Source organism: Eublepharis macularius, chromosome 3, assembly GCF_028583425.1.
Source record: "Eublepharis macularius isolate TG4126 chromosome 3, MPM_Emac_v1.0, whole genome shotgun sequence".
Lineage (NCBI taxonomy): Eukaryota > Metazoa > Chordata > Lepidosauria > Squamata > Eublepharidae > Eublepharis > Eublepharis macularius.
Genome location: NC_072792.1, coordinates 4610325 through 4828752, shown reverse-complemented (window position 1 = coordinate 4828752; position 218428 = coordinate 4610325). Strand labels below are relative to the sequence as shown.

Genomic DNA, 218428 nt, shown 5'->3' with positions numbered 1-218428 from the left:
TAGAAATAGAAAATAATGAGTTAAAACTTAGGTTAAATGAGGAACTACCATTTAAATATGGCTGGCTACAATACCGACAGATCAAAGATTTATTTGAGTCAAATCAAAGGAGGACAGGTTTTAGAACTAAAAACTCAAGAGCTAGAAGAACTTTTGCTGGGGGATAATAACAAAGCAATTTCCAAAATGTATACATTGTTATTAAAATGGTACACAGAAGATGAGACAGTGAAAGTTCAAACGGTAAAGTGGGCAATAAATTGTAATAATGAAATTATGATGGAAGCTTGGGAGCAATTGTGGAAAAATACATTAAAAATTTCAACTTGTACAGTATTAAAGAAAATGGCTATAAAATGATATATAGATGGTATTTAACACCGAAGAAAGCCATTGCGAACAAACAGCTATCTAACAGGTGTTGGAAATGTAAGGAGCATGAAGGTTCTCTATTTCATATGTGGTGGACTTGTGGCAAGGCTAGAGACTTTTGGTCTAAAATATGTGCTGAAATGTCTTCAATACTCCAATATAATGTTGTTAAGAATCCAGAAATGTTATTATTATCCTTGCATTTAGAGGACGTTAATAGAAAAGATAGAGTACTATTGTATTATATGATAACAGCGGCAAGAACGTTATATGCACAATATTGGAAGAGAGAAGAAATACCAGAAATTGAAGAATGGACACAAAAATTGTTGTACATGGCGGAAATGGACAAATTAACGAAAACTGAGGGATCAAGATCCAAAGGGATACTTTGAGGACTGGGGGAAATGGAGAAAATATTTAGAGAAAAAATGGGATGTTAAAGGACAATTATGGTCTTTTGAAAGTTATTAAATAAGATAAGATATAGTTTAGATTTTTACCAGTAATAAAAAAAGTTTACAACTAGGATTTAGAAATAAGACTAGAAAACGGGGGGTTGGAGTGCTGTTGGAAGTCAACACAGAAAAGGGGGAGGGGAGGTGGTGGGAAGCGTATAATCATGGGAAACGAAGGAAAACGTAACTGATAAAATCTTAATTGTATGTTAACCCATCCAATAAAAATTATATTTAAAAAAAAAAACCAAACTCCCCCTCCCACAAAAAACTAGCCACCCCTGCAGTAACTGCCCAGCCACTCTCCACTGGTTTCTGTTGTGCGAATATCCAGACTCCCACAGCAGGAACCCATGGAATATGACATCCATGGCCCACAGGCATAATCCCCCTTTCAGTCTACCCCCCAACAGCCCCACAGACTCAAAGACATGCACCCCCAAGTTCCCCACCACCTCCAGAGCAGGCTGGCCAGCCACTCCCCATTGTTCCCTATGATGGGAACTTTTAAACTGTCCCAATTATGCACAGGCCAGGAGTGCCACCGTGGAGGGCACACTCCTGAGTGCAAGCTCGTCCCTGGGAAAGCACACCTGAACCACAAACACGCACCCCCAAGTTCCCCACCACCTCCAGAGCAGGCTGTCCAGCCACTCCCCATTGTTCCCTATGATGGGAACTAACCTTCACACCAGAGAATAACACACACATTGAATAAAGTTCAAAAAAATATTTTTTAATTTTCAGTTACAGCTTTAAAGGCACACTAGTCTGACACATCACAACAGTCTCCCACACAATAGTACCTCAGCTTACTTCAAACCAGAGAATCACAAAAACACAATTACTTGCAAAAACACTTTATTTCTTGGCTTTAAGTTACACAGCATGAAGGCACAACACAAGACATCACAACAGTCTCCCACACAATAGTACCTCTGCTTACTTCAAACCAGAGAATCTGTCAGCTCTAAGGTCCTTATACTATGGTAGGCAAACCTCTGGACCCCCCACATCAAGCCCACTGAAGTTCTGGGTTGAAAGGCTTTATTCCAGAAAATAAGCATTGTCCATAGAAAAGATCCTAAGTTGACCAAGAGGTTAGAAGGAATAAACGAAAGGCAAAAGCCCTGTGGTAAAAAGGACCTTCCCCCCTCCCATCTTAGTAGCATATCAGTGGCGGGAAAAATCCAGACAGAAATCTCAGGGGAAAATACATGAAGACAGTAAATCAAAACAAGTCTCGTATGCACACCTGTGGCCAGGGCCACAGTGCTGACTGAGACAGTCTCAGAAGAGATAACAGGTTTCCCAAGCCTCTGAAAGCCCGTGAAAGGAAGTTAGGTTGAAACAACTGCAATATAACATCAAGGCACCGCAAAGTCATTTGGCAATCAATGCACAGCTATGGTATAGCAACTCAGTGGCATGAATGGGGCCCATTCATGACAGAATCACAAACACACCCAGAGTTTCTTTCAAAAACACTTTATTTCTTGGCAACGGCATGAAGGCAAGCATCCATTCCTCCCAAACCAAAATGACAGGGGGGGACACTCTTGCAACGTAGTCCAGCAAAACCATTGTCATTTCCTGCAGCTGGGCTTTCAGTTCAGCTGGTGGGGAAACACCATAGAGCAGAACAGTACCTAGCCACAAGCACAACACAATGGCATTTGCGGAGCACGGTTGTTGCAGAGGTTCCCCACCCCCACCCCCTGCCAACTTCAGGCTGAACTGTGAGGCAGTGATGTAGCCTGCATCATCAGCTGGCCCCCACCCACACCATCCCTACCTGCCCCACTCCTCCCCCACCACTTCAACATGAACAGTTGAACAGCATGCAACAACATCAAAAAAATTAAACAACGTTAAACAGCAGCATAGCTAGTGTGCTGTAAGTCTCCCTAACCTAACCAGTCCCTATCTAACCTGTCTCTCCCTCCAGTGACAATCAACATTTCTGGGGCATGCTATTAATTATCACAATAAATTTGTGCCCATGGGGTCTGTGACAGTTTTGGGTCATTTTTTAAATTCCTGGTGGGGGGGGGCAAATTGCAGGGTGCATTCCCTTTGCCACTGAGTCCCACCCTCCTGCTGGATTTTTTTATCTACTTCTACAAGTTTAATGTAGGGAAGAGCACAATTCCCCAGGTCCCAGACTCTTAGAGGATGCAGGCCACAAGGAGGGCTCACCTCAGTCACTCAGGAACCTGTGGGGGGAGAACACCAGAGGAGCCTGCCTCCTTCTGGCTAGCTGGCAGCTGTGATGCCACTTGAACTCTCCCCCCAAAGAAGCACCACCTGGTGTTGCCTCTTCAGGTGGTTCCTCATTCCAGACGTGGAGAGAGAGTTCACATCCCTGCCACGACTGATATGTTGCCTACAGTGCTGGCACTGGGCAAACCAGGGGTCCTCTGTTCTCTGGTTCCAGATATCGGAGGTAATGGGGCCCCCACGCCACACAGGGGAGGCGCAGCAGACACCTCCTGTGAGGTGCTTGGGGCAGACACACCGTGTCTCACTCTTGGCTGGGCAGTTGGAGATGGATGAGAATGAAGGGACTGAGATGTGGGCTCTTCCACCACAGTCTCTTCCTCTTCCTCCAGCACCCTCTCCTCCTGCACAGCCGTGAGAGGCCTGCTGCTGGCCTCAGAGAAAACGGGAGGACTGCCCAGCAGTGAGTTCCTCCTGTAGTTCCTCCAACATCCACCGGGTCCCTGGGGTGAGGGGGAATGCAGGAGAAGTCATGTGTCCCATTTCCATCCCAGGAGACACCTCGTGCTGCCCTTCCTCCAGCAGCTAGGTCTCAACCACTAGAGGAGGGGGAGCCTCAGCAGCAGGCTCCTGCCCAGTGCCAGCCCCTGCCTCAGACATCTGGGTTGGGGGTGGCCCTCCAGCAGCTGCCTCAGGAAAGAGGGCCTTGCGAACCCTCTTCCTGTCACCAGAAGCCAGGCTGGTGAACGGCAGCAGCACAGGGGAAGGCCTCCTCTGCTCAGATGGGGGGACAGCCGCAGCCCTCCCCCTCCCCTCCCCTCCTCTAGACTTACCTCTGGCCTTTCCCCCAGGGCCCCTCTCAGCTTTCCTATCAGCCATTCCTTAAACCTCAGCTAACTACCTGATTTATAAAAAACCCCACATTTACAACTTAGAGCAGAACTACAAGTGACAAAAGGCACAGGTTGGACACTTGTCAGCTTCCCTCAAGTTTTGATGGGAAATGTAGGCAGCTTGGTGGAATGTTGGACAAGTGACAGTTGAAAAGTCCGTTGGACAGCAGTCGGGGAGCCAAGCTGCGAGACCAGGACGCTTACATTTCCCACCAAAACTTGAAGGAAGCAGACAAGTGTCCAATCTGTGCCTTTTGTCACTTGTGGTTCTGCTCTTAGTTTCAAATATCTAACCTATCTACCTATTTCTAAGTCTTTTTTTCTTGTGGCCCTATTACTATTGGAGATGGTCTGTTAAATATCTTTCTAAATGACCCTATTTATTTTTGGGAACCTAAACCTACCAAACAGCTAAATTCCTCTTCAGGAATCAAGCTGGCCCAATATAAAGGAAGGCCTATCACACAACTACTATACCCTGCCAAAATTTGATCAGAACCTAAGTCTAACTAGATCCTTTCCTACTGAAGCCTACTTAATGGGGAAAACTAGTCTTCGTTCCCTAACAATTTATTTTAGAGGGCAATATTAGTCAATGACAGCAGCCTACCACTAGCCTACCTAACTCCACTATTTAAATCTAAAGTAATTTATCTGAGGAAACCAAAGTTAACTTACCAAACACTGCTATAACTGCTAACACACACCAATAGAACCACAAGGGTCTCCGGAGATAGAAATATATTTAGTATCATAAATTTAATCCTTTCCAAATGCAAAGTGCTGAGTGCTGAATACGTGCAATATTAATCTAGTAAATAAGCCATTACAAAAATCAATTTACAGAAAAAGTCACAAATAAGCCACTGGATAGTCAAGTACAAAAATACAGTCAGTCCATGTGAAAAATCATGGTATAAGTAATACATTCGCAGAAACTCCAATCTCTCTGGTGAAAAGAACACACCATTTGGTTGAGAAACTGCAATTCTGCTTGTTCAATTGTCCTGGTCATGAGACTTTGAAAAAGTCTGTTTCACGAACATACTGCTGGCACACGCCTGTCAGGCTCCACCCCAATAATTGGATGAATATATCATCAGTACTATGAACTTTATTGACTTTAATACAACAAAATAAGAAATTTCTGAAGGCACACCCGACAATTGAAGTCAACTTCAGACAACTGAAAGACAAAGAAAAATTTGTATTACTATTTATGAAAATGAATAATTGAAAATTAAATTTTCCTGTACCAATGGTGTATATTTACATAGCATTGATATAGTGACGTCCTCTTTATGTTATTTAGTATATGGTTGTTCATAATGAGTGATTGATTCAGACAATATTTATACAGTAATTGAGTACTTTCTGCACATAGACGCTTTATAATATAAAAAATAAATAGGAATTTAGTAACATTGGTTATATACTCTGTGTGCCCTCCGAGAGGCTGTGCCCTTGTTTCTGCTTGACTTTGGTCGGAGGGGTTCTCTCTTTTCTTCAGGTTTTCTTCCAGGCAGGCAGTGCTTAATTCAAAAGCCAGAGAGCAGGCCAGGCTCAGCAAGCACAACGCAATCTGTCTAGTCTCCAGAAATCTCCAACAAAATGGATTCTTCTCTGAGCCATCCCTGCTTTTTAAGTCCTTGCAGAATTTGAAAAAGTCCTGTCAAAAAATCCCAATTGGTCAGACAACTTCGGGTCTTGCAGCAATTGGTTATTCATTCCTTCTCCCTCCTGCCTCAGTCCCTCCTCCTCTGGGTGGAAAAAGCCCAGGAAAGAAAAAAAAGCACTTGGAAGCAGCCGGCTGGAGCTGCGTTTGCTGGACAATCTCGATATTCAGAATTATCCAGCATTCAGCTATTCAGGATCCTGAATATATTTGGGATTCTATAGATAATTCAATAGATAATTTCAAACTGGTTTAACAATACCAAATCACATACTCCTACTTGTGGGTTTAATTGGATTAGGTGGTGATGGGTATAAAAAATACATTAACAGAAACTGAGTCAGACAAGCAAACAAGGATACTCCCCTTTTGAGAACATGAAAGCTAGCAATTTAGTAATCAGACTAGTAAAAAAGCCCATTGTGGGGAAAAATACAACAAGCTCAAGAAAGAGAAGGGTGGGCGGGCAGGCATTGCCTCCTCCTCCATGACTGATCCCGGCCAGGTGAAGGGGGGCAGGCATTGCTTCCTGCTCCACTCCTGATTCCAGCCTGCTGGGTGAAGGGGGTAGGGTATTGCCTCCTGCTCCACTCTTGATCCTGGATGGGTGAAGGGAGGCCAGGCATTGCCTTCTGCTCTGTGCCTGATCCTGGATGGGTGAAGAGGGGTTGGACATTGCATCCTGCTCTCTGCCTGATCTCAGCTGTGTGAAGTGGGGGGGGGCATTGCCACCAGCTCCGCTTCTCATCCTGGCTAGGTGAAGGAGGACGGGCATTGCCACCTGTCTGCACCTGATCCCGGCTGGGTGAAGGGGAGCAGGCATTGCCACATACTCTGCACCTGACTCTAGCAGGTTGAAGAGGGAGCAGGCTCCACTCCTGATCCCGACTGGGTGAAGGGGGAAGTGAGCATTGCCTTCTGCTCCACGCCTGATCCTTGCAGGGTGAAGGCAGGGGGATGGGCATTTCCACCTTCTCCGTTCCTGATCCTAGCTGGATGAAGGTGTGGGTCAGGCATTGCCACCTGCTCCAATTCTCATCCTGGCCAGGTGAAGGAGGGAGGGCATTACCACCTGTCCGCACCTGATCTCAGCCAGTTGAAGGGGGGCAGGCATTGCCTCCTGCTATGCACCTGATTCCGTCCAGGTGAAAGGGGGCAGGCATTGCCGCCTACTCTGCACCTGATTCCAGTGGGTTGAAGGGGGAGCAGGCTCCACTCCTGATCCTGACTGGGTGAAGGGGGGAGCGAGCATTGCCTTCTGCTCCACGCCTGATCCTTGCAGGGTGAAGGCAGGGGGATGGGCATTTCCACCTTCTCCGTTCCTGATCCTAGCTGGATGAAGGCGTGGGTCAGGCATTGCCACCTGCTCCAATTCTCATCCTGGCCAGGTGAAGGAGGGAGGGCATTACCACCTGTCCGCACCTGATCCCAGCCAGTTGAAGGGGGGCAGGCATTGCCTCCTGCTATGCACCTGATTCCGTCCAGGTGAAGGGGGGCAGGCATTGCCGCCTACTCTGCACCTGATTCCAGTGGGTTGAAGGGGGAGCAGGCTCCACTCCTGATCCTGACTGGGTGAAGGGGGGAGCGAGCATTGCCTTCTGCTCCACGCCTGATCCTTGCAGGGTGAAGGCAGGGGGATGGGCATTTCCACTTTCTCCGTTCCTGATCCTAGCTGGATGAAGGTGTGGGTCAGGCATTGCCACCTGCTCCAAATTTCATCCTGGCCAGGTGAAGGAGGGAGGGCATTACCACCTGTCCGCACCTGATCCCAGCCAGTTGAAGGGGGGCAGGCATTGCCTCCTGCTATGCACCTGATTCCATCCAGGTGAAGGGGGGCAGGCTTTGCCGCCTACTCTGCACCTGATTCCAGTGGGTTGAAGGGGGAGCAGGCTCCACTCCTGATCCTGACTGGGTGAAGGGGGGAGCGAGCATTGCCTTCTGCTCCACGCCTGATCCTTGCAGGGTGAAGGCAGGGGGATGGGCATTTCCACCAGCTCCGCTCCTGATCCTAGCTGGATGAAGGCATGGGTCAGGCATTGCCACCTGCTCCAGTTCTCATCCTCAATATACAATATACAATAGAGAGAGTAACGGTATAGACCACAATATCACCCAAATAACCGTTACCGACTAACTAATCAATTATGAAAGAATATTCAACACGTTATGTGCAAAATTATAAAATTTACTCACACAACATTAATATCAGAAAGTCATTCTAGCCACTTCTGTTTGAACGACTATAACAGTATGTATATTTCCAATCCAATAAGCAACCTCAAAGGGGCGGTATAGCCTTCAAAATGAGCCCCTATTGTTTGCAGAAACATCCAAGCTTATCAAAGAGCTACAAGAGCCTCTGTGCAATTTCATACAGTTTCATACAGAATTCAATATGTACAAAGCACATATATGTTGCCCAAGTCAACTTTTAACACAAAATCAACTGCTAAATTCAAAAAGACATTTTTTTCAGAATTGTAACTGAACGGGTCAGCCAGCAAGAGGTCCCGTTTCCGGTATCCCCTTCTTCAGAGCAGTTACAACTGTAGGAAATGTATAAAAAGGTACAAAGCCTTTTATACAGTAGGATGTCTCCCTTGCACTCATTGGAAGATAAAGATCCCCTAAAAGGAACAGAATAAAAACTTGACAGCACATTGTAGCAGTTAAAAGTGTTAGTCTAGGATCTGGGAGATCCTACACTGCCACCCCCAGATTGCTATGGATCCTACTGGGTTAACTTGGGTCAGTCATTCTCAGCCTAATCTACGGTAAAATGGAGGCAGGGTGAACAGTGTATACTGCTCTGAGTTAAGAGGAAGGACAGGATAAAAATTCCATATTTGGCACTACCATACAGTGGTCCTTGTATAAACAAATCTTGGAGATTAATGTTCAGCTATGTACTAGATAGCATCAATAGACAAAAACTTGGTAATATTACCTAATGGTTTAATGGCAAAATCACGATTTGAAGATAATCTTTCTCCAGTTCAATAATTATTTTCTTTGGCAGTTAAATTTGTTATTTCCTCAAACAGAAATAAATTCAAGAGCTTCTCCTCCCTTGCCAACTGCCAACTCAGCCACTCTTCCCTGATTGGGCTAGCTTTCAAGGTCATTTGCATATGGGGCCAACATTCTAAGCAGTTCTAAGGGAGTCATTGAATGTGTCCTGAGGTAAAATACACCTTCCAATCTACCCCTAAAAGTTCACTAGGGTAGCCAATCTCCCTGTGGTGTAGGGTTGCCAGCCTCCAGGTGGTGGCTGGAGGTCTTCCAGAATTACAACTGATCTCCAGGTGACAGAGATCAGTTCCCCTGGAGAAAATGGCTGCTTTGGAGACAGTTGAAGAAAAACAGTACAGGTCTCCTGAAAAGGGATTTTATATAAAAGGCCGTATGGCAGGTGACCATCCCTGCAGGCCTGGGCACAGTAGTGACGACCCTAGCAGATGTAACAGCCACAATATACCCTGATATCGTCACTATCACGAAGAAGTCCATGGACGGGCTGTGCAAGCGTGCCACTCTGACCCCCAAGAAAGACAAGGCTGCCATCATTAATGAAACACAACTCCCCTGAAGGGGCAAAAATGGAGTACAGATCTGTGGTCTCAGTGGTGCAAATGGATGATCCAGTCCACAACCCTGTGGAGTTCCTCAACATGTTCAACCCTCCTGGTTTCCAAGCCCACAATCTTCTCAAAGTGGGGGCGCCAAAGTGGGGGGAAACCACCAGTGAGGTCTACAAAGAGGTCCTTCAGTAAAAAAAAAAAAATGGTTGTACGTATTCTTCACTGTATTTCTTGCACTACAATCCTTTCCTTTTAAAAATCTCTTCAATAAATGTTACATTTCGAAATTCACTTCATCCGTTTTCAGCATCAACATGCTTCGCTTTATTCAAACACCTTTGTGAAGCTCGAGTACTATGCTATTATACTACAAAACCAATTCAACCCACCCCCCTCACAACCCAAAAAATGTTACATACCCATAAGTATTATAATTGGATTGAAAGTAGTTAAATACCGTAGCGAAGCACGGGCATCAAGCTAGTCTATATATATAAAGAAAAGTGTCCTGAGTGACTCATCAACACACAGCCCAAACCCCTGGACCTAGAAGCGTGAAATTTGGGGGGGGGGGTGTTCCTTTTGTGGTGTAGAGGCTCACTAAGAAGGGATTTTAAGAAATTTGCCCCCTAAGGGGGTAAAAAGGGGTAAAATGCGTTTTCCCATAGGGATACAGCTTCCCTGTGTGGCTGGTAGGGTCCTCCACCCCTCCCCCGCCAACTGCCACTCTTCCCTGAGGTCATTTGCATATGCAGCCTTGATTGGTCATCTCTCCAACATTCTAAAGAGTATACAGTTGCTATTGTGAATCATTGAATGTTTCCTGAGGTAAAAACACACCTCTCAGTCTAGGGTTGCCAATCTCCCTGTGGGGACTGGCTTTCCTGTGTGGCTGGCAGGCTGATGGGTCAGCTGTGGAACTCTGTGTCTTAGGTAAAAATTAGGCAATGGAAATTGCAGACAGTTGAAAAAAGACAGTACAAGACTCCTGAAAAGGGATTTTATATAAAAGTCAATATGGCAACTGAGTTTTTAAATGTTCATGGGGAGATGGTGCACGACCTTTCTAGGGGCTATTTCGATGCGAGCCTCTCACATGAACCTGCCAAAGTGCCCACCACACCACCCCTCCCTTAGTCCAACTCCACCCCACACCTCTTGCAGCCATCATCACTTACTGTCCCCAAGAAGCCTCCTGGAAGACATTATGCAAGATATACCAATGCTAAAAGGAGGAAACAACTTAGAGATGTGGCAAAGAAATATGCACATTGTACTCCTGCGGTGCACTGAGCAGCAGTGGCCAAGTACCAGCAAGTCTCACGTCCAAGGGAAAGGTGACCATCCCTGCAGGCCTTGGCACAGCAGTGATGACCTTAGCAGACCTAACAGCCACGATATACGCTGATATCGCCACTATCAGGGAGTAGCCCATGGACAGGCTGTGCAAGCATGCCATTCTGATCCCCAAGAATGACAAGTCCGTCATCATTAATGAAACATAATTTAACTCCCTCGAAGGGGCAGAAATGGAGTACAGATCTGTGGGCTCAGTGGTGCAAATGGATGATGCCCTGTGGAGTTCCTCAACACGTTCAACCCTCCTGGCTTCCCAGCCCACAAGCTTCTCCTCAAAGTGGGGGCTCCAGTGATGCTGCTCCGGAACCTCAACCTCTGCAATGGCACCAGACTACGAGTGAAAGCCCTCCACAGGAACATCATCGAGGCCACATTGTTCACCAGCAGTGCTCGGGGGGGGGGGGGGGAGGCAGTGTTCATACCATGCATACCACTCATACTATCAGAGAACTCCATCGAATTCAAGAGCCTGCAGTTCCCACTCAAGGCCTGCTATGCTATGACGATCAGTGAGTCCCATGGTCAGATACTGAAGGTGGCAGGAATTGACTTGAGGGAGGGCTGCTTCTCACACGGGCAGCTCTACGTGGCCCTCTCCAGAGTGAGCTCACCCAGCAGCCTGGTCATCCTGAGGGGAAAACCACCAATGAGGGCTACAAAGAGGTCCTTCAGTAGAAAAAAAAAGGTTGTATATTAGGGTTGCCAGGCCCCCTCAATCTCCCAGCAGGAGATTGGGGCCTGGCTCTTACCTGGGGGAAGGGTGTGCGCATGCTTTGCGCATGTGCGCTCCTGCGTGATGTCACTTCTGTGAAGTGATGTCATCATGCAGCCCCTGGATTGCACCGCTGGGGGCTGCTGCGGACTGCAGGGCCCAAAATGGGTCTGATCCACGCCCTTTTTGGCGTGGATTGAGCCTGTTTTGACACGGATCCGGTCTGTTGTGGGCCCCTGCGGAGTGCAGGAATGCTCCCGCGCTCCACAGGGGCCCCGATCCAGGCCAAAACAGGCCTGATCCTGGCGGCTGCTGTGTGCGGGGACGTGCATTACCACAGGGGGGCGCGCATGGAAGGTGTGCCCCCCCCACTGGCCAGGTAAGTAGGGGCGGGGGTGGGAGGGTCTGGCAGCCCTATTGTACGTATTTTTCACTTTATTTCACTTTATTTATTCCACTACAATCTTTTCCTTTTAAAAATCTCTTCAATAAATGTTACATTTCGAAATTCAGTTCATCAGTTTTAGGCATCAACATGCTTCACTTTATTCAAACACTTTTGTGAAGCTTGGGTACTATGCTATTATACTACAAAACCAACTCAACCCCCCCTCTAACCAAAAAATGTTACATACCCACAAATATTATAACTGGATTTAAAGTAGTTAAATATTGTAGTGAAGCACGGGCATCAAGCTAGTCCTATTATATAAAAGGCTACCTGTATTCCAGACAACCCACTTCCTACCCCGGTGAACCTCCAGAGGGTGCTGCCATTGAGGGAAGCCCAGAAGGGGCAGCCCATCCCTCCAGAGAGCGCACCACGGCAGGAAGGCCAGGCCAGGATCAGGCGCAGAGCAGGAGACAATGTCTGCCCCCCCCCTCACTCAGCTGGGATCAGGCACTTGGCAGGAAGCAAAGCCAAACCCCTCTTCACCCATACAGGATCAGGAGTGGAGCAGGCGGAAATGCCACCCCCACCCCCACTTCAACCAGCTGGGATCAGAAGCGGAGCAGGGGGCAATACCCAACCCCTTCATGCAGCCATGATGAGACATGGAGCAGGCAGCCATGCCCGCCCCCCTTCACCAGGTTGGGATCAGGTGCAGAACAGGTGGCAATGCCCGCCCCTCCCTCTTCACCCTGTCCGGATAAGGTGCTGAGCAGGTGGCAATGTCTCCCCTCCCCTTCACTCAGCCTGGACCAGGAGCGGAGCAGGTGGCAAGGCCCGCTCCCCCTTCATCCCGTGGGATCATTCACAAAACAGCGTCTTTCCAGTTCTTTCAACAAAGAACTTACACAGGTGTTGTGTGTTGTGCTGAAAATGCTAAGATGTAGATGTCAGCCCATACTCCCTTTGTAGTTCAATTCCTGTTTGGTCTCCTCAATAAAGGGAAACCGGTTCTGAGGACTGGGGGGTGGGGGCACTGAAAACAACGTACGAAATATTTCTCTTTTGGAATAAGAGAAGCACTTTTTAAGATTTCATGTACTCAAGAGCGCGTAGCATGAAGATGTTTCCGCCAGACCATCTGCAGCCATAGCGCCGATTCTTAGTTTATCGTTGCTAAAAATGCAAGGTATGTCCAAGCCTGTATTTATTCTTTAACTGGGACCGCGCTGGTCCGCCCTGGTGTTAATAGACTAGCGAAGCGTTCCCGTTTTGTTGCAGAGCTCAACTTGATTCCCAAACGCCGGCCTCGCCGGGCCAACCGCGGGCGAGTTGGGCGCCTTTCCTCGCCCGCCCCGTCCGCTCAGGCACTGCCAGACCCCGGCGGCGCCTTGCCAGCGGGCCTGGCGCGGCTCGTCACGGCCCGGCGCGGCGACCGCGCTCGGCTGCCAAAGACGCCGGCTCGATGGGCGGGCTCTCTCATCCCTCCCCCGCCTTCGGTCTTCGCGGCGGCGGGCAGGCGGGCAAGCGGCGCTGTCTTTGCGTGTGGCTCCCGGAGGGCGCCCGGCGGGGCCATGAAGCCCCTCGAGGGCCGCAGCTCCGCCGACGGCACAGGTGAGGGCGAGGGCGGCAGCGGGAGGCGGCGCGGCGCGGCGCTGGCGGCGCCCTGCCCTCTCGCCGGCAGTGCTTCGGGCGCGCGTCCCCTGCCCCGAGGCGGCGGCGGCGGCGGCGGGGAGGGGGCGGCTTGGGGCGCAGCCCGGAAAGGGCGTCCGAAGCCCAGCGCGCTCCAGCCCAAGGCCCTGCAAACCGGCGCCCTTGGGCGGGCGGGCGGACCTGTGCCTCGGCTGGCGCGGCGCGGCGCGGCGGGAGGGCTTCTCCCTGCCCGGCTCTGGGGCCGGGGGCGCGCTCCCTTTCCCGGCAAACGAGGGGAGAAGGTGCGCCCGCCTCAGGCCCGCCGGTGGGGCTTCTCCGGGGAGGCGGCGCCAGCGCCAAGGGAGCAGCCCGTGCCGCGCCACGCCAGCGCCCCGACGGCTGCGGATGCGCGCCGAAGCGCCGCCGCCCTCCTCCGCGCCTGCGGCACCGGGGCGCTTTCCACGGCCAGGGGCCAGCGGGGCGGGGGGACGGCGAGCGGCGCCTCCCGCCTTTCCTTCGCCTTTCCCTGACGCTGCTTTTCCAGGCGGCGGCGGCGAGCTGGCGGAGGCGCTCGGGGAGTTCGACGCGGTGCTGGAGGACTTCTCGTCGCCGGCGCGGGAGCGGCCCCTGCGGGACGAAGAGCACCTCCGGCAGATGAAGCGGCGGAGCAGCGCCGGCGCCAGCGAGGGCAGCGGGGCCAGCGACTCGGAGAGTGAGCAGCGCGCCCCGCGGCGGCTTGTCCCCCCCCCGTCCCCTCCCCAGGACAGGTCTGCGAGGAAAGGCCGGAGGTGGGCCGAGACGGGCCTGGGTGGCGGGGCCGCTGGCCGCCCGCAACGTGGCCCTGCCCTGAGGCGAGAGAGGCCGGGAGCCATTCGCGACGGCGCCCTTTCCATGGCCTTGAAGGCCAAATTCTGATCAGCCTGGCCGAGTCGCGGGGTGTTTGGGCAACGGGCCGCCTGTGCAAATAGATGGCGCCTAAGAGCAGGTCGGCCTGGAGCCAGCCCGGTGCAGCCCCGTGCAGCCTCGTCCTCGGTGGGCAGCCGCGTCGGTCGCCAGTAGATTTGAGTCCGGCGGCCCCTTAGAGAGCAGCCAGGTGGTCCGGCTTTCGAGAGTCAGAGCAGAGCTCCCACTTCGCTTCAGCCGGACACCTGGAGGTCGCGGCCTCTGTGTTTAACGCCAGCCCGGGGCAGAGTTGTTTCCGTTCCCACGCCAGCTGTCTGATAGTGCATTGAATCGCTTTCGCGCTGCTTAGGCTTTCCACTGTGCGTGCATGCCATTCAGGTGGATGTGTCGATTGCAACTTTGTGAGAGAAACAATTTGCTATTTGAGCATTCGAGTTGCTTGTGTGTTGACAGTGGTAATGTTTGAAGTGCTCAGAGCAGGATGGTTAGTCGAACATTGCCTTGAATGTCAGTTGTGCTTCCCAGCCAGCAAACACACTTTGGAACGTGTCCTGGCTCCATCTGCAATGATTTTGACTGTTTGTTGTCTGCTTAATTTTGTAGATGCAGGGCTGTTAAATCGGAACAATTAACCCTCACCACTGCCCAGTGACACGGGTCTCTGCTTTGGAATGTGGCAAATGGGTCTCAGGGTGTGTGTTTTAAGTGTGCTCAGCCTTAGATGCACACAGATCATTAGAGTCTCTCCAGTGTGGTGTGATGTCTGTGCATTTTCAGATCAGTGTGGTCATACACTTCCCTTGTTTCTTTCTTCTGACCTGAACAGTCAGTGGGGGGACAGCTTAAGATGCCTGGATGCCCATCAGTACACGAGTTTCTGCTCAGGCTGCCTTCAGTGTTTCCTTTTCCATTGCAAGATTTCTCAGAGAGGTGAGCTATCTTCTGTCCACCTTCCAAGTCCAGCATTTCCACCATTGCAGTTCTGTGGGACATTGATGACATTTTCTAGATTGGACTAGTCTGCCCTCTGTGGCATACGGAGCCTCTGTGCCACCTTTGATACGTCCTTCCTACAGAGCTTATACCTAGTGTTTATTTAAAATATTTATATGCCATCCTTACTCCAACAAACAACTGTATTTTCCCCTCTCCCAGCAGGTTTCAGAAATACCTACAGTATCTCATGTAACACACCAGGCACTATAGGTATCTTAGCTCTGAGATTTCTAGGATATACTTATACTTGATTTCCTCCTTCACTTGTGCACTTTTCCTGATATTTCCACTTGGTCGCCTTAAATGACTGGCATTTCATGGCTTTCTCACCATTTCCACCTGTTCCTCATATGGGACATGCGCTATTTCTGAGAATTTCTGAACTTTAACCTCCTGTCTCCTATTTGTCCTTCAGGGCTTCGTAGCTCTGCTTCCCAACATCAACGGTGCCAACTTTCACAGTAATCCTTGGCTCTTCCCCCACAATACCAGCTAAGTACCCCCTGCCTTCACCCCAGCGATGCAAGTCACCTTGCAGTCAAACTTCGTCACGATCCATTTTCTTGCGTTCCTAAGGATTGAGTCTCCTGTTACCAAGATTCGCCTCCCCCAGACCTCAGAGGGTCATTCTGTGTACGAAAGGACTCCGTTCGCTGTCTCAAAAATAGGTCTTTTTTGAGGGATTCTCTTTCTCTTTCTCATCATGATGCCTTCTGATACCAAACCCCACATTTTCCCTGACAGTAGAAGAGCCATCACCGTGGGAGTGGGACACCTCTAGCAGGTTGCTGAAAGTTTCTTGATGTGTCTCCCTGCCTGTCTCTGCTTTCCCAGGACAGTAATCTTGCTCTCAAGGGCACAGGCTTTGTTCCCCACGCACACACCGCCCAGCCAAAAGCTCATTGCATTGAGTGCACATTCACAGTTTTGCCCAGCAGGCAGATGGTCATAGACGCTGTGTTCTCCATAATAGTGGCGATATCAGGGTATATCGTGGCTGTTAGGTCTGGTAGGGTGGTCACTGCTGTGCCAAGGCCTGCAGGGATGGTCACCTTTCCCTTGGACTCGGGACTTGCTGGTACTTGGCCACTGCTGCTCAGTGCACCGCAGGAGTACAATGTGCATAATTCTTTGCCGCATCTATAAGTTGCTTCCTCCTTTTAGCATCGGTATATCTTGCACATCTGCCAGGAGGCTTCTTGGGAGCAGTAAGAGATGATGGCTCCAAGAGGTGTGAGGTGGAGTGGAACTGAGGGAGGGGAGGGGTGGTGTGGTGGTAGGGTTGCCAGGTCCAAGTTGGGAAATTCCTGAAGATTTGGGGGGTGGAAACTGCAGAGGGTATAGTTTGAGAAAGGGGTCTCAGTGGGGTATGATGCCATAGAGTTCATACTTCTGAGCAGCCATTTTCTCCAGGAGAACTGGTCTTGGTTGCCTGGAGATGAGTTGTAATTCTGGGAGATCTCAAGCTACCACCTGGAGGCTGGCAACCGTATGTGGTGGGCACTTTGGCAGGTTCATGTGAGAGACTTACATCAAAATGAAAATGGCCCCTAGAAAGGTTGTGCACCATTTCCTCATGAACATTTAAAAACTCAGTTGCCATACTGATTTTTATATAAAGTCTCTAATCAGGAGTCCTGTACCATCTTTCTTCAACTGTCTGCAGTTTCCTTGACCTTATTTTTACCTCAGAACACAGAGTTCCACAGCTGACCAGTCAGAGAGGGGGAGTGCAAGCAGGCAGGCCCCACAGTAGGGTTGCCAGGTCCAGGTTGGGAAATTCCTGGAGATTTTGGGGTTGGAGCCTGGATAGAGTGGGGTTTGGGGAGGGGAAAATGGTATAATACCATAGATTCCACTCTCCAAAGCAGCCATTTTCTCCAGGGATACTGATCTCTGTCACGTGGAGATCTCCAGCCACCCCCAGGAGGCTGGCAACCCTACACCACAGGGATATTGGCAACCCTAGTTAACTTTTAGGGGAAGAATGGGAGGTGCATTTTACCTCAGGAAACATTCAATGACTCCCTTAGAACTGTTTAGAATATTGGGCTGAGCCCCAATCAGGCCGCATATACAAATTACCTTGAAAAGCCGACCCAATCAGGGAGGAGTGGCTGAGCTGGCAGTTGAGAGTTGGGAGGAAGCAGACTGCAGCCTGCCAGCCACACAGGGAAGCTGTATCCCTATGGGAAAACACATTTTACCCCTTTTAACCCCCTTAGGGGGCGAATTTCTTAAAATCCCTTCTTAGTGAGCCTCTACATCACAAAAGGAACAATCTCCCCAAATTTCACATTTCTAGGTCCAGGGGTTTGGGCTGGGCGTTGATGAGTCAGTCAGGATATAGATTATGCTGGAGCTAAGTCTAGGCCCTGGCTTCCTTGTGTTATTGCTGAACTTGCACCCTTGTGCAACTTGCTCTCCTCTGACCCATTTCCAATGCTTTGTCGCTGTGCTGCTTTATCACGAGTGCTCTCTTGCTCAGTGGTTCTAGTGTGGAGGAGCTTCAGCATCCTCTGGCCTTTCTCTGCTGTTTGGCTGCTAGTGGTTTTGCCCAGGGGGATGCTTGCTTGATTTTTGCATCTCGCGTCAGTTAATATTGATCCAAGTTTTTTTTTAAATAGGAATATAACTGTTTAGATGTATCTGGTAGCAAATGTCTGGTAGCAACTTGGCCGAAGTTGGGGATGGCAGAGCTGATATCTGAACTCTTGTTCAAGTTCTGCACTTAGTGTAGGGACTGACTGGGCAAAATTTCAGATCCAGTTTTAACTAGAAAAATTGGCTGCCTTGAGCAGGCTCCTTGTTTACATGACTTGTTTGTGAGCTTCTCAAAGCTATTTTTACCTGTCTGAGACGCAGACATCTCCACCCACCAGAAACTAAAAGAAGAGCTTTATTTTTCATGTTGCTGTCTGTTTTTCATGCTAGCAATATTCATCACGGTGTGTCTTGTGTCCTTAAAAATACAAAGGGTGGAGATCTTGTCCTAAGGCTAGTGAAGTCAGTGGATCTCAGAAAGCTGTTCTTGAAACAGAAACTTTGCTTTTTATCTTTAATTATAGCCTGGATGTAACATTATTCTGGGCTCCTTATTAATATAAATGTTATGTATTTGTTGCTTTGATCAGATTGAAGACATTCTGTCAAAATTCAGGGAGATACCACTTTCATACTATTTATATCTACCTGTAGGCACCTCCACAAGCATAGATAGAAAGAGCATACACACTCTTCATGTAGCAACCAGTGTTTTTCCTTTCTCTGTGGCTGGGTAGGAAAGCATTGTCTATCTTCATTATACTACTTGGAAAGGGGGAATGCATTAAAACCCTGTCTCCTTTAAAAGATCCTATCATTGTGTATATGGAACCACTTCTGGAGCAGCTAAATATTTTACTGGATATGCAGGAAAGGGGCTGATCTTCAATTGCAGTTGCCTGAAAGCGTAACACCAAGCTGCCTATGTGCAGCGGATTTGCACATAATCTTACATCTAATAAGGGCCCCTGAGAATTCAGTCTTCTACCTTAAGTATATTTACAATTATAGGTAAAGGTGCAAGCACCGAGTCATTACTGACCCATGGGGGGACATCGCATTACGAAGTTTTCTTGGCAGACTTTTGTTACGGGGTGGTTTGCCATTGCCTTCCTCAGTCATCTACACTTTACCCCCAGGAAACTGGGTACTCATTTTACCGACCTCAGAAGGATGGAAGGCTGAGTCAATCTTGAGCAGGTTACCTGAACCTGGCTTCCGCTGGGATCGAACTCAGGTCGTGAGCAGAGCTTGGACTACTGTACTGCCGCTTAGCACTCTGCGCCACGGGGTTCATATTTACAATTACTTATACATTTGAAATCAAGCAGGTAGTGCCTATAAAAAGGTTCTAGTTGCTCGCCCTGCCTCCATCCTTGCACAACAACCTCTTGGGAAGACTTTTTTGAAAAAAAAATTGTATTTAATTTAATTAACTGAACAACAATAATAATATAACATTGTAACAACATAGAACAAATTAACAAGCATATATACATAATGCCTCTCATAAATATTAGAGCTTTAACATATTATAAGTGTTAATAAAGAATTATGTAACCTTTAAAACTAGAAAAACTTAACATTAGTTTAGGATAACTGGAGAAATGATAGATGTTTAGGAGGGTGTATATCATTAACAATTAAAAATTCAAAAAATGGAAACCATTTAGCTGCAAAATTAGTTTCTTTCGAACAGAGCTGTGATTGATGTATAATTTCTGAGACCTTATCTTGGATATAAAAATCCCATAGCTTAATTAGCCAACTTTCAATAGAGGGGATTTTAGGAGATTTCTAGCTGGATGCCAATAATGATTTAGCTGCCATTAAAAGATCACAGATTAACTCCTTCCTTATATTTGGGATATTTACAGTTTCCCATTGGTTCAAAAAAATTAGTTTTGGATCAAAGGGGATAGAGTATCCAGTAATTTCTTGAATATTCGTTAGGATTTCCTTCCAAAATTTCTCAATATATGGGCAAGCCCACCAACAGTGCGCGAAAGAACCCACTTCACCACAGCCCGTCCAGCAGAGTGGAGAAGGCTTTGGAGAAATCAAGGAAAGTTTTTTGGGGGTTAAATAACAGCGGTGGAGAATTTTATAAGATTGGACTTTGGAAGAAATAATGTTAGATTGTAATAAATTGGAAGTCCAGATTGCTTTCCATTGAGCTGCAGATATTTCTGAATTACAGTCTAATTGCCAATTCTGTTGATATTTTAACGGTTTGAGTTCAAATGTATTTAAAAGCACATTGTACAGTTTAGATATTAGTCCTTTTTGACTCATGTTTTCTTGTTTTAAGATAGCTTCAAAGTCCGTCAAAGGTGTGTTAATTATTTGTGATATCTTAATGTGGTTCATCATATGGGCTAATTGAAAGTAAGTAAACCATTGTAATCTATGCTGCGGTTTATGCTCGATTTCTGCTTAGTATGCCTTTGAAGATATATCAGTTAGCCGGGTTATGTCTTTTTGTTGCCAAATTTTTGTAAAGATTATAGATGGACCTGGCAAAAACCAATTTTGGCCCAAGAAAGATGAATACCTTGATATGTTAGGTAGAATCTTTTTCTTGTGATGGTTCCAGTTTGTCAGCATATCAGTAAAAAATGGGTTATTTAAATTTCCTGTCAAATTGTTTTCTTTACCATTCCAAATTAAGCTTTGAATGACTGATAAGCCTTTGTTGGGGTGTATAGAATTAGTCCAATCCGAAGAATTTGTGAATTTCAAAATTTGTATGATGTTCAATAGTCTAATTGAGATTTGATAGATGTTTAGATCTGGATAATTGAATCCCCCATTTGAGTGCTTTCTCTTGGGAAGACTTTTCATCACTTATTCATGTCTTCCCCCTTGCATTAATTGCAAAAATAGTCACATTGAAAAATAATAAAACATGTTTGCCATAATAAAGCATACAGATCCAGCCCTTGCACACAAAATATTCTTATCGGGAGATATTGCACTAATTTTCATAGATCCCCTTGCCTCTCTGAAAACATGTCTGGAGAACAGGATAGATATGTGACATGGTTTTGGGTTCCCAAGGATAGCAAACAATTGTGGGGTGGGTTTCTCTCTCTCTCTCTCTCTCTCTCTCTCTCTCTCTCACTCTCTCACTCACACACACACACACACACACACACACCAATGTGGGGGAAACGGGATGCACCTGCAGCCTCTTCTGTGTTCTGATCTAGCTCTGGAGAAAACTCTCAAAACAGATGATTTTCTTGCCTGACAGTAGACTGTCATAGAATTATCAGAGGAAGGTCTGGGGAAACACACAGATGCCATAACTTGCTAGTATTTCATAACAACTCGCTATATTTGCTACTGGGTAAAAGCTATTCCTGTTCAGACTTTGGCCTCCCCTCTTTAAATCCATTTTCTATTTTTCTAGTCCCCAACTTTAGTGGTAAATTCATTAACTTGGTTTCCTTGTTAACTTAAGTGTAAAATGTCAGTGTGGGAGAAGCTGGGCCTTGAGAGGGCCTGCTCCAAAGACACATCTGCTGCAACTGCAGTAAAAAAAAAAAAATCTTGCTGGTGGCATTTCATCAGCAAACAGCTTTCATTGGGATCAACAGCAAGAAGGAAGAAGGTATTTATAGGAGACCTTCTGCAACTTCTCGCCTTCTTCTTCCAGACATACGTTCTTGCAACCCTAGACTCAGCTGGAGATTGCGTTGAGAACGAAGCATTGCAGAATAGCTTTCCCCAGAGCACTCTCCCGCGGATTCCTGGTATCGAGAACCTGTGCGCAAAACATCCCTCCTTTGCCTCTCCAGTTCCATGCCCTGAGTGCTCTCTGCCAATTCAATGCAAGGGGACAAAATTGTTCAGTGCCAGGAGCCTGTTACACAAAAGGTGCCCTTCTGCCCTTACCCAGATTCTTCAGAGCAAAAGGAGGAGACAGACAAGTGCTTCTTTTCAGTGATTGTATTGAATATTGCAATATGGGTACCCAGCTTTCAAAGGAGCCATAGGAGTACCAAATAACATAAAGCTTACAAGCAGTTTTAAAGACATTTTTCTAATACAAAAGGAGCTACCCGCTGAACAATTTGCAATTGGTCATTACATACAACTGAGAAAAGAGAAACGTTTTCGGCGTTGGTTATGTTCTGAAGCAACTTTCAGCAAAGATGGAATAATGAAAGAGCGAAAGGGGGGGGGGGTTGCAAGCACTATTAATTCATTCTAAGAATATGTATATGAAATTATGAACAATTATAAACCCTTATAATAAAAGGAATATTAAAAATCTTAACTCTACAAGCCCAACAGTACCAGCGTAAGGACCTTCCTCCAGTTCTAGAGATCCCAGATCTACATCTCGAGAGGCAGTAGAGATCCTGTTGCCTGCAGTGCATTTGTGAATCGGGCTTTGAATCCACTCAAATCAGTGGGATTAGACGGGGGGGGGGCGCGTAACTCTGCACGGGGTTGCACTGAACTTCTCATGAGGAAGCCACTCCTTTCAGTGCAAGAGGGATGATTTGAACTAGTTCCTTCAGGGAGTACCTGCCTGCGGGCCGCTCTCTTTAATTATGGTTTTAAGTACGCGTGGGGACTTTTACTACTGCAACAATTAAAGATGCCTTTTCAGCTTGAAGCATCTTCAAAGCCCATTTGAACTGCAGCCATGTCCTTGCTTACACTCCGTGGCTGACGTTTCCTAAGCAAAGCTGGTGAGTCTCAGAAGCTTCTCACGGAAAACGTTGGAGCAGGATCTGCGGGACCCAGGCTCAAAGCCCTACTATATGCCACAAAAGTTTGCTGGGTCACCTTGCGCCAAAACAAAACCGAAGTCCACCTTCAAGTTTGACAGCAATTGTTCCAGCGTAAACTCACTTCCTCAGATGCAGCGGCACATCTGACTTTGGGTTAGTTACTCCTGCTGAGGTTAACCTAACTCAAATGGTTGTGATACTAAAATGAAAGAGGGGAAGACAGTCTTGTAAGCCTTTTTAGTCCCTATTGAGGTAGAAAAGTGGAGTATAAGTAAATAAAATAATAAAGATGGTTTTCCAGTGAAATAACAACACATTTCAAAACGCTGTTTTCAGTGATTCGGAACAGAACTGTTAGCTCAAATCGAGGTCCACCTCACAAGGATCCTGGATAGCACCGGATAGTCCAGCAGAAATTGACCAATGGATCCTGATCTACTTGTTTCCTACCCCTGCAACACACAACACCATTTGGTGTTGCTGTTTGAAAAACTCATCAAAATAGCCCAGCCTGGAAGCTCGCTCCAGTCTCGAAGCTTGCGCCACCCAAAACGTTCTTAGGATAGAGCTTGCTTCTTGCGTCACTGGGACCATGTTGCTAACTGTAACTTTATGCCAGCAATGCAAACAGGCCAACTGCTGTGATGTGGAGGATGCTGAGCAAACGACCCTGTTTAGGAATAACTTGAATCTTTTTTTTAAAATGGGTCAGGGTTGTAAAAGGGAACGCCTGAGAGGTTCTCTTTGTTCTCCTGCTTGCTTGTCTAGAAATTCACTGCTGCTTGTTCAAGGAGAGCTTTTGAGGCCTGGCTGTGAGGCCTCGGCTAGAAATAGCGCAAGCTAACCGTGAGTTATTTTGCTTGCCAAGGTAAACAGCTATCCTTCTGGACTCCAAACCCTTCATTAAGTAAGTTTTGCCTCAGCCTTAACAGAATCAATTCAGGAAGATCTTGACAAGAATTTCCTTAGAGAGCTTTTTGACAAATAATAGTACAGTGAGCGCAAGGAGTTGCTGTTACCCAAATCAGCCCCTGAGCCAGGCCTGTCATATGAGAACAGCCCTGGTTACACATGTGCAGACATGCTCAAGTACTGAGGTCCAATTGGATCCATTCCAGTCAAATGCATACATGGTGACTCCCAGCAGTGAACCAATGCCTGCAATGCTTTAGGCTGATCCAGATGCTTTAGGCCGATCCTGCACTGGGCAGGGGGTTGGACTAGATGGTCTGTATGGCCCCTTCCAATTCTATGATTCAATGACTCTGAAATATAAAGATGACAAAGTACTCATCTTGCAAGGTACTTTATTGCCCTAACCAAGTACAGCTCCAGAGATTAAGGTTTGAAAAGAGAATAAAACAGAACACAATGAAACCCTACTCCACGTGTCTTGGAGAAAACGTTTCCAGTATCCTGGTGTTCTGTAGCAAGAGAAGGACCATGGGAGAACTATCTACAAAGTGGTAGGGCTTGCATTGCCCTTATGCACCTGAATTTACCTGAGCGCTTATGGGAAAATAGCTATTGGCATAGAACTTTTGATCCAGGTTGTGGCAAACTCGACAACTGTGCATTAGACGGTCCATTGGTGCAAATGCTGGGGTTAAAGCAGCGAAGCCAACCTATGAGTGAGGGGCATCTGAATACCTTTGATGGTGCAGGAAGGGCCTCTGATTTGACAAGGTATCGTCCTTGACAAAGAGATGTGCAAACAGTCCTCCTTGGGTTGAAGACTGTATTACTCTGAGAAGTCCCAACTGGAGGAGTGCACAAGCTGTAGCCATGGTATGCAGGGTCAAGAAGGTAGTGGGGGGGGGGAGGCAGAATAGGAAGCAAAAGGTGGTTTTTCTGCTTGTTCCTCATATTATGTGGTGGTGGTGGGACACAGCATATCGTTCGTTTAGCACCGCTTTCAAGTGCAGAGCATTTATATGATGTGAAATACATGCTAGATAGCTCTGTGGTCTGAGCAATTAAAATTCAGAGGAGGATTTAATGGAAAAATATATAAATCCAAAGCAGATACTGGCATTTTACATGTTATGGGATATAAACAAAGTTCTGAGGGGCAGTTTTGGGCAGGTGAGGGTGCGTGTTGTGTTGTGTTGTGTTGGGCTAGGATCTGGGAAACTCGCATGGAAGCTCACAGGGTGACTTTGGGCCAGTCACACACTCTCGGCTTAACCAAACCACGGGTGGTTATGGAGAAGAAATGGAGGAGAGGGGAACAGTGGAAGCTGCTTTGCGTCCCTACTGGAAGGGAAGTGGAGTACAAATGAAGAAAATAAGACAGTCTCGTTAAGTTCCCTAGGAGGAGGAAACTCAAAAGACTCCTGCCGACATGCTTGGCCAACGTGCCCCCTTCTCAAGTCTCCCCACCTCCATCAGGATAAAAATAATAAGTGTGTTCATTTTTCCTCTGTGTTGCTTTGAACAGATGTCAAGCACATGTGCAAGAAACTTTCTAATATGAATATTTTCACCTAATAAATAGTATTATTTGAGCAGTGCTGCTGCTACAGACAACAGGCAAGAATGTGAAACAGTCGATAAAAATATAGTGGAGCTGCTGGCAACACTACAGTTGTTGAGTATTGCCGTTTGGAAGTCGCCCAGTCCATGAGTTCTTGCTGTATGCTAAATGGCATGAGGTCAGGAATGTCTCTTGAGCACATCTGAGCTACCCTAATACGCAGGGCAGCAGGCTTTCCATGGCTTGGTCCGGCACAGGGAGGTAATAAAATTTAGAAGGCAAAATAGATTGTCCCAATACAGGGGGGGGAAGCTGCTATTACTGAATGTAAAAAAAACTACCTGTTGGTAGCTGTTTTCACACTGCTTACCGGCCACGGAACATCGCACCAAGCTCCCGGAACGGCAGCGTCTTCCTGGCGCAATTTCACACGAGAACTGTTCTCACGCGAAATCGTGCCAGGAAGACGCTGTCGTTCCAGGAGCTTGGCGTGATGTTCCGTGGCCGGTAAACAGTGTGAAAATGGCCGGTGTTCTAAAAAACTGGCACAGCAGAGCGAAGGGTTGAGTCTCAGCCCGCTGCTGTTGTTATAGGTACTGGTCGAGCATCTTGTTTTAAAGGTTGCTTACTAATATTCCATGATGATCATTCATCATTGACAGGGAAGGGGCCTCCTGAGTATTGGACTTTCTCTGCAGCTCTTAGAATGTAATATCCATCAGAACTTGAAACGCATGATGGAAGTGGGCAGAGAAGCTGCAAAACTGTTTGAATTGGGAGAGGAGCCAAGAGGATTTGGAGCTGTGAGTGGGCTGGTGATGGAGCAGTGGAATGGCAAAGGTTCTGTGCCTGAGGATCAGCTGTCTTCGGTAGCAGTGCTTCTTTGCATCCGCTACATTCTGCTGGCATGGCTTGTTTTATTTACAGATGTACAAAGAGAGTTTCCAGTGCTTTTTCATCCAAAGAAAACAACTTTAGCAGCATTACATCCAGATTATTTTCTCATCAACTTGGAAGGCAGAAAGTGTGTAACAGGATGGTATTGAAGCAGCCAAACATTTGCCCCAAGGCTGTAAGGCGAATGGAAGAAGCAAATAGTGGCTATGCCCTTCTTACCTTGAACTACCGTTCTCAATGACTCTTGCAATTTCCTTCATGGGGCTCAGAGTTTCTTTCTCACCCCCTTTATGCGTAAGCCTCAGCAACTAAAATACTGAGGAAAATGCTATAAGGATTATTTCATTGTCAAACGAAGCTTAAGAATTTTTGGAGATGAAGAGTCATGCTAATGTTCAGTACATCTGCAGAAGTTTTGGCCTCTTATCCCTTGGCTAGAAACTTTGTCTCCATAGCTTGGATCTTTAGCTGAACTATTGAGCCAGTTTGGTGCAGTGGTTAAGAGCAGCAGGACTCTAATCTGGAGAACCCGGTTTGATTCCCCACTCCTCCGCTTGAAGCCAGCTGGGTGACCTTGGGTCAGTCACAGCTCTCTCAGAGCTCTCTCAGCCCCACCCACCTCACAGGGTGATTGTCATGAGGATGATGATAACACGCTTTGTAAACCACTCTGAGTGGGCAGTAAGTTGTCCTGAAGGGTGGTATATAAATCAAATGTTGTTATTATTAATGAAACTGAGTTCGGAAGAGTGAATTGGCTATGACTTCCAGAGCAATGCTATAGATTGGGTTACACACAGCAAGCAGGATGCTCCATTTCCGTGGCAATGACAGCATTTACTAGGGCTCACAGATAACCGTAACCTTGTAGCTAACTGCCCTGTTGCAGATTACATAAAACATTGTCACCCAAACGGGTGCACCTGGCCATATGCCCCTTTCCTTTCCTTAGAAGGCACCTGCAAGCACATCATGGAAGGGGTCCTTTGAGACCTTTTGCACGCAGACCACAGCCGAGAGGCAGAAAGCAGCTGGCAGAGAACTGGACAGATGGAGAGGGAGAGCAGAGTGTGGAGCCGAAGCCCTTTGAAGCAAGCCAGTGAGCTCTGTGTGGTTCACATTGGACAGCTGATACTTTGTCCCTGTCCATTACAGTCCATTCAGGCTGAAGAGACTAGTTCTCTAACTTTGCTATTCAGACATTTACAAAGTGGGGCCTGTGGAAGGCAGAGGATCTGGCAGACCCTTCTCGTTCAAAACACCTTCTCCGGGGCCAAATAAACTCTCAGAGCTTTTCCCCTTCACCTGACTTAGCTTCTCTCGACATTCAGTGTCTCCTGAAGCACATTCAGTCTTCATCAGGCCATGGGGGGGGGCGGGGTTTCCTGATGATTGATTTTAAAATCTTAGCATTCCTAGTGAATCTCTTGAGTATACAGGAGGCCTAGGTTGTCTCTGTATGGCCCATTGTTGCTACTTTTGTAATCATAATGAAGGCCAGACAGGTTTTACTATTAGATGCAGTCTAAGGCTGATTCCGCACACGTTGGATAATGCACTTCCAATCCTCTTTATAGATCATTTGGAACAGATTTTTTCGTGTGCGGAACAAAAAATCCACCTCAAACGATTGAGAAAGTGCATTGAAAGTGCATTATCCAACGTGTGTGGAATCAGCCTAAGTCTAAGAACCTGTCTAGCTGAAGATCTAAATTTCCAGTGTGTTTGTTACTCTCTAGCTGCTGGCAATTTAGGTATTTCCCCCAAAGTTTCTTATTGTTTTAGCACTGGAAAGATACAGCAGTATTGTGCTGCTGGAGAAATGCTGTTGTGTTGCTCATCAGTAAAACGTCCATGCTAATATTAGGTGTTTAGAGAGTCCTGTGTTTTTGCGTATTGTCTGCCCATTGATTTACGTCTCTGTGTTAATCAACTTTAATTGATTTGGTTCAGCCACTTGATCAAATGTTGTAGCCTAGTCAGAATGGTAAATACCTTTTTATACTGCTAGGACAGGTTTGCTGGTTCTGAAACGGGGGTCTGTCTAGATGATACGTTTCCGCCTGGGCATGCGCTGGCTTTAATGTGCTCCCTGCAGCCTCGCATCAGCTGAGAGGAACTGCTTCTTTTAAAAAAAGAGCACTCCAACGAGATCAGAAAGGTGCCGCAGGGGGAGGAAAGGCTCCTGCCCGCTCTCTAATGCTGTTTTCTTGCATGAAAACTGCATGTGAGGGGAGTTAATTGACTGATTTTTGCAGCTCAACATGGAGAATCTGTATACAGGAAAATGGCTTGGGGGAAGGCAGGTGCTATTCTGAGCTTGTTTGAGCTCTCTCTTTTTTAAAAGAAGCAGTTCCCTTCAGCTGACGTTAAAACCAGTGCATGCTGTGCAGAAATGTATCATCTAGAGACACCTGGAATCCTGACGAGACAAAGGTTAGTAGAAAGGCAGCCCTGGAACTTGAGATCTTTTGTGTCTTGGATGGGGTTATATTTCCCTTGAAAAGCCAGGTTCGCAGCTTGGCAGTAGTGCTCAACACAACAGTCACCTTAGAAAGGTGGTTCAGAGCGCTTTTGCCCAGCTTTGGTTGGTGTGCCAGCTGCAGATGTTCCTTGCTCAGTCAGATTCAGTCACAGTGATCCATGCTTTAGTTACATCTAGATTTGACGACGGGAATGTCCTCTACTTTGGGCTACCCTTGAAGAGCATTTGGAAGCTGCAGCTAGTGCTGAAAGCTGTGGCTGGAGTGCTGGTTGGGTCAGCTATCAAGAACATGTGACCCTGATACTACAGCAATTACACTGGCTACTGACCTATTCCCAAGCCTAATTCAAGGTGTTGGTTTTGGCCTTTGAAGCCCTACATGGCTTGGGACTGGGGTATCTGAGGGGCCATCTTCTCCCATATGTTCCTGCCTAGGAATTCAGATCACAGGGAGAGGCCCTCCTGACTGTCCCATCAGCTTAAAGCTCACCTGGCGGTACACAAGAGAGGGCCTTTATGGTGGCAGTCCCGGGGCTGCAGAACAGCAGCCCCAGGGAGGTGCGTCTGACCCCCTCGCTGCCAACCTTCAGGAGCCAGAGGAGTTAGCCGTGTTAGTCTGTAGTTGCAAAATAGTAAAGAGTCCAGTAGTACCTTTAAGACTAACCAACTTTACTGTAGCATAAGCTTTTGAGAACCACAGCTCTCTTCATCTGGCGATGCATCTGATGAAGAGAGCTGTGGTTCTCAAAAGCTTATGCTACAGTAAAGTTGGCCAGTCTTAAAGGTGCTATTGGAGTCTTAACTAATCTTCAGGAGGCAGCTGAAGACATTTATTTAGGACTGCTTTTTAATTAACTTTGTTTTCATGTTTATTGCCAGTGTTTTTAAACTTTGTTTTCTTCATTTTCTGTTATTTATTTATGTTGTATACTATATAATATTAGCCCCGGATAGACAGGGGGCTAATAAATGTTTTGAATGAATGAATGAATGCTTGGCGTATTTTCATGCAGGTGCAGATTCCCTCTGGAGAAACAGCTTCAGCCTTAGTGATGAAAAGCTAAATTCTCCCACCCAGCCTGCTCCAACTGCAGCCACTTCTGCAATAACTACTCACAAAGGTAACACCTTTTATTTCAGGAGGCTTGGTTTCTTTATTCTGAGTTGCACAGTTGCCTTCCTAAGCAAATGTTTTGACACTGACTCTTATCCCAAGCAAGTGTCTCCGTTGTCCAGTTTGCACATTTGGAACATTCTCCTTGCAGGGTGTCTCAGGAGGTGCAGCCCATCTTCCACTGGCTGATGAATTCTTTACAATGAAGAACAAGAGACTGATATCAGAGTGTAGATATTTAAATATAAAATGCCTTTTCTTTGTGCCAGCTCAGTAATCATTTATTGTAATGTTGTATGGGCCGGGTGCCTGGGTCTAAGGGTTTTACCAGGCTTCAATTTGTACAGGGTCACAGACCCAGAATTCGTTACGAGTCCTGTTGCAGGCTAAGGGAGTGACGTTGCAGTCTTGAAAGAGGAAACATCCATTGTCCATACATCAGTGGACAGCAGATTGAACCCTCTTAGCCACCCACAAACGCACCGACTGTCACTGACTCCTACAGTTGGATTTGTTTCAAGCTATTTGTCCAGTATATAAAGAAACATCTGCATAACAACCTAAATAATTTTGTCCTTGCAGTGTAAAGAAAACTTTGAAGCAAGAAGAAAAAAAACTGAATTGGTGCTGGATCCTAATTTTCCCTGTTTTCGTTGTATTAAAAACTAGTTAATGTCTCATAGATGTGTGTTTCTGTGATGCTGAAGGCACACTGGTGTGTTGCAAAAAAGACAAAAATAATAGAGCACCCTTCCAAATTAGCCCTTGGTGTGCCAAAAATATAAATATTTACATATAGTTAATTTTATTGCTCTTCTATGGAGTTGGATTTAGACTCTTTGATAGGTGATGGATGATATTTTAAAGAGGGAGAATGTTAGGCTGTGGGTTGTGTGGTGCCCTAGTGTGCCCCATGTCCCCAATATGAGGCACGTAGGTTTGAGGCTGGCACTTGGTTGACAGACGGCACCACCTGCTGACCCTCAAGCCTCGGCTGCTGCCATACTAAGAAATCCGGTGAGCATAATTGGGAGAGAGTCGCACCTTCTTCACCTGTACAGGTTTGGGTGATGGAAATCAGACCCTCCTCTTGTCCAGGATTAAATCGTAGATGAACCATGAACTGACCTGGCATTCATCAGCAGCACTTTTAGACCTTCTGCTGTACCGACATGGATGTCAGGTTTCTGTTATCAGAAAGAATGAGCAGAAGGTAGGACTTGCTTGTCTACTGCCACTCCCCCTTGCCTGGTTTATCCTCTTTCCACCCCCATATATCTCTCTGGGTACCACACAACCCTCTGCCACAGGGAAGCCAAGGGTCTTTGATCCTGGCAAGGGTTCTTGGTTGCAGTTCAGGTGTTCTTTTCCTCAGGTCACACCGATCCCACAAAGGAGGTGCAAATTAAGCGGCCTGTCTGCCAGAGACAGAGAAAGGTGAAGGAGGCCTTTCCTACCAACCATCTCTTACAAACGCAAGTCACATAAATCTCTCGTATGCACGTGCACGTTCTTGGATGCAATCAGTATGGTGTGTGTTTTGTTTTTCCAGCAAAGCTTGGAGACACAAAAGAGCTAGAAGACTTTATTGCTGACCTTGACAGGACCTTGGCAAGTAAGTAAAAATAATGGACAGCCTAACTTAAAGCACAGGTGGCAGAGGAAGTGTTACTGCATTATGAGCAAGGAAGTGTTACTGCACCAGGGTTTTTTTCTGGGAAAAGAGATGGTGGAACTCAGTGGTGGAACTCAGGACTGCACAATAACGTCACTTTGGGTCAGCTGGAAGGGCGGGGGGGTGGAGTTTTCTAAAGTTCAAATCACCCTTGGTGAAAATGGTCACATGGCCAGTGGTCCCGCCCCCTGATCTCCAGACAGAGGGGAGTTTAGATTTCCCTCCGCTCCAGTAACTTGGGCGGGGCCACCAGCCATGTGACCATTTTCAAGAGGTGCTGGAACTCGGTTCCACTGTGATCCCGCTGGAAAAAAGGCCCTGATTATGACCATGAGTTGGATCCCGTTGTGCTCATTGCTGTGCTTTCCCCAGGCGCAAGGAGCCCCCCCTCCGCCCTAAGGCAGGAGTCTCTTCCGCCATGTGCCAGGGGAAGGCTCCTTGCGCTAGAGGAAAGCACCAGTTAGTAGAACAGAGCAGCGGAATCCAGTGCCACATAATTCTGGTATTGGCATGTGTGTACACGTGGTCTCTTTTTGTACCCATGTAAATATGTGAATTTAAACCATAAGGGCTGTTTGATAACTCTTCACAGGTGTTATTAGTGTGTGAATGATTGACATTTTAGGCTTAGGTTATCTTGCATGGTTTTAATTCCTTATACATTTTGGGATTATTCTCTGACATTCCCATTAAAAATCAGAGTAACTTGGGAGTAAAAGAAAAAATAACTTGATTGGCAATCTGTTATACTTACAGGTATGTGAAGAAGCTGTTTTGGCAGAAATATGCAGTTGAGCCCCAGCTGTTGTCCACCTGGATCTACTGTTTGATGTAGCAGCGTCAGAGGTGGATCTCTCATGCGTGTGTTGCTAGGCGTCTCCTGCTGCCATTGAAAACACAACTATTGTATCTTTTTTCTGCAGATTTGAATAACAAATGCGCTGGTGTACTTTTTCATAAAATATAGCTCAAGGTTAATTTAAACAGGCTTTTATGAAAATATTTATAATTTTATACTGCTAACTTTAATACATGTCTGTTTTGTTTTCACAATGTATTTTTGTATACAATTAAACTCTGAACTGGAATTAAAAAAAAAAGCTTAAAGGGGCACAGCTGTTATTTTTCAATAGCATCCCACCCTTTTCTCTGAGATGCTCACAGTAGTTAACTTGGGTTGTCTCCATTCTGGCTCTGGCTGAGCCCAGTTTTGCATTAGATTCCTTCAGGCTGGCTCATGATCTTTTACCAGTAATCTTGGAATTTATGCAAAACATGCAGAGATGCCCTCTTCCATCAATTCACTCAAGTGTTTGGCTTGCATAATTCTGCTTCTCCTCCCACTTGCACTGATAAAAGACTGGCCCAGCAGTAGCAACAGAGCTTTCATTGCGCATCAAAACGAATACAACGTTTACTGAAACTGTCGTGTCCAATAGATGGCCACATATTGTAGTCTGGCTGTGCCCAAAGTTTGCCTTTGGCTTCACAAGAATTAGCTCGGGGTTTGGTTTCTGTAAAGTAATGTTCTTCCCCTGATTTCTTGCAAGTTTTATATAGTGATTCACAATACAAACACTTTTTTGGCTAGCCAATGTTGTGTTTTACCTACCATCTTCCCTGAAATTTCCCTCTGTTTAAAAATACATTCTTTCCGTTAGAGTAGGTGGAAGTGGCATTAAAATAATTGCACTGTTAACTTCATAACAGTTGCCTTTGCAGAGAGGAAAAAGATGCTTTGAAAATCAAAACCTGTTCAGTATGTGCCCATATACACATTTTAACTCATTGTGTGTTTGTGAAGAGCCAGCAAGTCCCAGCTGACTTACGGTGACCCCCGTAGGGTTTTCAAGGTGAGAGATGAACGGAGGGTGGTTGCCGTTGCCTGTATCTACATAGCAGCCCTGGACTTCCTTGGTGATCTCCCATCCAAGAACTAACCAGGGCCGACCCTACTTAGCTTCCGAGATCTGATGAGATCGGGCTGGCCTTGGTCATTTAGGTCAGGGCTTTTAACTCGCTACTCCATGGGAAACAGCAGCATCAGTTTGCAAAACACACCATCCTCCGTGGACTTTGTGTCAGACATGTTCCGTTTCTCACAGGTGGCACATCCTCTCCCGGGGCTTGTCTTTCCTCCCCCTACCCTTTACTTCTGAGGATGGTGCATAAGGAGCTACTACGTCAACCTACCCTGGGGTGGTGAGGAGAGAGTTTAACGTCTCCTCTTTGTTCCACATAATTTCTCTAACCCAAGCAAACCTACTCCCTACCCCATCCCTGCTTTCACGGCAGGGGGAGAAGGCAGCAGCCCACGTCTGCTTAGGAAGAACTCAGGTCGGGTCTGGGGTCTCCCCTTTAAGTCTGCTTAACAGTCAGGTGTGAATGGGAGGGTCTCCTCAATTCCTGCACATAGAGGGCCCGATTCAGATCATAAGTGTGGCGTGTGCAGAGAAAGGACCTCAGCCTAATGCCATTTTCCTGCCCTAATACAATGTTGAGGGAGGCACTATATGTTCTGCTGAGAACTTTTTGTTTTATTTCATTTATTTTTTCGATTTATAAACCGCCCATCCTCAGGGGCTTCTAATTCATGCCTGGCTGTTGCCCAGGGTGGAGGCCGTGGACTGACCGGTACCCCCCGACACGGGCTCTTTCCGTTCAACTGAGTGTGTGAGTTGGGGCTGTGCCACTAGGACTGCACAAGGGCGTATTTCCAACCCAATAAATATCTGAGAGTGTGAATGGCACCCCCTACTTAGAATAATGTTTGGTTTAGATACCACCCTTCAGGACAACTTAATGCCCACACAGAGCAGTGTACGAAGTGTATTATTATTATCCTCACAACAATCACCCTGTGAGGTGGGTGGGGCTGAGAGAGCTCCGAGAGAGCTGTGACAGACCCAAGGTCACCCAGCTGGCTTCAAGCGGAAGAGTGGAAAATCAAACCCGGTTCTCCAGGTGAGAGTCCTGCTGCTCATAACCACTACACCAAACAGGCTTGTCCCAATTCCAACATTTTCACTCCCAATAATAGCAAAATTGGGAATCATGTTGGGGAGGCAACTGGTGCAGCTGGGGAAGGTTGTGGAGCATCAGGCCCTTTAACGAAGCGGGCCTTGCCTGCAGTTATATAGGACAGGCTGGCATACAGTGGCAGATGTGCCAGTGAAGCCTTGCTGGGTTCTTCAGGCCCTGGGAACTGTGCCTCTCTTGTCCCCTCCCTTGGTGGGTCTTGGGCCCTTGCATGGAGCAGCAGAGCACACGCAAGTGGAGATTGCGCCATCTGGAGCCACACCTCAAACGAAACCAGCAGACTCACGACACTGCCACGCTGCTGACGCGAAAGAGGCCTTGTGTGCATGGCCGTGAGTTCCTTCAGGAAAGAGAGATGGGCCAGAACTGTAAGGAGGCAGTAAATGAAGCGCCTGCTTTCTCCAGGCCAATTTTTTCCTGCTTCCCACTTTGAAATCTCTTCTCATATTTCTATAGCATATCAGTCTGACAACCAGCTACACAAAGGGAAGCTTCTTTGCAAAGGATTTGTGGAGTTGGAGCTCACATTCATCCAAATGAAAAGCCCCCCCCTTTCAGTTCCCCAGTTTAATTAAAGCTGCTTTTCATTCCACAGAGAGGGGGGGGGACTATTTGCTGGTGGCTCTTATTCAGTCTGCTGCTCTTCAGTCACTCAAGATCCGATTCACTTCTTAAACTTTGATGGCCAAGATTCTTTTTTGTCTGCTGGTCAAAGGAGTCACTTACCCCCAACTCCTGCTCTGGTCGTGCAAGAGGGAAATGTATGTTGGAACGCGTATCTAAAGGTCCCTCCTGTGCAAAGTTTAGAAAGCCCTGCATTCTTCCTTGAACACACATTTAGCTGGGGGTGGGGTCCCTGCCTGTAGCTTCCAGTCCAGTAAGTGAAACAGGCATGCAAATGCACAGGTCTCCTTACCTAGATAGTTTGTATGAAGGCAAGAAAAAGTGGCTGTGACTGTGACAAATCTGGGTGTTCAAAAATGGACTGGAATAGGAAAGGGGTTTGTGTGTGTTTTTGTAGCAAAATGGGAGAGAAGAAATGGCCTCAGCTGGGAGACGAGAACCTCTCACCCAGGCCCCCCCCTTTACTGCCCCCCCCTTTTAGGCTATCGGTATAGAGCCACAGTTCAGCGTGGGTCTGCTTCAGTTTGGCCCTTCACGACTGCCAGATCCTTTCTCTCCTCTCTGCATGCTCAGTGTTTCCTGTACTACCACAGCAGTCTGCATAGTATAGCTGGGGAAGAATTCCACCTGGACTTTTGCCCCTGCTGCCCTTAGGAGTATTGGCTGCATTCTTGAGTGACCATTTAAAGCCGGACAGCCAGCGTCGGCCCTTTTGATCTTGTCATCCTACCACCCAATTGTTCTCAACTGGAAGTTGGTCGGCTACCTTGCAAGGTCACTTGGGACCTGGTCTCTGCGAGAGGACCCCCCCCCCCACCTGCAGTTCTGGACCCTGCAAGGGTCTCCAACCCTCCTGTGACCAATACTTAAATCACAATGAATCAATTAGCAAGAAGTCGATATATATATATTTATGTTTTTTTCTATGAACTGTAGTGCAAAAGTGAATCAAATCAAAGTGCTTACGTGCAATAAACAGCCATATTCCTTAAAACTGTTCTCTCATCCGTATCCTATGTGCTGGTTTGCCGTTGCCTGTCTGCGTAGCAATGGGAGGTCTCCCATCCAATTGCTAACCAAGGCTGATTCTGCTTAGTGTCACGTCTGTACCCCTACATCCATGCCATTGTTCTCTGTGTTGAACCATTGCTAATGCTGGACCTTGATTTCATTTTGCAAATGCTCTAACCAACACTTTCGTTTCTCTAACAGCCTGAGAATGCAGCTGTGTTATCTCTGTCTTTGAAGCTCACAGAAGTGACCTTGTACTGTCTGAAATGTTACAGTTTACTTTCATGCACTCCCAGACCCTTTCCCGCACAAACCTGTGGTCTAGTTGGGAGGGGGGAAATGAGTGGGTATTTAGAGTTGTACTTTCCTCAAGTCTCTATCCCCATCAAGGAAGCATGTACTGCTTAGATGCTTTTTTGCCTCTGAGTAATTCTATGGACATATATATGGAAAAGATTGGATTTCTGAATAAAACCCTTTAACCAAGAGCTTGGACTTCTTGTTGCAATGCTGCAGGGACCTGTCTACCATATCCTGTCATCCATAGCCTGACATTTAGCTTCTGAAATCTTGCCTGGGCTAACCAGGCCAGGGCAATGTATGTGGTAGAGAAGAGGTAAAGGGGACGAGAAAGAAGACGGTGTCTCCTGCCCCAGGCTGAAGAACTGGGCCTGTCTTTCCCATGGTGTCCTCCTCAGGGAATCAGCTGTAAGCGCAAGTGCACAACAGGACATGTCGCACCAGCATTTTCTTACAACAGATCGAATGTCACAGCAGCAGGTTGAGGGAAAAGCATATTTCTACGTCTACTCCTCGGGAAATATGCACACAATGCCCCTCTTTTTAGGATACACTCTAAATTTGGACACATTCGTCTTCCCTTGTGTTTTGCCCACAACATTTGCCAGCCACAGCGTTCTGGTCTCTCCCAGTTTAGCAACGTTGGCAAGCACTGAAATGCTGCCTTAAACAGCCATCTGCCGCAGCCCGACTCACACGGAAACAATAAGAAGCTGTTTCCCCAGTTCAGATGCTGGAAAGAATAAATAAGGGTCTCTTTGTAGCTGGAGAACAACGGTGTATACAGAGCTTCAGTTCTGTCCCTAACAGAACACAGTGGAAAAAGAAGTGTCTTCCAATGTTAATTCCCCACAAATGTTCTTTCCAAAATGTCCCCTTGTGCTGCCCCAGTGTGAATGCACGTATTACAAATGTATATTTTTGGCTTGATGAAGCTGGACTTGGGGAGGGGAGTTTTAAGCTTTTTGTAAAGCTTCAGTAGGAAACAGTTTATCAACCTCTATTCCTGTGTAGGTGGAAAAGGGCAGAAATGCAAGTTCTGAAGAGGTACAGTCCCTGGAGGACTACCTTGTATGTTGCGCTCAATTCCAAGCTTCTAAGGAAAAACCTGTATGTTCAGAAAGATTGTGGTACCACTGTGTTTCAAAATGTAGGTAGATAGTAGCATAATGGAATTCTACTCCACACCAAAAACTTATTGCACATCAAATGCAGTTCACAGGAAAATGTGTGGTAGGGTATGAGCTTTCGTGAGTCACAGCTCAGTTCTACTTATACAGATACAGGCGAGCTGTGACTCACAAAAGCTCATACCCTACCGCAACTTCTGTCAGTCTTATAGGCGCTACCGGACTCTTGCTCTTAAGCTCGTACCCTATCACAAATGTTGTTAGTTTTATAGGTGCTGCTGGACCAACTTCCACTCGAGAACAATTGGGTGGTAGGGATGGCAAGATCAAAAGGGCTGACACTGGCTGTCCGGCTTTAATCTTGAATCAAAGTACAGAATTAAAATGCTGCTATTGCCATCTTCTCATAACTGCTGGTGTCTCCTAATATCTCTATTTTTTCTTCCTGAATTGCAATTAATACACATTACTGGAGATCCAGTTAGCCCTGTTAGTCTGTAGTTGCGAAATAGTAAAGAGTCCAGTAGCACCTTTAAGACTAACCAACTTTATTGTAGCATAAGCTTTTGAGAACCACAGCTCTCTTTGTCAGACGCCACATCTGACGAAGAGAGCTGTGGTTCTCGGAAGCTTATGCTACAATAAAGTTGGTTGGTCTTAAAGGTGCTATTGGATTCTTTACTACATTACTGGAGTGAATATCTTGCTCTCCCATCTCCCTAGTGTCAAATTAAAAGGAAACCAGCTTTCCCTGTTTGACACGACAGACCCTTGGGCAGAAAATCCATCAGAGCTGGCCTGTCTGGTTTCTGTTTTATGGAACCCATAGACATGGGAAAGTAATGTTGTCAATTTATCACATAGTCTGATTTCAAAATGGCATCCCTAATTTAAAATAGTGACAAAAAATTTCCCTTCCTTAATTCTGTAGAAATTATTTCCTGTGGAAATAATTACAATAATTCTACGGAAATAATTGCAGTAGATCTTTGAACAAAACTAAATGAAAGTTGATGTCTGTGAGAATATTTTAATGACGCAGAAGTAGAAGACTTATACAGGCAAAGTTTAATTGTGAAAATAATTTTATTTTTTTCCCCGTCAAAAAGAGACTTCCACAATTATTTGACTTTTTGCTGATGTGATGATTAGGATGATGAAAGAGTTCCCTTCCAAACCCAGACCTGAACATTCTTTCTGAGTACACACTGCTAAAAATTGTTGGATGTTGCTAGGTAGCAGCTTGGACTGAGTTGGGTGTTCACGTTGACCCATCAATTGTTCAACGTGCGTTGGTAATCATTCAACGTTGAGAAGTTCTTGATGGAATTAAAAATGTTGACTGGTGCTCCCCTCAGCTTGAAATGCAGCCATAGCATCAGCTATTTGAGTAGTTTTGCTGTGAATTGTGTTGAATAAGTAACATCACAACATTTCTGTAATGTTTTTAACAGCTGTGGTTTGACATGTTGTTCCAAGGAGCTCTACACAGGCCGTGCCAGGATAACATGCCAACAATTCAGAGCTGAAAAATTTCTTCATGTCTGTTGTGCTAGATTGATTAGCCTGTAAAAAAGATTTGCTGGGATGTTATGTGAGTATTTGAAGTAAAAAATCTTTCTATATATGGCTACCATGCTCTTACGTGTTTCACATTTGTTAGGCTATTAGGAATTTGTTTTTCGAGAACTGCATCCAAAGTGAGTACTTATCCTCAACAAGTTGTTGGATATGCAGCAAATCTGAACAAACCTTGGCAGATGCTACAAACGATGAAGCACTGTTGTCAAACAGTCTTTCTTCCATGAGTGGATCTTCATGGGATTGGATGAATTCTATGATCTATTGGACATCCATGTCTTTCATCTTTATCCATTCTAGATTTGAACCACTCCTTGTTCATGCTGTTGTAGTGCTGGTAACATCAGAAAGCTGTTCTCTGGGCATATAACATCTAATATCTGCTATTATGCCAGCAATACCTCCACCAATTTCATTTATGCCAGTGATAGGTAGGTAGGTAAAGGTGCAAGCACCAAGTCATTACTGACCCATGGGGGGAACGTCGCATCACAACGTTTTCTTGGCAGACTTTTTGTTATGGGGTGGTTTGCCATTGCCTTCCTCAGTCATCTACACTTTACCCCCAGGAAACTGGGTACTCATTTTACTGACCTCGGAGGGATGGAAGGCTGAGTCAACCTTGAGCCGGCTATTTGAATCCGGCTTCCGCCAGGATCGAACTCAGGTCGTGAGCAGAGCTTGGACTGCAGTACTGTAGCTTACCACTCTGCGCCATGGGGCTCTTCATGCCAGTGATAGCTCGACCAATTTTTGATTAATGATATGAATACTCCGTAGCCACCCGACAAAGTTTCAAAGGAATGTCTAATATAAAAATTGGCAGCATAGAATTCAGTCATTACCTTTGAACCTTCAGAGGCGTACGAGTTTTTGCAAACTGAAGATTCCATCTTACTTTAATTCAATTTTTTAAAACATTCAATTTATGAACAGCTTGGCTGTGTCAAGTTCTGTGTTCTAAATGGTCTTAAGGGCAGCGAATCATTCAGGCAGCCCATTAAATGTTGAATTTCTTCAACATAAAAGGTCTTTGCACTTCCTCAACATTTCTGCTGAAAACAACTTCTCTGAATTTTTTAGAGACTGGATCATGTGGTCAAATGTCTTTTGCATTCTCCTGTGGACTGGGAGGGGGTCAGTCTTGACTGATGGGAAGTAGCTCCTCCTCTGTTTCAGGGTCGGTCGAATCAGACGATCCCTTAGGGGAGGGCTCTTCCCTGGCGCGCCAGTTTTTTACCGGCCCTGCTCTGGCAGGGAGTCGAATCGTGTTGCTCTTATGAGCAACGATCCCAAATTGAAATAAGAAAGAAAGAAAGAAAGAAAGAAAGAAAGAAAGAAAGAAAGAAAGAAAGAAAGAAAGAAAGAAAGAAAGAAAGAAAGAAAGAAGCGGCAATTGAGGCCAGGAAAGGAGGAAGAGGTCTCAGGGGAAAAGGAAGGGCTTGTCCCTCCACCCCAGTCCCTCCCCCCCCCCACCGCCGTCTCTCCCTTCGGTGCAACGACGAACGCTGACAACCCTTGGGACGAGAGAGAAGCAACGGGGGCGGAGCGGCCAGCGCGGAGACGCAGTGGTGGCAAGTGTGCTCTGGGCACAGAGAGGACGCCGTTTCTTCCCCTCATCACGGCAAGCCGCCGCGGCAGGGAAAAGCACACAAAAGCAGCAGACAGAGAAAGAGGAACGCGGCCGCGCAGGAAGTGAGAGAGAGAGCTCCCAAAGCACGCCTGCAGGAGCAGCGGCAGGGAAATTGTTAAGTCTAACAGAACCCCGGTAAGCGGCCCCTTGGGGCCCTGGGTGAGGAGGGGGGCTTACTCGCGTGTAAAGGCAGGCAGGGGAGGTTTTTTTAGCCATTCGGAAGGACGTAATCCTTAGTCCTGATTAGACCCCTGTATTGTTTCTGTTCCCCCCCCTCTTTATCTCTCTCTTTCCCTTTCACTCTTCCCCCTCCACCCCTCCTTTTCCCCTTTTAGGCGGGAAAACACTTGGCAAGAATGGCAGCCAAAGAGGGAATGGAGGGGCATACATCTACACAAATGGTTGAGGATCTAGACCTTTCCAGTTCTCCTGCCTCTAATCAGTCCCATCAGGACCTCTGTGAAAGGGGACAGGGAGGTAGCCAGCTAGATCTTGCAGGACCAGAGGCAAAGGACAACCTTTTGGCTTGGATCAGAACAGAACTTGATAAGGGCCTAAAGGAAATCAAGAACACCCTTAAGAGCCAAGTAACAGGAAAACAGGGAGAACCTAAACCTGGACCTAGTAAGAAATCTAGAGCTCATCGTTCTGCTACCCCCCCCAGAGCCAAACGACGCAAGCATAGAGCTGATTACTTTGATGAAGACTCTAGTCTATCTGAACAACCACAGTCTGATTCAGAGAGCTCAGAACAACATTCTGGAAGTGAGGAATGGGAACTCTCTGATGAACAAGAGGAAGCTACAGGTGTTATTCAACCCAGACTTTTCCCAAAGGAAATTTATACAAAATTGCTTCCCAAGGTTCTGAGAACATTGAAAATTACTCAGACAAATACAGGAAAGGAGGATCCTGACCCGGCATTTCCCCAGGGGTTAGAGAAAGCTCTCCCTAAGGTGGGGAATTCTCAATCTGGAGTTCCACTACCTGCTAATTTTCATAGCATTTTAAAAGCAGAGTGGGAAAACCCAGCTAAACCCAAAGTGTACCAGTCTGTGTTTAATAAATTTTATTCCTTAGCTCCAGAAGCTACTAAGAAGATCAAACTGCCTGTAGTAGACGATCCAGTTACTAGCCTGGCAACTACATCAGTGCTCCCAATGGACTCCGAGGGAATGCCCAAAGATCCATCGGATAAAAAGATAGAACAATCACTGAGGAGGAATTTTGAGGCGTCAGCAGCCTCCCTCAGGGCCTCGGCTACTGGTTCTCTATTTGCTAGGGCAGCTTTCACCTGGGCATCGAACTTGACAACAGCGGGCAGAGATGTACCGAAGGAACTGAAGAGCGAGATTAAGAAAATAGCCCTTGCGGTGGCTTTTGCTGCTGAAGCGACGCTAGATGCCTTCCAAATGTCCTCTAGGGCAATGGGCTTTAATGTAGCGGCAAGAAGAAATACCTGGCTTAGGAATTGGGATGTGGACCCCCCAGCACGGAGCAAGGTGGCTGCGATCCCATTCACCGGAGCCAAACTGTTTGGAGAAGCTCTAGACAGATATCTGGTGGAGAATGCAGAAAAGAAAAGGGTTCTCCCATCTAAGAAAAGGGATTTTAAAACTAAGGATCGACATTCCTTTCGTGACCCTAAACGTTCCTTCAGACAGAGCACATCGAGATCTTACAAGAGTAAATGGCAAAGCAGACCCAGGAATGACAACAGATCCTTTGCCTTTCGTAAAACCAGTCAACAGCCCAAGGGACAGAAGAAGACTCATCAAGCATGACTATGGCCGATCCCCAGTCATATTAATCGGGGGTCGGCTACAGGAATTCTCGAACCAGTGGCAAGCATCAATTACGGACAGGTGGGCCTTGGAGACGGTATCCAAGGGCTACTTACTGGAATTTCAGAACAAACCCCCAAACCGTGTTCTCCACATAAAAAAAGAACTCCATAAACTCAAAACACGTACAGATCACCGAGGCGATTCAACACCTTTTGACTATAAGGGCCATAGAGCCAGTACCGACACCTTATTGGAACAAAGGCGTGTACTCAGTATTCTTCATTGTACCGAAGAAAAATGGGGGCATCAGAGCAATTTTGGATCTGCGCTGGCTAAATCAGTTCATCACTTCACGAAAGTTCAAGATGGAGACACTGAGGTCTATCACGGGAGCGATACAGAAAGGGGACTTTCTGGCCTCCATAGATCTCTCAGAGGCCTAGCTACATATCCCAATCAGGGAAACACACAGGAGGTTCCTCCGCTTCGCATACAATGGGGAACACTTTCAGTACAAGGCACTGCCCTTCAGACTCAAGTCTTCACCCAGAGTTTTCACGAAGGTGCTAGACACCCTGATGGCTTCTCTCAGATTGCAGGGAATTGCTCTTTTTCCGTACCTCGACGACATCCTGATAAAAGCCCCCACCTCAGGGGAGGGGATGATGGCAATCCAAACGACCATTCACTGCCTGGAAAGCCACGGCTTCGTGATCAACAGGGAGAAAAGCAGCTTGGTACCGACACAGAGAATAAATCACTTAGGAGTGACGATAGATACGATCAGGGACAGGACTTTTGTTTCAGAAGAGAGACAATTGAAGATCAGATCGCTGATAAGAGCAATTCAGAAAGACACAAAAGTGGAAGTCATGCTGCTAGCCAAGGCACTTGGGATGATGGTATCCTGCCAGGACAACCTGACGTGGTCCAGGTTTCACACCCGCCCTTTACAGAGTCTGTTGCGACCCTTTCAACGGATCATAGCAAACAAGGGACACAGACGTGTAAGGATCCCAGATTCCCTGAAGGAGGAACTGAACTGGTGGCTGACGCTGGACAGATTCAAAGAGGGGGCCCCCTTGAGGGAACCAATAAGGATAGTAATGACTACAGACGCAAGTCAAAAAGGATGGGGAGCACACGTAAAGGGAATCATGGCCCAAGGTGTATGGCTACCACAGGAAAAGGAAAACAGCATAAACTGGCTGGAACTAAGAGCCATCAAGAAAGGCTTAGTAGAACTCAAAGAGGTACTGTCCGGTCATCACGTATTAATACAAACAGACAACACGACTGCAAAGGCATACGTGAACAGACAGGGCGGAAACAGATACCAAAAGCTGAACCAGGAGGCAAGGGAGATCATGCAGTGGGCGGAACAGAACGTCAGATCAGTCAAGGCGATACATGTAGCCGGAGTACGGAATACAATTGCGGACTGGCTGAGCAGAAACAGAGTGGACCAGGCAGAGTGGAAGCTGAACCGCAATGTCTTTCTACAGGTGTGTCAGAGATTTGGGGAACCAGAAGTAGACTTGTTCGCCACGGCAAGGAACACGCAACTGCCGAAGTTCTTCACCAGGTGGAAGGAACAGGAAGCGATCGGCATGGATGCACTAAACGAAACTTGGCCACGTGCGCTACTCTATGCATTTCCTCCAATAAAGATCCTGGACAGAGTACTGCAAAGGATATTACAGCAACGAGCAGAGGTAATATTAATCGCTCCATTCTGGCCGAGGAGGGCCTGGTTTCAGGAACTGAGACGGCTCTCCAGAGAGGATCCATGGACTCTACCGCAACAGGTGAACCTCCTGTCCCAAGGAGAGATACTGCACCCAGATCCGGTGTCCCTGAAACTGACAGCCTGGAGATTGAGCGGGAACAACTTTCAAGGCTAGGGTACACGAGCAGAGTGATAGCTACTATGTTAGCGTCAAGGAAGGACTCTACTAATAAGAGCTATAGTAAAACTTGGCAAACTTTCCACAACTGGTGTAGGGAAAGAGACACTGACCCTTTACTCGCTTCGGTGAAAGAAATCCTTCTATTTCTCCAGGAGGGACTGGATAAGGGTCTTAGCACAAGTACCTTAAAGAGACAAACAGCAGCCATATCTGCGATCAGGGGTTCTAATGAGGGACTGTCGCTTACCAGACATCCACACATCAGGAGATTTCTGAGGGGAACCATGCTAATCAATCCTCCCCAGGTCCATAGGTTTCCCACGTGGAACCTGAATGTAGTACTAAGGGCACTTATGGGTGAACCTTTCGAACCTATGGCGACTTGTCCACTTAAGGAACTAACACTCAAGACCCTGTTCTTAGTGGGGGTTACCTCAGCTAGAAGGGTTTCAGAGATAGGGGCGTTGTCAATCAATTCAGAGCTTTGTGTTTTCCATAACGATAGAGTTATGACCTGACCTGACTCAGACCTGACCTGACCTGACTCAGACCTGACCCCACCTTCATCCCGAAGGTCAATTCGATTTTCCATAGGGGGGAGGATATTGTTCTACCATCTTTCTGTAGTAACCCCAAGCATGATAAGGAAAGAGAATGGCATAAGCTAGATGTAAAACGGGCTCTAAGCTTCTACATAGATAGGACTAGGCCCATTCGCAAGGTGGAAACTTTGTTCATCTCCTTTCGGAAGCGTTCATTGGGGAACAGGGTGACAACTGCCACCTTGAGTAGGTGGGTTAGAGACTGTATTGTGTTGGCATACAAGGCTAGGCAGCTGACACCTCCAGAAGGTATTACAGCTCATTCTCTGAGAGGGGCTGCTACATCGGCGGCATATAGGGCGTTCCCATCCCTAGACATTATTTGTAGGGCAGCCACATGGAAGTCCATGCATACTTTCACTAAACACTACAGGGTTGACAAAATGGCATCTGCTGAGGCGGCGTTCGGAAGGAGGGTGCTGCAGCATGCTCTGTGAACTAATTGGACCCGCCCTATGGGGTACTGCTAGACGTATATCCCATCAGTCAAGACTGACCCCCTCCCAGTCCACAGGAGAATGGAAGATTTAAATACACTTACCGTGAAGCTTCCTTTCTCTGTGGCCTGGGAGGGGGTCAGTCTACCCACCCGAGTTAGTGGTTATGAGTTATTGTTAACGGTTAAATGTTGTGTTAGTGTTTGAGTTATGTTTGCAGACAGCTGAAGAGTCTTGAGAAATGATTTGAGAGCAGCAGAGTTATTGGGCTTGGAAAACAACTGGCGCGCCAGGGAAGAGCCCTCCCCTAAGGGATCGTCTGATTCGACCGACCCTGAAACAGAGGAGGAGCTACTTCCCATCAGTCAAGACTGACCCCCTCCCAGGCCACAGAGAAAGGAAGCTTCACGGTAAGTGTATTTAAATCTTCCATTCTGAACATCAAGTAAAGAAAGATGTCCATTAGAGGTGGGCACGAACCGGAAAAATAGCAGTTTGTTGCGGTTCGTGGTTCGTTGCGTTTCACGAACCATGAACTGGCATGAAATTGCCCAGCTCATGAACCGGTTCGTTTGGTTTATGAATATGTCACTTCCTGGGCAGCAGAAGGTCTGCAGAAAGCCCCTCTCCTGTTGTCTAGGAAACTGATTGATTGGCACCAGGCTGTCTACCGAAAAACGACCCAAACGAACTGCATTAAAATCATAGTGGTTTGTTGTGGTTTGTCAAAAATGCGCTCCAATGAACCGCCAGTTTGCAAACCAAAAAAGGCCCGGTTTGTGACAAACTTTGGTATGTATTTCAGTTTGTGCCCATCCAGGGCTTTTTTTCTGGGAAAAGAGGTGATGAAACTCAGTGATGGAACTCAGGACTGCACAATGACGTCACTTTGAGTCAGCTGGAACAAAGGGGGAATTTTTTAAAGTTTAAATCGCCCTTGGCAAAAATGGTCACATGACTGGTGGCCCCACCCTCTGACCTCTGGACAGAGGGGAGTTTAGATTGCCTTCTGCACCACTGGCACAGGGGGCAAGCTAAACTCCCCTATGTCTAGAGATCAGGGGGCAGGACCACCAGACACGTGACCATTTTCAAGATGTGCCGGAACTCCATTCCACCGCATTCCAGCTGAAAAAAAGCCCTGTGCCCATCTCTAATGTCCATCTCAGTTGTATCATGGCTTCAAATAATAATTTGTGTGCTTTTTATGTCTCTGTTGTGCTGAATGACACCAATAGTGCTGGTCAAATCATTTAGTAGAATATTATTTCAATAAATTAAATGTCAATATATTGTCGAAGGCTTTCATGGCCGGAGAATGGTGGTTGTTGTAGATTTTCCGGGCTGTTTAGCTGTGGTCTTGGCATTGTAGTTCCTGACATTTTGCCAGCAGCTGTGGCTGGCATCTTCAGAGGTGTCTTTTAGTGCTACACCTCTGAAGATGCCAGCCACAGCTGCTGGCGAAACATCAGGAACTACAATGCCAAGACCACGGCTATACAGCCCGGAAAATTCACAACAACCATCAAATTAAATGTCATTCTAAATTAAATGAGTTTTTGATGAAAAGATGAATTTCCCCAAACATATTCAACTTTGGCTTTACTTATATAACAGCTATCTTACAGACCTCAAATTCTGTTCCTTTTTTATTTCTAGGCCCTATGTCCACTATTGCCTGAGATCTTGGGAAGCAGGGTGCTTTAATCACCATTTTCAATTAAGGCCACCATCTTGAAATCAGACCAGATGGTAAATGGGCAACATAATTTCCCTAAGTTTATGGGACACATAAAATATGAATAAGAAAAGAACAGCCATGCTATTGTCAGGTCTTGCCAGGTACTTCCCAAAACACTTCACTGCATCACGGGAGTGAATGAGTTAAAGTTGGTTTTATTAAAGAAGAATACCAGTATCAAGATGCTATGACAGGAGGATTGGCTGAAGTGACTCAAGGTAGCAAAGCAAGGTTAATTATAGGTCAAAGTCCCTACCCCCCCCAGTGGGAAAGAAAGTCCGTTAGCATTTTGGCACGCTGAGCCTGGGAAGAGGGGAGGAGGGAAAGGATGAGCTCTGATCAGTCTCTTAGGAGTTTGGTGCAGTCTCTGCTGAAACTTCAAGGCCACATTCTCAGGCCTGCCAGGAAATTGTAACCAAAACACCTGCAAGATAAGCAGCTAGCAACCATTCAGCAAAACAGGTTTCCCTCTGCATATTCTCAGAGGTACACTACACACTGCAGCAAGAAATCCATAACACATGACAGATATGCTGGAGGCATATCTGACAGGTATATCATCAAAATATCAAATTCTCAATGTGACCCCGTTCTGTGGTTACTTAAATCCCGAGACTGAGGCCATGGACAGACAAGACAGATCTTTCTAAAAACTCAGGGTAAGTCCCAGTTTTGCAGAAAAATCTGAAATCTAAAAAACAGAAAAGACTATGGGAAGGTTAACCACCCCAGCACTGAAAGGAGCACCTGGAGCTTTAAGAAAAGGATGCCCTCAGTAGCAACCACAGTGGTATTCAATCCTTGGTTTCTGCCAGGGAAAAGCAGAGGGTGGGGTGGAGCCATTTCCAGGGCTGTTTTGGCCTTTGAGAGAGGCCTTATTGGACCCAGGCTTGACTGCAAACACTGGGTGACTTGATCCCACACAACTTGCATGACTCCCCCATGCCCAGCTGCTTGCTACAGTTCAACAGCAGCCACCCACAAAAGCCAGTATGGTGTAATGGTTAGTGTTTCAGTCTAGGACCTGGGAGACCCACGTTCAAATCCCCACTCTGCTGAGGAAGCTTTTCAGTTGACCTTGGGCCAGTCACACACTTTCAGCCCAAGGTGGTTATGAGGATAAACTGCAGGAGAGGAGAATGATGAAAGATAGATTGCTGGGTGGGTTGGAAGGAGATGGGAACATGGTATGAATGGCATGGTAGAAATGGGAGGAATCGCAATGAAGAAGTGAAAATCAGCATAGTTATTTGAGGTGAGAAGGGGGAGGGCGTGTAGAACAAACTGCCCTGACTTAATGTTTTCCTGAACAGATTTTCCAGCCGCACTTGGCTTTCATAAAGACATGGAAACATTCCAACAACAATTTGAAACCAGAACTTGTAATATCTGACAACCATGGTAGATTTGTGGGGGTGGAGGTGACATTAAATAGGAACAAAACTTTGGTGGAGGTTCTACAAATATCTTTGGGAAAAATTGGTGGACCTGTCCTATGAAAACTGCTGTTTGATGGGGGATTGGAATGGTGTAGTTTCTCCACAAATAGATAGATGTTCTGAGAAAAACATAAAAGATACTCAAGGCAAATTACCAAAGTTTGTTTTGATATGATTGATAATATGGGTTTGGTGGATGTTTGGAGACATAAAAATGGGGACTCAAGAGAATATTCATTTTACTCAGAGAGACATAAATCTTTGTCACGTATATATTATGGGCTGCGTATCAAAAAATCTGGTGACCAAAACTGGTAAAGTGGAGATATTGCCAAAGTATTTTTCTGACCATAATCCTGTAACTGTAAGTTATGGGACCAAATTCAATACATTTCGGTGGCAATTAAACGAATCTTTACTACAGAAAGAGGCAATTGTAGAGGATGGTTGTCAGGGTCCCTGACACCCCCCAAGGGCGGTGGCGGGTCTGACTCTGCCCTAGCAGTGGCCGCTGGTCCGGCCTGGCCCCTGTGCCCAGTGACCCTGTGAGGGCTCCCCCTTTGGGTCTCAGAAAGGGTGGGCTGGATAGGGAGTTGCCGCACTCCCAGCTCCTGGCAGCACCTGAGAGGCTGTCCCTCAGCAGCAGGGGTAGACCTCCTCACTCTCTCCTCCCTGGCCCAAGCCTGGAGCCCTCCTTATGTACCCTCCAGTCTGATGCCATCCCTGCCCCATCTCATAGAATCATAGAATCATAGAGTTGGAAGGGGCCATACAGACCATCTAGTCCAACCCCCTGCCCAGTGCAGGATCAGCCTAAAGCATCTCCCATGAACCCGCCCCCCACGGTGAGTGTCACGGCTACAGGCCTTCAGTGCCTCGACCCAGCTTAGGGGAAGAGCCAGCAAAGGTCTATCAGCCGGGCTAAACAAAATTAGCAAATTGGCAAGAGAAGGAAAGTCCCTCAAATGCCCTCAATTCTGCCACCAGTCCCTCAGGGTTCCCAAAAGCTTTAGGAGGAGAGGGACACCCTCCAAGCCTATTAGGGAGCTAAAAGGAGCAAAGTCTACCTAGCAAGGTTGTGCTTGCAGGTAGAGTGCACAGCAAAATGTTATTAGGTAGGTGGTTCACGAGAACTAGCAAAAATGGGTTCGGCAAAGTACCTTGAGTTTTGAGACCCCAAAGTCACACACCCAAACACAAAATATAATATAATTATTTATTAAGGTGCAAGGTCACATACAATGGTACAAGACAGACTGTGAGGAATAAAACAAAAATACCTATAGCTTTATTTGCTCTAACTTATACATACCAATATCATAGTAGAAGTAGATTGTCAAAGTTGTCAAGAAGGCAAAAGGCAAAATCTCTGGTCACAGAGGCAAAATCAGTCAGGCTTCATAGCACAGCAAAATGGATGGGTTCAGGAACGTCCATCCCCAGACAGAGCCAGTTTGAGAAACTGACCGAGTTACAATAGTGGTTACTGCAACCCAGACAGAATCTGAGGTCCATTATTGGTAATGGGTTTTTTATGCCAATCTTGCCACCCGAGAAGGGAGGGCCGGTCCACCAATCGGCTAGCAAGAGTGTGATCTCATAGTCAAAAGTGACTGTGTGCAAAAAAGGAGTTAGGTGTATGGCTGCAGTCCAAGACACCCCCTCCCATCTTGCAGGTGCAATTAGTTTCATGAAGCAAGAATGTTAATTGGTTTACTGTCTGGCCATGGAGGTTCTCTCGCTCTGAGTGTCTTATCTAATCTGCAAGGTCAGAGTGTTCGAGAAGCGAGAGGCATCTCCGTTCTCAAGAGAAACGGCTAGAAGCAGAAAAGGGGGAGTTTGTGGGCTAGAAAATGTCTTAGAATAGCAAGGCCTCTTGACCAAAGTTTTAAGCAGCCATTCTACCTCAGAAAGGCTAAAAACAAAAGAAAGTTAAGCATTTTTCTCTACATCTTCCCCCTTCAGGAGATGAAATTACTGGGTTTACTCAAATTTCATCTAAAAAACTAAAAGAAAAATGCTAGTAGTATAAAATGTGCAATATTAAAAGACCCGTATTTCCAAAAGGCATAAATAAAACACAAAAGGATGGGTAAAAACACATAAAAACAGTAAAATGAGGTAACTTGAGAAATTAGCAGCCACTGTGAATGCAAGAGAAAGAAAAAATTTAAAGGCAGTGTTTTACATTTGGAAGCAAAGCAAAATATACTGTAATTCAGGTAATAAGAGCAGTTACAGAAAGCAATCAAGGTTAAACAATTTAACCAGCAACATCACAGTAAATTCTGGACAATCTGTCAGCCACAATGTTTTCAGAGCCCTTGATATGTTGCACAGTGAAATCAAAATCTTGCAAAGCAAGGCTCCATCTTAACAGTTTCTGGTTAGAGTTTTTAACTCTGTCTAACCAGCAAAGTGGGGAGTGATCTGTTTGAAGTGTAAACTTTTGTCCCCACAAATAGGATCTTAGTTTAGTCAGAGCCCAGACAATTCCAAAACACTCTTTTTCAATAGTAGACAAGTTACATTCTCTGGGCAGCAATTTCTTACTCAAAAAGACAACAGGATGTAAAGTTCCATCAGGCCCCTTTTGACACAGGACGGCTCCAACTCCAGTTTGGCTTGCATCTGTTTGTACAAAAAAGGGTTGAGCAGGATCAGGAGCAATCATTACAGGGGACTGCATCAAACAAGCCTTCAAAGACTCAAAGGCAGACTGACACTGAGCAGTCCAAACCACTTTAAGAGGCTGACGTTTTTTGCACAGATCAGTGAGTGGTGTAGCAAGGGTAGAGAAATGGTTAATAAATCTCCTATAATAGCCAATGAGGCCCAAAAAGGACTGAACTTCTCGCTTAGTTTTAGGTACAGGCCAGTCCAAAATACTTTGCACTTTAGCCTCTAAAGGCTTAATAGTACCACCACCAACTCTATGGCCTAGATAAGAAACTTCTGCTAAAGCGAACTGACATTTGGAGACCTTAATAGTAAGCCCAACATCTCTTACACGAGTCAAAACTTGAGACAAATGGTACATATGATCAGACCAGGTATCAGAAAAAATTGCCACATCATCTAAATAGGCACAAGAGTACTCAGAGAGGCCTTGAAGCATGGTATTGATTAACCTCTGAAAGGTCATGGACGCGTTCTTCAGGCCGAAAGGCATAGTAATAAATTGATAAAGTCCCAGATGAGTGACAAATGCAGATTTGACAGAAGCATCTTCATCCAAACAGACTTGCCAGTAGCCTTTGTTCATGTCCAGAACAGAAATGTACTTAGCTCTGCCAAGCCTCTCAATAAGTTCATCAATGCGAGGCAGAGGAAACTGATCAGAAACTGTAACAGCATTCAACTTCCTGTAATCCACACAGAAACGAATCCCTCCATCCTTCTTAGGGACGAGCACAACAGGAGCAGCCCAAGCTGATTGAGAGGGCTTGATAACATTCAGATCCAACATTTCCTGGATTTCCAAAGCAATATCTTTAGCATGCTGGCCACTAACACGATAAGGATGGCTAGCAACAGGCAAAGCATCTTGCGTATTGATGGTATGTGTTAGCAAAGAGGTTCTTCCTGGACGGCTAGTGAAGACATCAGCAAACTTTTCCAGAACAGCATAAAGTTGAGCAGTTTGCTCAGATGACAAAGCAGAATCAAAAATAATGCTGTCAATGCCCCCAGGGTCTTTACTCTCAGCGAGCAAATCAAGGGGTTGATCAGGCACATCTTCAGTACACTTCAGAGCAAACATGCCAGGCAATCTCTCATGGTATTTTTCCAAAGAGTTCACATGATATAGCTTAGGCTGAGGGTGAGCCTCAGGAAAGGCAACCAAATAATGCACAGCACTCTCCTTTTTGACAATTTCAGCAGGACCAGTCCACATCACAGCCATTTTATGTGGTTTAACAAGGCTGAGGACTAGGACCTTATCCTTAGGGAAATATTCTCGAGGCACAGCTTTTCTATCATAAGCCCGCTTCTGTAACGTCTGGGCTTTGGTCAAATGAAGTTTTGCAGATTCCCAAATAGCAGCCAAAGTCTCTTTCAGCTGGTGGAAATAAGTCACAACAGACATAGGCTTCAATTCAGACACGCCTTCCCATTGCTGGCGAAGCATAGTCAAAGGAGTATTCAGAGAGCGGCCAAAAACAATCTGATTAGGAGAAAAGCCCAAGCTCTCTTGCAAAGTGTCATTATAAGCCCCAATCATAAAAGGCAAAGATTTTTCCCAGTCAGGGCCAAAGTCCAATACATATTTTCTCAGCATCTGGCCCACTGTACGATTAACACGTTCAGTCAAGCCATTTTCCCAATGAGCATAAGGGATGGTGACTTGATGTTCAATCTTAGCAAGCTCAAAAACTTTTTTCATTAAGCCACTCACCAAAGAAGGTCCCATATCTGATCGGATGGTCTTAGGCAGACCCCATCTGGAAGCCACAACAAGCAGGGCACGCGCTACAGCAGGAGCAGTGATGTTGGCCAGGGGGGTCACATCCAGATAATGCGAGGAAAAATCAATAACAGTCAGGAGAAACTTCTTTCCACTCCTGGACGGTTTAGCAAGAGGTCCAATAATGTCAATCCCCCATTTGGCAAAAACTTCCTCCACTATAGGTGCCGGTTGCAAAGGGGCACGAGGGTGGTCTGCAGAAAATCCTTCACGTTGACAGACATCACAAGTCTTGACAAAAGCAGTAACAGCTTGGCACACTTCAGGCCAATAAAATGAGCGGCTAACTTTCTCCAAAGTCCGTTTAACTCCAAAATGGCCAGAAAGCAAATTTTCATGAGCTAGCTGCAAAACTTTCTCCCGGAACGGCTGAGGTACGACAAGTTGTTTGATGGGAGTATCAAGTTTCTTAGCAACATATTCTCTGTAAAGCAATCCATTTTCCACAAGGAATTTCACTCTGGGTTGGCCAAAGCATCTAGGAGATTTTTCCACAGCTTCCCAACACGATTTCAAAGAGACATCAGCCTTTTGGGCTTGAATAAACAGTTGCTCATCAGCAAAGACTTGAGAATTTACAACAGCAGAGTCAGAAGGTTCAGGGCACGCTGGCCGGTCAGCCGAAGGAGGAGCAGTTGCTACAGCAACAGGCTGGGCTGACACACTAACTTCACAAAGTTCAGGCTTTTGCTGTTGTTTAAGTTCAGCAGGCATGCAGCAAAAGGATTTATAAGCTAAGTCATTTCCAATCAAAAATGCAGGAGTAGCTGTATCATGAACTAGCACAGTCAGTGATCCATTATAGAACTTATATTCAACATGCACATTCGCCAACTCCTTCTGAATAGGCTGGCTAGAATAAGGAGTAACTGTTAAGGTTTTACCTTGCAAGAACTGGTCAGGTTGCACAAGTTGACGTTGAACAGATGAGACGTCGCTCCCAGAATCTCTTAAGCCAGAAACTTGAACAAAGTTAATCCTCAGTTCATGACTAAATTCCATTTGAGCCCAATTTATTTGCTGTGGGTCAATGAAAGACATAGCAACAGGTTGGCTGGCACTGGGCGCAGCAGCAGAAACAGAAGCTGTAACAGGAGCCGAAGGAGGCTGTGTAGGCTGGGCTGGCTGAACAGCAGTCGCAGCTTGCTGGACAGGCACCGTAGCATCGTCTTCCCAATTTTCAGGCTGAGAGGCAGCAGGAGCTGCTTGCACAGTTCGAACACGAGTAGTAGAAGCAGGTGTACTAGTCTTCTTTTGTCCTTTGGCTTTCAGGACAGGACAGTCCACAACATTATGTCCTTTTTCCTTGCAATAGAAGCACAGACCCGATCGTGGTTCCAAACGTGGTCTCACAGCCACAGTGGGGGAGGTGATCTTCTTCTCTGAAGAGGCGCTGCCAGTCTCAGAAGCTTTAGCTGGCTTTGAAACTTCAGCAGCTGGACGAATAGTCCCTCCACTTCCCACTGCAGGTTTTCCACCAAATCTCTGCCTATGCAGTTTCATCTTCTGGGCCAATTCAGCTGCTTGCTCTAGAGTTTGAGGGTCCCAATCCTGAACCAAGGCAGTAAGGTCTTCAGGCAACACTCTGTAGAATTGCTCTTTCAGCATAAGCTCTTTTAATTGCAGGAACGAGTGGACACCTTCTGCAGCAAGCCAGCGGTCCAAATTCTGGGAGAGTTTGGCAGCAGTTAGATAGTAGTTCTCCTGGCTACGCTCCACTCTCCTAAAGGCCCGCCGGTAGTTCTCTGAAGACAAAGCAAATCTTTGCAAAGCCAAAGTCTTAAACTGGGGGTAGCTTCCAGCAGCTTGAGCAGGCAAATTCCCCAGCAAGTCAGCAAGGACTCCAGTAACTTGAGATCTTAGAATCAGCATATAGTAACGATTAGGGACACCCAAGTCCTTACAAGTCTGTTCGTAGAGCGAAAAAAATCCAAGAGGATCTTGGCCGTCTTTAAAAGTTGGAAACAGGCGCCGGTCAAAAGCCCACGGCGAAAGCGGTGGAGGTCGAGCAGGTCGGACGGGGGAGATGTCTCTGTCAGCCGGTCTCCTCGGCCTCGTAAACTCTTCCTCCTCCTCGTCGTCTGCTGACCAAAAATGCACATCTGGCATACGTCTTCTAGAAGGTCTGGGCAAGGAAACATCTTGGCGGGTCCTGTCTCGGGGACTCGCAGCTCTCTCTTCCACATCCTCCTCAGACCATAAATTCACATTGGGCCGTCGCCTACGCCGCCGCCAAAATTCATTCTCCAGCTCAGTCTCTGAATCACTACGGCTCTCATCCTCCAAAATTGCTTGTCCTTTAGTTCCAGCAAAATGCCGGGAACGGCTTTTTGAGGGCACAGCATCCTCAAGATAGTCCACAGGAGTAGTAAATTGAATCTTAGCACGTGGAGGCGGAACAGGTCGGTCGTCTGTTCTCTGGTCATCTTGCCAAGGCTGCAAATCTGCAGGAGTAGATTGCTCAGTAGCCCGTGTCTTGGGGCGCACAGGGGGAGTAGTCTGCAAGTCTTCCTCCCGATCATCTGGCTCTCCAACAGAAGCAATGGTGTATAACGACTCATCAACAGGTCCACGGAAGGGGTTAGTATTTTTCCCTCCAGCAGCCATCATAAAAGCCTAACTGCTTCTGACAAAACAAAAAACTCTCACAGAAAATCTCAAAGTGACCGTTGCACAAACAAAATAGGCAGTTACTTCAAAGTCTCAAAAGAGTCCAACTCTGACCCCAGGCCAGTAATTAGACTAAATCCCACCGCTGCCACCATGTCACGGCTACAGGCCTTCAGTGCCTCGACCCAGCTTAGGGGAAGAGCCAGCAAAGGTCTATCAGCCGGGCTAAACAAAATTAGCAAATTGGCAAGAGAAGGAAAGTCCCTCAAATGCCCTCAATTCTGCCACCAGTCCCTCAGGGTTCCCAAAAGCTTTAGGAGGAGAGGGACACCCTCCAAGCCTATTAGGGAGCTAAAAGGAGCAAAGTCTACCTAGCAAGGTTGTGCTTGCAGGTAGAGTGCACAGCAAAATGTTATTAGGTAGGTGGTTTACGAGAACTAGCAAAAATGGGTTCGGCAAAGTACCTTGAGTTTTGAGACCCCAAAGTCACACACCCAAACACAAAATATAATATAATTATTTATTAAGGTGCAAGGTCACATACAATGGTACAAGACAGACTGTGAGGAATAAAACAAAAATACCTATAGCTTTATTTGCTCTAACTTATACATACCAATATCATAGTAGAAGTAGATTGTCAAAGTTGTCAAGAAGGCAAAAGGCAAAATCTCTGGTCACAGAGGCAAAATCAGTCAGGCTTCATAGCACAGCAAAATGGATGGGTTCAGGAACGTCCATCCCCAGACAGAGCCAGTTTGAGAAACTGACCGAGTTACAATAGTGGTTACTGCAACCCAGACAGAATCTGAGGTCCATTATTGGTAATGGGTTTTTTATGCCAATCTTGCCACCCGAGAAGGGAGGGCCGGTCCACCAATCGGCTAGCAAGAGTGTGATCTCATAGTCAAAAGTGACTGTGTGCAAAAAAGGAGTTAGGTGTATGGCTGCAGTCCAAGACACCCCCTCCCATCTTGCAGGTGCAATTAGTTTCATGAAGCAAGAATGTTAATTGGTTTACTGTCTGGCCATGGAGGTTCTCTCGCTCTGAGTGTCTTATCTAATCTGCAAGGTCAGAGTGTTCGAGAAGCGAGAGGCATCTCCGTTCTCAAGAGAAACGGCTAGAAGCAGAAAAGGGGGAGTTTGTGGGCTAGAAAATGTCTTAGAATAGCAAGGCCTCTTGACCAAAGTTTTAAGCAGCCATTCTACCTCAGAAAGGCTAAAAACAAAAGAAAGTTAAGCATTTTTCTCTACAGTGAGTCCCACCACCTTGGCCAGGTGAGGCCACACCTCTGTGCCCCACCCTGCTCGCTATCGCTCATGGGGTCCTATTCCTGTTTGTCCCTGGCCCAGCCTATTGCAGTCCTCCTGAGGGCAGCTGGCCAGGGGCTGCAGTGAATCTCTTGCCTGGAAGGGCCAAATCCCTCCTGCCTTGGCTGAGGGATGGGCATCGCGGCCCATGAGGCCAGGCCATAGGCTGCTGTTCTGCCGGGGCCATGTCTGCCTTCTTGTGCTTGTGCCAGCATCCAGCGAGGGGGCCTGACCGGCTTCTGCCCTGCACTGGTACTCCCAGCTGCAGGTGAGCCCTGCCCAGGCATTCAAAATCATGAGAAAGGGGCAGGGTTGTACCCATTGGCCCTGCCACTGAACATGCATGTCCACAGGTGAACATCTGCAACAAGCACCAGCTACTTTTTGAAGTGTCCCTGGTCCAATGGAGGGTCTGGCGCATGGCCATTGACCAGATTCTGCTACATTCAGCTGGACAGGGAAGCAGGCGTGAAGCTGCTTTTCTCTTTGTGAGTACCATGTCTGAAACTGGGACCTCCTCGATGGAGCTGAGGTATCTTGTATCTGAACGTTTCCTCCTGTACAACTGCATGTAGAAAGGTATCCGTCACAGAGAAGGCTAAGCTTGGACCCTTCTCTCAGTCATGCTACTATCCTATGCGCTCGGAGTTTTTCCACAAAGGAAAGAATCTTGTGTTGGTACAATCCTGCAGAGGCTGTACTGAACGTCCTCTGGTGCATTGACCGGCCCCTAGATAAATGGGTGGGTGCCCTTCCAGGAAAGCTTGAATACAGTTTCAGTTCAAGAAAGAAGGATTTCATGTGTTTTTTGTGAATGAAAATTCAGCGCTAGTTTTTGAACATAAACCTACATTTTCTCTGCCAGAGATTTTTTTAAAATATGCAGTTTTTCAACATACAGCAGTCCAAAAGAATCCCAAACCGCTGCAGGCAAAATGTTATTGTGGAATCCCAACATTCCTGAACAAATGGTGTATGACTCACCCAGGAGGGACAGATACTTCCCCCCTCCCTATTTTGTTGGAGTCACAAAGGACACCCCCCCAGCACCCATGGAGTGAAGAAGTGTGGCTTAACAAGCATATTCTTAGTCCGTGGAATTTTGTTTCCCAAGATTTATGTAAAAGGAAAAGGATATCTTGTAGGGAGGATGCTTTACTAAGACATTTGAACATGGCATCCTTAGCGACAGTGCCCCCCCCACACACACACACTCCTTTGGCTCTAGGGCAGGCAGGGGGATCCAAGCCTTTCACCTGAAGGCCACACTGAGGTACAGAAATCATTTAGTTGGCGGCTGCCTCATTTTACAAGGACCGTTGTCTCAACGTGGATGAAATTAAAGTACAGCAACAGTAAAACCCTTCTCCCAAATCTATGGTTGCCCAAGCAATTTAAATTACATAAATTACATTTAAATTACATTTTAAAAACCCACGAAGCAACAATAAAGGGCAGTGCTAGACTGAGGTGTGCTGACTGTGCTATAACTCAGAGCTGCTTACCATTTTACGAAGTACACAGTTCATGTGAACTGTGACGTTGTAACTGGTGGTACAGAATCTGTCCAGGATAAACGTGGTGACCCTTTCCCCCCTCGCTGTGCTCTGTTTGTCGGCTGCCGGGCTGGCCTGTCGCTCTGCACACAGCTCCTTGCTCTGTTCTGCTCAGCTGAGCTCTGAGCCTCCTGTGGCCTTTGGCCTGTGGGGGGAACCAGCTGGTCCAGCCCTAAGAGGCGGGTTTGAAGAAGCTGAGCTGGCAGCTCTGCCCCTGCCCATCCTGCTAGACGGAAAGGTTTGTGGTGGGCCTTAGCTTGGACACCCCAGATCGAGGGCAAGTTCCTATTCTCAGGGCTGTTTCAAGCTGCTTTGTCACCCCAAAGTAGGTATACCTCGCCCTTCTGGGGTCTACACTGCTGGCTGCAATGTCCAAGCCGAGTCCCTGCAGCAGCACACGTCAGGCTCTTGACAGGGACCTTGCCAGAGGTGATGCAGGCCTGGGAGGTGTTTCCAGTCACTTCCATGACAGTGATGGGACTTTGGGTGCCACCAAAGTCCCTGTGTGCACTAGCTCTGTCCTGATGATGCCATCAGCTCGTTTGGGAAACTCCTGGAGAATTGTGGGCAGTATCTGGGGAGAGAGGAGTTTGGGGAAGGAAACAGCAGAACATCCTGTGTTCAGAATATCATGTCCTGTGATGTCACATCCTGTGTTGGCACGTCCAGATCAAAGGTGCTTGCCTTCCTGTGACGTCATTCTTCCCACCAACATTCAGATTTAAAATTTAAATTCTCTTTTCTTCATTTCACCACTTCTATATGCATGTGCTCCGTATTTCATAGTAACCCTTTGATCCTAAATATTTGTGCTGATATAATTGGCTGCTATCCACTTATGTCCCTGTCATGTCTGAGCCCCATCCATGCCAATTTTGATTCTGTTCTGCTGAATACAATATATCTAGCTATAGCTCAATGTCACTTTGCTAGTGTCATAACTATTCTTTCTCAGGCTTTCACAGGTGTTTATCTGTTGGACTGTAACAGCTTCCAGTGTTTATGACTTTGTGCTAATTCCCAGACAGTGCTGTGTCTTGCCTCCTAGTAACTCATCGTGATATCACAAATATGTGAAATGTTCTCTCACAAAGAGAGCGCCAAAGTATTGTTTACAGTTGGGAGGGGGGAGAAAGGAGTAAACCAGAAGGGCAAAAGAGAAGTCTCTCTCACATGATGCCATTCCTGTCAACTTCTGCTCTTGCTGCTTAGGTGTCTACCTTGCTTCTAAGTAGTCCTATGGACCTGTGTATGGAAATGATCTGATTTCTGAATAAACTCCATTTGACCAAGAACCTGTGTCTTGCTGCAATGGTCCAGGGATCTATCTGCTGTATCCTGGTAGCCTGACATTTTGACAGGAATGATGGCCAAGCCGCAAAAATGCAGAGCAGCCCGAAACCTGATCTCTCAGAGTGGGGGAAGAGAGTAAAAGCGGAAACTGCAAAGGGGGAAAATGTGCCCAAAACCGAACTGAAACAGGAGGGGGATGGTCACTGGTACAAGGGATACTAGCAGGTGTGTGAGAGCTTCCAAAGATGCCGGGTCCACTTTTGGGGGAGAAAAGATGAAGGCTGAGCATGTCCTTACTGACCCCTCTCACTTTGCTTGCAATCAAGGTCCCATTTCCAGGGAAATGCTAAGAAACGCTACCAGTTATGTCTCTCCCATGACTGGCCAGACAGAAGCAGGGAGATGGAGCCCTGGGCTTGGAAGGAATGGGGAGGGGGAGAAGAGGCAGGAAGGATGCTGGGAGAAAGAAGCAACCCCTTGGCTCCTGCCCCTTTCCCCTCCTTGAATGCTTGCCCAGCCATCCCCTGGAGCTGGCCTTTGCCTTTCCCAGCAGGACATCTTCTCTGCTCTTTGCTGGGGTCCTCTGGCCCTCTCGACTAGTGGGGGATTCTGGTGAGACTACAGTTTGGTGTAGTGGTTGTGGCACTCTAATCCGGAGAGCCGGCTTTGATTCCCCACTCCTCCACTCCAAGCCGGCTGGTTGACCTTGGCTCAGTCACAGCTTCTCGGAGCTGTCTCAGCCCCACCCACCTCACAGGGTGATTATTGTTGTGGGGATAATAATGACATCCTTGTAAACCGCTCTGAGTGGGCGTTAAATTGTCCAGAAGGGTGGTGTGTAAATTGAATGTTATTAATGTTATTATTTATTATGGAACGTCCAGGGGAATGGATCGGTCTACTCTGTAATCCTGGCATGATAAAGGAGGAAAATGGTGGTCGGTGATGATGGTTATGAGGACTGACAGAGGAGGAGCCATTGCACCCTGTAGAGCTGCAGCTGCGCTGGAGGCGTTTCTCTGTCCGTGTCATGTAACAGGGAGTGTCACTGTTGGACTGTGGCAGGATCTGTTCCCAGGTTGACCTTGGGTAAGACTCACCCACCTCAGCAGATTGCTGAGAGAGCAAAATGGGATGTCCTCATGCACTGTGCCCTGAACTCCTGGGAGGAACAGAGGGAGAGAGAAAATGGCCAAATCATCCCCATTTGTAAAAGGCACGGACCCCCCCCCCTCTGCAGAGAGCTCATCTGGGCTGGTACCATGGCAGGGGGTGGGGGGGCGAGCAGGTTTAACTCTTCCTATCCATTGATGGTTTTGCCATTTACCCCCATGCTGCTGTTAGTTCTGGAAATTGGGGGGAGGGGGGCAAGGAGAAGATCTCCCTCCCTTCCGAGGGGGTTGCCATTTTTTACACTGGAGAGGTCATGCAGGGATGAAAATATTAAATCTACCACCACCCCAAGCCACAGTCCCAGTCCAAAGGAGGGCCCTGAACAATTGCTGTCAAAAAAGGCTGGAAAGATTCAGGGTCCATTGGAAAGTCCAAAGGTCCTTTTGAAATGCACCATATAGAGACAGGAATAATATATGGATTGCCCGGCCCTGCACCCAGAGGGAGAGGGAGAGGGAGAGGCATTTCCATTTGAAAAGGCCTGTCTTGGTTTACCGTGTAGTGGCTGGACGTTCGGCTTTGCAAGGCGCATCCATACCAAGCAAGGCTGTCAGGTGAGTCCGACTTGCATATTACATCACATAATCATGGATTATATTCATGAATTCAAACCAGGTCATGTGCATTTTGAAACATGAGGAATATTTTGGCCCCAAAATTATTCTGATTCATTCTCAGAAAATAAGTGATGATAAATATCCTTTATGGTCCTTTCTTCAATGGGCAGATATTTTATGTAAAGCATGACATACAAGAAAACCCTGAACAGAAAAATTAAATTCAGAAGCTTTGACTGTAGACATTTTAAAGCCTATTCCCTGAGGATATGGGGATATATATGTTCATTCAAATGCAATATTTATTTCTATATAAAACATCATTACATGATTGTCCTATCATAAGACCATCTTCCTGATCCTTCAGAGCTGCTTCCCGTACTCAACTGTCCAGTTATTTCTAGGAGCTTGACAGCATGGTAGAAGTGAAAATCTGCTGCAGAATCTGCGGTATTTCTTTAGTGTCCATGGCAATAAAAGCCCGTCCTGCCGGCAGCGTCCTCTGCAATCTAAAGACCAGGAAAAGAAAACGGAGAACATGACGACTGCAAATCACACCCCTGATAACAAGCTGGGGAGACGTTCAAACCTCTCAAGACAGGGCAGCTTTCCTTTCGAAGGCGAACAGAAGGGCTCAGGAATCCTTCCTTGGGCCCAACCAGGGGGAAGGTCTTGCTTAACACAAGCCCTTTCTTTTGAGAGTTCTTTTGTCACACTATTATCATTTTTCCTGGCAGGCACTGATGTGTAAAATGCTCTATGCCTTTCCTACATGGGCCCAATCTGAACTGAGCATTTTACATTTTATAGATGCACAAAGACGGGAGGGACAGTCACTGTAAAGGCAGTTTGGCAGCCCCATGACCAACGACGCTCTACGGACTGCCATGTTTGCCTCAAGAGGATGGGATGGGATGGATATTTGCTTAAAATGTAGGGCTGCTGCTACACACAGCAATGTGATCAAATGTATTTTGTTCTGCTCTGCTTTGTACTATGGGGGTCACCAGGGCTCATTTTGAGGGGGAACACACAGGAACACAGTTCTGGCAGTTCGCCAAAGAGGTCACATGTCAGGTGGCCCCACCCACCTGACTCTCGGCCATTTTGGGTCCGTTTCAGCCTGGATTGGGGCTGAAACGGCCTGGATTGGGCCTCTGATGAGTGGTGGATCAATCTCCCGCTCATCAGTGGCCTGATCCTGACCATTTTGGGCCCCTTTTCAGCCCCTTTTTGCCATTTTGGGTCCAATTTCGACAATGAAAGGCCAGAATTAGGTCCAAAACAGCCAGAATAGGTGATGTCAGGGGGTGTGGCATATGCAAATCAGTTATACTAATGACACACTTCCTGTGATGGCAAGAGGTGTGGCATATGCTAATGAGTTATGCTAATGAGTTCCTCCAGCTCTTTTTCTACAAAATGACCCCTGGGGGCCACAATGATTCCAAGTAGATCATTCGTGTTGGTCTGTATGACTTGGGCTGAAGTTGCATTTCTGTGTCACTAGAGAAGTCTTTGGAGACATCAACATAAACAATGCATTGTAAAGTCATTCTTTTTCTTTCAAACACATCACACATGTTGGCTTGGCTCACTGGCTGCCACTGACACTTCCCCTCCCCTAAGGCCTCTGTGAGTGCCCAACAACTTAGAGGAGGGTCTCTCCCACTGCACTGAGCTTTGCAACACACAGAGGCAGTGTGAATCTGCCAGCAACCTTCCTCTGCACAGGAGGTCTGTGGGGAGGGGAGAACCACACAGGCTGCCCTGAGCTCCTTGAAGGAAGGGTGCGATACCTGTGTAAAACCACAGAGCTGGAAGTGCCCCAAGGATCATTGAGTCCAACCCCCTGCACAATGCAGGAAATTCACAGCTATTCCACACTCCCTGCTCAATGCCTTACGGAAGGCAAAAGACCTCCAGGATCCCCGGCCAATCTGGCCTGGAGGAAAATTCCTTCCTGACCCCAAAGTGGTGATCGGCATTACCCTGGGAACGGAAGAAGGGGCCACAGAGCCCCAGGCCAGCCCATCCTTTCATGCCCCCCTTTCCCAATCTACATACATTCATACTGAGCCATGGAATCATCATAGCTGCCAGGTGCCCCTCGAGCCTCTGCTTAAAAACCTCCAAAGAAGGGACAGCCCACCACCTCCCGAGGAAGCCTGTTCCATGGAGGGGCCGCTCTAACTGTCAGGAAGTTCTTTGCAATGTTCAGCCAAAAACTCTTTGGATTTAATTTTAACCAGTTGGTTCCGGTCCGACCCTTCAATATTGAAGACAGCTATCACAGGCAGCCACACAGAGCTTCCAAATAAGGAGACACTCCCCCCAGTGTACACAGAACTTAGGTGAACGGACCTCTTGTGGGCTGGTTATGCTTTTACCAGAGGAACGTGCTTTGGTGAGCAAAATTCTGCAGAGCATATTAGAGGACCAATACATCATGCAAAACACAAAGCGAGATGGAAAATCTTACGCAAAAAGTGTGAGTGGACGCACATGCACACACACACACACCCTTTCCCCTGCATGGCGAGCTTCTTTACTGACCTGCCTGCTTGGTTCCCCAAGGACCCAATAAATATAGTGAAGGCATTCACTTGAGGGTTGATGGTCAAGGCCTGGGCAAGCCTTGCTGGAGGAATTCCATACCGCTCCAGGTTGGCGTCGCTTAAGACGATGACAAAGTATTCGTCGGCCTCCTCCTTGGCTATCTCCCGGATCGCATGCTCCGTGCCTTCTAGGGTATGGTCTCCGCTCATACAGAACTGGGCATGGGCGTGCATGATCTTGGAGGGAGAGGAACACATACAAGGAGGTCAGCCAATGCAAGAGGTGCTGAACTGACACCATGGCCCACTTGTTGCCGTTTCAAGCATTCGTACTCCACATGCTCAGCCCACTGTTTCCCCCAACAGCTAACAAGTCAGTCTCATCAATAACAATACACTGAAATGTACAAGGGAGAAAATGTTTTCCAACACTGGACTGAAAAGTCCTACTACATTAAGAAATAAGAGCATGGCTGTTCTTATGAATTGTAACTACAGATAATGATAATTCAGAGAACATATTCTGAGAGCAAGTGTGAAAATGAATTACTCAGTGATTCCGCACACATTGGATAATGCACTTCCAATCCTCTTTATAGATCATTTGGAACTGATTTTTTGTGTATGCGGAACAAAAAATCCACCTCAAATGATTGATAAAGTGCATTGAAAGTGCATTATCCAATGTGTGCGGAATCGGCCACTATGGACAATGGGCTTTTACCAAAACATTAAAGCATCAGTGCTGAACTATTGTTCTAACCTCAGTTTTAAAAATAAACTGTGATATGGCCCATGAACTGCAACCTGGAGAAAGTCCCATGCGTCTGCTGCAGGACTTGTGGCTCTACAGAGACCACTGGATCTACCCTGGCTTGAACCATACTAAAAAGTAAATGCCTCCCTGGCTTTGCTGTGCTCGTTCAATACCTGTATTGGGACAGGAAACAGAATATTTCAGGAGGACCACGCGGAAGGAAAGAAACAATATATTGGCTCATATTCGGAAGTGCCAAAAGTTATTTTTTATAAATCAGACTGCATTTTCACACACATTTACACTCCTTTTCTAGTTTATTCCCTGTCCTGAATATAAGCCACCACTGAAAAGTATTTTCAAGCATCAAGGCATCAAACCATGGTCATTTACCTTCAAAACTTCTAATCTTTCCTTATTGTTCTTTGGGACTTTTTCGCTATTGACCAAAGCAATGTTGAAACCATCTCCAGAATGGCCAGTGATGTCATACTGCAAGGGAAAGATTTGTGCAAAGCTCTTTAATCAACCATAATGAGGAAGAGTACAAGATAATGGCAGGGGCACAAATCCTGGGCCACTGTTTTCCCGCTGCCCATTTCTGAGCCCAAAACTCCCCTTCCAAAAAGGCTTAACTACAAAATAGTAGAGTCCAGTAGCACCTTTAAGACTAACCCACTTTCTTGTAGCATGAGCTCATGCTGGACTCTTTAATATTTTGCAACTACAGATTAACATGGCTAAATCCTCTAAAGCTTAACCACGTACATCTTAGCAGCCTGATCTTGGCATAGCTCAGAAACTAAGCAGGGTTGGCCATGGCTGGTATTTGGACGGGAGACCACCAATGAAGACTGGAGTTGCTCTGCAGAGGGAGGCAGCGGCAAACCACCTCGGTTCATTTCTCACCTTGAAAACTGCATGAGGGGTCACCATTGGCACATTTTACCTTTATGTAGATCTTAAATCATAACTGGCTTTTTAAAAAAAGACATTTACATTTAAAAATACTGGACAGCTCGTCTGACGTTGTCTTTTTTTAATGGCTGCCCAGGGTAGGGCCCTCTTTTGCTAAGGAGCGAGGGGGTAGGGCCCTCTTTTGCTAAGGAGCGAGGGGGTAGGGCCCTCTTTTGCTAAGGAGCGAGGGGGTAGGGCCCTCTTTTGCTAAGGAGCGAGGGGGTAGGGCCCTCTTTTGCTAAGGAGCGAGGGGGGTAGGGCCCTCTTTTGCTAAGGAGCGAGGGGGTAGGGCCCTCTTTTGCTAAGGAGCGAGGGGGTAGGGCCCTCTTTTGCTAAGGAGCGAGGGGGTAGGGCCCTCTTTTGCTAAGGAGCGAGGGGGTAGGGCCCTCTTTTGCTAAGGAGCGAGGGGGTAGGGCCCTCTTTTGCTAAGGAGCGAGGGGGTAGGGCCCTCTTTTGCTAAGGAGCGAGGGGGTAGGGCCCTCTTTTGCTAAGGAGCGAGGGGGTAGGGCCCTCTTTTGCTAAGGAGCGAGGGGGGTAGGGCCCTCTTTTGCTAAGGAGCGAGGGGGTAGGGCCCTCTTTTGCTAAGGAGCGAGGGGGTAGGGCCCTCTTTTGCTAAGGAGCGAGGGGGTAGGGCCCTCTTTTGCTAAGGAGCGAGGGGGTAGGGCCCTCTTTTGCTAAGGAGGGAGGGGGTAGGGCCCTCTTTTGCTAAGGAGCGAGGGGGTAGGGCCCTCTTTTGCTAAGGAGGGAGGGGGTAGGGCCCTCTTTTGCTAAGGAGGGAGGGGGTAGGGCCCTCTTTTGCTAAGGAGCGAGGGGGTAGGGCCCTCTTTTGCTAAGGAGCGAGGGGGTAGGGCCCTCTTTTGCTAAGGAGCGAGGGGGTAGGGCCCTCTTTTGCTAAGGAGCGAGGGGGTAGGGCCCTCTTTTGCTAAGGAGCGAGGGGGTAGGGCCCTCTTTTGCTAAGGAGGGAGGGGGTAGGGCCCTCTTTTGCTAAGGAGCGAGGGGGTAGGGCCCTCTTTTGCTAAGGAGGGAGGGGGTAGGGCCCTCTTTTGCTAAGGAGCGAGGGGGTAGGGCCCTCTTTTGCTAAGGAGCGAGGGGGTAGGGCCCTCTTTTGCTAAGGAGCGAGGGGGTAGGGCCCTCTTTTGCTAAGGAGCGAGGGGGTAGGGCCCTCTTTTGCTAAGGAGCGAGGGGGTAGGGCCCTCTTTTGCTAAGGAGCGAGGGGGTAGGGCCCTCTTTTGCTAAGGAGGGGTATCCCATCTCTGACTGCCTTTCTTCCCGTTTCTCAAAATACCATTAATATAGGAGTGAAGTGTACCCCTGAAACCAATTATGTCTCATGGGACATGGGAAAATAGGAGAGAGAATTATTTCTCATACAGATTTTGGACTGTTCATCAGGCTGGAATCGATAGAAGCAGAATCAATGTCTCCAGCTGTTTCTCAGAGAAGTCGCGCCTTACCTTCAACAAATTAGAATTTAAATTATGGAGGATTCCCAAGGAAGAGTCCAACACCAAGGAGCAGAGAGACTCATTCGTTGCCACTCGTGAAATCTTCCAAACATCCCCACTCCTATGAATGCGGCACGTGTGCCGTTTTTCACCCACTATTTTTATTTTGTGCACTACAAAATGTCAGCATGACAACTAAAAGGAAGGCTGTGTTGTTAGCGTGGTTTCTAGGCATCAGTTGCAACTAGATATGTGATCCAGCCCATGAAAATGTATATCATGAGGAGAATTAACATTTGCCAAGCAAGGAGAGAGAATTCTCTAATTTTTCTTACAAAATCAGCAAGGATGTAGATGAAGATGCGTGAAGTAGTTTAGAAGATGGCAAGCAGAGAGAGACCGAGGTACATGACTGGAGTATGGCAAAGTTATCAGACCAGGCGGGAGAAAGTGTAGAGGCATGACAGAGATGGCAAAAAGATTCGGCAACGTGGTCTGAGCAATTATCAATGCAATCCTAAACAGAGTTATTCCAGTCTAAGCCCACTGATTTCAGTATGAATTTAGAAACTTAGAATTTCAGTATGAATTCAGCATGAATTTAGGATTTCAGTATGAAATTAGGAAGATCGCGAGAAGGAGGGCAGGAAGGGATGAGCCGGTGCTTGGCTCTCTTGGCCCTTTCTTATACGCCTAGGGTAATGCTGATCGCAACTTTGGGGTCAGTAAGGAATTTTTCTCCAGGCCAGATTGGCCAGGGATCCTGGAGGTTTTTTTTGTCTTCCTCTGGGCTCAGAGCAGGGGTCCCTGGGGGGGGGGAGAGAGCTGTGAATTTCCTGCATTGTGCAGGGGGTGGACTAGATGACCTTACTTCCAGGTCTAATGTTACTTAACTCTCTCCTAACATTCAGAATCTTTTACACTACTATAATTTCTTGAGAACTTGTATGGGTTAAAAGCTGTGAAGCACAAATGTATTTAACAAATAAAGGCCTAAACAAGGTAAAATGCAGTCTACTCATCTATAGCAATTCTAACTGTTGGCAGAAAATTAGTTTCAGAATGTTGGAGAATCTGTTTCTCTGTGTGCTTGCAAAGAACCTGGTTATACTCTGCTAAAGCATCCTTCCACTTTCTCCCATGCAACATGTACTCAGAGTCGTGAAATTCTGGCCAGATGTACAAATCACCTTAAACTTGTTCTCGTAATTCTCGAATGCTTCCATCACCATGCAGGCAGCTTCCATGGAACGTTCCAGCCGCCCGTCGACTCCATTGAAGTGATACATGCTGCCAGAGACATCCATGACCAGGCGGAGGCGTTTGGGCTTCTGTTGAGGGCTCCCAAGCTTCAAGAAAAAGATGGGCAAGTCAGGCTCACAAATGGGAAAGAGACACTTTAAGCAAAAGGAGGCACGGAGTCACACCCTCTGACCAGGACCGCAAGCCTTGGCACCTGGGCACTGTGGGTGTGCATCTGAGCAGTTAATCTTGTATGGTTGGGAAGGGGGTGATGGTTTAATATGCTTTCTAAGCAGGATAGTTAATATTGTTTTGTGACTCGTGATTGCTGTTTTAACTCGTGCTGTCAGTCACTCTGAGTGGGGTTATATAAACATTAAAGACTCTTCCCTTTGCACCATTTGACTTTTTTTCTTCGTTAGCCACTCTGAGCCATAAAAATGTTTAAAATTAAACAAATAAATAAAGCACTCAGCAAAAGACAGATTTCGTTAGATAGATTTAAAACCAATTTCTAGACCAAATCAGCACCTGCTGATAGAACTGCAGGATTTGAGTCCAGGGGCACCTTAGAGACCAACCAGATTTTCCGGGTAGGAGCTCAGGAGCCAAATCTTCTTGGCCTCCAAGGTGCTGCTGGACTCAAATCCTGCAGTTCTACAGCAGCCCAAAACAGCCGCCTCCCCTGAAACCACCCGCTGATGCTAACACTGTGCAGGCAAGGCACGGGCATTGCCCTCTTGATCTGAAATGCCCCCCCTCCAATTTTTCTCTTTTTGGGGAGGTCAAAGCTGAGAAGTTCTATGAAACTGAAAAGCAGCCACACTAGCTTGTGCCTTTTAGCTGGTCCTGTAGATAAAACAAAGAAAAAAGAGACCACCCCCCCTAGCAATCTAGGGGTCCCAATCCTTGCTGAGCACTCCAGAGCACAGTGGGGGAGTAGCAGGCTGCCACCATTCCCCCCAACTAAGTCCTGGCGCAAAGGCAGGGGGAAACAAGCCCCTGGCTTTACCGGACTTTATGCAAGAGTCAGCACACAGGTTTTAAAGACTGCCAGGGATCAAAGAAAGATTGTAGAGTCATAAATAATATTTTATTATAAATGTGCATAAGAGGTTGTATTTTGGAAAGTGTATAAAAGGATAGCTAAAACAATAAATATTTAACCAGACCTAACACTATACATAACAATCTAAGTCATGATGGTAACTTGCAGAGGTAAAACAGCATTCTTAGTCAGCAACAAGTTTCTGAGTCCAATGCAAAAAAGCAAAGTCGTAATCCCACAGGGCCTCAGAGAGAACCCACAGAACAAAGGCAGGGGCTAAAGGTCATCAACTAGGAGCTTAGGCCAAACGCCATGACTAAAAGCAGCTGCTAAGAGCAAAACCCATAACAGACTTTTCCAATTTATGCCCAACTGCCTAGAAACTTGGGTGGATCCCACCAGCCCATCAGTGTCTTGCAAAGACCTGTGAGGTTGGCGTTCTGCATTTACACCCAATCCCAGTCTGATGAACATGTTCCGTCTCCCACGAGCACCAAAGCTGGACCAGACAGGTCTAATTAGCTTGGATATTTTGGTTTTGCCTCCCTAATCTTGGAGACTCCAGTAACAGCACTAGCAGCACCGGGGCGAGTGCAAGGGGGAATCATTCTCCCTGGCAACGCTTACCCATAAAGCACCAGGCCCTTGCCAAGCAAGGCCAACTCTTTTGACCAAGCCGGGGGGGGGGGGGGCGTTTCTTTACAGGCCCTAATCAAGATATTCTAACACCTTTCCTGCTAAAGTATCAGATCACACTCCAGTACCCGCTTCACCAGATCTTCAGGGAAGAAACATTTCTGTTTCTCAGTCTAGACATAATATCCAAGCAATATTCCCCATATGACTAATAGGAGCTACACTTCTGCGGGTTGGTTTAATGAAATGGATCAAAGAGCTGGAATGTATTCCAAAAGCAATAAGGAAAATTCTTTAACGCACATTATGGGAATAAGGCAGCACAGCAGTGCAAAGATTCTCTACTAAGACCAAAGGCTTTAAGGGGGTTTGAAACAGGATTCCAGGTACCCTTACACTCTGACCAGAAAGTCAGCCGTTTAAAAATGAAGCATCTGTTTTAACACTTTCTGGCATGTTTGCTGGATTAAGAAAGGTATTTTATGACACGTTCCTGATTATGAATACTAAGTTACTACTCATGGACAGTTTGGCAAATAGATGAAAGTATTTAAAATGTTTGTTTTATGGTACTAGCTCCCTATGTTTTGCTCTGTTCCCAATGCAGCAGACATGCTTTGCACAACCAGACACACTTTCCAGTTCTTTACCTTTGTTAGGGATGACATATTTCCCTCTAGAATCATAGGGTTGGAAGGGAACTCCAGGTTCATCTAGTCCAACCCTCTGCACAATGTAGGAAATTCACAAATACCTCCCCCCACACACACCCCCTAGTGACCCTTGCTCCATGCCCAGAAGATGGTGTAAGGATCTGCCAAGCAACTCTCAAAAGTCTTCACTGTAGTAAAAGAACTTTATTGAAAAGCTGCTTGCATTATGATCTTACTCCATCTTTGCCAGGAATGACATTCACATGCAAGCATCAAACATATATGGGTTTCTAGAGCGTGGGCAAATTCTAAGATCCTCCCCCTGCGCCTCCAGTCTAACAGTCAGCTCAGAGGGAAAACATCCGAGCAGGAAAACAGCAGAACTGATGTGTGGGATTTTCAAGGTTGTGGCATCTGGGCAGGCACCTCTTCCCAGCCTAAGGAGAGAGGCCCTGGTGCAGTTCAGAGGCTCATAGAGATAACAGCAGGAACAAACGCCTCCCTTGCATATTTTCACAAAGCTGGTTCGAAAGACAAGATGAGTAACATTTGCATAACATGAAGCATTAGACCACAATTAAGACAGCAGGGTGTTGCTGGGTATGACAGGTGATGCTGAGCACCTGACACCTGGGGAAAATACCTCCCCTCCCCACAGCCCCAGGAGCCCCTGCTCCATGCTTAGAAGATTGCAAAACACCATCACTTTGCATGACCTGGACACTATATTTCTATTGATACAACCCAAAATCTAGAGAGCACAACTAGAGAATGGCACTCCATTAAGCTTCTCTCAAGTAAAATGAGTTGCTGTTAACAAAACTCTGCAGGGACAGAAGATAGGTTTTGCCATTGTGAGGCTTACATATCATTCTTGCGTAGTCTGAGTCCAGAAAACATAAAACCAGAGGACTCGTTCTACAAATACCTGGCTGAGGACAGCTTTTCCTTCAAGGGCCTGTTTGGAGACGCCACTCTTTCAGAGCTAGAATGCCCATCATACGGGTCATGTCTGTGCATGAGTAATGGTTCCAAAAATGACCACAACATACAGAGATGACTTTCTGGAGTATGACACAGAGACACAGCTGCAGAGCCCCCCCAGAAGTGGGAGTGAAGGCGTGGAAATTCTGCACCATGTTCTCCAGTGTGGTGCACGACATGTTTCAGCCAAGGCACAGGAAGAGTCATGCACTGGAGGAGCTCCAACAGTCTCTGCATGATCCAAGTATCAAGTACATTGGCTTACAAAGCATGAATAATATGGAATGAGAGAGAGCAGTGCAGAGGCCAAGATTGCACCCAACTGGGAAAATGCCAAGCAAACTGTGAGGACAGGGAAAGAGCTGGTGTGAAGATACCATACAGTCAACTCACTTGCGGGTCAAGTTCTCCACGTCGCTTGTAGATGGCTTTTTCACCCGTCAAACTATCAATTATTTTGGTATCATCTAGTTCTCCAACTGCCTGGTGTCTTAACCACTGTCTTTCCTTCCCCTTGGCCTGCAAAAGAAAAAGCACATCCTTCACTAAGAATTATGCCCTGCTTTCAGCTATTTAAGGAAAAGAGTTCTTAAAGTTCTTTATGCAAAATCTGTAACGAGCTTGGCCTAACTACATAAAGCAAATGTCTTCTGTATGAAGAAGGAGATAGCATAGCAAATTATATGAATAATTCTTTTTCAGCATTCAGATCTTTGCAAATATGCAGTTTTAAATATAAACCATGAAATGCTTGCTTTTTATTAAAAGCAGAACACTAGTTGTCCAGGTTCCCTTTGAGAAGCCATGCTATTTCAAAATAGTAAAGAGTCCAGTAGCACCTTTAAGACTAACCAACTTTATTGTAGCACAAGCTTTCGAGAACCACAGCTCTCTTCATCAGATGAATCTTCTGACGATGTATCTGATGAAGAGAGCTGTAGTTCTTGAAAGCTTATGCTACAATAAAGTTGGTTAGTCTTAAAGGTGCTACTGGACTCTTTACTATTTTGCAACTACAGACTAACATGGCTAACTCCTCTTGATCTATGACCATGTTATTTCAGCAATACTTTCAAATATAGACAAGGAAGTAAATACTTGTCTAGGGGCATCAAGGACGTTGTCTAGAAGATATGCTCTAAACATCTGTCATGCCTTTGCATTCGGCCTTAGATAAAACACAGAGGCCAAGCGCTTTCCGGTTTCCTATACAAGGAGGGAAAAGGGAGCTGTTAAACCTACTGTCTTCCAGACAGTTAACAAGGCAGTTGGTATCAGATAAGCTTTTCCTTTTCATGAGGGATATATCAGCCTCCCACACAAAGCAGAAGAGATCTTACTATGTCTGTAAGGAGAATTCTTGCTCTCCATGTTTCCAAAATGTGTAATGATAGCATAGCAACCTTCTTCAGAAGAGCCGTCTATTTCTATGTTGTAGTCTACCGTATCTTTTCCTTTGAATGACTGTTCAAGTCATGAGTACAAATGGACCAGGGTTGGTGGGGAGGAGCTGGCTGGGTGTAGTTCATCTAACCAGCAGGTGCAAGGGGAAGTTTTGCTTGTTTTTGGAGGAGTGAAAGACACCTGAAAGGGCCGTCATGTTCATTCCTGTCGCTCATATTCTGTTCTCCAACTGCAACGACTGAAGCTTGCCGAGGGCATCTTTTTATGATTACTCCTAGCATCACTCGTTCCACTCTTCTTTCTAGGAACTCAGGACATCACATGTTCCCTCCCACCAGCTTCGTCCTCACAACTCCCCTGTGAAATAGGTTAGGAAGAGAGCAAGCCAATCCCAGGCAAATGCACGGGGTTGGTTCCCAGACCTGATGCTCAGTTCACACCATCGCAGCATAGATGGCTCATGAGAAAAGCCCGGATCTCTGGGCTCAGCTGTCCTTTGGGAGATGGGTGATTTGTCACTCTTCACAAGGCAAAAGATGGCAACAAGAGTTTATTTTTATTTTACAAAATTTGTATCCCACCTTACAGCCTCCATAAGGGCAACCAGAGCCCCTGAGCGTGTGCTTATTATCCCTCTTCCACCTTCTGAATGGTTAGCCCAGACACAGACTAAAATAATATTATGTTTCCCCGATATATCAGGTGAACATGCTGTTTAATTCTCATGTTAAAGCTACTCTTCCCTTTTGTGTCATGTTACAGGCAGCAGAGAATGTCTGGGTCGTTGGTCAGACGGTCCTGCTATACTTTTCCCTGGAAGACAACATAATCTCTGGAAATGGAGCACACTGCACTTTTTCCTTGAACTAAAAACAAACTCTTGTTAGTACCCTGCGGGAAAATGATGTACTTCCTCTACTGATAAAGGGTGCTTACTGGCCTCACAGCAAACATGGATTAGGTCTCTTCAGGGACTCTGACACTCTTGACTGGGCACAATGCTCGTCCCTAGCAAAGTAAGGCCTTCCCACCACAGTTTAGGCCCTTGAATATGCTCGCCCTCTTATCAGTCCTGTGTAGGCTATTATGCTTTGAGTCTTTCCTTCATCCAAGAAATTGGAATTTTAAGCAGGAACACTTAAAATACACTATGTCAATAGGTAACAATACCTATGCCATTACCACAATACCGCTATGCTAACAGGTATATAACAATACTAAAGCACCTGTTATACACAACTATTTAATCAGATTTTTATCATCAATACAAGTAGAACATTTGGACTATTAAAAATGGAAGATTCCCTTACATGTCAAATGATGATGATAATGATAATTTGTTTTTGTGTACTTAAAAACAGCTGAAAGCTCTGATTTCTACTCTATCAACATTTTGGGAAGACTGCTATGATTCAGAATGTGCAGCCGGCCTGTCTAGCCTCTACACAGTTTCAGCAACTGGGATTTTGAGAAAAGGAACTCAGTTCATACTGTGTGAACTTAAATTTCTTCTCAAATCTGTGCACTCATTTGGGGTTTATTCCTCTCAGCAAAACCGGAACAGACTGGTGCCCTGTTGAAGTTTTAGCATGACATCATTGATCAACTGCTTCAGTGAGGTCACAGTTGAGATTAGACATGGGCACGAATCGAAATACAAAGCAAATTTCATCATGAAACGGGTCATTTCGTGTGTCACGAAACGTTTTGTGGGGCCACGGTTATCATGAAATTCACTTCTTTTGGGCGTGTTTCAGCTTTGTGAATGATTCATAATTGCAGAGAGGCTGGCGCTGATCCATTGATTCCCTAGACAACAATGGGTCCAGACCTTTTGTTGCCATTGGATACCCCAATCATAGCCCACTTACCCTTGATTGGCAGCTCTCCTAGCCATCTGGAGAGCTTCCATTCTGCCCTGTACAGCCAGGAGCTGGGGGTCAATCCCCTAAGCAACCAAGGAGGTGGGGCCTTCTGTAGCATGGGCACACCAATCTCACTCCTCCAAATCTTATTAGGCAGGTCTGTCAGCCAACCACAGACCACCTGTTCTGCTCTGTCAGCGTTTTTTATAAAAGGCACCTCTCTCTGCCTCGTGTTTCAGTCCCAGCAGACAGAGGGACAGGGAGGAGGACCTGTTGCTGGGATTGGAATGGGAGAGTGTATGGAAGGATTTGGGATTGTGCTTTTGGCTGCTGCTGCTTTAAAGAAACTGAAAGAATACTCTTATTTCCAGCTCTTGGCCTTGCTGTGGGAAGGTCTTTGGGTGAGGGTGCCTTTTTTCCTCCACCCCACCCCATCCCTCACTCCGTCTTCCCGGCCCAGCTCCACCATGGCTGGTCCTTCATCCTCCTCTGATCCAGCAACTCCTAATCTCCATTTCAGTCATGCACTCTGGCAGCACTTCCCTTTCCACTGACCTTCCTGATCAACGTATTGCAAACTGGGAGGGTGGGTGGAGGAGAGCCTGCTGAAGTCTCCCTGCGAGTTTGGCATCTCGGGATATGAAGGGGACCGTTGAAATGCCCTGGGTTCTGACGAATCACGAAACTAACAAATCATTTCAGCAAATATGGCAATTTCTTGAAGTTTTGTAATTCACGATTCGTTCATCGTGACGAAACACAAAACTCTCGTTTCGGGCTTTTCCTGTTTCGTGCCCATGTCTAGTTGAGATACATCTTGTGAAGTAGGAACTGAAATTCAAATCCAAGTTGAAATCAAAGCCAACCATGCCAAGAAGGGTGGAGGAGGCAGAGGACAAAGATGTTTAGGAAGGGGGGGAGGCAAAGGGGAAAGGTGGAGTTTCTGTTTCTGATTCTATTTTCCAACCCCTCAAATGGTAAAAATTCAGATCCGTTTGCTAAAGCAGCTGAGGGTTGAGCAGTTTGCTGCTCTCTCTTGAATAGTGGAATAGTACCAATTTTGCTTGAGAAAACTACCATGTTCCATAAACACACCAACTAATACAGTTTTATATATTTATTAAATTATAAATTATATTTATACATTTTATGTCACCAAGCAGTAAAAGAAAGTTAAATTTTTACCAAAAAAAGTATTACTTTATATTTACAATGCCTCCCTTCCTTACCATGCCCTATCCAATTATTTGCTGTGGCTTCCAAGTTTCTGGAAACTACATTCTGGCGGCACCTACCCACCTTCCAGTTTCATTTGAATGATTTCTGTCATTCGTTCTGGAACGGCAGGATGTGCAGGCGGTGTTCCATCCATGTGTTTCTTACTGGCTGCAGAAGGGGGGCCCAGCAAATACGCAAAACAAATCCTGTCTTAAATGCCCAATTTCATCAGGATTTCTTTTTTATTATAATTTAATCAAAGCGCACGTGAGCATCAATAATTTATGAAGGGAAAAGGGATATGAACAAAATGCTGCAAAGACTGTCCATGTGCTAAGCCTAGAAATCAAAAATAGAAGAATGGAAATTTTCTAACAAATTGATGCAGTTCCAGAAACAAGATTAACAAAATCTAGGAACAACGTTGAATGGGGAAACTTCATAAAGCCCCCCTTTATATTTCATCTGATTTCTCTATAGCTGATTGTATTCTGGTGAAGATTTCTTTACCAGCAGCCAAATATTTGAGCAGAATCCACTGGAAAGTGGAGCATTTGAGGAGGCTGTATTACACCACAGCCAGCTGGCCATTCAACACATGCAAAGCATGACTTGGTATTGCAATCATCTGGGAATGCATATGAATCTAAGATCTAGTCCTTAATAAAACACAAGGTGGCACTAGAACATGCAAGTGCAGTGCCCAGAACAGCTCACCCCTGGTGGGGGAGAGACTGCCGCAGTAATGGGGTCTCAACAAGAGCTCCTCCTCGCAGTGGTGGATGTGAACGCTGACTAGGTAAGGGAGAATGAAAAGTTTTATCTTTTTCCAAAGCCAAGCATTACCTGTAGACTATCCAGGATGACCCGGAGCAAGTGCACTTGCCGTCGAACGGCTCCAGAGAACCTCTCATATGTAGATGCATCATATTCACTCATCCGGATCTCCTTTAGCCTGGAAGAGAATGAAAAAGAGGCATTGATCTCAGCTCAAAAGATTCCATCCATGTGCTTGGTGGTACCAGACAGACAAACTACATAGTGCAGAATCCTTGACAGTTTAAACAGGCTGTTGATGAGAGTGGTCATTCTCACAGGATTTCCGTTTCAGCAACCCTCTTCCTATTCTTTTGGAGATTAGCTTTTATGCCTTTTGTGGCTGAATGAAGCCATCCTGCAATGTCGTACCTTAAAGGACAAAAGGTGAACATGGAATTTCATTCCCCCAAATGTGTCCATTCCAAGAAGTAAAATACAGAACAGATGACTATTAACCTCTGCTTGAAAGCCTTTTCACCCATCTCTCTGGCCGCTCTTTTCACCTCTTCAGGCACAGCATCTTTCTCGGCCTGTGATACTTGGTACACCTTGTGACCAGCATCCAGCCGGTATGGTCCCCCTTTGCCCCCCAGGCCAGCAGTGTCTCTCCCACCTGGAAGAAAATCAGGAAAAAAACAGAGTTTTCATTTGAGTTTAAGAATATAGGGTCTGTACACGTGGACTATCTGGTATCAAAGATACCTGGAAGCCAACTAAGGTGTATGATAACTGCCAGTTGAGCCACTTCTCTTTTCTCTGCTTCTGAAGTACAGCCAGGCATCTTACCCCTAGGCTAATCTTCTGGAGGAATTTGCTCTAGTAACAACATCCCCAAAGTGGTTTGCTATTCGTGGTACACTATGGTTACATTTTTTATTTGGAGAAAAGGATGCATGAATGGCCCTGGTTTTGGTGGGAGGGGCTAAAATGTGTCTCGATCTATTGATTCTAACTAGACCGCACAGGCATTCCTTGCAACAAGCTCTCTTGAAGCCGCGTCTCTTTTTTGGACAAGATGTAATCAACAGATCTGTAAGTATAATCAGTAAAGAGACTTTCGCTTCCCTTGAAAGCCCCTTGCTGAGGTCACTGCAAGTCAGTTTCGACTTGATGGCACATCCATCCACCCACAAGGAAACATCTAATTCAGTAAAGACACTTGAGCACCTTTGCATCAAAAATCACATTGGGTATGACATGTAGTGGATAGAAGAGCTGTCTTACAGACTCATCCACAAACTCATTTACTAAGATTTCAATGGGCTTAGACTGGAGTAACTCTGCTTAGGGTTGCATTGTAAATGCACTTAAAATCTTAGTTCAGCTTGCATCCAAACATGGACAGTTGGAGGCTATGTAGAAATCTGGCAGCTGACGGAGACATGGCCTTTTAGCCACTTGGAAGTGCCATTTTGATTAATAAGAAAACAACAACTTTTAATGCAGCTAGGAAGACAATATGCTCAGAAGCAGTCTTATTTATTTTGAAGAATTAAGTTATTTACAAATGTTAAATGTAGAGGGGGGAAATGGCGCTGTTAAAAGATCACATGATCACAAGCAACAAATCCAGCGTCCTGTTGTCATGGCAGCCCCGAGAGAATGAGCAGCCCAAACTGGGGAGGATAGTTCCAGGTGGCTGGAGGAGGGAGGAGGACGCCTTGAGCTCAACACGGAGGACAACACGGGACATATTCAACAGAACGCGGCATCCCCGTGAACTCTGTCTCTCGTGGCAATTCTAAGGTGGCCTCTGAGATACCATTTATGGACAGAGGCATATCGCGATCCTTTACCTGTCCCACCAGCCCAGGTGTTTCCACCAACATGAGGAGTATTGTCTGGATCTATCTTCCCATGCTTTGGAGAACTAACATCCAAGCCACTGTCTCGTTGGATGGTTATCTGTTGAGGCAAAAAAAAAAAAGAGTCCTATCTGTAAGTTTTCATCAGGGAAAAAAATATGACTGCATTTGTATTCCTTGGCCCAAAGGACAGATAACAACATTACATAGCAACATTCCAGAGAAGGACAAAGATTGGTGCTGTAGCTCGGGCAGCAACAAATACACACAAGTTAAAAAGTCTATTATGTGTTGACTCAGGATGAGGCAGAGACTACCCTGGTCACTCTAGAGCAGGGGTGGGCAAATTGCGGCCCACGGGCCACAAGCGGCCCCGCTACAGAGTTTTTTGTGGCCTGCCAAGACAGTCAGAAAAATCCGCCTTGAACCGAGATTTCCTTCTAAAATTAAATGTGCTTGCAGCTATAGATGATATGAAATTAGCACAATAAATAAATTGAATAAAACTACCACTATTTTATTTAATTTATATTTATTGATTTTTATGATACAATTTATACCTTTTCTGAAATGCAAAGTTAACTAATGAATGCAATCATTTTAAAAGGTGCGGCCCTCTGCTAACCTCTGCTCCCACAAAGTGGCCCCCGAGCCAAAACAATTGCCCACCCCTGCTCTAGAGGACGACCTACAGTGGAAGACAGATGGGAGGTGAAGGGCATCTCTCTGGACCTCTCAGTGGCTTTTGATACTATTAAGACTAACCAACTAATGTGTAGCATAAGCTTTCGAGAACCACAGCTCTCTTCACCAGATGCAGATGCATCTGAAGAAGAGAGCTGTGGTTCTCGAAAGCTTACACTACAGTAAAGTTGGTTAGTCTTAAAGGTGCTACTGGACTCTTTACTATTTTGCAACTACAGACTAACACAGCTAACTCTTCTGGATCTTTTGATACCATGGGATCTTTCTGGGCTGACAAGCCGGACTGGGGCTGGGCTGCCCTGTTACACGGCAGGTCTGTTCCTCCCTCTTTCCTATGCAGTTTAACATCTACATGAAACGGCTACAGAAATTATCTGGACATTTTGGCTTCACTGTCATCAATATGCAGGTGACACCAAGATCCCTCTCTCATTTCCATCTGATCCGAGGGAGGTGGTGGGAATACTGAACTGTTGAATGGGATCAAAGACGGATAGGATGGGGCTGAGCAAACTGAAACTTAAAATTAACAAGATGACAGAACTCACGGTCGGAATTGTGACTTAACCACCAGAGTAAGGAGGGGTGGTCCTTGAGTGTGTTCCTCAAAATAATGATCATCTCAGGTGGGGGGCCAGGTTGGTCTGTAGTCAGAAAACAAGATTCAGGTCCAGCAACGCCTTAAAGACCAACTAGTTTTCCAGGGCATGACCTCTGAAGGGTCAGAGCGACCTCTGTCAGACATCTGGAAATCTAGTTAGTCTTTAAGATGCTCCTAGATTTGACCCTTGCTCAAAGTAATGAAATAGATTCTATGAAATTATCTGAACTGCTCCCTTGGGTTAAAGTTAACATTTTCTCAGATTATCTTTATGATAACACTGCGATTAATGATACTTCTTTCTCTTTTAATCTTTGATAAAAAAAAATCCTGTCCAGAATGCAGAGATGTTCAAGAAGACCCCATATTTGCTGTTCAAGAAAGAGTGGTAATATACATACAAACGAACTGTTTTCAGAAATATAGGGGGAGATAATTTGTAATATGTATCTGTATGTATGTAAAACAGCTGGGAGCAAGCACATCTTCAAGGATCTTTACTGTACGGTTGCAATTTTAGGTTCTGATCCTGCAGAATATGCAAGTCAATAGCAAAACGTCCCACTCAGAGTGGTTTACAAGGTTTATCATTATTTTCCCCACAAGAGGTGGGTGGGGTGGGTGGGTGGGGCTGAGAGAGCTCCTAGAAGCTGTGACTAGCCCAAGGTCACCCAGCTGGCTTCAAGTGGAGGAGTGGGGAATCAATTCCAGTTCTCCATATTAGAGTCCCGCGCTCTTAACCACTACACAAAACTGGCTAATTAACCATGAGGTAACACTGATAGTTGACGTTATTTGTTTGTTTGTTTGTTTGTTTATAGTCCGCCTTTCTCACTGAGACTCAAGGTGGATTACACAGTATGAGATTAGTACAATCCGTATCAAGTACATTTCCACAGAGTATCAAGTACATTTCCATAAACAATAAGAACATAAGAACATAAGAACATAAGCAAAGCCATGTTGGATCAGGCCAGTGGCCCATCCAGTCCAACATTCTGTCACACACAGTGGCTAGAAATCCAGTGCCATCTAAAGGACTGTCAGTGAGGCCAGGACACCAGATGCCCTCCCACTGCCTTCCTTCCAGCACCAAGACAACAGAGCACCACCTCCCCACAAAGAGAATACCATCTATCTCCTGTGGCTAATAGCCACTGATGGACCTCTGCTCCATATATTTGTCCAGTCCCCTCTTGAAGCTGGCAATGCTTGTAGCTGCCACCACCTCCTGTGGCAACGAATTCCATGTGTTTGTCACCCTTTGTGTAAAGTAGTATTTTCTTCTATCTGTTCTAACCCAACTGCTCAATAATTTCATAGAGTGCCCACGAGTTCTTGTATTGTGAGAAAGGGAGAAAAACACATCTTTCTCTACCTTCTCTAACCCGTGCATTATCTTGTAAACCTCTATCATGTCTCCCCTCAGTCGTCTTTTCTCCAGGCTAAAGAGCCCCAAGCGCCTCAATCTTTCCTCATAGGGAAAGTGTTCCAACCCTTTAATCATTTTAGTTGCCCTTCTCTGTACTTTTTCCAGTGCTATGATATCTTTTTTAAGGTGTGGCGACCAGAACTGTACACAGTACTCCAAATGAGGCCTCACCATCGATTTATACAGAGGCATTATGATACCAGCTGATTTGTTTTCAATCCCTTTCCCAATAACCCCTAGCATAGCATTAGCTTTTTTTATGGCAGTCACACACTGTGCTGACGTTTTTAGTGAGTTATCTATCATGACTCCAAGATCTCTCTCTTGGTCAGTCTCCGCCAGTTCAGACCCCATCAACTTGTATTTATATTTTGGATTTTTGGTTCCAATGTGCATTACTTTGCACTTGGCTACATTGAACCTCATTTGCCACATGGCAATGCCATAGGGTAAATAGATACAAGTTTAAAAAGACATAGCATTAGCAAGAATCCAATACAAAGTAGAAGAAAATATTGAAACAGAACATAATCACTTCTAGGACTGACATTAGACAACATAAAGCAAACATAAAGCACAGGTAGTACATAGGAGTACATATTTAAAGCAACGATAATATGTTTGAGCCAGTTTGGTGTAGTGGTTAAGAGCGCGGGACTCTAATCTGGAGAGCCGGGTTTTATTCCCCACTCCTCCACTTGAGGCCAGCTGGGTGACCTTGGGCGAGTCACAGTTCTCTGGAGCTCTCAGCCCCACCCACCTCATAGGGTGTTTGTTGTGGGGTAATAATAACATACTTTGTAAACCGCTCTGAGTGGGCATTAAGTTGTCCTGAAGGGCGGTATATAAATTGAATGTTATTATTATTATTATGTAAGGCAACATAGCGGTGAAGTCTACAGTTCCTAACTCATTAGCGAAGCATCTGAGTCCCCATCCCTACAATACAGCCCTCCTATTTGAGTAAAAAGCGTTTTTGAATAATTCAGTTTTGCATCATTAGCAGAAAGCCAGGAGAATGGGCAAGTCGTGCCACAGGGTAGGAGCCACCACAGAGAAAGCTCGTGTACGGGCTGCTGTTGATTTCACCCATGTGCAGCCTGGCACCTGCAAGAGACCCCGTTCAGATGAGCGAAGCTGCCGTGGAGGGGCATAGGGAGGGAGGCAGTCCCATAGGTATGTTGGGTCAAGGCCATGAAGAGCTTTGTATGTAATAATCAATACCTTGAACTGAGCACAGTAACTGATGGGTAGCCAATGGACTGTAGGATGGGAGTGATGCTCCTGCTCCTTCTTGCTCCTGCTAACAGTCGAGCTGCAGCATTTTGCACTAACCGGAGCCTCCTAGTTAACTTAGATGGGAGACCAATGTATAGTGCATTACACTAGTCAAGCCTTGATGTTACCATAGCATGGATCCAGGTGGCCAGGTCGGCCATGACAAAGTAAGAAGCCATCTTCCAGGCTAGAGTGAGGTTGTAGGAAGCATTTTTTGCATCTGCCTTAACTTGTTTTTCTAGTAGTAGCGCTGGATCCAGGTTAACTCCTAGCCTCTTAACTGAGTCTGCAAGGGTCAGATGAACTCCATCGAAAGTGGGGAGTACAATGTCTTTCAGGATCTCTGCCTTCCTAACAAGCATCGCTTCAGTCTTGTCTGGGTTCAATTTCAATTTGTTGTTTTTCAGCCATTTTTCCATGGCTGTCAGGCAGCAATCTAAGGTTTCTATTGCATCCTGTGGGGACCTGGATAGCGAGATACAGAGTTGGGTGTCGTCTGCATATTGGTGACATCCCACTCCATGGCTGCGAATGAGTTCTCCTAAAGGCTTTACGTAGAGGTTGAATAACATGGGAGATAAGATTGCGTCCTGCAGAACCCCGCAAGATAGTTCCTATTCTGGAGAGTTACCCATCGCGCTATCAACTGAGCAGTGGCTTTACGTCCTTTTTTGGGCCCAGCATAACACGCAAATAAATGGTTATCCTTCCTAAACGCTGCTGAACATCTAAGGAGTGTAATGTCCTTTCCGAGTCAGAGGAAGGATTAGGGAAGAATACTGGGAGTACAGTATCTTGTGCCAAATGCATTTGACTCACTACCTTCGCTACCTAAACTTAAGGTCCAGTCTCAAGACTACCTTCCCTTTATGGATTTTCAAAAAGGGCGGGTTAAAGCATAATGGTGCTAATTCACTTACCTGCCTACCAGAAGTGATGGCTACTAGAAATGCGACCTTCAGTGACAACAGTAACAGGCTATAACTAGCCAGGGGTTCGAAAGGGGCCCGCATTAACTCAGCTAGTACTAATTGGAGTGACTATTGAGGCAGTCTCTCTTTAACAGGTGGAAATCATGTACAGATAGAAACCACAACTGTAACCAGCACGTGTGCAACCTGGCCAAGGGGGTGACAGATGTGGTACCCGCTATCAAACCTAGCAAGGTTTGGATATTCATGGCAGATTGGAACTGGCGGTGGCAAAACTGGTTCACCATCTTGCGGATTCTGTCAGCCCGTTCCTGAGAGAGAAAACCCGTTCTCAATGCTATCCAATACAGCACCTATAAACTGAACCCTCCTGGAAGGAGAAAGAGATGGTTTCTTAAAAGTAACAAATAGACCCAGTTTGTTACAGGTGCCTGAGTCGGGTAACAAGAAAATTCAGTTTTATAACCAAATTTAACAGTTTGTTAACACCCAACTATCAGAGGCGATTTATTCCCAAGCCAAAGAAAACAATGCCAGTCTGTTTCCAAACATAACAGACTGGTCCAGTTCTAGTCAAAATTGATTCTGCCCTTGCACTTCCTTATTAGGTGCCGGTTGTTGGCCCTGTCGCTTCCTTTGATATTGCCCCTGCTGAGGCTGGTGCTGTCTGTGAGTATATTGAGGATACGGATGGTAGCAATAGGGCTTCCCTCTATAAAGTTGTTGCTGACGGTATGGGTACCATTGAGTCGTTGGTTGTTTGGGAATCGCACCGTATGAACAGGCCATCTGACAACCCTTTTGCTTTTGGGAAAGGTAGTCGTCGGTCTTGGCCGGAAATATTGTTGTTCCCTTGAAAAGAAGATCTTCAATTTTACTCCTCGTTTCCAGGAGCAAGATCATAGTTCGGAGTCATGCATGCCTCCTTAGTACCACAGAGGCTGCTAGAGCCCTGGCATAAGTGTCAATGGAATTACGCCCCGCATTAATTTGCTGTTTAGACAGCTTCAAGGCCTTTTCCTGTATAACCTTGGCAAAGATTTTTTGGTCTTCCGGGAGCTTTTTGATGAATGATGCCAGATGGTTCCATAGGAAAATTTGGTAGGCTCCCATTATAGCAATGTAGTTCGCAATCTTCACGTTCAGGGCTGCTAAAGCACACAACTTTTTCCCTAAGGCGTCAAGTTTCCAGCTTTCCTTGTCAGCAGGTGTCGTATGCGTGCCCTATCTCAGACATGCCTGCATCTCCTCCATTACCAGGCACAAGGGAAGAGGGTGGCTGAACAAGAAGGCACAAACATCCTCCCTGGTCTTGTAGAGACCTTCCAACTTCCTGGGCGTTGGGTGGGCCAAGGTCAGTTTTTCACAAATGGTGTTAACTAGCTCCGCCAAGCCTTCAAAATTGGGAAATGCGACATTAGATGGATTTCCTGAATAAAGATGCTGTAGGATCTTGTCCTTAGGCTTAGGATCCACAGCTGATACTTCTATTTCCAAGGACTGGGCCATCCGTAGCATCTGCTCCATATATAGCCAGTAGTCCTCATTAGGAGAAACCGGCTCCCATGACCGCTTTATCCGGTGAAGGGTCCAACACTGGGCTAGAGCTGTGGTCTCTGCCCTCTGAGAGCCTATAGGACATGGCTGATTCAGGGACCTCATAAGGTGATTTTGATCCTCTATGCTCCTCAAAGGCTTCGAACCTTGAGGCTACTGAATGTGCGCGATAAGGTTTGCCGAGATCCAACCTATAGCCAGTCGGCATGGAACGAGACCATGTCGATTTACGGTGCCAAGAAAAGTGCTGACGATCCTCAGCATCAGAATGCCAGGAGTACTCTGGGTCAAGTTCCTCCCGCAATTCACCATCCTCTGCCAAGGAGTGGTAAGATGGAGACCTCGATAAGGACGGGGTCCGAGGTCTAACCTCAGGAGCAGCCTCCAGATGCTTTGTCTTACATTTAGCCTTTTGCTGGGGGCTGCGCAAATCCAGTGGCTCCGAGGGATGATCCACACTCCTCGGATCCAGGGTTTTTGGATCCACGGCCCTTGGTTCCGAGGTCCTCGGAGTCAGACTCTTGGCTTCACCCATTCTTGGATCCAACAGCTTCAGATCCAAATGTTTCGGATCCAAAGGCTTCGACGCCAATCTCTTGGACTCTCAATCCTTTGACTCCACATGGCTCGGATCTGAGTGTTTCTTCTTTTTTAACCCGGCAGATGCTGTTGGATTGGATCTGGCTGGTAGGAAACACTCTAGTGAAGTTATCATCAATGTGGTGCCCTTGGGTGTCACGGCACCTTTCAAAATGTTTCTTGGGGCTGCTAGCTCTTTCCCCAAAGCAAAGATCCAACCATCAAAGCAAACAGCCTACCCTATCATCTCCCCACCTCACTGGAGTAGAAGCTGTTTCAGAATAACCCTTGATGCATCTCTTTTGTCTCTGCAGAGAGCCCCCATTCAGAAATAGCTGCCTCCATCATATGAAGATGCTTCAGTTGGAACTTCTAACATTTTGTGGAATCTTGCAACATTTTGAGACTGGCAACATTTTGAGACTCACATGGCAGCCATTTTGAGACTGGTCCCACCCCATGGTAGCCATTTTGTTATGGTTTGTACTACATGCTGTCAAAATTTCAAATGTGCCCACAATTTCAACAGGGTTGGGAACCCATGCTCTAGTGTAACAGAGGGCACTGTGTCAGACTTGAACAAGGGAAACCTGGGTGCAAATTGCCACACTGCCATGGAAGCTCACTTGTTGACCTTGGATCTGTCTCTCTCACCTAACTTCTCTCTTAGGGACACTGTAAAGATAAAATTAGGGGCAGAAAGCCATAAAGAGCCTGAAATCCTTGGGGAAAAGGTGAGAAGTGATATTTTAAAAAGAGATATGGATTTTTTTCCAGCCAGCACTCTGTTGTAGCTTCATTAGGTCAGATGTTTGCACACAGTCCTACTTGAAACATGCCAAATACTAAGGCGATACCTCACTGACCCCTAGATTCTTCAATAAAATATGAGTCAGTGATGGACCAAAAATTCCAGCCCAAACATCTGGCGGCTGTGATAACATAAGGTAGTAGTAGTCGTAGTCGTAATAAAAAAATTTGACTTATGGAAACTTACAATGAAACTATGTTTTCACCAGAGTAAGGAAACCTGAGCTGTCTTAAACTTTCTGCCCCCTTCTACTTTTCTGTCATCACGTCTGCTGCTCAAAAGGAATTACCAGAAGCACGTAAAAATCTGCAACTTTATCTCTATTCATTCAGCATGCTGTTATTCAGCCTGTCATAAAAGGTTAGTGGCTCACTGTCACCCTCCTGTGGCTCCCAGAGAAATCAGAGCAACTTTTCTACCATTCCAGATTCTGTATAGATTGCTGCTTTAATGCTTTCTCTGATCAGACAGGATCTCTGACCAAAAAAAGCACTAAGTAATAAGTAACAAAATACAGTGCTTAACAGAAGGATTGATGCAATAATCAACCTAGTTTCCGAACAACAATAAATACAAAGAATCTGAAAAGTGAATTGTTATGAAACACCAATAAAAACTGCCCAGAGTAATGATTTGGAGGGTGCATTTCAATGAACAAACGTGTGCTTTGAATCAGGGGGATGGGGCACAAAGCTTCTTTGGGCACTGATATGGGGAAATGGCAGCGAAGGGTCCGTTTATTGATTTACTTCATTTATTTGTGGTCTTTCTCCTCAAAGCAGCTTCCATTGTTCTCGTCTCCGCCATTTTCTATTCACAACAACCCTGTAAGGTAGGTTAGGCTGAGAGTGTGTCTCCAGGGTCTCCCAACAAGCTTTCTTGGCAGAGTGGGGATTTAGACCTAGGCCTCCCAGATCCTAATCCAACACTCAAGCCACTACACCTCACTGGCTCCCTTTACTATGTTTAAGAAGCTTCTTCTGTTTCTTTGCACTAAATTTCCTCCTTCTGAAGAGACTTTCCTTCTTCTTAAAGGAAGGCGTAAGTGCAATTCTGTGTCCCTCTCTTTGAACTGGAATTGGCATTTCCTTTATTCTATCTCCTCTGAAGCCCTCATGGTGAGATATAAAAACAGCTCTCCACAGCCAGAGCAGAGATAAAAACGCACCGCATCTCTCTTCCCAACCTGAAGGGAAGGAAGAGAAACAAGCACTCTCTCTGCCTTTTGCAATGCAAAGATTAAAAGCTGTCCCTACCCAGCTTGGAAGGGAGGGAAGAGAAATTAGCTCCTTCTTTCCTCCATTCTGCAATGCAGAGATTAAAAGCATTGTTTCTGTTCCCACCCAACTTGGAGGGGACAGAAGAGAAAGCAGATTTTTCTCCTCTCCCTTTTGCAACTTCATTGTGTAGCTATTTTGCTTGGGGTGGTGGGAATCAGCACTCAATCCACCCCCCAGCTGTGAGTAAACTTTTGAGCAACAGGCAGGTTCAAACCTGTTGGTCCCTGAATGCACAATTCTGCAATTCAAACCTCTGGATAAATGCAAGCAAGTATTTGGTACGGTCATCTAATTTGAAGTAAATTATTCTTTGATGTGATAAGTATCACTGACATAAGTCATAGAACAAGTTTTGGGGGTTTTCTGGAAGTGCCAGGTTGCAATACAAAATACTACTTAACATAGGAAATGAGCCCTGTGTACTCAAGTTTCTACAATGTTGCATTTAGGTTCATTTTTGTTTTTCATGAAGGGGTTTGCCATCCTTCTCCACTGGAAGGAGATCTTATAAACCATTAACGTCTCCCATATTTTAATGTACTGTTCTTGGATTGTGTGTCTGTGTGTGTGTGTGTGGGGGGGGGTCTCTTGCATTTCAACTATTTTGCTATTAGTAGTTTTTCTGTAGTGAGCAATATATAAACCAGTTTTCCTCTTAGAAGGACTTTTTGCATTTTGATTCAGTTTTAGCAGGTTCAATTTTTCCTGTTTAAAATAAGGATCCCACCATTTTAATTGTCCATTTGCTGACATTTTTGTCCCAGGCCTTTACTTCCTGCATTACGCCTAGTATTGTTTTGTCCCTTTGTTGTTTTTCACCAGAAGCACGGCTTGGGCATTTGCATCCCAGACTACTGGCAGCGAGACTTGGCTTCTCATATTGCGAACAAATTGATTTCAGACTCAATGTTCTCAGCTGTGTAACAATATGCAATCGTTTCATTTCCAATCTAGTCCTTTTCCATCTGTTTCTTTGGGAGGAATCCAACAGGATACGCAGCAATGTTCTGCTCAGGCCTTGGCTTGTTTTATTTGACTTAGCCGGGAATATGGGTGGCTAAGAAGAGGTTCATGCAAGAATAAACTGGGATCTTTCTGCCCCACGAAGCTGCATCCAGACATCAGTCACATCATGAGATCTAAATAAGCTTCTGAGAGGGAAATACAAATTGTTAATTAAACCTACAAATTGTTAATTTAAACCAGCCTGTGTCTCCTTTTTTTTTTTTAACTATTTATTTTTCATTTTACAATTTACAATATTCATAAATACATATAACAATAATACAAGAAACAAACCTTGGAACGGTCAATAACAATAACAAAGCCAATGTAATAGACTACAAAAACAGTGCAAGGGGGAACAGTGAGGAGATATTCTCATAATATAGCTAAGAAGCTAAAAGTATTGATGTCAGCATTAGGCAGTTGATTAGTATTGTATAAGTAATTCAAAAAGGGCAACCATTGCGTAAAGAATGATGACTGATACTGTGGTTTATCAATAGAATGAAGGTGGTCTGCTATTTTTTCCATAATAAAAATATCCCATACTTTCTGAACCCACTGTTGTAGCTTCGGAAGCTTGTCTGATTTCCAGTGTGCTGCTAGAAGCATTTTTGCAGCAGCAAGTAACATAAATATTAAATTTTTGCGCACCTTTGGTACGGCAGGGTCTTCCCAAAGACCCAGCAAAATAGATTCTGGAGTCATGAGCAGTTCATGATCTGAAATCTCCTTAATTTTCCTTGAAATTAAGTCCCAGAATGATTGGATCTTGGGGCAAGACCACCACAAATGGATATAGTCACCAATTTGACCGCACTTTTTCCAACAGAGCGGTGTTAAATTGGGATTGATTTGGTGTAGTAATTGAGGAGTCATGTACCATCTCGACAACAATTTAAAAGAAGACATTTTGATATTGATTGCGTTCGAATTTAGGGGCTTGCCAGACCATATTGTGGACCATTGCTCCTCTGTTAAGGGGGTACTGCAGTCCGTATTCCATTTCAATTGGTACCTTAATGAGGATTGATCATTCTGTGAGTTTAAATTAGAATAGATGCTAGCTATGAGGCCTTTACGATGAGGTTCTATTTTTTCTTAATAAACGTTCAAAATCTGTAAACTCCCGTTTCCAGGAGTCGACAAATAATTGGCTGCCTATAAGGTGAGATAATTGTAAGTATTGATACCAAGGGACCACAACCTCTGTATCCCCTTCTATTTGCTCCTTAGTTAGGATGGCCCCATGTTTGGTGATGTCAATGATCCTAGATTTCTTAATTACCTTCCATTGCTGAAATGAAATTAAATCCTGACCTGGTGGAAACCACGATTGGTCCAGGAAGGATGATAGTGGTGACGGTGTAGGAGCTAGATAGTTTCTTACCCTGTCCCATACAGATATAGTAGATTTCAAAAATGGATTGGCAAGAGTTTGGGTAGGCCTGTGTTTAGGGTCTGTCCAAATTATATCCTTTATATCATGGGGAAGAAGATGTGCAGTTTCAGCATATGTCCAGTCTGAACTATCTGAGGAATGCAAAAGAAGCACTATGTTTGCTAGCTGTGCTGCCATATAATAACATTTTAGGTCTGGAATAGCCAAGCCACCCTTTTTGGTTGAACGTTTCATGGTTGAAAAATTAAGTCTAGGACGTTTATTAGCCCAAATAAATTTATTTATAAGAGTTTGCCACTTTTGGATATCTTGATCAGTGAGATTAATAGGCAGCATACGAAAATTAAATAAGAAAAGTGGTAAAATCATGGTTTTGACCAGTTGTATTCTTTCAGCCCAGGATAAAGTCAACTTGCTCCATTCTTTAAATTCACCTATAACTTTGAGTTCTTGGGTTTTAAAATTAGATTCCTTTAAATTTGCTAGGTTGACAGGGATCGTGATTCCTAAATAGACCCAGTTCTTGCTGATCCATTGGTATTCATAATTGGAGGCTATCTGAGCTTGTGTGTCTGGGGATAAATTAATAGGATAAATTTCAGATTTAGATTTATTAATTTTAAGACCTGATAGTTGACCAAAGGTATGTAACTTGTCTTCCAAGGGAGGTAATGAAGCAGAAGGGTGAGAGATATACAGAACCATATCATCAGCAAAGAGAGAAATTTTATATTCATGACTTTTTATTCTAATGCCTTTGATCTCAGCTGATTGTCTTATGGATTCCGCCAGAGGTTCTATAGCAAGGGCGAACAGTAGTGGTGACAAGGGGCAGCCCTGCCTGGTCCCTCTTGTAAGTTTAATATCCTTTGAATTTATACCATTTATTTTTAACCGGGCCGTAGGGTTGGCATAAAGTAAGCTGATTGATCGTATAAAAGTTTGGCCAAAACCCATTTTTGACAGGAGTCTCAGAAGGTAATTAGTTTCCAAGCTGTCAAACGCTTTTTCTGCATCAAGTGACAACAAGAGAGCCTCCATTTGATAGGTAATGCAATGATTGATCATATTAAGAGATTTACGCACATTGTCTGCCATGTTTCTGTGTGGAATGAAGCCGGTTTGGTCAGGGTGAACGTAATGATTAATGATTTTGTTTAATCTGTTGGCCAATATAGCTGTAAAGATTTTAGCATCCTGATTCAGCAAAGAAATCGGACGATAGGATGATGGGAGGGTGACATCTTTACCTTTTTTGGGGATCACAATGACTGAGGCTTCATTCCATGACTGAGGGAAGATGCCCTGGGTAAGAATTGCATTGCAAGTCAGCCTGAGTGGTTCTGCTAAGCTATGTGTGAAGCTTTTATAAAATTCGGCAGGAAAACCGTCCCTGCCGGGAGTTTTGTTAAGTTTAAGCTTCTTGATAATCTCTGTGATTTCTTGGAGAGAAATGGGCGACTCCAAGAATTCCCTATGCGCTGGCGTAAGACTTTTTAGGGAGGTGCAGGATGCTAAGAAGTTGTCAATATCAGATATAAATGGGTTTGTGGTTCTATAGAGCTTAGAGTAGAAGTTGTAAAATACTTCCAACATTTCCCTGTTATTGGAAGTATAATCCTTATTGCCTTTTTTAATCAGATTAATTTGGTGGGCTGAGATCTTTTTTTTCACTTTCCAAGCAAGCAAGCGAAGTGTTCCAGGACCTCTGTGCCAAAATTTCTGTTTTAAGAAAAGTAAGTTCTTCTTGATTTTAGAGGACTCTAGAGATTCCAACTTCTTTCTTTCGAGCAGAAGTTGTTTGTAAACTTTTTTATTATTAAATTTTTTATGCTTAATTTCTAGTGCTTGGATTTTGCTTAAAATGTCCAATCTGAATTTCTCTCTTTCTTTCTTGTAGAAGGAGGCTACTGAGATGATTTTCCCTCTGACCACTGCCTTCATAGCATCCCAAATTGTTGCCTGGGAGACCTCCCCTGCAACGTTCTCTTTAAAATAATTTTCAAGTACTTTCTCTATTTCTTTATGTATAGATGGGTTTAATAAAAGAGATTTATTTAATAGCCAATGAGTTTCTTGTTTTATTTTATCATCTAAATTCAAGCGACTTTCCACCCAGGCATGATCTGACCAGATTTTACTCCCAATATTAGAAGAAATTAAATTTTGATAAAGTTTACTGGAGGCCAGAATAAAATCGATTCTGGTATGAACTTGATGCCGGGCTGAAAAATAAGTGAAATCTTTCTCTACTCCATGGTGAGCTCGCCAGACATCCTTAAAAGCAAATTTATCGAACAACATTTGTAGTTTCAGTTGACGTGGTATTTTCTTGCAACGTCTCCCATCCCTCTGGGACCGATCCAGATTTAAATCAGCTATACAATTAAAGTCCCCCCCAATCAGAATCTCACCTTCAGCAAACATACATAGGTTGGCAAAGGTTTCATGCAAAAAATCAAGTTGCTTATCATTAGGCGCATAAATCGAAGCTAGGGTTACCCTTGTCCCCTCCAGGTTCCCTTTGATAAATATGAACCTTCCTCTAGGGTCCACTTCAGAGTCTACCCATTGAAATTTGATATTTTTCGAAAATACAATTGCAACCCCCCTTGCGTTTGAGGAGCCAGGAGCTTGGAACTGCAAATTAAATCTATTAGATTTCAGTATCTGAGGCATTTCCTTTTTATAATGGGTCTCCTGTAAAAATAATATATCTGCATTCTGCTGTGCTAAAGCTGTGGAAACACGTTTGAGCTTAATGGGGTTATTTAAGCCTCTGCAGTTGAAAGTAACAATTTTAATTTTCCCTGTCATGACCTAACATTGTGAAGAGGCTAAGCTGATGCAGAGTACAAGTAATAAACTCAGACAAAAGAAATACAGCTCTAGAATGAAGAACTGCTTCTTCCTTTACCTTGCACGGCTTACCATAGGAAGCTAAGAATGACCAGACCTTCCAGGGGAAAACATTAACAGTACCAACTAACCCAAAACACCCCCCAACCAGTAACAACTTAGACATAACTAACCTAAACTATAGCTCCTTGAAACCAAAGAGCTAACCCCTCCAGAAGCACAGAAAGAAATTTCCTGTACTACTAATAGGGAGGAAAGAAATCTTTACCTCCCTATATCTGGAGGTCCCTAAGAAATTTGGGAACTAGAATGAAAAACAGGTAACTCCCACTCCCCCCCCCCGACCACAGATTGGCAAGAAAAAGATGAAATAGCTGGAGATGAAAGGGTGAAGGGCAGCGAGAGAAAGAAAGAAAAAAGATAAGGGTAGCGACAGAAGAGAACAGTCAGTTCTCAGACAAAAAAGAAACAAGCCAAAATTTTCCCCCTCTTTTCCTTCCCCCCCTCCCCCACCCCCCTTATTCCTTGCAAGCTCTTCGCATCAAAAGCCGAGTCAAACAGGAGACATTGGTGAACAATCTCTAGCTCAAGAAGATGATTTCGTGGGGATTGTGATCCATCTCTCTTGAGTGGGAAGGTTTTGAGCCGAGATGTTTTCTGCTGGGTTGACGATCAAGTCTTGGGTTGGCAAGTTCAAATCGGTGAGAAGTTTCAGGCCAGAGACTATATCCACTGCATGAAGAACTCTGCCTTGATGTGCAACCTGTAGCTTAGTCGATGACACCCACTTGTATCTGATATTTGCTTTAGTTAGCGTTGAGGTGACAGGCTTAAGCTCTTTCCTATGCAGCAGCGTTTCATTTGACAGGTCCTGGAAGACTTGTATTTTTTTCCCTTGAAAAGAAAACGTGCCTCTTTTCCTTGCTTCTTGAATGATTTTTTCTTTGGTACGGGAATCCAAAAAGCGGACAACAATGTCTCTGTTAGCATTTGCTCTCAGATTTCGAGGGGAACCCAGCCTGTAAGCAGACAATATGGTTGGTGCCACCCCCTTCTCCAACTGCAGCTCATGAGCAAGCCAGCCAGATTTAACTGATAAGCAGTTAAATCTGCTGTGCCTTCATCTGACTCTGTAAATCCGCGGAATTTCAAATTATTGTATTTTATTTTATTCTCTAGATCCATGATTTTATTTTTCAGCCAGTATTCATTTGCTTGCATTATGCGCGCGTCTTTTTGCAAAGACAGGCTGAGGTCTAACGCTGAGTCAGCTGTTTTAGTAACTTGCTGAAGAGTTTCATTAATGAGGGTTAGCTGCTCATTCATAGGCTTAAGCAACTTTTCCATCCGATTAGCAAATTTCTCCTCAAGTTGATCTAGTTTAAGATTAATGTGAGCTTCCAGTACCTGGATTTCTTTGTAATCTGCCTTCTGACTGGCAGGGGCAGCAGCCATCTTGGTTGCAGCATGCAGCTCCATCTCAGCCCCGTTCTTTGATTCAGATGGTGAGAAAAAGGTTTTAACCGTTTGTACGGTCAATTCTGAAGTCTTATTTTTATTACCTCCTGTGTTGCCCATGATTTGTTATGAAGAGCTTGGGTTAAAAGCTGATTAAATCAGTCGGGAGGGAGTTTGAGTCAGGAGCCTGAACTTCATGCGTCTGGCATGCACGCTCACGACGCCCCGCCCCCCTCGCCTGTGTCTCCTTTGAGGGATCTATATTTGTCATTTACACTGCAGATAGTTGGTACCTCTGACCCTTCTCGTCTTTCAGAAGCCAACGGCTGCTCTGAACCTCTTAAGAAACTATTTTGATTTCAAACTATGAGATGTGTCTTTAAGGTACATCTCCTGCAGTAAGGAAACACCTTTCCCCCCCTTTTATGTTTGTGACTCAAACTTGTGATATCAAAAAGAATTTCACAACCACTTGAAGGAGGACCAAATAGTAAAATTGCTAAGATACACAGCAGAATTTTTTTTTAAATACTGCTATATTTTGACTCATTTCCACAATCCAAAGGTGTTGAATTAACAAGAAACTTTTTTTTTCTAATAAATTTTTATTCAAACACAACAATATAAATACATATGATATATACCAATGAGGATAGCAACACATGTTATAAGGGCTGTTTCCACACTGCTTACCTTCCCTTGGAACGACCCGGAACATGACGCAAAAAACGCAGAAGATCACATTTTCTCGCACGAGATTTGTGCGAGAAAACGCGATCTTCCACATTTTTTGTACGATGTTTCGGGTCGTTCTGAGGGAAGGTAAGCAGTGTGAAAATAGCCAAGGTATTTTACACAACATTATCAACTAAGATAACTATATACATTTCTACTAATAAGTTAAATTCGGTACAGAACTCATGTCATTTATTAACCAATTGTTTAGTTACACAGATATGACATTGCGCCAATATTTATTGACGTCTACGAATTAAAAATGTTTTGATATAGGCGATTTGGAGGTTGCAGATCTTTTTTGTTAATGAATTCGAAAAAGGGCCACCATTTGTTATAATCGTGTTGTATCTGTAAATATAGTATTCTGTTGTAAGTTGTTTGTTATTTTTTTCAATAATAAATTGATCCTATAACTTTGTATACCATTACAATTTAACAATTTAATTAAAAGAGAGTTTTGACGAACCTAGCAAAGTTACAATCAGACGTTACACTTTTGCAAGAAACACACTTACACTGCAAGAATCAGAATGAATTAAAGGCTCCATGGCTGCAGTACCAATTTCATGCCAAAGGTACATCAAAGGCTAGAGGGACAGCAGTTCTTATAGCCAAAAAAGTCAAGCTTAACCTCAAAGCGACTCTCATTGATCCAAGAGGGAGATAAATATTTGTTAAAGGGGAAATAGTTGACAATATATACACAATAGCCTCTTTATATGCGCCTAATCTAAACCAACTAGGATTTATATAACAGGTTTTCCAAACATTTTCCAAATTCCAAGAAGGAGCAGTGATAGCAGGTGGGGACTTTAACTACATTTTAAACCACAATTTGGACAGAACATATTTTAGTAAGGTTAAGCCCAAAAGGAAAAATCAGAATACTGAGTTAGCAAACTTATTGAATCAATTCAATATACTTAATAGACGTTTGGAGACTGAAAAACAAAACAGAAAAGAACTTCACATATTACTCTCCTCGTCACCAAATTTGCACCAGGGTTGATTATATTTTGATTTTCCCCCAACTAGTTAGGAACGTGCTGGAATCCGAAATAGGAAGTATTTTATACTTAGACCATGCAAGGGTAAATTGTACAATCTTGTTAGGCCCAGAAACAGAAAAAGATATACAGTGGACTCTAGATAAATCTAGAATATAATGAAAATAATCTATAATGAAAATAATGCAAACATCATACAGACCTACCTCAACACAACATTTGAGTGAGAATTAAACTGATGATGTCTCCCCACAAAATATTTGGGATGCTATGAAAGCAGTCCTAACGGGACAACTAACATCACTGTCATCAGACGTAAATAAATCCAAAAAACTGCTTAAATTAGAAATAGCAAATAGAATTCATATCCTAGAAAGACTGCACAAAGAAAGGGGAGGGGGAAAATATACCAACAACTTACACACGAACGCAAGTTATTAGAAACACTGGAAACAAACCAAATACAAAAAAATCTCATATTTTTAAAACAAAAGTACTGGTTAGCCACTCCAAGAACTCTTTGTACCATCTCTTGGAAGATCAAAGACAAATTAGCAACTAGAACAGTCAACTCCATCCAAGCTCAAAATGATCAAATCAAAACAAAATCAAAAGAAATAGCACGAGTCTTTAAGGACTTCTACATGCAACTATATACATCAACTTCTCCAGCTATGGAGAACATCCACGCATTTCTGCAAAATCATAAAATAAAAGAGCTTGCTGAAGAGCATAAACAAATAATGGAAGACCTAATAATAGAACAAGAGATTAAAGATGCAATAAGAAACCTGAAATCTAACAGAGCAGCGGGCCCGGATGGACTCCCCATGGAATTTTACAAAAGATACTCTGATACATTAGCAAAGCCCTTAGCAAACACATGCAATAGCATTATAGCAACAGGCATCTTGCCAAGAACATGGTCGGCTGCCACTATTATAGTGATACCGAAACAAGGCAAATACATATCAAAACCGGGTTCATTTAGATCAATATCTCTTTTAAATTCAGATTATAAAATTTTCACGTCAATCCTGGCCAAGCGTCTTAACCTGTTTATCGAAAACTATATTTACCAAGACCAAGTTGGTTTCATCCCTAAAAGGGATCTAACAGATTATATAAAACTCTAAATGTTATTTCACACTCCAAAGGTAAGCAATTGGAAATGGAAAGCCTTATACTTTCTCTAGACATAGAGAAAGCTTTTGATTCTATAGAAATTTCATATCTGCAGGCTCTGTTACAAAAAATGAACTTTGGGGACAAATTCTTAAGAAAGGGTGGGCACTGCTGCATGCTTATTCCAGTAGGTTGAAGAGGGCAGGCATTGCCACCTGCTCTGATCCTTATCCCAGCTAGGTGAAGGGAAGAAGGGCATTGCCTCCTGCCCTGCGCCTGATCCCACCCAGGTGAAGGCACAAGGTGGACATTTCCACCTGCCTCACTCCTGATCCCAAATGGGTGATGACGGGGGGTGGGCACTGCCACCTGCTCTGCCACTAATACCAGCTGGGTTACGGCAGGGGAGGGCATTGCCACCAACTCCACTCCTAATACCAGCTCGGTTAAGGTGGGGGTGGGCATTGCCACCTACTCCACTCCTAACAGCAGCTGGGTTAAGGCTCCACTCCTGATCCCAGTCAGGTGAAGGAGGGTGGGCATTGCCATCTGATCTGCTCCTAATTCCAGCTGGATGAAGGGGGATGGGTATTGTCGCCTGCTCTGCTCCTGATCCCAGCTGGGTTAAAGTGGGGACTGGGCATTACCACCTACTCCGCTCCTAATACCTGCTGCGTTAAGGCAATGGGTGGGCAAAGCCACCTGCTGTGCTTCTGATCCCAGCTGGGTGAAGGGGGGTGGGCATTGCCAAGTGCTCCGCTCCTAATATCAGCTAGGTAAAGGTCAGGGGTGGCATTGCCACCTTCTCCGCTCCTAATACCACCTGGGGTAAGGCGGCGGGCAGTGCCACCTGCTCCACTCCTAATACCAGTTGCGTTAAGATGGGGAGTGGGCATTGCCATCTGCTCTGCTCCTAATACCAGCTGAGTTAAGGCAAGGGTTATGCATTGCCACCTGCTCCACTCCTACTATCAGCTGGGTTAAGTTGGGTGGTGGGCATTGCCACCTGCCTCACTTCTAATACCAGCTGGGTGAAAGCAGGAGGCGGGCATTGCCACCTGCTCCCATCCTGCTCCTGGCCTGGGGTTTGGCACGTTTTCTGGAGGAACATGGTGCCTTGCCTAAGCTTCCCTCTATGGCAACGCCCTCTGGTGGTGCACCAGGGTATAAAGTGAGTTGTCTGACATATGCTTACTCAATTATATAGTAAGATTCTTATTAAAATAAACAAAACAGATAACCTAGCAATATATCAAAAATGGCAACTAGATTGTGACATTCAAATATCAGCGAATGACTGGGAAAAAAATTGGGCATCGAGGCTAATCAGTTCACAAGTCATAAGCACTAATTTGCAAACATATAAGATAATCCATCAATGGTATCTCACACCACAAATGCTGTCAAGACTAACATCGAATAAATCGCCTCTTTGTTGGAAAAATTGTGGCAAAGTGGGCTCTTTTGCTCACTGTTGGTGGCAATGTAAATATATTAAGGACTTCTAGGTTAAAATTTTGCAAAAGATCAAAATTGTAACAAGTTATGATATCCCTCTAAAACCGGAACTTATCTTTTTGGATATGTGGCAAGGTCTTCAAATACCACAAATAAGACAAGACTTGATTACTTCCCTTTTGGTTGCTGCTAAAACAGCTATAGCAGCAGGCTGCACACATCCCCACATCCACCTGCCGTAACCGCGTGGTTTAATAAAATACGGGAACACATGGCCATGGAAAAAATCACGGATAGGCTACAACAGGCTTCACAATACCCCAAACCATCAAATTTTGTGGAAAAATGGTATCCATTTATGGACTATCTTACTGTCACTGGCTCACAATCAGTCCCATCAATCTACCACAAGTTCTTACATTTGGAACCTTGACCTTGGGATTTGAAGGGTTTGCAATGTATTAGGACAAGCAGCAATTTCAAAGACTAGTACGCTTTAAACGCAAGATAGTAAATAATCATAAAGGTTGATAATGAACTTCATTTAGCAAATGCTGGTATTTTGTCTTAGAATTAATAACTACTGTACTACATTTATGTGTATAAGTATTTATCTCTCTTTTGTACAGGGTTGAATTTTTAATAAAAGTTTGTTTGTGTGATTGTGTTGCAATCTTATTGCCATTTAGTTTGATAGTTATATATTTCAGTTTTATTGAGGTGTATGGTAATATTATAGATTTTAGAGATGAATCCTTTTTTAAACTTACTGTTAGAGTCTAAGATTTCTTCAAATTTTGTCTTGGGTTTGATTAGAATGTCTGTTAATTTGATCTGAAATGCCGTATGTGACAGCAGAAGGTAGGTGAACCAAGGAAGAGTGTTATTCAGTTTTTCTTCTAGTTCATTTTTAGCTAAGAGGCCTTTGTGTGATGTTATGGCTAATAATCTTATATTTTCTAGTAGCTTCCAGTGATTGCAGCTGGCTTTTATATTGCCAGGAGGAAACCATTCCTGTGATAGGACAGGGGTTTATTGTGAGACGCTGGGAGTTAGTTTTGATCTATAAGTATCCCAAATTTTAAGTACATTTATCAAAAATATATTATTATTGATTTGGGATGGGCGATGATTGCTTTTAGACCAAAATATCTCTTATAGGGAGATTTTTGTAGGGACACAGGAGTATAAAGAGGTTCCAATATGTGAGACCAGGCTGATTGTTCTTTATTACTTAATATTTGTGCTATTTTAGAAAGATTAATGGAGTGTGAATATAGTGTGATGTCTGGATATTTGAAACCACCACTGCAGGTATTTTGTCTAAGTATGTGGAATGAGAGGCTTGGTTTTTTGTAATTCCAAAGGAAATTATTAATTATAACTTGGCAATGCTTTGTTATGTTACAGGGTAATGAGACAGGTATAGTGCGGAATAAGAATATTAATTTTGGGAGAATAAAAGCTTTGCTCGCAGTTAGGCTTTTCCCACCGTGCGGGCAGGCTCCGTGCAGGAAAGAATTCCCGAAGCTTTTCTGCAGCCTTAGAAGTCAGCTTTTTTTGTTGTCCTGCTTACCCATTATTAGGTGATGTGAAGGGAGTGTTGTGATGCTAATTGTCAGGGATTTAGTTCAAGGGAGGGACGGAGCTTGCTCAGCGCCCGTCTGTCTCCATCGGCTCTGACGGCACACCCCCTGCTTAACAAGAAACTGCTCTAGGAGAACGGCCCCTTGGATACTCACCGTGAAGGGTCCTTCTCCTCTGAGGTAAGGAGGACATCCTGGGTGTTTCCCACCGTCCAATCGGGGAGGCAGGAAAGTTGATCTTTCTTCCTCTTCCTGTGGATGTATGTGGGAACACCCCCTTAGCTCTCAGTTCCGGAGGTCTCCCCACAGCAGTCCATACAGCAAATAACTCTACCAACTTTGACACTGAAACGATAGGAACTTGTAAGTAAAGAACAGCGTCAGCTGTTACTAACTATGAACCCTGTCATAACTTTAAACTACTAGACAAGGTAAAGAAAACAGACAAACTGTAGCCGTTAATTAATTAGTTCAGAGGTAGAAGAGAATGAATAGGATCATGTTAGTAAACACTCAGACAGAGGACGAAGAGCTCGGGAGGGCAGGATGTCCTCCTTACCTCAGAGGAGAAGGACCCTTCACGGTGAGTATCCAAGGGGCCGTTCTCCCTCTGAGTCGGAGGACATCCTGGGTGCTCCCAAAGCAGTCCCTTCAAGATTCGGGTGGGAGATGATCTTCGTCCTCTACGATGTGTTGCAGGACTCTTCTACCAAATGCTGCGTCCGCCGACGAGTACGTATGTAATCGGTAATGTTTGACGAATGTTGACACTGAGGACCACGTAGCCGCTTTGCAGACCTCTTCTACGGAAGCATTCCTCCTGAAGGCCGCGTTCGTAGCTGCGCTCCTAGTGGAATGTGCCGTGATGCCGGCTGGAACTTCCAACCCGAGTGTCTTGTACGCCTCGCTAATGCAGGTCTTGATACTATAGGCAATAGAAGAAGAAGACATCCTTTGTCCTAACTTAGGAGTGGAAATGTTGACGAATAGTGACTGTGTTTGGCGGAATACTTCTGTCCTGACAATATATGCCTTGAGCGCCCTGCGCACATCAAGGGTGTGCCAGTCTCGTTCCCTAGGATGCTTAGGGTCCGGACAGAACGATGGAAGGATGATCTCCTGTGCTCGATGAAAGGTCGAATAGGCTTTGGGGAGGAAGGAAGGATCCATCCGGAGAACCACCTTCTCTTTGTGGAAAATGCATAGATCTGACCTGATGGACAGCGCACTCAGCTCAGAGATCCGACGTGCTGATGTAATTGCCACTAAGAATATTGTCTTTAATTTTAGCCATCTGAGAGAAATGTCACGCAAGGGCTCAAAAGGAGGTTTAGTGAGAGCCTTGAGCACAACATGTAGCCTCCAGGTCGGGAAGCGATGTACTACAGAGGGATGCAGTAGAGCAGCTCCCCGAAGAAACCTTTTAATATGAGGATGCGTAGACAATGAAGACGTTCCTATTTTAGGGATTATTGAGCTGATAGCCGCTATTTGCTTCTTCAAGGTGGGAGGTTTTAGGCCTCTGTCCAACCCCTCTTGTAAGAAACCCAGGATGTCTCCAATCATTGGGGACAGTGGGTCAATTTTCTTACGTTTGCTCCAGCGAACAAAAGCTTTCCACGTTGAATTGTAGATCCTATTCGTGGATCTTTTCCTGGAAGCTAGCATGGTGTCCACGATCTCTATCGGATAACCTACTTGGAGTAGCGATCTCCGCTCAATCTCCAGCCGGTCAAAGACCACCACTCCGGGTGAGGATGCCAGATCGGTCCCTGAAGCAGTAGATCCGGGCGTAATGGCAGGCGGAATGGAGGATGGGTCGACAGCGATAGCAGAGTCGAAAACCAAGGTCTCCTGGGCCAGTACGGAGCTACGAGAATCAGCGTTGCTGCCTGGTCCTGTATTCGTCTCAGTAGTCTGGGCAGCACTGGAAGTGGAGGGAAGGCATATAGGAGTCCTCTGGGCCACAGCGATGTCATGGCGTCTGTGCCCTCTGCCGCTGGGTGGAAGTATCTGGTGAAGAACCTCTGTACTTGGTGATTCCGTGGAGAGGCGAACAGATCCACCATTGGAGTTCCGAAGTGTTCTGCGAGGAGGTTGAAGGTCTCCCTGTTGAGAGACCATTCCCCTGGGTGAAGAGACTCCCGGCTCAGCCAGTCTGCTTCCACATTGAGTATTCCCTTGATGTGTTCTGCTTGTAGCGAGAGAAGGTTGTCCTCCGCCCAGCCGATGATCTTGTGTGCCTCCTTCTGAAGACGTGATGACCTGGACCCTCCTTGCCTGTTGATATAGGCTTTCGCCGCTACGTTGTCCGTGCGGATGAGAACGTGTTGTGAGGCTAGTTGATCCTGGAACTGAATGAGGGCTAGGTAGATTGCTCTCAATTCCAGCACATTGATCGGTAACTTCTGTTCGGTCGCAGACCATCGACCCTGTCCGAGTCGCCCGTCCATCGATGCTCCCCAGCCCGATAGGCTCGCATCCGTGAACACCTGGAGGGGCTGTGGTGTAAGGAAGCCCTTGCCTTGACGGAGGTTGGAGTCGATGGTCCACCAACGAAGGCTGTTCTTGACTGATGGAGGAACTTGTATTCTGATTGATCTCTTTTGAGCAATGTGGCTTTGATAAGGTTGTAGAAGAGCTTGGAGAGAACGAGTGTGAAAACGTCCCCAGAAAATAGCTTCTGAATTGGCTACGAGGAGACCCAGCAATTTTGTCAGTTCCATGATGCAGGACACGCGTTGTTTGATGATGATGGCTGTCCTCTGTTTGGTTTTCTTGATCTTTTCCTCTGGAAGGAAGAAGGAACATACTCGCGTGTTGATCAACAGACCCAGGTGTTCCAGGATTTGCGATGGATGTAATGAGCATTTGGTTCTGTTGATGAGGAAGCCATGCTGCTCCAACACCCGTATTACTAGGTCTGTGTCCTTGATCGACGCCTCCTGAGAGCTCGATCGTATCAAAATGTCGTCGAGGTACGGGTGCAGGTGTAGACCCATCTCCCGCAGTTTGACAACCGGGACGACCAGCAGCTTCGTGAATACCCTTGGTGCAGTAGCAAGGCCGAAAGGCATGGCGCGAAACTGAAAGTGCTTGCCGTTGACACAGAATCGTAGAAAACGTCGATGAGGAGGGGCCACTGGCACGTGGAGATAGGCTTCTGTCAGGTCCACTGATGTCAGGTATTCTCCCTGGCACAGCGCCTCCGCGATGGATCGTAGAGTCTCCATCCTGAAGTGTCTCAGTTTTATGAAGCGGTTGACAAACTTCAGATCCAGGATGGATCTCCAGTCCCCGTTCCTCTTGGGCACTGTGAAGAAAATGGAGTACACTCCTGTGCCCCACTCGTGCTGAGGAACCGGTTCCACGGCTCTGATGTCCAACAGATGACGCACGGCATTGATTGTAATCGCACTCCTGGTTCGGTCTTTCTTGAGTGGAGATATTAGGAACCGCTCCGGTGGAAGAGAGGAGAATTCTATTAAGTAGCCAAACGATACTACTTCCATGGCCCAGGCGTCCGCCTGGGAATCCGCCCAATTCTGACGAAACAAAAGTAGTCTCCCTCCTACCGGGGCTTCCTTCGAGTCAGGGCTTCTGACCCTTGTCCTCCGCGTCAGGCCTGAAGCCACGGGCTCCCATGGACTTGTGAGGTCTGGACGAGAAGTTACCTCTCCGTGACTGTGATCTTGAGAAAGACCAATTTCTCTTGTTCTCGTGTCGCTGTCTGGGTAAGGTGTGGTTTGTCCTGAATGGCTGGAATCGAAATGTGCGTCTTTCGTTCCCTTTAAGTGATCGAGGTAGCGCCTTCTTTTTGTCCTTCGTCTCCACTAGTATCTTGTCTAGTTGTTCACCAAACAGCTTCTTTCCTTGGAAGGGATAAGATGACAGTATGACTTTAGATTGAATGTCTGCTTGCCAGGCTCTAAGCCACAACATACGTCTGGTGACCGTGGTAGACGACATGGCCCTGGCACAGAAGGACATCGCGTCTAGTGTGGCGTCGGCCGTGAAGGTACTTGCTTTCAGCATCCTATTTGCCCCTTCCAAGAGACGTTTGTTGTTGTCGGGCAATAACTCTATAAGACGTCTGGCCCAGACCACCGAGGCACGGGAGACTGTCGATGCAATGGCTGAAGCTTTAATTGCCATAGCGAGGGCTTCATGTGTTCTCTTCAGAGCTATGTCTCCCTTTTTATCCAGGCTATCCTTAATAGCCCCTTGGCCGTCCTCAGACAGGAGCCCATGGGATTGCAGGGCTATCACTGGCGCGTCCACGGCAGGAACCTGCAAGAGCTCAGTGGCAAATTTGGGAAGAGAATATAACTTTTTAACATTATTAGAGAAATGCTTGCAAGAGGCTGGAGTGGCCCACTCAGCCATCAATTGTTTTTCGTAGTATTCAGGAAAGGGAAAAACCTTAGATTTCTCTTCTGATCTAGGGAAAAACTCCTTTGTCCCCTTAGGTCTGGACTTAGGGTCCCCAGGGGGTGACTCTTCCTCCCCCCTTGATGTTTCCTGAAGCTCAAGCGCGGAAAGGGTTTTAGCCAAAAGATATTGATAATCGTCAGCCTGGAACAGTCTGTTAGAATGCTCATGGCTAGAGGAGTCTTCCTCCTGATCTTCCTCGGAAAGGAAGTCCCCACCATCTGAGTCGTCACTGGGGGAGGGAGCCTCTGCATACCAGTCCTTGCCAACCCCCCTGGGATTAACATTGGATTTTCTTGCTGCCTTGGTGGGCCAAGGCGTGGCAGAACTCTCTTGGGCTTCCCGATGTCCCTTGGAGCAGGAAGGTTGAGAGGGTTGAGATTGTTCAGACTTACGAAAGGCCATGATCTCCTCTCTCATGGTCTGACGAAGAAAACCCATCACTTCGGGGGGCATAGTAAGGGAAGCGGCATTTACTTGGCTCTCCTGCGGATTCAATTCACGATTTAGGCCCATTTCTCCCGCCGGGAGGTTGGGAAGCGCGTCATTCGGCTTTGGCGGGAAAACGCTAGCCGCGCAGTTGTTTGCCGCCAAAATGCAGCCTCCTCCGTTGCTGCTGTCGAAGGCCTCTCTGTTTCGGTCTCTAGAGCTCCGAGGCTCCCTCTGCTGGAGACGGGGCCGTTTCTGAGAGGGCTGATCGTCTTCTGCAGGAGTCTTCTCGCCGGGGAGCCGCTCTACCTCGCAAGGTGAGCCGGCGCCGGCTGAGCATACCCCCGCCATCGGTAAGACAGCTCCTGGGGGGTAGCTCGCCCTCTCTAGAAAGCTCTCTTCTGAATCCGATGAGGCCATCTCGGATTTCAGACTTCCCTCTTCTCCTTGTCGATTCAGATGAGGAGGAACAGGAGAAGAGAGAAATGGGAAAAGAAACTTGAGGTAAAAGAGAGAGAAAGAAGAGGAAGAAATAGAGAGGGATAATAAGAGTAGGTAGGAAAAACCAGACAGGCAGTGAAGAGCTAGCCTAAGGCGAACTGCTCTCCCCTGAGGCAGGAAAGGAACTGGGAGCTAAGGGGGTGTTCCCACATACATCCACAGGAAGAGGAAGAAAGATCAACTTTCCTGCCTCCCCGATTGGACGGTGGGAAACACCCAGGATGTCCTCCGACTCAGAGGGAGAAGATCCTCTCTACCACTCCAAAACTTTGCTCTCAGATCTGTTCCAATCGATATGCCATTCTGACATCTCCGAGTTATTTTTTTTATTTTACTTCATTTATACTTTTATTTTTAATAAAAGTTTGTTTGTGTGATTGTGTTGCAATCTTATTGCCATTTAGTTTGATAGTTATATATTTCAGTTTTATTGAGGTGTATGGTAATATTATAGATTTTAGAGATGAATCCTTTTTTAAACTTATTGTTAGAGTCTAAGATTTCTTCAAATTTTGTCTTGGGTTTGTCTTGGGTTTGTCTTGGCCTTCTCCTCAGTGGGGACTCAAGGTGGCTCACATAATTCTCCTCTTCTCACAACAACCCTTTGAGGTAGGTTAGACTGAGTGTGTGTGTGTGAATGGCCCAAGGTCACCCAGAAAGCTATTCTGACACTCCAACCACTACACAAAACTGGCTTTCATAAAGACGACGAGGAGGAGGAAGAGGACAGGAGAGATGCTTGAAAAGAAGCACCACAGTATTTACCTATAAGCTACTATATGTACTTTTAGTCCCAGAGAAGACTGCTTTCAATCAAGGCAACGGTCCAACCATCAACTAGAGCTGGGGGAGGGTGGGCTCTGTATTGTTGACCTTTGTGATGTACAAGTTTTTCACATCCCACCTATCCAAATGACCCATATTTTAATAGTATAATGCTAAAAGAGAAAGAGTGGCTGGGGGCAGGGAGTTAGGATTGATTCGCACTCCTGTTTTCGACTTCTTGTATGGAGGGACTCATTCCTCCTCCTCAGTAAAGCGCTTGTGCTCCAGAATACAACTTATGCACTCCCTGAAGGGGGGGGGGCAGACGCTCCAATCCTTACATCAGATGTTGTAGAAGATGCACAAAACACAGTGCGTCAGCTACACACACGTCTTCTCCAACCAGGCAGTGAAATGCATAAGAAGACTATGTGCTCACTTGAGGGTGTCCAGCCACCTTGGCTTGGTGCCTGAGTAGCCCCAGAGAGGGTGCTGAGAACTGAGTCCACCTTTTTCCTCTTCTCCTGTGTTTCCTTCTCTAGCCCTGAGCTATTCCAGGCAGCTAGAATACATGAAGCAGGTTGGGAGACGCCATGAACGTTGTCGGTGGAAAACAGAACGTGCCATTTTGCCCATTTGCAGATCGATTGGGTTGTGGTGATGTCAACTAAGAGCGCATTCATCTTTGCCCCCACAGGTCCACAGAATCTCACCGAGTGCAGGTTTTTAAGATGCTCCAAGGTCTGTCACCTTCTAGACCTGCCCCCCTGGAGAGGAGAATATGGTGTCCCACTGGCATGAATCTGCTGATTTAATTGCTGATAAAGTTGCTCTCATCCGGTCTGACTTCGATGTCAGTTGATGTGGATATGTTGCCAGAGAGACAGAAGTCCCTGCCCGGCATGGTGGTTTGGATAATTTCAGCTTGGAGCTGAGAAGGCCACCCCATGTGAAAATCATATAAAATCCAGACAGGCTGCATGGCGAGTTCCAATGGCCAGGATAATCATCTCTTCCTCAGCAGAGGTAATTTCCCAAAAGCTCTGAAAACTGAAGCTATGAAGATGCCATCTTTGGTGAAGAATGATTCAACTAACTTGGGATCATCTCTGGTTTTCTTCTTTTTGGACAAGATACTAGTGTGTGTTGTGACAGAGCGAATTTGATGGAAACAGTGCTCTTAAAATTTATGTCTGGTTTTGTATCAGTTGTAAATAAATGGCATAAACACCAAAACCAAAACATTTCCCAACGTCCTTCATGATCTGAGATTCACATACCTCTCCCGATATACATACCATATACTCACGGAGGTCTGCCCAGCCCCTCCATCAAACACACGTGCAGTGTCACAGCTAGGGCAGTGTGTCTTTTCTGTAACAACTTCTAGAAGACTGGAAGAGATCTGGGCAGCTATGGCAACCTTTCATAAGGCATGTAACTTGTTTTTTAAATAACTTTGCTGGCCATTGGAGTTAGTGATGCTATTTTAACTGTTGTTTTATACTGCTAGTATTTGGTGGTTTTCATATTTGTTGATCATATTACGAGTCATTCTGCATGCAGGAGAGCGTGGGATAAGCATTTTTAATAAATGAAGATGCACCCTCTTTAAGCAAGTTTTCTAGCCGCAGCCATTACCAATCCAAGAATACCAGGCTACCTTCCAGAGAATCTCCAGGTTCTGCAGAACAGTCTGAAAAACCATGTTTGTAAAGGGAAGGCTGGTTTGTGCAGCACAGGTGAACATTTGGCCAATAGATGGCACTGATGCTTCTCTGATGATAACAGAGACAGACGGCATTAGAAAAGCAATAACCACCATAAATGGGCTACTGGAAGATTTTTTTCTCATGACCTATGAAAAGCATTTGATGAACTCCGTTGCAAAAGCCATGTGAGCAGTTGCACAAGATCCTGTAAACATAAAACATTTGCAGAAAGGCAGTGTGGACCAGAAAACACAACCCAGTGAAAGCAAGCAACTATGCTCTTTGCATCCTGGTTACTATGACCACTCCATTTGTTATAGGCAGACTGCTAAAGATAATCAAGGAACAATTATATATGCACTTCCCACACAGCACTCATCAGAAGATGAAGACTAAAGTCTGAGGTATGTGTGTCATTTCTTTTAAGGACTACATGCAAATATTGTGACTCTATCTGTGGATTCATTATGAATTCTCTTCACTGCAATTAAAGTTGACATCAAGAGAATAATTTTCTTTGTATGGTTAGCACTCTTTTACTCTTTCAGGCCAGGCCAGACTGTGGTCCTACAAAGCTGTACTAGAATCCAGGCCAGAAGTGTGTCCCCCAACCAAGTTCCCTGGGGTCTGGAGCGTTTTGAAGCCAGCTACATAGACTTGGACTGGAGTCCATTGTGCAATAGGCAAAAGCTCTGCTCCATTGACCGGGAAAGACCAGAAGGTGAAATTCCTCAGGCTTATACCACACCTGACCAAACCAAAGTCTTCCTATAAGCTGTCGTTTGCAGGGGCTGATGCTCCATTCTGTACTTGAAGAAGGTTCTGAGTATATACTATCTTATCTTACAGGGTTGTTCTAGGAAAGAAATGGGATCACCCCATTTAGGAATAAAGGTGGAGTATGAAAAATGTGATGGACAGAATTTATATGCTACATCCCAGCCGCAAGCCATGCATTTTCAAGCACAACCCCAGGAATCCCTGATACAACGTTCTCTGACCTGCACAGGTCTGCCATCCTCTTGTCCAATCATGTTTCTCCATTCCTGAAGGGATTTCTGAAGGCTTTCAAAGCTAGTTTCCCAGAGCCTGACATTGCCTCCCATATCCACAGTAACCACACCGGCATCGCCAAGCTTTGCCAAGAGGACGTCCGTGTCAGAAATCATGGACAGCCAGGAAGTATAGGGAGTCAGGGATGTTGATCTGAAAACCAAGAGAGAATCTGTAATGGTGCTAGGCTGAACAAGGCTAATCCCTACTGAGCAACCAGACCTCACTTCTCTCTCTCCTAGGGACTGTTCCTTAAATTTTAAAATATAGTGGAAACAACACTGGTTTAGCTATGATGGGACTGCCTGACCCTTCTACAGCCACACTTCTAGTTCATTTAGATAAGTTTTAATGCCAAAGGTGAATCACGGCACCTCAAAAATACTGTGACCCCATGTCACAAAAGTGTGTGTAGCTGGGTGACTGGGGCCAAGACGGACATCACGTTTGTGCTTCAGGCGTGTGGATCATCAATCCAGGCCTCCAATCACCAGCTGCAGCCTCTTCTGTCTCAGAGACACACAGAGCCTCCACAGCACAGCTCCGGTCACGGCGCACAGCATCCAGCCTTCTAGCATTTTATTAAACCAAGTCTTTACAGGCACTTGGTTCAAACTAAAACTGTGATATTAAAAGGTGTGATTTACATGAATGAGTTTGCCTGCAGACTAGATCCTCAGCCTCGCTAATTAAAGCAACAGGAATAAGGAATACAGCCTGCCAAAGTCTTCAGTTAGGAGCAGCTGTGCTGAGAAATGTGTGGCAGATGTATTTGCTATGCGAACACCCCCGATTCAAAGGCTGCAATGTACTTGCGGCCTTTGAATTGTTTGGATCAGTCTGTCTTGCTTCGGCTGCCCACTGCCCAGCTTCTGAACCATGCCAGGCAGTTGTGCCAAGGTAGATGAGTTCTGCATTCCTCTGCCTTCTGCCTAGTTCTGCTCCTGTGCAGAAGGACGCAAACCACAAGTAAGGCTGTCTCCGTAGTATACAGAAAACCCACAGGAGAAACCTCCACCAGAGACTGCAAAAATAGCTCAATATATAATTCATGAATTTTATATATAAACAAAGTGCAAGCGCTGAACGTGCAAATTACAACATATATGCAAATCTAAAGTGACACTTAGACCTTTAGCTAGCCCATGTCCACAGGTGGAAACGTCTGCTCCTCTCCACCCCCAGCCCAGCCCTGGAAAGGACTTCCAATTAAATCCAGTGCAGTGTGGATTGCACGTCACCTTCTGTCCACATTAGGAGTCTGGAGGAAGGCTGTATTTCTCTTTGGTAAAGAATGACTAAAGAAGCCCTAAGAGGGATGCAGAAAAGTTGCAAAATATTGAACCAAGAATGTGTAACATGCCATGGCATCTGCAATCTAGAAGATGAAAGTTACCTGGGAATAGGTATGTATTTAAGCTTCTTTATCATAAGATCTGTTATTTCCAAATAACCAGCAGTCTGTGGAGGCGTGACATCTGCAGAAACATTGAGCAATATTTTACAGTTAACGGGGAATTAGTTTAAGAAATCATGTATTTGTTTATCCCAGTAACAATCTTCATGCATTCTGTCAAGTTCTTGCGTGAAATTGCGCCAGGAAGACACTGTTGTTCTGGGAGCTCGGCGTGATGTTCCATGACCGGGAAGCAGTGTGGAAACGGCCCTGGTTTGAATTCCACCACTACCAAGAGCTCAGTAGGTGGCCGTGGGTCAGCCACTCCTCTCAGCCCCAGTTCCCCAGCTGTACTGTGGGGATAACAACACTAACTTGTTCACCGCTCTGAGTGAGGCACTAATCTGTCTAGAAGAGTGGCAAAGAGGGCAACATACAAGTGGCAGACTCATGGCACAGATGAACCACACAGAAGTTATGAGAAATGTGTGAAGAGCAGGGGCAGAACGATCACTGGCCGTTTTCACACTGTTTACCGACCACGCCATCCTTACCAGCCGCACTGCTTACCGGCCACGGAATGTCGCGCCATCCTTACCAGTCGCACTGCTTACCGACCATGGAACGTCGCACCATGCTTACCAGCTGCACTGCTTACCGGCCACGGAACGTCGCGCCATGCTTACCAGCCGCACTGCTTACCGACCATGGAACGTCGCGCCATGCTTACCAGCTGCACTGCTTACCGACCACGGAATGTCACACCATGCTTACCAGCCGCACTGCTTACCGACCATGGAACGTTGCACCATGCTTACCAGCCGCACTGCTTACCGGCCACGGAATGTCTCGCCATGCTTACCAGCTGCATTGCTTACCGACCATGGAACGTTGCACCATGCTTACCAGCTGCACTGCTTACCGACCACGGAACATCGCACCATGCTTACCAGCCGCACTGCTTACCGGCCACGGAACATCGCGCCATGCTTACCAGCTGCACTGCTTACTGGCCATGGAATGTCGCACCATGCTTACCAGCTGCACTGCTTATCAACCACAGAACGTCGCGCCATGCTTACCAGCCGCACTGCTTACCGGCCACGGAACGTCGCGCCATGCTTACCAGCTGCACTGCTTACTGGCCATGGAATGTCGCGCCATGCTTACCAGCTGCACTGCTTATCAACCACAGAACGTTGCGCCATGCTTACCAGCTGCACTGCTTACCGGCCATGGAACGTCACGCCATGCTTACCAGCCACACTTCTTACCGGCCACGGAACGTCGTGCCATGCTTACCAGCCGCACTGCTTGCCGGCCACGAAACATCGCATGGCCGGTAAGCAGTGTGAAAACGGCCATTGCCCCTCTTAACTTGAGCCAGTAACTAAACACCTGCACAGCCCTTGTATGGAAGAGCTGTAGGCAAACAGTAACTGCTGCCTAATTTTACTAGCCAGAAGCAGGGCCTGTGGCCAAGCACTGGAAACAGTCAGCTGCAGTTTCAAAGGTATCTTCTCATACGTAGGAGCTGAAAACTTGCTTATAACAACAAACAAAATGGGAATTCCTTGGAGGCTTAATTCTGCAGCCAATACTACATTCTGAGCATTTTATGCACTCTCACAGAATTATATCAAATATATGCTACAATATATTTTACATAGTTAAAAAAACTACCTCACCTTTCTACCAAATTGTCTTCAGACAGCTTAAAAAAAGCCAGATATCTTAACATCATAAAAAACTAAACTGATTAATAATTAGAACATTCCCCCCAATAAAATAGCAGCATTTTATGAGATACCAGCCAGAGAGAGGTAGTGGTTACAGTGCTGGGCTAGGATCTGGGAGAACCAGGTTCAAATCCCCACTCTGCCTTGGAAGCCTGATGGGTGACCTTTGGCCATTCACACATTTTCAGCCTAACCTACCTCACACGGTTGGTGTGGGGATAATGTGGAAGAGAAGAGAATGATGAAAGCCACTTTGGGTTCCCATTGGGGAAAAGGCAGGGTATAAATGAAGTAAGTAAGTAAGTAAATAAATAAATATTATTAAAGCATCAGAGCGAAAATAAAATAATAAAGGAAGGAAAAAGAGGACCCCCCCTCCCCCGGCCGCCAAAAAAAGTACAACTAAAAAAAATTCAGCATTTGTGTGTTCTTTTGTCTGGCAAAGACTTTTACTGTTTTTCAAGAAATGTCTACACTCAGCTAGGAATCTTAGAGACCAATTCTATACCAGTTTACTCAGAAGCAATCCCACTTTGTTCCAGCTAATAAGCATAAGATTTTGGACTTAGTCACACACCTCAATAATCCTCCCACTAACTGATGCAAGACAAATTTGAGGTTGTTGTGTTACCTTTGGCATAAAGTTCTTTAAGAGGCACATCTCCAGGAGCCAAAACTCTGACCACCTGATTGGCAGCCGCAAGAGTCACACAGTTGGTTCGCTTCGCTGCTCTGCCCTTGGTGGGTCTTCCATAGTAAAGTGGATCAGAAGGCAAAGGCTGCCTCTTGTCCAGCATGGAGCTTCTCTTCCAGCTGTAGACCTCATTGGAGGACTGTGGAAAAGGAGGAGAGAAAGAGGACAGAGCAGAACACAGGATGAGCTGAGAGCGGATCTCAGTGCCCAGAGAAATCTACAGGCTCCAAAGACAACAGCTATTCTGTAACTTGTCCTGAAAGAACGCATGACGACACTGTGGCTGGTGACCCTGCATGACCTCTACTGAAGCAGGAGAGAGAGGGGAATGAGCGCATCCAATACTGGACTGCTGCCCCCAGAATTAGTGAACAAATGTAGTGGGAGGTTGGAAAGGAAGCCGTGGAGTTTCTGCACGTGCACTAGAATGCCCGGCTTGTAGAAGGAGTACAGCCACTGGCCTCTCCACAGGCACTCTGTGTCATGCAGGTGGCACCTTCTGGTTCCTTCAGCTGGGAAACAGTAAAGAGTCCAGTAGGACCTTCACTGCAGACCTCTGGGCAGCCTGCCAAGCAAGGGGGTGTTAATTGCTGTAATCAAGTTCCTGTAACCAAGGAAATGGTTCCCTCGCAGAGGTTTTCAGAGAGTCCCGTTCCTATTTCTGTGGGACAGAGGACTCCAAATGCATCACTGCCACGTGCCACGACTGGCCACGTCCATGACTGTTCAGTCACAGTGCAATCCTAAGCAGAGTTACACCCTTCTGAAGTTACTGAGTGTTGTTCTGTTTAGGATTCTTTAACTAAGAGCTAATGAGCAGGGGGGCCTGAGATAGATCAACCACTGGTTAGCTGAGGGGATCTGAGCTGACCAGACAAAGAGAAGGTCAGAAACAGCCCCACAGCAGAACAGAGGCCAGTATTCACACCATGATTTCAGTTTAAAATCTCTTTCCTTTTGTTGATAAGCAATAATGGTGGGTGCAGATATCTTACTATATAATTGAGTAAGCATATTTCAGACAACTCACTTTATACCCTGGTGCACCACCAGAGGGCGCTGCCGTGGAGGGAAGCTTAGGCAAGGCACCATGTCCCTCCAGAAAACGTGCCATGGTGGGAAGCCCAGGCCAGGAACAGGTGGCAATGCCCGCCTCCCGCTTTCACCCAGCTGGTATTAGGAATGAGGCAGGTGGCAATGCCCACCCCCACCTTAACCCAGCTGGTATTAGGAGTGGAGCAGGTGGCAGTGCCCATCCCCCACCTTAACCCAGCTGGTATTAGGAGTGGAGCAGGTGGCAATGCCCATCCCCCACCTTAACCCAGCTGGTATTAGGAGTGGAGCAGGTGGCAACGCCCATCCCCTACCTTAACTCAGCTGGTATTAGGAGCAGCACAATAAATAGCACAATCAATAACATAGTCCTTCAATCAATAACATGAAAATAGTCCAACTGGTGAGAACTCAAACACTTTCCAATTCCCATTTCGTACTAATACTTCCTCACGGGCATAACTTTTATAGACTAAAATAAAATTAACATAATATGCAATGACTGAGTATTTACTTCCATAAATAGTAATAGCACAAACGAAACGGGAATTGGAACTCTGCTAGCAAAAACCCGTAGGCTCTCTGTTTGAAGAAACATTCAGCTCCCGTTCTTCTCCACCTGACTGATGGTCATCTTTAGGAAAATAACATCTATCCAAGAAAAGGAAGGATTATTAGTATTTGAGTTCTCACCAGTTGGACTATTTTCATGTTATTGATTGAAGGACTATGTTATTGATTGTGCTATTTATTGTCTTTCCTGGATATACTGATATTTAGAGTGACTTACTATTGTTGTATAATATTGCTTGGAAATCGCACATAATTAGCACTTTGCACTTTGATAAAAAAGTTTTCTAAAAACAGTATCGTGTGGATATTATAGTTCTCCTCCAGAGTTTTTTTGTAGTTGCAGCTTTGTCTTTTGGAGGTGCCCCAGTTGGTTCGGGTATTAGGAGTGGAGCAGGTGGCAATGCCCATCCCCCACCTTAACCCAGCTGGTATTAGGAGCGGCCAATAAAGACAAACGTCCCCGTATGGGTATTAGGAGTGGAGCAGGTGGCAATGCCCATCTCCCAACTTAATCGAGCTGGTATTCGGAGTGGAGCTGGTGGCAATGCCCTCCCCTGCCTTAACCCAGCTGGTATTAGTGGCGGAGAAGGTGGCAATGCCCACCCTCCGCCATCACCCATTTGGGATCAGGAGTGGGGCAGGTGACAATGCCCACCTTGCTCCTTCACCTGGCTGGGATCAGGCACAGAGCAGGAGGCAATGCCCTTCTTCCCTTCACCCAGCTGAGATAAGGAGCAGAGCAGGTGGCAACGCCCGCCCTCTTCAACCTACCAGAATAAGCCACTGAGAAGGTGGCAATGCCCACCTTTTCTTCACCCTGCCAGAGTCAGGAGCCAAGCATGCAGCAATGCCTGCCCCACCTTCAACCTGCTGGAATCAGGAGCAGAGCAGGTGACAATGCCTGCACCCCCTTCACCCAGCTGGGATCAGGAGCAGAGCAGGTAGTAAAACCCGCAGCCCACCTTCACCTGTCAGGATCAGGTGTGGAGCAGGAGGCAATACCTGTTCCTCCCTTCACCCAGCATAGAGCTGTTGGCAATGCCCCCCCTCACTCAGGTGGGATCAGGCTCGGAGCAGGCGGCAATGCCTTGCCCCCCTTCACCCAGCCATAGTCAGGCGCAGTCAGACAAGAAAAAATTCCCGTGTACTATAATGCCTCCACAATCAACAATAAAGCGTGTAATATTGTTTCCAGAATTATTTATTCACCAATATATAAGGGGTATATTAAACAACTTGTATTTCAAATTATCTCTCTTAGCACATTCAAGAACTGTACCACATATTGCACTCCCCCTCAACCTCAATCATATAGGCATTTCAGACGTCCTGTAATTATTCTATTAAAGTGTCACGTGCTCCAAGTGCTATAATTATTACAATTAAAGTGCATTTACTGGTCAGGCATCCTATGACACTACTTTTCCTATACAGGGTTTAAATTGCCTTGTTCACAATTATAATATACAGTCACAATATAGGTGCAGTCCAAGAATGATTCCAGACACTGTGGGTGTCACAGCTCATGGGTAGACCTATGTCCTTCCAATATACGTTGTAAACTCTGTGACTGAGTTCTCTAACGGACGGTCCAGATCCTTGTAAGGTCCGTTTCCAAAGTTCTTTTTCAAAGAGCACAGTAGCTGGAAAAACATACATAGTCATAAAGAATCCCTGAGTATCTAATGTTTACACTAATACATTCATGGTACAATATACTCACTCAGAGATTCTTGCAATTAACCTTCCATATCCCCTTCTAGTATTCCAATTACTTCCATCTGCATCTTGTTAGCTAGTAACCGTTTTATCCTCTGAATGTAATCCACGTCCCCATCATATAGTTATTCTCTCTTAAAGAGATATTAGTCCCATAAGTAGTTATAAGAAACACGTATAGTCATTGGCTATATTCAAGCCATTAGGTATGAGAGTATTGAGTTTATATATCCAAAAGGTTTCTTTTTGGTGTAGTTCCCTAGTGGCAGTCATATATTCCCTCTTTCGAGTCTTGAACAGCACTGTAAATAACATCTCCATGTCACTATGTTTTCTCTCCAAATAATGTTGGACCATGGGTGCCTCTAATACGTTATTCTTTATTCTGGACTGATGTTCACCAAGCCTTATTCTAATGGAGCGTGTGGTACTTCCTACATATAATAGACCACATGGGCATTTCAAAACATACACTACCCCCTCAGTGCCGCAGTTAACAAATTCATTTGTAGTCCTTAATCCTGACTGTTTCAAATCTTCTGTAGTCATTATTAGGGAGCATTGTTTACATCTCCCACATTTGTATACACCCCTCGGCAGTCCTATGTTCCTGGTGCCAATATCATAATTTAAATCCGAATGTACAATCTGATCTTTGATGTTCCGGGTCCTCCTGAAGGCTACCAGTGGGGGAGTCTCACAGCCTGGGATATCATTGACAAGCGGCCAGTATTTCAAGATTGCCCTGCGGATGGCATTTGCTTTCTCACTATAGTCGAGAACACCCACGATACGGTCTCTGGTCGTTCGTACCTTCGGTCTAAGTAATTCTTCTCTGGTCGTTTCGTCAGCACGTCGTCTTGCTTGTAATAACACCCTATCTGGGTAACCCCGTTGCTTCAAATGTTCTTGCAATATATTACTCTGGAGAACATAATCAGCAATACTAGTAGAATTTCTTTTAAGTCGCAGGAATTGTCCAAAGGGTAAGTTGGCCCTTAGATGTCCGGGATGAAAGGATCTATAATGGAGTAATGAATTTTTGTCTGTTTGTTTCCTAAAAGGTCTTACCGCCAGGGTCCCATCCTCCCCCTTATACACTGTCACATCCAGATAATTCACAGACTCCCTACTTGTGCTCCAAGTGAACTTTATATTGGGATGTATACTGTTCATCCATTCCCCCAATTCTTGGATGTTGACATTTTCATTTGTCACTAGGAAGAGATCGTCAATAAAACGAACAAATATAATGATGTCCTTCCAAAATGGATTAGTTACAGGATTACAAAAATAGTCCCTTTCCAGCCGTCCCATAAATAGATTCGCTATACATGGTGCTGCAGAGCATCCCATCGCGACCCCTCGAAGCTGAATGAAAAATTGGTCTTCTACTCTAAAGTAGTTGTTTTCTAGTATTATTTCCAAAAGTGATGTCAAAAAGAAAGTGGGTGGGCGCAAACACTCTCTTTGATCTAAAGTTTCCATTACCACTAGGCGTGCCTCTTCATGCGGAATATTAGTATACAGTGAGGCAACGTCCAGTGTTGCTAATATCGCCCCTGTTGGTAATTTGAAACCTTCAAACTTCTTGACAAAGTCCCCCGTGTCCAGTAAAAAAGTCGGTAGTTTTCTTACAAAATCCTGGAGAAAAAAATCCAAGTATTTAGACAACGGTTCCAGGATAGAGTTGCTTCCCGATATAATTGGGCGACCCGGAGGGGGAAAACCTTCTTTATGGATTTTAGGCAATATATACATTACTGGTGTCCTGGGAGACAAATTAATTAAGCCTTTATGTTCCCGATCTGTAATATGTCCCAATGCTAAAGCTTCATCCACGGTTACCTTAATTAAAAAACCGATCTTCTTCACAGGATCATTGGGGATTGGTTTATAGTCCAATTCATTATTCAATTGTCTCCTCACTTCCATCATATAATCTTTTTTATCCATCACCACTATTGCACCTCCCTTATCAGCCTCTTTTATTATGATGGAACGATCAGATCGCAAATCCTTTAAAGCCATCCTCTCCCCCTTCGGTAGGTTGTTGTATCCAATACCTTCCCGGGTTTCTATATTGTCAATTTCCTTCAATAACATCTTCTCAAAAGTCTGGACACAGTGGTTATTGACAACGGGATTATATGAGGAGCGTGTGAAGATGCCTGTTTCCTTTCTCTTAAATGCTGTACCTCCAAAAACAATTTTCAATTTAATTTGTCTTATTAGTTTAAAGACGTCTATCCTAGTTTGGAAATCATTATACCTGGGAGTTGGCACAAACCCGAGGCCTTTATTTAAGGCCACTTTTTCTAAGTCCGAAAGAGTTCTGCTTGAGAGATTAACCACTAGGTCAGTTTCCCTTGTTGGTGTCAGGTCAGTTTCCCTTGTTGGTGTCAGGTCCGTCTCCCTCTGTTGTGCCGGCCCCCTCGTAAAAAACGGCCCCTGCCTTCATAATTATGTGTCTTATTACCCGGCCGTACTGACATAGATCTAGTAGACATGCCTTCTTCTAACGAGGTGTCGGTATCCTCTCCCTCTGTAGTCTCTAAATCCGAGAACTGAGTTAAGGGGTTTGACCAGGAGACCTTTTTTCTCTTAATATTTTCTTCATTCCACCAACTGTATACCCGCCCCGTGGTATAATCCCTATTATCCCTCTGGTACTTCCTTACTTTGACTTCTTTCATTTTGTTTTCAAAGTCTTTAACTAGTTTCTCAAGCTCCTTTATCTTACTTTTAAATTGGTCTTCCTCAAAGCTGTTTTTGAGTTTAGTCTCCAAAACTTCAATCTCCTTGCCAAGATTCTTCACCTCCACCTGTGCTGTCTCGACCACTAATAACATAAGATCCATGGAACATTTATTCAATACGGCAGCCCATCTACTTTTAAATTCTTCCTGGTCTCTAAAGAGGCCAGGAGGTTTATGTATACGGAGACCTCTAGGTATTCTATTAATCTTGCAATATTCAATCAGGGAGCCCGCATGAAGTTGATAACGAAGCTGTTTTTTCTTCAGGAACTGCAAATTATTCCAATCATTCTCTCTCATGCAGGGTCACCAGCTAGTCAGGCGCAGAACAGGAGGCAATGCCCCCCCCCATTTACCTGGCATGTATCATGTATGGAGCAGGTAGCAAAGCCCACCACCCCTTCACATGGCCAAGATCAGGTAGATCAGGTGTGGAGCAGAAGACAATGCCCATCCCCCTCCTTCATCATCTGGAATCAGTGATGGAGGAGGAGCGAATGCCCACCTGCCCGCCCTCCCCTTTCTAGAGCCTGTTGTATTTTTCCCCCCACAATGGCCTTTGTTGCTAGTGTCTATATAAAACCAGCACCTACCGTGAGATCTGGAAAGCCAACAACGAGAGTGGCGTAATTTAGTTCATCAGAGATTATCCTGTTGGGTGCGCTGATCTTCTGCCCAATTGCCACACTCAGGTTCTCAAAAGACAGCTGGTCGCTGGAAACAGCCTGTGGCTCAATCAGTTCCGAAGCTAGGCAAGCATAAAGTGGATGAACCCAAATGAAGTGGATGAACCAATAAAGCATAAAGCGGATGAACCAATTTATTTAAACCAGAGGTGCCAGGGAGATAACTAGGTAGGCATCCTGATAAGGATTTTTCTATTTCAGCAGCAGCCAGGTCATATTGTGCAAAACACAGGAGCAGTTCCCGTGAAACCTGACAAGGCTCTTGTATGCTACTGATTTTATGAAGGATGACTTCTGGAGACCGGCCAGTGGTACAAAGAATATTATGCCTCCAAGCATCATTTTTGCATTCAATTTTATGCGATCATACAGTAAGTGTGTCTGGGTAACTTGCCTGTAACTGACATACCAAAGTGTTTCTGCATTGCTTGTTCCAAGATCTTATACATATCTCACCAAAACAATGGCAAACGCCACTGCCCTTTTACCAACACTTACGGTGAAAGCACAGTGACCAGGATTTTCAGTTATCGCTCATGAAATGATTTTATTACAGTATTTACATAATGACAGTATCTATATCCCACCTTTTCTCGTGGCTCAAGGCTGCTTGCAAATAACAATTAAAATATATAAATTAAATGTAAAACACACAAAATAAAACTGTAATTAGTTTTTTCTCTTTCTCCAATTATTTAGGCTACAATCCTAAATTTCCGGAAGAAAGCTTCATGGAATAAAACTCAATTTACTTCCAAGCAGAACTTTTTAGGATTACTCTCTAAATTAGATTTAAAACATGTTTGGGCATCGAATGGTCTGGGTATCTAAAGAAGGTATGGAGTAATATTTGGGAAACAGGCTCCAGCAGGGCTTTTGGGGGGGGAAAGAGGTGGTGGAACCAAGTGGGTTGCCAGCACAGGGGGCAACCCTTGGCGGGAGGTGATGCCCCTGGTACCACATGTGTGCGCGCAAAGTGCACGCATGCTCCCAGGGCCGATGACATCACTTTGGATCAGCTGGAACAAGGGGGGGAGTTTTTAAAAGTTTAAATCGCCCTCAGCAAAAATGGTCACATGGCTGGTGGCCACGCCCCCTGATCTCCAGACAGAGGGGAGTTGAGATTGCCCTCCGCGCCGCTCAGCGCGGAGGGCAATCTCAACTCCCCTCTGTCTGGAGATCAGGGGGCGGGGCCACCAGCCATGTGACCATTTTCAAGAGGTTCCGGAACTCCGTTCCACTATGTTCTAGCTGAAAAAAAGCCCGGGGCACCAGTGTCTACTACAATGAAAGAAAATTTGTATAGAAGATTTGTGGTACCATAAATGGCCAAACTAGCTACGTCAGGGTTTCCATGCTAGTCTATTTACACCTGTCTCTCTTCCATGAGGAGAAGGGAATGAGGCTGCTGGTTTTCTCCTTAGCAAATTTTTATCCTGTTGTTCTTCCAAGGGTCTCCTGGTCCTTACACCCTTAGAAAGAGCCGCTCTCTTCCATTTTATGCTCACAGCAGTCCCTGTAAGGTAGGTTAGGTTGAGAGTGTGTGACTGGCCCATGGTCATCTAGCAAGTTCCAAGGGGCAGAGTAGAAATTCGAACCTGGGTCTCTCCAACCCTAGTCCAACATCCTAACCTGTATACCACATTAGCTCATTTTAACGTTCTTGGACATTGAAAGGAACGTGGAAGTGAAGGGAGCTGAGCCTTCCCCGGCATAATCTCACCCGGCTCTGTAATGTTTCTTCAATTGGACTCACTTCTGCTATCGACATTAAGCCGGGAGGAAAGGACCTCAGGTAGTGGACCATGAGAAAGCAAAGTGGGGCGGGGGGCAGGGTTTGGCTCCCCATCACCCACATGCACCTTTTCATGTTAAAATAAGTTGCCCCTTTGCTCTGCAGGAACAATGCAGGCACATGAGCCTCCCACAAAGCTACCCCCATTTGGTCCAATGGGAAACGTATAGAGTGCTAGAAGGATTGGAGGGTAGGAGAGAAAAGATTATATACATGGCAGCTCTACAAATATGTGTAGTCCACTTGAAAATTAGTTCTCTTACTAAGGCTATGGCCAGCTACCTTTTACCATTTGAATACTTCTACTTTGGCATCTGGAAGAGGATCCAGGGAGATGATACCATGTCTTTTGAGTAGTCCCTATGTTGTTTAATATGTTAGTCTTAGAATTGCTTATGCTCTGCATTTCTTCAACTCTGTATTGGATTTCTGCTGGATTTTAAATCTTTGCAAATTTGCTGGATTTTAAATCTTTGTAAATTTGCATGTATGTACCCTATTACATGTTTATTGAAATGTCTTTGAAATTGACTGTATGGATTCATACTGTGTAATCTGCCTTTAGAAAGGCAAATTATAAATAATGGAAATAAAATTAAAGTAAATAAAAATAATTGCTAGGAAGCTGAAAAAATAATTTGGCTTTATCAGTCACTCTATGATTACTGTCACTTCTCCAAGCGGGAACCGTGGTGGAGCAGGGATGGGAACCCACGCCAGACCTGGATCTTCCAACCCACAATGCACTGCTGTCAGAAGCTTTTTCAAGTATTCTCTTCTCACAGCCATACCAGCAGGAATTCTGCAAAGTATATCTGAGCATGTGGAAACCTGGACTGATAAAGGCCGAGGCAAATTTAAATTCAGCACCTGTTGTGACTCCAAATCCAGTCTCCACTGGCTCCTCACTCACAGCACGTAACTGGCAAACTTGATTCTCTTCGGATTCCATGCATGCAGGCTTTGTCAAAAGATATTTTCTGCAAATCATGAGAAAATGATTCACTGATGGTGTTAAATGGCTAATACGACACACACACCCATAACTATCTACAGACATTTAATAAATACCACAGTCTGCATCAACACCTCAAACTATAAGAATGTAAAAGGAGCTGTGCTGGATCAGAACAGGGTCCATCTTGTCTGGCATCCCGTCTCACGCAGCGGCCAACCAGTTGCTACAGAGGGCCAGCGAAAAGGGATTAGATACATTTCATGGACCTCTCCTCCATGAATTTACCAAATCCCCTTGCGGCCTTCACTACATCCTCTGGCAGCAGAGGACCAGGCCAATCCTCATATCACAGGGATCCCTGACATACTCGACATAACCTGCCAAGATCAGGCCAGCCACTGGAGCACTGGCTACTGGGAGCTTAAAATGTTCTGCCACCTCCAGAGCCAGAGAATAGAGGCGGGAAATAATCTGGTGACTTTGGCCGAGCTGGTGCCTCCCATTCCATCCTGACCAATTTAGCAAAACCGACAGGAAACGGAGGCTGCGAGAGGAGGCCTCTGCCTGTGGGAAGCCCCCAGCTGAACCACAAGGCCTATCCAGGTCAAAGAGGCACGTGACTGCCCCAAGGCCTGAGTCTGGATCCAGCAAAGAGGCCCTGCTCTCGATGAGTCACACAAGAGAGGACCTTTTTTTTTTTAATTAGAACTTTCCTGATAGAAGGTATAATCAAGTCCTTCCAGATGCCCCAAAAAATGATTTCTGGCTTTAAAGGTATTCTGTAGGATGTTATGTGCTCAATTTGATCTAATATTTTGTTCCAGAATTCTGTAATATACCGACATTTACACCAGCGGCGAGGACAGTCACTCACTTCCCCACATTGTTTCCAACATAAAGGGCTAATCCTAGAATATACTTTGGATATCTCTTGTGGGATGAGATACCAAAGGTTGATAACTTTATATGATTGAAGGTCAGCATTAATGATTTGTGAGTTGAGCAAACCTGAGGACCATATCTGTTCCCAATCGGTGACTGGGATGGTGGTTTCACAGTATTTTTGCCATTTTTTGTGTAAGGCATTGTTTACTGTGTCATTGGTACGCACCAATAAAGTATAAATCTTAGAAACTAAGCCTTTGCGTGTGAGTTCTTTCGTGTCAATAATTTGTTCAAAATCTGTTTTTGGTTTGGCTAATATTTCTTTTAATTTGATATCTTTTGCAAAATAACTTAGTTGAAAGTATAGGAACCAAGGTATTCTTTGTCCTATTTTCTCCTCTAATTTATGTTTCTCTAACAGTCCTGTTTTAGATGCAATATCTATCAAATGAATATTACTGTAGTCTATATTATTTCTTAATTTGGATATCCTTTGACTAAGTGCCAAGTCTTCTTGCGAAGCAATAGTAGAAAAATGAGAAATTTTTGGAATTAGCTTGTTCCTATATTTATCCCATATTTTTAGGATTGCTATTAGAAATGCGTTATATTTCAATTCTTTGGGTCTATGCTTGGCATTTTTCCAAATTATATCTTGTAGTGTAGTTGTGTGTTGCTGAAGTGTTATTGTTCTGATCCAATCAGTCTTTCCTTTATCCTGAATTATATGTATTATATTGATTATTCTTGTAGCTGCATTGTAAAACAGGAGGGGACCTCTGCTGCTGAGAGCCAGAGTAGTCCCTGGGTGCGGAGAGTGGGCCAGCACCGCTGGAACCCCGCCTCCCCTCTCTGCTTCCCTCTGCAGACTGGGAGGCCGAACAGCACCCACTCCTGCAGCTGGGACTGTGCTTGCCCTTGGCGCCACAGCCCAGAGCTTCGGCTAGGATGGCACTGGCACAGGAGCTGATCTCCTTCCGCCTTTCGCCCTTGATCCAGGACAGGAGGGTTGTCTGCAGGTTTGCACTTGGCAGGTCTGTGGGTCTGTCGTGGCTACAGGGAGGGCAGTCCTGCTCTCTGGGAAGGGAGGGGGAGCCACTGAACTGAAAAGAAAGCCCCCCCTCCTCTTGCCGCGTGTCTAAGTCTGAGAGCCAAACTACAAGTGACGTCTTACACAGGTTGGACACTAGTCGGCTTCCCTCAAGTTTTGATGGGAAATGTAGGCACATCCTGGTCTTGCAGCTGTAATGGAGAGCCAAGCTGTAAAACCAGGGCACCTACATTTCCCATCAAAACTTGAGGGAAGCCGACTAGTGTCCAACCTGTGTAAGACGTCACTTGTAGTTTGGCTCTGAGAGCCTCCCACAGGCTATCTTTCCACTCTTTCCCTGCCTTGTCTCTGAAGAAAAATGGTGTTTGTGTGGGTGGGAGGGGGAGTCCTCTCTCCCGGTCCAACCAGTTTAAGGCAGCGCTCAGCTTATTGTTGTGAGCATCTCTGGCAAGAGGAGATACTCTCAGCAGCAGGTGGGAAGAGCACGGTGAGGCCTCAAAACCTTGAGTGGCAGGAGCACTCCTCTATCCTGGGGGACGTGGGCCTCAGCTGCAGCTGCTGCCGAGCCTCTGCTGCCCTGCAGGGAGCAACTGGGGAAGCTCCTGGCTGGAGCAGAGAGTGCCTGCAGCGGCAGCGTTCCTCCCCTCCCTGGGAGAGAACCCTGGGAGAACCAAGATGGCGGGGGGAGGATGCCAGAGAAACGCCCCAACTCCGCTCCTGCAACGGTAGCTGAGAAGCTCCTCAAGAGAGGCAGAAAGGGGAGGAGAAAAAACAAGGAAGTCTGTGGAGAAAGGGAGAGGCTGCACTCTTTACCAAGAGCAGAGAAACGATCACCAGACAGGGCCAAAGCTGGGAGATTGAAGAGAAGCCCCTCCCTCCAGGATGTGGCCAAAGATCGAAAAGCACGCCTGCTCCCAGGGGAGGGGCCTCTACCCATGAGTTGCGACTGTTCCACCCGGGACCACTAGAGAATGAAGTCAATTTAAGTCTGCCACTGAATTCCACATGGCTCTAGAAGTGCTTATCTTTCACTGAATTCGGCCCCAAACATTTGGCAGATGAGGGGTGAACAAGGTTTTCCAAAATTACGGCCAAACCTTTCCCTGTATATTTGGGCCAGGAAGAATAAATACGCTTGTTTGCACAGAACCTGTGGAAGAATCTGCAAATATTCAGGATGTGTACTGAAGACCACTCAACATAGGATTCATTGCTTGTTAACACAATTTAACTTTCTGTTTGTACACAAAGGAGTGTGATTAAAAATGATTAAGTGGTGGACTTTCCCTTGCGCTTTCAGCACAGTGTGTATGCGCGATTCTAATCTGGCCTGACCAAGAGCCAATCTGCGAGCTTCCAACTCAACAGCTGTATCATTCTTAGAAGGTGCCATGCAAATCAGGGCCATCCCTCGGGAGCGTTTCTTCTCCAACTAGGGAACAACACTGGCATGCAGGAGTGCAGATGCTCACAGGACAATGGCTCTGCCTCATGCGGTGAAGTTTCTACTAAACGAGAGGAAAATGTATGTGTGGAAAGCCTGTGTGCGCACGCGCATGCACGCGCATGCATGTGTGTGCATAAAATAACGTAAATCTTGCCAAGAGAGATGCTGACCTCCAAGGTGAGTATCTTGTATAGATCAGCACTGTGAAAGATATGAGGTTGTGATTGTAATTTTAAGTTAATAAATACAAAACCAAGTGGTTTAGCTTTGTCTGTACACCCCTTGTTTCTCTTAGGCACACATCCAGCTATTGGCAGACTTTGCACAGGGGAATTTCCTGCTTTCTCCTCCTGCCCTCCAAATAAACAAGTGAAGAATCTTCCAAGAAGCCAAGCATTGCTTATGATTTGTAAACATGTCAGTAAGCTGAACTACACGTGTGGAAGCCTTTACATTAGTGTGGAGGAAATCACATCGGGAGGGATACATGTACAATGACTGTGACCTTGTCCCTTGATAAGAGTTATGTCAGAACATCTCATCAAAGCCAAATAAACGTATGCTTATATGTCGACCACAGAGCTGCATGGTGTTTATCCTACTGATTTGTCTTGCTTTCCACCAGGAGCCAGTGGTCTTCAGCCACCAAAAAGACCGACTTGAGTTTGATGGGCAGTGAGATGGTGTGAGCGTGCCCCTCCAGGACATCAAGAACAACAAGGCGGCTCCTGGAACAGAGTGGGGAAAAAAAGCCAAGAGTTGGACGGAGGGCGGCACAAAGAGAAGGGCCTCATTTCTACCACACAGGGAGGGCATAAGAAAAGATATTCACTTCTCACCCTTCTTCTCTGTAGAACACGAGCCAGTTTTTGTGTGAAAACTCTTTGCACATTTTATGACTCCTCTAAGCAAAAACAAATTGCAAAGTTAACAATCTCAACATACTATAAAATGTTGACAGTTTTGCTCTTTATTAGAAAGATCAGTAAGCAAAAACTGGACCACTATATAAAAAGATGCTTAGAGTCAAGACACCAGAACTCCCAGTACTCCTATCTGGGAGAAAACACATTCTCCGAAGGACCACCCAAAGCCCTGTTCATCCAACGGCTGTTCTCCTCGAGTGGAATAACCCATTGTGGAATAACCACAGAGCTCCAACACGAGAAAATGGCAGCAGCACCAGAAAAACGGCCACCTGTGGTTGGTTCTGTACTCAGCTTAACCACCACAGAATACAATTTCCCAGAAAGGTGTGCTCTACTTACACGTAAATCACAAATGGCTGCCTGTAGCTAATTATCTTCACCATAACCTGGATTCCTATCTAAGCAATGAGTGGAACAAGAATGACTTCATACCACGTCAGATCGTTAGTTGATCGGCACAGTCAACTTTGGCACAGTCAACTTCTCCAGTTTTTTGTTGCATGGTTATTTGAAAGCCTTTTAAGTTGAGATGCCAAAGACTGACGCCCTTTACCTGACTTTCTCTCTGAGCTATTGCCCCTCTAAAGGCAACACCTGAAGAGCTCATTACCAAGTGCTCAGGAAGGCACTGAGGCAGCAGGGGTCAACCTGTCTTTTTGAGACTTGCATTGCTGCTAAGCATGTCTGGCATGTGTGGAGCTTGGTCTAGCGTGACTACAACAGTGTAGGAGGTTTTAAGTTTGAAGAAGGTAAACAAGATGCAAGAGGGCTGTATAACACGGAGAACATCAGAAGAGCCTGCTGGATCAGACCAGTGGTCCATCCACTCCTGCATCCTTCCTCACACAGTGGCCAACCAGTTGCTGCGGAGGGCCAGCAGGGCATGGAGGATGAGGCCCTCCCTGAAGCTGCCTCCTGGCACTGGGATTCGGAAGATCAACTGCCTCTGAACGTGGAGTTTCCCTTCAGTCATCATGGCTCGTAGCCACGGATGGATCTTATCCTCCACGAATCTGCCTAACTCCCTTGAAAGGCTTCTATGCTTGTGGTGATCACTGTCTCCAGTGGCAGGGAATTCCACCATTTAAATACTTCTGCAAACAGAAATACTATTCTTTTTTTGGTAGTATCTTTTTAAAAAGCCGATACAACTTTCCCTTGAGGCATGAAGTGTGGACATGCATAAGGAAACAGGTTCCTATGAACACAGCAACAAACAATGCACGGCTATCTGGAAAGGCTAGACTGGAAACCACTAGACTAGTATGCTCGCAGGCTGTATTTTTTTAAAGGTAGCCTAGCCAATGTTTTGATATTCCTCACCACCTCCTCCTTGCTGCCCCACCAGGATATCCTTTTAGGAGACTTGTGCATGTCTGGAGACAGTAGAAGTTGGCGTATGGTCTGAGTGTTGGTGTCCAACAACAGAATGGCATTGCTCTGCAAACAGAAAGGAAAATTTTACATCTCCTTGCGGCACATACAAAGTGACTCCTGAAAGACAACAACAGAATACACTGTAGAGCTCAAGGTGGATTTCCCTTTCCTGTGTCTTTTACAAGAAGATTCTCAAATAACATCTTTCTGCAGATTTCTTAGATGCTCCAACTCCTGGTGTGGAAAAGAAGGGTGCCCCTGGCTTCTGGCGTCAAATCATCCCCCCCAATTGCTAACCATTGTTAACTAGCAAAGAAAACCACCTACAAGCTTCCAGGTGACATTCTTGAGAGGACAGCAAAGGAACCATCAGGCACCTGCTGCAGATCACTTTGTTAGTTACTAGGTTAAACTTATCCAACTGGTGCTTTAATTCTAGCACATGAAACTTAAGAAAGGATGAACAGGCCTAATCCAAAAGAGTCCCAAGAATACAACAGAAGCAAGCCTGTTTCAGCCCCCGACTTGCCCTATATTTTGAGACACAAAAATCTTGTTTTTAAAAGGACTGTTTTGGGCTCAAACCATGGCAACCTGCTATCAAGCATTACCATGGAACTTGTTATAGAGTTTAGAAAGTATTTTCAGGTTATCACCACACCAGAGACCCTCTTTATACAAAAGTACTTCCAAGAAGAAAACGATGGAACTCTAGATTTCAAGAAAAATAAATGCCTTTTTCAGTTCTTGGTGAATCTGTATATGCATTAGTGTTACTGAAACAGAGTGTTAAAGATTTCCCAGCGCACAAAGACAGTTCAGTTCTTTCAGCTAGTGTTAAGTGTACAGAGTCAGTTGGCCAAATGCCAAGGCAGTTTTCTCTGCCCTCTTGGATATTAATGGTTCCCATCTGGACCAAGTGACCAGTGGTGTATTAGTTAGTACACAAAAATAGAATTTTGCATCACCGGTGAATACTTCCAGTTACAGCTTTGGCAGTTCTTCAAGTGGGCTGGGAAGAGATGCTGAGCTAGTCTGCAGCTTTTGTGATGTTTATTTTTTACTGGGAGAAAAGAGACCTTTGGGTGACCTCACGTCCCCTGTGCCTTGAATTCCAAACACTCAGCAGATGTAACAGCCATTATGTTGAGGTGGTGTTCTTTTATTTTTAGCTACTGCAAAGCTTCCCTTTCCTTGCCATGGTTTGTGACTTAGCAAGGGCTTTCCTTCCTTTGGAAAAGCTTCGTTCAAACTAGCATTTACCTCAGTGCAAGGAAAGGGAAGCCAATATGCTTCAGTGGTAGTGGTTTTAAAACTGCAAAGAAGGAAGAGAAGCAGCATATTTAAACACAACCTCATCCCTCACTGCTTGCCTACAATAAAATTTCTGACCAAAGCCACCTCTTTCTCTTTCTCATGGCCCATCTGCAAAGAAAATAAAGCACACATATACTTTTGAACGGTGTCTGAGCGTAGCTGAATTTGTGTTAGAAGCTTAGAAGCGTTAATGAATTTCCTTTCCACTTCATTTTCTGCAAGAAGCTCTGAAGCCTGTACCAAAAGCTTGTGTGGTGCAGTGGTTAGGGGGCCAGTCTAGGATCTGGGAGTCCCAGCTTTGAATCCCCCCCCCCTCTCTGCCATGGAAGCTCACTGGGTGACCTTGGGCCAGTCACACTCTCTCAGCATGGCCTACCACTTAGGGGTGTTGTGAGGATAAAATGAAGGAGAGGAGAATGATGTAAGTCGCTTTCCCTACCCTTTGGGGAGAAAGGCAAAGTATAAACGAAATACAGAAATAAGTAAGTAAGGGTGGAAATGTTTTACAAAGGCAACATAAATGCGTATCACGTACTTTTAAGTTCTTAGCAAGCCCATGACTTTTCTGTCGAAAGTCTATTAAATTAACAAGTACAAAAGGAAATAAAGATTTAAAAACATTGCTATTTAATTAACTGATGATAGGGATCGTTGTTTAGATCAGGGATGTCATACTCATTTGTTACAAGGGCTGGATCTGACGTAAATGTCACTGTGTTGGGCCAGGTCAGGTATACCGTAAAGTGTAAGGCCAGGGACTGGAAAAATAAACTTTATAAAGGACGCAGGCAAACCCAGTCAATGATCTTATTTTTTACTCACAATACGAACACACTTGAAACATTAACACTCGTACAGAAAAGCCAGAGTCAGAAAAGGCAGGGAAGTGGTGTGCTCTCCATACAGAGATCTCTGCTCCCCCCCCCCCACTTTTCCTGCAACTGCCTTCCAAAACACCAGCGTCCTGCCCCTTCTCTCCCTTCTGGGAATCCCCCTTTTCTTTGGCACAACCCTGAGTCCCCATCCCCAATTCAAACAAAGTCGGTAACAATGAAACCAGTCTCCTTCCTCCCTCTCTCACCTCCCCTGTGCCCTCTTTTAGTCCTTGGGGCAAGGACTTCTAGGATGTTCTATAAATACGGTTGCCAACTTCAGGTTGAGAAATTCCTGGACGTCAGGGGGCGGAGCCTGGAGACAGCGAGGTTGGGGGAGGGAAGGTACCCCAGCGGGGCACAATGCCATAGACTCCTCCAAAGCAGCCACTCCCCCCCCCCGGGGGAACTGATCCCTGCGGCCGGGAGAGCAATTGTAATCCCCGCCGAGAGGCGGGCACCCTGCTGCATGCCCAGAACAGAACTAAGGGCATTTCTCCCCAAGCAGGCAGCTCCCCGGGATACAAGCTGCGCTGCGCTCGCCAGCTCCAAAAACGATTGTCTTGCGGACAATCCAGGGGGGCGCCTGCGCCACTGCCCAGGGACACTCCAGAGCGGCCAGCCGGGTTAGGGAGGCGGGAGCCGCGGCCAGCAAGCCCCGAACTGCCTCCCCCCCCCCTCTGGCGAGCCTTCCCGCCCTGGCCTGCAGCTTCCCGGCTCTCCGAGGGCCGCGCGCCCCAGAGCTGCTGCTGGGGAGGGGGCGCGCCGGGGAAGGCCAGGGCAGCCACAGGCGGCCGCTCGCTCGCCCGGCCCTCGGGCCCACCGAGCGGGTACGCGCCGCCCCTTCCCTCCGGGCCCCGTTGTCTTCCTCCCGGGGAGGGGGGGCTCCGAGGCGGCTGCGGCAGGCGAGCCTCTCAGGGGCCGGGAAGAGAAAAACGGGAGGGCGGGGCAGGGCAGGCAGGGCAGGGCAGGGCGCGCCTCCCCTCCCGGCGGCACGGAGTGAAGCAAGAGGGGCGGGCGAGGGAAGCGCCCGGTTGGCTTGGGGAGGCGGGGGCGCGCCTGAGCTGCGCCAGGGCTGCAGAGGGGCCGTCAAGCGCGCGCGCCCGGCGCCCACCCCGCGGCAGCCTCCTGCGGCCTCGAGCCCCGGAGGGGCGGGCGGGCGTTTGACGTAGGGTTGCCAGTCTCCAGGTGTTGGCTGGAGATCTCCCGGAATTACCGCTGATCTCCAGGCCACAGAGATCAGCTCCCCAGGAGAAACCGGCTTCTGTGAAGGGTGGACTCCTTGGCGTTATACTATTCAGAAGCCCCTCCCCTCCCCAAACCCCACCCTCTCCAGGCTCCACCCCTCAAATCTCCAGGAATTTCCCAACCTGGACCTGGCAACCCTAGCTTGACGCCCTTGATTTCGACGGTCCTTTTCGCCTGCCCAGCGACTGGCCTGCGTCGGGCACTGCAGAGGAGCGCTTCGGCCTTGCCCAGCCGTTTCCTCCTCGGCTGCCTTCCTCTAATTGATTAGATACTCCATATTCCGGTAAACAAAAGTTTGCTTTTACATCCAAACTGGAAAACGATCGTTTGCATTTTACTGGCAAACCGGGATCCTGGGGATTAAGCCAGAGTTTGGAACCCAGGTGTGTAGGAGAAGTCAAAGTTTCCCTGTTTGGATAAAATGGCAAACTGCGGTTTGAGCAAAATCTAATTAGATGTATCTAATTAGCTGTCCATATAGTTGAGAGCAGGGAGGAGCTTGTTTACGTGCAGGCAAGCCACGACCCCTGAGCCAGACCGCTCTCTTCCCATCTCTGCTACGTCGAAGTCTTGAATTCGGAATAAAAGCATGCAGTTGGGCATGGAGGAGGCATGCTTTGTTGCAGGGCAACACTTTAATGGAACATCACGATACAGTGATCTTCACAGAAAGGATTTTTTTCTGACAATTCAACACAGCAATATAAAGCATATCTATTTCTAGGATGATGTGATAAGGAAATTTCTAAATGAAGATGGCACTAAAAGAAAAATTGTGACATATGTATCTGTACATTGTTTTAAGAAAGACAACGAATGGCCTGGGAACACCAGATGCAACAATGTGATTGAAAAGCTGATATCTAAGCATACTACATACCCTGGCCTAGATTGCCCAGGTGAGCCTGATCTCATCAGATTTCAAAAGCTAAGCAGGATTGGCCTTGGTTAGTAATTGGATGGGAGATCTCCACAGAAGACAAAGGGTTGCAGAACCAGACAATGGCAAACCACGTTAGTCTCTTGCAATGAAAACCCCGTAGGTTGCCATAAGTCAACTCTAAATGGAGAGCCCTCTCCACCACCATGTGTACAATTGTTTTTTTAAAAAAAAATAGTTTTAGCAGTCTGTCTTATGTTGCATTTCTCTATTAGATGAGGGAAAATTGCAAAAATGGAATTTACTTTTCCCTACTCCTGTCTATGATAGAACAAGCCTGAAATTCAAACAAATAAGGGCTGAGGATAGAGGAATTTCATCCTATGCTAACCAACAGCCAGCCATTATCAGGGCCAAAGAGCAGCTACAGGACAGTTGCTGAGGTCCCATCTAGAAGGATGGATGATGCCACCATCTCCTCCTCCTTTCCCACAATAATATTTAGTAATGCAAAGCATGGACGGTGATCTCAGATCACTTTGTATTTTCCCCACCTCCCAGGCAGCATCTAATGAAGCAGAATAAGAGCAGGAAGTTTGCACAATTACAGATAAGGAAAGAAGCAGAGCGACTCCATTTCCTGGTGAGAATACACTGCACAGAAATAGGAAACATATTTTCTACCTGCTCTTCATGCAGAACGACTTGTCCTCGGAGCGGATTTCCCAGAGGTGCCACAGTCACAAGAGGTTGCCATATGCTACCAACTGTTCTTGGGAAGATATCATACAAATCCACATAGTATCCATTTGTATCAGATATACCCATAAAGTATAACGATACTGGATTGCAAGTTGCCACAAAAAGAGAGTTTTCAGTTTCATTCTCTTTAAAGAAAGGAGTGAACAATAAGCATATTAGATTCAAATTCAAGATTTCTCTGTGATTAAAAAGTTGTTTTAACATTGCAACAAGAACATACTATAATATTTAAATACATATTTAAATATATTTAAATATTTAATACATCTGGTGCTTTGGAAATCAAGATGGAGAAGCCCACACATTTTGCCATATCATAACAACATCATAACAAAAGTTCATTTGTATATATAACACCCATCTTCTGTCAGCTGCACTAGTTACCAGTTGAATACCGGGTCCAGTTCAAGGTTCTGGTGTTGACCTATAAAGCCCTAGGCGGACTGGGCCTCTCCCCATATGTTCCCCGGAGGTCGCTTTGATCAGCTAATAAGCAGTTGCTGATTGATGGTCCCTGGCCCCAGGGAGGTCTGTTTGGCCTCTACCACTCTACCAGAGCCAGGGCCTCTCTGTCTGAGGAAAGTAGGGCCCGGCAGGATTTGTTATCTTTCCGCCAGGCCTGCAGGATGGAGGTGCTCCACCAGGCATTTGGTGGGGGCTAGGCTGTCCTCTCGCCGGCCATACCACTGAAGACCGTCCACCACCCATGCAGGAGCTCATAAGTGTGACTCAGGGCTTGATGCAAGAGCCAAGCCCTGCACCTAAAATGCTGTATTTTAATATTTATATCCACCAACTGAGAAATTTTTATTGTATATGGAATAGTGTTTTAATGCTTATTGATAATATTTTTATTGTTTTTAAACTGTATGTTATTAACTGTATGTTGTCACACCGCCTAAGATGAGCTGGCCAACAGCTAGAATTCAGCCTCCTCAATATCTCAGGACCAAACCACGTTACAGTGTGAGTAGATCCTGACTGGGCCCGTGGCACCAGGGGGGCAAGCAATCTCATTTCCCCTTTATGCCTTTTCAAGTGCCGAAACACCTCCCCATAGCATTTTTAATTGGTTTAATTCTTCTGTAAAACGCTGTTGGTGGTCACAGGTCAAAGTCATGGCCGCTCTAATGCATAGTACGGCCCTCAACCTTTCATTCAGAGCAAAAACCAGCAGACCACTCCTGTGGTCTGTTGAAAGTGTGTGGGCTGTGCTTGGTACAATCTCAGTCGTTTGTACATAATCTAGTATTGGTGCAGTTTCATATTATCATCAGGTTAGCAAAAGCAAGATTCCACTCTACCTTGTGTCACAGCAATATCGCACACTAAATTAACTTCACTCAAAGGCAGAGACCAAAACGCACGTTCTTCTGTAAAGCTCAGGGACCTGGCTTCGTGCCTCTCCATGGGAAATGCCTGCACATTTAAGTACATTGGACCCTAAGAGAAAGTGACAAGAAAGACCCTGAAGCTCAAGTTCCTCATCACGCTTTACAGATAGCATCATTAAGGAGAGACCTATATATAGACTTCACTGTTGCAAATTCTGTGTGGGGCTGGTATGAGGAAAGTCAAATATTATTGAGTCATAAGCAAAGGTACTCTTCCTTTATGTGGTGGTTTCTGGGGGCCGATGCAATGCTTGGTGTTCTGAACATCTGGAGTACCAAGATGTTGATCCTGCACTGGGCAGGGGGTTGGACTAGACGGTCTGTATGGCCCCTTCCAACTCTATGATTCTATGATTCTATGTCTTTAAGTACAGAGACTTGCTGGTATACAAGGAAAGCTGAGAGTATCAGTTTGAATGTTGCTGGGGAGCTGATTTGGATCCCAGGGGTACTGCTGTCCCTTTTGGGCACAGCCTCTGTGTCCTTATTTCTGTGTCCATCTAATGCCTGCTCACGGGGTCTGTTTGTAAAAAATTAGATTGTTACAAAGCAGTTTAAGCATTTTATCCATTAAAATGCACTACAATATTACATTGCTAGAAAAGTACATATTTGCAGTCCAAATTGTATTGTTTAAACACTTCACAGACCTTTACATCTATGCGATGTGTTTCAGTTGGGCACAAAAGTTTCTGGCCTGAACTGCCCAACTGGTTCACTTTCCAGTAGCCCATAAATTTTGGATCCGGCAGTGGAAACCTGTCCAGAAAAATCATTATTACTAACCTGCTTATTCTGATATAGGCCGTCACCTATCAATATAATTATCTGAGTTGAAAAGGCTTCCCCCCGCCCCCCTATAGTACAAGCAGTCTTAAAATTAGAATGATACAAACCAAGAAGAAATTCCACTTCTAGTGCATACTGAAATTTTAAAAAGCTCGAAATCCCAAATAATCTATGCAATAAAAATGATGTCCTGACAAATGCAGTAACCCAAACATGATTTTATATGGAGAAAAACAATAAAGAAGGCACTAATGGTCTAAACAGCATTCTCAGCATATCACATGTAAACCAGCGGAAATTTCAAAGAGCAAGAGAGTTTATAAACATTTCTTCCTATGTAGATATACAAAATGCTTGTACCAGCGTTTAAAGTGACAGCGCCTTCTCAATGTAACAATAATGTAATACAGGTAGAAGTTTACAATATAAATACAATCATATAGTATAATCCAGAGGAACAATCACAAATTCATTCTGAAGTGATCCACAATCCAAAGTACGTAGCAAGCTATTTAGTAGAATTTCAAAATAGATTTCTCCGTAGTCTCGTCCAATGGTAACTGCAACGGGCCAGCTAGCAAGATGAGTCCGCCCTTTTGTCCCTATAATAACCCCTTGAAGTAGGCCAAGCACGAAAGACTGACCCAGGGACACCGAGTAAGTGAGCAGGCATTTGAACCTGGCCTCCTAGTCCAATCATTACACAACTGCGGATACAACACCAATGATACTTTCCCGGGAGCACTGAATAATGTGAGACTTACTTCTGAGTAGATTTGTTTAGAACTGCTCTCTGTGGCTTGTGAAATAGAGCTTGCAGATGAGGGCCTTGCTACCGATCTTGTAGCTCAGAGACTTGGGGAACATGAGAACAGGAGAGTAGGTGCAAAATGCACATCTAAACTACTTGTCCCATTCAGTCATTTGGTAACCCTGCAGCTGGATGTAGAGCTGATCCCCCACAACTGTGAGAATTTTGTGCTGGCCTTAATGCTTAGAGCCCCCCCCCCCGGGGGAAGTCTCCTTTGCTTAAACATTTATCTTCCACCTAATGGCATAAACGGGATTAGAAACGAGTTGTGTTGGGAGAAATTAGCTGCCCTACTAGAAAGGTTAGTGATACAACATCCAAATGCCCATCTTATCCTGGGAGGTGACTTTAATGCTAGGATTGGGTCTTCGGTCAGCAAACAGGAGGAGGGCGGGTGCTCTAACGAGAATCCTCTGCTCGGTGGATGTATTCTCCAGGACCCGGTTATTAGCAGGGCTGGCAGGAGACTCCTGGAGTTACTCTCGATGTTCAATCTGTTTGTGCTGAATGGCACGAGCCGGGATATCTCAAAGGGGTCTTTTATATTTATCTCTACCCTACGAGCAAGCACGATAGAATCCACAACAACCAAGCACGATAGATTTTGTGGCAGTGTTGTGGGATCTTTTGGAACAAATTCACTCTTTTGAGGTGAATGTCTCACTACATAGTGATCATAATATGTTGCAAGTGGTTTTAGGCTGCTCGGAAGAAACAATCGGGATACCTGGAAAATCTAAAGGGGATGCCCCAGTGCATAGGAGGCCCAAATGGTCGTTTAACACCCAGAAATTAATTTCCGAGGCTCTACTTAATGATGGAGGCATCCAGGAATTTCCTGATCTAAACAACTGAGGATCCAGATGTGATCCTTTATTATGAGGAAACTGTGAAACGGTTAAAATCCCTATTCCTTATTGGGAGTCCTGTCAAGTCATCTCCTGCCCACCCCCGTACTGAGTGGTTTGACAGAGAATGTGCACAATTTAAACGATATCTGATGAGATGTACTAGGACAGCTAGAAGGGCTAGGGACCCAGAATCTCTTAGGACTCTAGGCAGGAGTCAGTATAAGGATCTCCTGAAAAGAAAAGAAGCAGGTATTTGCTGTGCGTCTATGGATGGAACTTCAAGAGGCGGTGGACAGTAGAAATGAAGGTAGATTTTGGCATCTGATCTCCATTGGCCTTGGATGTCGAGCTTCGGGGAGGGACTCTGGCATCCAGGCTGAGTCCTAGCTTGTGCACTTTTCAAACGTCTTTAGTGGCGTGAGTGAGAATAGTCAGGTTAACTCCTCACCACCCATTTTGACACCCTGGCTGGCAGTTACGGAGTTGAGGTGAGGTCTCTGATTGAATCCTTGCCCAGCGGCAAATCTCTGGGTGAAGATCTGATTCCAGCTGAGTGCTTTAAAACATGTATTGATTGATGGACTCCTCTGTTGATAAAACTTTTCACCCAAATTGATAGATCGGGTAGACTTCCTAGGGGATTGACCACAAGCATCATCGTGCCAATCTATAAGAAGGGCGACTGGAATGATCTGGGCAATTATAGGCCAATTAGTATGCTCCCTATTGCCTCTAAATTGTACAGTAGACATCTAAAAAACACATTAGAGGATTATATCATTGAGAATAACTTAATTCACCCTCTCCAAATTGGATCTAAGAAAGGGCATTCCACCATCGAACACTGCCAAACTTTATGTACACTGGCTTTCGAGGCTACTAGAGGTCCTACAAAGGCCCTTTATGTGGCCTTTATCGATCTGGCCTCGGAGTTTGACTCCTTAGATAGAGGCAGACTATGGCAGAAGCTCCTGAATATGAACATTAATCCCTGGCTAGTCTATTTGATAAGACAGTTACATTGTGATACCACTGTAAAGGTCAAAGTTGCGGGGCGGGGGGGGGAGGGCTTACTTACAGAGGATATCCAAATACAGGAAGGGGTGAAGCAGGGTTGTGTGTTAGCCCCCACCTTGTTTAATCTGTACCTAAATGACTTAGTTGCTGGCTTGGAAGGTAGGGAATTTATGCCCCCAGCCATTGGACAGCAGAAGGTGCCTGCAGATGACATGGTTTTGCTATCCTTAACTAAGATCGGCCTGAGGAGGCTCTTGAATAAATTGGGCGAGTACTGTAATATGGAAGGCTTGCGAATAAATTATGCCAAGTCTAAAGTTTTGGTCTTTAGGAAATGTCCAAGGAAATCTATCTGGAGCATTCTTGGCATCCTGATTGAACAATGCAGCACGTATAAATATCTGGGTATAAACTTTTCTGAAACCCTCTCCTGGCGCCCCCACGTTACATTATTAAAGGCTACTACTGTGAAGAACTTGGGGGCACTACTGAAGTTCTTCTTCTCTAAAGGAGGAGGAATGGTTGACCCAATTCTTAAATTGTTTTGGAGCAAGGTAATCGCAGCAATGTTATATGGCTCAGAGATCTGGGGATGGGAAGATCAGATACTATCTTCATTAGAAACAGTACAGAATTACTCTATGAAATGGATCCTTGCTCTGCCCAAGGGTTCCCCCATGGCTTTAATGAGGGCAGAATTGGGAATTGTTTCCCTGAAAGCCAGGGTTAATGTAAGAATTCTGTCTTATTGGAGGAAAAGTATAAATCAACCACAGGATTCCCTGGGTGCCCAAAGTTTCTGTTTGCTCTTGAAATCCTCCAAGAGACTAGGTGATTACTTGACTTCCATCCAGTTGAATATTCAATTCCTGATGACCTACTGAGTAATAAAAATCAAGTACGAGAATTGAAGGAATGGGTGTTTAATAAGGATGGACTTTTGGATCAGGATGCGGTTGCATGCTGTCTTACGGCACCCCTATTTAAGTCCTTCAAAAGAGACCACTGTAGGTCCCCCTATCTGGAGAAATTAGTCACCCTGGAATCAAGAACTGCTTTCACTTCTTTAAGATTTCAATCTATGTCCTCAATGATCTGTACGGGCCATTTCCTTAGTATCCCTTCCCCCCTTAGATTTTGCCACTGTGGCATGGGGGAAGTGGATGATGTGGTACATTACATTCTAAGGTGCACATGGCATGAATCTCCCAGACAAAGGTTCATTACCCCTATCGTCCCGTGGTATCTCGGTATCTCCGATCTGGACCTGGTTATATTTTTACTTTTGGATACTGATCCCTATGTTTCCAACAGAGTGGGTTTATTTGCGTTAGCAGCAATGAAGATTAGACTGAGCTTGGGTCTCATTGTAAGCTATTGAATTCACTGTCCATTTTCATTTAATTGTATATATTGCTGGGTTTTTTGTTCTATTGTTTTTACTGTATGATTTGTTATGGCTTATGGCTAAGACAATAAACATAAGAGAGACTAAAATAAATGCCAGTCATTTGGTATTATGTGCTGATCACTTGCATTGATGAAGCACTTACTAGAGGGCTGGCTCAAGCCAGTGAAAATGCTCAGTATGCATTTCTCACTGAATATTGGGCACACAACTAGAGCTAGACAAGGAAACCCATTGCAAATGTGAATTCTTAAGAGTGTCAGTCCTCCATGATCAATTTCAATGCTTAAGATTGCCCATCTTCCATTATTGTTTCCCCTGATAGAATCTATTGACTTCATGCATTTTTATTCAGGATATGGAGAAAAAAACTGAACTTTTACAGCACTTCAGCAAATGCGAGCAAGTATATCCTTTTGGAGAACAGAGTTGCATATTGCTAACTGATATTCTATGAATGTCTTCAGGGCACGCACAGATAAGAAAACAGACTCTCATAAGAAAGGTGGCAGAACTCTTAACACACCTTCTCTACTGACTGACTCGTACTAGTAGGCACCTGAGTTTGGGCAAGCACTCAGTTCAACCCTGACTGCCAGAGAACTGCACCTCTGTCATATCGTTTCTACAGTAGCCTCAACATTTTGGAATGCTCTACATAGGCAGGTCTCAGCATGGGGTTTTCTACTGAGGAATTACACAATTTTAAAGTCGACAATGAGGAAACTGAAATTGTTCAAGATTTCCTATTCCTTGGCTCAAGCATCAACCAAAAGGGAGACTGCAATGAAGAAATCAGAATAAGGTTGACACTTGGGAGAGCAGACGTGCAAATACAAGATTCTCTGGAAAAGTCAATAATGCTAGAAAAAGTGGAAGGCAGTAGGAAAAGAGGGAGACCTAAAACTCAATAAAAGAAGCCACATCCTCCAGTATGCAGGATCTGAGCAAGTCTGTTAATGATAGGATGTTTTGGAGGTGTTTCATTCATAGGGTCACCATAGGTCGGAGGTGAATTGACGGCACAGAACACACACACACAAACACACACACACAGAGGTTCGTCCTAACTCTTTTCGTGCTTCCTTTGAAAGCAAATAACTGTTTTTTGGAGGTGTATTTCTGCTGCTTGTGTTTTTAAAGAAAATATGTGCCTCAGAATTGTTTTAACTGATTTTTCTTGCACATTTGAAGGGTTTTGTTCTGCAAACCACTTTGGAAATTTTCTTGAAAGATGTCATATACAAAATTTAAATAATATAAATTGACACACCTTAGACTAAACTTTGGCATGGACCTAAACAGGAGCTTGTCAAAACAACTTCACATTTTATAAAAGTGAATTTATTTTCTGACAGCACAATGTGCAATATCAACAAATACTCTGAGTGCATATGACAGAAAAGCCCCCATTGAAGAAAAAGCTCTGATGTGATTAAAAACACATCACTTACTATGGGCAAAAAGAGGAAAGAATATGCCAGGTTTGAAAAAAAACTACTGCTTTCTCGTTTGCTTGATAACGTACGTAATTCAGTCTGAGGCCCCAGAGCCCTCTTTACAAGACAGGCTCTTCATTAATTCCATTGTAAGGCCAGGGAATGTCATCACCCCTCCGAGTTATTCTGCAATCCCCTGCCATCCTACTGAGCATGGCCGTGTGTGGACTTCCCTTCTTCCCTAAAAAGTTCTCTGTATGTACCCAAAATTCAAACACATCCAATAGGAAACAAAACCTAGCACACGAATTCAATTGTGCTTTGGATCCTAAACTTTGCACAGGATGGGACAATAATAATCCCTAGTTGCTCCAGCTGTGGACCTCCTTCCAGGTAGTTGGTTCTGCTCCCATCCTTGCTGAAATCTCTCCTGCCTTCTGCTCCTGAATTTTTGTCCATCATGGGATTTCAACTCTATAACTGGCTCCAGTTTTGGACCTTCTCCCCAGGAGCCCCCATCTCAGACCAGCTTTTCTGCCTCCTACCCTTGACCACATTGCATCTGGTAAGATCCCACTTCAGAATTAAGCACTGGCGTTGCCCATGGATTCATAGAATCATAGGGTTGGAAGGGACCTCTAGGGTCATCTAGTCCAACCCCCTGCACAATGCAGGAAATTCACAACCTCCCCCCGCCCCCGCAAATGCCCCAGTGACCCCCTGCTCCATGCCCAGAAGTGCAGTGGGAATGGTTTAATAGACTCCAAGCCATTTTCTCTAAAGGTTCGATGCAGGACTTAGAGTATTTTGCCTACCAGAAGCCAAAAAAAAGTTCATCTACCAAGTTTTATCCCACATTTGTATTGTTTGCCAGTTAAGCCAAATAAGTAAGATTGGTATTAGTTTTGGAAATCAACCATTCCTGACAAAGCCTTTCCTCATAAGACCACCCCCCAAAGGTCCATTAAGATCAGTCAATGAAATCTTGCTTAAATTTTTGTCAACCCACAGCATTACACTCCTCCAAACTGCACAGTAGGACCTTTTCTATGAAACTTAAAATTTTAACATTCTAACTTTAGAAATTGTAAGAGTCCTATCACAGGAGTCCTATTAGAACCCAAGTAGGTGCTGCTTTTTAAAAATCTAAAGTTCATTATTAAATATGCTTTTAGGAATGTCTTCAAGGTGTGATTGTGGGGGTGAGTTACGCACTGCCAATTGACTGAGACATTTGGCCAGAGGAAACAACTCTGTCCTTAGCAGAGGTCAAAGTAATGCAACTCTATAAAAACCAGCTTGCCTAACATCACAGTTTTGTGTTTTTGCAGTAGAAAGGGAAATATTTGTTGTTTCTCTGTGCATGGTTTTTGGAATTGGTTTAATGGTTGAAGCTTAATATGATCTATCAAAATAACTTGAATTTCATATTTAAAAAGTAGCATCAAGGGGTGTAAAGTAGCTTATTTCAAGAAATAAGCCAGAATATATCACTTTTGATATGTGGGTGTTGAACATCTGAAAATGTTACCAGTCACAAGTTCTTACTGTTCATACAGATTATGAAAGGATTCTGACAGATTTGTGCAGAATTCAGGGCCATCTCAGTCCCACGTTACAGACAAAATACTCTGGGTTAGCTACTAACTGTAGTGAGAAATTCAAGATAGATAATTCAATTAAGAGAAACTGAGAAAAAACAAATATTTCCTTTTATTAAATTTCATCATACAAATCATTGATATTCATTGATTAAAAATATTTACAATATAAACAATGACTTGTGCAGTATGTGTACATTAATGATGCTGCATAAATAAATAATGGAATAAAATATTAATATTTGGCAACAAAATTTGCTTCAAGCATTCCAGGTTGATCTTAATTAGCAGAAACAAGCAACTCGCGTTAGCCTTACTCCTTGGCAAGCTGTATACTGGTTGGCTTGGCTCCAATCGGTATCCCATGTTTGTGTAAAATCCTAATTAAAATCTCACGCATTTCATTATTGTAGGAGTCAAAATCAAAGACATTCCGAACAACATTCGCAAGTCCTTCCGCTGGAAATTTCTGCAGAGAAAAAAAGAAGAATCATAAGCCGCCACAAACAGAAACTTGCCCCCAGTTTCATATACACCGAGACCCAAAGTGAACAAATGTCCAGATGAACCGGAATGGCTTCTAGCAGGCCCGGCTGCGGCATTCATTGCAAAGGCTATGATGGGGTGTGTGTGTGTGTGTGCGTGCATGACAATAGTGAAGTGGAAGAGAAGCACATGTGCACCTCACAACTTTTTCCACCTCAAGTGTTTCTGGATGAGGTGCATGGATGAAACTGCCCACATCTGCCTGTTTAGTGCCCGACTGAACTTGTTATAACAAATTTGTTTGCCAGATAAAAGATTTTAAGGACCAACTGCCAGCCAGGGTAGAAAGCACTCAGCTGGAAGAAAAGCGTGTTTCGCGTGCAAAGGAGTGCCTTCTACCCTACGTACCAAAACTCAAGAGCCTGTGAAGGTTCCTCCTCCTTTCTTGCTCAGAGGCAGCATCCCTTTGGCAGTCAGAGGCTGGATGGATGGGCTGGCAGCATCCCTCTCTGTGCGAGTTTCCCAGAGCTGCTTCTGGAGGCGGCACCTCAGCTCAGACCCGGATCTGTTGGACTAACCCTTTCCGGTGGAAGAGGCGCACAGCCCTCCCCTCCCCTCAAGTCATGCATGATGTGTTCAGGTCCCCCAATCCACATAGACCTTCACACTTGCTTTAAGGTGAGGTCCAGAGGAATTCGCTGTGTTACTCTGTAGTCGCAAAATAGTAAAGAGTCCAGTAGCACCTTTAAGACTAACCAACTTCATTGTAGCATAAGCTTTCAAGAACCACAGCTCTCTTCGTCAGATGCATCTGTAGCATAAGCTTTTGAGAACCACAGCTCTCTTCGTCAGATGCATCAATGCTGTAGTTCTTGAAAGCTTATGCTACAATGAAGTTGGTTAGTCTTAAAGGTGCAACGAGAGCCCACATCTCAAGTTCATTTTGGCATAACGGATCAACCCACTGGAACAGCAATTGAAACAGGGCAGCATTTTAAGAGAAGACAAACCTCTTGGTCTGATTCAGCACTGCAATTCTTACATTCTTTTACATAAAAGTATAAGAAATATAGTATAAGAAATATAAGAAAAAGTATAAGCAATATAGTGAGGAAGTGATAGCCTTCTTAGTACATCGCAGGTCATACGAGATGGGAAGCAAAATAAACCATATACTTTTGTGAGTCTGACTTTACCTCTTCAGATACATACAACCAAAATCACAGAGGAAAAAGGGTCATTCAGGTGTCCTATCCTGTGCTCACTCCTCATCACTCCCAACCAGCAGCTGGCGTCTGGCCAGGAGGCGTGACCTTTGCCTCCTTGCCTGCAATTCAGTTCTCAGCTTCCGTCTGCGGCGCTCAAAGGGTGGAGGTGAATCTGGAGGGCTGGGGTCAGCTAACTGGGTTTCAGCTGCTGGATCAGAGCTAGAGGGCGTTGGTCCTGCCTCAGCCGTCGGTGGTGCAGGCTGAGCAGCAGGTATTCCCTGCTGGTCAGCTTCTGTTCGCTCCCCTTCCTCTGAGGAGTCCCTTAGCTTCTGGCTGTTCAAGGCTGGCTGCACGGAGCTCCTCTTCCCCTGAGGAGTCCTCACTATCACTCAGCCCTGGCTGACTCACAGCAAATATATATGTAGGTACAGACTGGGAATCCCCAGAACCTGACTGAAGGCAGCTAAGCATTTCAGTTGGCAGCTATCAAACTGAATGGGGCCACACTACCCTAGAGGTCCCACACCGAGAAGGTGCTCGAGATCTAAGTGGAAACCCTCCCCTACCTCTCCCTGCCTGCACGTTCCTTAGCGCTTCTGCCTCTCCCCACACAGCTTCACTTCCAATGGTCAAGGGCAGAAATGCAAAGACCATTGCTGGTGTGGATCTAACAGGAATCGTGTTTGGTGGATGTGAAAAAAAGTAACAAACATCTTTGACAGTCCATTCTAGCTCTTACATCCTGAAGTTATATCTATCTGCCTGATAAGACATGTAGCAGCTCTTCTACCCACCCTCATCCTTGACTGTATACTGGCGATGAAGCAGAAGTCTGAATGCTCCAGGAGGTGAGCATTGTGTGTCTAAGTGTCTAAGAAAAGTGTCTAAGAAAGTGTCTAAGAAAGTGTCTAAGAAAAATATAGACTACACAGAACATTAAAGATGGATGTCTTCTGTACTTGTAAAATTCAGTCTCCGATTTTAAGAGGGTTTCAGAAATCCAATGGAAGCCGCAGAGGAAGCAGCCAGGCCCTGTTCCACTGGGACAGAACCTGGCTGCAGCCCAGGAGCCCTTCCCCCCACTGACACTGCTGACGGCGCCAGAGAGAGGGGAGGCAGCAGCTGGGCAGCCCTTCCTCGGGCAGGAGCCGACTTCACTCGGCTGCAGGAAGCTCCCCCGGCCCGAGAAGCCTTTCCTCCATCCTAAGGAGGTTTCCTCCGATTTCAGTGGCTCTTCCGATGGAGGAAGAGCCCTTGTGGAGAGAGGAAAGCTCCTGAGGCTGGAGGGAGGCTTCCAACTTTGCTTCGTGGAGTGGCAGGACGCAGGCTGGTATTAGCTCCTCTCCTGATCCCCTCCTGTGTTTTTCTTCCCTCATGGGAAATACTTTGAGATGACGTGTGTTAAAAAGCAGGATATAAATAAATCTCTGGAACCGATGTACTTACCTGCAGATGCTTTACTATATTTACTACTTCTCGAGTGGAATAAGGGTAGTTTATTACTCCTTGGTCGGCCAAGCTTCTGAGCTCGCCAAAAGCAGCCACCAGTTTCTGCAGGACTGGCTCGGGAACCTCTGGCCCATATTGCCGGAGCATTGCAAGCTCCGAGCTTGGTTTAGGGTTATCAACTGCATGGCAGCTGAAGATATCTCCTAAAATGAAAGAAGGCAGAGAGACAATTATGTGACAGACAGCCGCAAGTTAAAGGTGACAGCGCATTAACCGTACCTGTTTAAGATGATACAAGGGCCATTTCCACACGCGCGGAATAATGCACTTTCAATGCACTTTAGCAATCCTTTGGAAGTGGATTTTTTGTTCCACACATGGAAAAGCAGTTCCAAATGTTCTCGAAAGAGTATTGGAAGTGGAATATCCAACGTGTGTGGAAGCAGCCAAGGTTCCCCTGTGATTGTGCTGCCACCAACTAACATGGCTACCCCTTGGTCATTTGTTTGAACAGAAGATTTTTTAAAAAGGTACAAATTTTTCAAGTCTAGGTGAAGTGGGAATCCCAGGATTGTCCATTCCTTTTCCTCTGTTGAAGTCACGTCTCTGTTTCTCCACCAGAGGCGTGAATGAATAACCTTTGGCCTTTCTCCCTCTTGGAATAAACAAGAGATTCATTATCTTCAGTAGGTGCCTACTCCACAACCCCACAGCACCTTTATTTAAAATAATGCAAAGGTTCTAGTACGTATAGGAGTCAGCTAGTTGTTCAGTACCATTATTAGGCATGCTGCCAAGTCCAAAGAGAAACCCACCAGCTGAATATTGCTAAAAAGAGACACCATGTTTTGTAGCCAGTCTGTCCCAGGTTTACCATGGTACCTTTGCTTACAAGATCAGGAAGCAGAGACAGAAAAGATCATGAAAAACAGGGTTGCCCTTACTTGTAACTGTTATTCATCGAGTGTCTTCTGCACAGGCATACAATCGGCCTGCAGGTGCGGCCCCAATGTGGGACTGCACACAGAAGAATGACAGCGAACACGAAACCCTCTCTCCTGTTTAGATTTTTAAACCACTGTTTTGCTGCTTGGCCAGCACAATCGTTTGTATTCCCAATCCTTTATCTTAATCCCAACACACTTTGTTTGCAACAATTTCCCCCAGAGGAACTTAAGACCGACTGACCCATGAGAAAGACAAAATGTTCAAGGGACAACCACAACCGAGGGTGCCATGATGGCCTCCTGCGACCAGCCCTCCGATCAGCCCAGTGACTTGGAGGGGCAGAGGAGGAGTCTGAGAAACCAAAGCCAGGGGACCAGCAGGATCTGGGAGGGCTTGGCGCTGCAGAGGCCCCTGCCCACCATGCTCCAGCAACACCAGAGGCCCCCCTGCCAGCCAGAGCCTGACATCAGCCTCAGAGGGAACTGTTGGGCCTCTACCAGCCAGGACACGAGCCCTGGCCTGCAGCCCCCCTCAGGACCCGCTCCCACTCGACAAGAGCGGTGTGTTATGCTAAAGGGATATCGAACAGGCCCTTAGATATCAGCTTGGCCTTTGAATTCACCCTTTTGTCACAGGTCTCGGTAAAGCAGATTTCTTCTCAGGATGCAGAAGCCATAGAAGGGGCCTGGCAGAGCCATCGGTTTAAACTGTCATCCTGTGAGGAAGAAACGTGTCTCCTTCCAGCCTTTCGGTCAGATCATAAAAACCGGGACTCTAGGGGGCGCTGGTGGGCTACGTGCTTTGGGGTTAGCCTCGCCATGGAGTCTGGAAAGGCCATCCTGACTCAAAAGAAGTGGGGGGGGGGTCCCTCCTCTCCAAGGAAAGTTTTTAAAAAGCTCTGAAATCTTTTGTGAGGTGCAGTCCATCTGCCACGGAGAAAGGGGGGGAGGTGGAGGAGGCTTGTCCCTACTCCCAGAGCCTTCAACAAGTTGTGCACCCATCCTGATGGATGCTCAGGTATCTTCGTAGCTCTCAAGCACTGTAGCTAGACATTTGTGATTTTCTTTCACTTTTCATATTAGCGGTCCTCTTAATGTGCTATATCTTCCTATATATTGTGTGTTCTCTGTTTTCTATATTGTAAGGAAATCCAATGTCAGGTTCAGAAGGCTGTATTGTACTGCTTTGCTTAACCGACTCCATTTTTAATCCTTTCAGTGTCTAAGTGCTCTCTTCACAGGTGCCAAGGTTCCCAGGCAGCTATATCACAGAAGAGGATTGTTTTGGCTACCGACGTTCCACCAAGAACCGGCCTTGGGAAACTTTCGCTATCCTGACTTCAAAGGGGTTGTTTTGAGAACTATGGGGGGAGGTTGGGCCTGCTGGGATCTGTTACTTTGTACCTCATGCTTTGCCAGTCATTGGTAACAATGCACGTGTACCATCCTGAATATTGTATTCAGGCTAGTGGACTATAATGAACTATTTCTTCAGTAAAAGCCTTTTGGAAACAATGGACTGTTGTCTGATTGCAGGAGGTAGTCCGGAGTAAGGACATTATCTAGCCACAGTTCTGACATTTTGTTACCAATCACCTTTTCCAATGCCTAAGCCGGATCAAACGGACTCCAAAGCTGTCCCAGTCAGGGATCCTTTGTTTGACCTGTATGCCTTTCCCGGCTCTCAAGGTTTGGAAGTCCAAGAACCTGTACCGCGAGGAGACGGCTCCTCGGTTACAACGATTTATACCCTCGCTCCCAGCAGCGCTGATACACGGCCTAGAGCCACAGCCGCACCACTTTTCTCCTTGCCCACCCCGACGCAGTGGGGCGCAAGACCAAGGGAAACGAGGGACCGGAGGGCCAGCACGATGTTCACGCAGCTGCAGCTGGATAGTCGACGCAGTTTGGAATCCATACCCGAACAAACCGGTGGCCGACCGTGGCTGTTCTGGAACAGGACGACCGAACAAACGGAATGGGAAACGTCCCGCCGTGGCGCCCTGAGTTGGGATTATGCGGAAGTCACCCCGTGGTCGGGGCAGCAAGATGTAAGTGAGCACCAATGGGTGCAGCTCCAGAGCCGAACGATTGCCATTGATTCAGGAATATCAGCAATCACTGGCCTGACAAAAGGAGTTTTAGCCGCGAGATCTCAAGAGGAACAAGGGGTAGAAGCACCCTTGCCGTGGCAGCAGACGCTAACCACGGGACCGCCGCCCGAAACTATGCAGACCTCACAGACTGCTGGAGCTGTGGGGTACACAGAACTACGGGAGGAGGAAACCACGGATAGAGTGCAGCTGTTGGAGAACAGACTCGTAAATATGGAAGAAAGTTTGGCAAATGCCATCCACCTGCTTTCAGTGCTAGTGGCGGGGGACAGAGGCCGTGATCTGCCAGCTGGTCTACCTGACATCAGCCAAAGTTTGTCTAACCTGAAAAATCAACTGTGGCCGCAACAGCCACCAGAAACGGGAGACGAGGATTCTGTCACCGGGGAAGGACCCTGCCCAGAAGATCCATGTCCAGATGAACCCCGTCCCGAGCAACCGGTTACACCAGGAGACGACGGCGCCGACGGGGGAGGTGGAGAACCGTGTCCGGAAGACCCTCGTCCCGATCGCCCTATCACTCCGGCTGGCAGTGGGACTGGAGGAGGAGGGGGAGAACCAGGACGACCGCTAGAGCCAGCTTCCCCGATAGTCCCACCACCCACGACACAAGCAAACCAGCCCCCAAGCCTACCGGGAGGAACCACACCACCGGTCGTCCCAGGAGCGGGTAGGCCTCTACAGACACCGGGGCCGCGAGGGGATACGATTCCTCTCCAACCCATCTCTCCTCACCCACCTCCGTTGCGGCTGGCTCCCACTCCCCTTCAACCAGTGCCAGGAGGCCTACCGCGGGGGCGGCCGACACCTTTCCGGCCAGCACCAGTGCATCCGGCACCGAGAGGACCTCCCCAGCCAATTCCGGGAGTGCCTTTACTGCACCAACCTCAACCCTACCCTCAGCAACCTCCGCCACAGCTACCGCCAATGCTGCGACAGCCTCCTTTACAACTCGCTCCGCTCGATGTCTACCCAATGCCAGCACCAGCTCCCAGACAAGATCTTCCCATGGGATGGGTCAAACTGGACGCTACGTTTGATGGAGACCCTTCCAAATTGGGATTCTTCCTGGTACAAGTAGTACAATTTTTCAATCGATGGGGGCATCTTTTCGGGAGTGAGGCCAGTCAAATAGAGCATCTGGGATCACGTCTCCAAGGTAAAGCAGCCGACTGGTATGTGGGACTCTATAACGTGGGGGCCCCTGAGTTAGATACACTCCAAGGGCTAGTGGATGCAATTCGAGCCCAATATGAAGACCCCCTAGAAGAAACTAGGGCCCGAACGGAATTGCAGGCTATTAGGCAAGGCAGCATGTCGGCTAGAGACTATGCCACAAAATTCCGACAGCTCGCTGCCAAATGCCCAAGGTGCGAAGAGTCTACCAAGATTATTTTATACAAACAGGGTTTAAACCCTAAGTTGTTGGACAGAGCCCTCATGCAGGATAACCCTCCTACGCTGTTAGGGTGGATACAATTGACCTGCGAAGTAGAAAACCGCCTGCTAGAAGTTCGTCTAGTGGAACAACACCAACAACCTCCGGGCCAAAGACGCTCCTCCACTCCTGTCCGAGGGAGCCAGGGGGCTGGATATGCTACTCGTGGAGCAAGAGATGCTAGATGGCAACAAGGGCTGTGTTTGCAGTGTGGCCAAGGTGGTCATTTTGCGGCGCAATGCCCATATCGGCCTGTGCAAAGACCTCTGCTCCAACTAAGGCGCCCAGCCCCCGCAGCCTACCCGGCGCCACCGCGCCCTACTCCAGCTCCAAGAACCGCGAGAGGTAGAGGAGCGTCAAGGAGGAACCCCCCTGAAAGAGGACTAGAATTGGAAGAAGTTATGGAATACAATCCGACAGCCCTAACAGGGGGGGAGAATCCAGAGAGCCCCGCCTCGGGAAACGAAATGGATCTGTCGTAAAAGGACCCAAACGGCAGATCAAACCTCAGTCAGTTCCGGTTCCGAACCGACCCCCTGGGTCCATTCTCTTCATACCAGTAACTTTGGTGAATCCTGACAAGAAAATGCACATCCGCATACAAGCCCTAATGGACTCGGGCTGCTCCAGAGACATTATTGCACCAGCTCTAGTAAACGGACTAGTGCTTCCTGTGAAAGATCTGGAAATACCCGTAATTTTCGAGCAAATGGATGGCACTAACATGAATCCAGTTACTACCGAAACCACTCCGGTCATAACCGGCATGGGGCAACATTGGGAAGTAAGATCATTCGTCATTAGTGCCACGGCGAAATACCCCTTGATCCTGGGAAGCCGGTGGTTATGCGATCATAACCCTTATATCAACTGGGCAGAGGGAAGCATCACGTTCACCCATGAATCGTGCAAAAATCATCGTTGGAATCAAAACTGGGGTATTAACCCTACTATGACTGAGCCTGCTCTCCTCACCCAGGAAGAAATTAACCAAATACCCAAGCAATATACCCAAGTACACCCAAGCCTTCACAGAGGAAGAAGCTAATACTTTACCTCCTCACAGGAGGACGGACTGTGCCGTGGAAATATTACCAGGCGCCTTGCTGCCCAAGGGCCGTCTATATCCCATGAGCCCTAACGAAAGAGAAGAGCTCCGCAAGTTCATAGACCTGAATCTTCAAAGAGGATTCATTCGCCCGGCTAACAGCCCCCACGCAGCGCCAGTGCTTTTCGTCAAAAAGAAAGACGGGGGCCTAAGACTGTGCACGGACTTTAGGGGACTCAACGCGGTCTCCTCCAGCAACGCCTACCCAATCCCGCTCATCAGGGATCTACTCAACGTCGTGGCTCAAGGTAAGGTCTTTACGAAATTAGACTTAAAAGACGCTTACTTCCATGTCCATATCCGAGAGGGGGATGAATGGAAAACCGCTTTTAACACGCCCCTCGGCCAATATGAATATTTGGTTATGCCATTTGGCCTGGCCGGGGCCCCTTCGGTTTTCATGTCCATGATCAATGAAGTGCTGCATGAATTTCTATACAAAGGCGTTGTAGTGTACCTAGATGATGTGTTAATCTATTCGGAGACTGAGGAGGAACACGTGGACCTTGTAAAAAGAGTCTTAACCACTCTCATGAATAACAAACTGCCCATTAAGCTTTCTAAGTGTGAGTTCCACAAAACAGAACTCACTTACTTAGGCTACTGCATTTCCCATGAGGGCTTGAAAATGGATCCAGGCAAAATACAAGCTGTATTAAATTGGCAAACCCCCGCGACCCGCAAAGAATTACAATCCTTCTTGGGCTTTGCCAACTTCTATAGAGAGTTCATTGCGAACTTCGCTCAAATCACACTCCCCCTAACCGAACTGTTAAAAACCAAAGACAAGGGGGACCAAGCTAAAAAACCAAGTGCAAAATTGTCTTGGACGCCTGACTGCCAAACAGCGTTCCATCACCTCAAAACGCAGTTTGTTTCAGAGCCAGTTCTACAGCACCCCGATGAAAATCGCCCCTTCATAGTGCAGGTCGACGCCAGCGACGCTGCAATTGGGGGGGGTGTTGCTACAGCGGGGGGCGGATGATAAACTCAGACCCTGCGCCTTCCTCTCCAGAAAGTTTTCAGAGGCGGAAAGGAATTGGAATGTTTGGGAAAAAGAGGCCTTTGCTGTATAAGCGGCTCTCACTACCTGGAGACATTGGTTAGAAGGAGCCCGTCATCCGTTCGAGGTCTGGACGGACCATAAAAATTTAGAGGCCCTACGCAGCCCTCGCAGGTCAAACGCCAAGCAATTGAGATGGGCAGAATACTTCTCCAAGTTCGATTTCACTTTAAATTTTCTCCCCGGCAAAACCAACTTCTTGGCCGACGCTCTATCACGCATGCCCCAACACAAAAGCAAAAGGGAGGAGACAATTGACACAGTCTTTTCGCCTACGCAATTAGGGGGCGTGGTGACCACACGCAGCCGCACAACCCTATCCCCTCAACCCGATCAAGGGTGGAGACAAAAACTGAAAGCTGAAGTGGAGAAGGAGGGGGAGGATGTGCCCAAAGACAGACTGCAACGTTCCGATCAAGGGGAATGGCTTTGGGGAGATCGTTTCTATGTACCCAAGAGTTTAAGAAAAGAAGTTTTGCAACGTTGTCATGATGCTCCCACGGCGGGGCACTATGGGTACTTGAAGACGCTTCACTTAGTGCAACGCCAATTTTGGTGGCCGGGCATGCGCAAAGACATCTCCCAATATGTAGCGTCTTGCCCCGTTTGTCTCAGTGCCAAATCCTGAAAAGGCAAACCTCCAGGACTCTTACAGCCGTTAGAAACGCCAAGTAGACCGTGGGAAATAATCTCTATGGACTTTATCACTGACTTACCCCCCTCAAAGGGGCACAACTGTATTTTAGTCGTGGTTGATTTGTTCTCCAAGCAAGCTCATTTTATACCTTGCACCACAATCCCCTCTGCTAGAAAACTAGCTGACATCTTCCTAAGAAACATTGTACAACAACCATTGTAAAAATACATTCTTTTCCATCCAAGGTGATCTCGGATCGCGGCGGACAATTCGTTGCCAACTTCTGGCAGGAGCTTTTACAACTGCTGGGCATTGAACAAGGTTTGAGTTCAAGCCATCACCCGGAAACAGACGGACAGTCGGAAAAAACTAATCAGATATTAGAGCAATTTCTACGCTGTTACATTAATTTCAAACAGGATGATTGGTTTGACTTGCTCCCCTTGGCAGAGTTTTCATATAATAACAGCGTACACGCTTCCACGGGGGAAACTCCCTTCAAAGTCGTCTATGGCTTCCACTTCAAGCCATTCCCGTTTGAAGCGCTCCCCCCTCCTATTGCAGTTTCCAAAGACGTCACCGAGTGGTGGGGGGAGGCAGCCCAACAATGGACTCAAATTAGAAAACACCTCATCAAAGCCAAACAGGATTACAAAAAGTATGCTGACCGCCACCGTGCGGCGGAATGGGAATTGCAACCTGGTGATCTCGTTTACCTTTCTACAAAGAATCTGAAAGTAACCCAAACCAGCCACAAGCTAGCGTTAAAGTACCTGGGACCTTTTCCTGTTCGCAAAGTAATCAACAAAGTGACTGTTGCCTTGGATTTACCAAAGAATTTACACCATGTACATGATACCTTCCATGTTAGTTTATTGAAAAAAGCCCCTTCTGCAGACCAGTGGCACACCCGTGCTCCTCCCATCCCTACGTTAATTGATGATCAAACCCACTATGAAGTTCAACAAATATTGGACTCTAAAATAAAACGAAATCAGTTGTTTTATCTCATCAGATGGAAGGACTTTGACTCTGGGTTCGATGAGGGGGTGAATTCTGTACATGTACATGCTCCTAGATTAGTTAAAGCATTTCACTCTCGTTACCCACATAAACCTGGGGGGGGGGGCATCTTAGAGGGGGCAGAATGTCAGGTTCAGAATGCTGTATTGTACTGCTTTGCTTAACCGACTCCATGTTTAATCCTTTCAGTGTTTAAGTGCTCTCTTCACAGGTGCCAAGGTTCCCAGGCAGCTATCTCACAGAAGAGGATTGTTTTGGCTACCGACGTTCCACCAAGAACCGGCCTTGGGAAACCTTCGCTATCCTGACTTCAAAGGGGTTGTTTTGAGAACTATGGGGGGAGGTTGGGCCTGCTGGGATCTGTTACTTTGTACCTCATGCTTTGCCAGTCATTGGTAACAATGCACGTGTACCATCCTGAATATTGTATTCAGGCTAGTGGACTATAATGAACTATTTCTTCAGTAAAAGCCTTTTGGAAACAATGGACTGTTGTCTGATTGCAGGAGGTAGTCTGGAGTAAGGACATTATCTAGCCACAGTTCTGACAATCCAATACAGATCTTTCTTTGGTTAAGAAGAAGTTGTGACAAAAGCTGTTTTCACCTACTGCTCAGCCTTTTGCCACCACTTTGTGCATACTCAGAGGTTCCCCAGTGTCCAAACGGCTGGTGAGTGAGGCACCCTGTACGGCGGGTGGTGGCAGGGAATGAAGGGACTGTGGCCAGGAGGGAATGAGAAGCCCACCCCCCTTCCGTCATAACAAGCGGCTTTGGCAGAAGGCCTGGGCTGAAATCCCAGAACGGCTCCACATACTCCCTCCCGGCCTGGACCCAGAACAGGGCACAACGAGCAGTACTTCTTCGCAGGATCCCGACCAAAGTCCAGTCCCAGAAGCCTCCACGCCTGCCACCAGATGCAGCTGAGCCAGACTGCCTCCCCGGCCTATTTAGGCTGAAACTTGAGAAGGCTTCCTTGCTGGAATAACCTGTCCACTAGGAGCAAGCCCTGGGCTTCAGCCCCCAGCCCATGCTCCTGAGACTAGCCAGCCAAGCCAGAGGCCTTATTCCAGGCAAGTCTAGACCCAACCAGCCTGCAGAGTGCAGGAAAGAGGGAACCTCTGAATTGAAATACTGAAAGACAACAACAAAATCAAGATTGCTTCCACTGTATCTTTTCTGCCAGGACAGCTAGTAAAACAAACCTGGCATTTTCAGTGCTCAGTTCCAAAAAAAAAATAGTGATTGTTCCGCTTACCCAGTGTTCCAAAAAAGTCGTTACCCAAGAAAGGAAATCCAGGTCTGTTGGCTAAGACGATCATCCTAAAATCAGGATGAATGACAATTACATTCTCTCTCCCATTTACACTAGCAGGATCTGCAAAGAACACAGATTTGCAATCAATATTTTCAGTTCTGCAAGGCAGTTTAAGTACCTAAATGAGGCCTATTGGAAGGAAGGCTCTACGATGCCCGCTATAGCCCAGTGCCCAGGAGGACCTGATGCCCACGTGAAGCCGTATGCAGAAGGGACACGCCCCCCCCCATCACAGCACGACTGGAGGTGACACCATGAGACTAAGAAGAAGCAGGAGGAGCTGCCCTCGAGCCTGGCAGCGAGCATGGAAGTCCTCGTGGGCGCCAAGCCCTGGATGCGCTTCTGCTGTTTTTTGATAGCCTGCACTTCGATTTTCAGTGCTTTGTTTTATTTTACAGTGTAAGATACAACTGATAGAAAAATTATACATACATAACAATAAACACCGGCATACAGAGTGCTGCTCAAGGTGACCCAGGACAGTCCAACAGGGCCCTCCTGAGCAGAGTTTCATCCTTCTAAGCCTGGCAGGCTGTGGCTCTGCTGGGAGACGGCAGTTTGCAGAGCTACTTACTGGCAACAAGGCGCCGTCCATCTGACAGAATCATTTCTCCACTTTCCACTAAAGTTTTTAAAATGCAGGTGACATTGGTTGGTGCCTTGTCCGCCTCATCAATAACTAAAATATGGCCCAACTTGACAGCTTTCACCTGGAAAAAAGTATTTAGGTATATCACACAGAAAAAAGGAAACTGTGCCATCAAACCTACAAGGCCTTTAACAGCAATTAAAATTTACATTCTGGCTATTAATGTGCCAAAGGTGCAGAAGCGTGAAAACAAACAAAAATTGTGCTTCATGCCTACCTGACACCTGTGAATTTCAGAAGCAGTGATACCAGAGAATGCTCACATTTTCTGAGGTAAGTAAAAGTGAGGCTCACCACAAGGGATAAAAAGGGGTTATTCCACTAACAGGAAAGGGAGAATGAATTTTACAGTCTGGTGCCACTGGCCCTTAGAAAATCACCTTCATGCGCCTATTTTATCTATCAATCACCAAACATTTCTGCAATATAAGATGCACTAGGTTAGGCAGCAGAATGTATTGTAAGAGATAGCCTGACATGAGGGAGAATGGCTTCTTTTGTTGGGGTGGCATGAGAAGGGCTACAAATGCATTTTCTGGGCTGAACTTATTAAGGGCTGGGGCTCAGGCATCTAAATTCAGATACACCACGTGTGGGGAAAAGAGAAATATGAGTACTGCGGGATAATGTTCTGCTTCCTCAGAATTTGAAATAGGATGTGAAAAAATGAATTATGTCCTACGTGTCCCAACTTAGCTCCTCTGTACCAGTGAGGGCTGCAATTCATATTCTGAAAACAACTTAAGGATTTTTATCATTGGAGTATCAAGCTGTGAGCCAAAATAGACAAAGTTCAAGATCTGGGCCCTTCAACTTCCTATACGGAAAATCTCCAATATAAGCTATAATCACAGGCAACTTACGAGTGGAGAATCTTCATACACAATAAGGCCGTCTTTAACAGAAGGCTGCAGCGTAAGACTTTGTACGGTGGTATCTCTAAGACAAAGAAAAACACAGAGGCTTTATGCAAAAGCAAATGGAGGGGGTGGGGAGCAGTTAAGGACAGAAATCCTGCCCAGAAGCAGCTTTAACTAGAGGGCAAGGCTTAATACATCAAACTAGGATATGTCGTAAACACACTCAACCACAGACGACTCTGAACTTTAAGGAAGTGTGGGACATAAATCATCATAATAGAATCGGGAAAAGGAATATAAATTACTTTCATTATGGCTTCTTTACTTGCTTGAGTTGACTACGAACATTTCCATGTGCCATTCCCTCCTCACCCACAAAGTGCAATTGACAACTTTCTGGTTAGGGAAAATTTCAATCAAGCTTCAATTTGCTGTTCCATTTGAATGCTTGAGGAAATTGGAGTTTGTTTCCTTCTCACAAACTGGGATTCCAAACCAGGGTTTCAAAGCCAGGAAGCTGCATTCACGGGCAGTCTCCAGTTACAGCAGCAACCAGACAGAGACCTGCTGAGCTTCAGGGATGGGAGTGAATATCCTGGGTGCCTGGAGGCCAGCTTACAGGAATGCTCACTCGTGAAATGTCTTGCCATTGTTTCTGAGGTGCAAGTCATGTCAAGAAGGGGCTGTGGGCAAGCTGGAGTTCTGTAATAATAATAAAAGCGGCATCAGTAATGGATGTCTTGATGGATGTGGATTTGGGTGGGCTATGTTCTGGGAGAGCCAAGTTCAAATCCCCACTCTGCCATGGAAGCCTGCTGGATGGCCCTTGGGCCAGTCACACACTCTCAGCCTGCCCTACCTCACATGGTGGCTGAGAACACTGGAGGCCACTTTGTGTCCCTGCTGGGGAGAAAGGTGGAGTATACACGAACAAAACAAACGGCAAAGAATTAAGTCATACATCTCTTACCTATGCAGCTGCAAATATTCTCTTGGTCTGTTTAATAGGTGAAGGAATCTGTCAACAACCTTGTTTTTCCCCACGCCCTGCAAAGGCAAAGAGCACACTTATCCATGTCATTAAATTAACAGAACATACTTTAAACTTTTTCACAGCCAAGGATAATTCAGCCCCACCATAAGACTGTTTCATATGAAGGAGGTGATGCACAAACAGCTTCAGCTGGCTCAGCTCCAATGACATGCCAGCAAAGACAGACCCGGCCAGGATGTTCCCGGGCCATCCCCTCACAAGTGCAGAACAATCACCTTTCACTAGCAGACTCCCATCAGCATTCTTGGCAAGGTGGCAGCCAGACCACCATTAACCCCTTAACCCCTCGCTGCCTTGGGTTAAGCATGTACATCTAGACTTCTCCTTACGTCCTGTTTTCCTGGAAGATCCCACCCCTGTAAGTGCTGGCTCACACAGCTACGATGATGTTCTAGTTGACCATAAATTTTATTTGTCCGGGTTCAGTTTCAGTTTGTTTGCTTTTAGCCAATTGACCACAGCTGTCAGGCAGCTATTTAAAAACTGTACTGCATCCCCAGGGGATTTGGATTGAGAGATACAGAGCTGGGTGTCATGCATGTATTGATGACGTCCAATTCCAGCTATTAATGACTTCTCCTAAAAGCTTTACATAGAGGTTGATAACATAGAGGGTAACACTGTGCCCTGTGGAACCCTGAAAGATAAAACCCACTTTGGAGATAGCTGGTCTCCCACAGCAACCCTTCGAGTCTGTTCCTTGGGAACAATTTAAACCATTCCAGGGCACATCCCTTAATACTTCCTTCTGCCTCCAGGTGCCTCAACAGGATGCCGTGGTCTACTGTATCAAAGGCTGCAGAGAGATCCTGGAGGAACAACAAGGAAGCACAGCCCATGTCGCTGTTCAGGTGGGGCTCATCAGCTAAAGCCTCCATCAGTGCTGTCTCTGACCCATAGCCCAGCCTGAACCCAGACTGAAAAGGGCTCAGAGCATCAGAGCTGAGTAAGAGGACCTGGCGATGATCTGCTATGGCTGTCTCAATAACTCTGCCCAGTAAAGGGTAGGTTAGAGGCTGGCCGATAATTGGCCACATCATTTTTGGCAAAGGATTTTTTTTTAAAGTAGGGGGATATGACCGCCTCTTTGAGTGGCTGAGGAAAGGTGCTGTGAGTTAGTTACTGATTTATGATAGACATCAGGGGCTCACTAATGTGATCCTTACATGATTTCAGTAGCCAAGATGGGCAACAATCCAGTGCACAAGTAGTAAATAGATCAGATAATGTATTAGGCATTTGTTCCACCTAACAGCTGAGATCCAGATCAGAGTACATTTCAGCAAAAAACCTTGCAAATGTGTTATAACTTATTGTTTATTCTTGAGACTAAAGTTTCAAATTGAGGATTCAGAAGATGTCAAGATATATAACATTTAAAACATTTAAATGACTCTTTGAAATGCATGTGGAACACCGATTAAGAAGGAAATCTGAGATCAGGTTGATTCTGCACTAACTGAAACTTGGATGGATAAAGAAGAATTCACATCTCCCGAAGAGTACAAAAAATACATGGTACACCCTGGGCTACTTTTTTAGGGTTCCACAAGGGCTTACGACTGAGTAAAGGTACTTCCTGAGCCCCGGTTCTTGGCTCCCACTTATTCCGTGGGGCTGACATGTCTTGGAATGCTTGGTGCTCTTGCCCCCACTCCACAACATTTAACTGGGGAGGGTCCATTTGTTATAGCCAGACACAAAAGAAGATTTTTGTCATCAACAATACAAGCAGGTCAACCCATTGGAAAACATTGTTGCAAATCATATTGGTAACAAACGCTAACCAGTAGTAGTGCGCAGTTTTCTAAAGACTACATCAAAGCAAAAACATCTTAATGAGCAACGAGGCTGTGGATTACTCTCACCTGGTTGCCAACTAACAGAAGATGCTCCCCAAGTAAGAAGTCTTTTAGCATATCTTCCATCACCATCATATGCTAAAAAGAAAGGGACACAGTTTTGTGAAATTCATTTCTCAAAGGAGAGGCTGGAATACAATTACTACTGTTCTATGCGTTTCACTGAGGCACAGTATTAATATTCAGTTGTAAGGAAGCAGGAATATTTTTTCCCTTATTTATGTAATCACAGAATCACAGAGTTGGAAGGGACCATACAGACCTTCTAGTCCAACCCCCTGCCCAATGCAGCCTAAAGCATCTCTGACAAAGCATCTCTGACCAATATTCATCCAGCTTCTTCTTGAAAACTGCCAGTGAGGGGGAGCTCACCACCTCCCTAGGCAGCTGATTCCACCTTTGAACTACTCTGATCAGGAAAAAGTTCTTCCTAACATCCAGCCGGTACCTTATTGCACGTAATTTAAGCCCATTGCTTCGAGTCCTACCCTCTGCTGCCAACTGGAACAGCTCTTTGCCCTCCTCCAAATGACAGCCTTTCAAATATTTAAAGAGAGCAATCATGTCCCCCCTCAACCTCCTCTTCTCCAAACTAAACATTCCCAAGGCCCTCAGCCTTTCCTCGTAGGGCTCAGTCTCCAGACCCCTGATTATTCTCGTCGTTCTCCTCTGCACCCTCTTGATTTTGGCCACATCCTTTTTGAAGTGAGGCCTCCAGAACTGCACACAATACTCCAGATGTGGCCTGACCAAGGCAGTATAGAGAGGGGCTATGACCTCCTGCGATTTCAACGCTATAGCTCCTTTGATATAACTCAAGAGTTTTTTGCCACCGCATCACAGACTGCTCATATTCAGTTTACAGTTCACTCTTACCCCAAGATCTCTTTCACATATACTACTGCCCAGAAGTGTATCCCCCATCCAGTATTTGTGCTTCCCATTTTTGTGGCCCAGATGTAATACTGTGCACTTGTCTTTGTTGAATGGCATCCTATTCACAGCTGCCCACTTCTCCAGAGTATTCAGGTCTTGTTGAATTTTAATTCTATCTTCTTGGGTGTTTGCTACCCCTCCCAATTTGGTATCATCAGCAAATTGAATGAGCAGCCCTTCCATTCCTTCATCCAGATCATTGATAAAAATATTGAAAAGTACCGGGCCCAAAACCGAGCCCTGCGGCACCCCACTGGACACCTCCCTCCAATCTGATGAAATGCCGTTGACCACCACTCTTTGAGTGCGGTCCTCCAACCAGTTCCCTATCCACCGAACTGTCCTACGGTCCAGTCCTCCCATCCTAGAATCGAACTCCCTTTTAAAGCTGTCTGTGCTCATGGCCATCGCTCTTTTTGTCAGATGCATCTATTTTGCGACTACAGACTAACACGGCTAACTCCTCTGGCTAGGAAACCACCCAATCCCACCCAATTCTTTTGCTGAATCTAACCCTGTGTATGCCAAAGCAACTGTTTAAAAATTACTGCAAATATCCAAGAGATTATGCAGTTGGGTAGTAATTGGACAGAACTACAGATGAAGTTTTAAAGTATTTCTTGCATTTCGTTGGAGAGACTGCCCTAACCTGGACAGCCCAGGCGAGCCCAATCTCGCCAGATCTCAGAAGGTAAGCAGTGTCAGCGTTGGTTAGTAATTGGATGGGAGACCTCCAACGAAGACAAGAGACAAGCAACGGGAAGCCACCTCTGTTAGACTCTTACCTTGAAAACTCCACCGGGGTTGCTATAAGTCAGCTATGACTTGAAGGCACTCTCCATCTACTACTACTACTTAGACAAAGATGGAAACTCTTGTTCCCAAATGTCTTTAATCAAAAGTATAATTCCCAACGTACCAAAACAATTTTACAACTCTAAAACAAATGCACAATTTTTAGGACCACAGCAAATATTTTATTCATTTCCTTTATTTATACCTCACCTTTCTCTCTAATGGGGAACCAAAGCAGCTTACATCATTTTTCTCTCCTCCATTTCATCCCCACAAGAACCCTGCGAGGTAGATTAGCCTGAGAGTGTGCCACTGGCTCAAGGTCACCCAGTGAGCTTCCATGGCAGAGTGGGGATTCGAACCTGGGTCCCCCAAAATCTAGTCTGACATTCAACACTACACCACACCGGCTGGTCTATCTTACAAGGGATTTTCTAGGGTTTCCACCCTGTTACTTTGTTATTGTGCTAGGATTAAACTGGATGGGTGCCTTCCCAGCAGGTTAGTCTAAATGTTCTGAGGAGGTACCTGACTGGTGGCAGCTGGTTTACCTGTAGCAAACTACATGGCACCCAGGTGATCTAGCAACTCAGAAAATGACTGTGGTTTTTTGCTGACTCATACCTGATTGTGAGAGCAAGAGTCACTGAAAATCCACCTATCTTTGTGAGCATTCAATAATTGCCGGGGTGACCAAAGATCTCTGAACAAGCACATGAGAGTCTACAAACAACATAGGAGTTTTCTGAAGATCAGTTTCAAAATGAATTCCAGATAGCTATCTGTCATGACTGTGTTATTGGCTGAATGTTATATTTGTGTGGTTTGCCGTTCTGATACACATTTTTATCACACAGTTGTATAGTTGGCTGAAGACATTTATAATTTTGTCTATGTAATATATTTTGTCTTTATCATTTTTTTTACTTATGCAAGTGTTGATGTTCATGAACCATTGCATTCTATATGAAATCTCTTTTACATTCTTTGTTGATGTGTTTTTTGCCTTATACCTCCAAACCCCAAGTACTCGTGTTCTCTCCAATTCTCTAAATGTCTACACTAACATTAACTCCAGTCAGATGTCAAAAGCCTGCAGCCAAACCTCACAATAAGTTGTGATAAGGGGCACGAATAGAGTTTGTGCTGAGCTTCCAGGCTCCCATCAGCTCCTTCCACCTCCTTCTGTGTGTGGATGCAGAATCTTATAAAATGCCGTCTAAATCCAAAGACAGCAGGTGCAAGTACATAATGTGAACATACACTGACTTTTTGAGATTAATTTTTTCCTTTAAAAAAAACCTTTCATGGCAACGGGAGGTTATATGTTTTGGAAGAAATTGCATTTTCTGGGATGCTTCCAAAAAACTGAAGTTTGTTCCTTGCCTACAAACTGAACTATAAATCAAGATTAGGGCAGTTTAGAATCCAGGCTTGAATCTTGATCTCTGAAATTATTTAAGAAACTGACTGATGAAAATGGTTCAGTTTCCATCTTAAGGAACTGCTTTAGTCTTTGTCAGCTCCTTATTATGAAAAATGCGAGTGCTGCCACTCAGGAAGAATCCGCCACTGACCTGCGCGTTTTCATAGAACAGCACATCGGGCACCTTCATCCTTTCACTGGGATTGTGGACTGGGATGGCAGCTGCTCCAATCCTTAGGATTCCTGAGCTGACTTCACCTGGGGGCCACACAGAAATCCAGGGTTATTCATCATTTGTGCACAGTCATGTATATAATAGCGAAAGATGCAACCGATATCTTTTACTTCAGTAAGGTCAGAGTCGGAGGTGTGGGGAACATAATAAACAGCAAGAGAAATAACAAACAGATATTTAGTGGCAGAGCTTGTGCTTAACACACAGAAAGTCCCAGTTCCAACCCCTGGCATCTCTAGTTAAAAGACAGCGGAAAGGGAGTGGGAAAGACCCCTTTGAGAGGGGAAGGGCTCCCTAACACACTGCCACCCCCCTCAAATGCCTCTTCAAAATGGCTCACAGGCAAAGATGCATGGCATACAAGAAACTGGAGTTGCGTCCCGGAGAGAATATCGAGGCCGGTTTACACTGGATTTGGCCCCCACAAACAAGCTGCCCATTTCTCTCTGTCACCATCCTGGTAAGCCCAACCGCCCTTGAACAGCCGACAATTAATTATCATTTTACTTTACGCTTCTGTTCAGCTGTGACAGCAGTAAATCCTCAGCATGCAGGACTTTCACTACTGGATAATATCCATTTATTGTATTTAACTAAAGGTTGACTTTTACAGGAGGAGGAGAAGAGGAACGTTATCCGCTTACAACTAAAAGCCTTTTCGTCCGTTTTTTCAGTATCGGTGGGGCTTGTGGGAATTCCACAGTCCAGCAGATTTTTATGTAAAGCAGATGCTGCAAGGTTGGGTAAAAACCTAACGACGGGAAAAATGGAAAAATTATTTTCAGAAAAGTTTACTGTAGTGTTTTACAATCAGGAACTATATAGGCAACAGGTTTTTTAGTAGTAACTGAATAGGATCTGTGTCAAGAGGAGCCATCACTGAGGTCTTTGGGAAGTCTACTCTCATCCACAGACGAAGGCATTCTGCCCTTCCCAACTTGATGCACAAGAAATAGTGAAGTAAAAGCTTTCTGCACATGTTCTGAGACCACTCATCATTTCCAGGCAGTATTGAGAGAAGTGTGGGAGTGACTGTGGCGCAAATTAAACCGGGCTCTCACCCCCTCCGTTGCCTCTAATCCTGCTGCTTGAAAACATAGTGATAAAATAAATGACCTGGGACACTCTCTTTTAACCACTGAAAGCGCTCATTTCTGAAAGCAAAGTCTGGGGCTCACGTGTGCCTGACAGACAGACTTTTTTTAAAAACAGTTCTCCTTTGGCCATGCTTTAGGTTACTCAGTGGGGGAAGGGAGAAGTTTTGTGAACGTGACCAAAGGTCCTCTTCATAAACAACTCCAAAGGAACCTTGCAGTATATTGTCGAAAATCCACAACAACCATCGAACCTTGCAGTGCCTGGTGCCTCGATCAGGCATGCTTCTGGCTGGTTTATTGACTACAGTTAGAGGGGGAAAGGGCATACGGGAAGACCTGTTTCCCGGACCTCTCAAACTTAAGAAGTGACAATACTATTAAAATATACCTGGAAAGGCAAGCTTTATTTATAGCATGATAGAGGCTCTCATCTGGGTAATGAGACAGTCGCCGACAAATTCTCAGGAGCTGCCGTGTAGACAAGGATGATGCCAATGACTGGGCCTGTGCAAAGTAATAATGTTATTAAGTACTCCTTCATCTATGATACAGGAGGAAAAGAATTTACATGAAAGGTAACTCTTTCTCCAAGATTTGGTTCTGAGAGGTCTAAAACTGGAGGACAGATAAGAAATACTTTATATGTCAGTCAACTCTCTGCCCCCTGGAGCTATTCACCTTGAAAAATTCAAAATGTTGCTAGGGATCTCCTAGTTCAGGACACAGACGCATCCGTGATCGAGCATTATATCAGCACCGAGAGAAGTGTTGCCGATAATCACAGTTCCCTTTTAACCAGGTCTTGAAACTAGAGAGTAAAGCAGCCTACAGCTGCTTAGCAAGGCCTGGCTGGCCATAATTGCAGATATCATCCGGACCAATACAATGTGAAACAGCTGCCAAGCTAAATAAATGTGCTTGGAAGAAAGACAGCCACAGGGAAGCGGAATGAGCCTGTGGCACCCACAGCCTGTGCCCGGTCCCTTGACTGAGGTAAGAGGCTCTGACTGTGGGATGTGCATCAGCTCAGAACAGTACAATACAAGAACAATCCAACCCAAGCTGATGATGAGTGGCCCAGTGTTTCGTCTGGCATCAGTGGGTACTGTCCACTGGAGGCTCATAAGGAGCAGCGTGTGTGTACTGCGGATTTTGCTTCTCACTCTCCACCTCAGCGATCTCATTTGTTGCCTTGCCCCAAATCTTTTAGGAGCCTCTGGCTAGATAAATGCTTTGATATAAATGGCATCACCGTCTCAGAACCCTCAGGTTAGTCTCCTGTTTGCAAACAAATACCAACCACTCTCCTCAATTAATGTTCATTTTCTCCCTAGGCCACGCCAACAAGGCATGGTATCTGCGACATTTGAATGCGTGCTCGAAAATACACATCCAGACATTAGCCATTTTCTCAATTCAGCAGGCAAACGTTAAACCAAAGTGAAAGATCCGGCAAAAACAATGAAGCAGAAGATGTAGGTCATGTTTAGCAGCAGGATCAGTCGATGGACAGGTTAGCAAAGGAGGTCATGCTCTATTGTTATCGTTTTATCTTCATAAGCATCTAGTGCTCAGCCCATGTGGGGAAACGCTGCTACAGTCTGCCCCCATTGGCCAGCCTGAGTTGCCTCTGACTGCATATCTAAGAGAATGCATTTCGACTCAGAGCACAAACAGGCTATTTATATCCTTTTTTGCAGATTTCCTGCCACTGCTCATCTGTAAGAATCTCCCCTCCGTTTGTACTGTGACTCACAGAGACTGGGTAGGCCTCTGGAGATCTTACAATTTTTAAAAAGGCATCCTTACTGAAGGCCCTCTTTTTTCCATGCTCATTATCTGTAATTAAGGACCACTAAATAATTTGGGCAGCAAGTAGTATCTATGCAAAGCTCCACATATATTTTTCAAGTTGGAGAGACTGGGTTAAAGGCATTAAACACAATGGATTAAAGGGTCTTTGTTTTCTAAAATTAACATCAGTCAAGACACATTCTTGGCAATTATTTCTTCCTAAAATGCAGTATCCTTAATGAAGTTAATCCAGTAAGATGATGATGATGATGATAAGGACAACTTAATGCCCACTCAGAGTGGTTTACAAAGTATGCTATTATTATCCCCACAACAAACACCCTGTAAGGTGGGTGGGGCTGAGAGAGCTCCGAGAGAGCCATGACTAGCCCAAGGTCACCCAGCTGGCTCCAAGTGGAGGAGTGGGGAATCAAACCCGGCTCTCCAGATTAGAGTCCCGCACTCTTAACCACTAAACCAAACTGGTTCTCTTCGATCCTCTTAAATCTAGCTGTTATCCTTTCTGTTCCATCATGGCTGCTGTCTAATGATCATCCAGCTAAAACTCAAGGGCTGTATCACATGACAAGTCCTGCCTACTCAGAATCAAGCTGGGCCTGCAGCTATCCTGCTCAAGCTGCATGAGCCACCGACCTCTGTATGAATATGCCATGATTTCCACAGGGACTTAAAGGGCAGCGCGCTCTCAAGACGCCTCAGAGGATGGATAGCAGGAACGCTGCTTCACGAAGCCCCTCTGGGGATCCTGGTCATAGAAGAGACTTAGCAAAGAACAAGCAAGGGTTGCATTTGGTTCTAACGAAAGAGACAGTTAAGACACAGAAAGCAGTTCTCACTTGGGGGTCCGGTGTCTCGCGGAGTTTGTGCGTTAACTTCAACAGCTGCTCCACTGCAGCACTGGGCACATTTGGGACCTAACGGGGGTGGGAAAAACCACCTTATTGTAAATAATCCATATTACTAGCATGCATGCACATGCACATTCTCTCTGTGTCCTCATCAATTCTATATAATCTACCCACAGGACAAACCAGGAGAGGACAGCTCAAGGGGGACTCTTGCCCTTTCCCAGCACAGTTCCTCCCAGACCCACGAATGCCTGAGAGCCGTGGGAGAAGCAAGGAAGGGCCAAGCAGGCAGTCAGACTTTTGCACACACTCACCTTCTCTTTAATAACTTCAATTTCTTCACTCTTGCTCAGAGGCTTCATGTAATGGAAAAGGAAAAGCGTTAAGAGCTCTGGGACCAGCCACTGCTGAGTAGCGCTTCCGGCAACTGGCGGCTCAGCTAAGCCAATTATTCGAAAGGAAGGGTGGATGGGGTAAATAGACCTGTGCGGAAAAGCATCAGCTTTAGAAGTTTTATCTTGTACAGGCTTAAAAGAGCAGCGGAGTGCAGTTTAAAAGGATGCTTAGTTTTTGCATTTCTGTCCGTGGAACAATGCACAAAGGCACAGGGCAGGATGCTCTGCTTTCTAGTCCAACTGTACGGAAACCTCTTGGACAAGGAACAAATGCAGCAGAGCTGGTCAGTCTGGCGGGCTGCTTTGTTACCAGAACTGCTATTCGGGGGGAAATTAGCACGCAGTCTGGGTTCAATTAGTGCGGATCTTAACCAACTATACCAGAGTCCGTCTTCCAGATTACTCGTGCAATAAAGAGGCAAGGACTAATAAGTATATAAAACGTGTTTTACTAGTAGTGTTGCGTATGCCTACAATAACACACACAAACAAGGTACATACAAGAACTAGGAAATAAAGAGTAGGAAAAATAGAGCCGTTTGCATTAGCAGGAGAACTCACTTGAGATCAATGGAACGGGGCGATACATACCAGGTCACGGCGAGGAAGTAAAGCAGCAGCGGCGAAGCGGGGCGATATCTAATGCCTGCACTAGACACGCAGAGTGACGGTCGGGGTTCAAGATAGGAATCGTGTGTGCACCTCATGGCAGGGAGAGCCTGCTTGAGTACCCAAAAACGTACCCTGAGGCAGGTGCCTTCCATGTGGTTCTCAGGAGGGGAAACAAAGGCTTAATGGGTCTACAACTATTGCTAATGGGCCACTTTCGTGTCTGAATATCTGATTGTGACACCTCGGGGAGAGGGGACGAAGGAGGGGAGGGGAGTGCCGGGCGGGTTGATTGGATCTGCCAGGAAGCTGGAGTTGTCTTGATAATGAATCAAAGGACCCACAACAGTCAGGACAAGCAACTTAACACAAAGTACAGCACACACTTATGGTTAAAATTACTAACCACTTTTATGAACAATATTAATCACGAAGGCCACTAGCCTGTTGCTTTTTAATACAAAATGAACACAAGGATTGCACAAACAGAAAGTCCACACTCCCCTATGGGAAGGACGTCCCAAAATTGTCTCTAGAGTCACTCCTTTAACTTAATCACGGTGGTCAAATGATAAACACATTCCAATGACCAGCCCCAGTTGGGAGATTCCACAAAGCCGACACCAACCCTGCAGGGAGGACGGAAAGCCACCGTGCGCTCAACAGGGCGCGAGCTGAACTCCTGTTTCGTCTCTTCTTTATCAAGAGCACTATATACTGGTGGTTGTGCGGTTCCACAAAGCTGCACTCTCTCCTCTAGCTCCAAATTGGATATCAATTGTCAGGAGTTCAGCTTGCAGGCTGCCCAGTGGCGAGGGCAGACCCAGAGACCGTCCTGCAAGGGGCCCCCCGCGGGAACTGACCAGGGGGTGCCTGGCCAGGCTCGTGGAGAGTCCCTCCAGCTGGCACTGTGCTGCTGGCGGCATGGCTCTGGGCCCAGGTGAGGTAGGTGCCCAAGGAGGCAGGAAAACAGGTATAAACGCAGTCCACGCTAGTACAGGAGCAGGAAGCAGGCATGGGCACTGCTGCCCCTAACAGAGTCTTTGGTAGGCTTCAACACAGCAGGGCAGGAAACTGACACAGTTCATAGCAGGCCCCATAACAGGAGGGGGGGGGGTCCCTGGCAACAGCTTGGGACGTTATCTGGCCTTGCACAACGTGCCCAGGGGCCTGCTCTTTGAAAACTCCCCGGGACTGGAAGCTGAAAGTGCTGGATCTGATCTCTGACTGATCAAAGGAAAACAAAAGAGCATCTGAAATAACCAGGTGAAATTAAATAAATGGCCAAACAGCAACAACATCACAGAACACCAATCTTATTTTGAAAATAGTTCTCTCTGTGATCAGCTTGATAGGTTTTGTCTGTGATGTCGCTGCTTTTCATACTGCAAAATAGGATCCCTGCTTTGCTTGCCCTGAGAGAAATCATTGCGCAGAAGGCCTGAGAGACGTCTCAAAGGCAGTACGTCAATCTGATCACCTATGAAACGAGAATGGAATAAAGGCGAATCTTCATGTCAGCTGCATACCCTGTCTTGAAAACAGCATGAGTGGGGGAGAGAAAAAGCTAAAGAAAAAAAGGCTTGTTTTAAGGAGTTATTGAAAAGAAAGAAAGAAATGAGGGGAAAAACAGGCTAGATACTGGCCAGACGAGCATGCAGCACAGCTAAAATATGGGCATGAGAGAAAGGCTCATAAGGAGTAACGCCAGCTGGAACGCTGTAAAGGTCAAGCGAGACCCCACAAACAAGGCCAGGGGATGGCTGGGTTCATTTTGGCCCAGAACCACTGGACACCACAGGCCCTCCTGCTCTTGTCCTCTCAGAATCACTGGGCCAAAGCAGCATTTAAAGATTTTGGGAACCCCATACCTTTCCCCCTGTGGGTGTAAATAATAGCTGGGGTAGGGGAACAAATGCTGAGCATAAAATTTTGAGCAGTTCATCTTCCTTCTTCCCAGGGCTTTTTTTCTGGGAAAAGAGGTGGTGGAACTCAAGACCAGACAATGACTGTCACTTTGAGTCAACTGGAACAAGGGGGGGAGTTTTTAAAAGTTTAAATTGCCCTGGGAGAAAATGGTCACATGGCCGGTGGCCCCGCCCCCTGATCTCCAGACAGAGGGCAATCTAAACTCCCCCTCTGTCTGGAGATCAGGGGGCAGGGCCACCGGCCATGTGACCCTTTTTAAGAGGTGCCGGAACTCTGTTCCGCCGCGTCCCTGCTGAAAAAAAGCCCTGCTTCTTCCCCTCCAATTCATAAGAAGATGAAGGCCGCCCTGCTGAATCAGGCCTGCAGCCCCTCTCACCCAGCATCCTGCCTCATACAAAGGCCAACCAGTACTCTGGACAACAACAGGACGGAGAGGCCGAGGCCTTCCCCTGAAGTTGCCTCCTGGCCCTGGTACTCAGAGGTTTACGGCACCTCTGATTGTGGAGGCTCCCTTTAGTTGCCAAGACTAGTAGCCACTGAGCGACCCCTCCTCCATGAATCTGTCTAACCCTCTTTTAAAGCCATCACTATGTCCTCTGGCTACAAATTCTATATTTTTAATCACTTGTTGTTTTGATAAATATCTCCTTTTGTCCATCCTGAAGTTACTGCCCATCAACTTCATTAGATGCCCTCAACTTCTAGTCTTTTGGAAGAGAGAAAAAGTTCCCAACTGCAGGCTGCCTCCAATACTTCTTTTCAATTTTAAACGAAAACCAGGACGCTCTCCAGTGACTGCTCAGGAGTCTCTCATGTACTTTCCCCCATGTATTTGGCTGTAAGGAGACCCGAAGTGCAGCAAGGTCCAACTACTCAAGGCTGGGGTAATTCACACGTCACACCCCAAGTCATACGTTAACAATGCCATTTACTGACGCTGTAAAAATTTTAGATTCTTCTTTTTTCTGACACCTCCCCAACAAGTAATTCCTCCCCTTTATGTTTTCCTACAGAACTCTTTGATTGATGACAATCGTTAAAAACAAATTAAAAATATCAATTATTTTTCTAAGTAAAAAATTTTATCGAATAAAATCTCTAAACACCCAGGATTTTAAACAAATATTTGCACGTGCAATGGCTGCAGAGAATCCCATGAGCCAGAGATGTAATCCAACAGGTTAACCTTTGCTTCAGGTTTTCATCTGAGAGGTGCAGTTCTTCTTTTAACTTTTCATATCTATCTTGCCTGAGCAACTTTGTACCATCATACAGGGTGATCTCTCGATCGTGAATTAATCTGCAAAATAAGCAGGGGAAAATGGTATGATCTTCATCCAGCAGTAAATCTTTCTGAATCCCTAAAGAAACAATTCGGGAGGATGCAACGTTTCTAGATTTGGGTCTCTGTGAAGGATCCACTGTCCTCAGATTAAACAGCATCTACTCCACAAGCAAGTCCACTGCTTTTCATATTACCATCCAATGTCAGTAGTGCACTCAGACCCTAATTGTTGCCATTTACAGGACAAGAAGAGCTACTCCCTTCTAAGTCCGCTGATTGTACCAGACCAAGAAGGGTGTAATCCTTCTCAGGCTAGCAATGCAAGTTCACTTAAGGGTCACGACGGGGGTTTCTTAGTCAACATCTTACGCACCAGAGTGATGTAGTGGTTAAAAGTGACTAACTAGTACTTAAAAGTGACTAGGATCCAGGACATTTGCTGGCTAACCTTGGGTCAGTATCACACTCTCGGTCTAACCTACCTTGTGGGGTTGTTAAGGAGGATAAAAACAGCAGGGGAAGACTGATGTCTGGCCCCTCAAGCTGCTTGGAGGAATGGAAGAACTAAAAACGTATTGAATAAAGAAAGAAGCAAAGGGCCTTTCCTAAGGCCAGCTGACACTATCCGGAAGCCTACTTATGAGACTGTGCGCAGGGCTGCTGCTAGACCGTGGGCCGTGGGCCGGCTCCTCCACGCCAGAACTCTGTCCACAGCTGCTGCGCTGTGTACCAGGCTGCTGTCTTTCAGAAGCATCACTCCAGGAGAGCAGATCATTGTGACCACCAGTTCCCACAGACAGCGACTCTGACCCATGCCTGGCTGTATGGACTCCAGAGAGACTTGTGTGGCAGGCACCAGCTAATGTGATGCCATTCCAGATGCCTCAATAGTCACATATTTTGTTGATGATCTTCAACACACACACCCCCACACACACACTGTTACCATTGCCCTACTGACCTCTGGAGGACAGCTAGAGTGCCTGGATTGACACGGTGAATGCCGTCAAGAACAACCAGCTTCCCTTCCAGGGCAGCTGTTATCAGTGGGGAAGGTCTCCAAGCGGTGTCTCCATCAGGGAGAGTGTACCTTTGTTGCAGCAGGTCTCGGGCAGTCAAATCCTGTGAGAAACGATAGCAGCAAAACTGCTATGAATGGAAAAAATCACTGCCACCACTCAGTTATTTCACTGGCAGGGCCCACCTTTTGCTTTAGCCAGACACAAAGTTAAAGGCAGGAAAAGGGAGCCTTTTGGTTTCAGCTGTCCAGAAAGAAATGTTTCCCGTAATTCAAGGTTTTGGCTATTTTTCTCCCTCTGCTCCACCATGACAGTTAAACAGGGCCTTCTACATGGTGCCCCCCTGAAAACAGGCAAAATCAACAGCTGCCTGTGCATGGGTACTCTCTGTGGTGGCTCCCACCTTATGGAATGGCCTGCCTGAAGAGGCCAGGAAAGCTCCCATCTCTCCTGGGTTTCCACAAACTATGCAAAACTGAATTTGTTCAAGTGAGCTTTTCTACAAAGGTAATAAAACTGTGCTGTAAGGAAATGGTACAGAGAGATGCTTTGATAAAGGGGAATGGCCTACAGACTATACTACTGTGTACCATCTGTTGCTGTAAGGATGCTCCTACTGGGTAGTTTCTGCATCATTTAATGTGTCATGTTAAATTGCTTATGTTTTGTTTCAATATTGTCTCAGCCCTGTATTGGTTTTCAAATTTCTGCAATCTGTACCCTACTGTATTGTTTACGGGACATTCCATCCTATTGATCGTTTTGACTTACACATTGTGTAATCCATCTGGAGTCTCAGTGAGAAAGGCAAACAATAAATAGCATGTGTGGAGAGTGCCCTCAAGTCATAGCTGACTTATGGCGACCCTTAGTGGGGTTTTCATGGCAAGAGACTATCAATGGTGGTTTGCCATTGCCTGCCTCTGCAGCCCTGGTCTTTGCTGGAAAGTCTCCCATCCAGTTACTAACCGAGGCTGATCCTGCTTAGCTTCTGAGATCTGACAAGATCAGGTTCACCTGAGATATCCAGGTTAGGGCTATAAATAGCATAACTTAATTAAATAAATAAATATAGAACACACGTGATGTATTTATGTATGATAGTTTTATCTACAGAAAGGGCAATGAATACCACCTGCCAAAGGAGAGAGTGGCTGAAAATTAGGGGCAGAGTAACTTCCCTTGGCTCTGCAGGCCTCCCACCTTTTACCTGCCCCTCTTAACCTGTGCACGGACTGATTCACCTGAATCAGTCTTCTCTTTCCCTATGGAATACAGAGAAAGAGAGTGGCAGGAAAAGAAGACTGAGCGGCGGCAGCTTAGGATATTCAGCATGATCCTGGTAGGTGTTCAAGTACAGTTCACAACCAGAACAGTCTGCAAGAGACCTGCACACAGACCAACGCTCCCAAAAAGGCAGGGGACGGGATTCATCGAGGTTTTGGCTGTATTGCTGGAGACAGGACAGGACTCACAAAAATCCCGATGCAAAGAATAAATAGTATGTCAGATGATGGCCAGACCAGAGCCCCCTTCCCCCAAAATCTGCTTTTCTGTGTAGGGTGGGGCAAAGAAGGGCATTCCAACACACATGCCTCCACGCACAGCCTCAAATGATAGAGCCCAACACCTTATCTGCAGTTTGAGAGAACTCTGAAAGCAATGTTTTGAAATCCAAAGAACAGCCAGTCAAGCATCTTGAGCCTGCTGTACAAATCAGCACAAAGAACAGATTTCTGAATACAAGAAGTCACACCGGTCTGTGGGGGGAACTTTTGCAGACAAAGTGTGAGCAACACACTACAAAGAAGCCATTCTTAGAGCAGTGATCCAATAACAGTAGACTAGGGCCCAAAAATAAGCCACAAAACCAAGGGGAGGGGAGAAACAGGGTTCTGGTTCTGTCCAATCTTCAAGAAAATTGGGAGGTCTTTCGAGGACAGACAGGAGTAGATTCCTTCTAAATTTGGTGAAGTTTGGTTGAAAAATGACCCCCTCTTCACCGCCCACCAGATTGTTTTTCCCACAGAAAACAATGGCCAGATTTTACCAAACGTTACTGAATTAATTTGGTAAAATTCAAAATACCCGTTTTTTTTAATTCTGAATACCCGGATTTCACTGAATCGGCCAAAATTTGGTGTTTTAATCCAAATTCCAAACTGAATTGCACACATCTACTATAGAGATTGTGTGTGTACATGCAGTTGTTGATTTTGCCCATTTGGCCATGATGGAGCATGAGGAGACACAGATATAAGGGGCCAAAACCATGCACGGTTCTGTATGTAATAGCCAATAACTTGAACTGAGCCTGGTAACTGATGGGTAGCCAATGGAGTGACTGCAAAATGGGAGTAATATGTATATTTCAGCAAGTTCCTGATAATAACAGAGCTGTGGCATTCTGCACTAACTGGAGAAGAACAGTTTCCACCAAGGCTCTCCTCTTTTAAACCACTGCCTCGTCTACTGGCCACCCCATATAGGCCCTGCCATATATCTTGCTCATAAGTCTCCGTAACACAATTTCATTTTTTACCGAAAAGGGGGTATTTCTCACTATCTATAACTATTTCATGTTATCTGATTCATATGGTTATAAGGTTTTTATTGTGTTATAATTGTATATTTTTGTTGGAAGCCGCCCTAAGCCTGTTCGAGGGAAGGGCGGAATATAAGCCGAATAAAATAAACAAATCCGAGAGGGAGTCTGATTTTGATTTTGAGAATCCATGAGTTGGAAGACCAAAACATTTACCTGGTAGAGCATGAAAGGTTCTGTGCTGTATCCTAAGGCAGCTGAAAATTCCTGAGCAACCACTGTTTTACCACAGCCCTGAGGGGGGGAAACGAGTAATAATAATTCATACAGAACATAAAATTATTTAAAGTGATTCACATACGCTGTCTTGTGGGAATCCTTGCAACAGTCAAAGAGGCCAGTATTCATGTCCCCAGCCTACCCAGGTGGCGGGAGAGCCGGGGCAAAGCTGAAATTCCAGTCAAGAAAGGCATCTTGATCCATGGGTTTAGATGGGACTGTTAGAAGTCTTGGCCTCTAGCCGCCTTTTTAAACAGCCTTTCAAATTGGGCAAATAATCAGCATTTTGACCAAAGTCACCCTGTGCAGGAGAAACGCTGCTGCGATGTTCGTCTGCCATAAACTTAAAGCACAGCACTCACTTTTTCTCCAATCAGGCAGATATCTTTGACCATATGAGACAGCATCATTTCTGCCAGCAGCTGTTCATGGCTGGAAGTCCTGATAAAATCCTCTGGCCTAGAACGCAAATGTGTTGGCTCAGTCCCAGCAGGAACCTACGGAAGATTACAAATGTGGAGGGTTTAGTTAATCGTGTCATGTCTTGCTAAAGCCCTCCTTGCTCAAACATTCAGTTGTATAACAAAGAATTCTCTCTGGAAAACAAAATAAACCCCATGTAAGCCTGCACCTGTGGCTCAGTCTGGACCTCCCCCACTAACTTCCAGGTCAGCTTCTAATGCAATTCAAGGGCGCATTTCTGATCTTGAAAGCCCTAAATGGTTTGGATGCAGAGTTTCTAAAGCACAGCTTTGTTCCATTTCAGCCTCTCGGCATACTTGGTCATTTGTGTGCGTGGACGGGGTGGGGGGGGGGAGTCTGCTCCGCTCCAGGACACGAGAATCTAATGTATCTCTTAGTTCCTGTGCCAAATTCTGACCAACGCTGAAAAGAAAAGCTTCCTCCCTTTTGTAAAGCTTTTTAGTAATTACCTGAAAGGTCACATCTTTCCCAGCTATGTGGACTGTCACGTCAGCCTGGAAGATCTGGTCATTCTCTCTCTTTCCAACATGCATAACTCTGGTAGGAAGCGAAGGTTTTGCTGAATCCTGCAGCTCAAATCTCTAAGAGAGAGAGAGAGAGAGAAGAGAAAGAGACAGAGAGAGAGAAAGGAAGAAAGTCTTTAACTAATAACTACAGTTAGCTGGGATACCTCAAACCAGAATCTGAACTAACCACAGTTAGCCTTAACAATGGTTTAGTGTGACATAAGGACACACACTTCCTGGCTTAATTCTGGCTTGTTCCCCGGTGCTGCTGCTGACAAGAAGCGGACAAAAACTGCTCCAAAGTGAAACGTCTCTGCCCTTTTCCTACCTCTGCTTATTAATCTGCCTGCTTGCACCCTGCGTTGCTTGTGGAGTCTGACGTCAACAGCTGTGTGTCTGCAGCCCTACTCTGCCTCTGCCTTCTGAAGGTCTGGGAATGGCAGCACTCTCCTTCCATAAACACATCATGAAAATAAAGTTGCTCCAAAGGAAGTTTTTCTTGTTTTATTGTTTTCACAAAAGCACCCCAATTACACTTGGTCTTGCTGGGACTTTGCTTGTAAAAACGTTCATAGTATGTGGTTAATAGACTGTATTTGCAAATCGGTGATCCTCTCCTGGCTTCACAATCTGACCACAAGTAAAGGAAACCGTGGTTTCATGTTATGCCCAAACAAGCCCTTGACTGAGATGTCAAACAAGTATTAGTGTGTTTACAATGAGAATCTCACCAGAAACCTCCTCTCACATCACAACAAGAATGAAAACTTCCTGGTGTAGGATGAGCTGCAGTTTGCCATGATGTCTAAATATAATGCTTATATATACACTGAGATTTGCCCACAGACTGGGATTATATGTTGGGATTCATTGTTTTAAATGGGCAAGAAACAAAAGCCATTTTGTTAGAGCACCCAACATCACAACAAATTGTGGTTAGTCGTAAGACCAAGCCACAGAAGTCTTAAATCTTGCCCTCATACAAGGATAGCCCAGAGCACAGGAGACCAAAGACTTCAGGCTTCATCAGATCACAAACAAAAACTGTGGTTTGTTCAGGACAAGAATGAGCCAGGAATTCTTTGTGCCTGCATGCCCACACAGCCCATCACACACCACATTGAGCCTGAAGGCCCAGCAGCAATGGCAAACCAGCAGCTATGATTGCTGTAACAAAATGTGGGTTAATTCTTGCTTATAAACCAAGATTCTAAACTCTGGTTTTTAACCTTGTTTTGAATACTAGTTTGTAAGCCAGAAACAAATACATTCATACATTCTGGGGAACCAGAGTCTGGATTTGAACCAGGAATCCTTCATTCAAGCTCTATGCAAGAAGGGAGCAGGAGAAGGGAGGTGCGTGCAGAGCATGGCAACGAGCATGCATTGTGCTGTATATCTTATTGAATACGGGCTCTAATATAAAATTTAGCAGTCTGGGAAAACTAACTAAGGTTGCAACCTTAGACACTTCCTTAGAAATAAGCTCCATGGTACTGAATGGATCTCACGTCTAAGTCAGCATGCACAGGACTGAGCCGCTTATGTCCCCTTCAGCAACATCACTGTTAATGTGCATCTTCTGTGTTTCATTCCAGTCATTTACAGAGCACAATGAATACTGAAAATACTACCCTTTAGCCAGGGCTTTTTTTCTGGGGAAAGAGGTGGTGGAACTCAGTGGGTTGCCCTGGGAGAAAATGGTCACATGGCTGGTGGCCCCGCCCCCTGATCTCCAGACAGAGGGGAGTTGAGATGGCCCTCTGCACCGCTCGGGGGCACGGAGGGCAATCTAAGCTCCCCTCTGTCTGGAGATCAGGGGGCGGGGCCACCAGCCATGTGACCATTTTCAAGAGGTTCTGGAACTCTGTTCCACCGCGTTTCAGCTGAAGAGTACAACACTGGAGAACTGTGAGTTAAATATGTCATCATTTGATTTCCACATGGCAAGAACCGCCGCCAAAGGAAAAAAAGAGCGTGCTTTCAGGTGTGATTTTCTGCAGACCTCTCTCCATCCCTCCCACATGCCGCTCATCATGAGGAAAAAACACCGTAACTGAAAAACACAACTGGCAAAAGGTGAAACAGCAGGTGAAACAGAAACTGGGACCTCAAAGAATTTGCCCAAATTGATAACTGGGTTTTTGTGTTGGGTCAGTATAGAGCAATGTGTTAAAACATGGCTGCAGCGTATTCCAAGGAATCAGTAAACTTGTCAAGACAAGAAAAGACGGACTAAGGTAAGAGAAGGGTTATTTTATTTTGGATTGAGTACCTTTCCAGAAACGTTCTCTCTTTTGACAGGAGGACAGTACCACAACCAAGGCCAAAGGCATAAACCTGAATCCGGGTTATGTCACTTCAGATCAGCATGTGAGGAACTGTATGACTGAATGTTTTTCCATTCAAAAACGTTTCCTGCATACAGAAGGCAGGCTTGTCAAGATGAACCTAGACCTTCATGGCAAGCTAGTTTTCTTTGTCTAGTTATAGCCTTCAGAGCATTTAAGTGCTGTTTTTAATTCCTGCAGATTTTATATACTGGTCAGTCATGGACATGGGGTCTGTGTATGGGCAGAAACTCACAGGGGGGATGATTTTGTCACCAGTATTTGTGTTATCTCAGGCAGAGGGAGAATGGGATGACCCAGAATAGGAGACAGGGGCCCAGACTGCTCCTAGATGTCTCCTTTCTGGCATCTTACCAACCAAAGGAACTCACTCGGTTGTTCTCTCAGCAATCCGCCAGGCATGAAAGTCTTGGGGCTGAATCGCAAGACCTGTGATGCATTTCCAAGACTTGGCAGGGGCCTTGTTCCAGCTAGGACTGCCATGTTTCTCAGCAGCAGCTAAGCCTGGTGGCCAGGAAAGTGGTGGCACCAGAGTCTGTTGTGATTCCCCTTGAACAAGCAACCTTTTTACAATCATCAAAGGTTGAGCGTATGAACTTCTGCAGGACACAGGAGACCGGTTAGGACCGGTTAGGGCTTCTCCTCCATCCTGCTGCCGCCCAGCACCCCCATCCGGAGCTGAACAAGCTGACTTTAGTGTCAGTGTTAAAGGTCCCTTCATTTTAGTTCTAAAAGACTTCAGGAAGCAGCCTAAGCAGGTCTACCAACTATGGAAACTGCAGGATAAAGGGAACCTGGCCAGAGTTACACACGCCTTGGTCAGTCAGGCCCACTAGAACGTACTCTTTGCAGACAGCTTAGAAACTGCAACAGGTGCAAAATATGGCACCTGGGAGGTTAATAGGAAGCCACTGCAATGTACATACAAGTGTCATCAGACCCCACTGGCTTTCAATCTGTTTGAGGCCCAATGCGAATTGCCAATTTTCACCTGTAAAGACCTAGTGAACCTGCCCAGTAAGTGAAATCCGCTAGTGGTATTCCGGTGGGGGATCTGCCACCCCAGATCTCCAACACAAGAGTGGAGGGTACTTGCAGTGCTGCCCCCCCCCCCCCCCCGTGGCCTGCTCAGCCCTTCTCTTCTCACTTTCCATTAGAAATTAAACACGTGCCTGTGTTGCTGGGCTTTTGAAATCCCCTGCGCAGGCTGATTTCATCCGCTGTGCTCACCAGCTGCCAATTCTTAGCTGTTCGTAGCTACTGAATTGTTTTTTAACTGTTTGTCACTGCTACTGGATATGTACTGCGATTGCTGTTTTTAGACTTTCATAAGATATTTTAAACTCTTTTATTCTTGGAACCATACGCCATCTTGACTGCTCTTGAAAAACAGCAGCAGAGAGACAGGAGAGAAATACTTTAACACCCATCCCCGCAGGGACCTCTTTTTATATGGAAAATATTTCCATATGTGGAATTTACATGGAAATTATATGGAAAATATTTCATGTGAGCCTCCAATTGAGGTCTGAAATGTCAAAGGCCAGACACTAATTTATCACCTCAATGAGAATTGGACCTTAAGACTACCCCCTGCATGTCTCAAAAATAAAAATAAAAGCACCGTATGGAAAATGTGGAATTTCAGCTAGCGCAAAAAATACGCTGGCAATGTGTTCAACTGTATTGAAGCAACTAGGAGTAAGCCCTGAGACGCCTCCTTTTGCTAGGCCAACCCCCATTGTTGGCCACATGGATCTCAACCATGGTCCAAGTTTCTTGTTTGACCTACGAGCTTAGTATGCGCCTGGGAAATCCCAGATCGGTACTTAATTCTGTATCTCTCCCCCAATTCCTTAATTAACATTAAGCACTTATAAGTGTGAGAGATTCACAAGTCCCAGTCAATGGCTCACTAGAAGCTGTTTGCACATAACGAATATTCGCTCGTACTTACTTTCAATGCATCTTCTACTGCTGTCTTGCCTTCCTTGCTTAGCAGAACCTCATATGGATAAAGCCACTGGATTATGTGCTGGATTGATATCATAGGGAAAGAGTTCTTGGGGTAGGAGAGAATACAGAAAAAGGGAGCATGCAGTCACTAGCACAGTTTGGAAAAACACAAACGCCAGCATTCCTAGAACAAGGTGGCCTGCCCATCAGCACTTCAACTGTAACTTGGCTAATCTTGCCCTCTGACGTGCATAGAGCCTGTTAACGTGAAGGACAGGAAATCAAGACCTGAAAATCTGTTTTGGAAATGTTTAAAGAAAACCTGCAGAAACATTCCCCTGTGCTAGAGGTAAAGTCCGAACTAGTGTGATGGCAGAAGGCCCAGGAGTTCAAGGTCTGCCCCAATCACATATGAAGTAGGGACTGATTTTTACAACAAAAGGGGACATTGGTATGAAGGGGCTGAAATCTCCTTCCGTCTATCCCCCCGCACATCGCCCTCCCTGCCAGGGCTTTCTGCCCAGCTAAATTCACTTTCAGTGTCAAAGAGAAAAGAGCTGGGGATGGGGGAGAGGGCAGACTCAGGCAAGTCAGCCACACGTGCAGGGAAGATTCAGCTGCCCTCAAAAGCTACAGTCCCTCCCTGTGTTTTGCGCACGTGTGTTTGGCCCTTTGCTTGCTCTGCTCTTGACAAAACAGAGAGTAACAGACACATCAGTAAACATGCAGATCAACCACAACAAGGTGCAGAAGTGGACATTCAAAACGGTTTGCATTTCTTGAGCTAGAAACCCCTCATTTTTAAAGGCTCATTTTTTTTCTAGAAATGCTGGCAAACTATGTTTCCTGACTGCTCCATTAGTATAGCACCACACTCTCCCTAAGCATTTACTTGCCAGGACAGTAAGTCAGGATTGCAATGGTGAACTGGGATTTTTCAGCATTTATTTACTGATGTAATACTGTATTTACCAGGGGAACAGGGGAAAATTTGGGTTTCCCGCTTTGGGTTTACCCAAAGCGGGAAACTGTTCCGGAATAACCCAAATCCCGAAGCGGTAAGCCACTTCGGGATTCAGGTCTTTAAATCGTTTCAGTATGCTCCGTAAAGATTCAGAGCATACCGAAGTGAGGGGGGAAAGCATTGTCCCAGCTCCCCCACCACACTTAGCCCACCCTCCACCCCACTCACCTCTCCAACGACAGGGAAGCCCAGCTGGGCAGCTGGAGGACACGCTGCCGCTGCCTCCACCACCGCGCCAGCCAGATGGGAGGTGAGAAGGCCTGGACCTGGCTCCTCTGCTGTCCGTGCCACTGTCGCACTGGCCGGTAGGGTGGCAGGAAGGCTGGGAGCCGCCGGCTGGGCCGCCATGCTGCTGCCTCTGGGGCCAGCTGGGCAGCGGGGAGGGCCTGGAAGTGCGGCCTCCACTGGTGCGGCGGCCAGCAGGGCAGTGTGAAGGCCGGGAGCCACTGCCTGGGCTACTGTGCCGCCACCTCCGGGGCCAGCTGGGTGTCGGGGAGGGCCCAGAAGTGTGGCCTCCGCCAGCTTGTATCAGCTGCTAGGTGGGAATTTCCCCCATCCTGCAGCTGATCCAGGGGTTTAAATGCCTCTCTCTGTGCCACTGTGAAGCGGCATGGAAAGTGACATTAACCACCACCACCCCACCAGCTGGGATCAGCTGTTTGGAGGAGATTTCCCCACCAAGCAGCTGATCCGGGTGTTTAAATGCCCCTTTCCATACCCCTTTGCAGCGGCACAGAAAGGAGTATTTAAACCCCTTGATTCAAAGCTTCCCAAAGCGATATCAATTGCTTCGGGATGCTTAGATTCAGGGTTTCCAAATCGAGCCCAGCATGCTTCAGAGAGAGGCACCCAGCCAACCACAAAGGTATCTGGCAGAAGAGGCAGTTCCCCAATATCTAAAAAGCCACATTATTTCTTTGCAGTTAGACTCTTTGGCTTTACCTGAAGCGGGAAACTGTTCCAGAATAACCCAAACCCCGAAGCGTCCAACTGCCTTCAATCCAAGTACTCTACTTCTCTAGACTGCAGATGTGGCCTCCAGTCCCAATTTTGCAATGGAATTCATTCAATCATTTTGAAAGCAAGACTTATGTCATGAATTCTATCACTATTCACCCTAGTCTAATGATACTATTTTACTACACAAAGAGCTAAATGTATATAGACAATATCTCTATATATTTCCGTGGACCTACCAGAATCTTCACAGCAGACGATAAGCTATCTAAAGGAAAATCAGGAAGCCCCAATGCAGAAGATTCTTGGGTGCAAAGAGTTGTCGCAAAGGACAAAAGCTGCGAAATTCTAAAAAGGAAACAACACCAACAACGACAATATATCGACAATATAACAATTTTCTGCTTAAATTCATAGCACTCGGGCTGCATTCAGATTTGTGACAAGAAAAAGTCAGGAAATCCTCAGGGTCAGGATATTTTCCACCCCACCACATGCCAAGACTGATGACTTCCTATCTGAGAACTAGCCACAGTTTGTTGCAACAATCAAAACTCAGATGCAAGGTCAAATTACGCTCTGTTTCTTTTTATAAACCCAGGATTTTAAACTATGATTTAATCCTGATCTAGCAACCTGTTCCATTTGAAGGGGAGGGGACACACCACCATTTCCCAAAACATCCAATTATGCCAAATTATAGCCTATTCCAAACCACAAATCTTGGCAGAGCAGGGAACAGGGGGAGAAATGAGAGGAGGAGAAGGATGCTTGCCTGAGGACTTCTAGTTTTTCGTGATATCTGAATATTAAGGACACACAGTCAAGCCTGGATGAATAAATGTGCCATGTTCATATACAATCTATTTTTTCAGTTTACAGGTAAGCCAACAGCAAATTCAATTAAGGACACTTATGCATAGTTTTAATATATTTACCTCTCCGTTGCAACATTAGAGCCAATAAAATATAACTGCGCAAGATGATCCTAAAAGAGAGCACAAGACTACGTATCAGGCTACAGTGCTTACGGAAGAAGGTCCATTCTGTTCTATAATAATTCTGTAGACCAGTGAACCTCAACATGGTGCCCAGAGAGTACTATGGCACCTGCCAATGTATTTCATGGCACCCCAAAATCCAAATAGTTTTGAATGGAACAATAAAATGCAAGAAGTTAAGCTTATTCCCTGACAATCAACACACTAACAGATTGCTGAGCTCATCCTGTGCAGGTAGTTCCAGGTGGGTAACCATGTTGGTCTGTAGTAGAAGAGCAAGACTTGCGTCCAATAGCACCTTAAAGATCAACTAGGTTTCCAGGGCATGAGCTTTTGAGAGTTAGAGCTCCAGTTCTGACTCTTGGAAGCTCATATCCAGGGAATCTAGCTGATCTTTAAGGTGCTATTGGACCCAAAAGTTGCTCATCCTGGGTAGGCGAGCACATGCCACGTGGGCAAAGATTTCCTAATGCCTGAGCTTGACAGCCTCTCCCTATGACCACACAGGGAGCAACCCCTCCCTTTCCCCCAGAAACTGAAACCAAACACCATCTGTGTTCAAAATCTGGGTCTTTACCCAGCTGTGGCTTTCTCTCACATCCTTGGGAGCAGATGAATCTGGAAGGGATCACCTTTGCACCAACAGTGAGTGCCCAATTAGAAACAGCTGCCGGCATCATAGGAGGATGCTCGGATTGGAGTTTCCCAGTCCAAGGAAACTGGCTCCACTCCCCACTGCAGCCATTATGAGATTGCTACCAGGCAGGGCCAGCCATTATGAGATTGCTACCAGGCAATGTCCACCCACCCACACACACACCCCTCAAAACTCTAAAGTGCAGGCATGCTGGTAAGGTTGGGAACCTCTGATTCTAGCAACTTAGTTTGGGGCATACAGTTGACTTAAACATTTTAAAATTTGCAGTCTTTTATATTAAAGGGTTTAAGCTTCAGAGCCCAGAATTAATTTTTAGTACCTCATCTTTAATACAGAATGTACAAACTAAGCCCAAGCCAAAGTTCTGAGATTTAATATAATGTGTAAATGTAAATGGTATAAGTTTTATGCACAAGACTGCATACTTGTAACAGGACTTACCTTAAAGGGAAGGTGGTAAACATCTCTAGCTTGAAATCTAGATCGAAGAGGTGGGTCTAGTGGGTTACCCAAATATCTAGGTACAGGGAGGCCCAGAGCAATCACTCTGAAGTCTTCACTGACTCGAACAATTTTCCAAGCATCCAGATCTGCTTTCTCATGTTCCTAAATAAAATAAGAATCCAGCAGAATCTTCAGATCAGATTTCTCAGCTGGACATAAAAGGACTTGTGAAATGGACTTGGAAAATGCAGAGCAGGGACCATCATCATCATCTTCATCATCAATATCATCCTCCTCATAACATTCAATTTATATACCGCTCTTCAGGACAACTTAACACCGACTCAGAGCGGTTTACAAAGTATGTTATTATTATCCCCACAACAACAATCACCCTGTGAGGTGGGTGGGGCTGAGAGAGGTCTGGAAGAACTGTGACTGACCCAAGGTCACCCAGCTGGCTTCAAGCGGAGGAGTGGGGAATCAAACCCGGCTCTCCAGATTAGAGTCCCACTGCTCTTAACCACTACAACAAACTGGCTCTCATAGTTTCCAACATAATGCAAATATCAATGTGCTAATTCATGGAATTCTCATCTTGATTTTAGTATTTTAAATGTTCCTCAGCAAACAGAACCCAGTTCTTGTTTGCTGTGTTGGTGCAAGAACACAAGAGAACGCTTCACCCCCTTTCTAACCAAGCAGGTATTCGCCGCCATTCTGAATCACCATTGTCCTTCTTGTAGAAGCAGACAAAGAAAAGGAGTATTCTCTTGTATTTTAGAATGATTTCCATAGAAATGCTATAAAGTGTGGACAGTACAAGAATTTGAAGCCACTCTAATTTGCACACCAAGTCAAAGCCTTGAAAGATAAAATGTGCTCAATTTTATGCATCTTTTAAATTCAGCATTTTGATTTAGTCTGCCATTACTACATCCCAAAGGACTGATGAACATAAATTGCAATCACATACTTGTTAATACCAAGAGTCACAAAATACAACATAATTACTAAAACGTATTTCATATTATGTTGTCTAAAAGCTAGGCATTCAGAAGAATGTTCCTGTCAGGAAACACTTCAGTGCAAATTTGAACTGGCGACAAGAAGCTGAGCTCCAGCAGCCTCCAGCCACACTCTTGCCCAGCAAGTTGCATTCTGGCTGGAAAGTAGGTTAACTGGCTGACAAGCTGCTACTACAAGGCAGACAAGGTTTTGTGGCCAGGAAACCGCTTTTCCAGTAGCGCAAAAAGCAGTTACATTATTCAGAGTTAAGAGGACTTGGAAAATAGATTACACTCAGCATAAAACTGCTGCATGAAGATCATGAGAGACTCAAAGGTTGCTGAACAGGCTATTGTGTGTTTTGAAAGGGCCCAACAGACCTTTCTGAATCCTGTCATACATAAACATGCAATGACGTGCTTGATGGATGGAGGGATACGATTCTGGCATTCGGAGCAAACACATTTTGGACTTGCAGAGAGACAAGGGGGGGGGGTGTACGTGCCAGCGCCCTGCATCAAAGCAGAAACCAAACTGGGAAGACCACGAGCTGTACACAAGAGCTTAGCCCTGGGCAGACCAAAGGCTTCTTTGGCACCTCATTTCCATTCATTCTAGTAACAAATCACCTGTCAGTGAAAGAAATGTGAACCATCAATCTGTTCCTGGTACCTTCAGCAGTTTGTCATAATGTTCTGCTGACACGAGGAAACGGCCATCTTCAAGCTGCATTTCCCTGTTCTCCAACAAATTGTTCAACACTGGCAAGACATTCCGCTCCGCCTTCTCCAAGCCTTCCAGAACCAGGATTCTACCTTCTGTGGCTGCACGGACTGCACACTAGGAACCAAAACACAGGGGGGGGGGCGGGTACTAGAGGCAGAAGCCACTGTCTTATTTATGGTGTGATTTATCTTCTACCTTTCTTACTAAGACTCGGCAGATTACACAGCCAGTCAATCTGATCATCAGGCTGGGACATTCAATCAACAATGCAGTACAGAACGCAACTGGAAGTAAATCGCTAAGTTTTGCTTCCAAACTGGCCATGTGGCTCCTAAGTATCTTCTTTCAGTTGCCCAGATAAAGAGGGGAGGAAAGGAAGAGTGAATCAGTGATGAAAAAGAAAGGAAATAATAGCCTGTGCATCCCTGGGGACACATGTAGTAAACTGAGAGCAAAGTATGAAATGGAACAGAAGGGAAAAAAAATAACAGGAGCTGAGAGATCAATAGGGAAAGATAACAAAGGAGACAGGAGATAAAAACTTCACCAAAAAGAATGAAATGGGAAGAAAAGCTAAAGAGCCCTTTCCCTGCAATAATAAAAGCCCCTCCCCTTCAACCCCCCCCTCTTAGACACATCGAGTGAACTGACATCTGCAGTGGACCAAAATGCTCTTTACTCAGAAGACTGACAGAGAACAGGACCTGCCTGAACTCCTGCAGCAGCCAGTTCCCCTCCACTTCCACACGAAAGGAATGGGCTGTCACAGCTGCTCACCTGATCAACGTAGTAGGCGGTGCCTGCCCGGATCTCTCTCCGCTGTTTGAGGTCAGTTTCTGTTGTGTCCCTGGATAGGGCAAAGTACTCCACCTCTCGCTTGGTCAGCTCCTGCAGGACGTAGCACAATATTGCTGAACGAAAACCCACCTAAGAACCAGCCTCACCGCTTAAGGGAAATCGCGACACCTGGCTTTCATCAGCAGGGCTGCATTTTTCTTTCGACCACCTGCTTTATTTCCCTGCAACACTGTTCACCTTTAAAATAACTCAGACCATGCAACTTAACCAGCCAGGCTCCTTGCAGAAAGCAAATATTGACATGAGTGCGCACTGAAAGGAAGCAACAACCTTCCATAGCCTCCACCAGGCATCCCACCAGGGCTGATCACAGCCTGACATGAAGCAATCACTAGAAACAGTTAAAGCCACAATTTTTATTTTGAAAAATTATATTCTATTTCTATGACCCTACACTTGTTTTCTGGGGGGACAACTGTGAGCATCCAGCAATAAGGGCTGCACATAATTTGAAAGTCAATAAAACTTCAGCACTTACTGATTTATACTGGGAACCATTATACTTCATTATCAAGAATGCAATACAAGACTTGAAAACAGGTCTGTTGGGGGCCTTAAAAAAAAGCATCCCACATTTGACATAAAGCCTTACTGCTGCCCAGAACAGGCACATACACACACACACACACACACACTGAACAATATTCCTGAACAGAACTGAGGCTTGTTTTACTCCCTCGCCTCCCAAGAGGTGTGCACAAACACCAGGCACCGTCATTACAAAGATCAGGCCAGTGTAAGCCTCTTGAATCCCTACCCAGCCCTCTCACCTGCTCTCCATCAAGAAACATAAGTTCCAAGCTGAAGTTCCTTGGATGGGGGCTAAACAGGACACAGCTGGCAAGCACAGGCCTTCCGTTCCCCCTAACAGCTGTGATGCCAGGTGTCCATGCACCATACAGGAAGAAAGTAAAGCAAGGTTCTCTTCAGCTCAAAAGGGTCCGTGGCATGTAGGGGTGCTGTGCCTTCAATACACTGGATCAAGCTCAATGTTTTTAAATTGCTCTTCAAGCACAACAGCTCAACAAGTAAAGCAACTCTAGTAAAGCAAATGTGGAAGTTTTGTGTTTCCCACTTTCCCTGTGAAAGGCATACAAGGAAAAACTGGGAGATTGTTGCATCTCATTTTTCTTGCAACCCCTTCCCACTGCAGACCTCTCCCTCCGTATGTCATTGCTCAGGATTCCCCATCCTCTAGGAGAGCATTTTGCGGAAATCAGTGGGCCGCAAGAAACTTCCATTCTGCTGATGGAGAAGGTACTAGCATCTTTCAAACTCTGGCTTTAGCTGGGATAGCACATTTTTAAAATTTATATTTATAGGTTTTTCTTTAAAAAAACAAGCAATTAAGGTATATAACAAATGTAACTGTTAAATATTCGTTTTACAGCAGTCTCGGGGTGTTTGGTTAAAGCTGGGGCATAACACCAAGAAGCTCTCGTCCACTCTCTCACCACACCATACACAGATGGCCATTATTCTATAGAGCTTTCTCCCAAAAATCTAAGCAGATGCCTTCAGACCTTTCCCTCAGGCTGGTGGCTGTGGCTGTACAGAACTGCACAAATTGCTAGCATCAGCTTCAATTCTCCAATTGAAATTAGGTATCTCTTCAAAACCTTACCAAATACTGCATAGCTATAGATCGTCGCAGAGGCCCAGGGGGTCCTATGAGGAAGACATCTTGGCCCAAAAGGTCTTTTTGCATAATCCATCTCAGATGCTGGATAACAGATTGAGCCGGAGAGTCTGAAACTATATGAAAAAGGCAGCATTAACTGGGATCTCAGCTAAAAAGCTTAAACACAGAAGTTTATCCAACACAGCATACAAAAGGATGAACCCTTTTGACTGGTGGAAGCAGTGTGTTCCCTACCTTGCTCTTCCCTTAGCAACCATTCTAAAATAAATGCATACAATTTATAGCATCATACACCTTTTAAATCAGAAAAAAACCCACCAATACTGAAACACTTTTGCATCAATGCAAAATTACCTTTAAGCTCACACCATTTAAGAATACCTTTATTGGCATAACAATGTGAACATGCACAGTTAGCAGGAAGACAAGACCACCACTGTCCGAATATTTAAACCAATCCTCTCCTCTTGGATGCACGACGGAGGAATTTAGCCACAGACTCAATGGCCTCATGGTTTGGGGTGAATAATAGCAGGGAAGTCTTACTGACATCAGATGGTCCATCGTGATTTTGCATAAGAGGTTCTAAATATACAGCACGGATATCACAATAGAATAAACCATACAGGAGAATGTGTTCAGTACTTTCTACCTCCCTCAGACCACAGGTACATAGCCTAGTGGAGTATGGGATTTTCTTAAACCTCCCATACAATATGGCAGAAGGAAGCACGTTAAACCGAGCTAACATGAATGCTCTCCGAAGGTAAGGGGAAGTCAGACAAGAGAAATACTCTGCCAAGAAACCACTGGGAAAGATCCCCCATCTCAAAGGGGAGCATCTGCCAGAGGCAAGGCTTCTGAGATCTTGTGTCTCAATATCTACAAGTCTTTGTTTGATTGAGGCAAATGTGGACCTCTCTGTAAGGTAAACTAGTTCATCAAGGCTAAGCCCGATTAGAGAGATTTTTTCCCCTATATCAGCTAGCCAAGTAGATGATGGGTAATCAGTTAGCATGTGGGCAATGAGGCTATTCGGGCTGCTCCTAAAGTGCAGACGCAACCAAAATGTAATTGTTACAACTTACAATCCATGCTTTTGTCTCCAACCGTCTTTGGTTGGTCTCCAAGCATATAGCTGCATAAGGCAGCTTAGAAAATTCCTTAGAAAATTAGATTGTATTCATTCCACTGCTTTATTAAAAGATGTAATCCAGATTGGGATGCCATAGAGCAATTTAATACTAATTTTATGATTGAATGCTCTAATGGCTGCAGGTACAAATTGATTTCCTTTAGTATAGAAGAAGCGTGTGATTGCTAGTACATTATTATTCACAGAATTTATTATTTCCTTTTTGTGGGCTACCCAGCTAGCTCTATAATGGAAATAAATTCCTAGGTCTCTAAAGCTTTTAACTGGTTCAGTCACTCTCCCTCTTATAATCCAATTAACAGGTTTCCAGGATTTCCCAAAAGCCATGATTTTAGACTGCTCAAAATTTAGAGTCAATTTATTCACTTTGCAGTAATCTACAAAGCAAGATAACACCCTTTCCAACCCTATTGCTGAGAGGGACAGCAAGACCGCATCATCGGCATACAAAAGCAGTGGAACGTGTACCGTCCCTAATTTGGGGCTGTGACCGTCCATTCCTTTCAAAAAGGGAGCCAAGTCACTTAGAAACAGATTGAATAATAACGGGGCTAAAATGCGCCCTTGCTTTACGCTGATATTCATTGGAATCTTAGGCGTTAGATTACCATCCTCGGGGCATCTGATTTGACAGGAGGTTTGAGAGTAAAGCCTTTTGACCAGAAGAAGCCATCTCGCTTCCAACCCCAAGTCCCTTAATTTCTTCCACAAAAGAGCTCTGGAAACGGAGTCAAAGGCACCCTTAAGATCTACTTCATATAATTTAAGCCCATTCTCCTTTCTATATTTGTTCACCAAATGACTTAATACAATACCGTGATCTAGGGTCAACTTCCCCTGACAAAAACCAACTTGTTCTGGGCCTAAGATCTGCTTTTCTGATATCCACAACTTAAGTGTATTTGCCAGCTGTCCTGCATACAGCTTCCCAATGGTGGCTAGGAGGCTGATTGGCCTGTAGTTGCTAGGGAGCTGACCGTCACCCTTTTTATGTATAGGGACCACTATGGCATTCATCCATGCTTCAGGTATCAGACCCGATCTGTCAACAGCGGTGAACAAGGAGGCTGAAAAGGGAGCCCGCCACACCCTTGCATCAGGACCAGGGGCTTTTCCCTGGCCTGATTAATGCAATCAAAGATTCCACCTCCACCGCCTATACTGGGGGCCATTCTATGCAATCACCCAAGCTAGCAACTGGTACCTTAACGTTGTTTGCCCTATTCTCCTGAAAAATCTCCAAAAAATAATCATACCAGGCATTTACTGTTATTGGGCTGTTTACAAAACCATTCCCACCCAAGGAGTCTGAGATCAAAGCCCAAAATTTCCTCGAATCTTTATTTATTGAGGCTTGGAGGAGGGGTTCCCAACATCTTTGCAGAAAGGCTTTTTGCTTGTTTTTATATAATTGATGTAATTCAGCTTTAAGCTCAAAATACTCCTTGGGAGGATACGCTAGCTTCAATTCCCTATACTGGTGGTAAACATAGCGCACTTGATCTTTCATGAAATGACATTCTTTGTCGAACCAGCCTCTCGCAGATATCCCCTTTACGCGCTGCTGTACCGCAAACTGGGACCTCAGCGCATCAGAAAGTTGCATCATGATTTTGTCATACATCTGGAGCAACGCTAGCGTCTTCTTCCGGTTTCTTGATAGTGAGACAAACTCTTCTAGTATAGGAGACTCACGAATGCTCGCTGCCACCTGGGCAGACTTGTTGGACCAGTGGATTCTAGGTATCCTATCACTTACCCTACCAGGGTCAACTTTCAGACATTCCCACCCTCGAAGGGGAGCAGGGAGATTCAGCTCTAAAACCAAGGGGAAATTAAGCTCACACAGGCTTTGATGCCTGAAAAATGAATTTTGTGTAAGAAATACATTTCAGACACATTTTATGGCTGTGAAAGAATAGGTTACTTGCAAGGAACTAGGATGTTCCCCCCATTCAAGAACAGTACATTTTGTTCAAAACACAACAGGCAGGCTACTGCAAATTGTATCAGTGGTGTGCTTTGCTATGATACTGCCCTTCCCATATGGGCATGTCTACATCCTTCTCAGTTTAAAACCTCTTGATAAAACCAAGGCTCATTACCCAGGGCAAGCAAGCATGCCACAACGGGGGCTCAGTACAGGGGGCTTGCCTGCCTACGAGGAGTCCGTCGTGAGGGCTAGATGGATGCTGGCTCGCGAGGAGCTCGTGGTGCTTCCCTTTGATCTGCAGCTGGGGGCCATTTGGTGAAGCCAGCCTGGTTGCCTTCTCTTTCACAGGTACTGCTTGCTATTTAACTGGGGCTCTTGGCCCATGGCTCTTAGCCCGGGGCATGCAGCCAGGGAGCAATCATCAACTACACGAGGTGGAGGATTCGAGAGGCTAGGAAGAACATCACCATGTTATGAACTGTTCCTGGGATGGCTGCAACACCAATTCAGCACTGTGTGCTTAACTATACCATGATTGCAGCCTTAGTCTGTTGCCTTAGTTGAGACCACCAGTATGTTTGATACTCCAGTACGCGCGTGTGAGGTCCAGTCCTAAGCTTCTTACTACTTACTTGCTTGGTGAAAATGTCTGGCAAATTTACTATTCAAGTGCAGTTGGGAGCTGGTAAATATGGGAGTAGGACTTACCAAAGGCACCCAACATCAAGCAGTAACGCTTGCTGCTTATCCAACCTCTCTAGTATTCCTCCTACTGAAAATGAGGCCACTTCCACTCCCCGCCCCCCCCCCACTACACTAATCCTATGCAACTCCAGACCTGTTAGGAACAAGGTTGCATGCCTTGTGGGGATGTTGCAGGAAGAGAAAATTGACGTGGCTTGCCTAACAGAGACATGGCTGCAGGAAAATGACACGGTGTGTCTGTCCCAGCTAACTCCCCCTGGCTATGTGGTCCTACACCAACCTCACTATAGTAGCCGAGGAGGAAGGGTTGCTATTATTCTCCGTGACTCCTTCAACTTCCGCAGATCTCCAGTACAAGCTATGGCAGGTACTGACTGCATGTTCCTGTCTCTGGGAATTAAAGACAGACTGGGTATCCTGCTCGTTCACAGACCACCCAGCTCCCCCATAAGCCCCCTTTCTGAGTTGGCAGAGCTGCCAGCAGACATGGTGTTGGAGACTCCTAGACTTACTGTTCTGGAGGACTTCAACATACATGCTGAGTGTTCAAAGTCAGGCCCAGCTCAGGAATTTATAGCTTCCCTGGCAATCCTGGGCCTCTCCCAAATAGTGTCAGGCCCTACTCATGAAAGAAGCCACACCTTAGACTTAATATTTTGTGCTGAGCATCTGAAGGAAAGTCTTATTTCAGCATTAGAGACTCGGCCTCAACCATGGTCAGATCATCATCTGCTGAAGACAAAAGTGAATATGGCCCCAACACCCCACAAAATAGAGGGTCCAATTAAAATGATTTGCCCACAAAGGCTCATGGACCCTTCCAGATTTCAAAATGCCTTGGGGGATTTTAGAATTCCAGACACATGCTCCACTGAAGCTGCTGTAGGAGTGTGGAACACAAAGCTCTTCGGACCTATTGACACCATTGCTCTTTGTCGACCCCTCCAGCCCTTGGGATGGAAGCCGGCACCATGGTTTACCACGGAGCTGGCTGACCTGAAGAGGGCTAGAAGATGTCTAGAAAGACATTGGCATAAAACTCACATGGAAGCTGATAGAACTTGCTACAGAACACACTGGAGGATCTATGAAGTGGAAATGAAAGCAGGAAAGAAACATTACTTCTCAGCAACCATTGTGTCGGCTAGTTCATGACCGTCCCAATTGTTCAGGGTATCCAGACACCTTCTAACGCCTAATTCGGAACCTTTACGGTCCCAAGAACAGACAATTGGCTGCGAAGCCTTTGCTAAGTTTTTCACTGATAAAATAGCATGAATACGCTCTGATCTAGATGCTAGCTGCAATGTAAACGAGATGGAATAAATGCTTAATTCACCATCTGACCTACATTTGGACTGCTTTGAACCAATTACAATGACAGACCTTAACAGGATCCTGGCATCTATGAAAACCACTACTTGTGTGCTTAATCCTTGCCTATCTTGGCTGTTAAAATCAAGTAAAGATCACATAAGTGAACCACTGAGATCTATTGTAAATCAATCGCTAACTCAGGGTACCTTCCTCCGACCGTTCAACCAGGCAGTTATTCATCCGCTAATTTAAAAACCATTTCTGAATGTTTGACACAATTTAAATGGAGAGATGAAAACACTGGTTCTATTGGGCTAAGTTCCAACAGTGTCACTCACTTCAGTTAGGTTTTGGTGGAATTCTCTGGTTTAATAAATTCTCTGGTGTGATGTTGGTCCCTCTGCTTCACTTTGGTTCTGGGGAGGATCCTATTCCCTTGCTTCAGTTTGGTTCTGTTGGGTTAAGGTTGTGTCTGGGAGTGTACCTTTGGCCACTGGCAAGCTTGCCCCTACGTGCTTCTGCCCGAGAGCCATCTTGGAATGCTTCCCCCATAAGAAACAATGGGGAGTGGCTGGGGGCATCTTTTTCAGGGCCCACTGAACTGGATCCCAGGGCTCAATCTTCCTGAAACCTGGAGGTCCTCTAGAGGACAATCAGGAATAGGCCCCGTGCAAATTCTGTGGAGTCTTCTTGAAAAATGCCCCCAAGATAGTTTTCCCCATAAGGAATAAATGGCCAAATAAATTTGGAATTCTCTAATCTTGCTGAACCAGATTAGAGAATTTTACTCAGATTTCAGGGATCCTTGAAACCCATGCCTAGATAATCTAGATTTTTGTGGTTGTTGTTGCACACCCCTAGCTATCAGGCCACCCTGGCTTGCAGCAGCAACATAGAAAATACATAGAAGCAACAGCCAAAGATCACCACTGTACTGCTCCATTGTTATAACATAATGAGTAGGAACTAAAGAACAGAATGTACCACCCACGAAAAATGACAGCTAGGATGAAGGAAGTATGACTATGGAATTGGGTTAATGTACAATATCCAGGCAAAGGAAGAAAGAGCTCACATGAGCTTTCTGTGGTGAACAGAGTTACGCTGGTTTCATCAGAACTCACATGGGCAATAGCCCCATATTAGCTAGCAAAGGAACCGTGCGCCACCTCCTCCCACGCAAGTGCCTGCTCCAAACACAAACAGAACACAGGCAGGCACCCCCTGCCCCCGCCGCCCGCAGAAACCCAACAATTCCCCAGTAACATCAACCGCCACAAACACAACTCAGCAAGAAGGCATCTCCAAATGGATTGCAGGAACAGGAACACACACCCCAAAGGCAAATTCTAGATAGGAGAACCCCCGCCCCCCTCCAAGCATTCTGTAATCATAACACTATTGCATTGTTCACCATTTGTCTTATGCTGTCTGACTGCACAGCTTTATCCTGTAATCTGCCTTGAGTCTCAGCCAGAAATGTGGACTATAAATAAAGTAATTAAATAATTAAAATACATAAAGACAATGTATGACTCATGCAATAAAGGTATTGCAAGTCCTGTCAGGGACAGGGGAATCATCAAACCAATTCTTCCACAATGCAAGCAAATAGTCCAAAAACATGGACGCCTAAGAGAAAGGTTAGATAACATCACCTCTCCCGTCTCAAACACACCAGGGCAATGCAGAAAGGTGCAGTAGTTGAGAACTGAAGGCCATCAAAGAATAGATCTGGGAACCCTCACGCAATGGAGAGGAAGGAGTGTGTGGATGGCAGACAGGAAGGAGATGAGTACTTGAAGGGCCCAGCAATCCCATGCTCAATCGTCAGCACCTGAGCATCTCCTCTCTGCATCCATTCTCCCAAATCTTACTATATAATTGAGTAAGCGTATTTCAGACAACTCACTTTATACCCTGGTGCACCACCAGAGGGCGCTGCCATGGAGAGAAGCTTAGGCAAGGCACCATGTCCCTCCAGAAAACGTGCCATGATGGGAAGCCCAGGCCAGGAGCAGGTGGCAATGCCCGCCTCCCGCTTTCACCCAGCTGGTATTAGGAGTGAGGCAGGTGGAAATGCCCACCACCCAACTTAACCCAGCTGATAATAGCAGGTGGTAATGCCCACCCCCTGCCTTCACCCAGCTGGTATTAGAAGCGGAGCAGGTGGCAATGCCCACCCTCCCGCCTTAACCCAGTTGTTATTAGGAGCACAGCAAGTGGCAATGCCATCTCCCCGCCTTAACCCAGCTGGTATTAGGAGTGGAGCAGGTGGCAATGCCTAACCCCCGCCTTAACCCACCTGGTATCAGCAGCGGAGAAGGTGGCAATGCCCACCCCAATTTAAACCAGTTGGGATCAGGAGCAGAGTAGTTGGCAATGTCCCCCCGCTTTAACCCAGCTGGTATTAGGAGCGGAGAAGGGGGCAATGCCCACCCTCCCGCCTTCACCCAGTTGTTATTAGGAGCAGAGCAAGTGGCAATGCCATCTCCCCACCTTAACCCAGCTGGTAATAGTAGCGGAGCAGAAGGCAATGCCCACCCCCGTCTTAACCCAGCTGGTATTAGGAGTGGAGAAGGTGGCAATGCACTCCCCTGCCTTAACCCAGCTGGTATTAGTGGCAGAGCAGGTGGCAATGCCCACCCCCCACCATAACCCAGCTGGTATAAGGAGTGGAGCAGTGGCAATGCCCACCCCCCCACCTTAACCAATCTGGTATTAGAAACTGAGTAGGTGACAATGCCCCCCGCCTTAATTCAGCTGGTATTAGGAGCAGAGAAGGTGGCAATGCAACCTCCAACATTAACCCAGCTGGTATTAGGAATGGAGCACTTGGCAATGCCCAACCCCCCCTCACCCAGTTGGGATGAGAAGCATAGCAGGTGGTTTTGCCCACCCACTGCCTTAACCCAGCGGGTATTAGGAGCAGAGCAGGTGGCAATGCCCATCCCCCATCTTAACCCAGCTGGGATCAGGAGCAGATCAGATGGCAATGCCCACTTTCCTTCACCTGACTGGGATCTGGAGTGGAGCAAGTGACAATGCCCCCCCTCGTCTTAACCCGGCTGCTATTAGGTGTAGAGCAGGTGGCAATGCCCATCCCCCACCTTAACCCAGCGGGTATTAGGAGTGGTATAATACCCATACGATACTGGTTTTAGAAAACATTTTTATCAAAGTGCAAAGTGCTAATTATGTGCAATTTCCAAGCAATGTTATACAACAATAGTAAGTCACTCTAAATATCAGTATATCTAGGAAAGACAATAAATAGCACAATAAATAACATAGTCCTTCAATCAATAACATGAAAATAGTCCAACTGGTGAGAACTCAAATGCTAATAATTGTCAGACTATGGAACCCTAGTTATCTGAGTTCGTCTCCCCCCTTTCTGCAAAAAGCACAAGGTCTCTTGATTCCAAAAGGTTTATTGAAAGACTATGCTCAGGACACAGGTGTCCATAATCCAAAGGCGGTAGAGGCCCTTGGCTGAACGAAAGCTTTGTTGAGAATGGCACGTAAAACGAAAGTTACAACACTTCAAACACCCATTCCCAGCCTCCCCCCGAGTCCTGTCTGCGAAGGCATGAGAAGACGAGGACATCAAGGTCATTGGCTGGGCTGGATAGATAAGGCTCTTTGCTCCCATGGATATGAGTGGCCTGGACGACACCTGGGCCTAGAGGGAGGAAAACTAGACAACTACTGATTATAACACAAGTTAACATGGTGTTACTCTGGCTAGAGAATTGACATTCTGACAATAATCCTTCCTTTTCTTGGATAGATGTTATTTTCATAAAGGCGACCATCACTCAGGTGGAGAAGAACTGGAGCTGAACGTTTCTTCAAACAGAGAGCCGACGGGTTTTTGCTAGCAGATTTCCAATTCCTGTTTCGTACTAATACTTCCTCATGGGCATAATTTTATAGACTAAAATAAAATTAACATAATATGCAATGACTGTGTATTTACTTCCATGAATAGGAATAGCACAAATGAAACGGGAATTAGAAACGGCAATGCCCACCTCACGCCTTCACCTGGCTGGGATCAGGCGCAGAGCAGGAGGCAATGCCCTTCTTCCCTTCACCCAGCTGGGATAAGGAGCAGAGCAGGTGGCAATGCCATCCCCTCTTCATGGAGCAGGTGGCAATGCCTGCCCCCCTTCACCCAGCTGTAGTCAGGTGCAGAACAGGAGGCAATGCCCCCCCCTTTACCTATCATGTATGGAGCAGGTAGCAAAGCCCACCACCCCTTCACATGGCCAAGATCAGACAGATCAGGCGCAGAGCAGATGACAATGCCCACCCCCCTCCTTCACCAGCTGGAATCAGTGATGGAGGAGGAGCAAGTGCCTGCCTGCCCGCCCTCTCCTTTCTAGAGCCGATTGTATTTTTTCCCCACAATGGGCTTTGTTGCTAGTAAAATATAATGCCACAGCAAGCTCACTAGGAACCAGACAAAAACCAAAACAGAACAATGTCCACAACAGTGACACCAGCACCATTGATCAGAAACCAAAGTCTCTAACAAAAAAACTAATATTGTCACTTTTTATCTGTGTATTAATTATATTTATACCTTGCTTTTCATACAGTTGGCTCCTACTTGCTTACAATTAAAAACAACAACAATGTGCAATTCAAACAATGGTACCATAACTCTGGTACTTGTACAGAATTATGGGGTGCCCATAGCCCTTCCCACTCAGTTACCAAAGACAAGGACACTGCGTGGAAGAGAATTACAGGAAACAAGAGGAGGGCCAGTGAACATGTTGTGCAGCCACTACAGTTCAAGAGGTGGCCGGTCTCCTTGACGGTCCTTTTCGCTTCATCCCCCAGCATACGGTATTGAGCAGCTTACACTAATACAGGCCCTGGCACAGTGTTTGCTCTTATTGGAGGATGCGGGCTGTGAGTTGTGTGCCCAAGGAAAGTTTCCTTACTATGTAACCAATTGCTTCTGGTACACTTCACATTAGTAAGTGTAACTAGCTCTATTTTTAGGTATGGTTTGAAGAAGTCAGATCAAACTTTAGAGATGCCTAAAGCAGAAACAAAATTCGAGAATGTAGAGCAATCTATCGAGCAGAACAGATCATAACTGTTACACAACATATGAGAATGCTCTAGAGCCTCCAGGAGTGGGTATCGCCCCTCTGGAAATGCATGCACTCAAATGCACCGAAGTCTTCCTGGCCACCTTCCAGCTGTACCCAGCATTTTTATCTTGGAGGATTGTAATACTTTATTCAGTTTCCACAAAATGTTACTATTTTCTTTATTTGGAATAAAGAGATCATAAAAGGACTTGTAGGCTTGACCTGGCAAATACTTTTGATTATACTTTTGATTAACGTTCCCAGTATTCTGGGTACAACTAACTGCTACTGACTGCCACCAGAAACATTTAATCATCCCAGATTTTTGCCACCTTCCCTTTTAATCTCTCCTCCTCCTTCCATCCTGTAACAGACAGACAGGATGGATTTATAAACCCTCTTCATCATCTGAGATACTTCAAGATCAATCTGCTTTCTGGTGAAAAGTGCTGTTTAAAGGTAAAATCCAGTAGCAATATTGGGAGAGAACAACAGTTCTTTCACTTTCACGTCTCCAAGAAATCAAATTGTAGACGTCGATGATCTATCTTGTACCCTAACATCTACCTTAAAAATATCTTAATCCTGTGTTGTCAGCACACACATAGGGTGTGGAGGCTCACAAAATGACCTCCATACCTAGACAATTTTTGTATTCAGGAGCTCTAGTAGGAAAAGGACAGAAGCAGTAATCCACAATTAATAGTTCTATTCACAAGTAACAGTGAACACATGTACAATCCATGTACATTGTACACTTGATTTCTCTTTATACTTATGTTCAGTACTTTTCATGTTACATCCAACACATTTTCAGCTGAATGTGTGATTGTCCCTTTACCTGCATGAGTGTTATCTGCTACAAATGTGTGTGTGGTGGCGGGGGGGGGGCGTTCTTAGCCTGGACTTAAATTGCAGCCATAGAATGTGCAAGGCCAGTCACAGGCCTTGTTAGAGACCATGCTGTGGGCCTCGCTTCTCTAACTATAGATCCTCTCCAAATGAGATCTAAGAGCTATATGATGCCCCAAGCAGAATGAAGCAACGTTCTCACAGAACTTAGATGGGATTATGTATTTATTGTGTTTTCATCCTGCCCATCATCTAAGGAACTCGGGGTAAGTGTACACAGCACGCTCATGTCCTCTCTCTCCCCCCTCCCCCATCCACTCCATCCCCAGATCTGTCCTCACAACAACTCAGAAAGGTTAGCTAGGCTGATACATGAGAACTGATGCCATTCCCAGCCTTTCTAGCAAACATCATGAAGGAACTGGAGCATGGATCTCCATGGTTTAATCCAGTACGCTACCCACTAAGAACTGCATTCGCATTTATAGATTTGTCCAACCGGATTCCTACTTTAAGCAAGATTCTAGAAGAATGTGGTTTCTTACTGTAGTTCCCCGGGACAAGTTCTGGATTCTTTGGCACTTTGAGTTTGAATGACACGTTGCCAATGGTCACTGTATCACCTGAAATGCAAAAATAGCATTGATTATTGCCTTGAAAATACATTATATATTTATGAACAAAAATGGAAATGTTTGCATGTTTCAGCTCCATAGACAGCACTTCACTTCCTTTCCACCGTATACCACCCAATAAAACATTTTGAGCATGAACTTCATTATAACCCTGTTACAGCTGTAACAGTAAATATTCAAACAGACTGAAACTAACACATTCAGCGTTTGTTTGCTTTCTAGAATAAACTCTGGCTGTTTAAAACTGGTATTATTATTATTTTTCAAAATGAAATATATGTAAATCAGTATCTCATTCAGTCTTGCTCTGTCTCCACAAAAAAAGTTCATTCACCAAAATCTTGATCCCCCCAAAAAACATTTCACCAGATGTCAATAAAAGGGAAGACTTTGCTAGGAAGTAAACTTTACAGCATCTTCCCCCGTACCTCCAAACTCATTCAGTGGAACAGTGTAAGTGATGGGCCAATTCACATTGCTCTCGCCCTTGTGGGCAAATCAAAGCAGAACTGTTTCCATGGATGGCCCATCTCAGCTTTACCTTTAGAGTGTAAAAATTTCCTGTTCTTTATTTATTATATTTTTCTCTCAAAGAAAAATGCCATTTAGAGTTTTTGCCATTAGCCTCAGGCATTCTGTTTCCACTTCTTCAGTTGTGGCTTACATTATCTGACACATCAGATTTGAAGACTGTACTGGATCTGAAGAATGCACATGCTCCAATTTTTACCAAGATCACAAATTTCATCTCAGCTACTAAGGTAATGAAATGTACAAATCTGACTTCTGTAAGACAGTAGCATGTTACCACCCCTAGGTCGCCAGGGGTGAGTTTTCAAGAACAAACATACTTTAGGGAGTAAGACACCCTTGTACCCCAGGGTAGATCACTGCCACCAATTTCCTGTGACTAACCCTAGGTTTAGAGAGTGAGGAAATAAAAGTCTCCAGCCATATTGGGTAATTAACCTGAAAGTCAGCCTTGCCAGGTAGGCACTTGGCTGCTGAGTTCCACTAAAACACTTAACTGGTAGCTTGGCCAATAGGCCAAGGCACTGTATTCAGACTGAAGCCCCAAACCTAATTAATCTCACTAAAACCAGAATGATAAAACAGTAATGTGAAACACATCAAAGTATTGAGAACAGGTTGGGAAGTCTGAGCTAGCACTACAGACAAATAAGGGGGTTTCTTGAGAGGTCACAAAGGAGTTTGTTCTAGATTAATGTGTTTAACAAAGAGAAGCAAATACAACCTGGACATATGAATATGTGATTGCAAAGAGGAGAACAGAGAATAGACCTTGGAGAGAGATGGGGCACTTGAGTCTCATTTATCTGATATGAAAAGGATTACGCAATCCTTAGATTTTTGAGTGGTAACCAGCATAAATATTCTTTCACAAGTGTCTGTGTTCACAGAGCAAACTGGTCCCCTTATCAACAAGCCTATGATTTTATTCTCACTTCTACCATATTTTGACCAGCTGTGGAATATTATTGATCTTCATGATACAGCAACATTGGGTCACCTCAAAAACAACCCATTATCAGGGGTCTGCCTTTGCGCAGTTGAAAAATTTCTTGGAGGTGAACAAGCAACTGCATTAGTCAGCTCCATTCATCTTGCTCTTAATGCGGCAGGAACAAGTTGGAGATTCTGGAAGATGGTTTCAGAAAGGAGACGCAGCACGAGAACAATGCCCAGAGGACTCTGACCTGGTAGGCAGCTGCGTGGCAGCCATGAGACTCATTCAGCAAACAAGCCTTAAAAGATAAGAAAGAATCCAAGAGACAATGAGGAACACACCAGCAGACAGCCTAGACAACCAGAAGTGTCCGCTGGAAGAAAAGGGCACGTTGCTCTCAAGAGAGGAATCACAAGCATGGAGGTTAGGATCACAACCTCAGCAGCGGCACATTAAAAAAAAGTAAGACGCTCAGGAAACACAGCAAAGAGTTCATAGTTATGAAAGCTAAGCAAGGCTTCGTTTTTCAAATAAAAGTCCAGTGACACCTTAAAAACCAACATTTATTTCACTATCAGATTTGGAGAGTCACAAAAGCTCACAGTGACATAACATTGTTGCCCTGACTTGGATAGCCCAGGCTAGCCAGTGTCACCAGACCTCAGTGGGACAATGAAATCCTGTGATTTGATGTTATGCCTTTGTTGCTGGTACACCCCGAGACTGCAGTCACCTTTTCCTGCTACATCACACTGACTGCTCATGTTTATCTTCTCATCCACTTGTACTCCAAGATCTTGTTCACACACACTGCTACCCAGAAGTGTATCCCTCAGCCAGTATGCATGCTTTGCATTTTTGTTACCCAGGTGGAGAAGCCAGCACTTGTCCATGTTAAATTGAATCTTATTCAAATCTGCCTGCTTTTCCACTACAAAATATATTGGCCAAATCTAAATATAAGACAGTATTTCAGCCTTCACAGCTTCCTCTAATTTTAATATGTGACTTAATAAAACTAATAAAAGGTCTCCACTATTTCGCAAATAATTCCTGAGTGTGTGTGTATTATCCTATTATATAAAAGGTAAGCCGTATTGCTGATGACTCACCTCTTATCCTGCTGCACCTCCAGAGGGCGCCACCGCATTAGGAAGCCTAGGTGAGGTGGCCCGTCCTTCCCTCTCACTTTCACCTGGTGGCAATCGGGGTGGGGAGGAGGTGGAAATGCCCAACTGCCCCTCCCCCTCACCTTTACCCAATGGTGATCAGCGTGGTGAGGAGACGGCAATGCCCTTCCCCCTTTCACCCGGCGGCAACTGGGGCTCAGAGCCGCTGGCAATGCCCACCTCTCCTTCACCCAGCCAGGAGCAAGAGTGGAGCAGGAGGCAATGCCAAGCACCCCTTCCTTCACCCAGCCAAGATCAGAAGCAGAGCTGAAGGCAATGCATGCCCCCCCTTTATCCGATCAGGAGCAGAGCATGCAACAATATCCGCCCCTCACCTTCACCCTGCCGGGATCAGGAGCACAGCAGAGGCAATGCTCACCCCCGCTTCATCCGACCAGGAGCAGGAACAGAGCAGGAGGCAATGCCCGTGCCCTCGCCTTCACCCAGCCAGGATCAGGAGTGCAACAGAGGCAATGCCCACCCCCTCTTCACCTGACCAGGATCAGGAGCAGAGCAGGAGGCAATGCCCGTGCCCCCACCTTCAGCAAGTCAGGATCAAGAGTGCAACAGAGGCAATGCCCACCCCCCACCCCTTCACCTGGCCAGGATCAGAAGTGGAGCAGGAGGCAATGCCCGAGTCCCTGCCTTCATCCGGCTGGGATCAGGAGTGGAGCAGGAGGCAATGCCCCCCATTCACCTGGATGGGATCAAGTGTGGAGCAGGAGGCAATGCCCGCCTGCCCACCCTCCCCTTTCTAGAGTTTGTTGTATATTTTTCCAACAACAGGCTTCGTTGCTAATATATACAGATTTCCTTTCAATGGTTTGCGTGTAAAGTGCTGGCAAATCGCAGCCAACTTATGGCAGTCCCTAATGGGATTTTCAAGACACAAACAGAGGTGGTTTGCCATTGCTTGCCCCTGGGAAGCAACCCTGGACTTCCTCAGAAGTCTCCCACTCAAGTACTAAACCAGGGATGAACCAGTCTAGCGTCTGAGATCCAATGAGACCAGGCTAGCCTGGGGCACTCATGTCAGAGCAAAAAGAAAGCTGACTTGTAACTGACTCATGGCATCCCTTTCCAGGGGACACTGCAGGCATGAGATGAGCAGAGTGTCAGGTTCAGAATGCTTTCATGTATGTCCTTGCCTAACCGACTCCATGTTTAATCCTTTCAGTGTTTAAGTGCTTTCTTCACAGGTGCCAAGGTTCCCAGGCAGCTATCTCACAGAGAAGGATTGTTTTGCCTACTGCTGTTCCACCAAGAACCGGCCTTGAAGAACTTTCGCTTTCCTAGCTTCAAAGGGGTTGTTTTGAGAACTATGGGGGGAGGTTGGGCCTGCTGGGATCTGTTACTTTGTACCTCATGCTTTGCCTGTCATTGGTAACAATGCATATGTACCATCCTGAATATTGCATTCAGGACAGTGGACTATAATGAACTAATTCTTCAGTAAAAACCTTTTGGAAACAATGGACTGTTGTCTGATTGCAGAAGGTAGTCTGGAGTAAGGACATTATCTAGCCACAACTTTGACATTTTGTTACCAATCAACTTTCCAATGCCTAAGCCGGATCAAACGGACTCCAAAGCAGCCCCTATCAGGGACCCTTTGTTTGACCCGTATGCCTCTCCCGGCTCTCAAGGATTGGAACCTCAAGGACCCGTACCAAGAGGGAACGGCTCCTCTGTTACCACTATTTACACCATCGCTCCCAGCAGTGTGGATAATCGGCCCAGAGCTACAGCCGAACCACTGTTTTCGATGCCCACTCCTTTGCAGTGGGGCGCAAGACCTCGGGAGACGAGAGAACGAAGGGCCAGCATAATGTTCACGCAATCATCGCTGGACGGCCGACGGAGTTTAGAAGCGATTCCAGAACATACCGGTAGCCAGCCGTGGCTTTACTGGAATAGAACGGCCGAGCAAACAGAGTGGGAGGCATCCCACCATGGCGTTCTAAGTTGGGATTACACAGAAGTCACCCCGGGAGCGGGGCAAGCGGATGTAAGTGAGCACCATTGGCTGCAACTGCAAAGCAGGACTATTGCGATTGACTCCGGGATTTCTGCGGTCACCGGCTTAGCAAAGGGGATTCTAGCCGCAAGATCCCAAGAAGAGCAAGTCGTAGAAGACCCCCTACCTGGGCCAAGGGCGACAGCCACGAGACCACATGCTGAGTATGTGCCGACCTCTCAGGCCACGGGAAATACGGAACAAGGGGTAGGGAACTCAGACAGAGTTCAAGTTTTAGAGTCCAGACTAGCGAACATGGAAGAAAGTCTGGCCCATGCGGTCCACCTGCTGTCAGTACTCGTAGTGGGAGATGGACGAGAGCCGCCGACGAGCTACCCGGATATCGCTCAAAGTCTGTCTACACTACAAAGTATCGTCCCACGATCCGAGGGACCGATTCAACCATGGCCACAGCAACCCAACGAAACCGGGGATACCAATTCGGAAACAGGAGCTGGGCTGGGACCCGAAGATCCCTGCCCAGAGGACCCCTGCCCCACAGATCCTTGCCCAGATGAGCTAGGCGCTACAGGGGGGGCAGGTGCAGGGGACGAACAGAAGCGCCCGACAGGAGCAGCTTCCCCCGTGGTACCACCGCCAACTTCTCAAGAGGAAGTACCAGTAATACCGAGTGGGGTTACTCCTCTCCTCATTCCGGTGACGAGTTCCATTGGAGTGGGCACCACTCCTCAACCACTCCAGACACCGGGGCCGAGCGGGACACCAACTCCGAGTCAACCAATCCCTGGAGGCTCCGCTATTCCTCTTCAACCGAGTGGGACACCGACTTCGAATCAACCAATTCCTAGAGGCACCCCTATTCCTCTCCAACCAGCATCTCCGCATCCACCACCATTACAGCCAGTGCCCCAAGGACTGACTCCCCTTCCTCGGTTGCCAGCGCCCGGTGGGATGGGGCCTCGCGATACGCCGGTCCTACCCGCGCCATTCCGGCGGCCGCCAGGACAGCCCTCGCCTAGATTACCGGCTCCGAGAGGACACCCACCACGGCCAATTCCCGGGGCCCTTCCTCGTCAACCTCGTCCTCAACCACTTCCCCAACAACCTCCGTTACCACCACCGCCCGCACCGCAACAGCCCCCACTCGAATACTACCCGCTGCCTGCACCAGCCCCCAGGCAAGAACTTCCCATGGGTTGGGTTAAGCTAGAAGCTACTTTTGATGGAGATCCTTCCAAACTGGGGTTCTTCCTGGTACAAGCAGTACAGTTTTTCAATCGATGGGGACATTTATTTGGAAGTGAGGCCAGTCAAATCGAACACCTTGGATCGAGACTTCAAGGCAAAGCGGCAGACTGGTATGTAGGACTTTATGATATTGGTGCCCCCGAATTGAATACACTTCAAGGTCTAGTGGACGCGCTCCAAGCCCAATATGAAGATCCCCTAGAAGAAACTAGGGCCCGGACTGAATTGCAGTCTATTAGGCAAGGCAGCATGTCGGCTAGAGACTATGTTACAAAATTCTGACAGCTTGCTGCCAAATGCCCAAGGTGTGAGGAATCCACCAAAATCATCTTATTCAAACAGGGATTAAATCCTAAATTGTTGGATAGAGCTCTCATGCAAGATAACCCTCCTACGCTGCTGGGATGGATCCAGTTAACTTGCAAAGTAGAAAATCGCATGCTAGAAGTTCGTTTAGTGGAACAACATCAACAGCCCACGGGCCAAAGGCGCTCCTCAGTTCTCATTCGAGGAGGCCGAGGGGCTGGATACGCTATGCGCGGAGCGAGAGATGCTAGATGGCAACAAGGTTTGTGCTTGCAGTGTGGCCAAAGTGGTCACTTTGCAGCGCAATGTCCGTACCGGCCTGTGCAAAGACTTCCGCTCCAACTAAGACGTCCAGCTCCCGCAACCTACTCAGCGCCGCCGCGCCCAACACCAGCTCCCAGGTCAGCGAGGGGCAGAGGAGCTCCTCGGAAAAACCTCCCCGAGAGAGGGTTAGAGCTGGAGGAAGTTATGGAATATGATTCAACAGCTCTAACCGGGGAGGAGAATCCTGAGAGTCCCACTTCGGGAAACGAAATGGATCTGTCGTAAAAGGACCCAAACGGCAGATCAAACCTCAGTCCGTTCCTGCCTTGAACAGACCTCCAGGGTCCATACTTTTCATACCTGTAATATTAGTAAATCCGGATAGAAAAATGCACATCCGCGTGCAAGCACTGATAGATTCGGGCTGCTCAAGAGACATTATCGCTCCAGCCTTGGTAAATGGATTAGTGCTTCCTGTACAAGAATTGGAAACGCCCGTCATCTTTAAGCAAATGGACGGCACCAATATGAACCCAGTCACTACTGAAACCACTCCGGTCGTAAGCGGCATGGGGCATCATTGGGAAGTAAGATCGTTCGTCATTAGTGCCACTGCCAAATACCCCTTGATCCTGGGAAGCCGGTGGTTGTGCGACCACAACCCCTATATAAACTGGACAGAAGGAAGCATCACATTCAGCCATAATGCCTGCAAAAGTCACCGTTGGGATAAAAATTGGGGCAACGATCCTACACACAAAGAATCAGCTCTCCTCACTCAGGAAGAAATTAATCAAATACCCAAACAATATAGAGCCTACCTCCAAGCCTTCACAGAGGAAGAGGCCAATACTTTACCTCCACATAGGAGGACAGACTGTGCTGTAGAAATTTTACCGGGCGCCTCACTGCCTAAGGGCCGCCTGTATCCCATGAGCCCCAACGAAAGAGAAGAACTCCGCAAATTCATTGACACTAATCTCCAAAGAGGATTTATACGACCTGCGAACAGCCCGCACGCTGCGCCAGTGCTCTTCGTCAAAAAGAAGGATGGGGGCTTAAGACTGTGCACTGATTTTCGGGGACTTAACGCTGTGTCATCCAGCAACGCATACCCCATCCCGCTCATCAGAGACCTTCTCAATGTCGTGGCTCAAGGTAAGATCTTTACAAAATTAGACTTAAAGGATGCCTACTTCCACGTTCGTATCAAAGCAGGGGATGAATGGAAAACCGCCTTTAACACGCCCCTCGGCCAGTTTGAATATTTAGTTATGCCGTTCGGCTTAGCTGGGGCCCCATCGGTTTTCATGTCTATGATTAATGAAGTATTACATGAATTTTTGTACAAAGGAGTGGTGGTTTACCTAGATGATGTCTTAATATATTCAGAAACTGAGGAGGAACACATAGATCTTGTAAAAAAGGTTCTGACCACACTGATGTGTAACAAACTGCCCATCAAACTATCGAAATGTGAATTTCACCAAACAGAACTCACTTATTTGGGCTACTGCATCTCCAAAGATGGTTTAAAAATGGATCCGGGCAAAGTACAAGCAATCCAAAGTTGGCAAACTCCTGCTACTCGCAAGGAACTACAATCCTTTTTAGGTTTCGCCAACTTCTATAGGGAATTCATTGCTAACTTCGCTCAACTTACACTCCCCCTAACCGAACTGTTAAAAACTAAAGACAAGGGGGACAATGCCAAAAAGCCGAGTGCCAAATTGCCCTGGACACGAGAATGCCAAGAGGCATTCGATCTCCTCAAAATGCAGTTTGTTTTCGAACCCGCCCTCCAACACCCCGATGAAAATCGCCCCTTTGTAGTGCAAGTCGATGCCAGCGACACCGCGATTGGGGGCGTAATTTTGCAAAAGGGGGAGGACGGAAAACTCAAGCCCTGTGCCTTCCTATCCCGGAAGTTTTCTGAAGCGGAAAGAAATTGGAACATGTGGGAAAAGGAAGCTTTTGCTGTAAAGGCAGCCCTCACTACCTGGAGGCATTGGTTAGAGGGAGCCCGTCACCCATTCGAGGTTTGGACGGACCATAAGAATTTAGAAGCCCTCCGCAGCCCTCGGAGGCTAAATGCTAAACAGCTGCGCTGGGCAGAATACTTTTCCAAATTCAATTTCACTTTAAACTTCTTGCCGGGCAAAACGAACTTCCTTGCTGATGCCCTATCGCGCATGCCCCAACACAAAAGCAAAAGGGAGGAGACTATAGACACCGTCTTTTCCCCTACGCAATTAGGGGGTGTGGTAACAACGCGCAGTCGCACTGCTCATCCCCCTCAACCCGATCAGGGATGGAGGTTAAAGCTGAAAGCTGAAGTGGAAAAGGAGGGGGGAAAGGTGCCCAAAGACAGACTGCAACAATCGAAACAAGGAGAATGGCTTTGGGGGGACCGCTTTTATGTTCCCGACAGTTTAAGAAAAGAAGTCTTGCAGCGCTGTCATGATGCCCCTACAGCAGGAAACTATGGTTACTTAAAAACACTTCATTTAGTACAACACCAATTTTGGTGGCCAGGCATGCGTAAGGACATTTCCCAATATGTAGCATCCTGCCCCATTTGCCTCAGTGCCAAATCACGCAAGGGCAAACCTCCCGGATTATTACAACTGCTAGAAACACCAAGTAGACCATGGGAAGTAATATCCATGGACTTTATCACTGATTTACCCCCCTCCAAAGGTCACAACTGTATTCTGGTCGTAGTGGATTTATTCTCCAAGCAAGCACACTTTATACCTTGCACCACGATACCTTCAGCTAGAAAACTGGCGGATATTTTTCTGAAACACATTGTAAAATTACGTTCTTTTCCGTCTAAGGTGATCTCGGATCGCGGCGGACAATTCGTTGCCAACTTCTGGCGGGAGCTTTTACAAATGCTAGATATTGAACAAGGTCTGAGTTCAAGCCATCATCCGCAAACCGACGGGCAGTCTGAAAAAACTAATCAAATCCTAGAACAATTTCTTCGATGCTATATCAATTTCCAACAAGATAATTGGGTCGATTTACTCCCCCTAGCAGAATTCTCTTACAATAACAGCGTGCACGCCTCAACAGGAGAAACTCCATTCAAAGTCGTTTATGGCTTCCACTTCAAACCCTTCCCGTTCGAAGCGCTCCCCCCTCCTACTACAACTTCCAGAGACGTAATGGAATGGTGGGGGGAAGCTGCTCACCAGTGGACTCAAATTAAAAAACATCTCGACAAAGCCAAAGAGGATTACAAACGATATGCCGACCGCCACCGTGCGGCTGATTGGGATTTACAACCCGGCGACCTTGTTTATCTTTCCACGAAAAATCTGAAAGTGACTCAAACCAGCTGTAAGCTTGCGTTAAAATTTCTTGGACCCTTTCCTGTTCATAAAGTAATCAACAAAGTGACTGTTGCTTTGGATTTACCAAAAAACTTGTGCCATGTACACGATACTTTTCATATTAGTCTGTTAAAGAAAGCTCCTCCTGCAAACCAGTGGCACATCCGTGCCCCTCCCATTCCAACATTGATTGATGATCAAACTCATTACGAAGTACAACAAATCTTGGACTCTAAATTTAAAAGAAATCAGCTATTTTACCTCATCAGGTGGAAAGACTTTGACTCTGGGTTTGATGAGTGGGTGAATTCTGTACATGTTCATGCTCCTAGATTAGTTAAAGCGTTCCATTCTCGCTACCCACATAAGCCTGGGGGGTGGGGATCTTAGAGGGGGCAGAATGTCAGGTTCAGAATGCTTTCATGTATGTCCTTGCCTAACCGACTCCATGTTTAATCCTTTCAGTGTTTAAGTGCTTTCTTCACAGGTGCCAAGGTTCCCAGGCAGCTGTCTCACAGAGAAGGATTGTTTTGCCTACTGCTGTTCCACCAAGAACCGGCCTTGAAGAACTTTCGCTTTCCTAGCTTCAAAGGGGTTGTTTTGAGAACTATGGGGGGAGGTTGGGCCTGCTGGGATCTGTTACTTTGTACCTCATGCTTTGCCTGTCATTGGTAACAGTGCATATGTACCATCCTGAATATTGTATTCAGGACAGTGGACTATAATGAACTAATTCTTCAGTAAAAACCTTTTGGAAACAATGGACTATTGTCTGATTGCAGAAGGTAGTCTGGAGTAAGGACATTATCTAGCCACAGCTTTGACACAGAGGTGGTTTGCCATTGCCTGTCTTTGTGTAGCAACGCCAGTCTTCCTTGGCGGTCTCCCATCGAAATACTGACCACGACCAACCCTGCTTAGCTCTGACAAGCTCAGGCTAAACTGGGCTAATAGTGTGCAAATACTATTTTTGAATAGTGATTGCACACTATAATTTTGTCTATACTGCATCCACACTTCCTTAACCACATTTCTATTGAAGGTGCCTTTGATTGTGTCCAAATCTTTGCGACAAGTATTCTCGCTGCCACTATCATAACCCTCAATAGATGGATATCTGTTTTACTCTGTTCTAAGGGCTTCAGGATGTTACATAAGCAAACACTGTCTCCCAGAGCTAAGGTTGAAGCACAGATACCAAGGAATAAGTCCCACTGAAATTTACAAAACTGAATAAACACAAACAGGCTTGATCTGTAAGAAATTTTATGAGAGAGAGAATGAACAAACGCACAATACACGGTTAACGGATTTTTACCAGTGACGCCTCAGTCACATCGTGCCACTCTCTCTGCAGCCTTCCCAGCCACAAACTACCACTCAATCTTCCTCTTCAAACCGCATGTTCAGAGACCACAAGGTCATAGTAAATGTTTGAGTATTTTAAAAGCCTGTTCCAAGCCTCTAGTTTAACATTCTCTTCCAGGAATAGCTAAGTACTCATGGTGCAAATGTTTGGCAAACAGTCGAAAGAAACTGGTCAGTACATGTTTGACTGTGAAGGGAATATTATAAGGCAGAAAGTCCCCAGATTCAGATGCCAAAACCCCCAGGTAAAAGTCTCTCGGGCTGGGAACATCCAGCGGTCAGAACAAACAATATCGGGCAATTGACCAATAAAGAGAACATCATACATTTCGTCTAGTTTCATCTCGGGTTCCCATACTGTATTTTTAGGCTAGGAATTTTCCTGCCTTGCTATCGAATAAAACACCAATGACTATCAACATGTGCAGAAAAAGAACTGAGCAACAGAAGGCACAAGGCTACACAGCCACAAGAGCCACACATCTACACATGATTTTCCAGTTCCAAAACATTCCTGTAATCCCACCTCAATTAATTAGGCCAGCCTCCAGAGAGGCCACAAAAACAACAATAAAAACTACCCAGCAAACACCAGGGTAGACATGGCTTTGGCTTTCACCACCAAACACAAGGGGACAACTGAGAATCAGTTCAATCCCCCCTTGGCTAGACTGTTTAGTACAAAGACTCAAAATAACTACATGTAGTTACAAAATATATTAAGGATTGTAAAGAGCTTCCCCATGATCATCTGGGTGAAAGCAATCAACATCTTCCAACAGTCAGCAGGGAAGTTTTATAAAAGCTAAGGGGATTAGGGTAAAAAAAAGGGTTTCGCTTTTGTAAAACTAATTAGCTTCCCCCCCTCCCATATCAAGCCACAAGTAGACAAGTAATAAATGTTTCTGGGTTAGCTTCAGTTGACTTATTTGCAAGACAATCTGCAACGTTTGAAAACAACTTTTTTAAAAACACGTAGCTGTCTACATCACAGAATAATAAATTTTATCAATGTATCGTTGTAATGCATATATAGTTGCTGGTATGATTGAGAAAACAGAGGCAAGCCACAAGCTCACTATGTCGAGAAACTGGCCTCTTAGTCCATTTCCTGGCTTTTCAAAACTTTGGTTCAGGCTTGGTCAGGGTGCAAAAAGAGAAAGCTCTGGAAATTAACTGAACTCCAAGGAAGGGGATCTGAGAAAGGGGAGGGGAGCTGACAAGTGTCCAACCTGTGCCTTTTGTCACTTGTAGTTCCGCTCTGAGTGTCCTTTCACAGACATGCTCAGTTCAGGTTCCACACAGGTTATATTTCTGTCATAAACACTTCAGTATACTCAGGCAGCACACAGCTGGCCTGCCTTCTTCTGACTGACACTTTTGCTCTCCACTCTCAGTCTAAACTGCATTCACTCCACCCACACTCTCAGTCATGAGCCAATCATATCACTCACTCATCCCTCTCTCACCCCCACTCTTCACCTATCTCACACCAAGCATTTAAAGACACAGGCACCCATTTACTTAAAATCATTACACTGACCTTTGGAGTTGTGTTGTGCTTTGCAGTTTGACCTGACAAAGTAACATCTGTGTCAGGAGACTAATGCCTGTACAGCATTGTAGGACAGATATTTAGGTTTACCATTTTCTTTCCTATCTTGGGCAAGTGCTACATTTGTAATCTTTTGCACACTCCATAATTAACTTCACAGATTTCTGTGGTGTTAGTTGGTTTTCAGGGCTTCAAGTTAAATCCAGTACTTTGGCCTAATTTGCCCTACAGCTACTAAGTAATTATTTTTGTGGAACCCAGCCTGCATGTGTCCTACCTTGCAGGGCTGATTTCTTGATTAACACTTTGTTCCTCAGCCTCTCAGCGGAGGGTTAGTTTAGAGGAACTAGTGATAGCTCCTGTTACCCTGGTAGGTGAAGTTTTTGCCCCCCAGTAGTGCATTTTGTTCTTGACTTCCACTTCAGCCTCCTTGAGGACTTGAGGAGGCTGTGATATACTTATTTATTTATATTTATATTTCAATTTATATACCGCCCATCCCAGGGGCTCTGGGCGGTGAACAGTTTAAAATTGATAAAAACAAAAAACAACAATACTAAAATCAATATACAAAACAATAATGAAGTAAATTAACCAAGTGCAATGGTGGGGAGAATCCTCCCCCACCCCAAAGGTGGGAGGCCGACATAGCACCGCCCCCTTCAACCACCGAACGCCTGGTGGAACAGCTCTCTTACAGGCCCGGCGGAACGATAATATGTCCCGCTGGGCCCGGGTCTCCATTGACAGAGCATTCCACCAGGCTGGGGCCAAGTATATGCTATACTTATTTAGTAACAAAAAGGAGGTAACAGAGCTTTACATTTTTTAATGGAAGAAAAGCCTTGGTGCAGGAAAAGACTAATTAACCTTTCCCCCACAAACTGTTTATTTGATGAAGGCTACTCCCCCCGTTGTAGGGGTTGCTAACTGCCCTGAAGAAAAAATGTCCTGGTTTATTTACCAGGTGATATTATTAACCTCCATGGCATGAAAAGTTTCCACTGCCCATTTCTTCACATTAAGCCTCTATTAAAGGGACAAGGCATTTTTTTCTTTCTCCTACACCACCCCTACAATGGTGACAATGAAGAAATTGAAATTGTTCGAGATTTCCTATTCCTTGGCTTGATCATCCACCAAAAGAGAGACTGCAACCAAGAAATCAGAAGATTGAGACTTGGAATAGTAGCTTTCAGGGAACTGAAAAGATCCTTAAGGATGTCTCTCTGGGGACCGAACTACGGTATTTGCCATTGCTATGTATGGATGTGAAAGTTGGACAGTGAAGAAAGCTGACAGGAAGAAAACTGATTCATGAGAAATGTGGAGTTTTGTGGATACCACGGACAGCCAAAAAGACAAATAAGTGGGTTCTAGATCAAATCAAGCCTGAATTCTCCCTAGAAGCTAAAATGACAAGACTGAGGCTATCATACTTTGGTCACATCACGAGAAGACAAGATTCTCTGGAAAAGTCAATAATACTTGGAAAAGTGGAAGGCAGCAGGAAAAGAGAAAGACCTAAAAGGAGATGGCTTAACTTAATGAAAGAAGCCAGGTCCTCCAGTTTGCAGGATCTGAGCAAGTCTGTTAATGATCGGATGTTTTGGAGGTCATTCCTTCAGAGGGTCGCTATTTGAAGCCAGTGGGGTGACCTTGGGCCGGTCACAGTTTCTGGGAGCTCTCTCAGCCCCACCACACAGGGCGTTTGTTGTGGGGATAATACTGACATACTTTGTAAAGCGCTCTGAGTGGGTGTTAAGTCACCCTGAAGGGCGGTATATAAAACGAATGTTGTTGATTGTTGTTATAGGTGGGAGGCAACTTGAGGGCACATCACACACACTTTCCCCCCACCAGACTTTTGCAAGGGATGGAACTATTTCCCTCGCTACGTTCAAAATGCTTCTGGGGAATTCCCGGTTTCCCCTCTGGAACCATAACCTTCGTTCAACGGGACGCTTGAAAGAGCCTAGAAAGGGGTTCGAGAGGGCGAGGCGCGGGGCAGAGCGGCAGGCCCAGAGCCGGGCGGCGGGGCTCAGCCAAGGCAGCCGCGGCCGTCAGGGCGGGAGGCCGCCAAGGAGGCTCCTTCCCAGAGGCCGCTCTCCGCAGGCCACGGAAGGTCGGCCGGGAAAGCGGCTCCCCCGCCCGGCGCACTCAGGGCTCTTCCCCAGGCCGGCCGTGGCGAGGCGAGGCGCGCCCGCTTACCTGCGCCGCCGCCCCCGCCGCCGTGCACCGCTCTCCGCCGCGCCGCCACGTGCTGCAGGAGCAGCCGGACCCGCCTGGCCGCGCCGCCGCCGCCGCCGCCGCCGAGCCACGCCACCCGCGACTGCATGGCCGGGCGCCGGCCGGCCGGGGGAGAGAGCGAGGCGGACAGGCGGCGGCGGAAGGGAGCGGCGGCGCACCGCCTCCCCCGGAAACCTGGGCCGCCGCTGAGGGGCCGGGCCGGGCCGGTGGGAGGCGCGCGGGGCGGCCGCGGGCGGGGGCCGGCGGCGGCGATACGAAAGGCCGCCCTCTAAGCAGGCGGCCCGCCCGGGCGAGCCGAGGGGTCGGCCCCGGTCCTCCGCTGCCGGGGCCGGAGGGGGCGCCGCCTCGCCTTCTCTTCCGCCCCGCCGGCTGCTGGGGTCCCCCCGGGCAGGTGCGCTTGTCTCTCCGGGGCCTCTCGGAAGAAGGGAGCGGAGCGGCGGCCACGGAGAGCCCCTCCCGGCCACACGCAGGCAGCCGCGGAGCAGAAGGGCTCCCGCGGCCCTCAACCTTCCTCCGAGGGCTCTCTGCGAATAGCCGCCGCCGCCGCCGCCGCCGCCGGCAGAGTCTTCAGATGGGTCCGCAGCACCCAAGCCGCATTGAAAAGTTTGCCGTAAACACACCGTGGCCCAAGATGAGGCTCCAGATCGTTCGCACGTGCACCCTGCTGGAGTCTTCAAAGCGCCTGCGGCCTCGTGCGTGGTCTTGCTCCAGCCTCAGCCTCTGGTTCTTCGGTATGGACATCAACCGATGTCTCAGGAGAGGGATCTTAATGTTGCAGCTAATGAGTTCATCCAGACAGCCCCAATGAGAAGAAATGCATTCTGCCTGGAAGAATTCTAGCAAAGAGTGCACTGATTCTTCCAATTGAAGGCGTTTCTTGTCATTTGTTTTTTAATTATATAATACCAAAATGTCCTGATTATTTTAGAGTTGCTTTCATTTAATCTTGGACTGAAGTGGGGTTTGCAGGAGCAGGGGGTCTCTCCGGCAGAAGGACCTGGCCTCAAAGCCTGCTCCACCCTTGAACCTTTTATTATCGGGAGCCTGGATCTCTCGTTTTTTTCTGGCAGGTCTGAGGAAGAGGTGGCCTGGCACAGGCTGGTTCCCAGCATTCAAAGGCCCCAAGGCTTAGGCCCTGGCTGGAGTTGAGTGCTACCCTCTCCCTAAGACAGCCGTAGCAAATTGGAAGACAGCCACAGAAAGGAGGAAGGAAAAAGGTGGCTGCTGCTGTTAGTTATTTAAAAAAAATTATACTCCCTTTCCTGTTTAGTTCAAAGTGGCTTATAGTCCAAAGATTAAAAACATACACAATGCAATAAAACTCCAAGTGGTGGCTCTCCCAGTGCCTGCAGCCTGCTTCTCATGAAAAGCTTCAGCAAATAAAATGACATCCGGCAGAGAGCACACAGGCTACCTGAAGCAGAGCAACAGCCCGTCAGTGAGGACTGCAGTTGGCACATTTGAACAGGTGGGAAGAGACTGATGAAGAGGCTCCTAGACCATGAGTCGCTTTAAAGGCCATAACAAGCACCTCGAATTGATCTTGGAAACAAACTGGCCACCAAAACAGCCATTCTAAAATAAGCAAGACATCTTCATTCAGCTACCTTCTGAGAAGAGTTGGGCTGTCCCATGCTAAAGCAGTCATAGTTTCTGAGTTATCTTCAAGAGCAGCCCAGCTTAGAATGCATTACTGTAATCCAACTGCAAGGTTACCAAAGCATGTATTAGTGCAGTTAGGAAAAAAGAGCATATGCATATAATAGAAATACAAAATGCATGTAATAGAAGTCACTCTTGGCCACTGCACCAGCTTGCTTTCTGAAGACTGGGGGTCTTTGTTGTCACATTAAAGCGAGAGAGGCTGCCTGGCAACATCATCTTTGAACTCTTCCTAAATACACAGTTCCTTCTCAGGTATGGCACTGAAGCCTGTATGAAGGATTCCCAACAAGTACACAAAGCATCAGCATTCCTGGTGGCCATGGCAGTGGTGCTCCTATCTGCACCCACCACCCAGCTCTGTTGAGGAAAGGGCACACCGGCCGTGTGTGCAGCTGTGACTGCAGGTGTTGGGAAAGCTTTCAAATGGGCAACGGAAGGATTCACAGGCAGGGGAGTCTAGTAGTGGGTATGGGGGGGCACTAAGCACTCCCTGGCCAGGGCCCCCCTAAATATGGAACCTGTGCAGGTGTTAGCACATGTGCTCCTTTCACATGTATCGTTAGACACTTGTGGACTCTCTAACTTGGGTTCGGGACACTCACCCAGAACTGTGACAGATTTGAGAGAATTAAGCTCAGTATTAGGGGGGAAACTTTTCCCACTTCCACAGCCTGGCTAGCTTGGAAAACTGACACACTTGCTGACTGGGGGACCAGAATGTGTGGTTCAGAAATGTCTGCCTGGATGGTGTGCAAGCAAGCTTTAAAGTGCTTCTAATAAGCACACAACAACCAGCGCTTTTTCCAAAACAAGGTTTAGAGTATATTTCAGGAAATATAAGGTATAGTAATTAAAAAAGATACCCAAGCATAAGAACAGTGAAATTGTTGTGTTCAGAAGGATGAAGAGTTACATGAGAGGAGAGAAAGTGAAAGGGAGTCAGACCTCTGGCTGAGAGCCAAGCTACAAGTGACGCCTGACACAGGTTGGACACTTGTCAGCTTACCTCAAGTTTTCATGGGAAATGTAGGCATCCTGGGTTTTCAGCTTGGCTCTCCATTACAGCTGCAAGACCAGGACGCCTACATTTCCCATCAAAACTTGAGGGAAGCTGACAAGTGTCCAACCTGTGTCGGGCGTCACTTGTAGCTTGGCTCTGAGTGAGAATTCTGCACTGGGAGGTA

The 218428-nt window shown here is 45.9% G+C and overlaps 3 protein-coding genes across 3 annotated transcripts; 1 reads left to right on the top strand and 2 right to left on the bottom strand.

The window, feature by feature from the left end:
- The first annotated feature begins 13158 nt into the window (after positions 1-13158).
- RGCC (regulator of cell cycle) lies at positions 13159-32233 on the top strand. The gene is made up of 5 exons (XM_054974411.1): positions 13159-13275; positions 13838-14005; positions 29356-29463; positions 31009-31071; positions 31888-32233. Exons 1-5 carry the CDS (start codon positions 13236-13238, stop codon positions 31893-31895), a joined length of 387 nt encoding a protein of 128 aa, XP_054830386.1. The 5' UTR covers positions 13159-13235; the 3' UTR covers positions 31896-32233.
- Positions 32234-49543: 17310 nt separating this feature from the next.
- On the bottom strand, positions 49544-55440 carry LOC129325660 (uncharacterized). The gene has a single exon (XM_054973481.1). The coding sequence runs from the start codon at positions 55438-55440 to the stop codon at positions 50629-50631; it is 4812 nt and encodes a 1603-aa protein (XP_054829456.1). The 3' UTR covers positions 49544-50628.
- A 6177-nt stretch (positions 55441-61617) lies between these two features.
- VWA8 (von Willebrand factor A domain containing 8) lies at positions 61618-215706 on the bottom strand. The gene is made up of 45 exons (XM_054975104.1): positions 215541-215706; positions 200543-200620; positions 188903-189033; positions 187198-187308; positions 186367-186534; positions 184684-184848; positions 183522-183571; positions 182823-182931; positions 180604-180708; positions 176239-176370; positions 175669-175803; positions 175244-175321; positions 172425-172585; positions 171365-171478; positions 167560-167728; positions 167234-167311; positions 164971-165086; positions 164130-164236; positions 163402-163508; positions 160100-160171; positions 158148-158224; positions 157181-157256; positions 156243-156378; positions 155609-155728; positions 146019-146224; positions 143196-143347; positions 135613-135721; positions 134873-135011; positions 133491-133693; positions 128436-128552; positions 127023-127087; positions 126786-126911; positions 122713-122822; positions 119955-120109; positions 113195-113396; positions 110825-110906; positions 109377-109581; positions 78716-78824; positions 77376-77532; positions 76947-77055; positions 72007-72132; positions 68241-68399; positions 65042-65140; positions 63890-64128; positions 61618-61842 (listed from the first exon to the last, which is right to left on the bottom strand). The coding sequence occupies exons 1-45, from the start codon at positions 215665-215667 to the stop codon at positions 61734-61736; spliced, it is 5700 nt and encodes a 1899-aa protein (XP_054831079.1). The 5' UTR covers positions 215668-215706; the 3' UTR covers positions 61618-61733.
- Positions 215707-218428: the final 2722 nt, after the last annotated feature.

Excerpts from the sequence above, each read along its gene's own strand:
- RGCC (XM_054974411.1), top strand. The coding sequence starts at position 13,236 with ATGAAGCCCCTCGAGGGCCGCAGCTCCGCCGACGGCACAG. Across the intron at positions 13,276-13,837 it reads CAGCTCCGCCGACGGCACAG|GCGGCGGCGGCGAGCTGGCG; the intron begins GTGAGGGCGAGG and ends CTGCTTTTCCAG. Across the intron at positions 14,006-29,355 it reads CGGGGCCAGCGACTCGGAGA|GTGCAGATTCCCTCTGGAGA; the intron begins GTGAGCAGCGCG and ends ATTTTCATGCAG.
- LOC129325660 (XM_054973481.1), bottom strand. The coding sequence starts at position 55,440 with ATGGCTGCTGGAGGGAAAAATACTAACCCCTTCCGTGGACCTGTTGAT.
- VWA8 (XM_054975104.1), bottom strand. The coding sequence starts at position 215,667 with ATGCAGTCGCGGGTGGCGTGGCTCGGCGGCGGCGGCGGCGGCGGCGCG. Across the intron at positions 133,694-134,872 it reads CGATATTGCTGTGACACAAG|AGAATGAAACTGAAAACTCT; the intron begins GTAGAGTGGAAT and ends CTTTCTTTAAAG. Across the intron at positions 126,912-127,022 it reads GTGTTCTACAGAGAAGAAGG|GAGCCGCCTTGTTGTTCTTG; the intron begins GTGAGAAGTGAA and ends ACTCTGTTCCAG.